At 42.0% G+C, this 288358-nt stretch overlaps 3 protein-coding genes across 26 annotated transcripts; 1 reads left to right on the top strand and 2 right to left on the bottom strand.

The window, feature by feature from the left end:
* Nucleotides 1-22691: 22691 nt before the first annotated feature.
* eed (embryonic ectoderm development) lies at nt 22692-40706 on the bottom strand. Its single transcript, XM_067986313.1, has 12 exons — nt 40590-40706; nt 39870-40022; nt 37590-37682; nt 36742-36807; nt 35965-36090; nt 33432-33513; nt 32378-32469; nt 30136-30269; nt 28224-28329; nt 27562-27720; nt 27002-27075; nt 22692-23039 (listed from the first exon to the last, which is right to left on the bottom strand). Exons 1-12 carry the CDS (start codon nt 40680-40682, stop codon nt 22913-22915), a joined length of 1305 nt encoding a protein of 434 aa, XP_067842414.1. The 5' UTR covers nt 40683-40706; the 3' UTR covers nt 22692-22912.
* A 30982-nt stretch (nt 40707-71688) lies between these two features.
* picalma (phosphatidylinositol binding clathrin assembly protein a) lies at nt 71689-205405 on the top strand. 23 transcript variants are annotated; one of them, XM_067986290.1, is made up of 24 exons: nt 71689-72283; nt 112737-112879; nt 114082-114157; nt 118758-118860; nt 121989-122082; nt 125563-125674; nt 135839-135945; nt 136046-136087; nt 139110-139198; nt 152140-152263; nt 153379-153518; nt 155302-155402; nt 163451-163597; nt 169266-169346; nt 172677-172793; nt 176057-176188; nt 176283-176313; nt 177516-177618; nt 180198-180221; nt 182097-182123; nt 185521-185580; nt 186433-186537; nt 197677-197779; nt 198528-205405. In XM_067986290.1, exons 1-23 carry the CDS (start codon nt 72154-72156, stop codon nt 197767-197769), a joined length of 2181 nt encoding a protein of 726 aa, XP_067842391.1. In that variant the 5' UTR covers nt 71689-72153; the 3' UTR covers nt 197770-197779; nt 198528-205405. The 23 variants fall into 23 exon arrangements, with proteins under 23 accessions (XP_067842391.1, XP_067842409.1, XP_067842395.1 ...); XM_067986308.1 differs by lacking the exon at nt 182097-182123 and adding an exon at nt 163724-163807 and having other exon boundaries at nt 177519-177618; XM_067986294.1 differs by having other exon boundaries at nt 152140-152266; nt 176096-176188.
* Nucleotides 205406-209496: 4091 nt separating this feature from the next.
* Nucleotides 209497-272012, bottom strand: ccdc83 (coiled-coil domain containing 83). 2 transcript variants are annotated; one of them, XM_067985452.1, is made up of 11 exons: nt 271932-272012; nt 257657-257749; nt 247622-247706; nt 245034-245202; nt 236358-236525; nt 234698-234789; nt 232631-232699; nt 222448-222569; nt 221718-221815; nt 216122-216321; nt 209497-212027 (listed from the first exon to the last, which is right to left on the bottom strand). In XM_067985452.1, exons 2-11 carry the CDS (start codon nt 257725-257727, stop codon nt 211851-211853), a joined length of 1251 nt encoding a protein of 416 aa, XP_067841553.1. In that variant the 5' UTR covers nt 257728-257749; nt 271932-272012; the 3' UTR covers nt 209497-211850. The 2 variants fall into 2 exon arrangements, with proteins under 2 accessions (XP_067841553.1, XP_067841554.1); XM_067985453.1 differs by lacking the exons at nt 257657-257749; nt 271932-272012 and adding an exon at nt 249163-249328.
* Nucleotides 272013-288358: the final 16346 nt, after the last annotated feature.

Below are 288358 nucleotides of genomic sequence, written 5' to 3'. Positions count from 1 at the left end.
ATAGGCCGAGAGCATCTCAGCAGTCAGGGCAGGGACCTGAGCAACCTGCTACTATCTCTGCTGAATCCACAGGGAATGCACCACATAAAAGCGGTAGGAAGACAAAGGCAAAGGTTTTGTAATCACCAAGGGTATGCACAAGGGTGTCTGAATCAATGTCATGTTTTTCATTTATATTTGTTTTTTCTTACAAGCACATTAAATGTTATAATTGTCACCACCACTGCCACATCTTGTCCATTCTTGGGTCCCTTTTGTGAAAGTGCCTTTTCATGTGCTTCACCATGAACGGCAAGACTTGATGCCACCTATTGGATGTGTTAAAAATGGGTGTATGCATGGTCGAAGGGCTGTTTTGTGCAAACAGAGGCGGGGGGGAGGGGGTGCTGGTGTTGGTTGTGGTGGTTGATCCAGGCAGTCTAAGTTGTGCACTATCTTCAGTTTGCAGATCTCCTTATGAGAACCTATCCGATATGAGTGATTCCCTGGCATCACGAGCAGCCTGTGTGCTGCTGCACTGGCGATGGGTTGTCCAACTTCCTCCTCCTCCTCCTTCTTCTTCTTCTTCAATGTTGCCGGCAGATGCGGATGCTTCATGAGCGCATTGGAGCTCCTCCACCTGTTACCCCCTCTGCTGAGCAATGTTGTGTAGGACACAACACACGACTATTATTCTGCACACTCTCGCTGTTGAGTACTGAAGAGCTCCCCCAGATCAATCCAGGCACTGGAAGCGCACCTTCAGCGTTCATACGGCTTGTTCACTGACAGACCTGGTGGTAATGTGATTATCGTTGTATTGCTGCTGCATCTCGTTGGTGGGGTTTCTCACAGGTGTCATGAGTCACACACGCAGGGGGTATCCCTTGTCTCCAAGGAGCCAGCCTTTAAGTCTGTCTTGTGCGTAGAAGAGGGCCGGGATGTTGGTCTTGCGTAAAATGAAGGAATCATGGCAGCTGCCAGGGAATTTGACACACACCTGCAGAATTCTCTACATGTGTGCAAACAATTGTGCCCTGCACCTGTGGGAAGCCATCCAGAGAGTTGAAACCGACTGTCCTCTCAGTCTTGCTGACGTCGTCGCAGGGGAAGTTTTTTTTTATTCGTTCATGGGATGTGGGCGTCGCTGGCGAGGCCGGCATTTATGCCCATCCCTAATTGCCCTTGAGAAGGTGGTGGTGAGCCGCCTTCTTGAATCGCTGCAGTCCGCGTGATGAGGGTTCTCCCACAGTGCTGTTAGGAAGGGAGTTCCAGGATTTTCACCCAGTGACGATGAAGGAACAGCGATATATTTCCAAGTCAGGATGGGTGTGACTTGGAGGGGAACGTGCAGGTGGTGTTGTTCCCATGTGCCTGCTGCTCTTGTCCTTCTAGGTGGTAGAGGTCGCAGGTTTGGGAGGTGCTGTCGAAGAAGCCTTGGCAAGTTGCTGCAATGCATCCTGTGGATGGTACACATTGCAGCCACAGTGTGTCGGTGGTGAAGGGAGTGAATGTTTAGGGTGGTGGATGGGGTGCCAATTAAACAGGCTGCTTTGTCCCGGATGGTGTCGAGCTTCTTGAGAGTTGTTGGAGCTGCACTCATCCAGGCAAGTGGAGAGTAATCCATCACACTCCTGACTTGTGCCTTGTAGATGGTGGAAAGGCTTTGGGGAGTCAGGAGGTGAGTCACTCGGCGCAGAATACCCAGCCTCTGGCCTGCTCTTGTAGCCACAGTATTTATATAGCTGGTCCAGTTAAGTTTCTGGTCAATGGTGACCCCCAGGATGTTGATGGTGGGGGATTCGGCGATGGTAATGCCATTGAATGTCAAGGGGAGGTGGTTAGATTCTCTCTTGTTGGAGATGGTCATTGCCTGGCACTTGTCTGGCGTGAATGTTACTTGCCACTTATAAGCCCAAGCCTGGATGTTGTCCAGGTCTTGCTGCATGCGGGCTCGGACTGCTTCATTATCTGAGGGGTTGCGAATGGAACTGAACACTGCAATCATCAGCAAACATCCCCATTTCTGACCTTATGATGGAGAGAAGGTCATTGATGAAGCAGCTGAAGATGGTTGGGCCTAGGACACTGCCCTGAGGAACTCCTGCAGCAATGCCCTGAGGCTGAGATGATTGGCCTCCAACAACCACTACCATCTTCCTTTGTGCTACGTTTGACTCCAGCCACTGGAGAGTTTCCCCCCTGATTCCCATTGACTTCAATTTTACTAGGGCTTCTTGGTACCACACTCGGTCAAATGCTGCCTTGATGTCAAGGGCAGTCACTCTCACCTCACCTCTGGAATTCAGCTCTTTTGTCCATGTTTGGACCAAGGCTGTAATGAGGTCTGGCGCCGAGTGGTCCTGGCGGAACCCAAACTGAGCATTGGTGAGCAGGTTATTGGTGAGTAAGTGCCGCTTGATAGCACTGTCGACGACACCTTCCATCACTTTGCTGATGGGGCGGTAATGGGCCGGATTGGATTTGTCCTTTTTGTGGACAGGACATACCTGGGCAATTTTCCACATTATCAGGTAGATGCCAGTGTTGTAGCTGTACTGGAACAGCTTGGCTAGAGGCACAGCTAGTTCTGGAGCACAAGTCTTCAGCACTACAGCTGGGATGTTGTCGGGGGCCATAGCCTTTGCTGTATCCAGTGCACTCAGCCGTTTCTTGATATCACGTGGAGTGAATCGAATTGGCTGAAGACTGGCTTCTGTGATGGTGGGGATATCGGGAGGAGGCCGAGATGGATCATCTACTCGGCACTTCTGGCTGAAGATGGTTGCAAACGCTTCATCCTTGTCTTTTGCACTCACGTGCTGGACTCCGCCATCATTGAGGCCCTGGCAAACAAGCCATCCGTGACCTGTTGTATACACTTATGTGCAGACGACTGAGAGATCCTGGAGATGTCACCAGTGGCGCCCTGGAAGGATCCGGAGGCAAAGAATTTAAGGGCAGTGGTTACTTTAAGTGCAATGTGCAATGCATGGCCACTAGGCCCAGCCAGGAGCAGCTCTGCATGAAGGAGCATGCAGATGTCTGCGACCACCTGGTGACTCTGGAAAACCATAAAGACCACATTAATGTAGAAATACGTGAACAGTTACTTGACCATAAAAAAAGAAAAGCATAATGGGTATTTGACCAATGTTAACTCCTTGACTCCCATACATAGGGTAGTTACAATTTCACACACACACACAGAAAGACACAATTGTCCTTGGTACGTTGATAATTAAGTTGGCTGTCCAGGTGCTTGGTACTGTCTGGCCTCCCCCCATGCAGATAAGGGTATTGCTAGCTTATAATATAATGAGAATACAGTTTCTTGAGAGGCCATGTGGTCTTGATTCTGACTTCAGCCCTACTGATTAGCCAGCTTCAGAATTTTAGGGAGGCAGTGTTCTCAGGCCTACGAGGCCTACGTGCCAAAACAGGAATGAGCTATGGATGTCCAGAGGAGGCAGGCTCACTACTTGATTGACTAACCACTTGAACTAATAAAGAATGTACATGTACGCCCATATTCTATGATAGACAGACATTACTAACTAAACTGTATAAATGTGAACTGTTTAGTTTGTTCAGAGAAGTGGTTGTTCTGACCATTGTCAGAGCAGATCTTCCCTTGAGCTCAAGTTTCTTTTAATTAAAATTCTTACTTGTCTGAAATTAAGTGTTTGGAGTTGATGCATTGTGTATGATAGGTAATTAAGTTTTCGACAACTCAACCTGAGTCTGCATCGACACTGCTCCTCAGAGAGGTCCAGGAAGCTCAGCCTCAGCCTGTACGCCCTCTCGCGTGGGTAGTGCCTCCTGCGACCTCGGCCCCTCCATTGGTTCACACTCTGCTCTTCTGCAGGTCCTTGTGGCGCACCTCTGTCTTGTGGACCTGCAACTCCCAGAACTGCAGGCTGTGCCTGCTGCAGATGGTGATGTGCTTCCTCCTCAGATGTACTGTAGAATAAATCCATTGCACCCCCATCCTGAATTGTTAGTTTGAGGGGGTCCAAAATGTAGGTAAATATGTCTGAACACAAGAATTCTGAGTGTGAACAAAGAAATCTCAGTCTAAACACAAAGAAATCCCAGCCAAAGGTTTGTCTGAGATTGCCCTCCTGCAAAAACTCACCTTTTCTTCATATGCATCACTCAATGGTTTAAAAGTCTAAATGAGAGCCAGCTGCAACTCACTTCCGTTTCCATGGCGTGTTTCAGAGGCCATAAGAGACACATTCAGGAGAAGCTAAAATGGTTTGTGTAACTCAATACACAAAAACTTAATAGGATTAAGTACTTTAAAAACCTAAATTGGCCCCTTAAATATCGGCCCGCCGCTTTTAGTGCCGGCAGGACCTCCAGGTGTCAGAAGCGCGCGCGCATCCAAACACATCTGGTTCAAACCCAGAAGTAGGCGCGTTGGAGCTGGTATGCGGTACCACTCTGAAAACAGAGTATTTTTATTGCCCACCCATCCCCAACCCACCCGCTCCTGAGGATTAAAATTTACCCCCATCTGTCAGCGTTAAGCACAGTTGGATGCAGAATAAAGTTCCCTCTGCTCTGTTCCAATAATCTGCCTTATTACAGAACTCATAAGAGTATTGTTACTGCACTAGTGGCCCACCACCAACTTCCCAGGGCATTTAGAAATGGGCAATAAATGCAGCTTTGCCAGCATCGCCCAAATCCTGAGGAAACTAAAAAATTTTTATATAAGTCATCCTATAGCTTCTCTAAATCAGATTATCTATTTAGTGCCAATTAGTGTCAATTTAGGAACAGTTTGTGCTGTAAGACCATGTCCTAGAAATCTGATTGAGATTGCCTGAACTCATTTCAGTAAGGACCTTTTAGCAGAGAGAAATGATCCTCTCACTCTAAGGAGAATTCAAAACCAAGTTCCAGAGGCAAATGGATAATATGCTAACCCCATTGTGCCACCCTAACATACAGTTTCAAACCAAAATGAATGTCATTCCTAATGAGTAAAGCTTAACAGGTCTTCGGATAAAAATATTTCTGATCACATTTCAATTTTGGAAACTAATGTGAAAGGAAATCTGACAATTATTTAATTGTACATTTTCCTCCAACATTTTGCTCAGTCAACTAATAAGATAGACAGTGATTGGAACACTTTTGTTTCCACATTGATTCATAGATATCCATAGTTTTGACTCAGTGCATATCATAATGTGATAATACAGAGCCACAAATTTTGGAGATTGTACAAAACAATGAATATGATGATGCAACTTGACTTACTCAGTTCCAAAAGGATAACTATTATAAATTGTAGACACCATCAAATCAGATTTAACATTTTACATTGAGAAACCTATACGTCCAACATATGCTATTGATGCCCTAGGTGTGATAAAAATGAAGCATTTTTGTCTACGATTTGGCTACCTTACAGGCTTAAGTTTTTCACAATGCATAAAGGTCAAAAAGCAGCTTCACCACAGAAGAATGTTCCAGCTCATTTTGATACAATTTGTTTTTGTTTCTGAGATGCGGGCAACACTGCCAAGGGTGCATTTATTGTCCTTCCCTGATTGCCCTGATGGGATAGTAGTGAGCCTTCTGCTTGAATTGCTGCAGTCCTTCTGTTTATGGTGCTCCCACAATGCTGTTAGGATCAGAATTCCAGGATACTGATTCAGCGACGATGAAGGAATAAACAATATTTGTCCAAATCAGGGTGATGTGTGACTTGTAGGTGATGGTATTCCCACACCAAGCTGTTTCTGCCTTCTAAGTGGTGGAAGTTACAAGAAAGGGAGATGCTGTTGAAGTAACCTTGGTGAGTTGCTGCTGTGCATTCTGTAGATCATCATGCTGCAGCTACTGTGCGCTGATGATGGACAGAGTGGATATTGAATCCAACTGCAAGGGCATGGTCAAGTGAACTGCTCTGTCCTGGCAATGTTGAATTTCTTGAGTGTTGCTGTAGCTTCAGCCATCCAGGCAAGTGGTGAGTATTGCATTACACTCCTAACGTCAACCCTGTAGATGGTGGAGAGGCTTTGAGAAGTCAGGCTCTTGTAACCGTGGTGTTGATATGGCTGATCCAATTAAGCTTCTGGTCAATGGTGGACCCCCAAGATGTTGACAAAAGGATAACCAGTAATGCTGGTGATGTTGGAAATGGCTACTTTTTTTGTTTGAGATGGTCATTACCAGGCATTTATGTAGCATGAATGTTACCTGCCACTTGTCAGCCCAAGCCTAAGTCCTGCTGTAGGTTGGCATAGACTGATTCATTATCAGAGGAGTTGTGAATGAAAATTGAGGAATCGTCGATGACCAGCTCCATTTCTGAACTTATGACAGAGGGAAGGACATTGATGAAACAGCTGAAGATGGTTAGGCCAAGAATGCTTCCCTGAGGAACTCCTGCAATGATGTCCTGTGGCTGCAATGATTGGCCTCTGACAATAGCCATTTTCCTTTGTGTCATGTATGACTGAAGCACTGGAGGGTTTTCCCTTTGACCATCCCCTTCATCAGTTTTGCTAATGTGCTTAGTGCCATACATGATGCTGCCTTGATATTGAGGTCAGCTTCTCTCACCTCTCCTCTGACATTAAGTTCTTGCATCCATGTCTGGGTAAAGGCTGTGATGAGGTCTGAAGCTGAGTGGTTCTGGTGGAACCCGAATTGAGCATTGGTGAGCAGGATATTGATGAATAAGTGTTGCTTGATGACAGTATTGATGATTCCTTCCATCACTTTCCTGATGAAATAGGGCAATAATTGGTTGGATTAATCGTATCCTGGTTTTCTGTGGCTAGGACATACTTGGGCAATCTTCTCGTGTCATAGCTGTAATGGAACAGCCTGGCTAGGGGAGCGGCTAGCTTTGGTGCACAGGTCTTCAGCACTGCAGCCAGGATGTTGTCAGATCCCAAAGCCTTTGTTGTGTCCAGTGCACTCAGCTCTTCTTAATGTCACATGGAGTGAATCGAATTGGGTGGACACTGGCATTTATGATAGTGGAGACTTTAGGTGGATCGACCACTTGACACTTTTGACTGAAAACGGTTCAGCCTTGCTCTTGCACTCGCATGCTGGCTCAACCATGGTTGAGGATGGGGATGTTCATGAAGTCTCCTCCCCTTGTTAGTTGCCAGCTTGTCCACCACCATTCTCGACTGGATGTGGTAGGGTTACAGAACTTTGCTTTGATCTGTTGGATGTCAGATCGCTTAGCTCTTCTGTAGCCTGCTGCTTTTGATGATGAGCATGCAGGTAGTCCTGTGTAGTGATGTTCAACGTGAAGTACTGATTAGTCAGTTGAGGGGGGCAGCAGACAGTGGGTGATCAGCATGTTTCCTTGACATTAACCTGAAAAGCTATGAGACTTTATGGGGTCTGGATTCAATGTCGAGGACTCGCAGAGCCACTTCCACCCTACCATATACCACTATGCCCCCACCTCTGATGGGATAGGACATAGCCAGGGGTGGTGATGGGCTTTGCAGGGTCGACTGGGCTCAGATTACCTAAGAGTTGTCCTGATACAATGCTTGTCAACAGGTCCATCTGATTCGTTTCCTTATTTTTGAACTTTGTAGCAATTGCTTACAACTGAGTGCTTTCTAGGCCACTTCAGAGGGCATTGAGAGTGAACCACATAGGATGGGAATGGAGTCAAGTGTAGGCCAGACCAGGTAGGGATGGGAGATTGCCTTCCCTGAAGAACAATCCAGAAGTTCTCATGGTTATTTTTCTGGTGCTAGCTCACAAATTACCAGTTATTGAATTAAATTTCACAACCACTAGTACCTGCATCAGTGATTGTTGTTGGGCAGGAATCTGAGAAAGGAGTCAAGCCTTTCAATTCGAATACAAACATCTTGTATGATTTATTCACATTTTTGATTGGTGGCTATTTTAAAATTTACATTATTTAAATTCACTGGGTCACTTTTTTGAAGGTATTTTATCAGTCTATCTTTTTCAAATTGGAGAGATAGTTAAGCTCAATAGCTTCTACAGCTGGTGAGAAAAGGAAAAGAATCGTTATGTAAGATGACACATATCATAGTTTGGCATGATCCGGCTACAGTATGCTATCACTGCTCTAAGCACCTCAAGCAGCACAAAGGTGCTTCACTATTCTGAGCACCCTAAACAGTATTACACTGCTACACATACGGGTATGGTAGCATAGTGGTTATGTTACTGGACTAGTAATCCAGAGGCCTGGACTAAAATCCAGAGTCATGAGGTCAAATCCCGCCTCGGCAGCTGGCGAATTTAAATTCAATTAATTAAATAAAAATCTGGAATTAAAAAATACTAGTGTTAAAGTAAAATTTAAGCTGTTGGGTTAAAGGCAAAGATGACCTTTGGCGACTAGTGTGTGCGTGGCTGCGGTCACTACCCCAGAACCACACTGAGCTGCGCCTGCACGAACCATAATTAAAAGCTTAAGTATAACATATGATGATTAACAAGTTAGTGTATTGCTAAACAAAATGGACTCTGTGAAAGGACATTAAATGTGCTGATTTAGACAAAGACATTTCACAACGAACTGATAAAAACTACAGAACAGACAAAGACCAGACTGTCTTAAGTTGATAACAGTTGTTTTAATGTGATTGGAGGTCAATTGTTGCTGTCGAGGCCTAATTGGCAAATGTGTAACTAACCAAGGCTAATAATGTATTAACTGCTAAATGTCTGTACTCGTAATGTATAAAAGAAGCTCAGCGACCATTTTAAAATTGAGAAGGTGACTACGTGCACTGCGGAGTGCCAAGCGCTTCTCCCGAAGCTTTGTTCAATAAACTGCATGTTGAATCTTTAAGTCTGACTCCGAGTGGTGATTTCCCACAACAAATTGGCGTAGTCGGCAGGATCTCACTACTGGTGAGTTGATCGGTTGGCCTCGATCGGCGAACTGGAGTAGAGATTATTGAACTGTGGGAGTCAGACTGAGCCAACAATGCAGTTAAAAACGGGGGGAAATTAGGGGAATTTATGGGACTATTGGGTAGAAACAGGAACTGATTGCTTGTGCTGATCGACTAAGGACAAGGAAGTGCCTGTCTCAAACGCGCAGCCTTAGACCGGTTGTTAAGAGGGGAAATCCGCCACGCGAAGGTCAGGACCATGAAGTGAGCATAGAGGCACAAGGGCACTTAGGATCGTGAAGCACAAGTAGTCAGGACCACCCGGCATCAAACTCTGTAGTGGCGAACAAACGCAGAGATAATTAGAGCATAAGAATTCACGATGTGTACTGTCTGAAGTTTTAATGTCTGAAGTTTTAAGCGGTGCGGTAAGGAGCTGATCACCCTGACCTAGAGCCGGACTCCGGTGGAGAAAACACGTTACCAAAACGGTAATCGTGGCCGCGAGTATAAGTAGAGTATAAGTTAAGTTGGCCGGGAGTGATGACCCGGTGAGTTGAAGTATAAGTTAAGTTGTCCGGGAGTGATGACCCGGTGAGTTGAAGTATAAGTTAAGTTGTCCGGGAGTGATGACCCAGTGAGTTGAAGTATAAGTGAGTATAAGTTAAGTTGGCCAGGAGTGATGACCCGGTGAGTTGAAGTATAAGTTAAGTTGGCCGGGAGTGATGACCCGGTGAGTTGGATGACAGATGAGGAAACTAAGTGGGGACCTGCGGGTTCCCTTATTAATAAGTATGTGACAGACAGACACTCGTTGATTAAGCAGATGCAAAAGGATGGCTGGGATGTTTCTCAGACCTTAGAACAACAGAGAAAGTGGGTAGATGGGGAAAAGAAAGACAAAACAAAAAAGGCAGGGGTATTATTAGTACACCAATTAGCTGGACTAATGGGACAAGTAGCCGCTTGCACTAAAAAGTGGAGCGAAGACTAGGACAAAATTAAGAAATTAGAATCTAGGGTAAGGGAATTAGAAAAAAGGAATCAATTAAAATGTTTAAAAGACAGAGACCCGGAAAAGAAAGGTTCTTTTGTTTTTTAGTGTACTGTCTCTTTAAAAAGCCTGTCCTTATTGTGAGTGTTTTCTGTCGGTGTTGTGGGCCACGCCCCCTTCTTACTGCGTCTTACGTGTTTTCTTCTTTTGTGTAATGTATCTGTTTTGTCTTGTGTTCAATTCTGATATTGCTGAATTAAAATTGGAGTTATTGAGGTTAAGTGACCTATTAAATTCTGGTTCTTATAAAATGTGAGCATGTTAAATTTCAGACATGGGATCTTCTAAAAAATTGGCATTTTGAATTTTTATCTTGTGATTGGCTGTGGTTAAAAAAAGAGGTTAAAAAAAATTAACGGGCCCGATAAAAAAAAAAGCTATCTGGTATCACCGTGATAGGAAAAGTCGGAAAGCTGGAACAGCTCAGAGAGTTGGTTATAATCATACCCACTAAAAGTATGTGAAAAAAAAATGAATTGGACAGCAAATTATAAAACTTACGAAGCAATGTGAAATGAGGGGAACCTAAAAACAAAAGTTGATCACAACAATCTGGAAATACCAGACTAACTATAAACTAAAATGTACGATGGGAGATGTTATTTCCCGGTATGAATTTTTTAAAGAAAAAAGAATTTATGTGAAAATTACGTTGACGTATGCTGAGAACGCTGCGTGAATCTGATATCTGGCTCCGTCGTTTTGTTACTGAAAAAAAAAAGTTAACCCCTTCCAAGGACACCGACATCTGTTTTCAATTCACCAAGACAAAATGAGGTTTAATTGTAAAAGAAAAGATAAAGTGCAGATTTAAAGAATTACAAGTTACAGTTGCAGGATGATCTCTGGTTATAAATTAACAAAAAAAAGAGACGGCGATAATGATCATATTGGATTTTAATTGTCGTCTGAAAAATAATATTAGGGAAAAAGGCTGTTTGCAAAGCTAAAGCAGAGTCTGAAAAGAAAGTAAAGAAGCTGCAAGCAAACAAATTGGTTAATAAGAAACATTGGAGAAAACACTGATTAAAATAAATCTCAAAAATAGTGTGCAAAATATATAGTGTAAAGCAATCCACAAATGTGAGAAGTGAAAAAAAACAGTCAAACATGTGTGAAGAGAAATTTTGAAGGTGGAATGTGGAAATTTAATCTGAGAGGGAGAAGAATCCAATTACTGCTACCACGAGAGCCAGTTAATGTTAACCCCTTCCATCCCAAGAAGCCAGACTGTCATGCCAAGAGCAGTTCAAACAGATAGAAATGACCCAGTCGGTTGAGAACTGTCTGAGGCTTGCCCAGAACACAGGTGAACATGAGGTAACAATTGGTGTAGGTTATATTATTAAAATTGACCCAATTACTCGGAAATGCCAAAGGCTACAATTGACTGAGATATAAGTTTCCACACAGACAATGCTACAGTGAAAAAAAATTGATAAGAAAGGAATGTAAAACAAATCGTATGAAGAAAAAGCATAGGTTGGACAATTGGAAGTCCATTACTTGAGCTATGTACTGACACAGGGTACTAAACGCCTATCAGTTTTACCCCGCCACAGTATGATAAGGAAGTTCGACAAGTTCTGGGGCTATTCAATTTTATTTGAAACTATTCACGAATAGTAGCTCCAATACAAGATCTGACCAAAGAGGGGAGACCTTCCCTGACAAATTATATAACTCGCATTGAGAATGCTAAGAAACCAGTCTGCAGTCCTATGTGGGAGAGACAGTGCGAGCTCCAGAGAGAGAGAGAGAGGGACTAGGCAATTTCTCTCTCCTGTTTTGTTTTCTGGATTTGTTTCGGGTAAAGGGATTATTCCTTTGGACAAAATAAATAATAAATGATGATTTGACAAATTAACCCCTTGGGCTCTCAAGAAGAGCCGCAATGGATTTTCTGTGTTTCTTTTAAAACAGGTGACCCTGGTTTTTGGGACCACGTGAGTGTTGATGGTGCAGGATTACCAAGAGTAGTTCTTTGACATAAAATGGCTTTACAAAGTTACGGTGCAACCTTTGCTGGAGAAATTTGGTGCAGGAAACGACCCAGTGGTGTTAAAAATTTAAGACTTTAGCTGCAGACATCAGCAGATACCAAATGTCACAGCATGGTGATATCAACCTGATTCTCTTCTTTTGAAAACATTTTGATTTGTTTTGTTTTAACCCATTTATTGTCTTCCGAGACAGAGTGCTTGAGGTGGGAAGATATGGGAGTTACATCCAAAAGTAATTACGAGCACTTCATCTCTTCGAGAAAACCACAAAGCCTGGACATAATTTGTTTCTGAAATTGGAATTGATAAGAAAAATTTATATGAGTTGCTATTCAAGCACTCAAGAAAGAAAAATTTACTTGTAATTTAAGGGGATAATCAAATTATATTTTAAAATAAAAGAAGTCCAGTCTAAATGGTCCCTATTGAATGCTGTGTATCAAGGAAGAATTATTTCGGGAGGGAAGAAAATTTTACATTGACAAGTCCTGTCAGTCCAACAATACTGCTCTCAAGTTGGGATAATTGTGAAATGATAGAAGGGACTCGGGCACAATGTAGTGGGATATTTTGGGAAATGAAAAGCGGTTCAAGAAGAAATTACGTAAAATAAACAAATTTTGGGATATTGGACCTGACTGTAAATATTGTATCGGACAGTAACGTTCCTCCAGGGCTCATGATAGGTAATATAATGGGTTATGTAAAATTGGATGAGAGGAAGTGATTGAGAATTAAAGTAAAGAAACAGAGAAATTACACAAAATGGGAATTTCTCTAAAGTCATTGAACTGGGCATGATTTTAAAAAATATATCAATCTGGCATAAATATACAATCTAGTGAAAGTCAGGAAAGTGTAGTTGAGAATAGTAAATTGATAGCTTTCTCGTGGAGATATGTGTGTCCTTGCCTATAATGAACAATGAGAAAGCTACATTCAATAGCCTGGCCTCTACCCTGACATCGGGACCATGCAGGGGGAGATAAGCACTCTAGACACCCCTGATCTTTTTGATAAGATAACCTGAAAACCTAAGAATGGCTACAGTGGACAGAAAAGATACAAATGTATGTTGCCATCATCTGAAACGGAGACCAGGATGAAGAACATGATTACAAAGGCCTATGGCCTTGTGAGCTAGTGGAACCACTCTTTAAACAAACCAGTTGCTTTTACAGGACTGAATCCTACTGGACATATGATGTGTGCCATGGAAAACACGTTCGGAAATACCATGAGGAAAAAGAGACTGGCCAGCAGAAAGTTAATATACAGGCTCGGTTACTTGACAACAGCACAACATGAAATGGTTAATGTGGTCCAGGCGAGTGAAACCCTTTTAAACAAGGCACTGACACATGGTCCATAGAGAAACCGACTAATTAATGAAACAGTCAGGAAACACTGGTACCAATCAGAAGGACTGAAATTAAAGTAAAGAGGGACATAGTAATTTGGATATCCAAAATTCAGGGTTAGGTTCCCATCAGTTAACAATGAAATTGAGAGAAACAATACTTAGAAGATATTCACACGATGGATACAAAATTACAAAATTATGAGGGGCCCAGATAAAGTAGACAGGAAGTACCTGTTTCCCCTAGCAGAGGGTTCAAGAACTAGAGGACATAGATTTAAGCTGATTGGCTGGAACAAAATTAAAGGGATGTGTTACTAGACATGCTGTCACTGTATGTCCACATAGTGTTGGACACAGCCCAGAAGCACAGGGTGGGATAATTTACAACAGAAATGCGTATGTGCAGCCCCATCAGCCGAATAGCATAAAGATAGGGCACTTTGCACCCAAAATTAGAAGGCCATGTGAGGTCACCCGGGGTTGTTGGAGGTTAAGATTGAAAGACTGAAATGAAACAATGCAATGCTAACATTGGAAAAGGGACATAACCTTATGTTAAAGTAAAATATACGTTAGTTAGCTGTGAATAAAGGGCTTGCTGTCTTTATCAAACAAGCTTTTTACGACCTTGTAAAAGAGCAGGCCTCTGTGGCTGATAAGCACCGAGAGGCCATTAATCATTAGGGAGGTGGCAGTATCACTGGAGGAATGTACAAGGGAGTTATTTGAAAGTTTATTACGCTTGGTTATCGGATGTTTAAGACATCTATCTGTAACATGTAACCTGTGAGTTACGGATTAGGCATACGCACAGAACATCACGGAAGGTAAATACCCGAAAAGGCTGTGTATTAAGTGCCGGACCAATGTTGCATGAACTCTATCGTTATTGGTCTAAATGATTATTAAGCCATAATCATGACCAAAAGGGGGGACTGTTAAAGTAAAATTTAAGCTGTTGGGTTAAAGGCAAAGATGACATTTGGTGACTAGTGTGTGCGTGGCTGCGGTCACTACCCCAAAACCACACTGAGCTGCGCCTGCACGAACCATAATTAAAAGCTTAAGCATAACATATGATGATTAACAAGTTAGTGTATTGCTAAACAAAATGGACTCTGTGAAAGGACATTAAAATGTGCTGATTGAGACAAAGACATTTCACAACGAACTGATAAAAACTACAGAACAGACAAAGACCAGACTGTCTTAAGTTGATAACAGTTGTTTTAATGTGATTGGAGGTCAATTGTTGCTGTCGGGGCCTAATTGGCAAATGTGTAACTAACCAAGGCTAATAATGTATTAACTGCTAAATGTCTGTACTCGTAATGTATAAAAGAAGCTCAGCGACCATTTTAAAATTGAGAAGGTGACTACGTGCACTGCGGAGTGCCAAGCGCTTCTCCCAAAGCTTTGTTCAATAAACTGCATGTTGAATCTTTAAGTCTGACTCCGAGTGGTGATTAACCCACAACACTAGTATCAGTAATAATGGCCATGAAACTACCGGATTGTCGTAAAAACCCATCTGGTTCACTAATGTCCTTTAGGGAAGGAAACCTGCCGTTCTTACCCGGTCTGGCCTATTTGTGACTGCAGATGTGGTTGATTCTTAATTGCCCTCTGAAATGGCCTAGCAAGCCACTGAGTTGTAAAATCTCACTACGAAAAGTCATAATAAGAATAAAACCGGTCGGACCACTAGGCACCGGACACGACAACGGCAAACCAAGCCCAGTCGACCCTGCAAGGTCCTCCTTACTAACATCTGGGTACTTGTGCCAAAATTGGGAGAGCTGTCCCACATACTAGTCAAGCAACAGCCTGACATAGACATACTCACAGAATCATACCTGTCAGCCAACGTCCCAGACTCTTCCATCACCATCCCTGGGTACGTCCTGTCCCACCGGCAGGACAGACCCACCAGAGGTGGTGGTAGTGATATACAGTCAGAAGGGAGTGGCCCTGGGAGTCCTCAACATTGACTCTGGACCCCATGAAATCTCATGGCATCAGGTCAAACATGGGCAAGGAAACCTCCTGCTGATTACCACCTACCGCTCTCCCTCAGCTGATGAATCAGTCCTCCTCCATGTTGAGAAGCACTGAGGGTAGCAAGGGCACAGAATGTACTCTGGGTGGGGGACTTCAATGTCCGTCACCAAGAGTGGCTCGGTGGCACCACTACTGGCCGAGTCCTGAAGGACAAAGCTGCCAGACTGGGCCTGCGGCAGGTGGTGAGCGAACCAACACGAGGGAAAAACTTACTTGACCTCGTCCTCACCAATCTACCTGTTGCAAATGCATCTGTCTATGACAGTAGTGGTAGGAGTGACCACTGCACAGTCCTCGTGGAGATGAAGTCCCGTCTTCGCAATGAGGACACCATCCAACGTGTTGTGTGGCACTACCACCGTGCTAAATGGGATAGATTCAGAACAGATCTAGCAGCTCAAAACTGGGCATCCATGAGACACTGTGGGCCAGCAGCAGAATTGTATTCCAGCACAATCTGTAACCTCATGACTCGGCATGTTCCTCACTCTACCATTACCAACAAGCCAGGGGATCAACCCTGGTTCAATGAGGAGTGTAAAAGAGCATGCCAGGAGCAGCACTAGGCGTACCTAAAAATGAGGTGCCAACCTGGTGAAGCCACAACCCAGGACTATATGCATGCTAAACAGCGGAAGCAACATGCTATAGCCAGAGCTAAGCGATTCCACAACCAACGGATCAGATCAAAGCTCTGCAGTCCTGCCACATCCAGTCATGAATGGTGGTGGACAATTAAACAACCAACAGGAGGACGAGGCTCTGCAAACATCCCCATCCTCAATGATGGTGGAGTCCAGCACGTGAGTGCAAAAGACAAGGCTGAAGCGTTTGCAACCATCTTCAGCCAGAAGTGCCGATTGGATGATCCATCTCGGCCTCCTCCCGATATCCCCACCATCACAGAAGCCAGTCTTCAGCCAATTCGATTCACTCCACGTAATATCAAGAAACGGCTGAGTGCACTGGATACAGCAAAGGCTATGGGCCCCGACAACATCCCAGCTGTAGTGCTGAAGACTTGTGCTCCAGAACTAGCTGCGCCTCTAGCCAAGCTGTTCCAGTACAGCTACAACACTGGCATCTACCCGACAATGTGGAAAATTGCCCAGATATGTCCTGTCCACAAAAAGCAGGACATCAGTCTACTCTCAATCATCAGCAAAGTGATGAAAGGTGTCGTCGACAGTGCTATCAAGCGGCACTTACTCACCAATAACCTGCTCACCGATGCTCAGTTTGGGTTCCACCAGGACCACTCGGCTCCAGACCTCATTACAGCCTTGGTCCAAACATGGACAAAAGAGCTGAATTCCAGAGGTGAGGTGAGAATGACTGCCCTTGACATCAAGGAAGCATTTGACCGAGTGTGGCACCAAGGAGCCCTAGTAAAATTGAAGTCAATGGGAATCAGGGGGAAAACTCTCCAGTGGCTGGAGTCATACCTAGCGCAAAGGAAGATGGTAGTGGTTGTTGGAGGCCAATCATCTCAGCCCCAGGACAGTGTCCGAGGCCCAACCATCTTCAGCTGCTTCATCAATGACCTTCCCTCCATCATAAGGTCAGAAATGGGGATGTTCGCTGATGATTGCACAGTGTTCAGTTCCATTCGTAACCCCTCAAATAATGAAGCAGTCCGAGCCCGCATGCAGCAAGACCTGGATAACATCCAGGTTTGGGCTCATAAGTGGCAAGTAACATTCGCGCCAGATAAGTGCCAGGCAATGACCATCTCCAACAAGAGAGAGTATAACCACCTCCCCTTGACATTCAACGGCATTATCATTGCCGAATCCCCCACCATCAACATCCTGGGGGTCACCATTGACCAGAAACTTAACTGGACCAGCCATATAAATACTGTGGCTACGAGAGCAGGTCAGAGGCTGGGTGTTCTGCGGCGAGTGACTCACCTCCTATCTCCCCAAAGCCTTTCCACCATCTACAAGGCACAAGTCAGGAGTGCGATGGAATACTCTCCACTTGCTTGGATGAGTGCAGCTCCAACAACACTCAAGAAGCTCGACACCATCCAAGATAAAGCAGCCCGCTTGATTGGCACCCCATCCACCACCCTAAACATTCACTCCCTTCACCACCGGCGCACTGTGGCTGCAGTGTGTACCATCCACAGGATGCACTGCAGCAACTCGCCAAGGCTTTTTCGACAGCACCTCCCAAACCCGCGACCTCTACCACCTAGAAAGACAAGAGCAGCAGGCACATGGGAACACCACCACCTGCACGTTCCCCTCCAAGTCACACACCATCCCGACTTGGAAATCTATCGCCGTTCCTTCATCGTCGCTGGGTCAAAATCCTGGAACTCCCTTCCTAACAGCACTGTGGGAGAACCTTCACCACACGGACTGCAGCGGTTCAAGAAGGCGGCTCACCACCACCTTCTCGAGGGCAATTAGGGATGGGCAATAAATGCCGGCCTCGCCAGCAACGCCCACATCCCATGAACGAATAAGAAAAAAAAAGCAAGCTCCCAGTTTCAACCCCTGATCTGTGCCGAGTTAGCTGCTCTCAGCCAGGGCAGCAGTGGGATGCAGTTTAATTGGCATCAGCATGCCTCAGCATCAGAAAGGGGGTGAAATAAAGTGGTCTCTAATAATTATCCAATGACCGCTGCTGAAAGTGCAGATGTAACGTCTCACCATTGCTCTGCTGCCAACGCTAACATAGACTTCGAGGGATGGCAGGCGAATAGTACTGGAGGATGACTAGTATATTATATCAATATATTCAGAACAGGTGGTAAGTAACTCAAGCAATGTTCCCTCTGATTTTTTTCGGCCATATGCGGAATGAATTGGGGTTTGTGCACCGATATAAAGGCAGTGTGTGCCACCGTAAAAAAAAATTCACAACTTTGAATAGAACATCTTTTTAGAAAACATTATGCAGGGTAAATAACAAACAGAACAAATGTACAAAATAATGGATAATTGAAACAATTTAATGTTATATTGGCTGATAAATTTATGAAATGGGTTTCTTAAGTTGCACTAGGATTGAGCAGACCAGTCTAGTTGTATTTTATTAAAAATTATCTGATGGGAACGATTCCAATCAGCTTTTTGTTGAAACAGCTTAATGACTGAATCAAACAGAAATAAATCGTGAGTAATCAGAATTTTTAAATTGAGTCAAATACAAAATAGCTGTCAAATCAGTCAGTGTGGATTTGGGGACAGGGAACAGTTTAATTAAAGTCCCCCCCCCCCCGCCCCGTCACGGCCCACTGAATCCTCAGCAGGGTTTAAAAAACTGTTGTATTACAATTGTACATCTTGCAGGCCTCATTAGTTTTGGCTGCCTTTATGTAAGGCAGGGAGCAGTTTGGTCATGAAGAACCTGAACTGAGGGAGGCAACAGATAAAGTTAAAAGGAGACAATCCTTGGGACAACTGAGGGCTTTTGGATAGCAGTTGTATATAACAATTTAAATCCATCATTGTTTTGATTACAATGTACCAATGTGATTGGAAAGTATACTTTAGCACAATTGTAGAAGGATCTTTAAAACAGTATTACACATGATGTGTCAGAATTACTTAATTTGTAAATATGAAATATGGAAATTGATGAACAATTACAATATATCACGTAATTTGGGTTAATTTGTAGTTTACTTCAGAAGCTAACGTCGACTAGGATGGTGACAAAAACTGTTAATTGCACTAATCGTAGACTCCCTCCAATGTTATTTGCTACCAATGCCTTAAATATGTTTGTCTTTAGACTAAAGTAACAGTTCTCCACAATTCGCACTAGAAGTGAAAAGCTTTCATTTAATTGAATGCATCTCCTCACTGAATCTTTACTGAATCGTGTGCTGAAGTTTTCTAATTGGAAACTCAAATCAGTTATATCATGGAATTGTATATATATATATATATATATATATAAAAAACTTTTACACTTCGTCCAATGAATGAATATATATAAATATTTAAACATTTACACTATTTATCCTATATATAAATATATAAACTTTTACACTGTCCAATTAGTATATATTTTTATTATATAAACTTTTATACTTTCTTCAACATTTATATAAACTTACACCATTTCTTTTATATATATATACACACACACATTTACACTTTTCCCAATGAATATATATATACTATTACACCATCTATTTGTGGACACCGGTCTCTGAGCAGCTGACCCGCAAAGTGATTGACAGCTGACCTCACCTCAGCAGCGACTCCACCAGAGAGCACTGGTTTGGTGCACGGACGGAATGATGACGTCAGCGGCACACAACAAACTGCTGTGCAGCCGTGCACGCACGCAGCTTAGAGGAAACAGTAAACTGAAGGTAAATTCATAATCTAATCTGAATGTACACATGGAGTCTGGCCATATTTACGACACTTCCCTATTCTTAGCTGTTCCACTGAAGTCATAAAAATTATTTATACTGTTAGATATCGCACAGCATACACTGTTTTATAACAGAAGCATTGTACCTTGTAAAAGAATGCGTTACAGTATTGGCTTTCCTGGCACCGCTCAGGATTTTCAAAAAGTGCTTTTTATCCCACTTTTATGTTGCTTTTTCTGTCCTTGTTTTTTTTCCCCCTCTCTTTTCTTTCTCCCTATCTGTAAGGCTGTTCGATAATTCCTTCATTCTGGTGTCTGTATCTACAACAGCTTGTATTTGTAGCGAACCTTTAACATAGCATACTACCCCAAAGTGCTTCACATAAAAGGGGGTGGGAAAGGAATATACAGATGCCTAGAATCAGAACAGCATAGGCTGAAGCAAGTTGCAAACATAAGTTGAGGACAGGCTATTGTGGGATTTGTAAACAAGGATTTTGAATTTGATAACATTGCAAGAGTGGAGGTCAATAATAGGGGTGATGAGTGAACAAGACCAAGCACAGGACAGGACAAACAGTGGCAAAGTTTTGTACAAGGTGAAGTTTGTATAGGGAGAAGGTTTGGATGCCAGCAAGGAACATGCATGAGAAGTCATGTCTTGAGGCAATGAAAGCATGGATAAGGGTTGCAATGGCAGAGGTGAAATGGGGTGAAAGTGGGCAATGTTGCGGAGGTGGAAGAAAGCACCTTGGTTAGGGATAGAGCACCTTGGTTAGGGATAGGACAAGGTGGTTTAAAACTCATCTTAGTCAATCAGACCAGGATTGTGTACCATCCAAGTCAGCCTGAACAAGATCAGGGGATGAGGTTGTTGACAGCTAAACAGTTGCTTCAGTTTTGATGTTCATTTGGAGAAAGTTCTAGCTCATCCATGATTTAATGTCAGATAAGCAATCTGATAGCACCGTGGTTCAGTCAATGGTGGGCAGAGACGTAGAGTTCAGTGTTTTCAGCATACATGTGGAAGCTGACTCCATGCCAATGAGTAATGTTGCAGGGGCAACATGTAAACTAAAAGGAGGAGCCCAAGGATGAAATCTTGGGAGTATTCCATAGGTGACTGTGCAGGGGCAGGAGGAGAAGTCAACATGCTGGCTAAGTTGGGATAGGTAGGAATTGAACAAACAAGGGCAGCCCCCCAACGTGCATCATAGAGATGGTGGAGAAGAAAGGAATGGTAAACTACAACAAAAGGCAACGATCAAGAACAAAGAGGGATAAACATGCCGTGGTCACATTCAAAAAGGATGCCATTGGTGACCATTTTAGTCAATATTGTAAATGGTTCCCTTTCCTCAGGCTTAGCTCCCCCTACCAGTCACTCCTCCTCAAAAAACCATCAACCTCTGTCCTCATCAACCATTGATCCATTTCCAACTTAACCTTTCCTCTCCAAGATCCTTGAAGATAATGTCCCAGATCTGCGTCCATGTCTTCCGCAATACCCTCCAATCAAGCTTTTGTCCCTCCCACAATGCTAAAAGAACCCTTGCCAGTCATAAATGAGAGTTTCTGTGATTGTGACAGGTGCATTATTCTTCATCTTCTCTGCTGGCTTTGACAGTTGATACCATTATTCCTCCATTGCTTCTCTCCTTCTTTGTTAGTTCCACCGTTACCTATTCAATCATAGCCAGATTCTGTTCTTCCCAGTCAGTCGAGTTGAGTCCCAAGAATCCATCCTTGGCCTCCTCTTCTTTTACATGCTGCCTCTGGCATCATCTGAAGCCACGGGGTCAGCTTCCACATGTAAGCAGAAGATGCCAGTTCTACCTCTTCATCTCGCTCAACCCCCCTGCTGTGTCTGCCATCAACCTGCTTGTCTGACACCTAGTCATAGAGAAGTAACTTCTTCCAGCTAACTATTGGGAAGGTCAAAGCGATATAGTCTTTGGCCCCTGCCACAAACTCCATGTCCCCACCTCGCCCACTGTCTCGAGCTGAACCAGATTGTTTGCAACCTTGGTGTCCCGTTCGATCCAGAGCTGAGCGTCCAACCTCGTACGTGCTCCATTACAAAGATTGCCCACCTCCATTCCCACCTCAGCCCATTCATGCCTTTGTCACCAACAAACTGGAGAACTTCAATGCTCCACTGACTGGCATCCTATCCTTCACCCTTAAACTTAAGCTCATCCAAAACTCTGCTGCTTGTATCCAATCCCACTCCAAATCCTGCTCACCCATCGCCCCTGTCTTCACTGACCAACATTGGCTCCCAGGCCCAAAAGCCTTATTTAAAATTTTCATCCTTATTTTTAAAGTCCTCCAGTGTCCCTTCTTTCTCTATAGTCAACCCTCCACCCCGCCCTTCTCATTCTGGCCTCATATCATTCTTTCCTAGGTCCCACTCTCTGGCATTTCTTCCCTAACCCCCTTTCCTCCTCCTCTAAAGACCTGCCGTAAAATTTCCCCCATTGACCAAACTTTAGGTCACTCCTAATCTCTCTCCCTTTAGCTCAGTGTCTATTGTCCTTACACCTCTGAAGTGCCTTGGATTGTTCTTGTACTTTAAAAAGGTATTATATAAATGTAAACTTGACAGATCTACCCATACTGTTTAAGATCAGAATAATTTATATGTTCCAATGGGCACAATATTATTTAAACTTACCATAATCCTTTACAATCTTGGAAGACTTCCATCAGGTCACGCCTTATCCTTCTCAGAATAACTAATCAACAGTAATATCCTAGTAAATCTACAATGCAACTTTTTCCAGGACTTAAACCCACATGGATATGGTTGGAGACTAAGTATTTATTACTTAGGCTACAATGGCACCTTAGAGAAAAAAAACTTTAGCTTTTGACTCCAACTATTGCGACATTAGCTGTTTCTTAGAGGGGCCTGGTACTTTAAACATATTTACACAGGTTTTATCTTAACTGTAAATGAAATTGTCAAAGCATTTATGAACAGCACATATTTTCAGGCAGACAACATATAAAAAAATATATTTTATTGACAGTAGAATAAAAGCAGCAAGTAGCACAAAAGGAAAAGTCAAACTTAACTACACAATATGCATTAGCAGATATGCACAATCAATAAGATTCCTTTGACAAAGTGTGTATAACTGGGCAAAGCTAGCTGAAAAAATATTCAATGTCACTGGCACACAGATAATATGCTAAATTCACTAAAACTGGAATGTGATTAAACAAATTATCGAAGTCTGTCCCAGCGCCAGATAGTGGCATCATCACATACAGCGATGAGGATACTGCTATCTCTGCTAAAACTGGTTTGTCGTATGGCTGCAGTACATTTTGGATAAGCCAGTGTTGTGCATCTAAAAGAAAAACATAATTAAATCACAACAGTTGAAAGCTGAATTGCAGCATCAAAAAAGTGCAGCAGCTCACCATGGTGGTATTTGCAAATGGTGTGCCACAGGGTTGGACTCAGACTTCTCTGTGTCACAAGTTCCAATCTCAGCTGTACAAAAGTCAGACATTTCCTCACAGGGAAGACGAAAAAATTTGAGCTTCAATCACTGTAAGCAGTTCCTTATTAAATAGCAGCTCATTAGAGCAGCACCAGAAAAGGCCTGGGAATCGTTTAACTAGCTGCTTCTCCATGCTAGTGCTGCCATTGATGAGGTTAAAATAGAAATTTAAAAATAAAAGTCCTTTGGGGGTCATTAAATGCACAGTATTTTAAACCACCAGACAATTAGTTTTTACATGGAAGCAGTTTCTAAACAAAAAAAAAGCTTTTTAAAAAGGTTAAAGTATATAGGGTGTGGGAGGTGGAATGCAATTTGTTCAAAGTAGTCACCATTTTCATAGAATCATAGAAAGGTTACAGCACGGAAGGAGGCCATTTGGCCCATCGAGACCATGCCAGCTCTATGCCAGAGCAATCCAGCTAATCCCACTCCCCCGCCCTATCCCCGTAGCCCTGCAAATTTCTTCCTTCCAAGTACTAATCCAGTTCCCTTTTGAAGGTAGTGATTGAATCTGCCTCCACCACCCCCTCAGACAGTACATTCCAGATCCTAACCACTCACTGTGTAAAAAAGTTTTTCCTCATGTCAGCTTTGGTTCTTTTGCAAATCACCTTAAATTTATGTCCTCTGGTCCTTGATCCTTCTGCCAATGGAACAGTTTCTCTATCTACTCTGTATAGAAGTATTCAAAATCATGAAGGGTCTATCAAATCTCCTCACAACCATCTCTATTCCAAGGAGAACAACCCCAGTTTCTCCAGTCTATCCACATAACCAAAATCCCTCATCCCTGAAATCACTCTAGTCAATCTCTTCTGCACCCTCTCCAAGGCCTTCACATCTTTCCTAAAGTGTGGTGCCCAGAATTGGACACAATACTCCAGTTGTGGCCGAACCAGTGTTTACAAAAGCTCATCTTGACTTCCATACTTTTGAACTCTATGCCCCCATCTATAAAGCCCAGGATCCCGTATGCTTTTTTAACCACTTTCTCAACCTGCCCTGCCACCTTCAACAATTTGTGCACATATACCCCCAGATCTCTGTTCCTGTACCCCTTTTAGAATTGTGCCCTTTAGTTTTATATTGCCTCTCCTCGTTCTTCCTACCAAAATGTATCACTTTACATTTTTCTGCGTTAAATTTCCTCTGCCACGTGTCCACCACCCACCAGCCTGTCTATATCCTCTTGAAGTCTATTACTATCCTCCTCACTGTTCACTACCCTTCCAAGTTTTGTGTCATCTGCAAATTTGGAAATTGTGCCCTGGACACACAAGTCCAAGTCATTAATATATATATCAAGAAAAGCAGTGGTCCCAGCACTGACCTCTGGGGAACACCACTGTACATCTCTCCCCAGTCTGAAAAACAACCGACCACTACTCTGTTTCCTGTCACTTAGCCAATTTTGTATCCATGTTGCTACTGCCCCCTTTATTCCATGGGCCGCAATCTTGATAAGCCTACCATGCGGCACTTTATCAAACGCCTTTTGAAAGTCCATATTCACCACATCAACTGCATTGCCCTCATCTACCCTCTCTGTTACCTCATCAAAGAACTCTATCAGGTTCGTTAAACACAATTTACCTTTAACAAATCCATGTTGGCTTTCCCTAATCAATCTACACTCGTCCAAGTGACTGTTAATTCTGTCACGGATTATTGTTTCTAAAAGTTTCCCCACCACGGAGGTTAAACTGACTGGCCAATAGTTGCTGGGTTTATCCTTACACCCTTTTTTGAACAAGGGTGTAACATTTGCAATTCTCCAGACCTCTGGCACCACTCCCGTATCTACGGATGTTTGGAAGATTATGGCTAGTACCGCCGCAATTTCCACCCTTACTTCCCTCAGCAACCTAGGATGCATCCCACCCGGGTGACTTATCTACTTTAAGTACAGCTAGTCTGTCAAGTACCTTTTCTTTATCAATTTTCAGCCCATCCAATATCTCAACTATATCTTCCTTTACTGAAACTGCGGCAGCATCTTCTTCCTTGGTAAAGACAGATGCAAAGTACTCATTTAGTACCTCAGCCATCCCCTCTGCCTCTGAGTAGATCTCCTTTATGGTCCCTAATCAGCCCCACCCCTCCTCTTACTACCCGTTTACATGCCTATAGAAGACTTTTGGATTCCCTTTTATGTTGGCCGCCAATCTATTCTCATACTCTCTCTTTGCCCCCTTATTTCTTTTTTCACTTCCCCTCTGAACGTTTTATATTCTGCCTGGTTCTCATTTGTGTTATCAACCTGACGTCTTGTCATACGCCCCTTTTTTCTGTTACATCTTACTCACTATCTCTTTTGTCATCCAGGGAGCTGTGGCTTTAGTTGCCTTACTTTTCTGCCTCGTGGGAATGTACCTAGACTGTACCCAAACCATCATCTCCATAAAGGCCGCCCACTGTTCAATCACAGTTTTGCCTGCCAATCTTTGATTCCAATTTACCCGGGCCAGATCTGTTCTCATCCCATTGAAATTGGCCCTCCTCCAATTGAGTATTTTTACTTTAGAGTGGTCTGTGTCCTTTTCCATTGCTATCCTAAACCTTATGATACTATGATCGCTGCTCCCTAAATGCTCTCCCACTGACACTTGCTCCACTTGGCCCACCTCATTCCTTAGAACCAAGTCCAGCAATGCCTCTTTCCTTGTTGGGCCAGAAAAGTACTGGTTAAGAAAGTTATCCCGAACACATTTCAAAAATTCCTCCCTCTCTGTGCCCCTTGTGTTATTATTGTTATCCCAGTCTATAACAGTTGAAGTCCCCAGTTATCACTACTCTATAGCTTTTGCACCTCTCTGTAATTTCCCTGCAAATTTACTCCTCTATATCCTTCCCACTAGTTGGTGGTCTATAGGCTACACCCAGTAGTGTAATGGTACCTCTTTTATTTCTTTACTCTAACCAAATAGATTCTGTCCTTGACGCCTCCAGGACATCCTCTCTCTCCAGTGCTGCAATATTCTCCCTAATCAATACTGTCACCCCCACCCCCCCCCCCCACCTCCTTTCTTTCCTGAACACCTTGTATCCAGGAATATTTAGTACCCAATCCTGCCATTTTTTGAGCCAGGTCTCGGTTAATGCCTCAACATCGTATACCCATGTGGCTATTTGCACCTGCAGCTCACCAACCTTGTTAACCACGCTTCGTGCGTTTACACACATGCACTGCAAGCCAGTCTGACTTTCTTGTACTCTCTCTTAGTCTGATCCTACCTAATACTGTACTATTACTTGTTCTAGTGCTATTTTTCTCCCCCGATTCTTTGTGCCCCTTGTTTCTCCTATTCATTGCTACATCATGGTGCCCATCCCCCTGCCAATTAGTTTACCCCCCCCCCCACCCCACCCCACACAGCACTAGCGAACTTCCCCACGAAGACATTGGTCCCAGCTCCGTTGAGGTGCAACCCGTCAGGCCTGTACAGGTCCCACCTTCCACAGAACTGGTCCCAATGCCCCAGGAATCTAAAGCCCTCCCTCCTGCACCATCTCTCCAGCTATGCTCACTAGTGCTAGGCAGCGGGAGTAATCCAGAGATTACTACCTTTGAGGTCCTGCTTCTTAATCTCTCTCCTAACTTCGTAAAATCTCCTTAATCTATTTTATTAAGCAAAATAAGTCTCACCAGAATCTCAACAATTTTGGAGAGTAGGCTCCATAAAAAGCAATAGGGCCATGATTTCAAAACAGCTGGAGAACTGCTCCACCCTGAAAAACCCCATTATCTACTGCCTTGATTTTGGCACATCATTTACAAAACAAGATAATGAGAAAATACTAACTTAGCCTTATGAGGGTCTTCCACTTCAAGGTCCCACACATAGAGTTTTCCAACTTGATTACCTAAAGCCAGCATCTTTTAAGAAAAAAAAATCTAGATTTTAATAGTTTCAAAGAAACCACTGACAAAAGAGTCTTAAAGGTTTTTAAGATAATCAAGAAATCAACATATTTAAAAATACAGAAGAGATATAACTTATACATTACTTGAGATCAAAACCTCAGTCTTCAGTAATTAGTGGTGACAATCCACTCAGAACAGTCCAGTCCACTACAGAGCCTTTTTTAAAAAAGCCACCAGATTGCCCACGATGCAAATTTGTTAAAGGGACAGCAGCACTTAAGTGATCATAATCCGTCCCCCCACCTCACCCACTATTGCCCTTGTATGTAGACAGTGAACTTCTTTTAACAAACAAGGAAGATCATATCCTATGGGAGGTTATTGGTAACCACTTGCCTCAGAATGATTGAGTAGTAAACTCTAATGCAGAATGGGAATGTACTTTTAAATTATACTAATTGAATACTTTGAGTGCACTTCTGCATTCTTCATTCTTACCGTCTGCCAGAAATCCATTGAGAACCTCATGTACCAGATATCGCACTGACTGTAATCAAATCTTCCCAGGATAGTCACATTTGATTCATTTGGTTTTATTCTATCAATGTCATCTTCCATTTTGCTAGGTTTCCAGCACACAATGGCATTTTCACAAGACTGAAACAGAGAACATAATTGTTAATCACTGCTCATGGTCCTTGAGCATGCAAGCTGAACTATAACAATTTATCTGACCCAAGTCAAAATAAATCAGTGAATTTTATTAGAAATTCATTGAAATCTTTTATAATAGTTCACATTCTTAAGGTTCTTTCTAAATGCAGTCCTTAATCGACAGAAGTCTTCACTGTATTATCTATGAACCTTTTCAACAACAACATTGCTAAAACCAAATAAATTTTCACAGAGGATTTTTAATTTCTGCATATCTTATCCTGAAAAAAGTCATTCATCACTATGCACCCATTTATGATCAGGAATAAGCAGCAACCTGCTCCCAACCCTCCATCATAATCATAATAAGAAAGGCTATTATTTATAATTTAACCACCAAAATTATCAATGTAGATCTCCATAAACATGAAGACTTGTTGCAGAGTAAAAGTTGTTCAGACAACCTATAGCCAAATTAATGCTGCAAACAAGAACAAAATGTTTACCTTTGATAATATCAGATCTCCAAGCCACCGCACACAGTCCACATAATTCCTGTGTATATCCCTCGTGGAGAAATCTGGGAAATGGATTTTCTGCGACACAAATGGCCTACAACCCAAAAGAACATTTTTTTTGAACAGTAAAAAAAAACTAAAGTTTCATCTCTCCTATGAAATAACTCAGACAAGATTATGAACATTGTTAATGATGCTCCAGAATTTAACCGGTCATTAAAAATACTTGTATTTATATAGCGGCTTATCACATCTCTCCAACATCTTCCTACACAATGAATTAATGTGAAGTGCAATAACAATTATGCAGGCAACGGGGGCAGGTAGTTTGCACACAGCAACAACCCACAAGCAGCAATGACATGATCAATCTGTTTTGATTGAGGATTGTTAGCCAGAACGTCAAGAGAACTTGGTGATCTTCTCCAAATAATATTGTGGGATCTTTAAAGTCCACCTGGTCAACAAGATCAATTTAATGTCTTATCCAAAGGATGGCAGCTCTGACAATGTAGCACTCCCAGGACACTGTATTGGAGTATCAATGTAGATTGTGAGCTAAGGTCACAGCTAAGCTAAGATTGTGAGCTTGAATCCATAACTGTCTGATTCAAGTGAGAGTGGTAATAACTAAGCAAAGCCGACACTCCAACTAGGCAATAAACTTTGTTATTAAAACCATACTTGTGATGAATTTTTTTTAAATTCTTTCTCCGCTGCTGAAAGTATTGATTCGGAGATATTACACCAGTCTCAAATCGGGCTCTGGTACTTTGTCCAAGTGGTCATTCTCCTGTGAAAGTCTAGACTGGGTGGAGGGGGAATGGGGAAATCACAGCTGAGCTCAGTCTATCGTCACCTGATGTTGACACGTGCACTTCTAGCAAGGCTCTCTGGATAGCAGTTAGGAACAGATTCATTGGTTTTCCCTTGCTTAACCAGGGGTAGTGAGGTCAATTGCAGTGTCCCTAGCATAATTCCAATTGAAATCAGCTAACCCACAACAGACCAGGGATCAGACCTGGAACCTTTAGTGTGTATATGGCTCTGTTATTCATTATCTCAAACAACTGGACCATCAGAGGAGCATTTGTGAAGTTTCCTTCCTGTAATGCTACAAGGGTCAATAGACAGTTACATTGTTTAGATTTTTTAAAAAAAACTAAGTCCATGGTGCTTTATAATAAAGTAATTTTAGATCTTTCTCTGCTACATTGTACAGCAGCTCCAAATGGGGAAAAAATGAAAAGTCCATGAGGCAGGTAAAAGGGGGGTAAACGAGCATCAAGGCTTACCTATAATTGATCGAGATATTTGTGCAAAAATGTACAAGAGTTTGGAAAGCAGAGAAGTAGAATTGGTTACAACACAGGAGTTTCTCTACAGTACAAGCTGAGGAGCTGGGAAATATAAAACCAAGCAGGCTGTTTCCATTATGAATGTGAACATATGAATTCATAATGGAAAAGTTAACACTGGAAATGGGTGCAGATCTTAACATTTTTATTACATTATTTAGATGGATGTAGAATTAGGGTTTCCATTTGAAGTCATACACGAGTTGGCAGGTGTGAAGTCCATTTATAATGCCAACTGTATGGGAAATTAATATTGATCACATTTTTATAAACCATGGAAATGTAAATCCAAACCAAAGATACCAGCATGAAAACTTTTGCTCTCTTACTAGTGAGTTTTTAAAAAAATCTAATATAGACCTTGCAACAGTTACTGCATAGTAAGGTAGTGTTTTTAGATCTTACAGTTTTCCCATCTGTGACGGCAGTGAAAAAGCAGCGAGTTCAGGTTAGAGTTCCACAACAATATAAACTAGCAACAGCAAAAAAGTCCAGGCAACATGGTATGAACAAGGCTGAGGGTTAAAGTATGTAACCGTTACCTGTTAGTTTTACTTGGGTTATATTCATTTGATGCCTTAATAGCTTTAAGCATCCTTTCTGAGTTGATTCGCCACAGTTTAAGGGAATGATCCATGCCACAAGACATTATTTTCTCTCCAAGGAGATCAAAATCCTATAAAGAAAAACATAAGTTTTAACATACAATCTATTTTATATACTGAAAATGTTGAGTGGGTCACAACATGCCTTTTATAAATACATTGAAAATTCTTGGATCATGCTCTCTATAAAAAACCCATTATAAGTGTCAATATCCCGACTTGGAAATATATCGCCGTTCCTTCATTGTCGCTGGGTCAAAATCCTGGAACTCCCTTCCTAACAGCACTGTGGGAGAACCGTCACCACACGGACTGCAGCGGTTCAAGAAGGCGGCTCACCACCACCTTCTCGAGGGCAATTAGGGATGGGCAATAAATGCCGGCCTTGCCAGCGACGCCCACATCCCGTGAACGAATAAAAAAAAATTTAAAAAAAATATGACCTGCAGTACCAATTATGCGCCAATGTAAATATCCGATTTCCATTTTAAATGCATCACAGTAACGTTAGCTAGAATAGCAGTATCCCACATACCTAACAACTGGTGAGTTGCTGGCTGCCTCTGGACTGTTATGTTGCATTTCAGCGTCACCCTTAGCTCAGTGGTAGCACTCTCATCCGAGTCTGAAGATTGTGGGTTCAAGTCCCACTCCACAGACTTGAGCACATAATCTAGGATGACACTTCAGTGCAGCACTCAGTATTGCAACGTTGGAGGTGCCGACTTTCAAATGAGACATTAAACCAAGGCCTCATCTCCCCTCTCAGGTGAATGTAAAAGATCCCATGGCACTATTGAAAGAGCAGGGGAGTTCTCCCAGCATCCTGGCCAATATTTATCCCTCAACCAACATCACTTAAACAGATTAATCATTATCTTACTGCTGTTGGTGGGACCTTGACGTGTGCAAAATGGCTGCCACGTTTACCGCATTTCAACAGTGACTATGCTTCAAAAGTACTTCAATGGGTTTGGGATGTCCTGAGGTCATGAAAGGTGCTATGTAAATGCAAGCACTTTCTTAATTCTCAGCACAACCTGTAGCCTCACCCGCCAATTCTACAAATAGGTAAACCTTTTCCCTCAATTTCCCTCTCCCCACTTTGGGTCTAAAGGGTTGACGTGCATCGGAGCACTGACGCTCCCCTATCCATCCAGGAAGTGTACTGAAAGATAATGATATTGAAAGATTGAGTTTGCACTGGGTTAAAGGCACTTCCTACATGGATAAGGGAGTGACAGTGCTCCAATGCACTTCAACCCTTTGGCCCCCACCTCATTTTAGACCCAAAGCCCCATTTCACTTTGGTCCACGCTCCTCTCCCTCAAAAACATTTTGTGCATTGTGGGGGGGTGGGGGGGGAGGGGAGAAACAATGAGCCTCATTTTGTACTGGGAAGCCCCCTTCACGAAGCAGGAATTTTTGGAGAAGCCCTCCCCTAACCCACTTAGAAATATTTTGCCATACCCCACTCAGCAACAATTTGTACATAGTTCACCCCCCACACCAAGCAACATTTTGGTGATTGTGCAACCCTTTCCCCTTGATCAGCATTTTCTGCATGACCACTCCAACCGACTGCTTCATCCTTCGCCCCCCCCCCAATTAAACAGCACTTTTGTGAATGGGAACCACTCCCAACTGAGCATCTTTTTGTGGATGTAACAACCCCCTCTGAGCAACATTTTCTACGTTGCAGTCAACCCTGCCCTCCAGAGGATATATCTCAGCCTTCCCAACACCCCATGGCTTAGCATGTTTCCTGGCTGCCCTCTCCAATCACTCCCTCCCTCCCCTCCCTTATCCCAGTTAACCCTGCTTGACCTGAATATTGCCCATATTCTTCACTCCCCGTATGCAATGCCATTAAAGAGAAAAAAATAAGTACTCAAGAAATGAAACATTTTGCAACATGTAGCACTTAAAAATCAGATAACGTAGAGTTCCCTCTAAATCATCTTGCCTTTAACCCATGCAAACTCAAGAGCATCCCCTAATTGTTCAGTACACTTCCTGCATTTTATCATTAAACCCATCGTAGTCTAAATAGTGCCGAAGACTCATCGGTCATTGCTATAGAATGTTGTGCAAACTCAACACATATTGTCTTGAATGGAATTTTTAGATTACCAACAGAAACCAAATAATGGAACACAGAATATCACTGAACACTTACTGCACTCAGAACTTCATCTCGATGTCCTTCCACTCCTCCAAATATCGCAACTAAAGTGTCTGTCTGGATGTTCCAAAACCTTAGAGCATGATCTAGTGTGAAGCACAGGTTCCATTTAGCCTTTCAGGTGGAATACTTCACAGAAGCTGTACAGTTATTTTGAAAAAGTGATTGTCACAATTCAATAAACTTATTTTAAAACTGATGACAGAAGATGTAACATTACTTCTACATTTATGTACCAAAAAAATAAAACCAATAGGAGACAATAAATCAATTTTGAACTTAAAAAATTGCTAAATCTTCAAATCAAAAGAGAGACTCAGCTGGCCCAGGTGTGAGAACAGATGAAGAACAGCAGCAGAGCAAAACTGGTGGGGAGAATTTTTTTTAAAAAAAATGTCATGTAGGTGGAAAATCAGATGAAACGGGAAAAAACGCCAAGTTTGCACAAAATTTAACATGACTGTCATGAATCTGTGAATTTGATTTGGGGGATCTGATTGGTCTATGATAACGTGACCACATATTGCATGGTTAACACGGATCATCGAGCACATATTTGGTTTTCTACAATGATCCACATTTACATTTCTACATTCTTTAGACACAAAAAACTTGCTATATATACACATCTTATTAATTTACACGATTATTTATCATGAAGAAGTCATAGGAATAGACAAGCATTCCCTGGCACAGGTTTCAAAAACTCTACAGAAGGATGTAGATTGTAATACAAGAACTTCATTTTCTACTTATTCCTTTCCAAGTCAATTTCTGCTTCCCCATGCCACAATTATTACAGCAACCTGGACCTTCTGCAATGATGTCCAGGCTGGTGGCTGAGAGATGACTACAAGAGCAACCCATGGCAACATTACCTCCAATTCCTCTACCCTCCCAAAGGCTTCAACTCAGCACTTCCATCCAGCAGCACAGCTGACCCTGCAGCTCAACATCAAGAAGATTCCAGCTACAACTCACATTCCACTATACTGGATCCTAAGAGCACAATTTAAAACTAAGCAGTTAGTCTCAATTGCCATCTTACCTTTGCTTACAGAAAGCAGGAGATTTGGCTCCCTGGGGTGGAACTTCAGTTCATTGATTGCATTTCCGTGTCCAACATAGTGCTACAATCAATAAAAAGGAAGAAAGTTGCATCAGTTTCATCTACAATGGTAAATACTTTTCAGGAATTAAAATAATGAAGTTATTCTGTTCCTTTAAAATGCAGTAAGGTACTGACTGAAAATAAACACGAGAGTATTAAAGTGCCAGTGTCCTTTGCAACCTTTTGATTTCTAACGGTTTTTCATAAATTCAATTATTTCCCAAATGAAATACCAGATATCATAAGCATCATCATCTTTGGCACCAGAAATAATACTAATAGACATACCTTATTCACCAACAGACCATATCTTGCACTCACTGTAGGGAAAGCTTCTGTTTAGCCTAAAACTGAATAAGTCTAATTAAGTGCTTAGTGACTCAGCCTTTTGTAGCTTCTTGCAGAAATTGTATTCAAGTTTTATATTTGCAAATTAAAGCAATTTTGTAACTTAGTGCAGGGATATTTTGTTTGTCAAGCAATATGTCTTGAACTACTCCAATAATTCCTGGTTTAAGCCAAAATTCAATACAAACAACAATTCTGTTTTTCAATTGTTAATGTAAAAGGAAGAAGATTTCTGCATCATGAGCAGACACGTTACTTCCCTCCTCCCAACTAAACCTCTGTTCCTCACAAATTTATTCAAACTCCAGCATTTCATGGAAAACATGCTCTGGCTTGAGCTTGAAAAACAAGCTAAGAAACTTCATGCTCATTATCTTAGATCATGCAAGTCTCTAATTGCTGCCTGAGCTATTGTCAGAAGTTTGAGACCCAAGAGATTATTGTATCCTTTTTCTATCCAACATTTAATACAGCTGTTCATTATCACAATAACCAGAGATCTAGCTTTCTAGGACAGATCAAAGAAGTCATATAATGCAGGAAGGTGACGATTATGCAGATCTGCCCCAATAGTCTCAAAAAAGTACACAAAATTACTTTGAAGAAGTAATGGAGGGGATTGACGAGGGTAGAGCAGCTGATGTTGTGTGTATGGACTTTCAAAAGGCATTTGATAAAGTACCACATAATAGGCTTCTTAGCAAAATTAAAGCCCATGGGATTAAAGGGACAGTAACTGCGTGGATACAAAATTGGCAAAGGAACAGAAAGCAGAGTGTGGTGGTGAATGGTTATTTTTCAGACTGGAGGGCAGTATACAGTGGTTTTCCCCTGGGGCCAGTATTAGGAACACAGCTCTTTTTGTTTTATATTAATGACCTGGACTTGGGTGTAGAGGGTATAATTTCAAAGTTTGCAGATGACACGAAACTCAGAAATGTAGTAAACAATGTGGAGGATAGCAGCAGACTAGGAGGACAGAGACAGACTGTTGAAATGGGCAGACACATGGCAGATGAGGTGATACATTTTGGTAGGAAGAATGAGGCGAGGCAATATAAATTAAATGGTATAATTTTAAATGGATGCACAAACAGAGACCTGGGGGTGCACATACACAAATCTTTGAAGGTGGCAGGACAAGTTGAGAAGGCTGTTATAAAGGCATATGGGATCCTGGGCTTTATTAATAGAGGCACAGAGTACAAAAACAAGGAAGTTATACTAAATCTTTATAAAACACTGGTTAGGCCTCAACTGGAAAAGTGCATTTAATTCTGGGCACCACTTTAGGAAAGATGTGAAGGCCTTGGAGAGGGTGCAGAAGAGGTTTACTACAATGGTTCCAGGGATGAGGGACTTCAGTTATGTGGAAAGACTGGTGAAGCTGGGGTTGTTCTCCTTATAACAGAAAAGATTAAGGGGAGATTTAATAGAGGTGTTCAAAACCATGAAGGGTTTTGAAATAGTAAATAAGGAGAAGCTGTTTCTAGTGGCCAAAGGACACAGATTTAAGGTGATCGGCAAAAGAGCCAGAGCGACATGAGGAAACATTTTTTTATGCAGCGAGTTGTAACGATCTGGAATGTACTGCCTGAAAGGGTGGTGGAAGCAGATTCAATAGTAACTTTCAAAAGGCAATTGGATAAATACTTGAAGGGAAATATTTACAGGGCTAAGAGGAAAGAGCAGGAGAATAGGACTAATTGGATAGCTCTTTCACAGATGGGCCAAATGGCCTCCACCTGTGCTGTACCTATGATATACTTGTTATTTTCCCCACTTAACTAGACCTGTCAATGCTATGCACAGTTCTGCTTGATTTATGCACTATGTTTAAAGACAAAAGGTTCTGAATTCAAACAATTTAAAAAATAAAATGTATAAATCTGACAATCACAGCAGCATACACATTTAATAGGGCAACATACCACTGAAGCACAAGTTGTGAACTAAAATGAGTCATTTTTGAATATTACATTTGACATTACGACGACAGTATTTGCTCCTGCTTGGTTTAGTAGGGAAAGAAGAGGAACCACTGGCAAAATCCAGTCGAGTTGTAATTTACAGAAACATTATTCTAGCCCAGTGTATAGCATTCACAACTGGATGTACTCACCTTAATGCACTGCATGGAGATAGGATTAATAATTCGGATAATGCCCCTCGATCCTGCCACAGCCAAGATGGGATGGCTTGTATTACTGTCATAGGTCCATGCACATGTGTAGAAATTTTCATCTGTCTGAATAGCTCCAGAGTTAAGAATCAATACTGAATGAAGCCGCATTGGTAATTTCTATTTGCACCTATATCTCTCTTATAACTGCAATTCCTCCTCCAGTCAGGACTAGAAAACAATCCTGCTTAGACTTATCCATGATAATTGCTGGTGCCATTTTGACTATGCAATCAATACGACATGAGAACCCTAGGTAAATTTTCTTCAATCACCTAAGAAGTTATTACCTCACCCACAGGAGCATGTCAAGCAGCTTTCTAATACTAACTGACATGTAGTGAAGTCAAGTTTACTGCCCATTTTAAAATTAGTTTTAGTTTTCACCAGATCTGGTTAGCTGCTAGTAAAAAAAAAAGACTTTAAAAAAATCTTTCGAATTATTTTTAAAACTACCATTATGCTGGCATTTCTACCTTAAAAAATACAAGGACATTCAATTATGTTGCAGTAATTTAAATAGGTACCATTGTGGGATAAAACCAACAGTCCCTGGACTTTACCCCACTCCCCCAGAAAACTGACCAACTATAATTCAGCTCATAGTGGCACTTTAAAATTACTGACACAAAAGTACATTTTAAGTGGAATTAACCATTTAACATGTCAAATTTACATATATCGTGTAATTATAAGTTGATATTCTAAGAAGGATACATCAGCATCCACATACGACTGCAGTAATCGTACTTCCCCTTGTGAATGACATTCATAAAGCGTGACCTAGCCCAAGCAACAAAAAAAGAGAATAATATACACGAATATGTGATGAAACATTGCATTCATTAGTAACTGAATTTAAATTGTCTTATTTATTTTTCTTTGACAAGAGGTAAAATAGCCATTTTGGAGAGGGGGGGGCAGGGGTGGGGAGAAGATAAAGAAGACAAGGCATATCTAATTTCCCTCATCAGTTTCTCCCTGAGCTACACATCTCGTACAGCCAAGAGCGTAACCACAGGAAGCAACGGTTGAGTCTGCTTCAATGGGGTCGTCAAGCATGTGATGTTTCTCCGTTTGGGTTCAAAAGTGTGACCTATTTGACACATGATTTTTAATGAAACTTTTTTTTAGCCTGTGCATTTGTTGGGAACGAACTGCCAATTAAATCAAACACTGTTGCCCTTTGAAGAACTTTAAAATACAGTCAGTTCCTAAGATATTCAGTTCTATAAAATCTATTTATATAGCCACACTAGCTTCTAGTAATACTTGTACTACAGCAAAATGTTTAAAAAGAATTTTTAGCCATGTGGTTTTTCTTGCAAACAAAAATCTTATCCATGGCCCAAACGCTGGTCCATACAAACACTAATTCAAGCAGTTTGACAAGCACCTTAAAGTTGCACCAATGGATCGCTAGGAAAATGCAAATTATCCTCAGCTATATACTTCAGGGAGATAGGTCCCTGGTTGAGATCCAAATATATAGCGCTTTTTCAAAAAGTGAAAAATGAAATTTGTGGCATGACATTTTCGTTAATCACACAACTTAAGACACTTACCCGATTGCTACCAACTGTGGCAAATACCAAAGGATCTCCCTCTTTACTGTGCCAGTTAAACTGCACTCCAAAAAGTGGTTGACCATGATCCTCCTACAAAAGAACATAAAGAATAATATTTTTTTTAGAATCATAGAATCATACAACATGGAAACAGGCCCTTCGGCCCAACATGTCCATGTCGCCCAGTTTATACCACTAAGCTAGTCCCAATTGCCTGCACTTGGCCCATATCCCTCTATACCCATCTTACCCATGTAACTGTCCAAATGCTTTTTAAAAGACAAAATTGTACCCGCCTCTACTACTGCCTCTGGCAGCTCATCCCAGACATTCACCACCCTTTGAGTGAAAAAATTGCCCCTCTGGACCCTTTTGTATCTCTCCCCTTAAATCTATGCCCCCTCGTTATAGACTCCCCTACCTTTGGGAAAAGATTTTGACTATCTACCTTATCTATGCCCCTCATTATTTTATAGACTTCTATAAGATCACCCCTAAACCTCCTACTCTCCAGGGAAAAAAGTCTCAGTCTATCCAACCTCTCCCTATAAGTCAAACCATCAAGTCCCGGTAGCATCCTAGTAAATCTTTTCTGCACTCTTTCTAGTTTAATAATATCCTTTCTAGAATAGGGTGACCAGAACTGTACACAGTATTCCAAGTGTGGCCTTACTAATGTCTTGTACAACTTCAACAAGATATCCCAACTCCTGTATTCAATGTTCTGACCAATGAAATCAAGCATGCTGAATGCCTTCTTCACCACCCTATCCACCTGTGACTCCACTTTCAAGGAACTATGAACCTGTACTCCTAGATCTCTTTGTTCTATAACTCTTCCCAACGCCCTACCATTAACGGAGTAGGTCCTGGTCCGATTCGATCTACCAAAATGCATCACCTCACATTTACCTGAATTAAACTCCATCTGCCATTCATCGGCCCACTGGCCCAATTTATCAAGATCCCGTTGCAATCCTAGATAACCTTCTTCACTGTCCACAATGCCACCAATCTTGGTGTCATCTGCAAACTTACTAACCATGCCTCCTAAATTCTCATCCAAATCATTAATATAAATAACAAATAACAGCGGACCCAGCACCGATCCCTGAGGCACACCGCTGGTCACAGGCCTCCAGTTTGAAAAACAACCCTCTACAACCACCCTCTGTCTTCTGTCGTCAATCCAATTTTGTATCCAATTGGCTATCTCACCTTGGATCCCATGAGATTTAACCTTATGTAACAACCTACCATGCGGTAGGTTATCTCGTACAAAAGTTAGTTTAGAGCATCACAAAACACCAGAATATCAAACACTGCTCCCAAGAGGCCAGGTAGATGGCATTATTAATGTCCCTGTAGCTAGTACAGGTGGTCCATATGGCCATCCAGGTGGAACTCTCTTCCAATTTCCCCCAATGCCTGCTAGAAAATGTTGCAGCTTCCACCCCTGAATACCTTATTGGATTTATTAGTGAGTATCTTGTATTTATGGCCCCTGCTTTTCGACTATCCCACAGGTGGAAATATCTCTACATCTACTGCAGGAACAGAGACACCTGGGGGTTGACATACACAAATCTTTGAAGGTGGCAGGACAAGTTGAGAAGGCTATTAAAAAGGCATATGGGGTCCCGGGCTTTATTATTATGGACATAAGAGTACAAAAGCAAGGAAGTTTTGCTAAACTTTTATAGAACACTGGTTAGGCCTCAGCTGGAACATTGTGTTTAATTCTGGGCATCACACTCTAGGAAATATGTCAAGGCCTTAGAGAGGGTGCAGAAGAGATTTACTAGAATGGTGCTAGGGATGAGGGACTTCAGTTATTTGGAGAGATTGGAGAAGCTGGGATTTTTCTCCTTAGAATAGAGAAGATTAAAGGAAGATTCAAGAGGGGTTCAAAATCATGAACGGTTTTGATAGAGTAAATAAGGAGAAACTGTTTCCACTGGCAGGAGGGTCACTAACCAGGGGACACGGATTTAAGCTAATTGGCAAAAGAACCAGAGGGGAGATGAGAATTTTTTTAAGCAGCGAGTTATGATCTGGAATGCACTGCCTGAAAAGGTGGTGGAAGCAGATTCAATAGTAACTTCCAAAAGGTAATTGGATCTATACTTGAAATGGAAAAATTTGCAGGGGTATAGGGAAAGAGCTGGGGATAGCTCTCTCCAAAAGCAGTCAAAGGTACGATGGACCGAATGGCCTCCTTCTGTGCTGTATGCTTCTAGTTACGTCAGCCACTGGTGTATTCTTCCAGACACAAACCTTAAGACTATTGACACATTTAAAGGAATATTTGCATTTCTTGGATTTCCACTTTCCCTTTCCCCAGCTCTTCCGTCCAGGCACGTTTGGTGTGTTTGTAGGGGTGTCTGGCCTCTCTGTATTTGTACCACTCTCTATACTGGCAGCATCATCCTGTAAAGAAAACACAATACAGCAATAAGCTGAAACAAAAGTAATCATTCAATTGGCGCAACATAACACTACTTTTGGAGCTACTTCGATCTTAGCAATGCATAACAGCTCGTCAACAAAAGAGCAATCACCATTATTTAAAAAATCTTGAACATTTAAAAAAGAGTTGAGCACAATGGAAGTGTCAACATTTGTGACTTTCATAGTACAACTTGGGAACATACGGGTAGTTTCATTCTGTGTCTCACTCACAGCCAAGCTAAATGACCAGCTGTGGCGACAAAAAAAATGGCATCAATTTTAAAAAGCATTTCTATTAGTTACTGTCAAACCCATAATGGGAGTGGGAGGGGGAAGCCGCGAGGAGGGGAGGGCTGTCTGTCTGTCTGTCGGTCGGTCGCTCATTGTTTTACCCCCTCGCACCAGAGGCCTCCCAGGTGCCAACCTCAGGAACGGCGGAAACTTTGAACAAAATCGTAATTCTAAATGGCCGGAGATAACGCCGCTGTGACCGCCCCCTGTGCCCCTGCCAGCCCCCTTCCGATAACTGCGCTGGTCGGGACTCACGTTTTCGTCTCCGGACATGTCTGGGTTGCTGTTCTCGTCGCTCAGTTTCTGTCTCTTGGCCGGCATGTCGCCTCGCGCCGCGCTCTCCGACATGATGCGCACAAAGAGAGCGCGTCACGCCGTACAGCCGCAAACTGATCGTGTCCCTCCTCGCACTGTCGCAAAAAGTGGAGATGCCGGTGATGGACTGGGGTTGACAATTGTAAACAATTTTACAACACCAAGTTATAGTCCAGCAATTTTATTTTAAATTCACAAGCTTTCGGAGATTTTCTCCTTCCTCAAGAAACATTTACCTGAGGAAGGAGAAAATCTCCGAAAGCTTGTGAATTTAAAATAAAATTGCTGGACTATAACTTGGTGTTGTAAAATTGTTTACAATTGTCGCAAAAAGAACGCCTCAAACCGTACTGTCGTGAAGCACGGCCCCGCACTGTGTGTTGTTGCTGTCTTCCGGAGGGAGTGATGGTGTCGCTCAGACTGTGTTTAGTATCGTTGTACTTCTCTGTGCTGCCAAACTGAGAACATACAGTGCCGCTCTGTACTCGTTTGGCGCTAATGTAACATAGTTTGTCAATCTAGAGATGCACATTCTGGTTTGTGTAATGCAGACATCGGTGTTAGTTAAGAGTTCTTAACTAATGATTCACCTACAAGTTATGTCTTTGGCTGTAAGTGAGAACGGAGACTTGAAATTTGAAGGCAAATGAGTTCTGTCTCCTTGTATTTTTCCGTAATAAACGCAACACCTGTTCATTTGCTTTTCCCTTTCCCAGTGGGTGGGGCACTGAACGTTTCTTATGTGAAACAGATGTTGACGTACTTGCAACAATCTAATATACTTCATTACAGCGGTGCGATTACGGTCCTTGGAGGAATATGCGAAGCTCATAAAATGAGCGTGTATATCACCCGGACACGTTTTGTCTTGTTCCGCTATCTGTATTTCTCTCCATTGCCTTGGCTAAATCGTTGATCAGGTGGCCTAAGAAGTCAAGTGTGCCTTTTCTAAATTACCCATTAGGAGACACTGAGTTGCCCCAATGTCATCAACCCAAATAAAAGAAATCTAACAAAAGTGCCCCCTTTTTGGAAGGGCACATCTAATAAACACCCAAATCATACAAAACATCAAATTAAATAATATTATTTTCGCTATCCACTACACACCCCAGTCCCTATGGTGTCCATCGATCGCGCAAGACCTCAAGCATACCGGCGGACATCATGTGCTTCTTCTCCAGGGCCATCCGGGCACAGACAAGACTGCGGAAGAGAGGCAGGCAGCCACAGCAACCATCCCCGCAAGAGGTCAAGTATGCATTTGCGGCCAGCAGGGCTTTAGGGAGAAGTAAAGCAGAGATCGAGAGACTGGGATGAGTGCTAAGAGCTTGACGCTTTAACTCCTGGGGTCCAATGCTAAGCAGATTAATGCACGTACAGAGTGCATGTGCATAAATAATGTTGGTGAGCTGCAGGCACAAGTTGCCACATAGCGTTATGATATAGTGGTAATAACGGAAACTTGATTCAAATAAGGACAGGAATGGGAACTTAACATTCCTGGCTACAATGAATTCAGGAGGAATAGGGAAGGAAAAAATGGAGGGGTGGTGGAAGTATAGATCAAAGATATTGTTACATCCCTGGAAAAGGGTGATGTACTTGAGGTTTCAAAGACAGAATCTATTCTGAGTTCGAGTTCAGGAGCAGAACAGGAGCTGTTATGCCGCTGGCTGTATACTATAGACCACCAAATAGTGGGAAGGAGGTGGAGGATCAAATCTGCAAGCAAATTTCGAAAAGATGTAAAAACAATAGTGATATTGGGGGACTTCAATTATCTTAATATAGACTGGGAATAAACAGTGTAAAGGAAAAGGATGGGGGGGTAATTCCTGGAAATGTGTACAGGAGAACTTTCTGGATCAGTATGTCTCCAGCTCGACAAGGAAGTGCTGGATCTAGTTCTGGGGAATGAAGTGGGGCAAGTGCAGCATGTTTCAGTGGGAGAGCATTTGGGAAACAGTGATCACAATATCATTAGGTTTAGAGTAGTTATAGAAAAGAACAAGGAACAATCAAAAGTGATACTCAACTGAAAGAGGGATAATTTCAGGGAGTTGAAAGGGGTTCTGGCCCAGATGGAATGGAAACAAAGATTATCAGGTAAAACAGTAAATGAGCAATGAGAGGCCTTCATGGAGGAGAAAGTTCGGGTACAGACTAGACATATTCCTACGAGGGGGGAAAGGAAGGGCATTCAAAACTAGAGCACCCTGGATGACCAAAGAAATTGGGATTAAAGTGAAACAGAAAAAGGAGGCTTTTGATAAATATCAGAGAATCAAGCAGAATACAGAAAATGCAGAGGAGAACTGAAAAAGGAAAGAAGAGGGGCAAAGAGAATGTATGAGAAAAGATTAGCAGGTAACATAAAAGGGAAAACTAAAGAACGTTATAAACATATAAAGAATGAAAGGATAGTCAAAGGAAGGGTGGGGCCGATCAGGGACCAAACAAGTAATCTTCTTGTGGAGACAGAGGGCATGGCTGAGGTACTAAATGAGTACTTTGCATCCGTCTTTACTATAGAAGAGGATGCTGCCAATGTCACAGTAAAAGAGTACAGAAATTGGACAGGAGAGAAATAGATAATGGGAAGGTACTTGAATGACTGGCAGTACTTAAAGTAGAAATGTCACCCGGTCCAGGTGGGATGCATCCTAGGTTGCTGAGGGAAGTAAGGGTGGAAATAGTGGAGGCATTGGCCACAATCTTACAATCCTCCTTAGATATGGGGACGTTGCCAGAGAACTGGAGGATTGCAAATGTTACACCCCTGTTCTAGAAGGGGAGAGAGATAAACCAGGTAACTACAGGCCAGTCAGCCTAACATCGGTGGTGGGGAAACTTCTAGGGACCATAATCCGGGACAAAATTAATTGTCACTTAGAAGAACAAGCATTAATAAATGACAGCCAACATGGATTTATTAAAGGGAAATCGTGTCTGACAAACTTGGTTGAGTTCTTCAATGAAATTTGATGAAGGTAGTGTAGTTGATGTGCATATGGGCTTTCAGAAGGCGTTTGATAAAGTACCACATAATAGACATGTTAGCAAAATTGAAGCCCATGGGATTATCGGGGCAGTGGCAATGTGGATACAAACTTAGCTAAGGGACAGAAAGCAGAGAGTAGTGATAAACGGTTGTTCATCAGACTAGAGGGAAGTATACATTGGGGTCCCCCAGGGGTCGGTATTAGGACCACTGCTCTTTTCGATATATATTAATGACCTAGACTTGGGTATAAGTGGCATAATTTCAAAGTTTGCGGATGACACAAAGCTTGGAAATGTAGTAAACAGTGAGGAGGATAGTAGCAGACTTCAGGAAGACATAGACTGACTAGTGAAATGGGCAGACACATGGCAGGTGAAATTTAATGTAAAGAAGTAGAAAGTGATGTATTTTGGAAGGAAAAATGAGGAGCGTCAATATAAACCAAATGGTATAATTTTAAAGGGGGTGCAGGAACAGAGAGACCTGGAGGTTCACATACATAAATCTTTGAAGGTGGCAGGACAAGTTAATAAGTCTGTTAAAAAAGCATATGGGATCCTTGGCTTTATATATAGAAGCATAGAGTACAAAAGCAAGGAAGTTATGGTAAATCTTTATAAAACACTGGTTAGGCCTCAGCTGCAGTATTGTGTTCAATTCTGGGCACCTCACTTTATGAAGTATGTCAATCCCTTGGAGAGGGTGCTGAGGAGATTTGCCAGAATGGTACCAGGGATGAGCGACTTCAGTTATGTGAAGAGACAAGAGAAGCTGGGATTGTTCTCCTCAGAGCAGAGAAGGAGATTTAATAGAGGTGTTCAAAATTATGAGGGGTTTTATAGAAAAGATAGGAGAAACTGTTGCCACTGACAGGAGGGTCGGTAACCAGAGGACAGATTTAACGTAATTGGCAAAAAATCCAAGCGAGTTGTTATGATCTGGAATGCATTACCTGAAAGGATGGTGGAAGCAGACTCAATAGTAATTTCTAAATGGGAAGTGGACGTACTTGAAAAGGAGAAATTTGCAGAGCTATGGGGAAAGAGCAGGGCAGTGGGACTGATTGGTTAGCTCCCTTGAATGGCCTCCTTCTGTGCTGTACGATTCTGTAATTCTAAAACAAGGCTGTGTTGGCTGAAAGATCTGCCAGCAATGCTGGAGTGGGGTGTGGGGGGGGGTGCAGACACCCACACAGTGGTCTAGACTCAGAAGAGTGGAAGGTTGAATCTGGGATATATGCCTTCAGCAGGTTATAGAGGTAGGGGGTAGAGTAGATCAAAGCTGTGGAGCGATTTGTAGATGAGGACGAGGATTTTGAAGTTAGTGCGTTGGGAGATCGGAAACCAATGTAGATTGGCATGAGCAGGAATAAGAACTTGAGAACAGGAGTACGCCATTCAGCCCCTCAAGCCTGTTTGGCCATTCTATTAGCTCATGATTGATCTATACCTCAACCTCATTTACCCGCCTTTGCTACATATCCCTTGATACCATTACCGAGCAAAAATCTAATGATCCCAGTATTGAAAATTTCAATTGACACAGCATCCACTGCCTTTTGGGGGAGAGAATTCTAGATTTCCACTACCTTTTGTGTGGAAAAGTGCATCTTGATAATGTTTCTGCGTTGAAGTATATCTCTACAACTTTTGTATGCCAAATATATTTGAACAAAATTTTGGCAAGTTTATGAGTTTTTCCTTTTACGATAAAGTTGGCAAAACTGGTTATTTTTACTGAGTTAAGTGCCATTGCATGATTTGAGCACATAACCTAGGCAATTTAGTGCAGTACTGCGGGAGTGCTGCATTGTCAGAGGTGCTGTTTTTCAAGTGAAACATTAAACCAAGGCCCCATCTCCACGTTCAGGTGGGCGTAAAAGATTGCATGGCACTACTCCAAGAACAGGAAGTCCTCCTGGTGTCCTAGCCAACATTTGCACCTCAACCACCACCACCAAAATAGAATAACGGTTCATTATCTCATTGCTGTTTGTGGGATCGTGCAGTGTGCAAATTGTCTGCCATGTTCGCCTACAAAACATCAGAGGTTGCGCTTCAAAAGTAATTTATTGGCTGGGAAGTGCTTGGAGACGCCCTCAGGACTGGCTATGTAAATGCAAGGTCTTTTTTTTGTTATTTTTCCTTTACTCCAAATGAAACTGAAGTTATCGGAGTTACAGAACTTCTTCCAGTTCTGACGAAAGGGCATCGACCTGAAACGTTAACTCCATTTCTCTCTGCACAGATGCTGCGTGACCTGCTGAGTGTTTCCAGCATCTTCTGTTTTTATTTTGGATTTCCAGCACCTGCATATTTTGCTTTTGTTATAGGATTTCTTACATTACAACAATCTTAAAAGTACTTAATTGGCTATGAAGCACTTTGCTACGTCCTGAGGTCATGAAAGGCTCTATAAAAAGGCAAATTCTTTCTCTCTTTACCTTTTTGGAATTTCCTACTATCATGCAGTGTAAACACAGCCATGGATGTGCCATGTAACAGTTTTCTTCTATTATAGCCCAATTTAATTTCCAGTTGCAGAACCATGCTGAGATCAACTGAAATCTGGTAAGCATCAGAGTATCATAGTAGGTACGGCGCAAGCAGAGGCCATTCGGCCCATCATGCCTGGGCCGGCTCTTTGAAAGAGCTATGGAATTAGTCCCATTCCCCTGCTCTTTCCCCATAGACCTGTAAATACTTTCCCTTCAAATATTTATCCAATTCCTTTTTGAAAGTTACTATTGAATCTGCTTCCACCATCCTTTCAGGCAGTGCATTCCAGATCATTACATCTTGCTGCGTAGAAAAATGTTTCCTAATGTCGCCTCTGGCTCTTTTGCTGATCACCTTAAATCAGTGTCCTCTGGTTACCGACCCTTCTGCCACTGGAAACAGTATCTCCTTATTTACTCTATCAAAACCATTCATGATTTTGAACACCTCTATTAAATCTCCTCTTAATGTTCTCTGTTCTAAGGAGAACAACCCCAGCTTCTCCAACCTCTTCACAAAACTGAAGCCCCTCATCCCTGGCACCATTCTAATAAATCTCTTCTGCACCTCTTTGGCATACTTCCTAAAGTGTGGTGCCCAGAATTAAACACAATGCTCCAGCTGAGGTCTAACCAGTGTTTTATAAAGGTTTAGCAAAACTTCCTTGCTTTTGTACTCTATGTCCATATTAATAAAGCCCAGGATCCCATATGCCTTTTTAACAGCATTCTCATGTTGCCCTGCCACCTTCAAAGATTTGTATATGTACATCCCCATTGTCTCTCTGCTCTTGCTCCTGTACCATTTAGTTTATATTGCCTCTCCTCATTCTTCCTACGAAAATGTATCACTTCACACTGTTAAATTTCACCTGCCATGTGTCTGCCCATTTCACCAGTCTGTTTATGTCCTCCACATTGTTTACTACATTTCTGAGATTAGTGTCATTTGCAAACTTTGAAATTATACCCTCTATACTCAAATTCAGGTAATTAATAAAAGAACAGTGGTCCTAATACCGACCTCTGGGGGCACCACTGTATACTTCCCTCCAGTCTGAAAAACAACCATTCACCACTACTCTCTGCTTTCTGTCCCTTAGCCAATTTTGTATCCACACTGCCAATGTCCCTTTAATCCCATGGGCTTTATTTTTGCTAACAAGTCTATTATGTGGTACTTTATCAAATGCCTTTTGAAAGTCCACATACACATCAACCGCACTACCCACATCAGCCTTCTCCGTTACTTCCTCAAAGAACTCAATCAAATTCGTCAAACACAATTTTCTTTCAACAAATATGTACTGACTTCATTTATTAGCCCATACTTTTCCAAATGCCAATTAATTTTGTCCCGGGTTATTGTCCCTAAAAGTTTCCCCACCGCTGACGTTAGGTTGACTGGCCTGTAATTGCCAGGTTTATCTCTCTCCCCTTTTTTGAACAGAGGTGTAACATTTGCAATCCTCCATTCCTCTGGCACCGTCCCCATATCTAAGGAGGATTGGAAGAATCTGGCCAGAGCCTCCGCAATTTGCACCCTTACTTCCCTCAGGAACCTAGGATGCATCCCTTCTGGACCGGCTGACTTTTCTACTTTGAGTACTACCATCTTTTAAGTACTTCCTCTTTATTTTTATCCTATCCAGTATCGCTACTACTTCCTCCTTTACTGCTACAATGGCAGCACCCTCTTCGCTAGTGAAGACAGATGTGAAGTATTCATTCAGTACCTCAGCCATTCTCCTCTGCTTCCACAAGAAGATCTCCTTTTTTTGTCCCTAATCAGTCCCACCCTTCTTTTAACTATGTACATATTTATATGTTTATAAAAGACGTTTGAGTTCCCTTTGATGTTAGGTGCTAATCTATTCTCATACTCTCTCGTTGGCCTTCTTATTCCCTTTTTTAAATCTCCTCTGTACTTTCTGTATTCAGCCTGGTTCTCCTCCATAAGCCTCCTTTTTCTGTTTCATTTTAATCTCTATATCTTTAGTCATCCAGGGAGCTCTAGCTTTGGATGCCCTTCCTTTCCCCCTCGTGGGAATGTGTCTACTTTGTACCCGAACCAACCTTTGAAGGTCTCCCATTGTTCAATTACTGTTTTGCTTGCTAATTTTTGATTCTAATCCACCTAGACAAGACCCCTTTTTAACTCACTGAAAGTAGCCCTTCTCCAGTTAAGTATTTTCACATATGATTGCTCCTTGTCCTTTTCCATAATTTTTCTAAACCTAATGATATTACGATCACTGTTCCCCAAATGCTCTCCCATTGAAACATGCTCCACCTGCCCCATTTCATTCCCCGGAACTAGATCCTTCCTGATTGGGCTGGAAACACACTGTTCCAGAAAATTCTCTTGTACACATTTCAGGAATCCCTCCCCCTCTTTGCCCTTTACACTGTTCTGTCCCAGTTTATATTGGGATAATTGAAGTCCCTCATTATCACTACCCTATAGTTCTTGCATCTTTCTATAAATTGCCTGCAAATTTGCTCCTCTATCTCCTTCCCACTGTATGGTGGCCAATAGTATACACCCAGTTGCGTAATAGCTCCTCTATTTTTCCTTTCATTCTAACCAAATAGATTCTGCCTTTGACTCCTCAACTACATCATCCCTTTCAACTGCTCTCCACTCCCCCCTCCCCCCGGCTTCTTTCTTTCCTTCCCTATCTTTCCTGAATACCATAGCCAGGAATATTAAGCGCCCAATCCTCCCCTTTTTTGAGCCAGGTCTCTGTTATTGCCACCATATCATAGTCCCATTTGGCGACTTCAGGCTGCAGCTCACCAACCTTATTTACCACGCTACGTGCATTTATGCACATGCACTCCAAATTCATCTTAGTCTGCCTCGCATTTGCCCCCTGTCTGATCCCTCCGATTTCTGAACTCTTCTTTAATCTTGCGCTATTTTTCCCTCCCAATGTTGATCAGAACTCTTTCATTGCACCGTAATATAACTGCTCATCAGTTTCATAATACCAGTACAGAAGCAAAATGCTGCGGAAGCTGGAAATCTGAAATAAAAACAGAAAATGCTGGAAAAACTCAGCAAGTCAGGCAGCGTTTGTGGAGAGAGAAACAGAGTTAATGTTTCAGGTCGATGACCTTTCGTCAGAACTGTAAGAAATTAGAGAGTTAACAGTTTTTAAGCAAGTACAGAGCCAGGGAAAAAGCTGGGGGCAGGGGAACGCGGGAGGAAGGAACAAAGGAGAAGCTCTGTGCTAGGTGCAGGGCAGGAGTGATTAAATGACAAAGGGGATGATGGTGCAAGGCAAAAGGGGGTGGTAATGGGACAAGTAAAGAAACAAATGATGGGTCTAGAGGAGGTGTAAATGGTAACAGCGTATGAGGCCGAGGACAGAAAAGTCAGAGTGGGAGTGGGATGGAGAATTAAAGTGGAAGCTCAGGGTCACGCTTGCAGACTGAACGGAGGTGTTCAGCAAAGTGATCAACCAATCTGCGTTTGGTCTCTCAATGTAGAGGAGACCACATCGTGAGTAGCGAATGCAGAATACTAGGTTGGAAGAAGTACAAGTAAATCGCTGTTTCACCTGAAAGGAGTGTTTGGGGCCCTATACAGTGGAAAGGGAGGAGGTGAAAGGGCAGGTGTTGCATCTCCTGCGCTTGCATGGGAAGATGCTTGAGAGAAGGGGAGCAGGTGTTGGGGGTGATGGACCAGGGTGTCATCGAGTTACATCGAGTTACAATGAGTCTACAGCATAGAAACAGGCCATTCGGCCCAACTGGTCTATGCCAGCATTTATGCTCCACATGAACCTCCTCCCACCCTACTTCATCTAACCCTATCACCTCACCTTTCTATTCCTTTCTCCTTCATGTGCTAATCGAGCTGCCCCTTAAATGCCATTTGCCTCAACTACTCTTTGTGGTAGTGCGTTCCACATTCTTACCGCTCTTTGGGTAAAGAGATTTCTTCTGAATTCCCTATTGGATTTATTAGTGACTATCTTATATTTATGACCTCTAGTTTTGGACTCCCCCGTAAGTGGAAACATTTTCTCTATGTCTATCCTATCAAAATCTTTCTTTATCTTAAAGACCTCTATCGGGTCACCCTTCAGCCTCTTTTCTAGAGAAAAGAGGCCCAGGCGGTTTAGCCGTTCCTGATAAGTATGTCCTCTCAGTTCTGGTATCATCCTTGTGAATCTTTTTTGTACCTTCTCCAATGCCTCTATATCCTTTTTATAATATGGATACCAGAACTGTGCACAGTACTCTGAGTGTGATCTAATCAAGGTTCTATACAAGTTTAACATAACTTCTCTGCTTTTCAATTCCATCCCTCTAGAAATGAACCCCAGTGCTTGGTTTGCCTTTATTATGGCCTTATTAATCTGTCGCTACATTTAGTGATTTGTGTATCTGTACCCCAAAATCCCTTTGCTCCTCTACCCCATTTATCGTCCAAGCAATATGTGGCCCCCTTATTCTTCTTACCAAAATGCACCACCTCACACTCATCTATATTGAAATTCATTTGCCAATTACACATCCATTCTGCAAGTTTATCAATGTCTTCTTGCATTTTGATGCATTCTTCCTTTGTATTAGCTACATCCCCCAATTTGATGTTGTCCGCAAATTTTGAAATTATACTTCTGATTCCCGAGTCCAAATAGTTAATGTTAATTGTGTCGCAGAGGGGACGGTCCCTTCTGAATGCTGAAAGGGGAGGGAACGATGTGTTTGGTGGTGGCATCTCACTGGAGGTGGTGGAAATGGTGGAGGACGATGCATTGAATTTGGAGGCTGGTGGGTGGAAGGTGAGGACAAGGGGAATGATTTACACCCCTCCTGGATCCATCTTTTGTTTCTTTGCTTGTCCCATTACCACCCTCTTTTGCCCTGCACCATTATCCTTTTTGTCATTTAATCACTCCTGCCCTCCATCCTATCACAGACCTTCCCACCAATGCCTCTCCTCTGTCATTCAGCTGGGTGGGACTGCGCTTGCCTGGTTCTATTCTTATCTATCCTGTCGTAGCCAGGGAATCACCTGCAATGGCTTCTCTTCCCACTCCCACACTGCTACCTCTGGAATCCCCCAAGGAACTATCCTTGGCCCCCTCCAATTTCTCATCTACATGCTGCCTCTCGGTGACATCTTCCGAAAAAACAATGTCAGGTTCCACATGTACGCTGACAACACCCAGCTGTACCTCACCACCATCTCTCTTGACTCCTCCACTGTCTCTCATTTGTCACACTGCTTGTGCGACTGGATGAACAAAAATTTCCTCCAACTAAATATTGGGAAGACCTAAGCCATTGTCTTTGGTCCCCACAGCAAACTCCGTTCCCTAGCCATCGACTCCATCCCTCTCCCTGGCCACTGTCTGAGGCTGAACCAGACTGTTCACAATCTTGGCATCCTATTTGACCCAGAGATGAGCTTCCAACCACATATCTGCTCCATCACCAAGACCGCCTACTTCCACCTCCATAACATCACCCGTCTCCACCCCTGCCTCAGCTCATCTGCTGCTGAAACCCTCATCCATGCCTTTGTTATTTCTAGACTTGACTATTCCAATGCTCTCCTGGCTGGCCTCCCATCTTCCACCCTCTATAAACTTGAGCTTATCCAAAACTCTGCTGCCTGTATCTTAACTCGCTCCAAGTCCCTTTCTCCCATCACCCCATTGCTCGCTGGCCTACATTGGCTCCTGGTCCAGGAGCGCCTCGATTTTAAAATTCTCATCCTTGTTTTCAAATCTCTCCGTGGCCTCACCCCACCTTATCTCTTTAACCTCCTCCAGCACTACAACCCTCCGAGATCTCTACGCTCCTCCAATTCTTGCCTCTTGCGTATCCCAGATTTTAATCACTCCACCATTGGCAACTGTGCCTTCAGCTGCCTAGGCCCTAAGCTCTGGAATTCTCTCCCTAAACCTCTTGCTTCTGTACCTCTCTCTCTTCCTTTAAGACGCTCCTTAAAACCTACCTCTTTGACCAAGCTTTTGGTCACCTGTCCATCTCCTTATATGGTTCGGTGTCAAATTTTGTTTGATAACGCTGCTGTGAAGCACCTTGGGACGTTTTACTATGTTAATGGTGGTATATAAATGCAGGCTGTTGTTGTTGTTGTTGTTGTTGTTGTTGTTGTTGTTGTTTTCGCCCCCTCCTTCCCCCCCACTCCCCCACCACCCCCCCGGCTTCTTTACCTGGTTCTGTACTTCATTAGAAACTGTTAAAACTCAAACTTCTTCCAGTTCTGACGAAAGGTCATCGACCTGTAACTAATGGGGTGCTGCAGGGATCAGTGCTGGGGCCTCAACTATTTAAAATATATATCAATGACTTGGATGAAGGAACAGAGTGTCTTGTGGCCAAATTTGCTGATGATACAAAGATAGGTGGAAAAGCAAGTTGCGAGGAGGACACAAAGTGTCTGCAGAGGGATATTGGCAGGTTAAGCGAATGGGCAGAAATTTGGCAGATGGAATATAATGTGGGAAAATGTGAAGTCATCCACTTTGGGAGGAAAAACAAAAAAGCAAAATATTATTTGAATGGAGAAATACTACAAAATGCAGAGAGATCTGGGTGTCCTCGTACATGAAACACAAAAAGTCAACATACGGGTGCAGCAGGTAATCCGGAAGGCAAACGGAATATTGGCCTTTATTTCTAGGGGGATGGAGTATAAAAGCAGGGAAGTCATGCTACAACTGTACAGGGTCATGGTGAGACCACACCTGGAGTACTGCGTACAGTTCTGGTGCCCTTATTTAAAGAAGGACATACTTGCATTGGAGGTAGTTCAGAGAAGGCTCACTAGGTTGATTCCGGGTATGGAAGGCATGTCTTATGAGGAAAGATTGAGCCGGTTGGGTCTATACTTATTGGAGTTTAGAAGAATGAGAGGAGATCTTATTGAAACATACAAGATTCTGAGGGGACTCGATCGGGTAGATGCTGAGAAGATGTTACCCCTTATGGGGGAATCTAAAACTAGGGGGCATAGTCTCAGAATAAGGGGTCGCCCGTTTAAGACGGAAATGAGGAGGAATTTCTTCTCCCAGAGGGTCGTGAATCTTTGGAATTCTTTACCCCAAAAAGCTGTGGAGGCTGAGTCATTGAATACATTCAAAGCTGAGTTAGACAAAATTTTTGATCAGCAAGGGAGTCAAAGGATATGGGGAAAAGGCAGGAAAGTGGAGTTGAGGCAAAAATCAGATCAGCCATGATCTCATTAAATGGAGAGCAGGCTCGAGGGGCCAAATGGCCTACTCCTGCTCCTATCTCTTATGGTTAACTCTGTTCCTCTCTCCACAGATGCTGCCTGACCTGCTGAGTATTTCCAGCATTTTCTGTTTTAATTTCATATTTCCAGCATCCACATCATTCTGCTTTTGTTGTAGCTAAGAATACTGTTTAGTGTAGCAAGAAATAATGGGCATAAAGGTATACTGATTTGTTAAAATGATGACAGGCTGAAATCACATTTTGTGTAAAAATCAATTTGTTAAACAGTGCGGGAGCGGGAAGAGAAGCGATTACAGGTGATTGTTTGGCTACAACTGGATAGATAAGAATGGAACCAGGCGAGTGCAGTCCCACCCAGCTGGACGACGGAGAGGCATTGGAGGAGGATGGTGTAGTCAACCGTGTCAAAGGCTGCAGACAGGTCGAGAAGGATGAGGAGGGATAGTTTACCACGGTCATTGTCACATAGGATGTCATTTGTGACTTTGATAAGGGCCGTTTCAGTACAGTGGCAGGGGCGGAAACCTGATTGGAGGGATTCAAGCATCGAGTTGTGGGAAAGATGGGCACGGATTTGGGAGGCGACGACACGATCCAGGACTTTGGAGAGGAATGGGAGGTTGGAGATGGGGCAATAGTTTGCAAGAACAGAGGGGTCAAGGATGGTTTTTTTGAGGAGGTAGGTGATGACAGCAGATTTGAAGGGGAGGGTGACAGCACCTGAGGAGAGGGAACCGTTAACAACATCAGCTAAAATGGGGGCCAGGAAGGGAAGTTGGATGCAATATCTGGTTATTCTCTCCATTAACTAGACACACTTTTGGACAAATTGTTTCTGAATAATTTGCATTTATCACAGAGATTTTATATGGTGAATTTCTCCAACTTCTACTTTAATTGTTTGTCTATAAGGCACACTTTTCCCCTCTGTAAAAGTTACCATACATTCATGTTCTAGACCAATTTCCCAAGGCAAAAAATGTTCACATATAATGCACATTTGTTTCTAACCTGCTTAATTTTGGACCCATTACCCAATGCAAAATGGTGCAGATCGTGTATTTTCATGGATGCCTTACCCTTTTAAACCTTTTCCTAACTAAACATTGACACTCTGGAGAATATATTCTAGAAAATCAGAGATCAGATGTGCAAAGAATCCTAAACTAATGATACCAAAATGAGCAGAAACCAAATGATTTGAAATCACATTTTATGTAAAAATTCATTTGTTAAATCAGCTCAGGTATTTCTCAACAGTACCACTCCCTTTTTAAATTTCTATGTTTGAATTCTGATTTGTTTTGATTCTCTTTACTGAGATTGCATGGTGTTTCAGACACAGAGTTCATGGCCTCAATATTAACCCCTCCCACCCAGACGGGCAAAAGAGGGTCGGGCGGGTGGTTAAAATGTAAAAATCGCATGACCTGCCCCCAACCCAACGCCGACATGGCCAACTCAGTTTTATTGGTGGCTGCCAGCGGGTCCAATGAGAGTCCCGCTATGGAGAGGTGGGAAGCTCATCAACATATATAAATTGTGGTCCCATGGTCCAATGAGGACCCCAAATTGAATTTAAGTACTGGAACACGGGTTTCCCATGGGTCGGCATGGTCTCAAGGGAAATAGAAGCGAGATTGGCAAGATGTTTGTAAGTGCTTAAATATGAGTTCCCATGTGAAAGCTTCTACACACACAGGTGCTTCCTCAGTTCATTGCGGGCTACAGTTTTCCTAAAGTACTTGGCTTCAGATAATGATTTTGAAACTCTAGAGTTGGCAAGGGAGAGGTCCATTATGGGTGCTGCCATTGCTGCAGTGTTCTGGACTGATAAAAAGGCACAGGAAGAGGAGCAACAGCAGCAAGAGCGAGCTGAGGAGGGAGCTGCAGGTGGGCAGTAAAGAAGGCAGCAACATAGGGACTGTACTCACAGAAGGCCATACCCACCCAACAGGGTGTACAGGTAGAGGCTCAGTTTCTTTGACCACTCGAAGGAGCAGTGCTTTAGGAGGCTCCAAATGACACGGTGGGTGGTCACCGACCTCTGCAGCCTCCTAGAGGAAGACCTGCCAGGTGGACCTGGCGGCCATGCCATGCCAGTTAAAGTAACCACCAGTCTGAATTTCTTTGCTTCCTGCTCCTTCCAGGTTGCGACAGGAGACATATCAAGGGTGTCGCAGTCGGCAGCACATAAATGCATCAGGCAGGCAGATAGATTATTTTCCTAGGCCAACAGATATATAGCGTTTCTGTGTGATGAAGACAGTCAGACAGAGCGAGCATTAGGATTCACATCTCTGGCAGGCTTCCCACAGATGCAGGACGCCCCATCAGAGCACCCCCTCAACCAGCCAGGAGCATTTGTGAACCACAAGGGCATCAACCCCATCAATGTTCAGCTCGTCTGCAACCATAAAAAGAGGCTCATGCAGGTTTGCGCACGATTCCCTGGTAGCTGCCATGATGCCTTCATACTGCAGCAGTCGAATATCCCCACAATGTTTCTACCTGGGACCCCCTGACAGGATGTCTTCTTGGGGACAAGGGATACTACCTTCAACAGTCGGCTCATGACACCTCTGAGGAACCCCTCCATTCAACCGCTGGAGAGGTACAACGCCAGCCACATCACCATGCAAAACGTTATCGAGCAAACCATAGGAATGCTGAAGTCATCGTTCAGGTGCCTTGGCAGGTCTGAAGGTTCTCTACAGTATTCGCCAACCAGGGTGTCGCAAATCATTGTTGCATGCTGTGTCCTACATACAAGACGTCTGGAGATGCAGGATGAAGAAGGCGCTCATGACTCCTCATCGGATGAGGAAAACTATGATAATGGAGAAGATGGGGACCCGGACGCACGGTCACCAGAACATAATGCTGCCCGTAACGCAGGGATGCTTTAATAGTACATAGGTTTAGTTAGACCATTGTCAAATACACCATTGATGCCCTCTCAACCATACCCCTTCGCACAAGCAGTCATGTAACCCTCAATGCACTGGTCCAACATCCACCAACTTGTGAGATTCAAAACATCTCTCCACCTTCCATTAAATGAAAACCTGACTATGAAGTCTGCATTCAATAATGGGACACACTGGAATGGTGTGAGTAACAGATTTTTAATAGTGAACAAATTAATTAGATTAAGACAAAAAAATGTGACACCCATATGTTAATTCTCTGTGATCTATATATCTTTTCTCTTTCTATGCCTGCCACTTCTATATAGAGCTGCCCCTGTGGCTTCAGCAGAGATGGTAGAAGGCCACTGCTTACCTTTCTCAGCGTCATGAGTTGTTCGTGGCTGACGACCTCTGGGTTTTCCAGCTCAGGAGGGCCCTGCCATTGACTGCTCCTCCTGCACTTCTGCATGGGCAGAGTGGGCCAGCTGGAGTGGAGGCACCATCTCAGGTATTGGTTGAGGGGATGGCTATGGATGAGACCTTGCAGGTGTTCTGAGAAATGTTTGCACTTGCCTCGCCCGTTCTGCCATCCTCCCTCCCCTGGGGCAGCGGCACATCAGTCCTACCTGTCTGGGAGAGCAGAGTGAAGCAGATCAGTGATGCTTTGGAAGATCTAGTCTGTCTAGATCTTGTCAAGACCAGTAGAGATGCTCATGCCCCGCGTCTGCAGAGTCGCTGTCTGAACCTGCATGCAGGACACGACGGCTGTCAGCACTGATTCATGTGAGTGGCCGGCTACAATTTCCATAGAGCTTGCAACACAATCCATGGTGGATTGCAGAGTTGAAAAGCCCTGCGACATCACCTCACATATGTTCAAGTTGGACTCCTCCATCCTCTCTGCCACTGTGGACAGTATGCCTGGCAGGCCTGCCCATACCTCACACAGTGGCTGCTATGCCTCCAGCATTCTCCTTTTCAGTGATGGCCCCTGGGGTCCTGCATCTCTGTCCTGATCAGCAGAGCTTGGAAAGGACAGGCCCCTCATCAGCTGTCCCTTCCACCCTTCTCTGCTCTTGCTCACTTGTGCTGTGAGAGTAACCAAGTGCCCTGTCTATGAGGCCCAACCGAGGTGCTAGTATCTGCGCTGGTGCTTGCAACACTTGTGTCATGTGACGGTGCACCCTCAGCAGGAATCAGCTCCTTTGAGGAGTCTTCATCCTCTCCCATCAGGGGCTCTTGATCTTTATACAATGGCCCTGGAGGAGAGAAGAATGGGATAATATTAACTTTAATATTAATATTAAGTTTAATATAATAATATTACACTTTGAAAATGTTGATCTGCACATGAAACACTTCATCAGAGTTGTCAATATTCTGTGGTCCACTAAAGGTGATGTTGCTTTGTGGGAGATGTAGGTATGAAAGATTAATGTTGTCACCCTTCTCCGCTGGACCCCCAGCCTCACCATCGCTAACGCTGAGGGAGCTTGAGATGCCGCTTATCTCCGGTGCCTCCTCCTCCTCCGGGAAAATTTCTACAATTTCTTGTGATCCTCCACCCATCCTTGCCCTCTCCCTGGTGCTTTGTACTCTCTTCTCCTGCAAGGGTGGCACAACATACCTATGAGTGGCTCTGAGAAACGTGTACACCTGATGGATGCAGTGCAAATGGTGAAGGTGAGAATCAGGTACATGCATAAGGAGTGTGAGTGGCATACCTTTGAGGATTGTACTAACGGTGAAATTTCAGGATGTGTGATGAGAGTGGTTGGAGGTCACTGAGGTTGTATAAGATGAGATGAGGATTGCGATCACTGGCAGTGGTGGAGGGAGAAAACAGGAGGTGAGCATGCCAAGGGAGTGAAGGTGAGAGGAAGTGCATTGATTCGGTCCAATTGGTTGTGATGAAAATGATGTGGGAATGAGGAGTGGTTTGAATGGAATAGGACTGACAAGACAAAATGAGAGGGGGTGCAGTGCAGGACCTAGGTGAAGATAGCCATATACTCACCTTTCTTGACCTAGTCAGGTCATTGAACCCCTTGCGACACTGAATCCTTGACCTCGGGGTCACACTCCTGTTGCTGACCTCCTCTGTCACCTCCAGCCAGGCCTTCTTGGTGGTGGCAGTAAGCTTCTTTTTCCTACTGGCTGGGAATAGCATCTCCCTCCTGCTCCTTACTGCCCCCAGCAGCATATTTAGAGATGTGTCTGGAAACCATGGCGCAGCCTTTCCTCTTCTCCCACTCATGCTTCAACTTCCTGGTTCTTCTTTCACAATGCAACCCTACAAACTTCCTCCTCAGTTTTATCTCTGAACTGGGCCTTTAAATAGTTGAGGGGAAATCGCGTCTTGCAGGCCCGCATCACACCCGCTCACGCACATTGGAGACGTGAAACCTAGAAGTAAAATAATAATTAGCATCCCGGTTGAAATCGGACATTCCTATATGTTCCATGGTGTTGCACGTTCATTGCCTGCTATCGCTCCCCCTCCCATTCCGTTCCCATCTCCGCGTTAATATCGGGGCCCATATTTCTGTATCTGAAACCCCATGTAAATTTCTGTATTGGTGCTACTTAGAAAACCTTCAGATGCCAATCTTCCTTGGGAAATCTATTCATCATCATGGATTGTCTCTATACGTTGACCTGTGATATATAACGGATAATAATCTCATTCTTGAGATCTCTGTGCTGATATTGTTCCAAGGTGAGTAATTCTTTTTCAGAGCTCTGGGAAGAATTTTCCCCTCGTGCCTTGCAAATTAAAGGGACATTTCACCCTTCTCTTAATTTAAAAGAGAGACCAATATAAATTCAAGTATGAATACAATAAAGGTTGGAATTTGCATGAGATAATCCCAGAAGATATGAATCCCTATGGATCCTAGTAGGTGTGTGAGAGTGGCTCAGGATGGATTCCTTTATAATTTAATTGCCTTCCCGTTGATTTTGACATTAGGACAATGGGGCATAGGTTAAAACTGGCAAAAGGCAAATTTAGGACTGATATCAGGAAGTTATTCTTCACACAAGGTGATCAACGTGTGGAATTAAATTTCTGGTTGGATAGTGGGGGTAAAAACCTTGGAATCATTTAAGAGACAGTTGGATGCTCTTGGGCATGTTGGTAGAATGTGTACATTAATGCTCTGTAAGACTGAAAGAGGTTATAAGATGTAGCATATCATTAATATACACATAAAGTTGGAGTTATTTGGCTTTTAATTCCTTACGTATTTCCCAGTCCTTTTGAAATAAAATGTTGTCCCTTCTGCCAGGACCTCTTACATGGTGCACTATTTTTCAGCTGTGAGGGAAGGTAAGAAGGAATTGCCTAGTCTCTTCCAACGCACAGCCAAGATCAATGACTCACTATTCCATGTTGGGGATCACAGGTTTAATCACCAGCTGACCTGATGCCTGAGGCCAAGAAAATAGTTGCACAGGCTTCTCTCAATGGCTTTTTAAAAAAGTATTTGAAGCATGTTTTGAGGTTTCTTTAAGTACTTTTAAAGTATATATACAGGGATTTTAAAAATTGTTTCAAATATTTTTAAAGATTTTTTGACAATTTTTAAGTTTTGAGTTTGCAGACTGGGCTTTGGGAACCAATGGGATTTTCCTTTGCCTCCCCATGTTCCTCTGCTTTGTGATGGAAGAAGAAGGGGATCAGGAGGACCACCACATGGTATGCCAGACTGAAAGGGTACCAAAGCGGCCTCTTGCCCTGCCTGCTGGTGCCCATGCCCTCTCATCTGCAGATCCAGGTGGAGTTCACTGACACACCGTGTGAGTCCTGCCACGGGGTTTCCTTTTGGCAAGAAACTCAACTCAGTCGCTTGCTGATATTGAGCTCTCCTCCACACCTACCAAGGCTGCTGTTCAGAGATCATTCTGCTAATCCTGAATGCAGGCATTCCCCACCTTGCCCCAAGTCAGTCTGCATATACCCCATCAGTAACAAAAACATCTCACTGACAACCAATCTGATAACCTTCTTACTGTTTAAGGCCACTGTGGCTCCTCTTGGTGCTTACTCTTGTGTGCCTTTTCAATCTTAGACTTCTACTTGTCCAACAGTGGGCTATTTCCCCTTTAAGAACAAAGTAGAAAGCGTTATGGATATATGCCTTCTATTACCAGCCCTGTGAGGGAGAGAGAAAACAGGGAACTGCAGGCCAGTTAACCTGATATCATTCGTTGGGAAAATGCTGGAATCCATTATTAAGGAAGTGGTAACAGGGCACTTAAAATATCATAATATGATTAGGCAGAGTCAACATGGTTTTATGAAAGGGAAATCATGTTTGACAAATTTATTAGAGTTTTTTGAGGATGTAACTAGCAGTGTAGATAAAGGGGAACCAGTGGTTGTAGTATATTTGGATTTTCAAAAGGCATTCGATAAGGTGCCACATATAAGGTTGTTACGCAAGATAAGGGCTCATGGGGTTGGGGGTAACATATTAGCATGGATAGAGGATTTGTTAACGGACAGAAAATAGAGAGTAGGGATAAACAGGTCACTTTCAGGTTGGCAGGCTTTAACAAGTGGGGTACCACAAGGATTGGTGTTTGGGCCTCAGCTATTTACAATCTATATTAATGACTTGGATGAAGGGACTGAGTGTAATGTAACCAAGTGTGCTGATGATACAAAGCTAGGTGGGAAAGTAAGCTGTGAGGAGGACACAGCATCTGCAAAGGGATATGGACAGATTAAGCGAGTGGGCAAGAAGGTGGCAGATGGAGTATAATGTGAGGAAGTGTGAGGTTATTCACCTTGGTAGGAAGAATAGAAAAACAGAATAATTATTAAATGGTGAGAAACTATTAAATGTTGGTGTCCAGAGATACTTGGATGCCCTGGTACAAGAAACACAAAAGGTTAGCGGGCAGGTACAGCAAGCAATTAGGAGGGCAAATGGCATATTGGCCTTTATTGCAAGAGGGTTGGAGTACAAGAGTAAGGAAGTCTTACTACAATTGATCAGGGCTTTGGTGAAACCTCACCTGGAGTACAGGGTACAGTTTTGGTCTTATTATCTAAGGAAGGATATACTTGCCTTACAGGCGGTGCAACGAAGGTTCACTAGATTAATTCCTGGGATAAGAGGGTTGTCCAATTAGGAGATGTTGAGTAGAATGGGCCTAAACTCGCTGGAGTTTAGAAGAATGAGGGGGGATTTCATTGAAACATGCAAGATTCTGAGGGGGCTTGACAGAGTAGAGGCTGAGAGGTTGTTTCCCCTGGCTGGAGAATCTAGAACTAGAGGGCATAATCGCAGAGTAAAGGGTCAGCCATTTAAGACTGAGATGAGGAGGCATTTCTTCACTCAGAGGGTTCTGAATCTTTGGAATTCTCTACCCCAGAGGGCTGTGGAAGCTGAGTCATTGAGTATATTCAAGGCTGAGATAGATACATTTTTGGACTCTAGGGGAATCAAGGGATATGGGAATCGAGCAAGAAAGTGGAGTTGAGTTTAAAGATCAGCCATCATCTGATTGAATGGCAGAGCAGGCTCGAGGGGCTGTATGGCCTACTCCTGCTCCTATTTCTTATGTTCTTAAGTCATGCCTGATCGACCTTATTGAATTCTTCGAAGAAGTATCAGAAAGAGTAGACAAAATTAATGCAGTAGATGTAATAAATTTTGTTTTCAAAAGGCCTTCAATAAGGTACCGCTTAGTGGACTCATGACTGAAGTTAGCGCATGTGGAGTCAGGACGGATAGCAAGTTGGCTACAAAACAGAAAACAGAGAGTTGGGGTTAAGGGTAGCTACTCAGACTGTGTTGTTCCACAGGGATCGGTGCTGGGACCACCGTGTTCACAATTTACATTAATGATTTGGATATGGGAATTGGAAGAACAATTTCAAAATTTGCGGAAGGCACCAGATTGGGGGGTGTAGTTAATATAAAGGTGGAAAGCGTCAAAATGCAAGGGAACATTAATAAAACTTGCAGAATGGGCCTGTAATTGGCAAATTAATTTCAATATAGATAAGTGTGAGGTGGTGCATTTTAGTAGGAAGAATAAGATACTGCTTGAACAATAAGAGTCTGAATGGGAAAGAGGAGCAAAGGGATCTAGGGGTAAAGATATGCAAATCACAGTTTAATAAGGCCATAAAAAAGGCAAACCAAACACTGAGGTTCATTTCTGGAGGGTTAGAATTGAAAAGCAGAGAAGTTATGTTAAACTTGTATAGAACCTTGGTTAGACCACACTTGGAGTACTGTACACAGTTCTGGTCTCCATACTATAGAAATGATATAGAGGCATTGGAGAGGGTGCAAAAAAGATTCATAAGGATGATACCAGAACTGAGAGAATATACTTATCAGGAAAGGCTGAACAGGCTGGGGCTCTTTTCTCTAGAAAAGAGAAGGCTGAGGAGTGACCTGATCGAGGCCTTTAAGATAATGAAAGGGTTTGATAGGGTAGACACAGAGAAAATGTTTCCACTTGTGGGGGAGTCCAAAACTAGAGATCATAAATATAAAATAGTCGCTAATAAATCCAATAGGGAATTCGAGAGAAATTTCTTTACCCAAAAGAGTGGTAAGAATGTGGACCGAGCTACCGAAAGGAGTAGTTGAGGCAAATAGCATAGATACATTTAAGGGGAAGCACATGAGGGAGCAAGGAATAGTATGCTAATAGGGTTAGATGAAGCAGGGAGGGAGGAGGCTCATGTGGAGCATAAACATCGGTATAGACCAGTTGGGCCGAATGGCCTGTTTCGATGCTGTTGTTTTGATGTAACTTGATGTAAATGACTAGAGGTAAACCAAAGTTAGCTCAAAATGAATGAGTCATGTTTTAACCGTGGAAATTTGGCAGGTTCATAACTGGGCATTGCAAACTCACTGCATTTTGAGACAGTGGAAATCCATTATAGGTGATATCCACTAATGGATTTACTGATGGCATCTGTATCTTCTATGTATTTCTACATATAAAAGAGAGCTGGAAAAGTCATATAGTCATGTCACTTTGGGAGAACGTACAATCTGCTTGTGGTATAGAAAAGATAAATCTAGATTACTCATTCAAAAGAAACAGTGACATTAAGACAAGATGGCACAGGTTAAAATTGGCAACAAACAAATTTAGGACTGAGATCAGGAAGTGTTTCTTTGCACCAAGAATGATCAACGTGTGGAGTTAACTTCTCAGTGGGATAGTGAAGGCAAAAACCCTGGAATCATTTTAGGGATCCATTAAAATATTTCTAGTACTGTGTGATAAATTTATATAGGCAGTTTCCGTTAGAAATAGGAAATTATAATGGAAATATATGAAAATAAGAGCAGAATGTATGACTTAAAAAGGGGGTCTGAATTACACCTGCACGTCCTGGCCCATTTATCCACCGGCCTCTATTCCCACTGAAAACTACCTTTGGTTTTACTCACAGTGTGCAAATCCACAAGAAATTGACCAGTTTTTAATTAAAAATGCAATTTTCCTTTTGCTATTAACTTTTTAAAACATAACATAATTGAGATATTTTATTAATTTATTTGTATTTTTATTTAAATTTTAAAAATGTTGTAGCTCAAGAACTCTTAGTCCTGGTGTTATGAGATGCAGATCCAGGATTGTGAAAGTGAATGGAAGAATGCACTGAATATGCATGTATATGGGTGATGTTCTCATTATGCAGAACCTTGAAATTGAACTATTGATAACACTGCATACAACTGAGAAGTTTTCACTTAGAATCAAAGAATCATACAGCAGAGAAGTATGCCAGTCAGCCCATTGTGCTGGCTCTTTGAAAGAGCTATCCAATTAGTCCTACTCCCCTACTCTTTCCCCGTAGCCCTGCAAATGTTTCCTTTTTAAGTATGTATCCAATTTCCTTTTGAAAGTTACTATTGAATCTGCTTCCATCACCCTTTCAGGCAGTGCATTCCAGATCACAATGCATAAATGCACAGGTGCATAAACAATTCTCTCCTTATCTCCACTCTGATTCTTACATCTGTGTCGTCTGGTTACCAACTCTCCTACCAGTGGAATCAGTTTTTATTTACTCTATCAAAACCCCTCAGAATTTCGTATACCCCTATTAGATCTCCCCTTAACCTTGCTGCTCTATAGAGAACAATCCCAGCTTCTCCTGTCTCTGCACATAATTGAAGTCCCTCATCCCTGGAATTATGGTAAATCTCCTCTCCAAGGCCTTGACATCCTTACCAACACACCAACAATACACCAACTCTATCAACTGGAGCAAATCATAAGGTCACTGCTCAATAGAGAAATGGAGGCTATGGGGTTTGTTTCCAATACAGACATAATGGGCTCGATATTAGGAGGGCGGCGGGTTCGCGGCGGGGGGGAGGGGGCGATTGGGTGCGTGGGTAACGCGCCCGGTGAAATTAGTCTGCCCCGCGCGCGATCGCAGCCTAATTGGATCCACTTACCTGTTGTTCCGGGTTCCCCGCTGCTGAGCTGCGCGTCGGGCTGACTGCGCACGCGCAGTAAGGTCTGTCAGCTGGAGGAGCTCTATTTAAAGGGGCAGTCCTCCACTGACTGATGCTGCAAGAAATAGGAAAAATTACAGCATGGAGTAGCCCAGGGGGAAGGCTGCTCCCAGGTTTAATGATGCCTCACTCCAGCTCTTATTGGATGGGGTGAGGAAGAGGGGGAGGACAGAGATTATCCCCCCGGCGGGCGGGAGGAAGCGGCCTGCCTCTGCCACCAAGAAGGCCTGGCTCAAGGTGGCAGAGGAGGTCATAGAGTCATAGAGAGTAGAGTCATAGAGTCATAGAGTTATACAGCATGGATAAAGGCCCTTCGGCCCATCGTGTCCGCGCCGGCCATCAGCCCTGTCTACTCTAATCCCATATTCCAGCATTTGGTCCGTAGCCTTGTATGCTATGGCATTTCAATTGCTCATCCAAATGCTTCTTGAATGTTGTGAGGGTTCCTGCCTCCACAACCCTTTCAGGCAGTGAGTTCCAGACTCCAACCACCCTCTGGGTGAAAAAGTTCTTTCTCAAATCCCCTCTAAACCTCCCGCCTTTTACCTTGAATCTATGTCCCCTTGTTATAGAACCCTCAACGAAGGGAAAAAGCTCCTTAGTATCCATCCTATCTGTGCCCCTCATAATTTTGTACACCTCAATCATGTCCCCCCTCAGCCTCCTCTGCTCCAAGGAAAACAAACCCAATCTTCCCAGTCTCTCTGCATAGCTGAAGCGCTCCAGCCCTGGTAACATCCTGGTGAATCTCCTCTGCACTCTCTCCAAAGCGATCACATCCTTCCTGTAGTGTGGCGACCAGAACTGCACACAGTACTCCAGCTGTGGCCTAACCAGTGTTTTATACAGCTCCATCATAACCTCCTTGCTCTTATATTCTATGCCTCGGCTAATAAAGGCAAGTATCCCATATGCCTTCTTTACCACCTTATCTACCTGTTCCGCCGCCTTCAGGGATCTGTGAACTTGCACACCAAGATCCCTCTGACCCTCTGTCTTGCCTGGGGTCCTCCCATTCATTGTGTATTCCCTTGCCTTGTTAGTCCCTCCAAAGTGCATCACCTCGCACTTTTCCGGGTTAAATTCCATTTGCCACTGTTCCGCCCATCTGACCAACCCATCTATATCGTCCTGCAGACTGAGGCTATCCTCCTCGCTATTTACCACCCTACCAATCTTTGTATCATCAGCGAACTTACTGATCATACCTTTTACATTCATATCCAAGTCATTAATGTAGACCACAAACAGCAAGGGACCCAGCACCGATCCCTGTGGTACCCCACTGGCCACAGGATTCCAGTCACAAAAACAACCTTCGACCATCACCCTCTGCCTTCTGCCACTAAGCCAGTTTTGTATCCAAAGTGCCAAGGCACCCTGGATTCCATGGGCTCGTACCTTCTTGACCAGTCTCCTGTGGGGGACTTTATCGAAGGCCTTACTGAAATCCATGTATACCACATCCACTGCGTTACCCTCATCCACACGCCTAGTCACCCCCTCAAAAAATTCAATCAAATTAGTCAGACATGATCTTCCCTTGACAAAGCCATGTTGACTATCCCTGATTAATCCTTGCTTCTCCAAGTGGAGACTAATTTTGTCCTTCAGAATTTTTTCCAATAATTTTCCTACCACTGATGTTAGGCTCACTGGCCTGTAGTTCCCCGGTTTTTCCCTACTCCCCTTCTTGAATAATGGTATTACATTAGCGGTTCTCCAGTCCTCTGGCACATCCCCTGTGGCCAGAGAGGTTCTGAATATATGTGTCAGAGCCCCCGCAATCTCCTCCTTTGCCTCACACAGTAGCCTGGGATACATTTTGTCCGGGCCTGGGGATTTATCCATTTTTAGGCCTGCTAAAACCGCCAATACCTCCTCCCGCTCGATGTTAATATGTTCGAGTATATCACAGTCCCCCTGCCGTATTTCTATGTCTACGTCGTCCTTCTCCATAGTGAAAACAGATGCAAAAAATTCATTTAGAACCCCTCCTACATCTGCCGGCTCCACACACACATTGCCATTTTTGTCCCTAATGGGCCCTATTTTTTCCCTAGTCATCCTCTTACCCTTAATATACTTATAAAACATCTTAGGATTTTCCTTTATTTTGCTCGCCAGTGTTATTTCATGGCCCCTCCTTGATCTCCTAATTTCTTTTTTAAGTATCCCCCTGCACTTTTTGTACTCCTCTAGGGCTTCCTCCGACTTTAGCCTTTTGTATCTGCCAAAAGCCCTCCTTTTTTTCCTAATCCATTCTCGTATATCCCCTGACATCCAAGGTTCCCTGGAGTTCTTGGAACCACCCTTGACCTTTACGGGAACATGTTGCCATTGTATGGTCTCAATCTCCCTTCTGAAAGACTCCCATTGCTCCGATGCGGATTTTCCTACAAGCAGCTGATCCCAGTCCATTTTGGCCAGATCCTGCCTTATCCTATTAAAATCGGCCTTCCCCCAATTTAGAACCTTTATTTCCGGCCCCTCCCTGTCCTTTTCCATGACCACCTTAAATCTCACCGAATTATGGTCACTGTCACCAAAGTGCTCACCTACTAGCACTTCTTCCACTTGGCCGGCCACATTCCCTAGAATTAGGTCCAGTACCGCCCCCTCTCTTGTAGGACTTTCTACATGCTGGCTCAAAAAGCTCTCCTGGATGCACATTAAGAATTTTGTACCCTCTAAGCCTTTTACACTCTGAGTATCCCAGTTAATATTGGGGAAGTTGAAATCCCCCACTATTATTACCCTATTATTTGCACAATTTTCTGAGATTTGCCTACATATCTGTTCCTCTATCTCCCCCTGACTGTTTGGGGGCCTATAGTACACTCCCATCAAAGTGCTTGCCCCCTTTTTGTTTTTAAGCTCCACCCATATGGCCTCATTAGAGGAACCTGCTAATATATCATCCCTCCTTATGGCAGTAATTGATTCTTTAATTAATATTGCGACCCCCCCCTCCTCTTATACCTCCCCCTCTGTCTCGCCTGAAGATTCTGTACCCCGGAATATTGAGCTGCCAGTCTTGCCCCTCCCTCAACCATGTCTCTGTGACAGCAACAATATCATACTCCCATGTGTTTATCAACACCTTCAGTTCATCCACCTTGTTGGTGGTCACCTGCACCACCAACATATGTTGGTGGTTACCTGCACCACCAACATATCTCGCACCTGCATACAGTGCAGGAGGTGCTGCAATGACCTAAGTAGGTCAGTACACTTACACAGTCCCCTACACTCCGTCTGCCACATCTCCGCCCCCACCCCACACCTCCTTCTGCACAGCCAACACTACTCTGTCACATCACCCCTCACACCCACTCAAAGCTCATCATCTTACCTGCACTTACTCACCTCGCCAGTACTCATTCCGCCACTACCACTCAACCCAATCCTCATACAATCTCATGGCTCGATCTCATACTCACCCTCTCATGCATCTCTTTCACGGTCAGCCTCACTCAACCTGCCACTACCTGTGCTGCAGCCACAGGGCATGCATCACATATGTGCAGTAGGCAGCGTAAAGCAAATGTGTCGTGAGCATGAAGGGGATGCACAAGGGTGTTTGAGGGTTTGTCATGGTTTTTACTTATATTTAATGTCTGATCAACTGACATCACATATTATATTGGCACCACTACTGCCACGTCTTTGCGAATCTTGTCTGGTTCGTGCAACAATGCCCTTTCCTGAGGATCACAATGAAGACCCACAACTGATGCCACCCATTGTGTCACTGCAGAGTGGGTGTAGGTGTATTTGCAGGGCTCTTTTGTGCAGACGACTGAGAGACGTCGGCGATGTCCCCGGTGGCACCCTGGAAGGTTGCGGAGGAGAAGTTGTTGAGAGCAGTGGTGACTTTGACAGCGACAGGTAAGAAGATGGTGCCCGGGCCAGCCGGGGGCAGCTCGGTATGAAGGAGGCTGCAGATGTCCACGACTACATGTCGAGTGACTCTGAGCCTCCATGTGCACTGCTGCTCAGAGAGGTCCAGGAGGCTGAGCCTCGGTCTGTGGACCCTGTGGCGAGGGTAGTGCCCTCTGCAACGCATCTCTCTCTGCCTTTGCCCTCCCTCCTGCTGTGCTAGAGAAAGCCATTTTGTCACATCACTTTGATGAACAGTGCAATCTACTTGTTGTTTTGAGACTTTATTTTGGGAGAAGTACAACTTTCCCCCAATTTTTAGCTGAGAATTTGCACTTATTAAGGTAATTGTGGATCTGGTTAATAATTAGAGCTCTCACCAGGGTTTTCTGTTCATTTTCAATGTTTTTATTTGATTAATAACGTTAATTGTCTTAAATATATTAGTGTTTCATTAAGAATTGTGTTTGATCTTAGAAATTCCTTCATGTAAAGGATGTAAAAATCCTTTTAGTTTTATATTGATTAATGAACGAAAAAATTGAACACTAAACAAAATTAATTTTCTTTTGTTCTCAGGATGTGGGCAAAACTGGCAAGGCATCATTTATTGCCCATTCCTGGTTGCTCTGAGAAGGTGGTGGGTCTTCTGCTTGAACCACTGCAGTCCTTGTAGTGATGGCACTCGCATATGCTGTTATGTGGGAATACCAATATTGATCTAATGACATTGATGGAATGCCAATATATGTTCTACATTAGGATGGTGTGTGACTTGGGAGGGAATTTGGAGGTGATGGTGTTGCTGCTCTTGTCCTTTTTGATGGTAGAGGCCGCAGAGGAGGGAGGGGCTTCCAAAGTAACCTTGGTGAGTTGCTGGTGTGCATCTTATAGATCGTACATTCTGTATGCCAGTGATGGAGGTGTGGTTATTAAATCTAAGGGGCACTATGCAAGTGAACCATTCTGTCCTGGACGGTGTCGCGCTTCTTGAGTGTTATTGTGGCTGCATCTATCCAAGTAAGTGGCGAGTATTCCATCACACTCCTGACTTGAGCCTCATAGATGGTGGAGATGCTTTGAGGGGTTAGGTGATGAGACACTAGTTCCAGAGTACCCAGTCTCTGCCCCACTCTTGTTGCCACAGTGTTAATATGATTGGTCCCTTTAAGCTTCAGGCCAGTGTTGAAACTTAGATGTTGATGATAGGGGGCTTGGTGATGTTGGTACCATTGAAGGAATAGGGGAGACAGCTGGGCTTTTTCTTATTTGAGCTGATCATTCCCTGGCACTTACATACATGTTGCACATGTTACCTGCCACTTATCAGTTGAAGCCTTGATATTATCCAGGGTCTGTTGTAGGCTGACAAGTACTGGTTCATTATTGGAGGAGTTATGAATGGAGCTGAACATTGTGAAATCATCAGCAAACAGCTTCACACCTGATCTGATGACAGAAGGAAGGCCATTGATGAAACAGCTGAAAATAGTTTGGCTGAGGACACTCACTGAGGAACTTTTGGAGTGATGTTCTGGGGCTGTGATGATTGGCCTCCGACAACTATAGCTTTCTTCCTATGCGTCAGGTATGACTCCAGAACTGGAGCGGTTTCCCTTTGTACCCCCTGACCTCAGTTTTGCAAAGGTTCCTTGGTACCACACTTGGTCGAATACTACCTTGATGGCAAGGGAAGCCACTCTCTTCTGGCATTCAGCTTGTGTCCATGTCTGGATCAAGGCTGTGATGAGGTCTGGAGCTGAGTGGTTCTGGTGTAACCTGAACTGAGCATTGTAGTGATGGCACTCTCATATCGAGCAATCTATCGATGAGTAGGTGTCACTTGATGGCACTATTGATGACTTCTTCCATCACTTTACTGATGACCGGGAGGAGGTTGATGGGCAGTAGTTGGCCTGGTTAGATTTATCCTTTTTTTATGGATAGGGCAAATCTGAGCAATCTTCCATATTCTCGGGTAGATGCCAGTGTCATAGTTGTACTGGACTAGCTTGACTAAGGGAGTGGCTAGATTTGATGCGCAGGTCTTCAGTACTACAGCTGGAATGTTATCAGGGCCCAAAGTATTTTCTGTGTCCAGTGCACTCATCCACTTTTTAATGTCACATGGTGTGAACTGAGTTGGCTGGTCATTGGCATCTACGATGATGGGTAGCTGAGGAGGAGGTTGAGAAGATCGTCCTCTTGGCACTATTGGCTGAAGGTACTTGCAAAAACTTTAGTCTTCTCTCTTACATTCACATGTTGGGCGATGAGATTGTTCATGGACCCTCCTCCTTGTTAGTTGCCTGGTTGTCCATGACCATTCTTGACTGGATGTAGTGGGGCTACTAAAATTTAAAATAGCATGTGCCAGTCACTTTGTTGAAAGTACCGTACTTGTGAAGAACAGATCTCTAGAGTGAGTGCTGTAAACATAACTGGTGTTTTAAGAACTGTTAAACTGGTCCTTTTTTAGGCTTTTTAAAAAATCTGAGTGGGTATATGGTGGCCTTTTTTCTTAACAGCAACTGGTGATTTCAATTGTGCATCTCTTTTTATTTCATTTTTGAAGGTAAAAATATTAGTATTTTTCCTTCCGAAGCGAAGTTCTGGTTCTTTGAGTCTCCAATAAGCTCTTATTAATCTATTGAGGTTGAAACTTGCTTTATTTCAGATAACTTTCAGGCAATGATCAATTAATTCGATGAATAAAAGACAATTATATTATTTGAAAATTTCTGTTAAAAAGTTTTTGCAATGACTACTTTTGATATAAAAAACGTTCAACTAGTTAATAATCTTGTATCATTCACATTACAGCAGTTACAAATTTTCGAAAAAGGATAAGGCTCTTTAAGACCTACAGGGTGCGATCTATATTCTGGATTCAGCTTGTAGTGTGTAAATACTGTACACGTGCACACAGATGTGCATAAATACGGATGCATCAGTAGAAAGACTCAGCAAACAAAAAGAATCTCTTTAGCATTTGGCAGAGTCAGTCAAGGGGGAGGGGTGTTCTTTTGTGGGAGCTTGAAGCAGCGGCACCAAACAGCAGTATCAGTCTCATTTGTAGAGGGAGAGTCTGGGGCTGGCTGATGGGCTCTAACTGGTACGAGGTTGGTGGATGATCACATGGTAGCGATCCAGTGGGCAGGAGCCTGGTCCAAACCCGCCATTTTCCTGCAACTGCTGCTCCTTTTCGGCAGAGGCAGAGAAAGAAAGAGGATTTGAACCCTGGGTGGCGACAGCTGCTCAAGAGAACGCCTTATATATATTTTAGAAGAGCACCGGCGCAGCCAGTTCTGCTCGCTTTCCTTCCTGTGTTTCAGTTTACTTTTTTTTTGGGTGTGTTTTTCTTCGTCTTCCTGGCCGGGGTGATCAGTGAGAGGGATTTAAACCCCTCTGTGTGAATCTGCTCCTGGGGTGCTGGTGAGGAGAGAAGATGTCGGGACAGAGTATCACGGACCGTATCGCCGCGGCTCAACACAGTGTCACCGGCTCTGCCGTCTCCAAAACCGTCTGCAAAGCCACCACACACGAGATCATGGGCCCCAAGAAGAAACACCTGGACTGTAAGCGCTTCCTTTCACTGTGAGAATGTGCAGAATGAAACCCCGTCCCGCCCAGCCGGCTGGGGCATCGCTGCTTTTATCCTCGTTATTCGGTTTAGTTTTAATGGGTTTGATGTTTGTGTCGGGGGCCGTGTGCGTTGTTACGGGAATGTTTCCCTATTTTCTTGCCGGAACAGGCCTCAGATAACGCCCTTGGCCTTGATTTTGTTCAGTAGACAGACCCTCGGTGCATTGATGTAGACAATTTTGTGTATGTATGTGTGTATATATATATATATATATATTATTTTGTTATATAGTTACCCCAGAATTTTTTTTAATGCAATGGATTCACAGTCGTCTTTGATCGGGAGTTTGGGGAGGCATGTCTCAGGGCTTCCATACATTTTTGTGGTTTGGTCTGGTGTGATGTGGTAGCTGTGGTTACACGTCTGAAAGCTACTATTGAAGATAGAAATTACAGCCCACCTCATAAACACGTTGTAGTGAATCAGCATTTTTCTATTTACTAGTCTGGAACGACTGCTTTAACTCAATAGGTGTATTTCTCAGTCTTCTGTTGACTGAGACAGTAGAGCAAATTCTTGTTAGTTAGACAAGGAGATGCGGGCAGCATAGACTCAACAGATACCGTATCCCAAGAGCCTTTTTTAATTATCTGGGAACTTGCTAGTTTTTCATAGGCTGAAGAACAGTACATAAGCGTCCCAGATTAGAAATTAACTCCTGTTTCTGAAAATCTGCCTCGCTGCAGTGTTGTCTTGAATCGGCTTCCAAAAAGGCACAGCAGTGGGTTGAGATTTACGTCGTGGCCTGAATTCACTACAGCAGCAATATTCTACTTCACCACAGTTGGACTCTTCACAGCAAATAGGATGTTTCAACATAATTTAGTGCTCGTTCTGATGACCAGCAAGAATACTTATTAAAGAAAAAAGATTTTGGGTTAATAAAATTTGTTGATCTGACCTAACGGTGCTTCTATTGCAGTTCATGGGACGTGTTAAGAAAACTATTATAAACTCAGTCTGGTTGAGAAACTCAACCAGAGCTGCTGCTGTAAAGCCCAGAGAACAAAACAGCACCAACATTAACATTTTTAAATCTGTCTCGGCTCGCTTCTAGTGATGGACCCTTTTGGATAAACGTGACTCATAACCATACTGCCACCAGCATTTTTCTGTCATCCGTTCCTTTTAGATATTTTGTGCTGTCTAGTGATTTTAAATGTACTAGTGTAATCAGATTGGTGCGTACTTGCTGTGTTGCAGTGGTCCAAGTTTTTTTTTTGAAAATTTGGATAAAAGCAAAATCTACTTACTGGGGGAAAATCACATCTAATTAGATAATTTCTACTGTCTACCTTTTTGGTAAAATGTTTTTGACAATGTTTAACTACTGTTACAGTATTAACAAACTCCTACACTGGGACGCTGAGTATCTGGCACAGCAAATTTTTGAATGTTGGCTTGTTTGGGGGAGGTGCACAACGGCGCCTCAGCAATTCTTTCTCTGTAAAATTTGGAAGAATAGCTTTCTCAGGTGGTATCTGTTAACCTCCTAGAAGCCGATTTGAATAGCATTGGTAGTCTTGAACAAGATGTGTTCTTTTACTGGGAGAGTGGTGTATAGTACAAACAAAAATACCTGTCACTTCACTGCGGTTTGTTAACATATATGAAAGCATTTCTTAATTTTATCGAAGATAACAAGCTCAGTTTTAAAACTGCTCATCTGCTGTATTTTCCCTTTAGTTGCCATTATACTACTACCTTTTTGCTAATGCAAAGTGGTTTGCAATGCATATTAATGTGAAGGAGCAGTATAAATTAAGAGTCAGGTCCTGAGCTGACTCCCAAAATCACTGAAGCTTGGATGAGACTGACTATCTGTAGTAGTTACTTCTGACCACTTGAGCTTCACCCTCTGTGTACTAGAATTCCAGCCTTGTGTGCATTTTAAAACACACATTCCCAGAATGCACTCCCAATGGCTGTCATACTTGAACAAGATAAAACTCGGAGGCCCCAGGTTCAATCTTTGCTGAGTTGGATGATCACTACTAGGACAGCAGTAGAGGTGTTTCAAATGGCTTCAGTGACCCTGTGTTATGAAGGGGAAAATCAGCAATCATTTCTCTTCCTGATTGCTATCCACCTACTTCTATTGAAAGGGCATTGGTTAAGGGTAGAATTGGTTGCGATGCCCCCCAAGGTCAAATAACTTGCTGACACTGTTGAAGCTTCTTCATGAATAATGGCCACTTGGATTAAATAAGCTCCAACTGTACCCTGAGTAAAGAGTCAAAACCTTCATGGTAAAGGGGGAAAATCACTAGAAGTGTACATAGATTGGGAACTTCATAAACTTAATGTGAAATCTTTTTCATGTTATGAGCAATGTAACACTGCCCTCCACTCGCTGCTTATAAAAGTTAGCCAGTTGGAAAAAGGGGCTCTGCACATGGATCCAAAGATGCATGCACCGAGCTTCATATTTGCTGAGTTCAAAACACCCAAAGTGAATTTCTGCCGGCACAATAACTTGAATTTGCTAGCTCGGCATCTAAGATGGTATCAATTATATAATAACATTCTTCAAGTTGAGTAGATGAGTGCAACTAAAGTGCATAATCTATAGGCAGTAATGGCAAAAAATTAGTTTCACATTTTCAATAAAACAAATGCTTAATCTCATTACCAATAAAACAACAACAACTTGTATTTATATAGCAGTTTCAACATATAAAAATGACACCAGTCGCTTCACAGAAGCATAATCTGACAAAAATCAACACCAGGCCAAAGGAGATATCAGGAAGGATGAGTAAAAATGTGATCAGAGATGGGTTTTAATGAATATCTTAAAAGAGGAGAGGGTGATGGAGGGGTGTAGGGATTCTAGAGCTTGGGGCCTAAACAGCTGGAGGCATAGCCACCAATGGTGGGGTGAAGGAATTTTGAGATGCTCAAGAAGCCAGAATTGGCGGAAGTCAGAGATCTTGGAGGGTTGTAGGGCTGGAGAAGTTTAGAGATGGGGAGGGGTGAAGCCATGAAGAGATTTGTATACAAGGATGACCATTTTAAATTTGAGGCATTGGGGGACTGGGAGCCAATGTAGGTTAGTGAAGTTTTGGATGGCCTGAAATTTATAACCTACATGGAGGATGGGAGGCTAGCCAGGAGAGTATTGGAATAGTCGAGTCTGGAGGTGACCAAAGCATGAATGAACATTTCAGTAGCAGATGGGCAATGTTACAGTAGGCAGTCTTTATGATGGAGAGGTATGGGGTTGGAATCTCAGTTCGGGGTGAAATAGGACCCTGAGGTTGTGAACAAACTAGTTCAACTTGACAGTGGTTGGGCAGTAGGGTGGGATCCGTGGCAAGGACACAGTTTGAGGCAGGGGCTGCAGATCATGGTTTCAGTTTTTCCAATGTTTAATGAGGAAATTGTGGCTCATTTGAATGTCTGACAACATGGAGGCAGTGGGGGGTTAGAGAGAGGTGGAACTGGATGTCATTAGTGTACACATGGGGTGTCTTTAAAATATATAAATCACTTATAGGTTTTTACAAAAGGCATTTTAAAAAAAAGTTCAGTTGACTGAAGCAGATGTGACAACATTGCAGTTTACATGGTGTATTCATTTGTCATGGAGTATGTTTATTAATAATGGATGGTTGTAGATTACAAAATCTGACATGTTACTGGTTCTTGATCAAAAACATTCTTTCATACAGTTGTGTTAAACTTTGAGGCAATTTTGAATCCTGAGCTTTGTGTCGCTCTCTTCAATTATCCTGTTCTTAAGCCTTAGTTTTGTGTACCTTGAGCTCCTTAGCCTGTATTGCAGAGAAACCCCTATGGTCCAACCAATTCTACTTCTCAGCTCCCCAAATTCTTCTATTTACCTGTAATATTAAGTCAAAAAATGAGTACTAAATGTATGACTTTAAAATGAGGACTGAATAACATCTGCATGCTGTGGTCCAATTATCTCCCATCCTCGAACCCTGCTTCACCTGAAGACAGCGTTCCATTCTGACTCCCTGTGTGTAAAGTAGTAATCTAAATTTCCATGTGGCATAAACTCAGATTTTACTGATTCTCTCAATCAACAAAATTTTCGCATTTAGTCATATGTAAGTTAGTTAAATTATTTCTGGGTTCAGGAAGTATCATATCTGATAGCCAAGATAGGTTAAAAAGGACATCAAAGGTTGAGGTGCCAGCTCCTGCCACATGGGACTTGGCAGCCAGCTTCCACCCAAAAGTAAGCTTGTAGTCTGCAGTTAAGACCTGGTACTAATGTCCTGTTCGTGAATCCTGGCAAGATTATTTTTGAGTTGTAGCTGGCTGTGAGTCCTGCATGTGAGGAGCTGGTGCCACGAATGCAGGTCTTATGATGTAAAAGCAGTTATTGTGGAGAATTGGGGCAAGTGATTTCCGATAACTCTGATCCACTCAGATGAACATTTTCACACCCTCTGAATTTTTGTGGAAAATCATGGCACTTGAGTGGTAAACTGTGATGCTTGTTAAAAAAAATAAGTTTTTGGAATTGATGCAGGATGTGCTACACTGGGGTAATTTTAGGTTGATGCCCTCATTGAAAGGTTGAAGTCATCATCTGCAAGAGCAAATTTCAAGCAGTTGATGATTATGGTTTGATCCTTGAGGTGAGATAACAACTTTGAAGCAATCTTGGATGCCCACTTTTTTAAAAAAAAATCTCGACTGGTATTTGTAGGCCAACTGGGATTAGAGTAGACAGGGCTGATGGCCGGCGCGGACACGATGGGCCGAAGGGCCTCTATCCGTGCTGTATGACTAACTCTGGCTGGTAGCAATTAGTATGCTCCTGTCATTCATATGTATTCATGTCCACAGTGAAATATTAATGATTATGATATCACTAACAGTTGATCTCATGATAAACTTGTAATTACCAGAAATTAATGTGGTCAGTATATATTATAACCCTGTCTGACATCAACTTCTCCACAAAAGGCCTTGATCTGTAATTCTAATAAAATTTAAGATATTTTGATGTCCAAAAGTTATTTAACACTCTATCCAAAACAAGTATTTAATGTTACTTGTGATGTCACACGCTGCTTAACTAGCAGTGCAGGCCTGTACTTGTGTTTCTGTAATGCAAATGGCTTTCGGGTCTGTCTCCGTCTGCTGCCCTTCCTTCTGTTCCTTTCTGTGTGCCTGTCTAGCTCTCTCCTTCCTTCCCTCCCTCCCTCCCACCCATTGAGAAAATTGAGATTTTGGCAATGTGCCATATAAGCACTATGCGTTTTTATCATTGGAAATTGCACTTATTTATAGTAGCGGTACACTTATTGATTGTCGTGGAAGGCACCTTTAAACTGCAACGGCTCTCGTCAATATTTGTAGCAAGATGGTTTAAAGGGAATCTGTTTGGAGTAATTTTACCCTATAATTTAAAAAGAAATGCTGAAATTTGATTTTTAAAATCAATTCAATAACTGGAAGCCTTTTCCAAAAGTAATACAATACTGTATTCCATTTACATAGGCTATTCATAAAGTCACTGAAAGATTGGTTTCAGTTACTGTAAGTGTTCAACCTTCCATTTCAAGTACCAGTTCATAGTCCTGGAATTCATGATGCTTCCATTACCAGTATGCAATAAGCATTTATCTCCACTTACAGTTAAGGAGGTAATGAATTTTAATATAGTTGTGTAATCTGTGTTTGAAAGATAAAGCAAATTGCAGGTGGCGATTAAGCAGCCTCAACTGTCCAGTGTTTAATGTGCTTTTGTCTGGTATATTTTCCCAATTCAAGTTGTCAATAAAATGACTTTGACCACGCTGATTTCCTTTTGCAAGTTGAGAAAGAAAAGTGCCACCAAATAAAGGTGATAGTGAGGTGCTTTTTGACCCTGACTGAGACTGAATATCTCAAAGCTCTCTGCAGCTACATTGAAAATGTCATTAAAAGTGTAAGTAGCTTTGACTTTTAAACTTGTTCCATGTCTGCTAAAAATGACCAGTTCTGTTGAAAATATATCTGAATCTCAAATTTTTGACTTTTCTAAAATAGTTCAATTAATCCAAAAATATTCAAATCCAGCAGTAATTCTTCAAATCTGATTAATCATCATGATTGTAGAGGCGATTTATGTTGACTAAACTGATGTGTAACATGCCATTTTGTTTTTAATTATATTTTTGAAATGGAAGTCGTATCACTTGGATTCATTTAGTAGTGCCCTCATCTGTGAGTCTAGAAGTTGAGAGTTCAGATTGCACTTCAGTACACAATCTAGGCTGATACCAGTCTTGCACTGAGGGAGTGCTGCATCGTCAGATGTTATTTTTCAGATGTGGCATTATACAGATGTCCCATTGCACTATTTGAAGATCGGTGAGTTCACCCAGTGGCTTGGCTGACATTTGTCCCTCAACCAACACCACCAAAACAGACTAACTGGTTGTTCATCTCATTTGCTGTTTGTGGGATCTTGCCTGCACAGTATTAACTGCACTTCATAAAGTAATTTGTGTGAAGCACTTTGAGACATTTCTCATGATAAGGTGGTAGTTATTTATTGTGGTTTTGAGGACTTGTAATCAGTTTGGTATGCCCCAGCAAAGTCATTCAATCAAGATTGTTTGTTTTTAAACCTGCTTTTCTCCTCTCCTCCTGCCACTAAATTAATATTTTTGAATTGATTAGCATTGGTGGAGAAGGTCATTGGGGACTAGTAGTAAATTTTTGTCATTATGTATAAAGCTGAAATATTGCATTTGAATGTTGTAAACTGCATCTCCCAACTTGAGCAACAAAAATGTTTTTTGATTGGTAGCCTTAATCTTGTCTCGTATCAAAAGCTCAGAATTGCTATCACTTTCTTGTCTCCTCCTTCCCCTGCACCCCCCCCCACCCCTCCGACCCAACCAATCATCCACAGCATGCGATTGATTCAAGCAAATACATTGTTATCTTTCCTCCTATTCTGCCCCCTCCATTTTCTAAGGTGGTTTGTTGTGCTTCACCCACTCCCTCACTGAATGTTTAGGCAACTTGTTGCCAATTCTGTCAGTACTGCTGTTTGAGCCAACTAGTAGGTAGTACACAAAGAGCAGCATAGGTTGCAGCAAAAGAGGCAAATCGAGTACTGTATTGTGTTACTAGAGCAATAGATTTAGAGAAATCAAGAATTGCATTAATATAAAGCCTTATCACATTACTTAGGACGTCCCAAAGCCCTTCATATAACTAATTTTTTTTGACATGCAGTTGTTTTTGCTCTGTAGGTGAGTAACCATCATAAGAGATTGTATAGTTGTTATCTAAGGCATTGGTTCGACCTCATCTGGGGTACTGCTTCAGTTTTGATCATAGGAAGGATGTTATTTCTTTGGAGAAGGGCCAATTTAAGAAGTTTGAGGGCCCTCTGCAAGAGCTCTATCCGAACTACATCATTATCTTGAGCAGTCTCCCAATTTGAAGTTTGGTCAGATTGCATGCTGCAAATGACATTTACACTCTTTTGTTCCTTGGGCCCTTAAATCACTGACCAGTTGCAATTAGCAATTTAGCAAGATTGAAGAGATAAAGCAAAGCTGTCTCTTAGAGGATGGTGCCTCCAAGGATTTGGCACTGCCCCTGAGGAATATAGAGGTGAGCAACCAGGATGATTCCAGATATCGAAATTCTTAAAAGGAAGTTCCACACAATGTCAACGACATTTAGCTTTGTTTCTCCTCCACTATCCTGTACTCCACGAGCACTATCTGCTATCAAGTTGTGAATGAGCAATAATTTTTTTCAACTTAACGTTGGCAAGACCAAAGCTATCTTGAGCTCTGTACCAATATGCATTTTTGCATTTACTAATTTAAAAAAAACTTTTACGTTTTGTACTGCTAGAAGCAGAATGTCATCAAGTCTCACATCTTGGAACCATAGATATTTACAGAATGGAAGCAGGCCATTCAGCCCATTTATGTTTCTGCTAGCCCAGCGGAACCCAGAAGGCCGATAATTACAATCTTAAACATTTGATGCTATTGTTAAAGATGGCCCATATTGTTCCTCAGGAGTACCTTGAGACATGTTGCTGTTCAAGGCGTTGTACTAGTCAAAGGACAGGCCTCCACCTGTAGTAGTAACTTTGACAGCCATTTTGAGAAGAGGACTGGACTCTTGATTTGCTGGAGCCTCTGTGATTGAGAGCTTTATTAAGATGCAGAAATTTCATGTTACTGAACAATATAGCCCACAAACTATCTTGGGTCAGAGAGTAATCAATTTGTGTGAATCTTGCAACCAGTAGTAGTTTGTACTTTGAAAGCCTTAGCCAGGGAGAGTTAAGCTAGAGGAAGTTCATAGTAAGTGGCCTTCTATTTTAAAGGCCATGTTTAGAAAGAAAGCAAGTAGTCTTTGTTTTATATATTGAGACAAGGGAAGTATATATTTTGCTGCATACTGTTTGATCATCTGTCTTATGTAACTGAAACCACTTACTGGTTAAAAGCCTGTGCCTCAATTCAGTTAAGGGTGTTTATCAAGTTTATCATTTGGTGAGAGGAGATTTCACTTGGCAGTGTGTGAGATGTGTTCCAGTAGCTGGTGTACAGAGTAAGGGTTCTTTGTTATGATCCCTTGGTCTCACTATTGTTTACATGGAAATTGGACAGAAAGATGCACTGAGTCACAGGGAACACGAGACCCACTTAAGGGAGTTGCTGATTCCCTTGCACCTTTACTGCTCCCTCAGGCTAAATCTGAGTGTACAACTTTGGTGTCCTGTCTGATCCTAAGAGCTTCAGACTCCATTCAGTGTCCTCCACACAGACTGCCCATTTCCACTTCTGCATTGTTGCCCACTTGTGCACCCTTCTCATCCCAACTGCTACTAAAGTTCTATTCCATACTTTTGTCACCTCCAGGCTTGACTACCATAGCATTTTCCTTGCCAGCTTCCCTAGTTCCACCCCACACAAACTACATCTTGTCCATAACTTTCACCCACATCTATCCTGTAGAAAATTCTGCTTCCCCATCTTCCCTGTCCTCATGACCTCTGATGCCCAGTCCTACGATGTATGAAATTATCCATGTCCTTGGCCTCTGTTTTCTGTAATCTCGTTCAACTTTCAGCTGTCTCGGTGCCACTCTCTGGAATGCTCTCACCAAACCCCTCTCCCTTGCTCCCTATATCCCTTTCTTCAAAAACCTCCTCAAAATCTACCTCTTTGATCATGTCTTCATTCACCTCAATCATTCGCCCATCACATGCCCCTTTTTAAAAACTCATAACTTTGACCAAGCTTTTAGTCACCATCCTAATATCACCTCCGGCCGGTGTCAATTTTTGTCTGATTATGGTCCTGTAAAGCACGTTGGGATGTTTTCCTACATTAAAGACTACATAAATGCAAGTTGTCTGTAAATATTTTGCAAGGAATCTTTTGCCTTTTTGCTTTTACTTCATTAACCATACATTTGAATGAATAGTATTCAAATTACTCCCTTCTACTGAACTATCCTTTGCCACAATTGCTTACTTTGTCACTAACTGCTTTGATTTATTCAGGGCAGTATTTTGGACTGTAACATGCACTAGGTGATGCCACATTGTTTTCAATTTGTCACTTCATGTTGCATTGGCAATGCCACCTACTGGTGCCATCTTTGGAATCCCGAGGCCACTCAGTGTTTTTGCAGCACATATATGCAGTAATAATTGGCACTAGTATTTAGGGAGGACAGTTAAAACATTGCTGTCATTGTGTATGATTTTAGGAGCCCAAGTGCCGGGGCCTGGAAATAAACAATTGTTGTTTTGTCTATACATTATAAATGCTCCAGAATGGTATTGTGGTAATCTTAGAATATGTCAAGTAATATTTCTCCTATGTTTGAACCGTGTCAGCTTCTCACTGTTCAGCAATGGTGGCTGCAAGGTGTAAAAACCATTGCTGGAACAACCTACATCTTTTTGTGCAACAGATTTACCATAATTTTGAAAGCAACTTGACTCTCTTCCAATTTAAATATCGTCAATCTGTGTAACAAAATCTCCTGTCCCAAATATCCATAACCAATAATTGATCTAATCATAGCTGGTTGAACACCTTTGATACATCAGATTAGCTGAATGGTGTTCTCTATAGTCATCTGCGCAATGCAGTGACCAAAAAATTAGAAGGCAAAGCTGTTCTAATCAGTGTTATTTCAAAGTCCATTACAAACAAAGTGAGAGCACCCAGACTATTCTAAGTGTGGAGTGTTTGAACTTGTAATAATCTGTTTGGTCCTAATTGGACTGAGCTCAGGCTAGCAATAACCGCCTACGGAGGGTTAATGATCGGAGGGACCTATGTACAAAAGTTGTCAGAAAACAAGGCTGTTTATGTCATTAAACAAAAATCTGTACTGCTACTGCATCCCAGTAGCAAGTGTTACTTGTCTTATCTTTTTAGATGCTAATTGACCTGCAGTGTACTTAGAGCATTTACACTTTTTTCCTTTTCTTTAGTTACCAGTATTCAAGTTATATTCCAGACATTCCATGTTGCAAATTGCTAGCTGCATAATTTGTTTTATGCAACTAGCAGTTATCTGATGGGCTAGGCACGTAGTGATGGCATATCCAACGTCCATGGAGGAAAATCTATTGAAAATAGATTTGTTGAGCACATATTGTGTTGACTGAACACAAAATTGTTGCTGCAGGAATCAAGATGCTAGTAACTGGTCTTTCTGGTTAGAGCATGTTATATGAAGGTGACTACAATTAAAGGTGTGTATGTGGGACAGGGAGAAGTGAAGATGCCATTTTCAAGATTTGAAGATTTTTTTATTTTAGCTAGTGCTGTTTCTGACCTTCTTCCTCCTGCCCTCTACAAATGGTCTAGTCTTAGTGGTGTCTACCAGATTAAACATTTACTTTCTTCTACAATCAGTGCTGGTATGGGCAAAATAGGGTAACTGAAGAGACACAATTACTGATCTGCACCTGATTTCCAACTACATAAAATCATCAGTACTGTTTTATTAACAGGAGATTCAGACTTTGCTGTTGGGACAGCTGTGCTAATTAATTGTTTTCAGTTACAATTTCTTCTACTTTTTTGAAAGAAGGTTAGTAAGAAATTCCCATATTGATCAATTGGCAGCAGTGCAAACTTTTTTTTCAATCTCAAAGCTGAACATGAGAATGTTCCATTAAAGTAGGAAGTGAGTGATGGTGTTGCTAGGTGACTTCTCCTCCCCCTGCGCCCCCATCTCACTGCCTGCTGACCTGCTATTGCCCAATTTGAGAACTTGAATGTAGGGAATCGTGATTGTGCATGATCCTACTCTCTCTCTATTTTCTCAGCTCTTTCCTTTCTATTTCTGAGGCATTCCCACACTGTAACTGAAAGATGTTTTTGTGGGAAAAGATGGTTTAAAATCAGTTTAATATATAAGCCATTGCTAAGTTTTAATGAATATTCATCTATATTGCCTTTCTGATCAATTTACTATAAGGCACATGAAACAAATCCAGCTGACAGTCAGTAATGAGTAATACTTGCAATCAAACCCAACTAATTTCGGATGATCATAGAAAAAATGAATAATAGTTGTAGAATTTAATTCCCAAAGTGTCAGCTTTGGCTCTGTGGTAGCACTCTTGGCTGTGAGTGAGAAGGTTGTGTTCAAGTACCACTGCAGAGACTTGAGCACATTATCTAGGATGACACTTCACTGCAGTGCTGAGGGAGTGCTGCACTGTCAGAGGTACTGTCTTTCAGATGAGACGTTAAAATAAGGCCCCGTCTGCCGCCTCAAATGGACGTAAAAGATCTAGTGGTACTATTTGAAGAAGAGCAGAGAAGTTCTCCCCGGTGCCCATACTAGATTTAGTAATACGTAATGAACTAGACTTGAATAAATGTTCCCTGACTGTTAGATTATTAAATAACAGTGATCATAATATGATTGAATTCACTGTTAGGTTTGAAAAGGAGAAATGTAACACAATTACTAAGATTCTAGATTTTGGTAAGGCTAACTCTAACTGGATGAGACAGATTGCAAACTGGTCAAAACTGTTACCGGGTAAAACTACAGCTGAACAGTGGGAGGTGTTCAAAAAAAGAATTTAGCTTAATACAGGACCAGTATATACCCCTAAGGGGCAAGAGATCTAATTACCAAATGAAACAGCCATGATCGACGAAAGAAATGAGAGAAAACATGAAACTAAAGAAAAGAGCATGCATAAGTGCAAAGAATAGTGCAGATCCAGGGGACTGGGAGAGATATAAAGAACAACAAAGGAAGACAAAAAAAAGTAAAAGCTGCAAAAGGAATATGAAAAGAAACTTGCGAGGGATATCAAGGTTAACACACGATTTTTACAATTATATTAGAAGGAAAAGGGTAATGTGGGCCCATTAAAAATAGAAGCGGGTAATATTGCAAATAAAAATAAGGAAATGGCAGACTTGTTGAATAATTGCTTTGTCAGTTTTCACAGTAGTGGAAGAGGATAATATACCTGACATTCCAGGGAAACTAATAATGAATCAAGGACTGGAACTCACTAAAGTTAATTTAAGCAAGAAAACAGTATTAGAAAAAATATTGGCACTCAAGAGTGACAAATCCCCAGGACCTGATGGTTTCCACCCCAGGGTTTTAAAGGAAGTAGGTGAGAAAATTGCAGATGCTTTCGCCATAATCTTCCAAAGCTCTCCCATTTCAGGAATTGTCCCTTTTTTTTTAGATTGGACAATTGCAAATGTAACTTAAAAGGTGAGCGAGAGAAACCAGCAAATTATAGACCTGGTAGTCTAACATCTACTGTGGGGAAGTTATTAGAATCTATAATTATAATTAAGGACCATGTGACTGAGCACTTAAGAGAATTTTGAGCTGATTAGAGAGGGCCAACATGGATTTGTAAAGGGTAGGTCATGTTTTACGAACCTAATTGAATTTTTTGAGGAAGTAACTGAAGTAGTAGACGGGAATGTCCATGGATGTAGTTTATATGGACTTCAAGAAGGTATTCAGTAAGGTTCCACAAGAGACTGTTAGCTTAAAATTAAAGCTCATGGAATTGAGGGCAAATTATTGACCTGATTAGGAGATTGGTTAATGTACTCTCATTGGAAGGAAGTGACTAGTGCTGTCCCACAAGGATCTGTGTTGTGGCCTCAACTATTCACTATATCTATTAGTGACTTGGATAACACAATAGAGAGCCATATATCCAAGTTTGCCGATGACCCAAAGATTGGTGGTAAGTAGTTTAGATGGGAGCATAAAATTACAAAGTGACATTGATAGATTAAGTGACTGGGCAAAACTGTGGCAGGTGGATTCCAATGCAGGTAAGTGTTAGATCATCCATTTTGGACCTAAAAAAAGAGATAGATCTGAATATTTTCTAAATGGTGAAAAGCTAGGAACAGTGGAGGACCAAAGAGATTTAGGGGTCCATGTACACAGATCACTAAAATGTAGTGGTCAGGTACCAAAAATATTATCAAAAAGGCTAATTGAATGTTAGCCTTTATATCTAGAGGGCTAGAATCTAAAAGGGAGAAAGTTTTGCTCCGGCTATACGAAGCCCTGGTTAGACCACATCTAGAGTACTGTGTTCTGGGCACCGCACCTTAGAAAGGATATATTGGTCTTGGAAGGAGTGCAGCGCAGATTCACCAGAATGTTACCAGGGCTCCAAGGGTTAAATTTGAGATTACATAAACTAGGCCTGTATCCCCTGGAATATAGAAGAATGAGGGGTGATTTGAATGAGGTTTTTAGGATTTTGAAAGGAATTAATAGGGTAGATGGAGAGAAACTTTTTTCTGCTAGTGGGGGAGTTTAGGGTAAGGGGACATAATAAAATCAGAGCCAGGCTATTCAGATGAGAAGTTAGGAAGCACTACTTCATGCAGAGGGTGGTAAAAGTGTGGAGCTCTCTCTCTCTACGCAGTAGATGCTAGCTCAATTAATAATTTAAAATCTGAGGTTGATTATTTTTGCTTGCCAAGGTGGGTGGCTGGAGCTAGGATACAGATCAGCCATGATCTCATTGAATGGTGGAACAAGTTTGAGGGGCTGAATGGCCTACTTGTGTTCCTGGCCAAAATTTATCCCTCAACCAATATCACTAAAACAGATTATCTGGTCGTTTATTTCATTGCTGTTTGTGGGACCTTGCTATATGCAAAATGCCTGCCACTTTTCCCTACGTTACAAGAATATCTACACTTAAGTATTTCATTGGCTATAAAGGGCTTTTGGAACGTCTGAGGTTGTGAAAGTCACTATAAATGCAAGCTGTTTCTCTGCCTGACCCCCCTCCCTGCTCTCTGCCCGGCAGCCCCCCCACCCCTTCCCCTCTCTAGTTAAAAATAACATTTGATTTTACAGTTGCCATAAATTAATGGATATGATTATAAATGGATTTAATTGCAGAATGTGGTGCCCAAAATGATATTAAGAATCCTGGAATTTTATGTAATAAACATGGAATTTGACTTGTTAGAACATAGTGCCCTACATATGGGTGAGGATATATTGATGACTAATATAGGGGGAAAAAAACTAGCTTTTAAGGTTATTTTAAATGTACAAAAGCTGTGTGACTAAATAGAGGTTTTCAATCTGAATTTCCTGTCACTGATACTTTGGTTTGTTGAGGGGATGAGAAGCTAAAGGTTGTTAATCAATTGTATTTAAGTGCTCTTGGGTAGCAGAATAAAAATCAACTGCATGTGTAAGCTGTAACAGTGATCAATCTATAATCATAACATTTTCAGGGTAGAAAGATTTGTCAGTGCAAGCTCTACATTGGAGTTATCCACTCTAATTCCCATTTCCTTGCCCCTGTATAATGTTGAGCCTTTCTAATTGGAAAGTATAACTGGAAAATGCTGTGAATGCATAATTAACCTGACCAAAGTAATATTTTATGGTGTGTTTCAATATTGGATTGCTTTAATAATTGTTTTTCAGAAAATCTGTTAACATGAAGCTGTGTAAATGGAATATTTTAACGCAATGAGGTCACGCTAGGAAATTCTGTTTCTGTTAGGCTTGACTGCAACATAAATTAATCCCATACTAATGTGCATGAACTTTATAGACTAATCGTGCGCGTGTGTGTGCGCGTGCGTGTGCACCAGCACAGCTGGATGGGTACTTTCTAGCCAGAAGAGAAAGGTGTGATTTTGGAGCTTAAATTGTACTAGACTTTTTTTATTGCATATTTTAAATGCTTCAACTTAGAGTAGTTTTTTGAGCCAGTTTGACCTGTGTAATACTTAATTTAAACTTTTGATAAACATTTTCATGTTTTATGAACAAATACAGCAAGATTATTTTAGGTTACTAGTAATAATGTTAGCTGATCCACTATTAAATGAAACTGACCACTTGTATTTCAATTTGATTTCAAGGCAAAGTTTGTTGGCTCAGTGCGTGTTGCGATATAATGCCAAATCAACAATCAACCAATTGATATGAAAGCCCCAGCTGCCGATGCAAGTGCCAGTAACAGTACAGATTGACATTGTTTGACTTATCTAAAAATGGCCTTGTGAACCCAAACAACAGTATCTCTACTGGAAAGTGTGCCAGTGAAGAAAATGACATTGTAACATTTTGATGGGAGGAAATGTGCCAATTATTCATCTGGTTAATACTGACAGCTATTTTTCTTTTACACTTTGGAGCTCATTCATTTCATGTTAACAGTGCTGGGCTTTTTTGGTTGATGGGAATAGAGCTGATCCAAATCTAAGCTTGGATTAAGTGCACAGTCTGAATGCACCATTTCATATTTTCTCTTCCAATGTATAGCACAGGTGCAGAGAGTAGAATTGATAGCTGTTTGTCTGCCAACAGTGCCTTTTCAGCTTGAAGTTACACTGGACACTGAATGCAAATACCACCCTTTAAAGGAATAATCCAGGATAAGATTGTAGAGTACATTGATGACTGTATCGGTGCCGTTTCCAGCTCTCCCCCCAAACTGGAAAATTTCATCAACTTTGCTTCCAATTTTCACCCTTCCCTCGCCCTCACGCGGTCCATCTCCGACTCTTCCCTTCCTTGACTTCTCTATCTCCATTTCTTGGGCTAGGCGGTCAACCAATATCTACTATAAGCCCACCAACTCCCACAACTACCTTGATTATGCTTCCTCACTTCCTGTAAGGACTCTATTCCCTTCTCTCAATTTTTCTGTCTCCATCGCATCTGTTCTAATGATGCCACCTTCCACACCAGTGCTTCCGATGTGTCTTCCTTTTTCCTCAACTGAGTATTCCCCTCCACTGTAGTTGACAGGGCCCTCGACTGTGTCCGTTCCATTTCCCGCACTTCTGCCCTCACCCCTTCCCCTCCCTTCCAGAACTACGAAAGGGTCCTCCTTGTCCTCACCTTCCATCCCACCAACCTCCACATTCAACGTATCATCCTTCAGCATGATGCCACCGCCAAACATATCTTACCCTCCCCATTCAGCATTCTGAAGGGACCGTTCCCTCTGCAACATTGTGGTCCATTACCCCCAACAGCCGTTCTTCTGTCCACGGCACCTTCCTGTGCAAGCACAAGAGATGCAACACCTGCCCTTTCACCACCTCCCTTCCTGTCCAGGGCCCCAAACATTCCTTCCAGGTGAAACAGCAATTTACTTGTTGTACTTTCAATTTAGTATACTGTTTTTGCTGCTCATGGTGCGGTGTCCTCTACATTGGGGAGACCAAATGCAGATTGAGTGATCGCTTTGCTGAACAGCTCTGCTCAGTCCACAAGCGTGACCCTGATCTTCTGGTCTCTTGCCGTTTTAATTCTCCATCCCACTCCCTCTCTGTCCTTGGCCTCCTACACTGTTCCAACGAAGCTCAAGGCACAGCATCTCATCTTTCGGTTAGGCACTTTACAATCTTCTGGACTCAACATTGAGTTCAATAACTTCAGACCATAACCACTGTTACTGTTTTTTTCGGACATCAGGGGCTTGTAATGGCTCTGCTTTTACCATTTTTCTTTACTTGTCCTATTATCACCCTCTTCGCTTTGCACCATCGTCCCTTTTGTCATTTTAGCACTCCAGCCCTTTCCTTTTGTTCTTTCCTTCCCCGCCCCCCCCCCCCCCCCCCCCCCCCCCCCCCAACCTCTGTCCCTGGCTCTGTACTTGCTTAAAAACTGTTTGATCTTTAACTTCTTCCAGTTCTGACGAAAGGTCATTGCCATGAAACATTAACTGTTTCTTTTTCCACAGGTGCTGCCTGACTTGCTGAGTATTTCCAGCATTTTCTGTTTTTATTTCAGATTTCCAGCATCCGCAGTATTTTGCTTTTGATTTTTAAGGTTGTAGAGTGGCTACTACCTCAAATGTTCCTTTCTCCCTGCCTCTCTTCCCTCCCACCCTCACCCAAAAATGTGTCTTATTTTTTTAAAAAGAGAAATTTAAGCTTCTAGTGGCCAACTTCTTGATCAGAATTGTGATCTTTAGTTTTCTGAAGTGGACACTGAAGTAAATATTTCAGCTTAGCCTCTTTATCCCAACATACTCTCTTTTCTCCCCTCCCCCCCCCCCCCCCCCCCAACTTCCACTGTTTCACTAAAAGCCTCTGCATTGATTGCTAATGGAGCCTTTTGGCTGGGAGCCTAAGGATTGACATATCTCATTGCAACCTCAAATGATTTTAAAATTTTCTTTGTGAACACTTCAGGATAAGACCATTATGGGCCTTACTCTGTGGTATTTCTTAATGTATTTTATTAACTTTTCACCAACTATTGAGGTTTTTTAAAATCCAGAATGTATTACACAATGCTACATCCAATCCAAATAATTTTGCCTCTGATCTTGTATATGCTAATGATTATGTACTTGTTGCTGTCTTCTACTGGTGGACTCTGGAAAAATGTGTATTTATTCTATGACCTGCGAAGAACAAAGACTGCTAGTTTTTAAAAGAACAGTGGCTCTCCTCGCTCACCATTGGTGGCCTTTCCTTCAGCCACCGAGGCTCCATGCTCTGGAGTTCCTTTCCAAAACCCCTCCACCGTCACCATACAAAAGGCATTCCCTCCCTAAACCTGCCTGCCTCTCCACTTCCCTTCCCTTCAAGACCCTCCTTAACACCCACCTCTTTGACTAAGCTTTTGGTCATCCCTCTGAATATCTCCATTGGCTGGAAATATTTCTTTGTTGTGCCTCTGAAACGCAATGGATCATTTTCTAAGCTTAAAACTGCTATATAAATGCAAATTGTGAACAGTTCTGAGATATGTAATAGTGGCAATAATGTTGAGTGACTTTAACTATCTCTATAATTAAGATAGACTGGAATAAAGGTAATGCATATGATTGAAGTGGGGAAAAGTTTTTAGGATGCGTTTGGATTGGTTTCTAGATCAGTATGTATCTAGTTCATCAAGAAAATAAGTATTGCTTGATTTATTTTTTGGAAATGAAGTTGGCAACTAGTTGAGCATAGAAGGACCTTAAAACCATAGAGAATTACTGAGTAGATTCACTAGGATGATGCCAGGGATGGGAAACTTTTTTGAGGAGGGACTTAAAAATATTGGGACAGTGGGATTAGTTTTGAATTGCTCTGGCAAAGAGCTGATACAGATACGATGAGCTGCGTAGCTTCCCAAGCTATATATTTCTGTGGCTGTTGCCTCAAGTACTCATTCTTTGTTTTGGCTGTTTCCACGTTTTAGTGCAAAGTACTTTTTTAAGCCTTAAAAATGGTTTTGTTTTTATTAGAAGAGAAATATAGTGATTTCGTGGGTCTCAGCTTTTTGTCATATATTAATGACTTTAAAGAAGGAATAGAGAGTTGTGTATCGAAGGTTGCAGATGACACTAATTTAAGAGGCACAGCAAGTTGTGTAGATGGTAGGCGGAAGTTACAAAGTGACATAGACTGATTAAGTGAGTCGGCAAAACTGTGGTAGATTGAGTTCCATGTGGGAAAGCCAGGCCATTCACTTTGGATCCAAGGAAGACAAATCGGAATATTTTCTTAATGGTGACTAGGAACTGTGGAGGAGCAAAGAGATTTAGGTGTCTATGCACACACAATTATCAAAAGTAATCAAAATGGCTAATGGAATATTAGCCTTTATCTCCAGGGGCTTGGAATACAAAAGTGAGGAAGTTATGCTTCAGTGTTCATTTGATCAGACCCCATCTGGATACTGCATTCAGTTTTGGGCACCACACCTCATGAAAGATATATTGTCCTTTTTTGAGGGCGTATGGTGCAGATTCACCAGAACAAACAGCCTAAAAGTATTAAATTATGAGGACAGGTTGCATAAACTTTATCTCGGGGGTTGGAGCTTCAGGATTTTGCTCTCACTAAACTAGGTGTACCCACCCTGCTGCAGATTGGAAATACTGATTGAATTTCGGTCTATAGCAAGGCCTATTCCTTCTGGACATATCTTGTAAGAAAAATGGGGAGAATGGCAAAAAGGTTCACGTCAGATTTTTTTAAAAAAAGAACATGGTCATTTCCACAATGTATTGTTACTAGCAATAATTGAAGTTCTTAACTTTTGTGTTTTAAAAAAAAATACATAGAAATTACAACATGCAAACAGGTCATTCAGCCCAACCAGTCCACGTTGGCATTTACCCTCCATGTAAGTGAATAGTCCTAATCATGTTTACCCACCCTATTCCCATATCATTTCATTCACTGTCCAATCTAATCTTGAATGTTGACACAGTTTATGCCTCAACCACTAATCCTGAAGGTGAATTCTACAGCATCACAACTCTGTGTAGAACTTTCTCTTGCTGTCTGATCTAAATCTCTTGCATTTGAGTGTATGTGGCCCTTGTCCTAGATCCACAACTACTGTTAACAGTCTGCTACTAACTACCCTGACCCATCCTTTCATAATTTTAAACAGTTCTATCACTATTACCTTGCAATCTGCCTAGTTGTAACCAAAAACACCCCAATTTTTCAAGTTTTTTTCTTATTTGTATTCCCTCATACAAGGCAGCATTGTAGTCTCAAGATCCTTCCTGTGGTGTGGAACCCAATACTTCATGCAGTACTCTAACAGGTCTTAATAAAGATTTTTATGAACTCATCATTACCTCTTGGATTTTATACTTTATACCTTATTATAAAATTTGGAATTCCATTAGTTTTATTTTACAGCCGTATCAACCTGAAGTGATGTCTGTAATGGGTTTCACTGAGTTTTTGTGGTTAAGGGTGCATCTAGCACCTGTGGTATTTTGATTTTTCTGTTACTTTTTAATGTCCTTTGAACCTGTACCCCCAAATCCCTCTGCTCTCCGACAGCACTGAGCCATCTTCCATTTAGAATATAATTACTTTTTTTAGCAAAATGCATCACCTAACACTTAATGACATTGAATTCCAACATCCACATTTTTAGTCCTTTCGCCCATCTTATCAATATCCCTTTGCAGCTTCCTTTTGGTCTTCTAAAGAATTAACCATACTTCCTATTTTCATGTCATCTGCAAAATTTGACACCATTCCTTCACAGCCCATATACAAAAATGAGTTTTGTTGGGTTGTTATAATGGCCTTTGGTGACTGGCTCACACCTACAGTTAAGCGACTGATACAGGAAACTATTGAATCATGTAATCTCATATCCTCCTGTGGTTCATGGGAAGTATGTTTGTTTTCTGCCAGTGAGTAGCTGAGCCATACAGACCAGTAGAGTCCTAAATTAGATTTCTGGACTAGGCTAAGTTAGCATATTGCAGTTGGGGTGGTAGTAGGGGCACTCCAATTGGCCTCAGTGCTCCTAGGTTAGGGAAGAGAAAATCAGCCAACATTTCTGCTCCTGATTGCTCTTGGAAATCTGTGTGGTTGTTGGAATGTGGACAGAATTGAGCTCTGCTATGATGCCTCATAGTGAAATATGCTGCTTGCACTTACCATCAAGGTTCACATGTGAATGATGGCCATTTGGGAAAGGTACCAGAGTGTGATCTGTGGAGGATGAAGTGAAATGGATGAGAAAATGTTGCAATTGGTGTTGTAAATAGTTTGTGGGTTTTCAGCTGCAATTCCCCTTTTGGTGAGTTTCATGTCATTTGCCATTTCATCACGAATGAGTCTCTGAGACTAGGTACTTCACCACAGGAAGGGATTGCCTATTAAATGGTGAATTACCAAAGTTGTGCTCTAATTTTCCTGGAGTTTGAGTGGTATGTGTACAGTCCTCTCTGAGCAGGTTAACTGCCTATCTTGGCCATGATGTGATAGAGACCTAAAGTAAGGGAGAAAATTTAAGGTGGAAAGGGAAAAAGTCTTTTTTGCTGGTGCATATGGATTCATGATGCAGTTGAGAACTAATTAAGTTAAGCATAGCCAATTGAGGAAAGCTATTTTAGGCATTTGGCAGGCATTAGGCTACTAGCCTATGAGTCTCTGACTGTGTTGTAATGTGACTTGGTCTTTGAAGTGAGTCTATGTTTAGAAAGCAAAAAGCTTGCAAATATTTAGTGTGTTATCATAGCTCTCAGGACACCCCAAAACACTTAACATACAATGAATTACTTTAAAGTAGTCACATGTGAGATGAGAATTTTCCTCATGTTTGTTGGTTATCCAAGGTTTCTTAAATTGCTGTAGTATTACAATTGCCTGACTTAATCGGAGGAATTCATCACTTCAAATTGAGATTTAGGATGGGATTTGGCTTCTGCCTCTAGTGAACCTAATTTAAACTCTTATGAATGTAATTTGTTTTTGGTGAAATATGTAAATCAGTACGCCTGGATCATTGTCAGTGATGTTCTAGATTCACTTTTTTTGGGATTGTTTTTACTTTTTGAAAGGAAGGGTTTCTCTTGTATGTTAAGAATTTGGGTATGCCTGTTCAAGTTCAATGGTGTTAAATTGCTCCCTTAAGCGGTCTGAGCACTTTTTTTTGGGAGTTGCCTCTTTCGGCCCTACGTCCACTGGTATGAAAGTGTAAGCTAAGGATGTAACAATAGCATCCCTTTGTTATCTGGACTGGATATTCTGTGTTTCTTGCACATACATTAATTCAGTCTCTCCAAGGTTGACTACTCCCTTCCCCAAAGAATGGAATCATACGAACATAGGATAAATGATGGACAGAAAAAAGACCTACAGGTCCATCCAGCCTGTCCCGCCCAATTGTGATGTTTAGCGCATCACACTACATACACTCCCCACCCGGCAGCCATGTAACCTCCAGGGAGAGGCAAAAAAACAGATGAAAAGCCAGGCCAAAAATAAATCTGGAAAATTCCTCTCTGGCGATCTACTGGGTTTCCCTCATCCATTATCTTGGTACATTCTTCAAAAAATACAATCAGATTAGTAAGGCAGGACCTCCTTTTTCAGAAGCCATGTTGGGTGTCCCTGATATGCCCCTCTCTGTCCAAGTAGTCATATAGTGCATCCCTAATGATTCCCTCCAGCATCTTCCCCTAATACTGATATCAAGCTAATGGGCCTATAGTTACCAGTATCCATCTTTTTTAAAGATCGGAACTACATTCGTCTCCTTGTCTAAGGGAACTGTCTTTGACTCCAGTGAGCTTTTAAAGATACGGGCAAGGGTCTCGCACAGCACCTGCCCATTTCCTTGAGAACCCTCGGATGGATATCATCTGGACTGGCTATTTAAAGGTACCTGATTCTATTTAAAACAACATGTTCATCTATTAACAATTTTATTGTTAATAACATCATTTAATAGAATGATGCAAAATACTCCGCCATATCCTGACAGTCCTTCGTAATGTGTCCTTGAGCATCTTTCTTTGGCCCATCACTGTTGTAATGTAGGAAACGTGGCAGAAAATTTATGCACAGTAAGGTCCCACAGACAGCAATGAGTTAAATGACCAGATAATTTGTTTTCTTATTAATATTGGTTGAGGGATAAATATTGACCAGGACACCAGGGAGCACTCCATTGCTGTTTGAATAGTGCCATGGGATCTTTTATGTCCACCTGAGAAGGCAGATGGGGCCTCTGTTTAATTAGGACAGCAACTCCAACAGTGCAGCACGCTCCGTGTCGGCCTGGATTATGTGTCCAAGTCGCTGGCGTGGGATGAACCCACAGGCAAGATTGCTACCACTGAGCCAGGGCTGACCGATTGTAGAAACTAGTTTGTAGCAGATGCTAATCCCAGCATTTAAGGAAATTTAATTTACATCAGTAGATGAGATGTTAACTTGGGTGCTTGAGATGGTTATTTTACTTAAGTACTGTATAACTTCTCCAGTCCTCAATTTTCAATGTTTCAACAGTAATACTTAAATCAATAGAGGTGAGCAAAAGGATGCCAGTCATGAGTCTTCGTTTCCTACTGGTTCTTATGAATTGTGATAGTAATTTTTTAAGTTCTGGTGTCGCAACTCAAGTTTTAGCTTCACTGTGCCAAATATTGGCTACTGTCTGTGTGAGAACTAGAGACTAAAACCACTTTAAAGACACACTCTCTATAACATCTCCTGCACTCAAGTGTTTCCAGTGTTTAGCACTTGTTCCACTCTTTCTTCCCCCGCCCCCCCGAACTAAGTCTTTGGATTGTTTCCATCCTTGAATATGTGCTCCGCTCACAAACCCCAGCCTGAGTCCCAGGTTGCTCACTCCATCCCATCTCTTCTACCTTTTTCCTTCCAATCATTATGCCACACCTGGGTCCCAACCCCACTCCCTCCACAGTGTCCCAGTTTCTTACTGACCGAGTATTGCACCAGCTCCTGGATAGCCTGTTCTCTTCCTATTTCAGTATCTGCACCCAATCTGGTACATGTTGGCTCCCTTTTTCTGTACACCCTAGGATTTGGAAATTCAGTTCAGGAAAGCAAAATGTACAATAGCCATACATGGACATTGGGAGACATACAGAACAGAGGGGTAACTGAAGAAGAGACAGAGTGAGGGGTAAAAAAGTTGACAAACTCAAGAATAGACAACATAATGAGGTGTGCAAGAGCTGTATGGAGAGAAATCTTTGGAAGAAGAATAGGCAGAAGGACACCAAGAATTGGAGAACAAGTTACTGTTGCTTTAAAATATGTTTACTTGTGCAAATTTACATTTTTCTTTTGTACTTGTGCTCTTGAGTATTTAAAAAAAATATCTCTACTTACCCCATAAAATACAAACTGATTGCTTTGATTAAAAATTGAAGGTGATTCATTCTATTTGTCAACTAGGGAGCTGAGTGAGCAATAAATTCTGGGGCTTGCAAGGAGGCAAGGGAGGAAGCCAAAGATTAGAGCTTGAGTGAGGCTGGTAAGGAGTAAACGGCAAAATCTAGGGCCTGCCATGGTGAGTGGGGAAGGGAGAGAATGAGCATTGAAGTTCCGGGCCTGCCTGAGTTGAGGCAAAGAAGTAAACAGTGAAGTCTGGGTCTGGAAGGAAGGGATTGAGTACTAAAATTGGGGGTTCTGGTGGGGCATGGGAAGGACGAGAAGGAGTGAGTGATGAGTGGAGGCAGGGGAAATGTTAGGTTGCACTTTACTCCACATGCCTGTGTCTTGCATGCATTCCTTATCCTGGGCCTCAGCTGGGCAAGTGAGGCTAGCCTAGGGTTTGAAAGATCTTAGGAGGGAATACGGAACATTGGGAGTGTTCATCAGGCCCGGTGGTTTGTTGATGTGGGCAGTGGATGGAGAGGGGGAATTGTTCGTGATTGGAAAGTGGGATGAATGTTTGAGATTTTTTTTTTCTGAAGTTCTATTTAGGGATGTATCGTGGGGGTTGGTGAAGAATGACAGGGCTTCAGTGGAGAAATTTTGTTTGGAGCAATTTCATTTGACAGAAAATTATTTTTGGTATAATTTGGGGAAAATGTTTTGAGGGTAGAAAATTGAGGAGGAAGGTCTCGTGCATTATGATTATTGAGAACAGTAGAAGAAAACAATCAAAGTAGAAAAACAAAATCATTTGAGAAGCAGAAACTGCTTGCACTTAACCAATGAGGAAGGAAAAAAATGGCACTTGGTCAGGAAAGATATTACATTTATATTGATAACTGCAGGTTCCTTCATTGTCGCTGGCTGAAATTCCTGGAACACTCTACCTAACAGCATTGAGGGAGCACCTTCACTACACTGACTGCTGTGGTTCAAGAAGGTGGCTCACCATCACCTACTCAAGGCAACTAGGGATGGGCAATAAATGCTGGCCTCGCCAGAATGAATATAGTTTACTAAAGTAGTAGTCTGTCTTTTTTTAAAGTATGAATTCAAATTAGACCTTTCAAGTATTGTCACAAGAAAACTTGAACATCTAGGTGTTTATAATCATGGTTTCAATTTTACAATTGATGCAGATACAACGAAACTTAAACATCTCTAGTTAATAGGCCAAGGCAGCAGTAAGATTTGCCTCTGTTGTCAAAGCATTCTGGGAGGTTACGAAAGATTCTCTATGCAACAAACTACCGACATTGCTGAGTTTTTTTATTTCCCCAGTTTCTTCAACTTTGAATCACCTTACACAAGCAGCATCAAAGAGAAAGGCAATTTAGTTTAGCTGCAAGTTCCCTTCCTGTAGAATACCTATAATCTCGACTGTTGAGACTCAACAACAGGAATAAATGAGCTATTGCATTATTTGGTTTAAACAGTATGATGGAAGCTAGCAGTGAAATTGAATTATTTAAAAAGCTGACAATGTTAACAGAATTTAGAATAACTCTTGAATTTTTAAGCTCAATATTTTGTGCAAGGAGGGTTTGAATATTTGCTCATGCTGTCTAATAGGCTTCTTGTTTTTTTAATATAAATTAGGTTATGTACAAAATTTCTTCCTTCAGGAACGATTCAGGAGTATTGGGGTTAAATTGGATACCCCCTGAAAATGGTCGCAGGGTGCGATTAACCTGTGTCCATTCATAGTGATGCAGGCAGCACGTGACATTGGTGTTGCGTGCTGTTTTAAATTATTGCTGCACGCTGCCAGCGCTACCTGCGCTGTTAATTGCTGCATGCATCAGCAAGGGGCTCCGATATCGCAAGTGGCGTGCGCTTCCTAAAAGCAGCCTGCACCTCTTAAAGGGTAGGTGCATTGTGGCTGCAAGAAGTGGGAGTTGTTTCAAAACTGAATCTGTGCTGTGATACTTTACAGAATGGCTGCACCTGGGAGATTGTGCACCAAGGTTCTCTGATGCACTGGAGGCCTTGCTGCAAGAGGTGGTGAGAAGGAGGGGCATCCTGTATCTGCAGGGGGTCAGTGGGAGGAGGTAAATGGCAGGAGCATGGCTCCTAGAACTTAAATGCAGTGCAGAAAGAAGTTCAATGATTTAAAACTAGTTGTAAAGGGGAGTGAGTTCAAGTGGCACATTCTACCAACTGTGCCACTAGCCTCATCCGCTGCTCAATTCACTACACCCCCATCACCCACCTATCAACAATCTTTCAGTCAGTACTCAACCGTTCAAATCATAGGCTTCATCTCACCCTCACACACTGGTAGCTATTCAACCATGACAGCCACATCACCCAAACATCTTGCAGGACACTCGCTGACACACTTCCCTCTTTCTTACAGGAGAAGGTGGAGCATAATAGGAGATAGTAAGTGGCAGTGGCTCCATGGAACATGCACCTGCTGGCCTCTTAGGATGGCAGCATTCCTGCTCCCACTCCTGCCACTCCACCAGTGCTCTTGCTGTTGCCTGAAAGCCAGCCAGTCCACTCCCTATAGAGTATTGAAACTTTATCCAAATATAGGAAACCTTCAAAAACAGGTACAAATGCACCACCAGCCAGAAGCAATAATCCAGCAACTAACCTGTAATATGTAACTCTTGTATGATCCCTGATTTGGGGGGGGGGGGGGCCTTCATGCCCTTTAAGTCATGTTCAGCTGTGCGAGGTTAAGACTGTGCGTTGGATGGAGTGGAGCTCCAAAATAGCAGCGATAGCTTCAAATCAGCATTGCGCACTGATTCACATCATCTCCCTATTCTGCATGCTGCTGGCGGTTGTTAGGTGCGCGCAAACTCTTTACCGAGATGGCGGCCTGTGCACTTACCAACGGAAGTTTACATCTCTGACCTTATTTGGCCATGTAGTGCCTTTTATATAAAAAAAGGCACTAATAGGCTCAATTTCACCCCCGTTGTCTTTTAATTATATTTATTTGTCATTTCACAAATGTTTTGCATTTTAAGTGGATGCTACTGCCCTGGCAACCATGGTGAAAAAGCTTTAACTTTAAACTAATGTTTAGCTTGTTATTTCTCTTGCAGTATTATTGGATCAGTATCTTGCAGCATAAAACAGCATGCTATGCATGGATGCTTCCCACAGGATAAGTAATCAGTAATCATATTTGGCAACAAGCATAGTGTTAGCAACAATTGAGATGAGTACTTGATCCAACCCTGCATTGGAATTGAACCATTGCTGATGCCACCCTTATCGAGAGTGCAATTATTATTTCCCACCAAGCAATCTTAATAGTGCACCTCTGCTTCGTGGAGATCTAGTAAAAGGATTGTTCTCAGCATTTAGAGATAGCATACAGTGTCCACTGTACTGGAAATAATGTTACTATTCCCTCCTGGAAGAACCAGCTGTTTTCAATAAGTGGGATGGAGCATACACAGTCAACAATTAATTTGCCCTAACAATTTTCCCAATAGGTTGAAATGGCTGACTCCGTTACAGAAGCATTAGCTGTTGTCTAAACTGTGTTCAATTTTCGATCAGTTTATAGAACATAGCAACTGGAAATGGAGACTTTCTGTAAAGGTTTTGAGTAACACTTTCATTCATGAGTGAATTGTGACTGTCACTCTGGACTGAAGCCCATTACTTTATCTTTTTTCCCTCTCCTTAGGCATTTCTCTCTCTCTCCTCCCTGTCACTCAATCATGATACCTTTCATTACTCCCCCTCAGGTTTTTATCCTCCCCCAATCCATGACAACTCAGCCTTCCTACTCTCCTGCTGCTGTCACAGGCTTGCATCCTCCTTGAATAAGCCATGGGCTACCTTCTGTGCCTTGGTTGGCATTCTCCGAAGGGCCCATTGAGGCACCGGTTGCTGCCTGCTTATGAGCAGCAACTCCAAATGCAATATTCTCCTTTTTCACTGATCTTATTTCCCAGTGTGCTTGCTGAACAACTACTCATTTTATATAGTGCTTTTAACATAGTAAAACGTCCCAAAACGCTTCACAGGAGCATTATTCGAGCCACATGAGGTATTAGAACAGGTGACCAAAAGCTTAGCGAAAGAAGTAGGTTTTAAGGAGGAGAGAAAGGCGGAGAGGTTTAAGGAGGGAATTCCAGAGCTTAATCCAATCTCTTTTTGTCCTGCTTATCCCACCTGGCACTGCCCCCTTGGACTCTGCCAACAGATCAGCAATCACTGTCACTCTTTTTGTATTTCTCTCTAGAATGTCCATTCACTCGTGAACAAGGTTCTTGCCATCCGTAATCTTATTGTGGTTGATGGCATTGATATTCTGGCTTTGAATGAAATTTGGCTTACAGATGGCGGTGGTACCTTGTGCTGTACCAATACCTTCTAGTCTGGCTATACTTTCCACCACTAGCCCCACCCAAACCACACTGGAGGCACACCTTGGTCATCTCCTAGTTCTCTGGCACCATCTACTGTTTTTAGGCATCCTGTTCCATCCCTCTCACCTTTTTATAATCCTTATTGTCTACTGCCCCTCCTTTCCTATCTCAGTCTCTGCATGGAGTGAGTCCTAATCCTTAGTGATTTCAATCTCCATCTCAGCTCCCCATATCCCCTCTCCTCTGAATTTACTGCCCTACAGTTGTACCTAAACCAATCTCTACATTTTAAAAACTCTCCTACCTTTTATTCACAGCCATCCTTTGACATTATCATCTCCTGTGGCCTCTTTACTCCTCTGGTCTTAATCATTAAAAAGGCCATCTCTAACCATTTCTTTGTATTCCTCATCCCCCCACATCCCTCTACCCCCATCCAACCCCGCTTCCCAATGCATTTGCCATGGGGGAAAAAACCTTTCCCGCAAATGATCTACAGGCAGAGTCAACTTGATTTTTTTGAAAGGGAAATAGTGTTTGACAAATTTGTTAGTTTTTTGAGGATGTAACTAGCAGGGTAGATAAAGGAGAACCAGTGTATATTTGGATTTTCAAAAGGCATTCGATAAGGTGCCACATAAAAGGTTGTTACCCCCAACCCTATGAGCCCTTATCTTGTGTAACATATTGGCTTGGATAGAGGATTGGTTAATGGACAAAAAAACAGTAAGGATAAACTGGTTATTTTCAGGTTGGCAGGCTGTAACTAGTGGCGTACCGCAAGGATCGGTGCTTAGGCATCGGCTATATACAATCTATATTAATACTTAGATGAAGGGACCGAGTGTAATGTATCCAAGTTCGCTGTGGGAAAGTAAGCTGTGAGGCGGACACAGGCTGCAAGAGGATATAGACAGTTTAATTGAGTGGACAAGAATGTGGGGAAATGTGAGGTTATTCATATTAGGAAGAATCGAAAAACAGAATATTTTTTAAATGGTGAGAAACTATTAAATGGTGGTGTTCAGAGAGACTTGAGTGTCCTCATACAAGAAACACATAAAGTTAGTATGCAGGTACAGCAAGCATTTAGGAAAGCAAATGGCATGTTGGCCTTTATTGCAAGGGGGTTGGAGTACAAGAGTAAGGAAGTCTTACTACAGTTGTACAGGGCTTTGGTTAGACCTCACCTGGAGTACTGTATACAGTTTTGGTCTCCTTATATAAGGAAGAATATACTTGCCTTAGAGGTGGTGCAACGAAGGTTCGCTAGGTTAGGACAACCCTCTTATCTCAGGAATTAATGAGAGTTTGAGTAGAGTGGACCTTTACTGGAGTTTAGAAGAATGAGGTGGCTTGACAGGGTAGATGCTGAGGTTGTTTCCCATGGCTGGAGAGTCCAGAACTAGGGGGCATTGTCGCAGGATAAGGGCCATTTAAGACTAAGATGAGGAGGAATTTCTTCACTTAGGGTTGTGAATCTTTGGAATTCTCTACCCCAGAAGGCTGTGGATGCTGAGTCATTGAGTATATTCATGGCTAGGATAGATTTTTGGGGTCTCGGGGGAATCAAGGGATATGGGAGTGGGCAGGAAAGTGGAGTTGAGGTCGAAGATCAGCCACGATCTGATTGAATGTCAGAGCAGGCTCGAGGGGCCATATGTATGGCCTACTCATGTACTGCCATCCCAGGAACCAGACTGATTCCTGGGATGGCAGGACTGTCATGAGGCGAGATTGGGTCGACTCAGCCTGTATTCACTCGAGTTTTGAAGAATGAGAGGGGATCTTATTGAAACATATAAAATTCTGACCGGGCTAGACAAACTAGATGCAGGGAAGATGTTTCCCCTGGCTGGGGGGGGTCCAGAACAAGGGGTCACAGTCTCAGGATACGGGGTAGGACATTTAGGACTGAGATGAGGAGAAATTTCTTCACTGAGGGTGGTGAACCTGTGGAATTCTCTACCATAGAAGGCTGTGGAGGCCAAATCACTGAATATATTTAAGATTGAGCTAGATAGATTTCTAGATACAAAAGGCACCAAGGGGTATGGGGAGAGAGCGGGAATATGGTATTGAGAGGATCAGCCATGATCATATTGAATGGTGGAGCAGGCTCAAAGGGCTGAATGGCCCACTCCTCCTATTTTCTTTGTTTACTCCTGCTCCTATTTCTTATGTTCTTAACTGCACTTTCAAACTCCCATCAACTTAGTCCTTGACCTGTCATCATGTCCTTCAGGGAAGGGAACCTGCTACCTCTACTTGATCTGGCCTCCACCTGGCTCCTGTTCCACACTGTGATGATTTTCTCCTCAGGCCACCTAGGATGGACAATAAATACTGCCTTGCCAGTATTGCACGTATCCCAAGAACAAATTTTTAAAAAATCAACACTATTTCTGCAGCCATCAGCTTGCTCAACTACTCTCACATCTTCACCTGTCCCTAGCAAAATTTTCACTGTCTCCTATCCCAATTGTTCCCATGTTATAGCTCCTACCTATACCTGTTCAAGTATAAAGGGGTGCAGACTTGAGTGTACCTGGCACACAACTGCGATAGTCATCCATCACTAGATCTGGCTGGAGCATATCAAGCTCGACCAGGCCTTGCGCTCCTCTGCCCAAAACTGCCTACAACTCTAGGATCATTTGGAAAAGTAATGATAACCCCAGCTTTTTTTCTTCTGACAACCACCTCCTTAAACCCTGACCCCATCCCTTTCTTTCCCCTCAGCTCCTAACAAAAAGTGCGAGGAGCTCATGGACTTCTTTGTTACCAAGATAGCATCAGTTTGGCTGCCTTAACTGCTCCCCCCCGCCAAACCCCTTCCTCTTGCCCACTAAGTCAAACCTCTTTCTGTCCTAGCCCTGCATCAACATCACTCTCTAGTTTCTCTCCCATCTTCCTCTCCATGCCTCTCTGTGCTTATCTCATCCATGAGACTCACCACCTGCTTCTTGGCCCCTATTCTAGCTGACACTGTAAATCATTCTCTTTCCTGAGGCTCTGTTCCCCTTTCTTTCAAAATCACCATGATCACCTCCCCCACCCCCCTCAAAAAAAAAATCCTTGACCCCTTTATCCTTGCAAATTATCTCAGCATCTCCAAACACCCTTTCCTCTCCATTCTTTCAACGTGTTATAGCCCCCCAAATCCGTGCCCATTTCTCTTGCAATTTCTTGTTTGATTCTCTCATCAAATTTCCACCTCTGCCACACTATTGAAACGGCATTAACCAAAGTTACAAATGCCTGATTCTGTGACTAACTGTGGTACATTATTCCTTGTTATCCTTGATCTCTGCAGCCTTTGACAGTCAATCACACTATCCTCTTCCAATGCTTCACCTCCATTGTCCAACTCAGTGGGACTGCCCTCACTTGGTCCCATTCTTACCTTTCCATTTGTAGCTAGCATATCTCCAGCAATGGTTAGTTCTAGACCTCACACCCTTAACTCCAAGGATCTATCCATGGCCCTCCTCTATCACCATCACCACCAACTGTCGCAGGTTGAACCGGACTGTTTGCGAACTTAAGACTGTCTACTTCTACTTCCACTTCCATAACATCATTTGCCTCTGCCCCTGCCTCAGCCCATCTGCTGCTGAACCTCTCATCCATCTCCAGACTTGACTATTCCAATGTTTCCTGGCCAGCCCCCCAAACTCCACTCTCTGTAAACTACATCTCAACCAAAGTTCTGCTGCCCTTGTCCTATCCTGTACCAAGTCCCACTCACCCATCACCCTTGTCCTTATTGACCTACATTGGCTCCTGGTCCCTCAAGGCTTCAAATTTAATGTTTTATGGCTTATAGGGCTTTGGTGAGACCTCACTTGTAGTAGTAGTAGTACTACATACAGTTTTGGTCTCCTTATCGAAGGAAGGATATACTTGCCTTAGAGGCAGTGCAACCAAGGTTCACTAGATTAATTTCTGAGATGGGGGTTGCCCTATGAGGAGAGGTTGAGTAGAATGGGCCTATACTCTCTGGAGTTTTGAAGAATGAGGGGATCTCATTGAAATATAAGATTCTGAGGGGGGCTTGACATGGTAGATGCTGAGAGGTTGTTTCCCATAGCTGGATAGTCTAGAACTAGGGGGAATTGTCGCAGGATAAGGGGTCGGCCATTTCAGACTGACTCGAGGAGGAATTTCTTCACTCAGAGGGTTGTGAATCTTTGGAATTCTCTACCGCAGAGGGCTGTGGATGCTGAGTCGTTGAGTATATTCAAGGCTGAGACTCTAGGGGAATCGAGGGATATGGGACCGGGCAGGAAAGTGGAGTTGAGGTTGAAGATCGGCTATGATCTGATTGAATGGCGGAGCAGGTTCAAGGGGCTATATGGCCTACTCCTATTTCTTACGTTCTTAAGTTTGTCCTTGTGTTAAAATCTCTGTCCTTGCCCCTTCCTATCTCTAATCTTCTCCAGTCCTACAACCACCCTGAACTCTTCGTCCCTCTGACTCGGGCCTCTGGTGCATCTCCCCCCACTTCTCTCCTCCATTGGCAGCTATGCCTTTACCCACCTAGGCCCCACGCTCTGGAATTTTCTCCAACAATTTAGTTGTAGTAATAGTATTTGATTGTACACAGGAATGGCCTTAATTCTAGATGTTGTCGGTATGTATTTAAATTGTCCATATGGTATAAATGGAAGTGATCCATTTTTGATATTTGTTACCACCCATCAACTTTGACTAGTTTTTAAAAAAAATGCTAGTTTTCTATTTGCATTATAATTCATTTTGTAATGTGCGACTCTAAAGTACCCTCCAGTTTTTAAAGCTCTTGTGCTGTTGCCAAAACAAGCTCTTAAACATTCTCATGTAACTCATCAAATCTATACCACATCAAAGTTGAGCCAAAACAGGGCTGAAGTTCCAACCCACCCCCCCTGCCCTGCCCCTGTCTGACTATTGCCTTTAAGCAGATGCCATGGATTCCTTTTGAAGAACTATGCAATTTCTTCAAAATAATCTGTTTCCTGTTGTTCAACAGTGCAAACCAGCTAAATGTTGGTGGGACTTTTTGCAGGGAGGGAAAAAGTAGGAGTACCAAATGTGCCATTTCAGGAATATATTTTTGTTTGTTAAAAAATAAAATCTCTAACTTAGGGAATAAGATCGTCACAACTGTTCTACGAAATCACCTAAAAGGCTAATGGAATGTTGGCCTTCATCTTGAGGGCTGGAATACAAAGGGGTGGAAATTATGATCCAGCTGTACAGAGCTCTGGTTATACCCCATCTGGAGTATTGTGTTCAGTTTTGGGCACTGCACCTCCAGGAAGGATATAGTGAAGTGCAGTGTCGATGCATCAAAATGATACCAGGGCTAAAAGGGTTAAGTTATGAAGATGGGTTGCATAGACTATGCTTGTATTCCCTTGAATATAGAAAATTAAGGGGTGATTTTAATTGAGGTGTTTAAGATCATTAAAGGATTTGAGAGAAACTATTTCCTTTTGGTGAGGTAGTCCATTCGTTGTCTCGGGTTGACCCTGATTGTTTGCAATTTTTGGGTCCTATTTGACCCTTGGCTGAGCTTCTGACCCCATATCCTCTCCATCACTGCCGACTTCTTCCTCTGTAACCCCATCTGCCACTGAAGCCATCGTCCGTGCATTTGTTACCTCCAGACTTGACTATTCCGATACCGTCCTAGCTGCTCTTCACAACCTCCACCCTCGATGAACTTCAGTTCATTCATGTCTCTGGTGAATATCCTATGCTGCACCAAGTCCCACTCACCCATTGCCCTGGTCTTGCTGACCTACATGGTCTCCTGGGCCCTCAGTGCCTCAAATTTAAAATTCTCATCCTTGTATATAATCCCTTTGTGACATTCCTTCCTTTCCCTGTAATGTCCTCCATCATCCCACCATTGGCAGACCTGCCTTCAGCTGTGTAGACTCCACACTCTGAAAACTCTCCTTAAACTCTTCTGCCTCTCCTCCTTAAAACCCACCTCTGACCAAGGCCTTAGTCACCGTTCCTAATAGCTCCTTTGGCTTGGTGCAAATTGTTTTTTATTCCCATGAAGTGCTTCGGGAATTTTTTCGACATTAAAGACACTTTATAACCAACAACAACTTGTGTTAATGTAGCACCTTCAATGTTTTTAAAAAAAAAAGTCTGAAGGTGCTTCATGAGCCATAATCAGAAATAAAGGATGCAGATCCAAAGAAGGAGCTATTAGGAGGGGCGACCAAAAGCTTGGCCAGAGATGTCTATTAAGGAAGGGCAAGAAGGAGGTGGAAGGGTTTAGGGAGGAAATTTCAGGGAGTGGGGCCAGGCAATTGAAGGCACAGCTGCCAGTGGTGGGTGCACAGGAGACCAGAGTCAGAGTACAATTGCTCAGGGCACCTTCTCTCTTTTTTTTCCCCTCCGCCCCCAACACCACACCAATAGGGCAGTTCTGGACCCAAATAAATTAGAAATTGTAAGTGTGTTTTGGCATTCTTCCCATGCGTACCATATTGGGGAAATACCAAAGCTAGATGCATGCCATGTTCTGAAAACTATGCTTCAGTTTTTCTTCCAGAAGTGTAGTCTTATTGGGTGCCTTGTTTATCTTGTATTTTTTTCAGCTTCACAGCTAGAAGGAGCTAATTTATTGAGACCTAGGGCTCAATTTTCCCAGGAAATTGCGGATACGTTGGGGGTGGGGGGGTTCAGAAAATCAGAAATCCTGATTGGGTTCCAACCCGCAGACTTCCAGGTTCCCCACTGACTCGTCTGGGTGCGCGCGTGCCTCCCCAATGCGGAAGCCCCACCGGCAATTAAAGCCAGCGGGATGATACTTGACGCAATTGTTGAGATAGCTTAAGTAGTTGAACTACTTAATTTTCTCCACAATGAGACAGGGGTGTGATTTTGAAGCATCCTCAGTGTGTTTCCCGTGCTGTGGGAAACACTCCATGTTGCAACAAATGTGTTTCAGCCAGTTGCACAGTCAAATTCTTATTTGACATGGGGAGAAAAGGTCACTTATTGCAGCAGGGCACTCAGTTTTTTCAGACAAAGTTTTGGCTGCGAGATCTTTGTTTTCACTGAAAATTCTTACTTTCCACACTCAATTCTTCTGTTCAAACATATTTAACTACTTTGCGGATCCCTTCAAACTCTCACCATCAGGATGGGTGGGTGGGCGCCGTGGCTGCATTCACCACTGCATCAAAGGACAAGCAACATCACCAGCCTCGCCAGGCATGTTGTCCACCTTTGTTGGACTTGGAGTTCCACAACACAGTGCTGTGCCACAGGCACCTACGCAAGAGCACAGAGGGCAACAACAGAGAGAGTGATGTCGCAGGAGGCACTATCCTTGCCACAGGGTATACAGACCAAGGCTCAGCATCCCGGACCTCTCTGAGGAATAGTGGATACGGAGGCTCAATGTCAGCCGCCAGGTGGTCACAGACATCTGCAGCCTCCTTCATGCTGAGCTGCTCCAGGTTGGACCGACCAGCATCTCCTTACCTGTCGCTGTCAGTCACCACTGCCCTCAACTTCTTCGCCTCTGGATTGTTCCAGGGTGCCACCGGGGACATCGCCAGGATCTCTGTTGTCTGCACACAAGTGCGTACGGCAGATCACCGACTGCTTGTTTTGCAGGGTCTCGCAGTATGTCAACTTTCCCTTGGACCACCTCAGCCAGACGGAGAGGGCAGTGGGATTCCAGTGTGGCTGGCTTCCTACGGGTGCAAGGTGCAATCGATTGCACCCATATAGCAATCAGAGCACCTCCACACGAGCCAGGACTGTTCAACAGGAAGGGGTATCACTCCAACACTCAGCTCGTTTGTGACCCCTGCAAGAGATTCCTTCACGTGTGCGCCAGATTCCCTGGCAGCTGCCTTCCTTCATCCTCCGAGAATTAAACATCCAGCCCCTCTTCCACGCACTGAACACCCTTAAGGGCTGGCTCCTCTGAGACGAGGGATACTCCCTGCACACGTGGCTCATGCGACCTCTGAGGAACCCCAACAGTGCCGCAATAACAGCCACATCGCCACCAGGTCTACAATTGCACATGCTATAGGGCCACTCTAGATGCAATTTAGGTGCGCTGATCGTTCTTGGGGAGCGCTTCAATACGCACCAGACAGACTGGGATGCATTATAGTTGTGAGCTGTGCCCTGCATAACACAGCACAACAGAGAGGTGGTGCTTGAGGAGGCCTCATCCACATCTGCCACCCACATTGAGGAGGCAGAGGAGGAGCAGGAGCAACCCATGGGCAGAGCAGCGGCTCACCTGGCTGCTTTTGAGGCCAGGGAGTCACTGATGTGTGAATGGTTCTCCTAACATCAGACAGTGTGAAGAATCCAGTCCTCTCCACCTGGAAAGACCAGCACCAACACCAGCCCCCTCCCTCTCCCTCCCTGCACAAAACAGTCCTGCAACTACACATACACCCACTGTGAAGTGACCCAATGGGTGGCATCAAGTGTCACTGTTCATGGTGAACCTCATGAAAGGACCTTATCACAAAAGCCAGTCAAGAATGGCCAAGACAATAATATTTAGTGAGTTTAACAAAAAGCTAATATAATTTTTTTTTAAAATGACCAACCGTCAAACACCCTTGTGCATACCCTTCGTGCTTACAAAACCTTTAGCTTTCTCTTCCGACTACTTCTACGTGGCGTATTCCCTGTGGCTGCAGCAGAGGTAGTGGCAGGTTGCTCTTATTCATGCATTGGCTGCTTAGATGCTTTGGGCCTATGCCCTCTGGGTTTTGGAGCCCGTGAAGGCCCCTTCAAAGACTGCTCCACCTGCCCCTATGCAGGGGCAGACTCGGCCACCTGGAAAGGAGGCAGCATTGCGTGTATTGGTTGAGAGGGGGGCAATGGGTGAAACGTGGGAGTGGTTTGAGTGGCGTCCCCATTCGCCATCATCCCTCCCCTGTGCCAGGCCCACATCACTTCTACCACTCTGTTTGGAGGATGTGTGAAGCCTTGCAAGGCCAGTGGTGCTGTATCTGCCTGCCTGTTTAAGGTGGCAGAATGTTGTTCACTGTGAGTCCGAAAGGCCATTGTCAGGGCCTGAATGGACTCATTTGTGAGCTGTGCTTGAAGCTCAATGGAGGCTTGCCTTCTCGCCTTCCAGACATTCCCTCCCGTACCTGTGCCACTATTCCACTCATGCAGGAGTTGGACTCCTCTCTCCTCTGTGCTATTGTGGAGAGTGCGCGTGGCACCTGTTCCAGCATCTCACAAATGTCCCTCGATCATTCTCCTTTTTAAATGATGGCCCACAGGGTTCAGCATCTGCGTCCAGCTGAGCAGAGGCTGGAGAGGCGTGCTACCACCGACGTGGACTCTCCGCAGCTGCCCCTGCCACCAGTGTCTGCTCATGCTCACGTGCGCTAACTCACCAGGTGCCAACCTAATTAACTGAGGACTAGGACCCACTGAGGTGAGTGTCTGCGCTGGTGGATGGCTCGCTAAGATGTGACTGTGCACCCTCCGAGGCCGGCAGGTCCTCCTGAAGAATCGCCCTCTGCCGTCACTGCAGTTGCCGAAGGCCCTGTAAGAGAACAGAAGGCAATATTTAGCATCATCACAGATGTGTTATGTTGTGATAAGCATACTGAGGTGTTAAAGATGACCAGGCATGTTAACATCAATTCATATCGTGTGTGCTGAATGTTAAAGCTATGTCACTAGACGTTTGTCGGGTGCCAGTCTTGGCGTCCCCCACAGACAGGCACTCTGGTTCGGCTGAGCTCCAGTGCTTCCTGCTCCGCGTCTGTGAGGACGACTATTTGTTGTGGCTCGCCCTCCGGTCCTCGCCCTCTCCCGTGCATTCTGAGCTCTCTTATAAGGGGAGAAAGTACAGACGCGTGAGTGATGGTGACGTGGCCAACCGATGAATGCATTGGTTTGGGTGCGGCTGACAGCGAAAGAGATGCATCAGAGGGTGAGTATGCGACAGCTATGGCATTGTATGAGGATTGGGTTGAGTGCTGGTGGTGGGGTGACTAATGGGGAGGTGAGGAAGTGCAGGTAAGTTGAGGATGAGCCTTAAGTGGGTGTGAAGAGTGATATGATAGGGTAGCGTTGGCAGTGCAGAATAAGTTGGGGGGGGGGGGGGGGGCGGTGTGGGCAGTGATGTGGAAGACTGAATGTAGGAGAATCAGTAAGTGTACTCACTTTGGCTGACCTAGTTCAGTCATCGAAGCACTTCCTGCACAAGATCCAGGTGCAGGATATGTTGCTGCTGGTGACCTCCTCTGCCACCTCAAGCCAGGCCGCTTCCTCTCGTCAGCTGGGTAAAACAGATCCCTCCTCCTCCTCACCCCATCCAGTAGCACCTGGAATGAGGCATCGTTGAATCTTGGAGCACCCTTGCCCCCGTGCTGCTCCATTGTGGTGTGTGGGCGTTTGCTCTAGGAAAAGCCATTGGAGGACTGCCCTTTTTTTAAAATAGAGCTCCTCCAGCTGGCAGTCTGTGATGCGGGTGTGCAGTCCGCCTGCTGCGCAGCTTTCGGATGGCAAACCTGGAAGCCACGTTAAGTGGCACCAATTGAATCGCGATTGCGTGGAAAACTGACATCTTGGGCGCATGGGTAACCCGCCCAATCACCGCCCCTGCCCCCCCAACCCAGCTACCATCCCGCCTCTGCTCTAATATCGGGGCCCTAGTTTCTAATCTGAAAAAGATAGTGAACGGTGCCACAATGCTTCCCAGTACAATCCCAGTTTGCTTAAGAGTCCCTTGCTGGATTTGCAGTATTCATTACATTTTTTAATTCAGTATAATTGTAAATTTGTAATTCTACTTTAAAGTACTACTTCGATTTTACAAATTATTCTTTCCTTACTGGTCCAGCAACTGCATTGGTTCTATTGTATAGTTCTTTTGCTTTTAGGATAAAGCTCATTTGGTTTAAAATTTGGCACCTTGCAGTTCCAGATATACTGTTCTGTTACTCTTCCAAACAGACATGAACAGTCAGTGGGTTTAGATGATTGTCCTAAATGCTAAGAAAATCCACACAGGCGAGCATACCTAATTGGATCATTGGAAATTTTTCTGCTAAGTTAGAATCTGCTCCGTGTTGGATAGGTGATTTCTGCAATGACTACTTCATCATGATGTGGAGATGCCGGTGATGGACTGGGGTTGACAATTGTAAACAATTTTACAACACCAAGTTATAGTCCAGCAATTTTATTTTAAATTCACAAGCTTTCGGAGGCTTCCTCCTTCCTCAGGTGAACGAAATGAAATCCTCGAAATGAAATCGCATTTATAATTCACAGAACAATGCTTGGTGATTACAGACAGTTTTTTCAACGGCCCGTTGCCAAGGCAATCAGTGTGCACACTGATTGCCTTGGCAACAGGCAGTTGAAAAAACTGTCTGTAATCACCAAGCATTGTTCTGTGAATTATAAATGCGATTTCATTTCGAGGATTTCATTTCGTTCACCTGAGGAAGGAGGAAGCCTCCGAAAGCTTGTGAATTTAAAATAAAATTGCTGGACTATAACTTGGTGTTGTAAAATTACTTCATCATGGACAATATTTGAGTCTTATTCTTTACCCTTAAAGATTGCACCAACTTAGTTTCTGTTTGCTACTTCATTTTTAAAATTTATTTTTGGGAGCATAACTGAAAACTAGAATGAAATTTAAAAAAATTGAAGTTTGCAATTAACTTGTGTAAACGACTGTATATTTCAGGAATTATGATGTAGGTTAATGCATAATATGACCTCATGCTACAGGTATTAACCTTGAGCCTGTTGAAAATCCATTTGAATACGCAGTAGAAATGTACACTGGAAGGCGAAGCGTTAATGTTACAAGGCTCGTTTTGCTATGAGATGCGAGACTATTTACTAACGGCTGTATGCTCTTTTCCAGATCTGATTCAGTGTACAAATGAGATGAATGTAAACATACCTCAGCTGGCAGACAGCCTTTTTGAAAGAACTGCAAACAGCAGCTGGGTGGTGGTATTCAAGTCTCTCATCACAACCCATCAATTGATGGTTTATGGAAATGAGGCAAGTTTTAGAAAATACTTAAATCTTCGTTTGTGAAAGGCAAATTAAATATATGGTGAATGCTTCTATTTTAATGCCCATTGTCTAAGAAGCTCTAAAGTTGTGCTTTTGAAATAATTAATCAGAGTAAGTGTGAAAAGCCAGGTTATTTTTTTGACTTTCCCAAATAAACTACTTCATAAAACAAAAGTAGTATCATGTTCTGGAAATGCTTAGTTTCCAAGAGTGTCTCTTCCCCCCCCCCCCCCCCCCCCCCCCCCCCCCCACCTTCATTCCTTCTCCAATATCTTGCCAGACTGTGCTATTCTTTGGGAGCATATAAGCAAGAAAGAACTTGCATTTATATAGGACCTTTCATGCCCTCAAGACATCCTGAAGCACTTCACAACCAATGAATTATTTTTGAAGGGCAGTCGCTGTTTTGTAGCAAACAGTCAGTTTGTGTATGGCAAGAGAGATTCATGTCCAGTTAATGATTTGTTGGTAGTGTTTTGGGGAGAAATATTGGCCAGGATACTGGAGAACTCCCCACTCCTCTTCAAATGGTGCGATGGGATCTTTTACTTCCACCTGAACAAGCAGACAGCACCTCAATTCGATGTTCCCTCAGTACTGCACTGAAGTGTCAGGCTAGATTACACACTCAAGTCCTGGAATGGGGCTTGAACCTGCACAGGCTCTTTGGGCCGAATGGCTTCCTTCTGTGCTGTAACCATTCTATGATTCTAACCTTCTGAGTCAGATGAGCGTGTTATCACTAAGCCAAGCTGTCAGATAGGTGACTGCTTGGACTTCTGCTAATCCTGCTTTTGAGCTGACCACTGTTCGATGCAAGAAAGTGGCTCTGGATGATGTCCCCTCTTTGTCTCTGTGGGAAAGTGCCAGATCTGTACATGGCACTTCACCCAAATGATGCAGAAGAAATTTTGAGGTTACAATTGCAGGGAAACATGTTTATTAGCTTATGCCTATTAGGCATAACTCATTGGAGAACCAAAGTACGTCCACAGTGTTGCCAGTTCCAAAACTATATTGTCGGCTTGGGTGTTTAAGTACATTGTGCAAGTTCAGGGCCTTGTGTATCCATTTCATATCTCTCAAACTTGTGATAATGTGCAAAACTGTTCGTGTGAGAGCTTGGCTCTTTTGGGATGGGGGAAGAAATGTTGCTAAAGCAGAAATTTTTTTTTTACTTTGTATAGCGTTTTATCCAGTACCTAGCTTCAAGAAACACCTTATTCAACCTGAACAATTTTCTAGATAAAAGTGGGCTGCAAGGTGAGTGTGAATTCAATTTTATGGTTCTCTTCAGTTATCTTTCAACTTTTTGACTGTAGTAACATTATTTGTATTTGAAAGCAACAATGTATCAATAGGTAATATTACATTCTTTGTTGCTGAGAGTGTCTGATTTCAAAGGAATAAAGAAATAATGGTCCTAGGCTGGTTCCAAATTTTGAGTGTGTGATAGTCATTAATTGCTCTTCGTTCTAAAACAACAGCTGCTGTAACTCGAGAGAAATGTTGGCCCCTGTTCAAATTGTGATTCTTAAAAATACAGCAGCTTGTACTGTACTCTCTGCAAATATTCCTAATGTTGCCCTTGTTCTCAACTCTTGCATTATTTCCCAGCTGGGAAATATTAGCCAAGCTTAGATCATACCAAAAACTTATTGAGACCTGGTAGTAAGACCGCTTCATTCAATTTAATCTAATTTTTAGACAAAATGGTTGGGCATCAGATTTAATTTTGACTGGTGGTAATTTATTTTAATTGTCTGGTCATGTATGTAATTTCTGATGCTGTTAAATTTAAATTTTAAGAAATTTGAGGGAGAAAGATTCCTGGGGGAGGGGCATACAGTCAAACAATCATAGTAAAATGAGTCAAATGATGGTGTTCTCTGGTTTGATCAAAATTTGAATACAATTGTGGTAGTGAAGAATACATTATCAGCATGATGGTCTCTATTTGATCTTTCATTTCTCATTTTAAGCAGGCAAGATATTATTGCCAGAATCTATATTGTACAAGAATATTTTGTCTTCATTAGCCATCTATATGATTTAGGCAAATTATTTAATCCCACAGAGAATTTTTTTCTGTTCTTTTGAGATTCAAGGTCTTCAAACGAAATGATTTACCCACACACATGCATGTTGCGTGTATAATGCTTCCATATAATCCACTTTGGACTATTTTTTTCTCTTTTCCCCCACCCCCCTTCCTTTTCATATCAACCACAATCGCACTTGATGTATTTTGCAGTCATTTTCAGTGGACGGAGAGATGGAATCGGTGGCAAGGGTACATCGGCGGCTTATCCAAGAATGGATGTTAGGCAACCAGTCTGACAATGCCGAGGCAGTGGTGGAGAGGTGTACAAGTGGAAGCTGACTCCCTTGCTGCAGAGGATGCCATCAAAGAGCAGCATGTAGATGAGGAAGAGGAGGGGCCAAGGATAGTCTTTGGGATTCTATAGGTAATGGTGTCAGGGCGGGAAGAGAAGCCATTGCTAGAAATGCTTTGGTTACAGTCGGATAGGTAAGAGTAGAACCAAACATGGGGAGTCTCAACTAGCGGGACAACAAGGAGAGGTGTTGGAGGATGGTGTGATCGACTGTGTCAAAAGCTGCAAAGAGGATGATGATGGATAATGCACCATGGTCATAGTCACAGAGGATATTGTTTGTGACTTCGATTTAAGGCAGTTTAAGTGCTGAAAGACACTAGGTGCAGAAATGATCTAAACATTCAATAGAAGTACTAGCAATTCTTCTAAGTGGAGGACTGACAAACAGCCTGGCCACATCTATTGATGGAGAGTTTTTTTTTATTCTTTGATGGGACGTGGGTGTTGCTGGCAAGGCCAGCATTTATTGCCCTTGAGAAGGTGGTGGTGAGCTGCCTTGAACCACTGCAGTCCATGTGAAGGTTCTCCCACAGTGCTGTTAGGTAGGAAGTTCCAGGATTTTGACACGGCTATGTATTTCCATGTCGGGATGGTGTGTGACTTGGAGGGGAACGTGCAGGTGGTGGTGTTCCCATGTGCCTGCTGCCCTTGTCCTTCTAGGTGGTAGAGATAGTGGGTTTGGGAGATGCTGTTGAAGCCTTGGCGAGTTGCTGCAGTGTATCCTGTAGATGGTACACACTGCAGCCACGGTGCACTGGTGGTGAAGGGAGTGAATATTTAGAATGGTGAATGGGGTGCCAATCAAGCGGGCTTCTTGAGTGATGTTGGAGCTGCACTCATCCAGGCAAGTGGAGAGTATTCCATCACACTCCTGACTTGTGCCTTGTAGATGGTGGAAAGGCTTTGGGGAGTCAGAATACCCAGGATACTTGCCACAGAATACCCAGCCTCTGACCTGCTTTTGTAGCCACAGTAGTTATGTGGCTGGTCCAGTTAAGTTTCTGGTCAATGGTGACCCCCAGGATGTTGATGGTGGGGGATTCAGCAATGGTAATGCTGTTGAATGTTGAGGGGAGGTGGTTAGACTCTCGTTGGAGATGGTCATTGTCTGGCATGAATGTTGCTTGCCACTTATCAGCCCAAGCCTGGATGTTGTCCAGGTCTTGCTGCATGTGGGCGTGGACTGCTTCATTATCTGAGGGGTTGCGAATGGAACTGAACACTGTGCAATCATCAGCAAACATCCCCATTTCTGACCACTTGATGGATGGAAGATCATTGATGAAGCAGCTGAAGATGGTTGGGCCTAGGACACTGCCCTGAGGAACTCCTGCAGCAAAGTCCTGGGGTTGAGATGATTGGCCTCCAATAACCACTACCATCTTCCTTTGTGCTAGGTATGACTCCAGCCACTGGAGAGTTTTCCCCCTGATTCCCATTGACTTCAGTTTTACCAGGGCTCCTTGGTGCCACACTCAAATGCTGCCTTGATGTCAAGGGCAGTCACTCTCTCCTCACCTCTGGAATTCAGCTCTTGTCCATGTTTGGACCAAGGCTGTTATGAGGTCTGGAGCCGAGTGGTCCTTGCAGAACCCAAAGTGAGCATCGGTGAGTAAGTGTTGCTTGATGGCACTGTCGACAACACCTTCCATCACTTTGCTGATGATTGAGTAGACTGATGGGGCGGTAATTGGCCGGATTGGATTTGTCCTGCTTGTTGTGGCCAGGACATACCTGGGCAATTTTCCACATTGTCGGGTAGATACCAGTGTTGTAGCTGTACTGGAACAGCTTGGCTAGAGGCACAGCTAGTTCTGGAGCACAAGTCTTCAGCATTACAGCCGGGATGTTGTCGGGGCCCTTAGACTTTGTTATATCCAGTGCACTCAGCCGTTACTTGATATCACGTGGAGTGAATCAAATTGACTGAAGACTAGCTTCTGTGATGGTTGGGATATTGGGAGGAGGCCAAGATGGATCATCCACTCAGCACTTCTGGCTGAAGATGGTTGAAAATGCTTCAGCCTTGTCTTTTGCACTCACATGCTGGACTTTGCCATAATTGAAGATGGGGATGTTCATAGAGCCTCCTCCTCCCATTAGTTGTTTAATTGTCCACCACCATTCACGACTGGATGTGGCAGGGACTGCAGAGCTTTGATCTGATCCGTTGGTTGTGGAATCGCTTAGCTCTGTCCATAGCATGTTGCTTCCGCTGTTTAGCACGCCTGTATTCCTGTGTTGTAGCTTCACCAGGTTGGCACCTCATTTTTCAGTACGCCTGGTGCTGCTCCTGACGTGCTCTTCTGCACTCCTCACTGAACCATGGTTGATCCCCCTGGCTTGTTGATAATGGTAGTGAGGAATGTGCCAGTCCAAGAGGTTACAGATTGTGCTGGAGTTACATTTTTATTATCTCTATTGAACTTCATGGCATTAGATTGCATCAAATCCAGGAGAAGGAGGGAAGTTTTCTCTATAGCCTACCAGGAAGGGCTACAGTATCAGTGGGTGGTTACAAGCTTTGTAGTAATGTGGAAAGGTAGGTTTTCCTTAGGATTCCAGTCTTCTGCCAACCTTTCCAGCCATCTTTCCCAGGAGTTTGCCCAATCGGATGTCATTGGCAAGCCAAGCACCTTGAATGTTTATACATTGGTGAGAATTTTTAACCCTTGGAGTGTAGCAGTGAGTGGTTAGCACCACAGTCCATTTATCTTAAATGAGTTATTGGCTTGTAATCTCAGTACTAAAGATAACTGCTTACTATTAAATTTTGGGTGCAGTAATTCACCACTTGCCTTTCAGATGAAAGGTTGACCACTGTTGAGGTTAATGGCATCAATAATGAAAGTGCCACTTTTCATTTCTGCCAGGCCATTGATAAACAGGCGACTCAACCACATTTCCTTTTAGGGATCTCTCCAAATATGTTTTGATGAGACAAGCATTTGTTGTCATGACCCATTTGTATGCTCTGATGCAGTTGCCTGTTCATCAGATATTGCATAAAAGAACAGCTTTTCAATGAGGCATTTCTATTTGGGTTGCAAATTCAAAAAAAAAATCCCAGGCTATATTTAAGTTCTTTTGTTGCTCTGCTCCTTGGGCTAAAGATCTGAGCATGAATCATATGGGGAAGCTATATGTAGACTGGGAAAGGAAAGTCATGGATTGAGGATGCTGGATCTCTTAAATGGAGACTTGTGGCTCTATGCTGATTTTGCCTGTAGTATGTGAAAGGTAACCTGATTTGGGTAATTGGAACTATAATGCCTAAATGATGTAGTCCACTATTGTTACTTGTTTCTAATCCATTATGTACAGAAGACAACTCGCATATGAATGTTTACCAATTTTTAAATAAATTATGACTATATAGCTTTTTAATATGGTTAAAATCAGTAAATGTTTGTCTTTCACAAGGAGCAATTTATTTCTTAACATTGAAATTTTGTGTGTTTAAGGATATGACATGTCTACTTTCATCCGGCGCTACAGTAGATACTTGAATGAAAAGGCAGTCTCCTACAGACAGGTTGCTTTTGACTTCACAAAAGTGAAAAGAGGGTAAGGACTAAATAGTAGGTAATTATGTAATACTACCAAAGAATGTGTTTTTTGGTTTTAAAAAAAAATTATAGGTAGATGTAGTTGAGGTCTAATAAATGAGGAGTTATATTTCACCTGCTGATCATTGACTTGTGAGCTATATCAACTGCAAGTCTACCACATGCATCATATGTTGCCTGATTCATTATAATCCCAATTGACTATTATATTTATATCATGATGGACAACAAACTAAATGGTTTCCTCCCCAGTAGTCTGCTGTCCTTTCCTGAAGGCAGTGACGAATGCTTGGGTACAGTTCCTACCTATGGCACCTCACCCAAGTGGCCATTTTCCATGTTGAACCTAGATGGTGAATATCAGCAAGCAGTTTGACATGGTGGGAAGTGCAGAGGCAAGGCACCTGATGACTGTTCTATTTTTCCTCACATAAAATGTGCAGTATTATAGTTTTGAATGTTTCGAGAGGTTCTTGAATGTATTGATTGGAAGGTTCAAGGGACACTTGTCCCATTTGTTTCAAATCAGTGTTTGGGGATCCTGGTGAATGCCACCTTTTGCCTCAACAGAGTTCTCTGAGCCTGTGCAAAAGAAGGGTGAAGGGTGCTTTGATCTTCAATGCAGGATAAGCTGTGGTCAGAAGAATGGTGGCAACAATTGGTAGAAGTCTAGAATCTGGAATGCGACTCTGTCAGAGGGAGGAGTTCATGGAGTGGCTGGCAAGCAGGTGGTTTTGTGCACTTTCTAGCAGGGGTCACTGAATCAGGATTGGCACCTAGGAACAGGAGTAGGCTATTTAGCCCCTCGAGCCTGTTGCGCAATTCAGTGAGATCATGGCTGATCTGTGACCTAACTCCATGTACCTGCCTTAACCCCATATCCCTTAATACCTTTTTGGTTAACAAAAATCCATCAATCTCAGATTTAAATAACAATTGAGCTAGCATCAACTGCCGATGGCAGAAGAGTTCCAACCTTCTACCACCCTTAGCGGGGGGCAGGGGGAGGCGTCTGAGACGGCGGGGGGAGAGATCGCTGCATGTAGGCTCCTCTCGCTTGGCGTCAAGTAGAAGGCCTGGAAATCCCGGCCCCAGGAGTTAAACAAAAAAGCTGTAATAATGGAGGCCTCCTACCTCCTTGAAAGCTTTTAGTGACTGACTGGCCTCCTAAAGAAGCGGGTTGGTTGCCGCCCCCCCCCCCCCCCCCCCCACCTCATCCTGCCTCCATTAAAACTGGAAACTGGTGGATTGGGGGCGATTTTTAGAGATTAAAAAAAAATTTTTACTGCCCGCCCACCCGTTTTTCCGAGTTAAAATTTAGGCCCAGGTATCATTCTAGTAAATCTACGCTGCACTCCCTACAAGGCAAATATATCCTTCTGAAGGTTTCTTTTGCCTCTGCCTTTTTTTCCAATTTTCTCCTACCTACACCACCACCACCAAATCCCACCCTGGGGATGCTGAGGCCATCTGTAGCCACCTCACAGGCTTCCAGGTGAGATCAGCTAACTTAAATGAATACCAAGGAACAAACCAGTTTGTGACTCAGTTGGCTACCATTAACATGCCATTGAGCCATTAGGAAAATCTGCTTTAAAAATTATAAATCAAATTCAGTTCAATTTCTCATAGTTACTGACTGTCTTGGTTTGCAAATATTGGTCTTTGTTCAAATTGACAATTGTGGATTTGGAAATGAAGGGCAAGAGATCACCATTGGAAGTATACACTTCTCAACTTGTTACTTTTTAAAAAAAAAATCTTCAATAATCACATCAGCTATGTAGTTTTCCTGGCCAAGAAGAAAATATAGATCAGCTACTTTACATTTTTGCTCTTTCTGCAGTGGCTGCATTGCAATTTATGGCATGTAAAGCTCATTGGAATGTTTTGAGATGTAATAAGGCACAAAGAAGGTTAGAAATTTTTTTTCATGCAAAGGGTTATTACAATATGGAAAGCATCACCACAAATGGTTGTTGAAACCAATTCAATCATAACATTTATGAAGGAATTAGTTCAACAGCTGAGGAAGAAAAATATTAAGGTACGACGAATGAGCAGGAAAATAGGATTAACATAGGCATGCTGAGCTGAATGGCCTCTTCTTGTACTTAAATCTCAATGATTTCATAAGTCTGAGATGGAAAGTGGCTACCTTGTATGAATTATAAAATATATGTCCAAGGTGATTAATTTTGATGTAGGACAACCAGCAATGCCTACTTTGTGTACAATACTGATCTCTGCATTTATATCGTGCATTATAATTTCTCTCAAATGTTTCAACGTGCTTTACTTAAAATAAATTGCTTTGAAATGCAGCCACTGTTATGTTCAGTGTAAGAATTCAAATACTAATCTTTTTGTTATCGATTCACCAATCAGTGCAAATAATCTTTCACTACTTAACCTTTTCAACAACATTTGAACACTTCTATTAGATTCCCCCGTAACCGCCTTTGTTGTACTAAGAGTCCTAGGTTTTCAAATCTCCCATCATAACTGTATCTCTTCATCCCTGTTCTAGTAATTCCATATTGCACCTGTTTCCATGACTTCAACATCCATTCAATAATGGTCTGTCTAAAACTACACAATGGTCCAACTGTGGGCTAACCAATATCCTGCATAGATTCATCATCCCCTCCTAGCTTTTATACTATATATAAAACCCAGAATCCCATGAAATGAGTTCAGTTCCTTGTTGGCATAGCCTACAGTAGTAAACTGTCCCTAATTTTCCACTAATTGGCAATTGTCACCAAGATTAAAAATAAGAAAATGTAATTGATTCCATTTTAACATTCTTCTGCTAGACTGAGAAGAGCACACCTACCTGTTCACAGTTCAGGAATGATGGAAGTGTAATTGGCCCATTGCGTACATCCCAAATATGTTCACCGTACACTTTTACCACCTGCAGAGGTGCTTTGTGGAAGGGTTTTACAATATATCTCCAACCTGTAGGTAATATAAGCATATTTTAGTTGTTGTTACGTTGGTAGTTTAGCTAAAACTGCAGAGTAGTGTGTTTAGTCATACTGGTCTTCCTGCCCATAGATAAACTATTTCAAACTCGTTTTCCATAACCACTGTACATTTAATACATACTTATTTTGCCAGGTCTGATGGAGTGATGAGAACAATGAGTACAGAGAAATTGCTAAAGACTATGCCTATTATACAGATTCAGATGGACGCACTGCTGGACTTCAATGTGAGTTTTGTGTCTAGCATATAAATTTGCTTTTGGATATAATATCTGTAATGGTTTCTAAAGCCACCTCCAAATTTATGTAAATTTTATGATTGATAAAACAAAGCACATGTGTGAAGAGATGACTGTGCATAGTCTTATTGGACCTCAGATTTAACGCTTCAAAAATTTAGCTGATTTGCTCAGTTTGGCTTTTTCTTTCAACTAACAAGCAAGGCTCACAAAAATACATCTTGGGGCATTTTGCTAAACATTACTCAAGGATTTTACTTTCTGGCTGTTATTGGGCTGTGTCTGCCAGATGAGTCCTTTGCTAAAATGTTTTCCCTGGTAGGCCAGTCCTGAGACTGACTTGCCAATCTTAATTGAGACATGCCCAATATGGAACAAGAAGACATCTTTTCTATAAGTGGCTGGAGACTGCTCTGATTCTCAGCATGCCAGTAAAATTGCATAATTGACTTGTTCAAGCTTGAATAAATGGTGTCACCGATATTTCTTCTTTTGCTCCTCTATAAATGATCAGGCCAATATTTTATATTAATATTTAAGGTCTTGATAGCAAGACACTGAAACAGATCAACAAAGAAAATGACAAGTAAATAAAAAGAAATTGGGGAATTCACGGTATATTGGAAACTCAATGTGTTTTAACTTTATATAAAAAAAAAATGTCAGTTACAAAGCAATAATGTCTGAGTTTGAAATACATTATAAAGAAAATTGGGAATTGAAACATCATTTTGATTTTCAAAATAATCCTGACTTGCTTGACACACAAAGTAAGTAGGCAGCTTTATTGAGAAACATATAGTTTCACAAGGTGAGGGAAGCTTTCCTACAATCATTCTTCGGCTGATCAATTAATAGTTGGATACTGCATGCCAGCTTTAATCCTCTGCCATGATCTTCAAGGCGGTCAAGTCCTAACAGATATTACCCTCCAGCCCAATCAGCTTCATTGGCTTTAGGAGCTCCCAGTTGAAGTTCCCCATGGCCCCACGATGGACTGTCTCATTTACCTTTTCTGGATCCATTGCTATTTCCCAGCTCTCTTGTGACAGGTAATTTTGCTATATCAGCCTACTGGGGCTGAGGATGTGCTATTTTGAATGTTGTGTTTCTTGGGTTATCTCAAGGTAAATTTTTAAAAGTTTGGTTTTCCCCCCCTTATTGAATTATTGTGTTTGTGCTGTAGCATTTTGCAATTGCATTTTACATCAGTGATCTAGATATAGGGCTAGAGGGACTGGTGTCCAGATTTTCAGATGATACTAAAATGGGAGACGTAGCAAATAATTCTGAGGACCAAAAGAAGCTGCAAAATTATATTGATAAAAATGGCACAATGGGCAATGAAGTGGCAGATAGAATTTAATTTAAGTAAATGTGAGATGGTACACTTGGGTAAAAAGTAAAACTAATTGTACTTTGGGGGTAAGGTTGGGTTATATGGATGAGCAGAGGGAATTGGGTGTTCAGGTTCAGCAGAGCAGCAGTTGAAGTGGATACGGTTATATTAAAAAAAAAACGAATGAAATACTGGGCTTTGTAGCAATAGGTCTAGAATATAAAAATCGAGCTGTGATGGTGAATCTGTATGAAACCTTACTACTTTTGTGTGCAGTTTTGGATTTAACATAGGAAGGATGTTGAGGCAATAGAGAGGGTACAGCACAGGTGAGCTAGGATGCATTGTGATATAAGGAAATACAAAGAAAACCTTAAAATTGGGGCTGTTGTCATTAGAGTAAAGGAGATTAAGGGATAATTTGATAGATATTTAAATTTATGAAGGAATATGATCAAGTGGATCGAAACATACTGCTTCCAGTGGTCTAGAACAAAGGGACATGGAAATAAAACTAAACCTGAGATTTAGGATAGAGAGCAGGAGAAACTTTTTTTTTCTACAGAATGGTCCACAGTCTCATACCCTTAAGAGTCAGTTATGGAAACAGACCGTATCAACATCATATAAGAATCGTTTAGATAAGTTGTTGAAGGAAAGGGGAATAAAGGGATAAGATAACAGGGCAGGTACATGGGATTAAGATTATTGTTCATGTGGAAGTTGAATGCCAATACAGACTAGTTGGGCCTGTTTCAGTATTAGAATATGTTGAAATTACATGTAAAGACAGTAGGAGTTCTATATGACTCCCCTTTTTATAGAGGAAGCGAAGGGAACCTGAAGTCCCAGAAGAGCTGTTTAGCTCCTTTTTCCTTCTCTGTTTCTGTTATGGTTGCTGGTTCTGGTCTCAGCTCTAGTCCTTGGTGTTCAAATTTTTCTTCATACCCAAGGTCCCAGTGGGACATATACTAGTATGTTGTCTTGCAGTAGCCCATTGCAGTAGTACAGAGAATTTACTGAAGCAATACATCACATGACTAATGAGCTAGGAATATTGCACCCTTTAGTAGTACTGAAAGATACAGATCACACATATTAATACTTGTTTATGTATGACTTTACAAAACATTTATTTAGAATGTAATTAATTTTGATAACCCAAAACCTCATATTCTTTGTTCTTAATATATATGTTTTGGCCATGGTGGATTTGCATTTATTTGTTTGTTGTCCCCATCTCCCTCATCAAACCCTTTTGTTCTTTATTGACATGATTATAAATGTGTGTGTGTGTGTGTCACGATTTCTTCCTTTCTGACACCTGTTCTTTATGTCTCGTGTTCTCTCTGCGTGTGTGTGCAGCTGTCTGTCTTTCTCGTGCACTCTTGTGGTCCAATAGTTTATTATAAAACTAATAATGAAGGCATTAGAAGACCAATCAATGATTACATTTTATTATAAAATGTTTTTTTATATCAGGTCTTATTTTGGATATTAGAAATTTCATTTACTTAGGGGGGAAAAAAGGCAGATGAAGACGACATTTTTCAGAAAGCCTTTTGAGGAATTTGTGGGAACCCAGTGTCCAGATTGCATAATCTAATTCTTAACTGTGTCACACAGTGGGATACCATTTAACATTGAGTATTTTAATCACTCACCCTCCCCCAAAGGAATAACTGGTACTGTCGGTATTTATAATGAACTTTCAATGAAAACATGAGCCCCACGTACTGAATGTACTATACAATAGATTTTAGCTGTTCAATTGACATAAAACTAGTTTCATGATTGCTGCAAGAATAAAATAGGGAGAATTGGTTTGCAGTTTTGAAATCTAACTATGCTACTGAATTCTTAAATTCCAAACAACGTAAAATATAATATTTTGTGATATGAAGTGCAGTAATTTTATAGTTTTTGTGTTCTGAAAATAAAAATATTTTTTTAAACTTAAGAACTATTAAGTTTGTAGCCTCAGACCACTGCCTACATCTAAAATGGATTCTTGTCCTAAAAAATTTTGTATCTTGCAGATGGTATCCATATTCATTTTAGAATTGTGGCAGTAGCTAGAGAAATGTCTTAAGTGGAAATGAACCAAATTTCTGTTCTCTTTATCACAGGTCAGTGCCAATGAGCTCACAAATGGGGTGATCAATGCAGCTTTCATGCTTCTCTTCAAAGATGCCATTAGACTTTTTGCGGCTTACAATGAAGGGATTATTAATCTGTTAGGTAAGTTAATTTTGATTGAGATGTGCAAAACTATTCTGTTTAAGGATACTTGCTGACATGTCTTTTATGTTAGATTTTGTTGAAGTATGTAATCTGCAATGATTTGTACTTGGATTGCTTATTCATTCTTGATTTTTAAACTCCCATATTCTTGATTGGCCATCCTGTGCATTTTTAAATATTTTTTTGAGTTTCTGTAAAGACAAAACCTGTGTTCAGGGAAATGGCCAGAAATCTGTTTAAACTGCTACTTTCCAACTGACTCTGGCACATATTAATAAAATTGTACAATGTGGAAATTATTTCAATTTTTAATCTATTGAATATGGTTTCCTTAATTTACTGACTTATTACAGTACTTCCCTCAGGCCAGTGTGAAATTATGTGTTTTCACTTTCCCTTGTCTGCCTAACCTTGTACCATCTTATGAAATTCACTACTTTGATGTGCACAGTAGTTTTCACATCTGGTTGCATTACACAGTGGTTTGCACGTGTGTACTTCCTATCTGTCACATTTGAGATTCAAAGTTAGTGTCACACTTGCATCTGATTAGCTCAAATTTCATATTTATAAAAAATTTGCAAAATAATAGTTGAACTGGTAGGCACTGAACAAGTTGAATACAAGAACAGCAGCTTGCTAAACTTCCAATAAAAGCTACTTCTGGAAAAAAAAAATCTCAATTGTCACTCTTCTCAGCCTGCTGACTGCACACAGCTTAAAAAGAAATAACGTAACAAATGGAAAATGTAAAACATTTTCAAAAAATATTTCAACTCATTCATAAAATTTCCCTGATCTTCTGCCCTCAAAGCTCAACCTCAGCCAGAAGTTTTGGGGCTTGAATCTGCCTCTGAGGCTGTTGTCTCTGTTCCTCTTGTGGCACCCTGGTATAGCCCTCAGCAGTGTCATAGGAACTGTGCTTTTTTTTCTCGAAAGTCAATCTCTGTTTGTTCGGAGCCCCTCCCCATGCTGCCATATACTGGATCTCTGCTCCCCAGGGCTGCCAGAATCCCTGAATATTCCAGTTCTACCAAACCCCAGGATGGCTCACATTGCCATTAAACTATATGACTCTCCCCTCCCCAATGCTGCAAAATGTCTTGTATCTTTCTCCAATCTGGTACATTTTGTCAAACATCTTTTCTATGTATCTGGGCTTTAAAAAAGATGAGGAAAAATTGAGCACGCAAGTAAAGGAATACATAATAAAACTACTGATTTACAGGTTTTGAGTGTTGCTGGTAAAAATCCTAGAATGCCATATGATGTAATTTGACTTATTCAGTTACTGAATCAATGGCCCTAAAAACATTATATGTTACAATAATTGTTATGCAATGTGACATAGTACCTTCTGACTCACCATGATCAATGCCTTGGAGGAGCAGTTGGTAAAGACTTGGCAAAATAGGCTGAATGCTGTCATAGCAGCATTAAAATGTTTATTTTTGAAGTTTAATAAAAACCTGTAAACAGACTTGATACCTTGGTACCACATCACTTGCCTTTATCCTCTCTGCAATTTTCTCTCTCTCATCCTGAAGAGCTTGTCTTTTGCTACAGTACATTTCCATAGGCAGTGGTGACCGTCTGGTACACAACCCAAGTAGCAGTTATTAATGTGAGCCTTGACCATGGATGTCAACAAGTTACTGAACTATGATGGTGTTTAAGAGTGAAGTGGATAAATATTTGAAAGAGGAAAGTGCTTGTGTGAGAACAATGAATGAGGACAGGATCAGGCTCCGCTATGAAACCACCCCTCCACATAGAATTTTGTTGTATAGAGAGAAAAATTTAAAAGGATATGGGGGATGGGACTAGGTGCCTGGCTCTTTGAGAGCAGGCACAGTTGGAATGGGCCCAATTACCTCTTTGTGCTATAAAATTCTATAGTGGGGGTATCATAGCTGAGTCTGATCCTGTCTTCATTCATTGTTCACTTGAACTTTCAGGATAGGGAATAACATTTAGGACCAGGAAGCCTGCCTGATTCTTTCCTCCTTAAATCAGGAGCTCTGATGCTAATTATACTACCTGTAGCATTCCCTTGGCTGAGATCAGCTAGCAAGACAGAACAATGATTGAAACTAGGACCTTCCTGGAGTGCATGTCTCAGCTACTCTTGGATAACTTCAGTGAGCCAGCAGATGACTGGCACTACATCACTGAGTAGAAAGATTTTGTTATATTTTCTTAGTTTGAAATTTTGTCTAGGAAGAGTTCTGTGATATGTGATCTGCTTCTTTGGTTGATTGATTAATATGCTATTAATTCAGGTAGAAACTGATGGAATATGAAATGATGAATTCATCTGACCAAGTTTTTTGTCTGCAAATTTTGCACATGTTGAGTTTGTAGTGGTTTCCCTCCACTGAGCTACCACTGAAACATCAAAAAAATGTAATAACTCCTACACCTATTATATCACAGTAAAGGTAGCCAGTTCTTCACCCCTGAAAGCTTTAATGTAATTTATTTTAATTAATCTTAACAGAAATCTATCATGTAACCTCCTGCAAAAACCAAGATGATAAAATTATTGGTAGACCTGTATGAAAGTTTCTAAATAACCTCACTCTAAGTTCCGGTCTCAAATAGACAGTGTCTAGAAATGCATGGTGCCACATGACTTCAAAATGTGTATCCCACTACAGCTGCAGGCTCAAGTCCTGCTGCATATTGGGGGGAGAAAACCCTTTCATTTAAAACAAATTGAAGTTGTGTATGATGTATATAATAGAAACATTAAATTCTACTTTGCATATTCTATAAATTCTGTACATTAGTGACCTCGTAAACTCAAAGTAAACAACTTCTGTTTTGGCACTCGATGTTTGAGCACTGCCTTGTAATAAGAAAAGTGAGGGGGCACTTCACAAAGCATATCCTCAATTAATGGGTGGAATTTATACCGCTCTTTAGAATTAATAATTATAGTGGCATTGGCCATTGGTCCAAAGAGGTCAGAGTGTGGCACTGTTTAGTGTTAAGGGTAGAGGCTGGGTTAGACAGAGGCTGAGTGGACTGGGACTTCTGAATTTCCCAAGAGTATGGGCGTGAGGAAGAACAGACACAAAGCAAATTGTGACCTGGCCCCACAGGAGGAAAACCATGAAAAATGAAGCCCAACCCCCAATTTTTTAAAAATAAAACTAAAAATATGAAAAGTTTAAGGAATAGCTACCTAATGTCCTTGATCTGATTGGTCAGCTTGCATCGTTGTTGGGATTTGAACCATGCTAATCACAGCACAGCAATGTTAAAGGCTCATTACTGTGTTACAGACACAGCATTTTTATTAAGTTTCATATAACTGAATTCTAAACAAGGAATAACATAAGACTTCCTCCACTCAGTACCACCCCTGCACAGTAAGGTAGAGACTTTGAGCTCCCCATGTGGAGTAAGGCAGAAAAAGCCCATGTCTTACCAAGCCATTACACAATACCTTTCAGCACCAACAAACTCATATCAGATCTTAGTTTCTTAGTTGCTTTTCTGTTGATATTCCCAAGAGAACGTGAAGTGATTTATAAGTCTTGTCAATGAAGAGGAAAAATATGAATTACTAATTATTCAGCCCAGATATACTAATGGAGATATTGGTGTCATCTTTATATCCACATAATAATGAGATCATCAAAATCATAGAAAATTTACAGCATGGAAGGAGGCCATTCGGCCCATTGTGTCCGTGCCGGCTGGAAATGAGCTACCCAGCCTAATCCCACTTTCCAGCACTTGGTCCGTAGCCTGGTAGATTATGGCACTTCAGGTGCACATCCAGATATTTTTTAAATGGGATGAGGGTTTGTGCCTCTACCACCTATTCAGGCAGTGAGTTCCAGACCTCTACCACCCTCTAGGTGAGAAGATTTTTTTCCTCAGCTCACCTCTAATCCTTCTACCAATTACTTCAAATCCAAGCCCCATGGTTAATGACCTCTCTGCTAAGGTAAATAGGTCTTTCCTATCCACTCTATCTAGCCCCTCATAATTTCGTACACCTCAATTAAATCCCCCCTCAGCCTCCTCTGTTCCCAAGAGAACAATCCCAGCCTATCCAATCTGTCCTCATAGCTAAAATTCTCTAGTCCTGGCAACATCCTTGTAAATCTCCCCTGTACCCTCCCTAGTGCAATTACATCCTTCCTGTAATGTGACCAGAACTATGCGCAGTACTCGAGCTGTGGCCTAACTATACAGTTCGAGCTTAACCTCCCTGCTCTTATATTCTGTGCCTCGACTAATAAAGGAAAGTATTCCATGTGCCTTCGTAACCACCTTATCTACTTGTCCTGCTACCGTCGGGAATCTGGACATGCACTCCAAGGTCCCTCACTTCCTCTGCACCTCTCGGTATCCTCCCATTTATTGTGTATTCCCTTGCCTTGTTTGCCCTCCCCAAATGTATTACCTCACACTTCTCTGGATTGAATTCCATTTGCCACTTTTCAGCCCACCTGACCAGTCTGTTGATATCTTCCTGCAGTCTACAACTTTCCTCCTCAATATCAACCACATGGCCAATTTTTGTATCATCTGCAAACTTCTTAATCATGCCTCCTACATTAAGTCCAAATCATTAATATATACCACAAAAAGCAAGGGACCTAGTACTGAGCCCTGCGGAGCCCCACTGGAAACAGCCTTCCAGTCACAAACACCTTTCAACCATTACCCTTTGCTTCCTGCCACAGAGCCAATTTTGGATCCAACTTGCCACTTTCCCTTGGATCCCATGGGCTTGTACTTTTCTGATTAGTCTGCCATGTGGGACCTTGTCAAAAGCCTTGCTAAAATCCATGCAGACTACATCAATCGCACTACCCTCATCGACCCTCCTTGTTACCTCCTCAAAAAATTCAATTAAGTTAGTCAGACACTATCTTCCTTTAACCAATCCATGCTGACTGTCCTTGATTACTCCGTGCCTTTCTAAGTGACTGTTTATCCTGTCCCTCAGAATTGATTCCAATAATTTGCACATCACTGAGGTTAGACTGACTGGCCTCTAATTACTCAGTCTATCCCTCACACCCATTTTAAACAATGGTACATCATTAGCAGTTCTCCAATCTTCCGGCACCACGGCTGCATCTAGTGAGGATTGGAAATGATGGTCAGAGCCTCTGCTATTTCCTCCCTTGCTTCTTTTAATAGCCTGGGATACATTTCATCCGAGCCTTGTGATTTACCTACTTTCAAAGATGCTAATCCCCTTAATACTTCCTCTCTCACTAAGTTTATCCTATCCAATATTTCACACTCCTCCTCCTTAACTAGAATGTCTGCATCGTCACTCTCTTTTGTGAAGATAGGTGCAAAGTATTCATTAAGAACCATACCAACATCTTCTGCCTCCACACATAGGTTACCTTTTTGGTCTCTAATAGGCCCTACTCTTTCCTTAGTCTCTTGTTCTTAATGTATTTATAAAACATTTTTGGGTTTTCCTTGATTTTACTTGCCAATATTTTTTTCATGTCCCCTCTTTGTTTTCCTAATTTCCTTTTTTAATTTTACCCCTGCACTTTCTATACTCCTTTCGGCTTTCTGTAGTATTGAGTTCTCGGTGTCTGATATAAACTTTCCTTTTTTGCCTGATCCTACCCTGTATGCTCCTTGACATTCAGGGGGCTCTAGATATGGTGGTCCCACCCTTTTTTGTGGGAACATGTTTACTCCCAACCCCTTGAATCTTCCCCTTGAATGCCTCCCACTGCTCTGACATTGACTTACCTTCATTTAGCTGCTTCCAGTCCATTTTTGCTAAATCACTTAGCTTAGTAAAATTGACCTTTCCCCAATTGAGACCTTTAATTCCTATTCTATTTTTGTCCTTTTCCTTAACTATGCTAAATCTAACTGAATTATGATCACTACCACCAAAATGCTCTCCCACTGCTATTCCTTGCACCTCTACAGCTTAATTTCCTAAAACCAAATCCAGAACTACCCCCTCTGTTGGCTAAAAAAGTTCTCCTGAATGCAATATAAGAATTTTGTGCCCTCTATACCAGTCACTGTTTGTATCCCAGTTAATATTAGGGTAGTTGAAATCCCCTACTATTACTACTCCATTGTTTTTGCACGTTTCAGAAGTTTGCCTACTTATTTGCTCTTCTAGCTCCCTCTGACTGTTTTGGGGGTCTAAAGTACACTCCCAGTAGTGTGACTGCCCCTTTTTTTTGTTTCTTAGCTCAACTCATATGGCTTCATTTGATGATCCTCGTAACATCATCCCTCCTCACAGCTGTAATTGTTTCTTTAACCAAAATTGCCACCCCCCTCTTTTATCCCTCTCTATCTCGTCTGAAAAGCCTGTAACTAGGAACTTTGAGCTGCCATTCCTGCCCCTCTTTAAGCCATGTTTCTGTAATAGCTAAGATATCATACATGTTTATCTGTGCCCTCAGCTCATCTGCCTTATTCACTATGCTCCATGCATTGAGGTATATAGCTTTTAAGCACTGCCAATCTCCTTTTTTATTTTCTAACCTTTGTTTCCTATGCTTTTCAAACTCACTTAGTAATTTTCTGCCTTCCATTTCCAGTTCTGATTCTGTCCTATCTGAATCAACACTCAGGTTCCCATCCCCCTGCCAAGCTAGTTTAAACCCTCCCCAATAGCACTAGCAGACCACCCTGCAAGAATATTTTTCCTGGCCCTGTTAAGGTGCAACCCATCTGGCTTGTATAGGTCCCACCTCCCCCAGAACCAGTCCCAATGCTCCAGGAATCTAAAGCCCTCCCTCCTGCACCATCTGTCCAGCCGCGCATTCATCTTCCTATTTCTATACTCACTAGTGCGTGGCACTGGGAGTAATCCAGAGATTACTACCTTTTTTGAGGTCCTGCTTATTAATTCTTTTCCTAGCTCCTTAAAATCTGCCCGCAGGACCTCATCCCTCTTTCTACCTATGTCATTGGTACCGATATGGACCATGACCTCTGGCTGTTCTCCCTCCACCCTCAATGTTCTGTAGCCTCTGTGACATCCTTGACCCTGGCACCAGGGAGACAACATACCATCCTGGAATCACATCTGTGGCTGCAGAAACGCCTGTCTGTTCCTCTAACTATAGAATCCCCTATCAGTATTGCTCTTGTGACCTTTCTCGCGCCCCCCCCCCCCCCCCCCCCCGCCGTACAGCTGAGCCACCTACGTGCTATGGACTTGGCTCTGGCTGCACTCCCCAGAGGAACCCTCTTCCCCCACTAGTAATTAGAACTGAATACTGGTTAGAGAGGGCAAGATCCCCTCAGAGGACTCCTGCATTATCTGCCTGATTCTCCTTGTCTGTCTGGCAGTCCCTCTGACTGCAGACTCTTAAGCTGTGGGGTGACCACCTCCTGAAACGTGCTATCCGCATAGCTCTCAGCCTCGCGGATGCACTGCAGTGACGCCAACTGCTACTCGAGCTCCTCCAGCTGACGACACTTCCTGCACGTGTGGTTGTCCAGGACGTGGGAAGTGTCCTGGAGTTCCTACATGGCACAGGATGTGCATTCCACGGGTCTGAGCTGCCCTGCCATGCCTTGATTTATTAGGTTATTAACTAAACGTAACAAAAATAAACTTTAAAGTCTTAACAAAAAACTCACCAGATACTCAGCAATTTAAAAAAAAACAGTAATACTCACCAACCAGTCACCTACTTGCTCTCCTGTGTTGTCACTCTTTGAAATCTGTGCCTGTGGTGAGTGATCTCTGGCCTCCTCTTTAAGCCTCTCTCAGACTCTCGATCTCTGGCCTCCTCTAAGCCTCTCTCCTCCTGCTTGATACTCTAGGGATATTGCTAACCATCACCTAGGTTCACTATTCCCTTAAAGAATTTGTGCCATGCAGTTGGGGAACTGTTCCCCAATCTGTTGTGTATATAGATCAGCTAAGGTTTCCACTCCTGATTGTCTAATAACCATTTCAAGTGTGTGTGTCAGGTAAGGACAGGGTTAGACTTGACTATAATCCCATCACTGCCCTCCAAGATTAAATAGCCCTCTGGCAATCACTGTCTAGGCTTGCACGTGAAGAATGGCCATTTAGGTGAGGTAGCAGGGCTGTTATGTCTGAGGAGCTGTTTCCTGGCAAAACGCAATGCCTTCAGGAGAGGAATGGAAAAAATTCGGAAGGATAAAGAAATAGCCAGCAATTTTGTTGGCTTTGCTTTATAATGTCCACAACATTTGTGTTTGCTTATTGAAAGTACTTTATTGTAGCTGTGCATTTATGATTCAGCACATTCTTTGCCTCTCAAAAGGACTACGTCAGCATTGAGTTTGATGTGTTGAATTTCCAGCCTTTTGCTTAGGTTGGTACAAACTGTGGGCCTAATTTCCTCCTCCTTTCAAATTTTAGGCGAGATTCTTTGTAAGTGTGTTTGGAAGTCAGAGAGACAAAGGGTATTTTAGGATTTTGTTTCCATAATAATGGGAGCCATAAGCAACATACTAATGTAGTTACAAAAGCATCATACTGTTTTGCACATATAGTGCCATATGCAAGAACATTCTACAAGGGATGTGGTTTTCAAAAGTTTGCTTCAAACCTTGATTTATTCTCCTCTGTTTCTAAGTTAGTGTAATGTTTCCTGATCAGCAATGCATGTGGCACACATGCAGGCTTAGCTTACAGCTGGTCCCACTGCCGATGCAGTGCACGTTCCAAAATCACTTTTTTGCCCTTATGTTTTGCAAATGTCTGATGGAATCTGTTCAGAGTACTTTGTAAATCTGTTAAACCACAGTTTAATTGCACAAAACTTTTACAAAATATATATATATATACATATACACACTAGGCGGTGAACTTTTTTGTAAGCTGGGGTTTTGTTTTGGGATGAAATGGGAGAGACTGCAGGTTCTGTCAGGTAACCCAATATAACTGCAGGAACTAAGTGTTGGCAATTCAATGTGACAGAGCTAGGCCATTTTTAAATCTGTCATTCTTTATACCCAGTGACTCACCCAATTCCTGATGTTGTCCAGGAGAATGTTCAGTGGAGGTTACTGATGTTTCCAGCAGGGATCACTTGACGTGAATTTCATCTCCTTTCCGAAAAAGCACCCGTGCAATGTTAGGAAAACCCACTTTCAATAAAAATTCACTAATTTATACTGTAAAGGAACTGTGTGAAATTAAAGCACTAATCCAATTAAGGGATTCAGATGTCAAACTATTTGAGCGTTTTTAAGGCTTACAATTTCACCTGATTCCGATTTGTTGGATCACTTTGTAATTTAGCCACCTATTTTTAAAAAAAAATATGTAACATATATGGAACACTGTTATTTCATTGCAGCTTAAATTTCAGAAATCTTTGTGGTTACATGACACACTTTTTTTCAATGACTCTCATAATCCTTGCTGTGGAGAATCCTGGCAATTGATGCCAGCAATGACGCTTGGCAAAAAGGAAAGCCCTCCTAGCCTTTCGTAGTCACTGACTTATCAAGTTGAATTTAAATTATTATTGGACCAAATTTTCTGCCTGTTTGAAGTCAATGGGTAGAAAGTCAAACCCAGTTTAATTTGTTTCTAAGTAGTGTTAATTTGGGTAGAACTCATTAGTGAAAAATCTTATTTCTGAATTCAGTTGACAATTTGCTGCATGTTTGCTCTTGTGATTTATGACTGTATGATTCTCGATTTTCTTGTGTTCGCCATTACCTATTTATACAATTGCAGTTTGGGCAAAATGTTTTATCACTAGCTGGTACAAGATAACATGTATGCTATTGTTTTTATATTTTTAGCCCTGTGTTTTTTCCATTTTATTCCTCATGGTAGCTGGGTCCCACTATGCAGCCTCTTGCAGTGAAAACAGGCGTGACAGTGTGGGCTGTAGTCTTTTCTACATCCATAATCAGTAGTGCTGAGAGTTCAGCTGGCAGTAGGCTTGTTCTATAATGGTCATCAGTTCTTCCCTTTATTGAGATTGAACATTTCTCAACAGCAGGTTGGTCCATCTGGTGACCTGACAGAATGTTGACTAAATGGTAGTAGGTGGGCTCAAGTGATCACACCTGAGACTTGAGTCTTAAACTGTGACTGGTAGGCACCTATATACGGAACCTTTAGTTGGCTGCCATAAGAAGGTACAGTTTGTGTTGAACAGTTAACTGTTAATACATTTAACCTTTGCCTTCTAGAGAAATACTTTGATATGAAGAAAAACCAGTGCAAGGAGGCTCTTGATATTTATAAGAAGTTCCTTACTAGAATGACAAGGATCTCAGAATTCCTTAAAGTTGCAGAAGTAAGCTTTCCTTTTGAACTGCACACTTTTGTTAAAATTTCAAGATTTTTTAAATATGCAGATTATTTGTTACAACTATGGTATTCTTTGTTCAACACAGCAAGTTGGAATTGACAGGGGAGACATACCAGACCTTTCTCAGGTAGGCACCTCTTTATTGGTTGGACCTGTTTGCCATGCATTGAGTGCTTTATTTTGTTCAAGTTTTGGGCTGGTTAGTCTGATTGTGATACTTAACAGTTCAGCTGATGACAAAGTGTACACAATTCATCCTGCCCCTCAGATTCTGATGATAAACACTTGTGGACTAGTTAAGAACCTGGATATTGGTGTTTGGATTGGCTATTCATTAAAAGTCTTTAAAAGAATGCTCAAGAATTTGCACAAATTGGCATATATTTAATTTTTCAATGTTTAAAAACCGGAGCTTTAGCTGTTGGTACCACTGTTCCACTCCTCAGTATTTGTGAGGAGTGGGAATGCTGAGGCTTGGTGAAGATGCATGCTTCCATGTCTAGCCACAGAAATGTAGCGAAGATTATACTTGGAATCCTTTAAACTTTTGGAGATGGAATATATTCTTTGTGTACTTTCGCATTTCACTTGCAATGACGACAATCTTCTGAACACTTCGGCTGAAATGTATACTAATTTTTCTCCAATTTGACGGGAGGGAATGTTTAGAATTTTAAACCGAACTTGCACCTGGATAAAACATCTTGCTTCTATGTGACTAGCAGATACTAAGTATCTACATTTGCTCCTTGCTTTCATGCATAACTTGAAACATTCTGCCCAAAAATAAATTTCAATAAGCATTTTTTAAAAAATACTACACGTGTGCAAGCAGTCTCAAAATGAGGATCGCAGTAGTTTGTACTTTTGCAATGTTAACATGAGATTTTGGTTAATATTTTCACTGTTGGTTCGCAATGGAATCCTGGTCTCTGGAAACCTGCTCAACATGAACAGTCAATTTGGAGGTTTCAGCTTGAGTTTTGCCATTATCTAGAATATAAATAGATAAAATAAAACTATTAAAGGTTTATTGCTGAGATGAAAAGAGTGCACCCAATTGCCGTGGGTTGTCTTGGCAGCAGTGGATAACATTTAAATTGCAACACGGAAACAGGCTGTTCAGCCCAGCTAGTCTGTGTTGGTGTTTGTTCTCCATATGAGCAGTGGTCCTAATCCCATGTGCCTGTCCTACTCTCTCAGATCGCTTCATTACCCTTTTCTTCAACCACTTATCTAAGCTATTCTTAAATATTGACAGTCTCTGCTTCAATCAGTAACTCTAGTAGTGCATTTGACAGCATCACAACCCTCCCTGTTTTACAAAAAAAAATTCTCCTGTGCTGTTAAAGATTTGACCTTTATGTCCCCTTGTTCTAGACACTGTGTAATCACTGGAAACATTCTGTTTCTATATTCTCTGTTCCATTCCTTCATAATTTTAAATATCTCTCAAATCACATCTCAATCTCCTCCCTGCTCTAAAGAAACCAGCCCCAATTTTTCAAGTCTGTCTTCATATTTGTATTTCCTCATATCAGCCAGCATCCTAGTGAATGTTCACTGTACCCTCTCTGTTGTCTCAACTTCCTTCCTTTAGCAAAAATGGAGCAAAAAATGCACACTGTAGTCCAACTGTGGTCTTACTAAGATTTTATATAGATTCACCATTACAGCTTGACTTTTATATTCCATACCTCTTGCCACATAGCCCAGTATCCATTAGCATTTTTATGGCCTCATCCACTTCAACTACTGCTCTCCACATGACCCAGCCTTCCTCCATTTTTACAAAAAATGTACCACATCACATTTACTAACATTGAATTTCATCTGCCACTTTTTTGCGCATTCCATCATTTTATCAATATCCCCTTGCAGCTTTGGTCCTCAGAATTATTTACTATGCCTCCTGTTTTAGTATTTTCTGCAAACTTGGATACCATTCCATCTAGCCCTATGTTCAAACCATTGATGTGCACTGCAATTGCAAAGCATTAAAAGAGCCACAAGGACAATAATTCACTAAGGGGAACCAAAACTTTGCAAATTTACCTTGAGGTAACCCAGGAGATACAAAATTCCAAATAGCTTATTGTCCACAACTTCAGTCCAGGGAGATTGGTAAAGCAAGTTTACCTGACACAAGCAAGCTGTGAGATAGTAATGGGTCCTGAAAAGATAAATGAGATTTTCAGGTTGATGGAATTAAAAAGTCAAATTAATATTACATAACTGTAATTCCCATAGTTTATTGCAAGCAGTCTGCTGCAATAGCACACTTGCACAGTTATTATTTTCCGTTCAGTCTGAAATCAATACAATGGAGATATTATAAAGACTGATTTCAGATCATGTGAATCCATTCCTCAAAATATAATCTATTGAAGCTGATATTTTTTGACTTTTTCCATCTGAGGAAACATTTCCTCATGACAGTCCTTTCCTTTGCATATTCTCTTTTTTTTGTTTACTTGAATTTGTCATTTATAAAGGGAAAATTGAGCTGAACATTCCTGTAGTAGTATATAGAAAACCTAATGTATTTAATTTTGAAACTTGCTTTTTTAGCAATCCCTGTGTCAGCCATGTTTGAAATCTCCAATTGGCAATGGAGCCGAGTGTGTTTCCAAACAGCAAGTTTAAAGTGGTTATTTTGTTTTTATAATGACAAAATTGACTGATTTAACGAGCAAAAAGTTCCTTAACTTTAATGGTAAATACAGTTAGGTGAGATAATGTTCATTTGGGTGCTTTTCTAAAAAAAAAAAAATTCATGTGTACAGTCAGCAGCAAACTAGTAGTTTTGACCAGCAGCTCATAAATCCCTGTTTGATAGAATCTTCAGTGCCAATAAAATGCTCTTGGGAAAATTTTCCCAGCTGAACAAATTGGAGTGTGCTGATATAACAATGTAGATGTTATAACGTTTGGTTTTAGAACAACAATGGTTCATTTTAATATCACAGAACGTCAAAATTTAATCATTAAAGAAGCAATTTTTTTAGATGCAGTTTTTCTCCTCATTTTAGAGGCAACAGACTATGCTAAGTAAATTCATAATTGAGGGATTGAAGATATGGTACTTTTTTTTTAAACTTAACTGTTTGCATGATTTTGTAGCTGACAGATTTGTTTTTGCATCATAGGCACCAAGTAGCCTTCTTGATGCATTAGAACAGCATCTGGCTTCATTGGAAGGGAAGAAGGTTAAAGACTCTTCGACAGCTGCTAGCAGGTAATTTGCATTGATCTAAACTAATATGGTTGCTTTATATCGCATACATTGTCATTGCAATGGATAGGAACGGAAAAGTAAACTCCTTGTCAGGATAGCAGGATCCATCATTTCTTTAGGATGCCGATCTAGGAACCATGTTTGAGTGATGCAGACAGGGAACCTTCTCTTTAAATGATGTAGATGAGACTGGTGAAGTTGCTTCTGGGGGCAATCCCAATTGTGTAAGTTAAGTTAATTGTGTAAGGTTGAACTTGGTCTCCAAGTCAAGAGCCCCATTAACACTGCAAATTTAGCTGATCCTCCACAATAAGAATGAGAAAAGGCCATTCAACTGATACATTTTGTCTTGTTTGGTTCATATTGTGTATCAGTTTCCCAATGGGTCCTTTTTGGGGTAGCAGGCAGTGACTAGTGGGGTACTACAGGGATCAGTGCTTGGGCCCCAGCTATTCACAATATAGATCAATGATTTGGAGGAGGGAACCAAAAGTAATATTTCCAAGTTTGCTGATGACAAAAACTAGGTGGGATTGTGAGTTGTGTGGAGGATGCAAAGAGGTTTCAAGGCGATTTAGACAAGTTGAGTGAGTGGGCAAATAATGGCAGATGCAGTATAATGTAGATAAATGTGAAGTTATCCACTTTGGAAGGAAAAGCAAAGGCAAAGTATTATTTAAATGGTGATAGTTTGGGGAATGTTGATGTACAAAGGGACCTGGATGTCCTTGTACACCAGTCACTGACAGTAAATATGCAGGTGCAGCAAGCAGTTAGGAAGGCAAATGGTATGTTGGCCTTCATTGCAAGAGGATTTGAGTACAGGAGCAAGGATGTCTTACTGCAGTTATACAGAGCCTTGTTGAGACCACACCTGGAGTATTGTGTGCAGTTTTGGTCTCCTTACCTAAGAAAGGATATACTTGCCATAGAGGGAGTGCAGCGAAGGTTCACCAGACTGATTCCTGGGATGGCAGGACTGTCTTATGACGAGAGATTGGCTCACCTCAGCCTGTATTCACTTGAGTTTAGAAGAATGAGAGGGGACTTCATTTGAAACATTTAAATTCTGATTGGGCTAGACAGACTGGATGCAAGAGGATGTTTCCCCTGGCTGGGGGGGTCCAGAACGAGGGGTCACAGTCTCAGGATATGGGGTAGGACATTTAGGATTGAGATGAGGAGAAATTTCTTCACTCAGAGGGTAGTGAACCTGTGGAATTCTCTAGCACGGAAGGCTGTGGAGGCCGAGTCACTGAATATATTTAAGAAGGAGCTAGATAGGCTTCTCGGCACAGAAGGCATCAAGTGGTATGGGGAGAGTGGGAACATGGTATTGAAATAGAGAATCAGCCACGATCATATTAAATGGCGGAGCAGGCACGAAGGGCCGAATGGCCTACTCCTATTTTTCTATGTTTGTTAAACACTATTTGCCTTTAACAAATCCATGCTGGCTTTCCCTAATTAATCCACACTTGTCCAAGTGACTGCGAATTCTGTCCTGGATTATTGTTTCTAAAATTTTCCCCACCACCAAGGTTAAACTGACTGACCTGTAGTTGCTGGGTTTCTTTTTTGAACAAGGGTATAACATTTGCAATTCTCCAGTCCTCTAGCACCACCCCCTGTATCGAGGGATGTTTGGAAGATTATGGCCAGAACTGCCTCAATTTCCACCCGTCTCTCAGCAACCTAGGATGCATCCCATCCAGACCGGGACTTATCTACTTTAAGTACAGCTAGCCTTTCTAGTACCTCCTCTTCTCCACTTTATCAATTATTAGCCCATCCAGTATCTCGACAACATCTTCCTTTACTGAGACTCTGGCAGCATCATCTTCCTTGATAAAGATAGATGCAAAGTACTCATTTAGTACCTCAGCCGTCCCCTCTGCCTCCATGAATAGATCTCCTTTTTGGTCCCTGATCAGCCCCACCCCTCCTCTTACTACCCGTTTACTGCTTATGTGCCTATAGAAGACTTTTGGATTCCCTTTTATGTTGGCTGCCAGTCTATTCTCATACTTTTTTGCCCCTTTTATTTCCTTTTTCACTTCCCCTCTGAACTTTCTATATTCAGCCTGGTTCTCACTTGTGTAATCAACCTGACATCTGTCATATGTCCCTTTTTTTCTGCTTCATCTCCATCTCTTTTTTGTCTCCCTCATTGGAATGTACCTAGACTGTAGCTGAACCATCTTCTCCTTAAAGGTCGCCCATTGTTCAATTACAGTTTTGCCTGCCAGTCTTTGATTCCAATTCACCCGGGCCAGATCTGTTCTCATCCCACTGAAATTGGCCCTCCTCCAATTGAGTATTTTTACTTTAGGTTGGTCCACATCCTTTTCCATAGGTATTCTAAACCTTATGATACTATGATCACTGTTCCCTCAATGTTCCCCCACTGACACTTGCTCCACTTGGCCCGCCTCATTCCCCAGAACCCCAGTTTCAGCAATGCATCCTTCCTCGTTGGGCCGGAAAAGCAATGGTCAAGGAAGTTCTTCAGAACACACTTCGAAAATTCCGCCTCCTCTTTGCTCTTTATGATTACTATCCCAGTCTATATTAGGATAGTTGAAGTCCCCCGTTATCACTACTTTATGGCTTTTGCACCTCTCTGTAATTTCCCTGCAAATTTACTCCTCCATATCCTTCCCACTAGTTAGTGGCCTATAGAATATACCCAGTAGTGAAATGGCACCTCTATTGTTTAACTCTAACCAAATAGTCCCATTAATTTCACCAGTATTTTTTCTTTACTGATAATTACTTTAAGTTCCTCACTCTCATTAGACCCTTGGTTCCCCACTATTTTTGGTATGTTTTTTGTCTTCTACTGTGATGACAGATATAATATAATATATTAACGTCTCTGCTGTTTCCTTATTACCCATTCTCTTCTGTCTCTGCCTCTAAGGGACCCATGTTTGCTTTTGCTAATCTCTTCCTTTTTACATACTTGTAATCTGTGTTTATATTTATTACTAGTTTACTCTCATTCAATTTTCTCCCTCTATCAATTTCTTGGTCATTCTTTGCTGATTTCTACAACCGTCCCAATCCTCAGGCTTACTACTCTTTTTGGCAACATTGTACACCTCTTCTTTTAATCTAATACTTCTCGAGTTAGCCATGGTTGGATCATTTTTTTCCCATGGGAGTTTTTGTTCCTCAAGGGAATGTATATTTGTTGAGAACTATGAAATATTTCTTTTAATATAATTTCCCAATCTACCGTAGCCAACTCGCACCTCATACCTACATAATTGGCTTTGTTTAAATTTAAGACCCTGGTTTTGGACTTAACTGCATGATTCTCAGAATTTCATAGAGTTGATCATATTATGATCACTCCTCCCAGAGGATCCTTTACTACAAGATTACTAATTAACCCTGTCTCATTACACAATACTAGATCTAAAATAGACTTTTCCCTAATTGGTTCCTCGATGTTCTAGAAAACTGTCTCGAATGCATTCCATGAACTTGTCCTCCAAACTACTTTTGCTAATTTGGTTTGCCCAGTCTATGAAGATTAAAGTCACCCAAGATTGTTGCATTACCCTTGTTACATGCTCCTTAATTTCTTGATTAATACTCTATCCAATACTATAACTACTGTTAGGGGACCTATAAACAACCCCACCAGTGTTTTCTGCCCCTAGTTATCTTAGCCTCACCCATACTGATTCTACATCCTGATTTTCTGAGCTAAGATTCTTTCTCATCCTTTATTACCCCCCACCCCCTGCCCTTTTCCATTTTGCCTATCTTTTCTGGAATATTTAGTTCTTAACCTTGGTCACCCTGCAACTACATCTCAATGATGGCCACTAGATTAAACCCATTTATCTCTCTGCCATTAATTTCAGCTATCTTGTTATGAATGTTTAAAGGCGCTATATCTGAATGCACTAATTTTAACTTTTTACTATTTTTCCCTGATGTGACCTTAGTCACTAATGCCCTATTACCGTGCTTAAACTCTCTGTCCCTTCTTGACAAACTCAGCTTGTTTTTACCCAAATCGCTACTCTGCTCTACAGCCTTGACTTTTCCCCTTAGTCTTATAAATTTACCCTTAACTCAACCCTCTTTCCCACCCCTCACCTTATTAGTTTAAAGCCCTATCTTCCACCCTAGTTATTCGATTGGCCAGGACACTGGTCCCAGCCTGGTTTAGGTGGAGCCTGTCCCAATGGAACAGCTCCCTCTTTCCCCAGTACTGATGCTAGTGCCCCGTGAATTGAAACCCCTGCTTCCCACACCACTCTTTCAGCCACGCATTTAACCCTCTAATTTGTTTGCCCCTATGGCAATTTGCGTGTGGCTCAGGTACTAATCCAGAGATTATTACCTTTTTTGAGGTAATAAGGAGAAAAACCCCAGCTTCTCCAGTCTACCCACATAACTGAAGTTCCTCATTCCTGGCACTAATCTAGTAAATCTCTTCTGCACCCTCTAAGGCCTTCACATCCTTTCTGAAATGTGATGCCCAGAATTGAACACAATACTCCAGCTGATGCCTAACCAGTGTTTTATAAAGGTTTATGATGTGGAGATGCCTGTGATGGACTGGGGTTGACAATTGTAAACAATTTTACAACACCAAGTTATAGTCCAACAATTTTATTTGAAATTCACAAGCTTTCGGAGGCTTCCTCCTTCCTCAGGTGAATGTGGAAGATAAAGGTTTAGCATAACTTCCTTGCTTTTGTACTCTCTGCCTCTATTAATAAAGCCCAGGATCTCCTGCTTTTTTTTAAAAACAGCCTTCTGAACTTGTCCTGACAAATCAAAGATTTGTGTCCATACACCCCCAGGTGTCTGTTGTACCCCCTTCAAAATTGCACCACTTAGTTTATATTATGTCTCCTCATTCTTCTTACCTTGATATATACAACTCCGCTACACTGTGCGATGTGATTGAAAGATGGATATGCTCACTGAGGCGTAACAAGGAGAAATTCATCAAGAGCAAACGTACATATCCACATATTTATGAATATTAAAGCAAGTAAAAGCACATAGCAACTCATTCGACCGAGAGAAGAGATAGTATTAAATGACCCAGATAATATGGGGAAAAAATTCATTGAAGGCCCCTCTTTCTTTCCTCTGCTTATACAGTTTCTTTTGTGAAATGTGTCTGAACAATAACCCAATCAGCAAATAACTATTTCTTTTGGAAAAATTGACATTGTCTGGAACGAGCTGCCAGAGGCAGTAGTAGAGGCCGGTACAATTGTGTCTTTTAAAAAGCATTTGGACAGTTACATGGGTAAGATGGGTATAGAGGGATATGGGCCAAGTGCAGGCAATTGGGACTAGTTTAGTGGTATAAACTGGGCGACATGGACATGTTGGGCCGAAGGGCCTGTTTCCATGTTGTAACTTCTATGATTCTATGACTGTTTGCCTTTCTTGGGTTGTGGATAGTAATGTATCATCCCAATAACTTGAAGCATGCTGTATGGATAGATCATTGAAATTGGATTTGAGAATTTGAGCTTGTAAATTGTCGATGCCGTAAATGAAACCATACGCTTACACTTGACCCTGTTTTGTTCAATATCCCAGTTTCTGAACGGCTTATGAAAATCTGTGCTGCCATTGAAGGTTATCTGTATACATTTTCAGAGTTCAAATTATGTGGAATGGTGGTGTCGAGATGCTGGGCAGTTCCTCTCCCTTACCAAGTTGAATACTGAGCATTTCACTCAAATCAGATGCTTACAAGCAGTGTCATATTTTCAGCATAGTCCAATTACTTTTAACGAAATAAGTTTTTTAGTTTAATATCAAGCTCAGCTTTGAGGACTGACCAGCTCCAAAAAAGAGCATGGAAAGATTGCGCTGGTCTCTCAGATCCCGATTATTGGGATAGCTGTTGGGGAAATTTAAGATAACTTGCATTGATATAGCATCTTTAACATAGTAAAACATCCCAAGGTGCTTCACAGGAGCATTATCAAAAAATTTGACAGAGTAACATAAGGAGGTATTAGGACAGGTGACCAAAAGCTTGGTCAAAGAGGTAGGTTTTAAGGAGCATCTTAAAGGAGGAGCGTGAGGCGGAGAGGTTTAGGGAGGGAATTCCAGAGCTTAGGGCCGAGGCAGCTGAAGACACAGCTGCCAACGGTAGAGCGATTAAATTTGGGGATGCACAAGAGGCAAGAATTGGAGGAGCACAGAGATCTAAAAGGGTTGTGGGGCTGGAGGAGGTTACATAGATAAGATGGGGTGAGGCCATGGAGGGATTTGAAAGCAAGGAAGAGAATTTTAAAATCGCGGCGTTCACTGATGAAGGGCCAGTGTAGGTCAGCGAGCACAGGGGTGATGGGAGAACTGGACTTAGTGAGTTAGGATATGGGCAGCAGAGTTTTGGATGAGCTCAAGTTTATGGAGGGTGGAAGATTGGAGCGCATTGGAATAGTTGAGTCTAGAGGTAACAAAGGCATGGATGAGGGTTTCAGCAGCAGATGAGCTGAGGCAGGCGTGGAGACGGGCGATGTTACGGAGTTGGAAGTAGGCGATCTTGGTGGTGGAACGGTTATGTGGTCAGAAGCACATATCGGTCAAATAGGATGCCAAGGTTGCGAACGGCCTGGTTCAGCCTCACAGTGGCCAGGAAGAGGGATGGAGTCAGTGGCTAGAGAACGGAGTTTGTGGCAGGGACTGAAGACAGTGGCTTCAGTTTTCCCAATATTTAGTTCGTCCGGTACTAGATGTCGGACAAGCAGTGTGATAAATGAGACAGTGGAGGGACCGAGAGGTAGTGGTGAGGTAGAGCTGGGGGTCATCAGCGTACGTATGGAATCTGACTTGTTCGGATGATGTCGTCAAGGAGCAGCACTTAAATGTTTTTAAAACTTTTTCTGTTTGATCCCTTTCAAGACCGGATAATTTTGGAACTACCAGTGAAAGGAACAATGTGCCCAGATATTCTGAGTTACTATAATCAATTGTCAAACTTGATTTTAAGGTTTTTCATTCTAATTCTTTGTTCCCTTTAACCATTAAAGTAGGCAGAATGGGAACTCGACCACATTAAACATCCTGTTGTTGCCATGTGACCACAATTCATTAAACTTTGAGACTTTGAGGAAAACTGCATTTAAATTTGGATTTGTAGCTTTTCTTTGCATTTTGCTCCGTTTCTAGCCAAAGTGCAAAATGTCAGATGTTGAAGTAGTCTAACAGAACTAAAGGACAATACTCACTACTTTTATAAATGCTTTTTATTTTCAAAGTGTACCTTTTCGTTTTCTCTTCCCTCATGCCAAGATTGCATAACATTTTTAAATACCTGTCTGTGAATTAATAATTAGATGTAATTTGTTTTTGTCAATTTTGCCTGTTGTTCAGACACAGCCCCTCCTTCTCCTCCCCCGCCCCCCCCCCCCCCCCCCCAATGTTTTACCTAGGTAGCACTGTAATTGGTGGCCACTTGAACCGTGGGATTTAATTAATTGGGAAAAATATCAGACAAATGTATTCATTTGTTTCCCCTCACCCACTGCAGGGGCTCGATTTTCAAGCTGAAGTGCAATGGGGACGAGGGGGGCTTCGAAAATCAGGGAAATCCTGAGCGGGTGAGGAAGCCGGCTCCAACCCACCGACTTCCGGTTTCCTCACAGATGCGTCTGTGCGTGTGCACCTCACGAATGCGGAAGTCTCACCGGCAATTAAAGCTGGGGCATGACAGTTATTTAGATAGTTTAAGTATTTGAAGTAGTTAATTTCATGGCGATTGAAAAATCGGTCCCCTGCCTCAATCAGCCTCAGTGTGTTTCCCTTGCTGTCGGAAACACTCCCATGTTTTAGGAGACATGTTTCAGCCAGCAGCCAGTTGGACATTGAAATGCTTGTTTGACAGGTGGGTTATTGCAGCAGAGCACTCTTCTTTCAGACCAACTTTTAGCTGGGAGATCTTTGTGTTTACACTGAAAATTCTTAGTTTCCACTCAGAATTCTTCTCCCCACATATACCAACTTTTCAGACCCCTTCAAACTGACGACACCTGGATGGGGGGTTGCCATGGCTACATTCACCACTACATTCGAGGACGAGCAACATTACCAGGCACGACGTGCACGTCCGGCACTTGGAGCTTCACAATACAGTGCTGCGCCACAGGCACCTGCACAAGAGCAGAGGGCAACAACGGAGAGCGACGTCGCAGGAGGCACTACCCTCGCCACAGGGTCTACAGACCGAGGCTTAGCTTCCTGGACCTCTCTGAGGAGCAGTGCATACGGAGGCTGAGAGTGACTCGCCAGATGGTTGCAGCCTCCTTCATGCTGAGCTGTGCCGAGCGGCATCTCATTACCTGTCACGGTCAAAGTCACCACTGCCCTCAACTTCTTCGCCCCCGGATCATTCCAGGGTGCCACCGGGACATCGTTGGGGTTTCTCAGTCGTCTGCACACCAGTGCATAAGGCAGGTCACCGATGGCTTGTTCCGCAGGGCCTTGCAATATGTCAACTTCCCAATGGAAGACCTCAGCCAGACGGAGAGGGCAGTGGGATTTCACTCTGTGGCTGGCTTCCCATGGGTGCAGGGTGCAATCGATTGCACCTATAATAGCAATAAGAGCACCTCCACACGAGCCAGGACTGTTCATCAACAGACAGGGGTATCACTCCAACACTCAGCTCGTTTGTGACCATTGCAAAAGATTCCTTCACGTGTGCGCCAGATTCCCTGGCAGCTACCAAGATTCCTTCATCCTGAGGGAATCTAACATCCTGTGGCTCTTCCGCACACTGAACGCCCTAAAGGGCTGGCTCATCGGGGACAAGGGTTACCCCCTGCCCACGTGACTCATGACTCCCCTGAGGAACCCCATCACTGAGCAACAGTGTCGATATAACCATAGCCACATTGCCACCAGGTCTACAATTGAGCATGCTATCTGGCTGCTCAAGATGCGATTTAGGTACCTTGTTTGTTCTGGGGGAGCGCTTCAATATACACCGGACACAGTGAGACGCACAACATGGTGCAACAGAGGGGGGTGCTGCTTGAAGAGGCCCCATCCACATGGAGGAGGACCAGGACCCACAACCAGAGAAGCAGCTCACCTGGTTGCTCGTGAGATCAGGGAGTCCCTGATGTGTGAACGGTTCTCCTCGCAGTTTCTGATGTTGAGTCCAGTCCTCAAACCACCTGGAAAGAGCAGCGCCAACACCAGTCCCCCACCTCCCTGCACAAAACAATCCTGCAACTACACATACACCCACTATAAAGTGACCCAATGGGTGGCATCAAATATCACCATTCATGGTAGAGCTCATGAAAAGGCCCTATCTCAAAAGCCAGTGAAGAATGGGCAAGACATGGCAGTAGTGAGAATGATAACAATTAATGTGAATATAACCAGAACCAAATATAAATGGAAAACATAAGTCTGTCAGATACCCTTGTGCATACCCTTCGTGCTCACAAATCCTTAGCTTTTCCCTTCTTACCGCTTCTACGTGGTGCATCCCTGTGGCTGCAGCAGAGGTAGTGGCAGGTTGCTCATGTTCATGCCCTGGCTGCTTAGATGCTTTCAGCCTATGCCCTCTGGGTTTTGGAGCCCATGAGGGCCCCTCCAATGACTGCTCCTCCTGCACCTGTGCAGGGGCAAATTCAGCACCTGGAGAGGAGGCAGCATTGCAGGTACTGGTTGAGAGGGGGGCAACGGGTGAGACGTGAGAATGCTTTGAATGGCGTCTCCACTTCCATATCCCTTTTCACTATCATCCCTCCTCCCCTGGGCCAGGCCCACATCACTCCTACCACTCTGCTGGAGAACAGTTTGGAGGATATGTGTGATGCTTTGTAAAGGCCAGTGCTAGTGTATCTGTCTGCCTGTTTAAGGCGGCAGAATGTTGCTCACTCTGAATCCGAACGACCGTTGTCGGGGCCTGAATGGACTCATTTGTGATCCGTGCTTGAAGCTCAACGGAGGCTGCCATTCTCTTCGTCGCAGACATTCCCGCACTTACCTGTGCTGCCATTCCACTAATTCAGGAGTTGAACTCCTCTATCCTCTGCACTATTGTGGAGAGTGTGCATGGCACTTGTTCCAGCACCCCTCAAATATGCTGCTGTACCTCCATCATTCTCCTTTTAAAGGATGGCCCCTGGGGTTCAGCATCTTTGTCCAGCTGAGCAGAGCCTGGAGAGGAGTGCACCCACCGACACGGACTCTCCGCAGCTGTCCCTGCCACCTGTGTCTGCTCGTGCTCACTTGTGTGTGGTGACTCACCAGGTGCCAACCCAACTGACTGACGACTACTAGACCCACTGAGGTGTGAGCTGGTGGATGGCTTGCTAGGATGTGACTGTGCACCCTCATGCCAGGCGCTCCTCTGAGGAATCGCCCTCTGCTGTCACTGCGGTTGTTGAAGGGCCTGTAAGAGAACAGAAGGCAGTATTAAGTATCATCACAGAAGTGTCATGTTGCGATGAGTGTTCAACACGGCAAGCATTGTTAACATCAATTCATGTGTGTGATGAATGTTAAAGTTGTCACCAGACATTTGTGGGGTGCCAGTCTCTGCGTCCCCGATGGACAGGCACTCGGGTGCGGCTGATCTCCAGCGCCTCCTGCTCCACGTCAGAGGACCACTATTTGCTGTGGCTCCCCCTCCAGTCCTCGTCCTCTCGCGTGCATTCTGGGCTCTCTTCTCCTACAAGTGGAGAAAGAACAGACGAGTGAGTGATGAAGTAGCCAGCCAATGAATGCATTGCTTTGGGTGAGGCTGACCGTGAAAGGATGCATCAGAGGGTGAGTATTAGACAGACATCACATTGGATGGGGATTGGGGTGAGTGGTGGTGGGGTGACTAATGGGGAGGTGAGGAAGTGCAGGTAAGTTGAGGATGAGCCTTAGGTGGGTGTGAGGAGTGATGTGGTTGAGTAGTCTTGGCAGTGCAGAATGAGTTGTGGTGGGGCGGGAGGGGGTGGAATGATAATGTAGATCACGGAATGCAGGAGAATCAGTAAGTGTACTCACTTTTGCTGACCTAGTTAGGTCATTGAAGCGCTTCCTGCACTGGACCCAGGTGTGGGAGATGTTGCTAATGCTGGTGACCACCTCTGCCACCTCGAGCCAGGCCTTCTAGGTGGCGGAGGCAGGGTGCTTCCTCCTGTCCGCAGGGTAAAACACATCTCTTCTCCCACCCCCACCCCCCTTCCTCCCGGCCAGTAGCTGCTGCAGTAAGGTGTCATTAAATCTTGGCGCAGCTTGCCCCTGTGCTGCTCCATTGTGCCTTTTTGGGCTTTGCTGCAGCAAAAGCCTTTGGAGCGCTGGTCTTTTAAATAGAGCTGCTCTAGCTGACAGCTTGTCACGCAGGTGCGCAGTCGGTCCACTGCGCAGCTTTCAGGCAGCAAACCCGGAAGCCATGTTGAGGGCCACCAATTAACTTGCGATTGCGAAGGCTTTTGCTGCAGCAAAGCCCAAAAAGGCACAATGGAGCAGCACAGGGGCAAGCTGCGCCAAGATTTTATTAGTTGGGTTACCTGCCCATTGACCCTGCTGCCATCCCGTCGCCATTTGAAAATCGAGCCCCATATCTCTGATCCTTCCGTCATCAGTGTTCCCACTTTCTTCACTCAGTGCCTGCTTGCTTCTTAATGCTGTTTTTGAAAAAACGTTACAGTAGGCAAGCTGGAAGTTGTGCCCGTATAAGTTAAACTTTAATATGCTTCTGAGTACTTCGCTCAATCTCCCATACCCAATGACAGAGAATACTTCTGGAAGCAGGATTATTTCATAACCCACTATACTCAAACTGATCTATTCTCTTTCACTTTTCTTTAATCCATTCTTTGGAGATGAGCGTTGCTAGCAAGGCCAGCATTTATTGCCCATCCCTAGTTGCCCTTGAGAAGGTGGTGGTGATCTGCCTTCTTGAACCATTGCAGTCCATGTGGTGAAGATACTTCCACAGTGCTGTTAGGTAAGGAGTTCCATGATTTTGACCGAGACCATGGAGGAACAGCTATTATATTTCCAAGTCAGGATGGTGTGTGACTTGGAGAGGAACTTGGAGGTGATGGCGTTCCCATGCACCTGTTGGCCTACACCTTGTAGGTGGTGGAGGTCGTGGGTTTGGGAGATGCTGTTAAAGAAGCCTTGGCGAGTTGTTGCAGTGCATCCTGTAGATATTACACACTGCAGCCATGGTGTGTCGGTGGTGGAAGTGGATATTTAAGATGGTGGATGGGCTGCTGATCAAGTTTTGTCCTGGATGGTGTCGAGCTTCTTGAGTGTTGTTGCAGCTGCACCCATCCAGGCAAGTGGAGAGTATTCCATCACACTCCTGACTTGTGCCTTGTAGATGGTGGAAAGGCTTTGGGGAGTCAGGAGGTGAGTCACTCGCCGCAGAATACCCAGCCTCTGACCTCCTCTAGTAGCAACAGCCGCAGCTCTTAAGGGGAGACTCTCAAGAATGTTGGAGGATGAGGAGGAAACCGCAATTGTGCATTATAAGGAGAATGGAAAAAATAACCTGCCAGCTGTATGTCCTACCCAGCACATAGGCACCTGCTAATATCAAACTTTCCTTATGGGTTTTGGAAAAAAATTCTACAACTTTCATAATCACCTTTTTGTTGGAGTCTGGGAGACTTTTGTAAGATTATAGTTTATAAAAGCGTGTACAAGATCATTCTGTTGCATTGATTCATTAGCTCTGACTGACTGTTTCCTCACTGTGTTGAGAAGCTTAATCTGATCTCTATGGATAAGTATTTTTAAAAACTTGCCTAGAAATAGAATTTCTTCAATCCCAAAAGGCATACAGTTTGCTGTACAAGTTATGAAAGTACTTATAGGAGTTTTGTTGAACCGTAAAGGCCTGTCACTGCTGTGCTTTTTTAAAAAAAATTGTTTATTTGCATCTCCGGTTTAATGTTTACTTTTTTCTGTTTTTCCAGGGCTAGCACCCTTTCAAATGCAGTCTCATCACTTTCTAACACTGGCATGTCACTTAGCAGAGTGGATGAGAGGGAAAAACAAGCTGCTTTGGAGGAAGAGCAGGCCCGGTTGAAAGCGCTCAAGGTGGTGTGTTGTGTTTTTGTTTTTCTTCCTCCATCTTCCCCCACTCTGCTCCTAAGACAAAAATAGAAGTTCAAGGCCATGTTACCTATGGCTTGTTCACTTGTTAGCAAAGTTGAGATGTTCAGCTAAACTATTTTGCACCTTCACTGACTTATTGAGACAATCCGTTCAATTGCTTCTGGCTTTCTCTCTCTTCCCCCACCCTTGCCTACCAAGTCAAACCTCTCCCTGCCCCCCCCCCCCCCCAGGCTTCCCCAGAACCTGCATCTTTCTCTTGTTTCAGTCATATATCTCATGCCCTCTCCAAGCTTATCTTCTCCATGAGACCTTGACCCCATTCCCACTAAACTACTGACCACTGATCTTCTCTTTCCTTTCCTTGCCTGCATGCTCATGCCATTGTAAATGGTTCCCTTTCCTTGGTTAGTTATCCTTCCTTTCAAATCCGCTGCCATCATCACCAACCTCTTCAAAAATCCCATCCTTGACCCCTTTTGTTCTTGCAAGCTACCACTCCATCTCCAAACTCCCTCTTCCTTTTCTCTCAAGCCCTTGACTGTTGTCGCCTCCCAAATCCGTGCCTATCTTTCCCATACATCCATGTTTGAATGTCTTCAAATCTGTTTCTGTCCCTGCCATGGCCCTAATCAAAGTTGCAAATGGCATCCTCTGTGATTGTGACCGCAGTGCATTATCTCCTCATCCTCCCTGCAGCCCTTGATGTGGTCAACCACACCATCCTCCTCCAGCGCCTCTTCTTTCCCACCTCAGTGGGATTGCCCTCGCTTGGTTCCATTCTTGCATATCCAGGTCACACTCTACTTGGATACTACTTAGTGTTTACTTTCTCCTGAGTCCTGCATTATTTCTTCCACAATCTGAAGTATCATTTTGACAAGAAATCAATATGAAGTGTAATATTTAATGTTATTGTGAAAATTCAAAAGGGGAACATACCAACCCTATATGTTCATTACATCTTAGTGTGCTGAATTAAATGGATTCCAGTTAATTTTAAACCCTAAATTGAACACTTGATATATTGAGTTTATTTGTGGCCAGTTTAAAAACTGTTTTCTCATGTCTGTTAAATAGTTAGAATTGTTTTCTAACAGGAACAGCGCTTGAGGGAACTTGCAAAGAAATCCCATCCATCTGCTGCGACAACTGCAGCATCGCCCATTTCTAACTCTGGTGGAAACATCAGCACGACAGCAGCCATAGACCTCTTCTCAACACCTGGTTCTTCCAACAGGTATAAACTTTGCAGCTGTTTTTTTTGACATCATAATCATATTTGCACTTTTCAGCTGCCTACTGTTACAGAAAAAGAATTTGCCTTTTATTCAACTTCATTAAGAAACCCAAATGACAGAGTTTCTGAAAGGTTCAAATATTATAATTCTGAATCCATTGGTTGATCTTGGAATAGAGCATGGGACAATGGTAAATAATATCAAAGAGTGATTTGAATAGCCACACCTATTTGTCAGTCTTTAACATTTGTGTGCACAATCTGATAATATTGATGCTAACATGGGAATAAAATTTGTTTTTTCAAATTATTAAATTTTGCATGGTTAGACAGTTGTATTTCTAGCATTTCAGGAAAGAACAGCAGAGAGCTTGTGAAATTTCACATGCTTTCCACTTTTTGTAGAAACCAATTTGAGGTGGTTTAAGTAATCACACCAGAAATGTGTTGACAATATTAAAGAAAAATAGCTTGTGAAATTTTCCCAAAACATTTGATATGCTAAATTAGCCTAGTGACAACAGTTAGATTTACAGAGGTGTAGGAACATTTATCATGGCAAAGAGGAAAAGTACTTTCAATCTGAAGTACTTCCTCCTCCCACCTCAAAACAATTAATTTAAAAGAAAATGTTGTAGCAATTTTTCTAATGAATAGCTGAGTCATACAGACCAAGAAAGTTTGTCATTCAATCCCCTTGTCTACTAAGTTGGATGATTTCAGATAGAATGGTGTATGGGCACTGTAGTTGGGCTCAGTGCCTCTTGATTAGGGAGAGGAAAACTGGCCAAGGCTCCTGATACACATCCCTATCCAGTGACCCCTGCTGGAACTTCAATCTGTGTTATCGGGTAAGGACAGTATCAGGTTCAGTTGTGAAACCCACTCCCTCATGGTCAAATAGCCTGCATGTCACTCTGTCATAGCTCATAGGAGCAAAATGACCTCTTCACCGAGGTACCAGGGGGAAACTGGTGACAATGAAACTGGACCCCAGCAAGGTGCCGAGGCCTTCAGGAGAGGAGGAGAAAACAGTTGGAGAAAATGTTTTTTAAAAAGACGATTACACGATGGAATTTTTGTCTAAGTAGAAATGTATTTTCATCAGGCCTCCTGAATGGAAAGCATTTGCTCCAATGATGCATCCTGGTTCATACACAGTCCACTGACATTGGCATCTTTCCTTTCCTTAATCCCAGCTGCTACTAAATTTTAAATTTGTTTTCACTGTTGGGATTGGCATCTGGGAGTGGAATGGTTGCCAGTCCTCATGTCTAAATGACAACTGGTTGGAGTCAGGCCAGTTCGCCGCCTCATTCAAATAGGTCTGATATGATGCAAATTGTACAAGGCTGCTTTTCCACTCTCTCTCAAATACAGGTAACGTTTCTCCAGCAGGAAATTCTAACATTTTTTTAAGTGTTTCATGGGGGAGTAGGGTTAAAGTACTTAATATTGAAAGTATATCTCATCCTAACCACTTCTATGATTGCCTTCCCTTATATACCTCAAATTTGAATGGGAAGACTTGTCTTGTAAGCCCTTTCCACTCTATAAAGTTTGTATTAATTGCCCTGTTACCTGTTATGAAGCCAGTTTTCGAGCCATACTTGAACTTAAAATGAGAACCTGTTGCATACATTTAAAAAAAAAAAAAATTATTTACCATGTCGGAACATTTTCGTGGAACCCAATATAATCCTAAACCGATTTTAAATACTTCACATTGCGTTCACTTGTTTTGTAGTACAAGGTGTAAGCAACTGTGAATTTTTCCCTACAGCACTTCCAAACTGCCAAATGATTTGCTTGATCTTCAGCCAACATTTCAACCATCCATGCATTCTATCTCAACAGTACCCCCGGCAGCTAATACATGGGGAGGTAAGGTGCCTAGAAAAATCTTTCAAGTAGCAAAAAAAACCTTTTTGAGATTTGCAAAACTTTTACTGATGTTCAATGTATTTTCAGATAGTTGGATTATTTAATCAAAATGCAAGAAAGATCTAAAAATTGATAGCCTTGAAATTAAAACTAGGTTTAAATTATCAATAATGAGTTTAAATAATTTTTATGAAGAAAATCTATAAAACTTTATTAGAATTATTTTTGTGGACCACTGAATCGCTAAACCTCTGCAAATGGTAAGGAATGTAGATTTTTGTATTGGATTACGATGTAAAAACATTTTTACAGGACAAAATCTGAATAGGGAGTGAATAGAGCGATTTCTGGGACAATAGCAATCTGATACTTTTTAAATGCCATTTTAAGCTAGAGGTGTAGTGCTTTATCTATTTGTTGACTTATTTTCGTCTAGAAGCAATGTTTCAGTTGGATTTAAAAAAAAATTATTTCAGAAGCTATCAGTGTGAATCTTGAATGTTACTCTAATACTTATGTTTGGTTCTTACTCCTGCATTTGTAATCTAAATGCTGCTGCTTGACGACATCGTCTGAACTTATGGGGTCTGTCGATATGAGGTCAGCTTCCACATGTATGCTGATACCCAGCTGTACGTCCCCTCCACTTCCTTTGTGTTGCCAGACTGCTTAACTGACATTCAGTCTTGGATGAGCTGTCTTCAGCTGTGGCCACAAACTCCCTACTTTTCCACCAATTCTGTTCATGTCCCTGGTAGCTTTCTCAGGCTCAACCAGATTGTTTGCAACCTCAGTGAGATGTTCAACCCCAAGCTGAGCTTCGACCCAATATTTCTCTTCATCGCAAAGACCTTCAGTCCTGTGTTCTTGCATGTCCCATAATCTTTCTACCACTGCTCAATTTCCAGTTATTTTTGCCTCTGTTGTGTTATGGAATGTGATTTTGTTTTGTGCTTTGCTGCATGTTGATTTGGTAGCTTTTCCTATCCCTTAAGTTAACCAAGCTGATTGGCTCATCAATCAACAGGTAGCGGCTATTCGAGTCAATCATTTTTTGAGATATGCGAGGCCTTTGAGGGGTGTGACACTATGCTAGACCCATGACTTATTATTGTATAAAAATTGTTGGTTCAAGTCCAAGTCTGGAGAGGCATGAACTAGCCTGACTCTTCAGTGCAGTATTGAGGGAGTGCTGCATTGTTGGAGGTGCTATTCTTTGGATGCTCAGGTGGATGAACAAGATCCCATGGCACTATTGGGGGAAGAAGCGCATGGAATTCTCCTGGGGGCATGGTCAACATTTCTCCCTCAACCAGCACCACAAAAACCAGATTAATTGGTCATTCATCTCATTTGATATTTGTGGGATCTTGGTGTGTACAAATTGGCTGCAGTGTTTGCCTATGTACCAACAGTGCCTACACTTAAAAGTAATTGGCTAAGAGATGCTTTGGAACATTCTGAGGACGTGAAGGGTATGATGTAAATGTAAGTTATTTTTTCTATATAGATAGGTCGGTTATTTTAGTGCTGTACCAGTTGCACGCTGGTGTTAGCTGTTTGACATCCAGATATCTCCGGTGATCCTAGCAGAGTTTTAATCAAATATATTTTTAAAATGACAGTTGTAAGAACAACATTTTAAAATAACAGTTCATTCAGTGTGAGCACATCCAAATGCTTCTGATTTCAGTATTGACATATAGCTTTCCAAAAAAAATTATTCCAGGGTCAATATAACTGACTAGTTGATTACCCCTGTAAGGAATGAGGCTACCTATTTTTAATACATATTTTAAAAACATGTCTATAATCTATTTAAATATCTTAAGTGATAAGTATTTTGCTTTGTGTGTTCTTTCTGCCTACTCCTTGTTGGAGGAGCTTTAGGGAAAACTAGTCCTCTGTTATTGAGTGTACTTAAAATAGTTTAAACTTTGATCTCTTGTACAGATAATTCCCATGGGAATCTGCAATGACCTTCAGACAAAAGGAAGTAAAATGCTAATAAAATGTGTCTATATAGTAAGCAGTAAAGTGCACTATTTAATCTTTGAGGATCATGGCACTCTAGTATAGGAAGTCAAAGTCTAGTACAGTATTTTAATGCCAAAGTAAATGTAAAGGCCCAAAGTGTCTCAGTTCAATGGAAACTACCTTTTTTTAATGAAAAGGTTGATTAGTTGTTCAGCATTGTAACCAAATTTTAATAAGCAGTGCTATAAAAGACTAATGTAAGGAATCTTACAACACCAGGTTATAGTCCAACAATTTTATTTTAAAATCACAAGCTTTCGGAGATTATCTCCTTCGTCAGGTGAGTGAGTGAATGAGAGGTTCTCAAATCGCATATCTTATATTAGGCTGGTATACCATCACACCAATCAAAGGTGTCGTTGGCGTTCAGACAGGTTAGCCACGGAAAACAGTACATCCCAGTATACTGAATACACGAGAGAGAGATCCATCCTGATCGGGGAACACTTCAGCCGTCAAGGACAGTCAGCCACCGATCTTTGGGTAAGCGTTCTCCAAGGCGGCCTTCGAGACACACGACAGCGCAACATTGCTGAGCAGCAATTGATAGCCAAGTTCTGCACCCATGAGGACGGCCTCAACCGGGATCTTGGGTTCATGTCACGCTACACGTAACCCCACCAGCAAGGGGGAAAAAACGTTATCTGTGTTTAACGCTCTCGCTCGACACTGTGTATTCAGCATACTGGGACCTACTGTTTTCCGTGGCTAACCTGTCTGAACACCAATGACACCTTTGATTGGTGTGATGGTGTACCAGCCTAATATAAGATATGCGATTTGAGAACCTCTCATTCATTCACTCACCTGACGAAGGAGATAATCTCAAAGCTTGTGATTTTCAAAATAAAACAGTTGGACTATAACCTGGTGTTGTAAGATTCCTTACATTTGTCCACCCCAGTCCATCACCAGCATCTCCACATCATAAAAGACGAAAGCATAGATAATGAGCCCACTTTCTAAAAAGTTAGCTTATAACAAATGTACTTGGTGGTTGAATGGAAATGCTTGGTATTCTACAGATGTTGGAGTACTATTTGCAAAACCCCACACAGGAACTGAATAGGAAACTTTTTTTATGGTAGTGCTTGGATTTAGGGTCTTACCTTAGATATTCTCTCAGGCACAGCAGTGCTAGTTACTCTTGTAAGTGGTTTTACATTTAGCAGTGTGCCCTTACTGCCTAATATCTAACTATACGCTAGTGTAATAATAGTACCAACTTGTGATCTGACCTGGATATTAGTGTCTTTCGCACGTGCCCCAAGAAGGAGGACTGAGAAAACATTTGGTCGAGGACAAGGGCAGATACAGATTATTAAGCTGATTCAAACCACAGCAAGTAAACATACAGAGCAACAGTCCTGATCGGACTCATTGAATTCAATCAGTACAACTTGCCTTTGCGTAATAATAGAAAATAATGAATGCGCCATACTTCCCTTCATCAGGAGACATCTGGCTTAAATAGAATAACTTCTAACTACCCTTCTACATTCTAACCTTCTGAGCCTAGCAAAAACTTGCTTTGCAGTTTTCTGTTTAAAAACTTGACTAACTGCATTTTGTCTGAGGCTCTTTTTTGTAATCTCGCATTCACAACCCATGGGAAGGTTCTGTGCCAGACAAGCCTTGCATAATGCTGTGAGCAGGGACCTCCCAACACTGGGTGTGAGGTGTATTGATTACTGAGACAGGCTAACAAATTGTTTGTTGTTTACAGTCTTTGGGGAAACAGCCTCGTTCATTGAGTAAATACATTTTTGCTTTTAAATTTTTTTTTCTAATTCCTTTCTTTGGAAAAATAGTCAAAAATTCACATCATGATGGGTAGTAATGGGAATATCCTGTTTCTTAGTACAAATTAGGTGTACAGTGGTGTTTGCTTCTCCTAAATGGCATGTTTGTTTGTAAATAATTTCTCAGCAGGTGACTTCTGAGGCACTTAAATACTGAGAAGTAGTTAGCTATTTTTCCACTTTCTTTATGCTCAATAATGAACATAGTTAAAATAATGGGGTAAATTTTAACCCCCAAGAACTGGTGGGTTGGGGACAGGTGGGGAGTAAAAATACTCCGTTTTCAGAGTGGGACTGCATTCCGGGTATTTCTGGGTTTAACCCAGGCAGGTTTGTCTGTGTGGAGAGCAGACACCAGGAAGTACTGCCCCCACTTAAAGCCTATACTTAAAAGAGCAATGTACCTCATCGAGCTACTTGAGGTACTTAATATGTTGTGTGTTGGAATAATATAAATGTAACTGTACCTGTTTGGGTTTCCCATCGCTTCAGATTCACATCAGGTGAAAGCAGGTGGGGAGGGCCAGATCCATGAGGTGAGTGCCTTTATTGCACTACTCATGGGCCCAGAGGAGCAGGAGTGCTTCATCTAGGCGGGCGTCCTGTCGGCCAGGTAAGCTTGTTGGGCCTTTTTTAAAATTCATTCATGGGATGTGGGGGTCACTGGTAAATGCTGGCCGTGCCCGCGACACCCACATCCCATGAACGAATTTGGAAAAAAAGACTCAACAAGCTCACCTGGCCGACAAGACCCCTGCAATCGGCTAACCGCCCACCTCCCTGATGTTCCCCCCTCCAAATCTCCCCTGCCTATGATCCCTCCTTCCTTCCCGCCCTCTCTCCTCCGATCCCTGGCTGCAGCCTGCTGCAACAGGCCCTCTTGCCTGACAGCCAGCCTGTCAAACAGGCTGGCTGCCGAGAGCGAAACCTGAGAGTGCAATTGATGGCCCTCATTAAGCGATCATGACCCACCCACTTACCCCCCCCCCCCCAAAGATTTTGCACCTGCAAATCCCCCCCAATCCCCCTCCCTTCTGGGCTGCAAGTTAAAATTTACCTCATTGTGTTTAAATGTTAGCCAAGGAAACTAATTCATTTTCACCTTGGGTACTGGATAGATTGGAGTGGAGGGAAGGAATGATTTATATGACAAAAGCGATGGTGCAAGGCAAAAAGGGGGTGGTAATGGGACAAGTAAAGAAAAAAAAGGACACCAGAGGAGGTGTAAATGGTTACAGCAGAATTATTACTATCATCTGCTGTCTTAAAAAAAAATGGGAGCATTGGTTATGATCTAACACTATATGTAAATGCTAGTTATTGTTTCTTATGTTTATAGTTGCCCTATTCATTTTGAAACTTTTTGATTTTAGATGTTGAAATTAGCAGCTGAGTCAAACTTATGTCCCATTTTTCAAGAGGCCAATATTGGATTTGAGGAGCCAAAATGGAAAAAATATTGTTGCAGTAATAATCTGGCCATACCATGCCCTGTAACCTTGAGAGCCTTGCTTAAGTGCTGGTGATGGATATTAGTACTGCACAAATCTATGCTTTTACTATGTTATCCAAACTTGATAGCCAGTCATTTGTGTTCCTTTTTATATACTATTCAATCAGAACGCTAACTGTCCATTAGACACTTGGAGGTGTAGCTATCTATATCTGCGACTTGTTCAAGGTCTTTTTGTAAGTTGATCTTTTATAGAAATAGCAGCTACATCAAAAACTGAGCAATGTTCAAATACCAACACAAGTGGAATGTCAAGTCAAGTTGGAGGCTTAGAGAATAAATGTTAATTGAGCTGTTGCATATATATGTGCAATTACTCAGCACAATAGCTGGTCTCCTCATTTCACTATTCATGATCCATTTATAAAGCTTGCTTCTGTTTCTGGTGAATGATCACCCAGATGCTGTGGCTGTAGCCTTGACTGCCGAATATGCAGCTGGACATTTGCAGAAGAATTAATTCAGTATATTTTACATTTCACAGTTGATCTTTTGGCTTGATATGCATCAAACTATCAAACTATTAAACATTTTAAACATATTACAGTTAAAATGAGTAAATGTTTACCAAAAAAACCGAGCTAACTGTACTATGTTCGAAGGATGGCGTTTGTCAGACCTCAGATTTAGAATATTCTGAGAGATTTAAAGTTGGGGAGAACCTAAATGTTTAAAATTCATGTTAGTTTAATTATAAACTGGGCTTTTTGCTGGAGAAAGTGTTAGTTTATCCTGCAGTGAAGACACTTCACTACACCTTTCTGTGGTTTGGCGGAAAAGTTTCCTATGACATCGGCTTATTGGAGATGTCGATTGAGTGTTGAAGGATGTTTGCTTTGTTACTGGCAAATTGCAGATTAATAATTGAATTGTTCTTTTACACCACAAAAATATAATGTTTGCAAATAGTTTGTCATAAGCACAGGATACTTAAATTATTACTAAGATTTGCACCAGTGACCCTGTTGATTCAATGTGAAATCCTGTTATCGAGCAGTCAAACAGCTTGTGCTGCTTGATCACCCATGAGACTCTCCAAATATATAGATTGAGGTTAGAGTAGTGCTCGGCTTGTTTTAGTTTAATAGCTAGTGCTGGGACAATTCCACTGAAATCTATGCACATTATGATATATGTTGTCAACCCCTATCCAAGGTTGATGGACTTGTCTGATAAGTTGAATTATGTGTGTGGTCAGATGAAGCAGCTGCACATGTTAGATGCTCTGGTTTCAGAGTCAAAGTCATTCAAATACTTGTTTGCAGTCACTTTTTTACACATGATGTCTGTTTCTCCCTCCATTCTTCTTCCCCCCCCCCCCCCCCCCCCCCTTCCCCCCCCTTCTCTCTTTGGGGGGGGGGGGGGAGGGAGACGCAAGAGAAGGGAGAATCATTGTCGCTTCTATAACCTTTCCCCAAGTGTAAATTGATTTTTTTTTTGGGCTGGGGAATTTAAAAAAAAAATATTACAGTACAATTCTTTAACAAGGGAGGACTACAATTGATAGAAACAGGTTTATTCCAATGGTGATTGTGTGAAGTATGGGAATTCCGATTGCTGGTTGTGCATGGTGGTGTATTTCATTCATATGAAGGAAACAAATGCAAGGAACTGTAAACATTGCAACATGTACTTCCAGTGCTAAACTCGAGTTTTTATGTGTTTGAGCATTGTATAAAACTATATTTTAAAGGATACATACGATTTTGTTTGCACAAATAATCTTAAATCCCTTCCTCGAAGAGGGATATGTATATACATAAGCTTTACAGACCAGGCTGTATAAAGCAAGACCCATTCATTGGACTGATGACAATGGGAAAGAAATTTGACTCAAATATTCAAGTAATGGCAAATAATTTAGCAGGAAGAACAAGGTTTCACATCAATAATTAACTGGTTGAACTCATCACTTGCATTGAAGGTCCATGTACATTGGTCATTAAAATGTCATGGACAGGTACAGAAAATAATCAAAAAGGCTAATGGAATGCTGGCCTTTATATCTAGAGGACTAGAATACAAGGGGGTAGAAGTTATGCTACAGCTATACAAAGCCCTGGTTAGAACACACCTGGAGTACTGAGTTCGGTTCTGGGCACTGCCCCTTAGGAAGGATATGTTGGCCTTGGAGGGAGTGCAGCATAGATTTACTAGAAATGATACCTGGACTCTGAGGGTTAAATTAAGAGGAGCGATTACACAAACTAGGATTGTATTCCCTGGCATTTAGGAGATTAAGGGGTGATTTGATTGAAGCTTTCAAGATATTAAGGGGAACTGATAAGGTAGATAGAGAGAAACAATTTCCACTGGTTAGGGAGTCTAGGACTAGGGAACATAGCCTAAAAATTAGAGCCAGGACTTTCAGGAGTGAAGTTAGGAAACGCTTCTACATACAAGGGGTAGTGGAAGTTTGGAACTCTCTTCCACAAATGGCAATTGATGCTAGCTCAATTGTTAGTTTTAAATTTGAGATTGATAGATTTTTGTTAATGAGGTATTAAGGGATATAGAGTTAGGTCCATATCAGCCATGATCTCATTGAATGGTGGAACAAGTATGAGGGGCTAAATAGCCTACTCCTGTTCTTATGAATGAATGTCCCTTGACCAAGCTGTTTTTCTGTCTTATGACCTGATTGATGTTTCTTTGCTTTTTCTTGTTTCTGCTTTCTTTACTGTTGCTGTTTATAGATCCTTTCTCCTCTTCTGATGCTGGTGACGAAGCCATTCCAAGCTTAAATCCTTTTCTTACGAAAGCTGATGAAGTTCTAAATACCACTGTCGCCTTCTCAGATGGTGTGACCTTTACTTCTAGGACGCATAGCCATGAAATGTTTGGTAAAAACCCAACTATTTAGTTACAATTTCTACTAGGACAAGTTGAAATTTGCTTAATTATTGAAACTTATTTCAGTACTTCAGGAATTTGAATCTATGAACACATGCAATTTCTTGATTCTCCAGATCATTTCAATCCTTTTACTGAGCCAAGTTCTTCTGTTGCCACAAAATATGAATACACTCCTCGGATAGACCGTTTTGTCTCAGGTACTCCGATGGAAAGTTTTTCCACTACCTTATCTATGTTTTCTCAAATCAGAAAACATAGCACACTACTTTGAAAAGTAATCATCGAATGAAAATTAAATATTTGAAGTAATTGAACTAGGCCTGTTTCTTTCTAATGAGTGAATAATCCAACCTGTACAGCCATGATTTAGCACTGTTCTATGCATATAAGTTAATTTTACACAAGGTAGGAAGAAGGTAAGGAGTATAATTTTATTCAGCAGGTAGGTCAGTTCTTAAAAACTTGTTTAGTTTATTCACATTGGTTGGATTATTGATTCATAAATTAGTGAAAAATCTATAATTAATCGACCAATATAGAATGTGTATCTTAAGGGAGGTAATAGTCTACTACAGTTTACTTTGGATCAGTTTTTATTTGTTTGAATTGTCAAAAGTGCATGATTTTTTTTAGATTTACTTTATTTCTTCTGGAAAAGACTTGAAATCTATATGCTTCCCCTGTGTTGTTTTGATGTGTGTGTCTCTAAGGAACAAACTGTGCAGTAATAGCATCTCAGCATCACCTTCAGCAAAATGTATGAGGGTCAACTTCAGATCATATGCCATAAATACCACTCCTATACAAATTTCACCTACATACTGGATGATTATTGGAGAGGTTGCAGCCAGGAAAGCACCCTTGTGCATATATTCTGTTTAGGCCCCTGCCTTCAACCATTCTAATTGGCAGTCTGGGAGATCACAGGAACATGATTGATCTCTCAATTTTGGAAGACTCAGTCTTGTAATTGCTGGGCCTAGTTACTGGAGAGCTAGGGACCCCTCCAGCATGCAGCTTGATACAGTTCTTGCTTCTAGTTGAAAGAAGACATATCTTCCTGCTGTGGTGGAATGTAGCCCTTCTTGCAACAGATATATGTGGACATAAGCCAATTGGAACAAATTGTTTTTAGGCCTCTCTGAAACTGGAGAAATACTAAGCTGGGGGCTCACTCAGTAGAACTTCCTGCCTAGAGCACTTCCCAGGTGGCAAAAGCAGGCCAGCAACATTAACTGTCCCAAAAGTGGGTAAGGAGAGTGACTCCAACCAAGAGGGCCACTTTTTTTTAATAATAAGCAGGACTCTCGTTTCCCACCCATTTGAATCCAGGGAGCAAGAACAAATCAATTCCTTTGACTCTTGAAGCTATATTGTTCCCAGTGCAAGTATTACTCTCTCCTGAGTCTGAAGGTTGTGAATTGAAACCCCACTCAAAGAATTGAGTGCACAGTCTAGTGCATTGTCAGAGGTACCATCTTCTCCTTGATATGCTAAACTGTCCCTCAGCAACATCCCTCTCTCCTTCAAAACCACTGTCATCACCTACTCTTGGGGGGGGGGGGGGGGGGGGTGTCCCTTGTCCCTTGTCCCATCTTCAACCTTACTTTCCCCTCCAGGGTCCTCTAACATGTTTCCTCCATGCCCATCTCTCCCAAATGTTTAAGCCCTTCTGGTCAAGTTTCTGCCCTCCTTATGGCACCAAAATGAACTTAGCTAAAGTCACGAATGACAATCTCTGCTTTTTATTCTCATGCTCTATCCCTCCTCCTCATCCGCAGCCTTTTTGCAGTGTTCGTTATAGTTGACCATGCCCCCTCCTCTGCCTTTTCTCCATTGTCCTGCTTCATAGACTAAATATAGAAGTTTACAGCAGAGAAGGAAGACATGAGCTTCTACAAATACATAAAGGGCAAAAGAGTAACTAGGGAGAGAGTAGGGCCTCTTGAGGATCAACAAGGTCATCTATGTGCGGAACCACAAGAGATGGGTGAGATCCTGAATGAATATTTCACATCGGTATTTACGGTTGAGAAAGGCATGGATGTTAGGGAACTTGGGGAAATAAATCGTGATGTCTTGAGTGTACATATTAGAGAGGGAGGTGCTGGAAGTCTTAACGCGCATCAAGGTAGATAAATCTCCGGGACCTGATGAAATGTATCCCAGGACGTTATGGGAGGTTCAGGAGGAAATTGCGGGTCCCCTAGCAGAGATATTTGAATCATCCACCGCTACAGGTGAGGTGCCTGAAGATTGGAGGGTAGCAAATGTTGTGCCTTTGTTTAAGAAGGGTGGCAGGGAAAAGCCTGGGAACTACAGACCGGTGAGCCTGACATCTGTAGTGGGTAAGTTGTTAGAGGGTATTCTGAGGGACAGGATCTACAGGCATTTGGAGAGGCAGGGACTAATTAGGAACAGTCAGCATGGTTTTGAGAGGAAAATCATGTCTCACGAATGAAAGTGGAGTCACAGGTGGATAGGGTGGTGAAGAAGGCATTCGGCATGCTTGGTTTCATTGGTCAGCACATTGAATACAGGAGTTGGGATGTCTTGTTGAAGTTGTACAAGACATTAGTAAGGCCACACTTGGAATACTGTGTACAGTTCTGGTCACCCTATTCTAGAAAGGATATTATTAAACTAGAAAGAGTGCAGAAAAGATTTACTAGGATGCTACCGGGATTTGATGGTTTGACTTATAGGGAGAGGTTGGATAGACTGGGACTTTTTTCCCTGGAGAGTAGGAGGTTAAGGGGTGATCTTATAGAAGTCTATAAAATAATGAGGGGCATAGATAAGGTAGATAGTCAAAATCTTTTCCCAAAGGTAGGGGAGTCTATAAACGAGGGGGCATAGATTTAAGGTGAGAGGGGAGAGATACAAAAGGGTCCAGAGGGTCAATTTTTTCACTCAAAGGGTGGTGAGTGTCTGGGACGAGCTGCCAGAGGCAGTAGTAGAGGCGGGTACAATTTTGTCTTTTAAAAAGCATTTGGACAGTTACATGGGTAAGATGGGTATAGAGGGATATGGGCCAAGTGCAGGCAATTGGGACTAGCTTAGTGGTATAAACTGGGCGACATGGACATGTTGGGCCGAAGGGCTTGTTTCCATGTTGTAACTTCTATGATTCTATGATTTGGTCTGTTGGTGTGCTGGCTCTTTGCAAGAGCAACTTAAAGCTAATCTCACTGCCTAGCTTGCTCCCCATAGCTTGTATCTTCCTCAGCTTCAAATGTTTATCTGCTCTTCCTTTTAAAGATGCATCGGTCTCTGCCTCAACTATTCCAATACCAAAGTATTGCTGCATAAAGAAATTTCACCTAATCACTCTCCTCAAACTCACTAAATCCAGAACCAAAGGAAATCATCTTTCCCTGTTTACTGGATTGAAACTGATCATTTTCAAGGAATTGTGTATTTGCACCCCTTTTTCTCTCCTAACATGCATCACGTCACACTTCTCTACATAAAATTGCAAGTGCCACTTGTCTGTCCATTCTGACTGTGTTCTGAAGTCTTTTACAGTCCTTGGTATTTGCCATACCCTCTTATTTTTGAGCCATCTATTTCATGAGACTGCCCTTGCTATCTATTTGGCTGCAGCTAGTTCATCTCTAGCAATGGCTTCTCCTCTGTTCCCTGCACTGTTACCTCCAGGATCTCCCCAGCATCTATCCTTAGTATCCACCCTTATCTACAAGCTGCTCTTCAGTGACCTCATCCGCAGACATGGGGTTGACTTTCACATGTACACCGATGATGCCCAGCTCCACTTCTCTTGACCGTCTGACTGTCTTTTGTGCTGTCAGACTGCTTGTGCAACATCCAGTACTGGGTGAGTCAGAACTTCTGGAAGCTCCACATCAAGAAGTGTTAAATCTAAATCCATGTACTTGTTTAGAAATCATAGGAACAGGAGTAGGCCATTTAGCCTTCGAGCCTGTTCCTAACTCCATAAACCCCCCCCCCCCCTTAGCCCCATATCCCTTAATACCTTTGGTTAACAAAAATCTATCCATCTCAGATTTAAAATTAACAATTGAGCTAGCATCAACTGCCGATGGTGGAAGAGAATTCCAAACTTCTACCACCCTTTGCGTATAGAAGTGTTTCCTAACTTCACTCCTGAAAGTCCTGGCTCTAATTTTTAGGCTATGTCCCCTAGTCCTAGACTCCCCAACTAGTGGAAATAGTTTCTGTATCCGTTCCCCTTAATATCTTGAACTTCATTCAAATCACCCCTTAATCTTCTAAATTCCAGGGAATACAACCCTAGTTTATGTAATCTCTCCTAGTAATTTAACCTTTGGAGTCCAGGTATCATTCTAGTAAATCTACACTGCACTCCCTCCAAGGCTAATATCCATGACTTTGCTCTACCTTATCATTACAATTTTTTCCAGCCATATTTCACCTCTTGAATGCTCCATTCCTCTCATTCTAATCTATTGCGTATTCCTCCCCTCTCTTTGATGCATCATTTGTGGCAGAACCTTCAGCCACCTTGGTACTACTGGAGCTCCCTACCCAAACCTGTTCGCATTTTAAAAACTTCCTCAAACGTCTCTTTGACCTACATTTGATCACCTCACTTAATTTCCCTCCTGGCTTGGTTTCCTTTTTTATTACACATATTTGGTAAGCACCTTGATGTTTTTTGTGTTAAAGACAAATGTATAAATACAAATTGTTATTAAAGATTCCATATTCCAAGAAGCATACGGAATACTTGTGTAATTCTGGTCAACATTCTTCAGTCAACCAACACCAATAAAAGAAAAAAACATGAACTGACCATTCATCTCATTTGCTGTTTGTGGGACTTGCTACCTGCAAATTGGCTGCTGTTTTGCTTACATAGCAAGTGTTTGAACTTCAAAAGTAATTACTTGGTTGTGAAGTGATAGATGTAATGACATACTAGATTCCCTTTTTTTTTTCTCTCTCCTCTTTTCCTATTTTTCTTTCTCTCTTTCTATTTTTCCACTTAGTGCACAAAGGAAGATTTCATTCGTCTTTTCCATTACTATAGAAATCTCAATCAAATATTTTCGCACAACACTTGGCAGCCACCTTGTTTTGGTAATTTCTTTCAACAAGCCTTCAAGGACTGCACCTTAAAATTAGATAATAGGGCATCCTTTCCCTTTATAATTTAGTCTGGTACAAGTATGTTCCATGTATGTTCTGTTCTTTATTGCCAAGTCTTTAGTATGTAGTGTTGGGTTTTGGTAGTTTTAAGCTGGTAAAAGGAAGGATCATCAGCATTTTTTTTCAATTTAAAAGGCATTTATGAGCCAAAATGCTAGAATATGGTCAGCTGAAATAAGCTTCTGAACTGTTTGTCATAAGTAGTCTGACATATCCATTGCAAATTCTAGTATTACTGTTTTGGGAATTAATTATCAATGTACATATGCCTGAAGCACAGGTGGAATTGTAGTTATAGATTAATTAGTCATTGTTAAAAATTGAGAATTAACGTTCGCTGTGTATTTTAGTTTGTTTAATACTATCATAACGTGCAATTAACAAATAAAGAATTAGCCTTTTTTTTGTACTATTTCTACTTGTGTCCTGTCTTCCACCCTCTACTCAGTAATGGCTGCTTATCTTTCTGTCCTTTTTTTCTTTGCACAATTTATCTGTCAGATTCCTTCTGTGGTCCTCCAGCCTATTCTAATGCTTCCCAGTTTAGAACTGAGCCCCCTGCTGTAGCTGGTCTATTTGCAGGTATGTTTTATACCTTGTTTCTTGTTCTGAAAGTGCTGTTAGGTCAAGTCTTTTAAGTTTTGTTTGTTGTGTACTGAAATACTGAATGTGCTCATTTGCATGTGAAATAGGCCAAGTTGTCCAAAGATTTCAATAAGGTGAGTGTTTTGAATAATTTGCTACTTAATGTACAAAAGTAAGATGTTTTAATCAAGTACTGTCTCGGTACTTCATGGAATATAGCCCACTCCCTAAAAAGCTTACCAGTACCCCCACACATTCTGACTACTGCATTACTGTAACATTTAGAAGGAATACCAAACTTGAGACATTATATATTGTATGTTGCATTCAGCTACTCAAAATGCCAGTCCTGTATGCTTTTCTGTTTGTAAATCATCGACAAATGCTCCCACATTTTTAATCTAAACTTAGTCTGATCATGAATGTAATATGCTTTTTCAGGAAGGTTAAACTGTGTGCTGTTGGACAGGTCACCGTATAAATGTGAGTGTGGTAATACAAAAGCCCTGTTCTTGTGTTATGAGAATGTGTAAGTTCATACTCCTACATCCATTTAATGTGCCAAATTACATTAGTGATGACAATGGGGAGGTTTGTCCCTGCACCTAATTCTGCTTGGCACTTGCATAGCTTGGGTATACTGCACGCAGCATGATTTCTAGGGAAACTCAGGTGATCTCCTTGTGCAGAATGGCAAAGATAACAGTATCTTGTGATCAGTAGGGTTTGCACTACAAATTTATCAGGTTTAGTGTTGATACCACAATGATACTTGTCATGTAACTGAAGCTCAAAATGATGTTCTTGAAAAATTGCAAAGTGAACTTCCTGCATTTTCTCTATTATGCAATTAATTCTAGACTGTTCCCTTTTTATTTAATTATAAGTAAATCTAGAAAAGTGCTTTGTAATATGCAAAGTTTTTGTAGACATTTTTTTCTTTGGTAACAACATCCAGGCTTGGGCTGATAAGTAGCAAGTAATATTCGTGCCAGACAAGTGCCAGGCAATGACCATCTCCAACAAGAGGGTCTAACCACCTCCCCTTGACATTCAACGGCATTACCATCGCCGAATCCCCCACCATCAATATCTTGGGGGTCACCATTGACCAGAAACTTAACTGGACCAGCCATATAAATACTGTGGCTACAAGAGCAGGTCAGAGGCTGGGTATTCTGCAGCGAGTGACTCACCTCCTGACTCCCCAAAGCTTTTCCACCATCTTCAAGGCACAAGTCAGGAGTGTGATGGAATATTCTCCACTTGCCTGGATGAGTGTTGCTCCAACAGCACTCAAGAAGCTCAACACCATCCAAAACAAAGCAGCCCGCTTGATTGGCACCCCATCCACCACCCTAAACATACACTTCCTTCACCACCAGCGCACTGTGGCTGCAGTGTGCACCATCCACAGGATGCACTGCAGCAACTCACCAAGGCTGCTTCGACAGCACCTCCCAAACCCACGACCTCTACCACCTAGAAGGACAAGAGCAGTAGGCACATGGGAACAACACCACCTGCACGATCCCCTCCAAGTCACACACCATCCCGACTTGGAAATATATTGCCGTTCCTTCATCGTCGCTGGGTCAAAATCCTGGAACTCCCTTCCTAACAGCACTGGGAGAACCTTCACCACACGGACTGCAGCGGTTCAAGAAGGCGGCTGACCACCACCTTCTCAAGGGCAACTCGGGATGGGCAATAAATGCCGGCCTCTCCAGCGACGCCCACATCCCATGAACGAATAAAAAAAAACAATAATAGTTTTACTTGGATATTAGGCGGAAAGTGAAATGTATCGCTTAGATGGAAATGGAACAATGGCTCCAAAATAGGGTTGCAATTAGCTGTCCATTCTATACCTTCACAGTAGCAAGACTGTTTGTGAAGTTATTGAATGCCCTGTTTCTGCTGTAAATCTAGTAGAAGCAATGGCTTGATTTATTCTGACCAATTATTGGATGATGGTGATGACAGTGCTGCTTTTTCGAGAAGTTCCTATTTCTAAAATTGGTTGGTAAGAAATAGGAATTTTCTTTCTTATAGAATCATTGAAAGATACAGCACAGAAGACAGCCATTCTAAACTTGTAAACCTACAAAATGATTAACCTTCCTGGCTACCTGATGTAAAATCACTTCTTAAGATACTGAATGTTGCAGTGAGAGATGCCTCCATTAACAGAATATTACATTACACAGAATTTACAGCACAGAAACAGGTCATTTGGCCCAACTGGCCTGTGCCAGTGTTCATGCTCCACACGAGTTCCTCCCACCCTGCTTCATCTAACCTTATCTGCATATCCTTCTATTCCTTTCTCCCTCATGTACTTCTCTAGCTTCCCCTTAAAGGCATCCATACTATTTGCTTCAACTACTCCATGTGCTTGCGAGCTCCACATTCTAACCAGGTCAACTGTCTTATTTAGACAGTGTGCAAATATAAAAACCCACAGGTTACTGACTGGAGATATGAATCTGTGTCATGATAAAAATTCAGCAAAGGCATTGTAAGGGTTTCTGATATGAACATTTCTTGCTTTTAAACACGGGGGTACTGGTATGCAATCTTACTTGCTGCACCTAGAGATTTCATACCAGTATCATTATATCAGCTTTATACTGGTGACTTTTTTTCTGGTATAGACTCTTGCTGATAATTGTTATGCTGTATTATGTTGAATACACACCAACCAACCACATTTTGAGGGCGAGGTCTGTGCTCGTGGCTGAAAATCAATTTTCTTGCTGCTATTTGAAGTAATTGTAGGTGGGAATTCTGGCAAGAACAGAAGTTCCCTGCCCACAGTGTTGAGTGGCCTGAATAACTTCAAATAACAGCACAGCTTGGGGAGGAAAAGGAAGAGGGGAGAAGCTGGAAGCAGTGACTTGGGGAGGGGCCAAGTGGGGAGAAGTCAGGAACACTGCTTTTGTGGGAGAAAAGTGGGACAAAAGCAGGAGCGGCAGGGTGGTGAAATGAGATGAGTGATACCCAGAATGGTTGACTGGGACTTTTACTTCAAAAGATAGCGTTAAAAGTATATTTTTTATGTTTCTACAGTAAATGTCTGAGTGAGCTGTTTATAATTAAATAAATATCACACTTTAAACATTTTACAGAAAGTATTGTTTAATGGAAAGAGAGAATATAGCCAAGTGAAAATGGTCACTTAAAAATGCTAAGTTTCAATTACTGCATCAAGACAAAACTGTGTATTGATTGGTACGAGAACAAGAGTATTCAACTGAGTTGTGAAGTTCTCTTTCTGTTGTTGAATTATCAAATCTAATACAGCCATGCTTCTTATATTTTTAGGGTTCAATCCCTCACCAGCTACTCAGGCACCATCATCAGCAAGCCTTAATGTTGACTTCGAGTCTGTATTTGGAACTAAATCAACCGCCACAGCCAATAGCATAATTGATTCTGGTGGTAAGAATAACCTCTTCATTATGTGGACTGCCACAAACTTGTCAGAGATCTTGTGTTTGTACACTGATGAGATTCATATAATTCACATCAAATATTTGAATGGAAAACACTATTTATATATTTCCCTCATTTGTTCGGTTTCTGCAAACAATAGCATTTGCTGTCATCCATGGAGAGGGGAAGGAAAGTATCACCTAGGGACCCTCTTCTTTTAAGAAACTTGTACTTTTGCACTGCTGTTTTGATCTTTCCCTGTTCCTTTCTGTATACAAGACCTCATTCTGAATTGCACGGTGTTCTTTTGATCACATGAGATGTTAAGGTTGAATTATCCAATGAAACTCTATAAACAAACTACCTAAATTAGTGAAGTTTCAGCAAAAACCTCTATAGCATTTAGCCTGGTGCAGTCAGTTTTACTGTATATACTGACTATTAGACCAGAATTCATGTCCATATTTGATGTTGAAAGGGGTTTCACTGTGAAAGTAGTCTGGTGTGAAATGTTTAACCGACTGAGGTGCATGCATATATGTTAACCAGATAACTGGCTGATCTCACGATTTGACATGGGTATCTGTCCAAGAGGTACTGAGCTTTTTAGAGACCCTGACTTGTTAAGCTGAAGAAGATCTTGGCTAAAGTTGAAGTGGTTTGGAACATGCCTATTTGGTGGTCTTGTTTTTAAAAGGATTGTGACTGAGTTACCTTTGTTAATATAAGACTTGCATATTGGCTCTTGTTTACTCATGGGCTCTTTGCATTCACTTGATATTTGATTAAAAATTCAAACATTCAGTCTGAGGTTCTCCCCGTCTTCTATTTGTGTTACTATTATTTAGCTTCAGCATTATACCACTTTGGCCTATTCCCGATTTCCCCCTGCTACTACTGCTACTGGCCTATGGTTGAATCTTGCTTTCTAGTGCTACTATCAACAGTACAGAAGACTGATAGTTTTCTGATGGCATTTGTTCATCGGGAAAACAAAATTTTGGTTAAAAAGGAATAGATTTTTTTTTAAGTGACAAGATAGTAGTTAGATAATAAGAAATGCCCCTCTGGTAAATTTGTGTTCTCCTACAGTTGTAACTACTGCAAAATATTACAGGTAAACTTGTACTGCAGTTAAAATATGTAGTGGTTTTTGTTACATTGCTGCTTCCCAATCTCCTTTTATAATCCACTGTGGCTCCCATCTATCCCACAGGACTCCCCGTTGTACATTTTATTTGATGGATTCTTCTATCTTCAAACTATATTTGCTCTGCTGTTGGTTCTAGCTTCCTGAACTCTGCAGTTGTGGAAAAGGTTGCTCTCTAATTGGTAGAAAACATATGCTTTACTCATTGGCTTTATGTCTGTCAGGCCCATGAGTTTCAAGAAACCAAAACTAACTATAGTTTAAGCACGTGATTAGAAAATACAACGTCAGGGCTGGGACTTGATCAACTGCCTATGGCCCATATGCTGTTGTTTGGATATCCCAGCCCCTAGTCAATATTTTGACCTGGTACTGTTTGGATTTGTTCGGTTTAAATATTTGGGTGTTGCATTGTCAGCGTTAACTGCTTCCGGTCAAAGATTGCAGTTTGCAACAGGACTCTGTATGCACTAGATTAGGGAAAAATGACCTGACCACATATGGCAATGTGTTTCTTGGAATTGGCATTCCTAGGTGATTTCCCGTCTCTGCTACCATGGATGGTGCATGTGTGCCCGTGCAATGTTCTTCATAAAGGCACGCGATTAATATACTTAAATTATTGACCATTTTGCTATCGACTCTGTTCCCTCCGCGCGCGCGTGCACATGAAAATGAATCCGTTTTTTTGCAGGAACAAGAATTCTGAAGAACACCACAGTTCATTGCATCCACCGAAACTGCATTACTTTAGCAAGTCAAAATTAAGGCACTGTAGAAATTACTTCATATTGTGGCAAAATGGAAGTTGTATAATATCATAAAATGAACTTTGGTTCAGAACTGATTACCTTTACAGCAAGCGAAGTCAAAAACTTTTTTGTAAGACTTTTAAAGTAACTGTTCAAGTGAAACCATGCTCCATTTAAGTTGTATTTAATACACTGACCATTCCCCCAATATCTAGCTCCCAGCATGAATTTGCTTTCGTCAATTCATTTAGCAAAAAAAAATAGTTTGAGTGAGCATTTTCCACTTTGAGCAATCATTTGATGCTTTGGAAATTTTTTTTGACAGCCTGTCATTAAATGCCACATTGCTTGTTTAATACAAGCTAAACTACATGGGACAAATGTACAACTTAAATTACAGTACACATTTAAAAAAAAATAGTGGTTAATCCAGGAGGAACTTGCAGGTTCATTATCCTGTACTCTGCAAGCAGAAAAATTAGAACGCACAAGGCTTCTAGATTTCATGTAACGAACAATCTACAATTAGTATGGCAGTCTGAACTGGCGAAGGAAGACTTCTGTCCATGTAGCCTCTGGTGGCTGCTGTCTTTTTTTTAAAAAAAGTTTGAAAATTGTGAAATTATTTTTTTTGAAATTATTGGTGGGAACAAGATATTGAATGTGTTCTTTGTATCAACTAGAAGCTAATTAGTGCCCAGAGTTTCCATTTAATTGATTCAGTGGCATTGGAGTTAAATATTTATTGCCCAAATGAATTAACAATGATACCATTGAGTTGCTGTATTCAAAAGCACAAAGATTTGGGGAATGTGGAAGAGGGAGAGTACGTCTCATACAGTCAAGGCTATTTATGCCTCAGTTTTATTTTTAACATTGTACAGCATTAAACTTGTGACAGTTCTAGTGGCATATGTTGCAATTGTATCTAAACATCTCTGTATTTGAAATACTGCTAGCAAAATGCTTTAGTGATCCTTTTTGGCTAGTCCAGTTCTTTTCCTGCATGCAGCACTATTGGTCTTTCTGCATGCTGCTGCACTGGGTTTTTATTAAGTATGGCTGAAAGAAAAAACATACTATTGGTTAATACTTTTTGGATCCTCTTTCAGTAGCTATATATTCAGTAAATGTGTAATGCTTTAATTGCATTTTCTGGCTTGTTTTATAAACCTATTACGTTATTCTATTTTTTTTTTCCTCCACCATCCATACCTGTGGGTCCTTGGCTTTGCTTGGCATGCTTGAATGGGTGAGTTGGGACTTAACATTTTAATCTTTATTGGTAAAATGCAAGTGTTAAGTGATGTCCCAGCAAAACTTTTTTTTGTGTTGTTCTAACTGTAATGCATTACTGACCTCCAAAGACTTTGACGGATTAGGTGGACTCCTGAAACCAACTGTAGCTTTGCAGAATCAGACTCAACCAACTTCAAAGCAGCAGCCGGGCAAGCTAGTAGGAGAGGATTTGGATTCATCATTGGCTAACCTTGTAGGCAGTAAGTATTTTGAAGATGTACACAGTTATGTTTTTATCAATGTTTATTTCCTAAGTGCAGATTAAGTAACACAAGTCAATTTCATGTATTGCAGACTTGGGAATCGGAAATGGATCTGCTAAGAAGTAAGGACCAATCCTTTTATGCATGTTTTTCAGAGCAGCTAGGATCTTTTCAGAGGCTCTCTTTTGAAGTAGCACTGAATATGTGGAATATTTTGCAGTGCACAGTACTATCTTGTATGTGTACAAATGAGAAGATTAGCGATAGAATCACAAAACTTTTAAGTAGCCCTAGCCCCTTTGGTACTTTGGTGATAGGTGTATAATATCTCTTGATAAGCGATTCCTCACATATTTGTAACTGTCAAGGCATTTGATACCTCTTTTTGAATTAAAAAAATAACTTTAGAAAGCCAAAGTAGCAATATAATTGAATGGAGGGACTATGTCAGAAAATAGCAAAGTCTGGTCTAATTGAATTAACATGCTGTAGTGACCTAAGTTTCAGTAGATTCTACAGTTTACCACTTTTTACTATTGCAAATCTACATGAATTCATCTTTTGCTTATCTTGCATGCTTTTTTTCCCCTTCCCTTTGTTTCTAAATTTTGACTTGCTAATGCATCTTAAAAATTAATAAATAAAATGCAGACATCTAGTCACTCTTTCAGTATATTTAAAATATACTATACCATTGTTCAGTGATTACGATACAGAAGAACTTTATCTAGTGGTTTTTAAAATTGCTTTATCCTGGTATGTATAATGTCCAACAATCTGAATCATTTGACTCATCTAAACTCTTCATACTTGTTGGGATGAATTTAAATGACTGTCCTATTGCATTATGGGATTTGCTAAACATAAAAGGACTGGTTATAAAAGTATATCACTTGAAGGAAGGCCTTTATGCTACCTTGCAGCATTGCCCTTGGCAGTAGTTCATAAAATCTACCTAAAACTGAACACTAACAATGAAGCTTGACATCTATTTTGCATGCCAATCTGCATCAATGGCCTTTATCGTTGTGGCAGAACAATCTGTAATTTAATATGATTATGAATGAGTTTGAAGACACACTGTTCACTAAGATGCAACTAATCATAGCTACATAGTCTGGCTTAATTTCAGTTCTGTAACCACAATTTCTTTGACTGAAAAGGTCTGACTATTTCCATTTTTATTGTCTGTGTTGTCTAGTTTGGTCTGTTAACGATTGGCTCAATCAGGTAACCGTGTGAGAAATATGCATATAGGCATTGTGATGCCTGATAAATTAATTACAGTGTAGAAACATTGATTAAATAATGTCCTTTGCCTAAGAAGTGATCTTCATTGGAACCAGCCTGGGGAAAGGAAATTGACTGGAGGAACAAACTGGCAACCAAAGCTTGCTCCTACTACGACCTGGAATCCTGCTACAATGGTAAGTTATGAACTATTACAGCAAGCCTCTGGGGGATTTTTCTGTGAGTAAGAAAAGGGAAGTTGGATGATTTTATTACTTGAATGAGTTTTTTGTTAACGAATATACAAATTTTATTGCTGAAGAGAGTAATTACAGTGGTATTTGTGAAATGTCACAAAATTTGAGAATAATTCACTACTGGTTGCACCAAAATGCAAATCAACTTACTGAAGGTTAATATTCATAAATCTAGAAATGTGACCAGTTTAGTGCTTTGAAATGTATGTTAGCAAGTTTTTGTTTGAATTTAAGAATACTCAGTAAATTTGTTGTACATACTTTTGTTTCTAAAATTGAAAATTATAAAATGTGTATTTGCTAAATTTTTGTGTTTGGTGATCTCATCAGCTTTATTCTTTTGGGCCCTTGGGGACTTCTGATGAAAGCTCCTAAGAGATGTAAAGTTCTTTCTCCTCCACTATACCAATCAAGTGGAAGCATCTTGCTTGCAGAAGACATTGACCCTGTTAGCAGGGACTTTGACTCCATTGCCTTGAAAAATATATAGATATTTTTTTAAAATTCTGTAATATACCTCTAAGACATAAATACAGTACCTCTGTCCACCATATTTCAGGTGTTTACACTGTATGTACAGATTTCTCATTGATTTATACAAAATTTAAGCTAATAAAAAGGTAAAAGCATAACAAATCACAGCTCAACATGTAGGCACCACAGAACGCAACAAACTGGTGATTTTTGATTCCTATCGTTAAGTTTTTAAAAATAAAATAAACCAAATATGGGCTGTCAGCAACAACTGCCACTAAAAGAAAGGGGAAGTCAAATTAATCCAATCTCTCAAAATATTTTTGTAAATGTTGGGCACCTTTTTGTTTCCGTTAGCTGACTACCAAAATCAAGGAGAATACAATTTCTAACATAACACATCTAAAATTATAAATTTCCAAAAACTTTCAACTTATCCATAAAATTTACATGGCCCTGGCTGGGAAGGTGCTACATAAATACAAATTCTTTGTTCTTAATTTTTTTTTTTGAGATAGACAGATAAACATCACAACTGTGCCCCAAACACCAGACTACTTGTGGCAAACACCATGGGAAATCTACTAGTCTTATTGTAAAATTATAAAGGTAAAATGAGGTGGAAAGCCCATTTTATCTGAAAGCAAAATGCATCCTTTATCACCATGGTAAAATAGCCTCTCCTTAAGAGGTGAGGTTGATTGGAGACTGACAAAATGTGAGTACACTAATTTTTGTGGAAAAATTCTGTTGCTCACCACTTTTGTCTGCAAATTTGACTTAATCCAAATTATACATAAGTTTTGTAGAAATTCCTGAAGTTTGTAGATGTGGCAGTGAGCAAAGTTAACCTGTGTTTTCTCAAATATGGGAATAGTAACAATCAGTAACTAGTCATTAAACGGTTCTCTGTGTAATATATTTAAAAACTTGCTAAGTGAGTTCTGTTTTTTGTGAAGCATGGAAATGCATAAAGATACTTTGCACAGTATTTTTGTGCTGGATGTGCAGAATTGTAGCTCAGAAGGCAAAATCATACATGAACTCCACCGGAATATTTAACAATTTGTTCACTTTGCTGTTCAAAAACATGTTCACCAGGGGCGAAGTTTAGCACCTTTTCCAAAATTTACATTGAGATCCTGCTAGCTTTTATGTTGTGATCTCCAAAGACACTCAGTATTCATTGTGGTAATGAGTGATCCAGCACACCAGGTCATAAGTAAGAGTGGGGATGTGTCACAGCTTGAGTCAAATGCATGTTGTCTTTAACACTGGGTCAGGTATCTAACCCACTAAGGACCATCTTCCCTGGGGGGAGGCAGGGGAAATAGATGAGCTGGGTTTCTTTGAGTCCAGGTGATTCCAAGATGGCAGTTCCTGATTGTGGTGGACTTGGTAATCGGATACCTGAACCAGGCAGTTTCACGGTACTCTAGGACACTGGTGATAATTAACCAGCGACCCGACTAATTAATGGAACTTGGTAGACATGTCATTGAGGGCTCGATTCTTCCCACTTGGCTACAGGTAACCCTTCAAGCTAATGCCTTAATAGGTGGAGTGGTCCTGGCTGGACAGGAAGCAGCTCTGATCAGCTCTAGATGGGTGTAGATTTCTCAGGAGCTTGATTTGCAGCCTCTTAACCATGGTGATGGGTTTCTTTATCTGTCAATTGACTGACCAAACAAAAATTCAGTACTGCTTATAAAGATTAAGAAAGGCTTGGAGATGGAGAGATACAAAGATGACGAGTGGATGAGGGGCTCAGAGAAGGACGGAGACAAAGTGTGCAAGACAAATTTGTATTTTTGACTGTCAGCACTGCTATAGTGGATCATCAAGTAGTCTTAAAATTATAAAGGTAGTTTAAGTCCAAATTCTTTTTAACTTGTGGATTTTTTTTAAAGGTAAGTTATATTCTTGTAAAACCAGTGTATTGATTGCCATCTTCTAATATCATAAGAAATGTATTGACTAATTGTCCAAAGTCCAGTCTAACTAAATATTTGTTGCATTATGCAATTGTTTCCTTTGAAAAGCAGAATGGCATGCATTTTCTTCAATATGTAAGTGAAATAAACCATTTTATCCTAAAGCTGGCATGCTGTTATTAATCACTACTGAGTTGGAAACCACTTGCAGCTGTTATGTTCTTTATCTACTGTAATCTTGGTGTTCTGAATTGCTGCCACCATTGCCTAAATTTTACTTAAATTCTACAAATTCAGCCTTTGATGATGGCATGAAAACAAATTTAAGTATGCTCATTGAAGACTTCCATACGTATAGGGGAAACTTTTTTTTCTTCCCTTCTACACTCTTCTTTCCCCTTCCCCCAGTTAGTGTGTTTGTGTGTTCATATGTGAAGAAACTGCCAAAGTAGCTATGATGCATGGATTGCACTTTCTATATATATATCCACTTCCCTAGTGCACAAAAGTGACTCCATTGCTAAAATAAGGACTTTAGGATTTCTTGAAATAATATTTTAATAGTTTTCATGGTAAATTGAAGCAGGTAACAGTTACTAATGGAATCATGTAATTTGTACAATGTGATGAGCTGAAGGAGAACCAAACTGTAAGTATAGATACTGGGAAAATGCATTTACATTGCATCCAAGATATATGGTAAAATATATCGCCATGACTGTGTATATATTTTTGCAACTTAAAAGCATTTATATATTTAATAAATACTGCACTGGCAATAGCCTTGCCCTCTTAAAAGATGATGTATATTGGCAGGCTATTCAACATGAGGGGCATCATAATCAAAACCAATCTTGCCCTGGCTAAACATCCATACAGTGCACTTTCCCGTCATGGAGTAAAATTCAGGATGGGAAAGCCTAGCTGAATTCCATACTCTCTAAACCACAGGTGCTGAAGCCAACTGTAGTTCTCCCTTGCCTCCCCACTCTGAGATCAGGTAATTCAACACAGAACTGAACCTGGGACCTTCTTGATCTGTACAGCTCAGTACCATTTATGGATGGTGTATTTACCTATTGAGCTTTTGGGGCAACTTTGTTTTTAATTTTTTTTTAAAATGACGACTGATCACTTCATAAACCCTCTTGGGCTGTCATTTTGGAATCCAGACTCAAAGCAGTTAGGCTATGCCATCATTTAGGTAGTATATTACCACAGTAATCCCTATACCAAAACCATGTGCATCCAAAGCCCTCACCAAAAAAAATTGAAATTACTGAATGGGAGATATATTCTCTACCACCTCTCCAAATACAGTACTGGTATCTCAGTCACTAAACCTCATTTAAGTCATGCTTTCTTTCCTTAATCTTTGCTGACCTATTTAGGACTAATCAGCCACTGTAAATGGCTTGCAATGTGTAATTAAGAGCTTGCAGTTACAAAGATGAGACTCTGATCTGATGTATGATCTTTTTATTGATGAGGTGCTTTGCCATTTATGTTCATTTTGTGTTTCAAAATATAGACTGAGCTAATGTATTATCCGCAAACTATTCTTGTCAGTGTCACAGGTGGCAGTTCAGTTTCAGCAGGCGAGATTCCTGGCAGTGAGATTAACCGGCCCTGCAATAGCTGGTCCATCAGCTAATTTGCTGCCTTACACTCACCCACACATCCACTCTCAAAATTGACAAGGATGTAGTATGTTTAATGGAATAATACGTTTTGTTACTGGAACTTTATAGGTGGAATATGTGGGGAAGGAAGAATGGATGTGAAGTTGACCAGAATGGTTCTTGGATTTTTAGCTTGATCTCTTGTAAAGCACAACACCAGCACAAACTCCAAAGCATCTTATCTTTAAAAGCTGGCAAATGAAAACTCTTGCTTTATTTTTAAGCTGAAGAATTACTGCAACTATAATGATTTACCCTGTTTAACTGTATTTTTGGGTCCCCCAAATATTTTGGTTAAATGAAGTTTTACTTTTTATTCGTGAAAAAGTGGATCCAGCAGCAAAACATGCTATGTGTAAGTGTTCTGATGAATCCTTTTAAGTTATAAGAACCATATTTGTGTCATATAACTCATTTTGACAGCACTTAAAATGAAAATATTATAAGCAGTTTGTCCATCAGATGGTAGAGCTTTCATTGTTTTCCTAAAAATAACCGTGGGTAACTAATCTTAGTCACTGACATTGACATTGAGCAGGATCTATATCTGATTATGACAAGATTTTGAAAATGACCATTCAAGAATGGTTGTTCTTTTCCTGAAAGTATAAAGGCTGTTGTCCAAACAGGGAAAAATATACTGGACTGCTGATTGTTGAGGTGTTGGTGCTGCATGATATACTGTGGATGTTGGGTGAGGACAGAATTGGGCTCAGCTGTGATGCCCCTGTGGTAGAATAACCTAACATTTGCTTTTGAGGCCACTTGGATGAGGTGCCAGAGGATGACTGACATCTGTAGAATTGTACCTCAGCAGGAAGTCAATGCCTTCAGAAGAAGGGAGAAAATAAGTAGTGGGAACTTGCTTTGAAGATCATAAAATTTAGTTGTCACTTCTTTTCAGGTGCCACTTAACATTAATTTATAGGTTATGTTGAATGAATGGGACTGAATATTAGATACCTAAATTTTTGATATAGCTTTTCTTTTGAATATAATTAAGTTTCTATATTCCAAGCTCTTTTTCTCCTTTTTTGTTTTTTGCCTTGGTGCATCTACTGAGCCTTTCTTGCAGTGCACCTGTCTGCAAAAGAGCTTTGGTGCAATACCACAGCTATACCACTTCTTTCTAATTATAATTGGTTTTAGAAGTAGGGTTGTCTTATCTCCAGTTCATTCTGTTGGACTTTTCCAAAGTTGACTTTCCATGAAGTTGCTGCTTGAACAAACATTCTTCCTTGAGCAATCTGAGGATTACCATTCACTGTTAACCAGCTGGGGGAATATTTGACTGATATTCTCCATATACTGTTTCCTGTTTCCATGCTTAGCCCAGAATTTGATTGAGCTGGCCCCATTGTGCAGTATTCTGGCCCTTTGAGTTTGGCATTGCATGGTACTGTGTGTGTATGGATCTTGGGTGAGGACAAAATTAGGGTTAGCTGTGATGCCCCTGTGGTCAAATAACCTGCTCAGACTCACTCGTGTAGGAAAACTTTCTGTAGAAAATGAAAGTGAGTGATACAGCAGTGAACTGTAAGTACACTATTGCATCTTTTACTCTTACCTGATCCAGCAGCTGGGAAGGGGGATGAGGAAGAGGCAGAGATAGAATCTGCTGGGTTGCTTAATGCCTTAACCATGTTTTTAAAGAGCATCTCAGGACAGATGAGGGTATATTAATTACTAAAGCAGTCAATGTGTGGTCCATGGTAATGAAAAGGACAAGGGAGAAAATAAAGGAATTAATATATTTTTTTAAAAAATTACCTAACCAGTGTAGTTGGAAGTATTTGCTACATCTTTGGACATCTGTGTCCCAGTTTAATTTGAGGTGGAGTGTCCAGAAAAGGGGACATGATGACTTGGAAAAAGTGACTTATGTCCTCACACACAAGAAAGTGCTAGAGCATTTCCAGATGTTAACTGTATAGTTCTCCATTTTACAAGGAAAGAATTGAGATATGATTAGATCTAAAAACCAAAATGGTGGAATTAAAGGTTTAACTTCCTGGGATGCCACGAGTATAGGAGAGGCGAGGGACAGAACCAAATAGGTTACTGGTTGTTTTGCTGTAACTGATGAGTACTTAGTTCAGATGATTTTCTTAACCTTAGAAAATAACTTGTTCCATCTATAAAAATAAAAATTATAAATCATAATGGGTAAGAAGTGGTGTAGTGGCATAGAGTGCTGGTGTAGCATAGTGGAACATAGGTTTACAAATGTAATTTGCCATGGCACTGTATGTCTAATCTGAGGTGCCAGGTGCAGGCCAGTTGATTCATTTGAGTCTTAAAAACTCAGGACACAGGTTTTAGTCTCTTTACTCTTAAGTTAGTCTGTGGACTAGCACTGAACAATATGAGCTTATACACACAGCAGATACAATGTTGAGTAGGTGCAACTAGTTATTTAATAATTAATTTTGTAATGGCTGCTCAATTAGGTCACTCCATTATCATTGTATATCACCAACACTCGCCACAGGAAGGCGGCATAAAATATAATGTTCTTTGAGCTGCTTTTATTTACAGCAACTTAAAAATGACATAGGCATGTCTTAGCCATGGTTTGTACCATGGCGAGACCAGCAAAGGGATCGGAAAAAGTTAGCTGTGTTCTCATCAAAATAAGACAACTGCAAATTTGACCCTTGTAGGAATTTTTTCACCATTGATATCTGACTTTCTATGAAGAGCAAACAATTCAAAAGCTGAAAATGGTGACCTAAAAAAGGTGTTTTCTCATCTATCCTATTATTGAATTCTGGTAAAATAGCAGACATCTTATGATTAATAAATTATTCAATGTAAAATGTCTTTTTATGTTAATAATAGAGCCATGGATAATTTTTTTGATTGTTACTTGGCCATCTATTAAAATTGCTTTTTGTTTTTTTAATTGCTACAGCAAACATGCAATAGCTAATACTGAAGAACTTGCACATATTGTTTGGATCAACTTGGTGTTGGTGAATTATTGATAAGAATCTAGATTCTTGCAACCCACATCTCCTGGAAAACTCTGGCGGTTTTTATGGGGATGTCATTGCTATGAAAACAGATTTTCTGCAGTCCTTTATAGATCTCTAATTCTACCTCTTTTTAAAAAAAAATAAATAAAAATTTCAAACAATTTGAGAAATTTGCAGAGAATCAATGTAGTAGTAATATTATAATGCTTTGGATTTGTTCATCCTTTATTTTGTCTACAAGATAAGTGACTACACATCCCAGTAATTCATTGACTACACTCCCTAGTAATTCATTGTATGTGAACTGCTTTGATATGTTTCTTGGAGGTGTGAGGAAGTGCTGCATCAATACAAATTCTTTACACTCTGGTATTTAGGAAATGTGACATTACTTGACCATGATGTGGAGATGCCGGTGATGGACTGGGGTTGACAATTGTAAACAATTTTACAACACCAAGTTATAGTCCAACAATTTTATTTTAAATTCACAAGCTTTCGGAGGCTTCCTCCTTCCTCAGGTGAATGTGGAACATTCACCTGAGGAAGGAGGAAGCCTCCGAAAGCTTGTGGATTTTAAAATAAAATTTTGGACTATAACTTGGTGTTGTAAAATTGTTTACAATTACTTGACCAGGTAGTTATGACACTTTACATTATCAAGCTGTTTGAAGACTTTTGTTTGAATTTTTTAGTTTGAATTTTTTATTATAGTAATGATTATATGCTAATAATATGCTAGTTTGCTATAATATGTTCAAATGATTCTCTCAGGCTCCTCCCATAATGGCTTTCCCAGCAACAACACCAACAGCAGTGATGGGATATGGCATGGTAAGTGTTTCAAAAAACACTAAATCTAAACTGAAGAATTTTCCCTCCTACTGGAGAATTAGTGAGAATCCCATTGTGCAGCACTGGCACTATTAATGTTTGCATAATGTAAAACTGTATCCAGCATTCTTCAGTTGATCTCCACACAGCTCAGTTCACCAAAGGGCATGCTATTAATGTTGGGTTATAACTCATGTATCTCACCTCCCACTCCATAAATATACAGTACTTTAGGTGATCTTAGCTCTTTCTCATCTTTGGTTCCTCTAATTGCCCATGTTGGTCAAAAAAATTATCAATGATCATTGCATAGCAAAAATGTTCCCATCTGGTTTTAACTACAGTTCCAAGTAGTACGGTATTTCAAGTGAAAGATGTTTGTCTTCTGCTGTCATGGCCAAATCATTAACCTTATGTCAAAGAACTCAGAAAACTTGCTTGTAGATGTCCCATTTTCTCCAAGTCTACCCTCCTCTTGAGAAAATTTGTGGTACATCAAGAGCCATTTCATGCATCTTTTTTTCTCCTGTCAGATGTAGTCACAGTAGGTTCATATTAGCATATTAACTCAGTAAGTTTTATAATAATTGTAGAGTATTGTGAACCATGGAGTGCTGGATTCAAGAGGTTGGAAACCATATGATGGATCACTAAATGGGGAAATACAAAAAGTGAAGCTTTCCCAATTTTGAAAGCAATATATTAAAAAAAATCACTGCTTTGTGCATGTTGTTGTAATATTTAAGCTGTAAACAATGTATTTCAAATACTGCTGTAATTTTCATATCTAGTTATAGGGAAAAAATCTGCTTGCTTGAAATGATTTTTCACAGGTTTTTTTCTCTTCACTAGCCACCTCCAATGGGAACTATGCCTATGATGACGCAACCAACAATGATGTACACTCAGCCAATCATGAGATCATCAAACCCTTTTAGTTCTGTACCTGGTGCACAGGTATTATTTTTTCTAAGCTGTCTCATGGGGACTGATGCGTTTGACTACTTCATCTATCTTAAATTATGGTGATATGATTAGAATATTGAAGTTTTACATGATTCAAAGAGTGAACAGATGTAAAGAACTGTTTTGTGGTATAGTCTAATGGAATGTTGTGATGCTTACATTTTAGTTTTTATAAAGTCAGTGTCAATTTAAAATGCCAATGAAAATATTTGTGTGATTGAGCCACGTTACTGCTATTAATAATGAGAAAGAATGAGTCGACTCAAATTAAAACCAGCTGCAAAAATGTGTTTTTTGCTTTGCAATTTGCCTTCTAAATTTGGCTATTAATTAGCAAGATCTCGGTTCATACTTTGCCAATGGTAAAGTGACTGAATAAGTCAACTTCATTTTTAGTACATGGGGTTCTGGGATTTTTACCTCCTGAGGATCACATTCCACAATTCTATGCGTTTTTCCATGAAAGCAGAAAACCAGTGACTGTTATTGTATGCTTCAGATGTAGTTGTGTAATATGAGAAATCTTTATACTTGAGGTACTTTTACGCAGCAAATTGTAAAAATCACATTTTCAATTATATTTAAACTGAGAATGTGTGTTTCGGGGTGTGGGGCTAAAGGGAGAAAGACTATCTGCAATTTTCCAATTGGCAATTTCTCACTCACTTAGTCTTGGCCTGGTGTACTCCAAATCTTGTGTAACTGACCCTGGATAGTTTGGCTGCTTTACAACTTGATAGGACCTGGGGACTCTGCTACCATTTAAGTGTAGCTAAAGACCGTTTAAAGTCAGTTTTTATTGTCAGTTTAAAAACATGGTGTTTTTCAGTTTTTATTTTTAACATCTATAACCAAAAGAGAATCAGGGAAAAAAAATATTGGAGCTCAAAAGCAGATAAATGTGGAGAAAATCAGTTTTTATTTAGCAAATCACTAAAACTCAAGAAAACAAATAACAAGCTAACAAAAAGGCACAGCTAAACTATAAATGCAAAGGCAGTCCTGTTCCAGATCTCTTTAGCCACAAGAAAGTATGTGATTGCAGGTGATTTCCTATCCCCTACCCTCACCGCTCCAGTCAGTGATTGCAATCTCCCATCAGCAGCCACAGCAGAGGCAAAAAAACAGAAAAACTGTAGGCCAATTCACGGGGTGGGGGGTTGGAAAATTCCTCCTCTACCCATTAAGTAAATCAAAAATGAATTCTAGTAGACCAGTACCATGAGATACATCCCACCCACCTTTTATATACTGCAATATCAGCCATAGCCAGGACTTTGTCCAACTCCCTTTGGCCGTGTGCAGTGAATCTGCACTCACTACATGAGCTGGGAACTGGAGGCTGAAGGTTTCACCACCAGTGGTGATGCAGAGGGGGCAGGAATACATGAGGGGCTGGATTCATTGGAAAAGAGTATTCAGGAGAAGTAATGATGAATAAGTTTGCAGAAATTGGGTGGAGTGAGGTCAGGAAGGGATTTGTAGACAAGGAGAAAGATTTTAAATCTGAAGTATTGCACGATAGGGAGCTAGTGTAGATCAGTGAGGACGCGTAAACAGAATTTAGTACGGAACAGGGTACAAGCAACAGAGATTTGGATGAGTTGGAGGATGGGAGGCCAGAAATGAGCGTGTTGAATAGTCAAGTCTGGAGGTAACAAAGATACGTATAATGGTTTGAGGTAAGGGTGGAGGCAGGTTCTGTTGCAGAGGTGGAAGGTGATGGATGGGATTGATTATATTAACTGTTCTGTGCTCATCTTCCGTTTCATTCCCATTAACATTCTTTTAAGGTAGTAAGCTCTTCCGTGGCTGTGCTCTTGCTGTTGTTGTCATAGTATGTTGCAGCACAGAAGGAGGCCATTCGGCCCATCGCGCCTGTGCCGGCTCTTTGAAAGAACTATCCAATTAGTCCCACTCCCCTGCTCTTTCCCCATAGCCCTGTAAATATTTTCCCTTCAAGTATTTATCCAATTACCTTTTGAAAGTTACCATTGAATCTGCTTCCACTACTCTTTCAGGCAGTGCATTCCAGATTGTAACAATTCGCTGCATTTAAAAAAAAATGATTCCTCATGTTGCTGCTGGCTCCTTTGCCGATCACTTTAAATCTGTTCCCTCTGGTTACTGACCCTTCTGCCACTGGAAACAGTTTCACTTTATTTACTCTACTCTATCAAAACCCTTCATGATTTTGAACACCTCCATCACGTCTCCTCTTAACCTTCTCTGCTTAAAGAGAACAACCCCAGTCTCTCCATGTAACTGAAGCCCCTCATCCCTGGTACCATTTTAGTAAATCTCTTCTGCACCCTCTTTTAAAGCCTTGACATCTTTCCTAAAGTGTGGTGCCCAGAATTGAACACAATGCCAGCTGAGGCTTAATCAGTGTTTTATAAAAGCTTTAGCATAACTTCCTTGCTTTTGTACTCTGTCTGTATTAAGAGTCCAGGATCCCATATGCTATTTAACAGCCTTCTCAACTTGTCCTGCCACCTTCAAAGATTTGTGCACATACACCCCCAGGTCTCTGTTCCTGCACCCCCTTTAAAATTGTACCATTTAGTTTCTATTGCCTCTCGTCATTCTTCCTATCAAAATGCATTACTTCACACTTCTCTGCATTAAATTTCATGTGCCATGTGTCTGCCCATTTCACCAGTCTGTCTATGCCTTCCTGAAGTCCTGTTACAATCCTCCACATTGTTTACTACATTCCCGAGTTTCATGTGATCTGCAAACTTTGAAAATATACTATCAAAAAGAGCAATTGTCCAAATACCGACCCCTGGAGAACACCACTGTATACTTCCCTCCAGTCTGAAAAACAACCGTTCACCACTACTCTCTGCTTTCTGCCCCTTAGCCAATTTTGTATCCATGCTGCCACTGTCCTTTTTAATCCCATGGGCTTTAATTTTGATAACAAGTATGTTATATGGTACATGACCAAATACCTTTTGACAGTCCATATACTCAACATCAACCGCACCAACCTCGTCAATCCTCTCCGTTACTTCATCAAAGAACTCAATTAAGTTAGTCAAACACTATTTTCCTTTAACAAATCCGTGCTGACTTTCACTTATGAGCACATACTTTTCAAAGTCCCAATTAATTTTGTTCTGGATTATTGTCTCTAAGTTTCCTCACTACCCTCGTTAGGCTGACTGGTCTGTAATTGCTGGGTTTATCACTCCCCTTTTTTGAACAGGGGTTTAACATTTGCAATCCTCCAGTCCTCTGGCACTGCCCCCCCAAATCTAAGGAGGATTGGAAAATTGTGGCCAGAGCCTCTGCAATTTCTACCTTTGTATTTCCCTAGTAACCGAGGATGCATCCCATCTGGACGGGGTGACTTTTCTACTTTGAATGCTGCCAACCTTTTAATTACCTCCACTATCTATTTTTAATCCTATCCAATATCACCACTACCTCCTCCTTTACTGCTACTGACTGATGCGAAGTACTCATTTAGTACCTGAGCCATATCTTTTGCCTCTCAAGAAGATCTCCTTATTTGTCGCTAATTGGCCCCTTCCATCCTTTGACTACCCTTTTACTACTTTATATGTTTATAAAAGACTTTTGGGTTCTCTGTTAGCTGCTAATCTATTCTCATACTGTCTTTGCCCTACTTATTCACTTTTTTAGATCTTCTCTATACTTTCTGTATTTAGCTTGGTTCTCTACTGTATTATGAACCTTATGTTCATTGTATCCATGTGATTTATATTAATTGGTGTTAATTGTATTCAGGTGGTTTGTATCAATTGGGAACTCTCGTATCCATTTATAAGAGAGCTGATCTTTGGGGTGGGTATAATGTAGAGCTGTGTGAATAAAGGTTTGGAAACAACTGAAGACCAGGCTCTAGTATTCTATCCTTCACCACCTGGCTATCCAATTTATAACACCTTACATTTGTCATAAGCCTCCTTTTTCTGTTTCATTTTAATCTCTATCATTAGTCATCCAGGGAGCTCTAGCTTTGGATATCCTTCCTTTTCCCCCTTGTGGGAATGTGCCTACTCTGTACCGGAACCATCTCTTCCTTGAAGGCCTCCCATCGTTCAGTTACTGTTTTGCCTACCAATTTTTGATTCGAATCCACCAGGGCACGATCCCCTTTTAACTCACTGAAATTAGCCCTCTAAGTATTTTTACACTAGATTGTTCCTTGTCCTTTTTCCACAACTATTCTAAACCTAATATTATGATCCTTAAATGCTCCCCCACTGAAACATGCTGCACTTGCCCCACTTCATTCTCTAGAACTAGATTCAGCACTGCTTCCTTTCTCGTTGGGCTGGAAACACACTGATCAAGAAAGTTCTCTTGTATATATTTCAGGAATTCCTCCCCCTCTTTGCCCTTTACACTGTTACTGTCACAGTCTATATTGGGATATTTGAAGTCTCCCATTATCATTACTCTATAGTTCTTGCATCTTTCTGTAATTTGTAGGCAAATTTGCTTGTTCATTTCCTTCCCACTATTTGGTGGCCTATAGTATGTACTCAGTAGCGTAATAGCTCCTTTATGCCTTAATTCTAACCAAATAAATTCTGTCTTTGACCCCTTAACGACATTATCCCTTTCCAGTGCTATAATAGTTTCTTTGATCAATGCTGCCACCCCCTGCTTTCTTTCCTTTCCTATCTTTCCTGAATACCTTGTAGCCAGGAATATTAAGTGCCCAATCCTCCTGTTCTTTGACCCAGGTCTGTTATTGCCACTGTCATAGTCCCATGTGGCGACTTGTGCCTGCAGCTCATCAACCTTATTTACCACACTAAGTGCATTTACGCACATGCAATCCAAACTCATCTTAGACTGCCTCGCCTTTGCCCCCAGTTTGATCCCTCCTATTTCTGAACTATCCTTTACCCTACTATTACTTGTCTCCCTCAGTCCTCTGTGCACCTTGTTCTCCTTCCTAATGTTTCATTCTGGTGCCTACCCCCTGCCAAATTAGTTTAAACCCTCCCCCACAGCACTAGTTAACCTCCCCATGGGGACATTGTTCACAAGCTCTGTTGAGGTGCAACCAGTCTGGCAGTACAGGTACCTGCTGCCCCAGAACTGGTTCTACTGCCCCAGGAATCTGAAGCCCTCCCTTCTGCACCATTTCTCCAGACACACATTAACCTGCTGTACCCTATTACTCCTATACTCATTAAGTGTGTGGCACAGGGAGTAATCCAGAGATTACTACCTTTTTTTGAAGTCCTGCTTTTTATATTCCTCCCTAGCTCCTGTAACTCTGACTGCAGGACCTCAACCCTTTTCCGTCCTATATCATTGGTTCCCAAGTGGACCATGACTTCTGGCTATTCCCCTTTTCCCCCTCAAAATGTTCTGCACCCTCTGTGATATCCTTTACCCTGGCACCAGGAAGGCAACACACCAAGCGGGGCTCACGTCAGCAGTTGCAGAAAAGCCTGCCTATCCCCCTGACTATCTAATCCCCTATAACCACTGCATTGCTACACTTTGTTGTGCCCCCTTTCTTAGCTTTAAGTCTATTTAACTGTTTAGCAAACACTAAAACACACAGCCTAACCACTTAAAAGCACTAACCAATAAACTAAATACTTATCTGCAACTTACTCCTGCTTGAGTTGTGACGTCACTCTCTGCTTTAGGCGCTGGCGCTCGGGCTGCTTTTGTTATGGTACGAATAGAATTTCTGTTTGATCCATTTTTGAGTCTATGCTTGCTACTCTTGGGTATGTAATTGACTTCTGCAATTGCCCATTAAATGTGCAAGAACAACATTGATTAACCAATGTACTGATTGTTGTTCCTTTCCCTGTGGCCTGTCTGAGACTGGAAACTTGTGTCCTGCTATTTATGTTGTAGTGGAACAGGATGTAACTGAGTCACTGATGTTTTTAAAAAGTTTGTTCCGGAAATATTTTGTATGAATGTGGATTTTTTTTTTTGCCAATTTCCTTCCCTTTTATCCACCCTCTAATCGCTTAAATACATTGACTCCTGATGTGTGCCGTTCCGTTGGTGCCCATCACCCTCCAATAGCTTGTCTAAGCGGTCGTGTTCATGTGCGAGGCTGCATAGTGAGCATCAGCAAGCTATTTAATATTGGACAGAATCACAGTCAATCCCAGTCATGGTCATAGGATTGCAATCATGCAAAGAAATCCTGATTTTTTTTAAAACATTTTTTTTTTCCTTCGTGACGAGTGACCCGACTGCCATCCTGGCTGGTATCAGCTCAGACTAGGGATTGCAACTGGGACTTTTCTGCTCTGAATGGCTCAGTTACATATGGCCTTTACCAACTGAGCCATTAGGGGAGTCTGGTAATTGCACTTAAGATCCCAGTGCTATCTTAATTCAAAGTCTGTATTTTGTTTTGTGCTATTACAGATGTATGCTGGTAATGATCTTGCATTTCTCACATCATTGTATTGTGCATTGTTGAGTTTTTGTTTCTTAGTTAGTTTATATTAAATAGCAAACTCCAGTCAACCAAAGGTATTAAGGGATTTGGGCCAAAGGCAGGTATATGGAGTTAGATCGCAGATCAGCCATGATCTTATCTGTTCCTATGTTCCTAACCCAATTTGCCTCATCACACAGTTGAAATAGTTGACCAGAACAGATTGGGCTAAATTGGCTTTTTTTGTTGTTTCTAGGGAAGCTTCTAAGCTGAGCTGTGTACCTCCCTTTATGCAGTATGGCTGAGATTACTATGTCAGAGTACCATTCTCTAGTGCAGCCTATTAAAACACCACTGACATACTACCAGTACTGGCATGCAATCATTAAATAATATAATTATGTTTCAGGGATAAAATTGTTTTCTTGTGCCCAAGTGAGCCAAAGGTGCTGCTTCTCCTACGGATTAGTAGTCTCCTTTCTCCAGTTTGGGCTATAATACCCTGTATAAGTGGTGTTTTATTACGTATGGTCTTGGAAAAAGTTTTGACGTTGTTCCCTATTTTGGGGTAAAATCCCACACAGAATCCTGTGTAAGAATGTTACAACAGTGTGGTCACAGTTCAGCTGCTGCAGAAAGCTATAAAGCATACTAGTGTAGGGGTAAATTTATTCAGGATCTTAGTTTGACCATGAATAGAAATGCTATTCCCAATAAAGCAGTGTTGTATTACACAAAGCAATGCTTATCTTTGAAGTCCATTCAATAGTCACACAACGATTAATAACAAGACACAGCAATAGATTGTTAGCTATTCTAGGTTTAAGATTTGAATTGTACATTGACTTGGATAAAATTTAGGAAACTTAGTTTTGGGATTTAATTTGCATAAAAATTTTGCTTAAATCAGGTGGCCTTTTACATCAATGCATTTACATGTTTGTTGCTGAAGTAGAGATTCTAGTTACAGTTTTACTTGAATTTTAAAGCGTTTTAGTTGCGTTTTAAAGTAATTTACTAAATGTGATACCATGGGGTAAATTTTAACCCTCAAGAATGGGCGGGTGGAGAGTAAAAATCCTCCATTTTCAGTGCAGGACTGCATCCCGGCTCCGACACGCCTACTTCTGGTTTTAACCCAGGCAGGTCTGTGTGCGTGTGGAGAGCAGACACCAGGAAGTCCTGCCGATACTTGAAAGGGCAATGTACCTCATTGAGTTACTTAATACTTTGTGTATTGGACACTTAAAACAAATTTAACCTTATCTGTTTGGGTTTCCCATCACTTCCCATTGATGTCAGGTGAAAGCAGGTGGGAAGGGCCAGATCCATGAGGTGAATGCCTTTTATTGCACTGCTTGTGGGCCCGGAGGAGCAGAAGTGCTTCATCCAGGCAAAACAAACTCACCTGGCCAACGGGACCCCTGCAATTGGCTGATGACTTTCCCCCTTCTCCTCCTCCCTCCCCCCCCCCCCCCCCAAAACCTATCTCTCAGCCTCCAGCGACCCCCGATCTTCCCCCCCCCCCCCCCCCCAAAATCATAATCTTGCCCCGATCTCTTTCTGGCTCCTCCCCAGCTGCCCCAATCTTCTCCACGGCTCATGATCCCTCCCTCCCTCCGATGTCCGGCTGTGTTCCTGCCCGACAGCCAGCCAACAAGGCCCTATTTACCCCTATAACTCTGAGCAATGCTGATGGGCATTTTATATTCCACACTGTTGTAGATGCAGGTTTAATCCTGCGTTTCTCCAGACAGAGTGCCCAAGCTTTGCAGGATTTTCTGTGTGGCAAAACAAAGTTTGCTTAGTTAGTGGGGTTAAATGTATAATGTAATTTGTAAATAGTGAATCCAGCAATTGATAGTGAGCCAGTGAAGCGCGGTGCTAGTGTACTGAACGTGTTGATGGTGAGCCAGTGATGCATGGTGCTAGTGTACTGAACGTGTTGATAGTGAGCCAGTGATGCATGGTGCTAATGTACTGAACATGTTGATAGTGAGCCAGTGAAGCACGGTGCTAGTGTACTGAACATGTTGCACCAGGAATTGTAGGTGTGGGTTTATCCTGAAGCTCTCCACAAAAAAAAATGATTGCAAACATTTCTTTAGTGAAGTTTTTTTTCCTCAAACTAAGATTAAAATATAAAATGAGGAATGAAAAATGATCAATTGGCATGTAAAATTAATTCCCTTCATAGACCATATACAATTTGCACTGCCATAGATCTTGTCCAAAATGCTGAGAACAAAGTGCAGATTAAAAGCTACAAGAAAAGCTCTTTTTAAAAAAAAATCTTACTCAACCCTGGAAAGTAATCAACTGAAGATTTTATTACAATTTTACAATGCACACCTCTCGTGATCAGTTACATTCCACAGATGGCAAATCTATAGTCCCATCAGCATAGGAACCATTGTGTTCTGTGAAGTATTTGATTGCCATGACCCACCTCCTGTTCCTTGCTCCCATTCTCACTAAACTGCTGATCACTCAACTTCCCTTTCTGGCCCCTATGTTAGCTGATACTGTAAATGCTTCCCTCTCCTCACGTACTATCTCCTTCCCTTTCAGAACAGCGATTATCAACCCCCCCGACCCCCCCAAAATAAAAATCACCCTCTACCCCTCTGTCTTTGTAAACTCTCCATCTGCAACCTCCCTTTTCCTCCATTCCTTGGATATGTTGTCTCCCAAATCCGTGCTCATCTTTCCCACAGTCCACATTTGAATCTCTCCATTTAGGTTTCGGACACTGTCATAGCACTGAAGCGGCCCTAATCAAAGTCACAAATGACGTCCTCTGTGACTGTAATCATGGTGCGTTTTCCCTTCCCTTCCTCATCAACCCCCTCTGCAGCCTTTGAAGTGGTCAACCACACACTATACTCCTTCAACGCCTCTCCTCACTTGTCCAGCTCAGTGGGACTGCACTCTTGTCTATCAAGTCATAGCCAGAGCATCTCCAAAAATGGCTTTTCTTCCCACCCCTGCACTGTTGCCTCCAGAGTCACCGAAGGATATATTCTTGGCTCCTGTTTCTTTTTCAACAACATGCTGATGCTTGCCAACATCATCTGAAATTACTGGTTCAGCTTCCACATGTACGCTGATGACACCCAGCTGTACCTCTCTGGGCCCCTCCACTGCTTCTGTGCCAGTCTTGGAGGGGCTGCAGTTTCCTCCAGTTAAACATTGCAAAGACTTAAATCATCATCTTTGGCCCCTACTACAAATTTTGTACCCTTGCCACTGATTCCACCTCCCTGCCACTGTCTCTGGTTGAACCAGACTGTTCACAGTTTTAGCAACCCTGTTCAACCCCGAGGAGATAATCCCATATTCTCTCCATCACAAAGACAGCCTACTTCCACCTTCGTAATGCCGCCACCTCCATCCCTGTCTCGGCCCATCTGCTGCTGAATCTCTCTCCGTGGCTTAGTCACCTTCAACTCAACTATTCCAATGCTCTCCTGGCCGACCTTCCATGCTCTGTAAAGTTCTGCCGTCCATATCCCGCTCACCCATCACTCCTGTTCTTGCTGACCTTCATTGTCCTCTAATGCCTCCATTTTTAAAATTTTCATCCTCGTGTTTGAATTTCTATATGGCCTCGCCCCCCCACTTCCTCCTGGCCCTCCAATCTCTAACCACCTCCAGCCCTACAATCCACCTCCCTGAACTCTTCATTCTCCCAACTCTGGCCTCTTGTGCATCCCTTTCTCTCTTCACTCCACGATCGGCAGCCTTACCTTCAGCCGCACCATCCCTACGCTCTGAAATCCCTCCCCCCCCCCCCCCCCCCCCCCAAAATCCCTCAGGCTCTTCTCCTTTATGACCCTCTTTTTAAAACCCACCTCTGACCAAGCTTTTGGTTACACCTCCTAATATCTCTTTCTTTGGCTCAGCATCCATTTTTGTCTGATTTACACCTCTGTGAATCTCTGTGACTTTTTCTACGTTAAAGGTGCTAAATAACTGCAAGTTGTCATTTTGGTCTATTGGTATTCCCTTCAAAACCAATTCTTAAACAGATATTGATCTGATGATTTTTACAAAGAGTTAATCAATGTGGCATTAATTGCTTTTGCTGGCGAACTTCCACATAACTTTCCTACTTGGTTTTCTTCCTCCTGCACCACATACAGCATTGTCCAGTCAGGAAGGTGGGCAGCAGCTCATTGTTTTCTCTGGTGTATCTCTTCAATTTTATTTCCCAATCAGCTCTCCTTATAGGGAGGTGCACAGTATCCACTTAATGACTTTCCTGACATGGTACATTAATATGCTGTGTAAATGCCCTTCCACCTCTTGGAGAATCTGATTTAGAAAAGTAAATTTTGGACATCAAATCTATCAAAAAAAAATATAGTTCATGCATTTCAAACAGCCAAATGCTAAATTGTAAATGTCTACTGGCACTTGTTTGATGACCAGGAAATGAAACTTAGCATTGTATATATTTTGCAGCGATGTTTTGATGGTTAAAAACTAGCTACTGCTGCGCAACACCTTTTTACTTAACTTACAAATAATTTTACATAAAAATTAGTTCACAGCAGCTGAACCTTTTTTCTTATTTCTTAAACTGCAATATAAATTTTAAAAATTAATCTGTATAGCTATACTTACACAAAAATTGAATCCTTGTATTGCTGTCACTGATTTCCTGTGTTCTTTTCTTTGCATTTTCTACTTTCACTTTCTTTCTTCGCTTTCTGAAATAGTTGTCTACAGCCTCAAGTCCTTCTAGTCAAAGTCCTCCTAGAGCTCCTGGAAAGGATCCGTTTGCAGAGCTCTCTCTCAAGGACTTCTTGTAGAACAGACAAGGTATCCATAGTGTGATACGTGTGAGTATGTTTGCGTGTATGTATGCTGTGTTGAGCAGAGTTCAGAATGGTCCCTAACACCATCGAACAAGGCCAGCTACGTTAGCATTGCTGTTAAAGTTTGTGAAGTGTTTGGTTATCCTGCAAAAGTGTGCCGAAACAGTACTGTTATCGCATGGATATCGTGGTGTAGTTGTGCTTTGTAAAAATTTGTAATGTCGTTAGTTTATTTTTGTGTATGCACTAGTTAGCATGCAACTTTTTCTTTTGTGGAGTTAATAACTCAACAAACCAATTCTGACCAGTGGTGTCACTATTAATCTATAGAATGATTAACAGAGAAACTTTGTAACTGGGATGCTGGACAGTCATTCGTTCAGAAATAGGTCCGAAATGCAGTTCACCCTTTTTCTATTTCTGGCTTAAAAAGACTGAAGACTAAGGTTCTTATATAATCTTATGTTGGGCCGATATGTAACTTCTTTCATTCTCTTCTTTCTCAAATTGTCTGAATGTGTTCTACACTGGTCAACATAGATATGAATGCCTGATTCAGAGTATTGTATGTTAAAAACTGATTTGTAATTGAAAAATTGATTTTTGAATAAGGAAATTATACTTTTAGGGTGGACTGCAATTTGATTTTTAAGGAAACATAAGGATCAATTTTTACTGTGCAGAAGATTGCCCAATAGCTGTTATTACCTGAAACTCTTAAACTATTTTCTGTTTTGTCTTTTTTTTTCCAGATGCAGTTTATGTAATGGCATCGAATGGATCCATTCTGAGAAGATAAAGTGCTAAGCAGCAAATTTTATTCTTCATGCAAAATACTCGCTGTTTGTGAAACTATCTTCCATAAGGATGACCTCAGTATGGATAATAAACAAAATGGCAGAATGACCAAGATGGAAGGTTTACTGGAAAGCAAATGTTGATATATAAACTTCAGCAGATGGAAAGGCTTATTTTGATCGGGTGATGACAGATTCCACAATGATTTTAAACTGTTCCAACCAATAATGCTCTACGGTACAGCAATGAATTATGTTCTCATGCTGAGTGAAACTTTTATTGATTTAGAAATGACGGCTTGAAGAACAAGTGAGATTTGCAACTAAATATAAGAGCTGCTGGATTGTAAATTATCAGGATTTGGTGAGGTATTCTTTTGAAAAGCAGCAGTAAATTATGTAAACTTTTGTATGTTCACCAAGCAACACTTTTTTTCTTTCATCTTCACAAAATAGACATGCTAAAATTATTAATTCAGAATTTTACTTTTTATTCAAGTTTGCAGTAGACATTCCTTGTGTACTATATTTATTTATGACCGTCGGATTAAGTAATAATATTGCATCAGATGCTTCCTGTGAGGATTAATATGGATGTACATGGTTCATCAGTTGGATAAAAACATGAGTTTGAATCAAAAATACAATTAATGGAAAGATGGAGCACTAAATATTCTACGAATCAGTTTACTTATCCTAGTACAATTATTTGTAGGCAGAATCACAATCTTACGTTTATATGGGATTTAGAATGAATAATGTATTAATCAATGTAGTTAATTCTGTGCCTAGGATTTTGCAAGGGAACAGTTATTGACTAGTAAAGCACTACATTTGTATTTTGGCATTAGCATTATTGGGAAGGCCCTTTTATTGTCCTATGCTCAGCATGTCATTATTTTACATCCAAGTTTTATGCTGCCTTTCCTGACTAGAATGTAAAGAATTGCCTTCAGTTCACAAAGATCCTCTACCTCCATAGGATTCCAAATCATATGCAGATCTCAGAACACTAGAAATATTTGTTTAAATGTCCACACATGGTGTCTTCACTGGTTGGTTCTGAGAAGACTTGTTTACACAAAGTTGGATATGAGGGAATAGTTTCTGTGTAGAATTTTTTTTAAAGTAAAGCAAGATAAAGAATAACACGATAAAGCGCTGTTGATCGGTGCTTCATTGTATATAACATAAACTTTGTCCACATCAGTGGTGTGAAGGATAGTTTGAGCTTAAGGCAATTCAGTACACAAACTTCGCAAAATTTTGCTGCATTGTCTTTGCAGAATATATTTTGTTTAAAAGAAAAATGTATGTTAGGAGAAAATTGGTGGATTTTCAAATAAAGAGCAGCTTTCACTGAAATTTTGTTACCAGCTAGGTCCAAGTTACATCTCTTGATTCCAAAAGATCCTGTGCATGGATATAACGACTCTGCATTATTTAATAAAAATAATTAAGCTGTTGTAGGTAAGCTGTTCTGTCAACTCAATCTTTTTCAATATTGGAAAGGCTTTGCTACCAGAAATGATATTTTTGTTTATCTGTACAAGTCATCAAAAGTTTTGTGCTTCATTCAAAGAAATAATCAAAGCTGCCCAGGATTTATCATGAGAAAATATGGATATCAATAATATCAAAAGTTTCTATTTGTTTGTAGTGGAATCCCTTTTATAGTCCAGTCTTTGCCACATAAAGCATATTGTGTCAGAGGTCAGTTGATATTAATTGACTGTTTGAAATTTAAACGCAAGTTCAGTTACAGTAAACCTTTCAACTTAAAATTGCTGCTGTCTTAAAATTGGTTCAGACAGTTGTACAAAGATGTTGCATTCTTCATCTTGCAGTTTCTGCGTAGCTTTCACCAAGTAGGTCATGTCTGACCAATCTAGCTGAATTGATGAGGTCACTAGCAGGGTGGATAGGGGAGTGTCTATGGATGTTGACCATATGGACACCCAGGAGGCATTTGATAAGGTTCCACACGAGATTATTAGCAAAAATGAAAGCACACTGAATTGGAGGCAACCTTGTGACATGGGTCGATAATTGGGTGGGTGGTAGGAGTCAGAGTAGCCCTGGATATTTTTTCCCTTCAAGTATTCAATTCCTTTTTGAAAGCCACAATTGAATCTGCTCCCACCACGCCTTCAGGCAGCACATTCCAGATCATAACTACTCGCTGCGAAAAAGGTTTTTCCTCATGTCACCCTTGGTTCTACTGCAATCACCTCAAATCTGTGTCCTCTGGTTCTCAACCCCCGCTGCCAATGGGAACAGTTTCTCTTTATTTACTTTATCTAAACCCTTCATGATTTTGAACACTTCTATCAAATCTCCTCTTAACCTTCTCTGCTCTAAGGAGAGCAACCCCAGCTTCTCCAGTCTATCCATGTAACTGAAGTCCCTCATCCCTGGAACCATTCTAGTAAATCTTTTCTGCACCCTCTCTAAGGCCTTCACATCCTTCCTATAGTGTGGTACCCAGAACTAGACACACTACTCCAGCTGTGGCCGAACCAGTGTTTTATAAAGGTTCAACATAACTTCCTTGCTTTTGTACTCTGCCTCTATATTTATAAAGCCCAGGATCCTGTGTGCTTTTTTAACCGCTTTCTCAACCCGTCCTGTCACCTTCAAAGATTTGTGCACATACACCCCCAGGTCTCTGTTCCTGCTCCCCCTTTAGAATTGTACCATTTAGTTTTTAATGCCTCTCCTCGTTCTTCCTGCCAAAATGTATCACTTTGCACTTCTCTGCGTTAAATTTCATCTGCCATGTGTCTGCCCATTCCACCAGCTTGTCTATATCCTCTTGAAGTCTAGTACTATACCCCTTACTGTTTACTACAGTTCCAAGTTTTGTGACATCTGCAAATTTTAAAATTGTGCCCTGTACACCCAAGACCAAGTCATTAATGTATATCAAGAAAAGCAGTGGTCCCAGCACCGACCCCTGGGGAACACCACTGTTCACCTCCTGCCAATCCGAAAAACAACCGTTCACTACTGTTTCCTGTCACTTGGCCACTTCAGTATCCATGCTGCCACTGCTCCTTTGATTCCATGGGCTTCAATTTTGCTGACGAGCCTATTACATGGCACTTTATCAAACACCTTTTTGGGAGTCCACGTACACATCAACTGCATTGCCCTTATCAACCCTCTCTGTTACCTCATCAAAAAACTCAAATCAACTTAGACACAATTTGCCTTTAACAAATCTGTGCTGGCTTTCCTTTATTAATCCACATTTGTCCAAGTGACTCTTAATTTTGTGCCAGATTATCGTTTCTAAAAGCTTCCCCACCACCGAATGTTGGTCTTTAGCTCAAGGGGGTTGGAATTCAAACGGGAGGAACTTGTGCTTCAGTTGTAGAGCGCCTTAGTCAGACTCTAGTGTGCTGCATTCAGTTTTGAACACTGAAACTCAGGAAAGATATACTGGCCTTGGAGGGAATACAGCACAGATGCTTCAAAATGAAACCAAGGGTTAAATTATGAGGACAAGTTGCATAAAGTTGGTTTGTATTCCCTGGAGTTAAGAAGGTTGAGGGGTTATCTAATCGATGCGTTTAAAATGATAACTGGATTTGATGGGGTACATAGAGAAACTATTTCCTCTTGGGCACTCCAGAACAAGATGGCATGAACTCAGAATTATAGCTAGGCCATTTTGGAGTGAAATCAGGAAGCACTTTATCACACAAGGAATAGTGGAAATCTGGAATTCTCCTCCAAAAGGCTGTGGATGCTGGGTCAGTTTAAATTTTCACAACTGAAATCGATAGATATTTATTAGGTAAAGTTATCAAGGGATATGAAGCAAAGGTGGATAAAGAGTTGAGTTACAGATCAGACATGATCTAACAGAATGGCAGAACAAACTTGAGAGGTTGAATGTCCTACTCCTGATTTATGTTCCTATATTCCGTGCTTCTCCCTCCCAGAGTACAAAATCCTTTATCTCCCTCCCTTCATCTCACACCACTAACTGCAGGCTAATGGCCTGCTCGCAAACAATTATCAATGTTGCTTTGACCAGAGGTTGGAAGTGCACAAGAGTGGCTCAGTGACACTACTTTTTTATTTAAAAAAATTCCTCCATGATTCAAGCTGAGGTTAGAAACTGTCAGTGAGTGAACATTTCCTAAAAGTATAATGAATTGAATCATTTTGGTACACAGATAAAATTTGATGCATTGTTTGTGACAATACTGGTGTCTACTGTTCTTTCAACTAAACATAATATCAGTGATCAGATCTTTACCATGAGATTTTTTTTTCTTTGAATATACCTTTACTCCACCACCCACTATTCCCTGGTCAAGAGCACGAATAGATGATATGCCATTTTGCAACCAGTGTGAGACTTCTCGGCAGGACAAGGGGAAAGTGATGTGTGTGTTCTTGCTTTGCTTCTTTCTGGGGAAGTGTCTTGCCTCCATTTGGTACTTTCACCAGTAGTCCAACAATGGTAAATGGGTATATTCTTGTTAGTACAATCTCATTTTAGCCTGCCTAAGTGCTTACTTGTAATACTGATCTCCAAAATCTCCATATGAACAAACTTCTCTAGTTGCTGAAGTAACATCCTTTGCCGTCAAAACTTCAGTGCTACTTATTGCTAGTCAGCTAATTGCATAATGTGGGCATGACTGTGTATGGTAAACCAATTATGACATTAATCGAGTGAAATATAAAATTGAAAAATTCCAGAATTTTCTATATTGGGTTCATTGAATGTTGACTAAAACTGTGCATAAAATTCTACTTGAGAAATCTTGCCTTGACACAAGAAATATTAAAAATGTGATATAACTGATCAAGTTGAGATTGTCAGAAAAGTGAATTTCGTAGTGTTTTGGGCTGAGTACCAGTCAGGTGAAATATTTGAGTAAGTGCAGTCTTTCTCCTTTTCCCTGTTCTCTCATCCTTCCCCACCCCCCCACACACACACACACCTTCCGTAATCAGTTTGTCATTAGGTTTCTTGTATCACACAATGTTTTCAATTTAGACAGCAGCATCTTCCCACCTTCCCAACATCCCAGCTGAGAATTGGTGTGGAGGATTGAAGCTGCAAACATGCCATTAGGTGTCTTGCAAAAACATAGGTTAACTGGAAGATGAAAGTGCTTTGTGTCTGAAAATAATTGGCTCTGCTGTCTCCAAAGTTGTCTGCAAAGCCACCGTACAAGAGCCCAAAGAAGAAGCACCTTTCTACCTGATTCAACTCATTTCTACACTGAATGTAAACATTACAGTCAAATAATTTGTTAGGATTTTCAAGTGTCTTAAATTTGGAATGTTTGCTCAAAATTTAAACCATACAGTCTGATGACTTGATTTTCATACAGTGCTAGGTTAAATTGTATACAGAATAAGCAGCAACGTGTGTGTGTGTGTGTGTGTGTGTGTGTGTGTGTGTGTGTAAAGATCATTTGGTGATGTAGTCAAATTTGACTGCCTGTTGAGAATTGTCACCTTCATAATGTCTGAGACAATTTGGACATATTTATCAATCTCCAAAGAAGGAAAATGGAGGTGCCTTCACCATTAGAATGTATTGCATACAACTTGCTGGTTTTGGTGTAAATGATTCTATAACGTAAGCATTTGTAGCATGTTTTTACATTTGTTTAATCCACAATACAGCAGAAATGATACATTAAAGCAAATTTTTCAGTATGGTGGTAATAATTAAATGCACGACTTTGACCACAATATGTTGGCAGCTAATTGAACAAAATTGAGTTTGGTACCACATTTTAGAATTTTGAAAGAAGCAGCATTCGATTATATGGTTATTGAAAACTGCTTGCTGCATTGAAGGTACTGAGGCTGGCATTTTAATATAAATTTCTTTTGAGTATGATGTATGTGTTCGAACAGGATCAGCATCTTCCTTTTCTCCCATGCTTCAGAGAAAGTGACTCATGCTGGGTGTATGATTCCATGGGTGTTGGCAGTTTTTTTTGTATCTTGTCCAAGTGGTTATTCTTTATGTGCAAGGGCAAAGCATAAGTTTTGACAGACTACTCAAACATGTGGCATCGGATCCAAACCTAATCCTGCACTCCTGACGTCCATACAAATGTATTTCCAGCAGAGGTCACTAAATTACAATCAAATAGAATTATTCCCAGACTTCTGAGGCTAAAATTGGGGGAGTACTTTGAACAAATAGTACTTTCCCTCTCCTCCTACAGATGTTCATTCCCTTAAATTATATGATTATGGACAATAACAGCTGAGTATTAAATTCTCCTAGTTCTACCTAAAGAGCCTTTCTGTTTTATAGATTGTTTATGGAAAAGTATATTAGTATCAAAGTGGAGAGATAGTAAGAGCAGAAGCTCGAGCACTTCACCTAGATACACCAGAAATAAAACATTGCTGAACATATCCTTCTGGCTTCTAGTAAAATTATTTCTATATTCACTGTTTCCTTGCTTCTGTGTGCATACAGAACAAATCTCATCCAAGTTGGTAGTGCAACATTGTGTGTACTCTTTGTTCCCTTCCCTCAGCATATTGCAAATGGAAAAAATTCCAAGTATCTTGCCTTTAAATGAGAGCACAATTTTATTAATTCTATGTGAACCGCTTTGGGATGCATCTGAGAGATTATAATATGCTACATCAATGCATGTTCCTTTCTTTGCTGCCTATTTAAAAAAAAAATGGTATGCACTTGAAGTATTGCTGTGTTCTTACTCTGTTCTATGCTGCCATAAAGAGGAATCCCCATAGATATGGGAGCAGTGCACTATAGACTTCATGGCAATGTCTACTACAAAGTGTTTCTCACATATCCTTCGAAGTGGAAATAGTTTAGCATGCACTGGGTTTGGATTATTGCCTTAATATTTCTCACTGTATCCATTAGCCATTTTGAATTGTACATCTTAAAATTCTTATCTTTGAATATAAATAATGCATTGTAATTGATATTTGGGTGCAGATTTCTCATAATTTTGCATCATCTTATGGATTTTTAAAAAATAAAGCCAGATATGTTTTATAAGGCTTGTGGTGTAAATGGAATGTTTGAAAATCCTGAAATCTAGGTTCTGTGCAAGAAGTTGAGATATACAGGGATAGATGAGTGTGCTGCTGTTATCATCCAATATTTTACTGCGAACACTGCTTGTAATTTAAAGAAAACTAATCCAGAATGAGGAAAAATCATTCAACTTATCAGGATTGGTGCTATCCATAAGCTCTGATATGTTGTTGATTTATAATTTATTACATATAATTCAATAGAAGTCTTAGTGTTCTTTTAGGAATTGTCCTTATTTCTCTGACATCTGAACTACAAAACCTAATTCCACTTTTGTTTGCTGTTAAATTTAAACTCCCTTGGACTTGATTCTGGTCTTCAATAAGTGCCATCAATTTTATTTAATAATGAGATGCTATAACACCCGATACCGAATAATAAATCTTGTGTTTCAATCCAAATCCCCTAACTGTTTTGGGCTAAGTATGTCAATACTGGAGCAGCAACTCTGATTCACAGAAAATGCAAATAAGAGTTCTCAAGACTTTATAAAGATTTAATAAAGCTCTAAAAAAACTTTTTTTTGGTGGGGGGGGGAGAGGAGAAATTGCTTTAATAATTTTTGAAGTGGTACTTTTTTCACCAGTTCCATTTTGAGGCTGGATGAAATTTGGGCTATGTTTCAGTTTGTTCAAAATGGATATTAAATACAACTTTCTGTAACAATTTTTGAAAAATTGATTAATTGTAGAAATAGTGAACGCTCTCATGCCTGCTGACAGGTGAGAGCCTCGACAGTGAGGTACCAGTGCCCCAGAACAGCACCTCAGCACTAGTCACTGGCTTCAGGAGAGGAGAAAGAAAATAATAGCTAGCGACTTGGTATTTTAAATCATGAGTTTCCTCATTGTGATATATAAATGTCTATTAAATATACAAGATTGCTTGTATAAAAACCGCTTAATTCTAAAGCCTCCACTAATGAAACCTTGTCTTTTAAAGTTTAAGTATTGGAACTGAATTTCATTGACTATCAAACATGCAATATTTAATCTTGGTGCAGAAAATCAGTAACTTTTAACCCTACATATTATACTGTTACCTATTGCAGAGAATTCATTATTCTAAAATCAAAATTCTTTAATCTATATTGATTTTAACAGCTAGTGGAAAATTGCCAGTAGTATTGCAGCGTCACGGATGTCTTGTTGAAATGAGATGTTTTAATTACTGCCTTAAAACTATTTTGTACTTGTGATGCAGCTGAGGTGAAAGGTGCTGACCCAGCGACGATCTTCACAGATTCAAAGCACTTAACAAGAGAAGGATGATTATTTGTAAAATCTAAGCAATTATGTTTTGTGATTGTTGAATGCTGGGTATATTTCATTTAGTTTACAAAACAGACTGATTCATTTGTAAATTCAAAACTTCCAGCAACAACAACTTGCATTTATATAGCACCTTTAACATAGTAAAAACATTTGATACCCAGCCACATAAGGAGATATTAGGACAGGTGACCAAAAAGAGAGGTTTTAAGGAGGAGAGAGAGGCCGAGGTTTAGGGAAGAACTTCCACAGCTTTGGGCCTAGGCAGCTGAAGGCACGGCCACCAATGGTGGAGGCAACAATTAAAATCGGGGATGCGCAAGAGGCCAGAATTGGAGCACAGATCTGAGGGTTGTAGGGCTGGAGGAGGTTAGAGATAGGGAGGGGCGAGCCAATGTAGGGATTTGAAAATGAGGATGAGCTGAGGCAGTGGCGGAGACAGGTGATGTTACGGAGGTGGAAGTATCACCTCCTGCAGCCAATCATTCCCAAGGCCAGTTCACCCTCTCTGGTAAGGTTCTCCTGACTATTTAACTTACCTTGGTCACAGCAAAAAAAAATTGCTGTAAAAACACAATTGATTCCTTTGCTTTCAGGTATCCTGTATATACTTGGTGCTGCCAGAGGTTTTTGAGTTTGCAGCAATGTTTAAAGTTCTCAGTTCTTTCTGTACTTCTAGCAGCCTCCAAGATCACACATTGAGTGCCTGTTTCAGTAGCTAATAGTTAACCCTTGTTGAGTTCCAGGTAATGACACTGGAAAAGTTCCACAAGCAAGAGAAGTCACATGTGGAGTTTTGTCACTAGTATCCTAACAGATTGATTTGCATTGATAGAGAATTTTGAGGTACAGCTACAGTAGTTCTTGTATTTCTGGTTTGGATATGGAGATCTGGCTTAGATCCTAGTATTAAGAATTGGGATCTGCTGCAAATACTTACTTGGTCTTAAGCGGTCTGGTCTTTTTCTCTTAACATGGCTCCTGGGCTGGCAGATCCATACTAACCTCTTCTCCAACTCTATCCTTGGCCATTCATTGCCATCCATTCTCCCCAATCGTTTCTATTTTCCATGGGAAAACCTCTAGCAACGCGCCCTCTGATGCTCTGCTCCTCCTGGACTCACTTGCCCTCCATATCTGTCTCCAAACCTAGCCATTGGTTTGTTGGCGCTCCAAGCTGACTGCACCCTGTCTACAAGTCAACGTCATCCTACCATAGGACCTCTGACTTCAACTTTGGACTCTTATTGTTTCCTCACTGTTCTTTGTTTAAAACCAGGACCTATTCTAATCTTTGCCATACCTATGCAACCTTAATTATTTCTGTCCATTCGTGTGTGCTTTTTGACTGTGGCTCCAAACCTGAGCCCATTAATTCTATCTTTCTTTCCCTTTCTCCTCTCTTTACCACTCTTGAACCTTTCTCTCCTGTCTCCTCCCCTTCCCGTTATCCAGCCATGTCACCTTTTCATTTTTCCCTTCTCGGGTACTTTCCCCACCCCCAAATTGCTACCCCAACTTTTCACTATTCCTCTATCTTCTTACTGTCCTGCTGCTGTCCCAGGGTGGAGCACCCATCAAGGCACTGTACTCTGCCTCCTTACAAGAAGTAACCCTAACTGCTCCATCTCTCTCTCCCTCCCCCCGACCTTTCCCACCCGGAGTGCCCCCGGGGGCTAATCTTGCCAACCTCCTTCCCGTTCCGTTCACCCCTCCTACCACTGAGCCCGTGGACTCTACAAGTGGATTAACAATCACTGCCTCATTTAAATATTATAATTACGGACCCGCCTCTCCAGAGCAGATTACTTGGATGCACCCAATCCCGCTACGCTTAAACCAGAAGTAGGCTGGTTCGGGTCGGGTTTCTCATTTTTAACAATTTAACTCCCTCTCCCGCCCATCGGGGGGCGGAGTTAAAATTCCCCCATGATGTCAGGTTCCACACGTACGCTGACGACACCCAGCTTTATTGACCCCTCCGCTGCCTCCTTGTTGTCAGACATCCACTCCTGGATAAGCCACAATTTACTCCAATTAAACATTGGGAAGACCAAAGCCATTGTCTTCGGTCCTCGCCACCAATTCCATCCCCCTCTCCCCGACCATTGTTTCAGGTTGAACCAGACTGTTCGTGACCTCGGCATCCTGTTTGACCCCGAGCTGAGTTTTCGACCCCAAAGCTCTGGAATTTCGTCCCTAAACCCCTCTGCCACTCCATTTCTCCTCCTTTTCAGGCATTTCTTAAAACCTATCTCTTTGACTAAGCTTTTAGTCACCCCTCCTAATGTCTCCTCCTTTAGCTCAGTGACAATTTTTGTCTAATTACGTTCCTGTGAAGTGCCTTATGCTAAAGGTGCTATATAAATGCAAGTTGTTATTGTTTATGTTGGTTGCCTGCTTATGGAAGTTGACTCCCACTACCCACTGCTACTAGCGTGGTAGTGGGACCGGGAGTGTAACAATGAAACACCCCTGTGTTTTAGAGAGGATCTCTCTTATGCGCATGTACTCCTTCTAGCTGTGCAATAGCAGACCGAGTTAACAATATGAGACAACATTCACTTCAATTCATCAGCTACTTTATTCCACAGCACTAAAAATATACAGAACACTGAGTATCACGAGACATTTGGTACTATCACTGTAACTTTTGTTTGTGTACTATTGCAAAAGTAGAGAACACTCATACACTAGCCCACATTTTGGGCCCCTTATTTAATGTAAATGCACAAACTCTCTCTGACCAGGGCAGAAGTTCCCTACTTGCAGTTTGCTGCTGCCTGACTTTTCTCTTCGGTTTCTCTGTCCTGATTTTAGAAAGCTTCTCACCATCACCTACCAAGATTAAAACAGTTTGTGTACACCAAGCTGCCAGAATGATCAGACATTGCTAATTAATTGCTTCGCATCTCTATTAACTACTATTTAATCTACACACAGAATCACAACTCAGCATGGGACAGTCTTGGGAGCAAACTTGTGCTCAATAGACATTTTAAAAATCACTTGTGTCCAAGTCTTTTGTGTAAAACTGCCTAAAGAGTCCTGAACTGTGACACCTAGCAATTATTGTAGCGTTACTTCCATCTTCAGAGGTAATTAGCTATTCTCCAGTCTTGGCTTTGGACTACTGAGTGAAGGAGACGAGCTGTTTTTGTTTGCCAAACAGTGCTGTAATCTGTTATTGGATGGATATCTGCTTTATGTAACATGGATGCTCATTTCCTTAAGGATTCCAATCTTCTACCAAGTTTTGCAGATATTTTTTGAACTTCATTTTCTCCAGTGTCAGGCAGCTGTTGTTAATCCCTTGGTTAGGCTGTGAGAACCCAAGCTCCTATGCCATTAGGATGAGTAGCATTTCTGGGATCAAGCTATCAAAGTACATGTTTAATATTCAGGTTTTTTAATTTTGATTTGCAAGAATAGATTGCGTCATTTCTCTGTTTATGTTCCTGCGACTTCACTATTATGCTTCCTGGCTGACCTCCCATACCCCACCTTCTGTAAACTTCAACTCATCTAAAACTCTGCTGCCGATGCTATATTCTGCACCGAGTCTTGCTCTCCCATCACTCCTGCCCTCACTGATCAGTGACTTTCACTCCCCAATGCCCCTTCCTTTCTACAATAGCTACCATCACCAGCCCTAGAATCCCCCTGAACTCTCAACACTTCTCTGCCTCTGGCCTCCTGCTCCTGTGTAGGCCACCCCCAATCCCCACACTTCTTTCGCACTACTGTCGATTGCCATATCTTCAGCTATGTTCTGAAGTTCCCTCCCCAAATAAGCTCCACCTTCCTGTCCTTTTAAAATTCACATCTTTGACCAAGCTTTTGGTGCTCCTCCTTTAGCTCTATTTTTAAAATCATGTCTCTGAAATGCTTTGGGATGTTTGCCTACATTAAAGGCACTATATGAATGCAAGTTGTTGATATCATGTAAACAGTTATCTAAACTAGTACAGGTGAATGCAAATTCTGTATGCTGGTTTTTTATCCATTGTTTATGCTCTACACATTTATTCATAAAGGTTTTTTTATATTCAAACAAATAGACCATCTTTAGAAAGCACTTTACTTGAAATGCGTGACTATTTGTTTTCATTGAATTGTAAATTATGGCTAAAAGTTTGCTGTATTTTTTGTAACTTGAGGTTTTGGCCTGGAGCATGATTTCCCACGGTTGAGTGACTCCCGAGCAGCAACAGACCAGAAAAAAGTTATGGCACTCCTGTTTCCTATAGTCGCTCCAGGATGCATGCATCAATTCCCATCAGTGATGTCACCAGAGTGGTCTAGCATTGAAGGAGACCAGACTCAGGATTTGCAAGCTAGCACTAAAATTGACTTTTTTAAAAAAAACTGTCTCGTTAGGCTAATATCTATTGAACCCCCCCCCACCCCAGAGTTTTCTCATCCTTTAATAGATATATATTAAATTAAGTTTTCAACTAAGGAGCTTGCATATAGTATCTTTAAATTTAGAGCAAAGGCTTAAATATATGTATCTTTACATTTGGAGTTGAGAATGATGACCTATGAAAGTAAATGATTTTCATTTGCTCAGTGTACCTTAATGGAAAAATGTGCATTGTATTCAGAAAGGTCCCAGGTTCAATTTCTGCTCTGTATTGAGTTATCTGAAAATCCAATTGGGTGGCTACAATTGTCCCAGGGCACAAAGAAAATCCACTTGGGTGAGATACCTGAGGACTGCTGGTGCCTATGGAACTATTCCTGAACATGAGTCACTGGCTTCAGGAGAGCTGGGTTGGGGAAGATAGGGAAATACACTAAATAAATTGTTTAAGACTTGTAACTATAGCTTGTAGTCACAATGGCACTGTTGAATTTAGAATTTTAAATAACTCACTCTACATCAACTAATGCTTCTAAATTACAAGAATTTTAATACCTAGTTTGTGTATTTAGTTATAAAACGGCAGATCTAAGCATTGCACCGGTGACCGGCCAACCCATCTCAGCTTGATTTGATTGTGCCTTTGCAGTTCTCGTTCCTTGATTGGAAGGTTGCTCAATGACTTGAAGGGGCATAGCTCGGCCCTCTATGTGTAACAGCCTCTGTTCCAGGGCACCACACTCTAAGTGCTGTTGAAAATGATCAAGCAAAGTAAGGGATAACAAATTAGAAATGTTTTACACTAATTGTATAACTACTACTGAGTGCTCTATACATTTTTTTACCAAAAATGCTAATTTGAGAGTATGGCACTACACTGCAAAAAGAATACAATAGCTATCTGCTCAAATGTACTGTTTCACTTCTGTAGCACTGTGAAATTACTGTGGTACAAAACTAGAACAGGTCTGAAGTATTGCAGCCTAGGCAAGCTTGACTGTCCCTTTCTGCTTAGGTATGACTGAAAATTAATACTTTCAACACTTTCTACAACCTAATGGTGAAGTACAAAAGAGATTAAAATGCCACCCATAAAAGTGATCTACTTGATTTGAAGATTTGAGCATACTGAATAAAAGAACAAATTGTACGGTTTGCTTTCCATTTTACGTGAATTTTGCACTTTACGCTAGCTGTATCTACAATGGATATTGGGTTTTAAAATATCCTTTTCCTCTGTTAAGGTCCTTGGAAAAGTCATCATCTCCCAACTCTGTTTATCTTTCCCAAAACTCCCTGTTTGAATCCTTCAAGTCTGGCTTCCACATAGCATCAAGACTGCCCTGGCCAAAGCCATGAATAACATCCTTTGTAACAATGCATTATCCCTCTTCAACCTTCGCACGCTATTTGATGTGGTTAACTGTACCATCCTCTTTTATCGGTTGTCTGTGGAACTGCACATGCACAGTTCCACTCCTACCTATTCCAAAGCAATCAGCGTGCCTCCAGTAATGGCTTCTCTTTGCTCTCCCACAGTCACCTCAGATCCATCTTTTGTCCCCCGCCTCTCTCCCTTGTCTACATGCTACCCCTCAGTGACAGCATCTGTAGCTGATCACACCAGCTCTACCTCTTCACCACTTCCCTGTGCCCATGACCATTTAAGTTGGACTGCCTGACTGATGTCAAATCACATAAGTCAAACGTTCCTCCATCTGAACATCAGACAGGCTGAAGCCATTGTCTTCATTCCCACCATAAATTCTGCTCCCTTGCCACTGACTCTATCCCCTTCCCTGGTCTCACACATGCTGTACCAGATGCAAAACCTTGGCACAGTCCTGCATGACCCACAGCTGAACTTCAAATCCTATCCATCACCCAAACTCTTTATTTCTAGTGCTAATACCACCTACCACTGCCAACATCCTTATCTACACTTTTGCCATCACGACACGTTATTTCTCAAGTCCTCTTTTCTGGCCTCTCATCCTCTACTCTTCATAAACCCCACCTTGTTCAAAGTTCAGCACCTGCATTCTACCCACACTGCGTCTCATTCACTCATGACCCGTGTCTCTGCTGGTCTGCACTGGCTCCTTGTCCCCCAATACATTGAATTTAAAATCTTACTCTTCAAATCCTTCCATGGCTCTTCCCCACACTATCTCTGCAACCTCATTCAAGCCTTAAGTCCACTCTCATGTCCTCCCGTCCTCTAATTCTGGCCTTCTGTATATTTCCTGGTTTTTTTTTTTTTGCTCCACTACTGCTGGCAGTCTTTAGCTGGTTCAGCCCATGCTCTGAAATTCCCCTTCTTAAACCGCTCTACTACTACACTTTTTTTAAAAAAAAACCCCACCAAGACCCATCTTTTCAACCAAGCCTTTGGTTGTCCCTTCCAACATTCCCACCTTGACCAAACATCCATTCTTTTATCTGTTTTCTCAGCCCCCAGTCCCGCACCTGTTAACTGCCGTGGAACATTTTCTATCCAACATGTCAATTGCTGTAGATGTAAAAGTATGAATTATTATTGGTTTGGAATTTGTTACTTTTTCTCTTTTTTAATAGATAGATAACTAGTTCTATAGAAAGGAATGTATATGGCATCTACACATTCCATTTGATAGAACATTTCCTTAGTTGCATCACACTTGATCTAAATTAAAAATCTTAAGAATAGTCACAACAGTACAGCCTTCTCAGCCCTACTGCTGTTGCATTTAAAATAGTGAGACTTATCTACAGCTATCACGAGGGAAACAGGATTGGATTTTCCTGATGGGGAAACAAAATAATTTAACCTACAAGAAAAATTAGGCCTATTAGATTTAAAAATGAAACAAAAATGTATGGACAGATACACCATTCAGAAATCTGATCAACTTTAAATTTGTTCTGTTGTAGGTTTGAAAATTATCATGAAAAGCATAGCAAGAGAGGGACTACATTTTTTTTTAAAGTAATTTTTTGGATCATGTTTTGGAGCACTGACTCAGTTAATATTTAATGGTAATGAAGTGGTTACAACTTCATGGGATTAAAGGGACAGTGGCAGTGTGGATACAAAATTGGCTAGGGGACAGAAAGCAGAGTGTAGTGGTGAACAGTTGTTTCAGATAGGAGGGAAGTACATAGTGGTTTCCCGCAAGGGTCAGTATTGGGACCACTGCTCTTTTTGATATATTGATAACCGACTTGGGATTTCAACGTTTGCAAATGACATAAAACTCTGAAATGTAGTAAACAATGTGGAGGATAGTAACAGATTTCAGGAAGACATAGACTGATTGGTGAAATGGGCAGACACATGGTAGATGAAATTTAATGCAGAGAAGTGTGACGTGATGCATTTTGGTGGGAAGAATGAGGAGAGACAATGTAAATGAAATGGTAGTTTTAAAGGCGATGCAGAGACACCAGGGGTGCACATACACAAGTTGAGAAGGCTGTTTCTTAAAAAAAAAAAAAGCATATGGAATCCTGGGCTTTATTAATAGAGGCACAGAGTACAAAAGCAAGGAAGTTATGTTAAACCTTTTATAAGACACTAGTTAGGCCTCAACTGGAGAATTGTTCAATTCTGGGCACCACACTTTAGGAAGGATGTCAAGGCCTTAGACAGGGTGCAGAAGAGATTTACTAGAATGATGTCAGGGATGAGGGACTTCAGTTATGTGGAGAAACTGGGGCTGTTCTCCTGAGAACAGAAAGTTATGGGGAGATATGATAGAGGTGTTCAGAATAATCAGTTTTGACAGAGTAAATAAGGAGAAACTGTTTCCAGTGGCAGAAGGGTCAGTAACCAGAAGACACAGATTTAAGGTGATCAGCAAAAGAGCCAGAGATGATAACCAGGGAAATTTTTTTACGCAGCGAGTTGTAATGATCTGGAATGCATTACCTGAAAGGGTGGTGGAAGCAGATTCAATGGTAATTTTCAAAAGGGAATTAGATAAATACTTGAAGGAAAAAAATTACAGGGCTATGGGGAAAGAGCAGGGGAATGGGACTAATTGGATAGCTCTTTCAAAGAGCTGGCACAGGCACGATGGGCTGAATGGCCTCCTCCTGTGCTGAACCTATTATGAACTGTTTCCCAAAATGTTTATTTCCTAGAAATGTGAGCAAATCAGAGAAGGTGAACTAACAAAAAATTCAACACATTTTCACACAACTTTAATTGTAGATTCACGTAGTTTGTTCAAACCCCAAAACTTTATGGCTAGGATTTACAGCATATTTAAAAGTGATTAAATTATTGATTACATGTTATATGAATGTCTGTATTTGTGATGTTTGAGCATTTCATATAGGAGATGGTACTAATTCCATTATAAGGAATAATAATTCATTAAGGTAAATAACTTTGTGGAAAGCTGGTGAATGCTAGAATAGAACTGGTGGTTTATTAAGGCCAGCTCACAGTGCTTCTATAAGGAAGGCGCTTGTTGGAATTCAAAGTTACTGTGAAATTTCACAACTGAATTTTTTTGTTTCCCCATTACGTGATTTTGGAATTCAGCTCTGATGGTCGGCAAGGTGTGCACTTGCTTCCTGCCTTAATTTAAATGATAACTTGCTGATGTGTGTCTGAACAACATTAAATCAAAAAGGAATACACATCTTTGCACTTTTAACATTAACTGTTGTATTTATATAAAAATATATTCAAGACTAAGCTTTCCAAGTGCTCTTATGTATATAAAAATATGGTGTTTGCAAATACCAACTTTGAACTACATACTGGACCATTTGTATCTGAACTATTGTGGGGCAGTGTTGCAGGTAATAGCTATAGTTTTTAACATTTTTCATTTTTAAAAAAAAAACTAACCTCAAAGTACTTTTCATCTTCCTGCAGCAAATAGGTGAGATTCTGTGACACTGACTTGCCCAACTGGAACTGTGGTTCATCTTCATGGTCTGTCTTTTCCTCTTTAAAATATGGTTGCATCGACAAAACTTTCTTCTCTACTGCAAGAAGTGTTGCACTCTTGGGTCTTGATAGGTTGGAAACAACATCATCGTGCTTTGCTACAGCATCAATAAAAATATTTTATTACTTTTTTAAAAAGAAAATGTCCCCCACAGCCATGGTCAATGTTCAAAAACTGATTGCTGAAGCATTGGACAAGTGGGTTAAAGCAGTGGTAGCTGAGCCAGGAAGATCACAAGTTCAATGCCAGGTCTTGCTGATTAAGTTGGTTTCAACCTGGCTTCATGGGGCCAGTACAATTGGCTTCAATGAACTTGGGTTAGAGGCTATTTATGGCCCCTAATTTTGGACTCTCCCATAAGTGGAAACATCATCTCCATAATTTTAAAGACGTCTATCGGTCACCTGTCTTTTTTGGGGGAAAAAGAGAAGAGCCCCAGCTTGTTCAGTCTTTCCTGATAGTTGTACCCTCTTAGTAATGGTATCATCCTTGTAAATCTTTTTTGCACTTTCTCTGATGCTTCTATATCCTTTTTGTAATAATGGAGACCAGAACTATGCACAGTCCTCCAAGTGTGGTCTAACCAAGGTTCTATATAAGCTTAACATAACTTTTCTCTGCTTTTGCATTCTATTCCTCTAGAAATGAACCCTAGTGCTTGGTTTGCACTTCTGATTTTATTAACCTGCGTTGCTACTTTTAATAATTTGTGTATCTGTACCCCGAGTTCTCCTTGCACCTCTATCTCATTTAGACTCTTATTTCCAAGAAGTAGCTGGCCTCTTATTCTTCCTACCAAAAAGCATCACCTCACACTTCATATTGAAATTAATTTGCCAATTACACACCTATTTTGCAAGTTTGTTAACATCTTATATATTTTATTGCAGTCCTTAGTACTAAGTATTCTCCCTACTTTGGTGTCATTTGCAAATTTTGATATTGTACTTCTGCTTCCTGGAATCATTGTAAATAGTGAACAACAATGATCCTAGCACTGATCCCTGTGGAACACCATTTCCCACCTTCTGCCAGTCTGAGTAACTTCCTTTCACCTCCCAGCTTGACTTTTCCAGTGCTCTGCTTGCTGGTTCTAACCTCAATGTGCTGTAACTTATTCAGAATGCTGCAGCTCACTTGTTCAGCCACAAAAAGTCTTGGACTCCCATCACCTCCATTCTTTTTAAGATCCCTTTTCAGATCTGTCCCTACCACCCTTCCTGACCTCAGTGATCTCTTCCAGCTATAGATCCCCCTCACAACCATTTGGTCCTCTGACGTGGGTTTATTTCCCGTTCCCAGCTCCTTCTACTCCACCAACACTGCTTGTTCAGTCATTACACCTTTTTTCTTTTAATTTATTCCTGGGATATGGGTGACACTGACTAGTAACAGGGTGGATATTGAGTCTTGTAATTGAGCAAATTGGTCTGTCCTGGATGAGGGTGGAATGTTGATGTGGCTGCAGCCATCCATGTGAGTGATGCTTTTATGATGGTAGATAGGATTTAGGAGGTGAACCACTTGTCGCAGAGTACCCAGCCTTGGCGCTGCTCTTACAGCTACAGTACTGATGTGGCTGAAGCATTTAAGCTTCCGCTCAATGGTGATGCCATTAAGATCAGGAAAGATGGCTGGCCTTCCTCCTATTTGTGGTGATGATGACTACCTGGTACTTATCTGCAAATGTTACTTGCCATTTATCAGCCCAAGCGTCTATTTTATCCTGGTGCCACTGTAAGCTAGCCATCATCCACAGACAGGGTCAGCTTCCACGTGCACCCTGATGATACCTAGCTCTACCTCTCTACCACTTCTCTTGACCCATCCATTGCCTCTGTGCTGTGAGATTGTCCCACATCCAGTCTTGAATAAGCCACACTTTCCTCCAGCTAAATATTGGGAAGACCAAAGCTACCATCTTCAGCCCTTGCCACAAGCTCCATACCTTTGCACATGACTCCATCCCCTTCCCCAGTCACTGAACCAGACAGTTTGCAATCTCAATTGAGCTTCCAACCCTATATCTACTCAACTGTAAAGAATATCTACTTCACCCTCCTCTAACCTGCTCACTGATGCTCAGTTTGGGTTCCGCCAGGACCACTTGGCTCTAGACCTCGTTACAGCCTTGGTCCAAACAAAAGAGCTGAATTCCAGAAGACACAGCTACCTGTGGCATCAAGACAGCATTTGACCAAGTGTGGCACTAAGGAGCCCTAGTAAAATTGAAGTCAATGGGAATCGGGGGGCAAAACTCTCCAGTGGCTGGAGTCATACCTAGCACAAAGGAAGATGGTAGTGGTTGTTGGAGGCCAATCATCTCAGCCCCAGGACTTTGCTGCAGGAGTTCCTCGGGACAGTGTCCTTGGCCCAACCATCTTCAGCTGCTTCATCAATGACCTTCCCTCCATCATAAGGTCAGAAATGGGGTTGTTCGTTTATTGCAGTGTTCAGTTCCAATCACAACCCCTCAGATAATGAAGCAGTCCGTGCCCTCATACAGCAAGGCCTGAACAACATGCAGGCTTGGGCTGATAAGTGGCAAGTAACATTCGCACCAGACAAGTGTCAGGCAATGACCAACTAACCATCTCCCCTTGACGTTCAACAGTATTACCATCACCGAATCCCCCACCATCAACATCTTGGGGGTCACCACTGACCAGAAACTTAATTGGACCAGCCACATAAATACTGTGGCTACAAGAGCAGGTCAGAGGCTGGGTATTCTGTGGTGAGTGACTCACCTCCTGACTCCCCAAAGCCTTTCCACCATCTACAAGATACGAGTCAGGAGTGTGATGGAATACTCACTTGACTGGATGAGTGCAGCTCCAACAACATTCAAGAAGTTCGACACCATCCAGAACAAAGCAGCCTGCTTGATTGTTACTTCATCCACCACCCTAAACTTTCACTCCCTTCACCACCGCCGCACCGTGGCTGCAGTGTGTACCATCTACAGGATGCACTGCAGCAACTCGCCATGGCTTCTTCGATAGCACCTCCCACATCCGTGACCTCTACCACGTAGAAGGACAAGGGCAGCAGGCACATGGCAACAGCACCACCTGCACGTTCCCCTCCAAGTCACATACCAGCCCGACTTGGAATGGCAATATATTTCTTTCATCGCCCCTGGGTCAAAATCCTGGAACTCCCTATCTAACAGCACTGTGGGAGAACCTTCAACACCTGGACTGCAGTGGTTCAAGGCAGCGGCTCACCACCACCTTCTCGAGGACAATTAGGGATGGGCAATAAATGCTTGCCTCGCCAGTGACACCCACATCCCATGAACGAAATTAAAAAAAACATTGCCCGCATCAGCCCAACTGTTATGAAACCCATATCCATGCCTTTGTCACCTCCAGATTTAACTATTCCAATGCCCGCCTGGCTGGCCTCCCATCCTCCACCCTCTGTCAAGTTCAGTGCATACAATACTCGTCTGCCTGCATCTGTACCACTCGCCCATCACTCCTTTCCTCACTGACCTACGTTGTCTCTTGGGCCCTCAGCATTTCAAATTCTCATCCTCATTTAAATCCCATCATGGCCTTACTTCTCCCTGACACTGGAAGCTCCTCCAGCCCTACAACTCCCAAACCCCGAATTCCCCATTCCTCTGACTCTGGCTTCCTGTGCAGCCCCCTTTCTTTTGTCATGCCACAGGGAGCTGTGTCTTCAGTCATGTAGGCCCCATACTCTGGAATTCCCTCCCTAAACCCCTCTACTTCTCCACCAGCCTGTCCTCCTTTAAGACCATCCTTAAAACCCACCTCTTTGACTAAACTTTTGGTCACTCCTCTTATTAGTTCCTCAGTTGACTCTGTGACCATTTTTTTTTGATTATGCTTTTGTAGCTTACTTCTTTATGTTGTTTCCCTCAAAACCTCTAACAGGCCCAATCTGGCAGATGTATCCTCAGTCTGCTATATTTAAATATAGTGGCAGTGCCACAATGTTGACTTAACTTTGTCTTCACAAGACTATGTGATGGTCACTTCTACCAATGCCAATGTTAATAAACATATCTAGAATATGTAAGTTGATGAATATGAGGTGAAGCAAGTTATTCCCTTCTATTGGTTCCCTCATCACCTGAAAAGGGCCAAATTTGGTAGCTATGTTCTTCAGGCCTCTGCCAGCTTGATCCCTTGTGGTTAATAATCTGCTTACCCCTACATTATCTATACTGTTCACTATTCTAAAAAGGTCTTTATCTTATCTCCTTTGTCTTCTCCAGTCAATCTTTGTTCATAAGTTAATTCCTTAAAGTCTGGAGCCATCCATGGCATTCTTCTCTGAACTATTTCCAAACATTTATATTATTTTGAGGTAAACTGACCCAATTTTGATACCATGCTCCAGAATTCTTTACATTTAAAGAACTTTCATCAAGAAGATTGCGTTAAGTTCATGTGGTAACTCAGAAAATGAGTTCCATTCCATTTTTTTAGTCTGATAAATTACACTATTGTCTACACACATTTGCGTGTGTGTGTTTATTCTAATCAAAGGTGAGGATATTTATCCAAAGCAAAAAGAGGGAATCTCAAGGTGTAAGAAAATATTCATCAACCCACAACAGATTTTTAAGGAGCTAAATAAGGTTGATGGTTAATAAAGTATACTCAGTCACTCATTCTTCTGTATGACAAACTATCATATACATTTTTTTTAAATCTCAATATGGCTCCAACAAATAATAAATTAAAATTTAATAAAGCTTTATGAAAATTGACAATAGGAGTTTGCTAAATGTTTTGATAGAACCCAACCTAAGATCTGTCAAGAACTGCCTCTCCTACTCCCCTCCCAAGTCCAGAAATTTGCTGAAATCTGGATTGTTTGGAAGATGACAGTTGTCTTATTACTGCCAAGTTCAGGGAGCAGAGAGACATGTTCACAACCCAAAAGTAACACTACTTAACATGTCTAAGCATTTGATGAGGTAAATAAGGGAAAAACTAGTTCCACTAGTTGGTAAGTTGCTAACTTGAGGACATAAATTAAAGATCATCAAATGAACAAATGGAGAGTTTAGGAGATTTTTTTTATGCGGAGAGTTGTCAGGACATGAAACACCCTAGCAGATTTTTAAAAGGGAAGTGGATAATTGAAAAAGAAAATTTCAAGAGAGCATAGGGAAAGTGCAATGGAATGGAACTACGTGGATGGCTCTTTCAGAGACCCAGCATAGGCATTATGGTACAAAATTCTGTGATTTTAAATAACTGTATTTAGCTACTTGAGTACAGTAAATCAAATGTATGAATTGAATATCAAATGTTCTGTACATTATTGTTAAGCATTAATCAATACCATTCTTTCCACCTTATTACCATATATAATGAATTTTTAAAACTAGTATTGTGGAAAAAGTAACATTGTTTAACATAACAAATTCAGGAACAAAATTTGATGGATTTCTGCATTAAGAGAACTCTTGTATGGTTTAGAGGCAATTTTATATGTGGTTATTACCTGAAGGTTGACTTCTGACTTCTAATTCAGCTAAATTATCTTCCAGTACCCTGCTGTCTTGGCCCTCAGGTCCAACTACACAAGTCTCAAATGAATTCCTATGACCATCAGAAATAAAGCATCATTAGATAATCATAGAGTTAGAAGAAAAATTACTTTGCATTTGTCAGTTGAAAACCAAAACAGTTGCTTTTATCAGATCTGACCTTAATACATCCTCCATGAATATGATGTAGTTAATATAACAAAGAATGGAGCTATATGCTACCTAAAAGTGGAATTTCTCCCCAAACGTTTTTCTAAAGGGTAAATTATACAACATTTTAAGCAACACTATTCATATTTTGAATTTACAGCAAATATTTAAAGCTTGGTCAAGCCATATATTCTTGAAGTTTTAATTACAATCAATACAAAAGCATTAAAAAGAAAAAAAGATTTGAAGCTGGTACAATAGTAGATATACTGAACATAAGGTTCAATATTTAAATGTTAACACAACCAGTAATAGATCTGTGCAGTCTTAATTTTGAGGAGGTAAGAGACATCAAAATACTCATGTAAGGACTTGCACAACACCAGGTTATAGTCCAACAGTTTTATTTTAAATCACAAGCTTTCGGAGCTTACCTCCTTCGTCACCTGGTGTTGTGCAAGTCCTTACATTTGTTCACCCCAGTCCATCACCAGCATCTCCACATCATCAAAATACTCGTGTGTTAAGCATTACCTGCATATATTAAGGTCGCTAATCTGACAATCAAACAGTTGACTCAAAACTTCTAAATTTTCCTCTTCAATCTTTTGAACTGCTTGCTCTAAATTAGCAACTTCCAGACTATATTGCTTTAGCTGCAGAAACAAAAACAGAAATGAAGTTAATAACTACTAAGAATTCTGCTGAAATGTAACTTTATAACCAAATTAATATATTAAATGGCATACATTCTGCTTTAGATAATTCAGCATTCAATTTAACTCTGAGGAAGACTTTACATAAACCACTGCTGAACTTATCTCCTTGGGAGCTCCTACATCTACATAGTTTTAAAAAATATTGCATATGGTACACACTTCCTGTCCACAAACTTTACTTCCTACATCACACTTTCAAATATCAATGTTTAACTTTGAAACAGCCCATGTTGACAATTTTCTTGGAAAACCCATAGGACCATGTCAACATTTAGCCATCACAGTTTGTTGTTGAACCAACTGAATCACTCAAAATGCTTTAAGATTTAAAAAAATTCCTGCCCTTTTTTCCCCCGCAGTAACTGAAATTTCTAATGTCTAAGATCAAGTTTAAACAATATAATTTAAATATTTCACAAAATATGAGATTACATTTACTCATTGAATTGTTTTTGGGTCTTTTAATATCCCCATTAACATTTTTACTTGAAGGCTTTAACCTCTCCCAAAGGCCTGAGCTTGGATGATATTTTTGCCCAGAACTGTGACTCTGTCAGATCCTCCAACCTGAGCTTATGCACAGTGCACAATTTCCCATGATGCATCGGTGGTATTTAAGCTGGCCAAATAATAGAATGCTTCTCTCTCTTGCAAAATCTGTTTGGTTGTTTTTCAAAATTATTTTAAGAAAAGCTACAAACAGAGACAGTATTTCCTCAACCTAATTTTTTTAGATGCATTTTGAAAGCAAATAAAACCTCTAATTATCATCTGATTATCATCTTTGTTTCATTGAATGTTAGAAAATGTAAACATTGTAATTTCTGACACTTGTGAAAGCGGGAGGGAGGTGAGACAGCCAGAGGGAGAGACTGGCAGACATATAAATAGACAGATATACACTTCCAGCACTCAATCACACAAAACAATTGTTTCCGGAGATCTTAAAGTTACTAGCCAGTGCGAGCAGACCTGGGACACCCTCACCACATCCAGTGCCATCAGACCCATGCCCTTCCCCTCCTCTCAATTCTGACATTCACCAGGAATTCATTAGTGACCCAAATCCCACATTCCATCCCCCAATTCTGCCAAACTCCAGGTTCCCCCTACACAGTGACGCTAGCATCCCCTCTGCTATTCAACCTCAGCAGCCCCACTGCAGTGCTGCCAAGCTCCAGGACGTCACCTCAGTTCTACCAAATCCCAGGATCGTTCGCTCGCACCACAAAAGCCCAGAACCATATCCAGTGCTACCAGGGACTGTTTCCCCCCCCCCCCACAGTACAGCTGGACCCCATTACCCCTGCCCAGTACTATTAAGATATCTAAATCCAACTGGTACCTTTTGCATACTATCCTGTTGTTTATTCTCATCTTTAAAACTGGTAAGTCTTACAAAAATAAAAGGTAAGTCAATTTTAGTTTTCACAGAATAATTGAGAGTTTTATAATTCGATCCGTAAAGCACCAGCAAAAATCCCAGAATACCATTTAATTCAAATGGAATTTGACATTCATTCACTGTATCCTTGCCACGGCATAAACACCCTTATGTAAGAAAACAGCATATCCTCTAACTCAGTGAGCAATACCATGGGAGATCTACTAGTAGTGAATATAAATACTGAAGAAAATCTATTTAATAACTAACCATCAAATTAGCCAAATGTTTCTTAGTTGTCTTTTGTGATGATTGAAAATGACTTATGCAATTTAACATTACCCTCCTCAGTGTGATATCTAATATGTGAATTTGTAAAATTTGTTTGTAGATCTTTGATTGCCTTGTATACTTTATTAATCTATAAATATGATCCAATAGATAATAGTTTTCATAAGAGTTCCAAATAGAGGTTTACGTAGAAGGGCGTGCATTTTATTTAGAATTAACCTGAGGAGCATATTTTCCTCTAGTCACTAAGGTAAACCAAAAAGTCAGTGTAAAAGGAATTTCCAGTTTCATACTCTCCAACACTTTCACTGACAACTAAAAAAATATACTCCTATGTGTTTAAAGGGCACATAAAAAAACCCAAGAAAGCCCTGACCAAAATAGTAATGCATGTCCTGCTCTGTTTTCTATCTCTGTCTTTATCATCAGATTTGAGCCCAGCTCTGTTGGTATGGTATAAAAGCAGAAAATTAAAAGGGTAGGCTATCAAAGCACAGAAAGATTAGAATACTGTAATTCTATAAGAAAGCCTGTGTATCGGCCCATGCTATGTGAACAGCAACACCTGAAAGATTGAGTCCTTACTAATGTGTATCCAGATATCACCGGACATTCAAATGACTTAAACATTTAACTATCAATGGTTAAGTCATTAATCACCACAATATTGTCCTTCAGCCAGGACACCTACCTACCTTCATAATTGCAAATTCTGCTCTCCAAGTGAGGGAAACGTGCTTCATGTGGATATGGACAGCACTACTCATAACTAAGGAGTGATCTACTGCAGAAGCCTGATTTTTTTTCTCCTGTGTCACAACTGCACATTCATGGATATGAGGATTTGAACAGGCCTTAATGCATCGTTTTGTGTGGAGATAATATTTTTACATTGGAGTGCTCGATGCTGAACCTGCTAAAAGGATATTGGAGCCCTGGAAAAAGTGCAACTTAGATTAATTTGGTTGATAGAAGGGATGAGAGGATATAATTATGATGAGACTTGAAAAACTAGTGCTGTATTCACTGGAGCAGACAAAGTTATGCGGAGAATTAATAGAGGTGTTCAGAATTATGAAAAGATTTGATAGAATAAATAGTGAAAGATTATTTCCAGTTGTCTGAAGAAATAACAAGAAGTAATAAATTTAGGATTAGTACTAGAAGCGTAAAGGGGGAGGACAAGGTAAACTTTTTCATGCAATAGTTTATTTGAATATGGCGATTGAACTATATGGGGAAACAGCACAGGAGTGGAATTAGAGTAGATAGATCTGATATGCAGCTAGCACTGAATAAGGACTTGAATGGCCTCTGTCTAATTCTATGAAAATGTAGAAAAATGTTGCATCCCGACACTGACATCCTCAACTTGATAAGCACAAAAATAGCACAAACTGAGCAGTTATTATTTGATGTTTTATTGTAATAAAATAGGATTCTCATAGCATCTTTTTGATATCCGATTAACACTTAATTGCTGTGATAAACAAATTCTCAGTAGATATGTATATCTGACCAGTTCCAACATGAATTCCAAGTAGATTGTCTAGTCTTTGAACAAATTAATATAACTAAGAAAAATAGTGCTGTATTCATTGGAGCAGACATTTAACACTGAAAGCCAATTTATAAAGAATTTTGTTTTATAGAGTTGTATTTATAACTCTTAGTACAAAAATTTAAGATTGTGATTGCAAATAGCTAATGCTGCCAAAAGTCTAACCATTAATTTATTCAATTCTATTCCAGCTAGACTGCCTGATGGCATATTAAAAATATCCTGCTAATTTAAGGGAGCAGGAAAACCGATGTATTTTTGTGTTCACGTTCTAGCTAAAATCTGTTGCAAAATAATGAGAAAAATAGTGATTGTATTTTCAGTGCTTAAAAAATTAAGATTTCACAATTAATAAAAACAAACTTTGATTGTTTTCCTTATAGTAGAAATTATTTTATAAACTGTATTGGATGCAGCTCAAATTATAACTAGTATTATATAAATGCTACAATCTGAACGCTCACAATAATTCTCCTGTAAAACGAACATTCAAGCCCCTCAAGCCTGTTCCGCCATTCAATTAGATCATGACTAATCTGTATCTTAACTCCATCTGCCCGCCTTGTTTCCGTAACTCTTAATACCCTTGCCTAACAAAAATCTATTAAGCTCAGTTTTGAAATTTTCAATTGACTTAGCCTCAACAGCTTTTTGGGGGCAAGAATTCCAGATTTCCACTACCCTTTGTATGAAGAAATGCTTTAAGACATCACCCCTGAATGGCCTAGCTCTAATTTTAAGGTTCTGCCCCTTTGTTCCGAATTCCCCCACCAGAGGAAATAGTTTCTATCTATCCTATCAAATCCTTTAATCACCTTATACACCTCAAATAGATCACTCCTTAATCTTCTATACTCAAGGGAATACAAGCCTAGTTTATGCAACCTGTCTTCATAATTTAACCCTTTTAGCCCAGGTATCATTCTGGTGAATCTGCACTACACCCCCTCCATAGCCAATACTTCCTTCTTGAACTGAACGTAGTACTCTAAATGGGGTCTAACCAGAGCTTTATATAACTGTAACATAATTTCCACTCCTTTGTATTACAGCCCCTTGAGATAAAGGCCAACATTCCATTAGCCTTTTAAATTATTTTTTGTACCTGTCCACTAGCCTTTAGTGATTTCTATACTTGGACCCCTAAATCTCTCTGCTCCTCCACAGTTCCTAGCTTCTCACCATCTTTCTTAGATCCAAAGTGGATGACTTCACACTTCCCCCACCCTACCCCAAAAACAAGTTTGTGGAAATCTCTCAGGTCAAATTGTCATGAGAACAGAGCATGCATAGGAATTCGAATGCCATTATAAAAAGGGCCCAATTTTCAAAATTTATAATTAGCAAAGCTGTGCTTTTGAGATGAGATATTTGTGCTACAAGGAGATCTCATAGCATTCTCCATGGATAATTTATGGGAGGGAGCATAGTTGTCATGTTTGCTTTGCTGCTAATCTGGCCTGTCCTTTTATAAGGCCCTGCTCAAGTACCTCCTGTAGGGAAAGCCAAGTAACTGCAGCTCTATATCTAGTTCTAGTTCCATGTCAAAAGAACATGCATCAAATCACTCGCTTTATTTTTTTTTAAGATTGGTTTGCATCTGTAACAAAGTGACACTTTGCAGTGTGATATTTCGAATGTGTTGGATATGCACAAGGTGATAGGTTTTATATAGTAGACATTTTTGAGCTCCTTTGCATTATGCAAATTTGCTATGTTGTGATACTTGGGGGTTAAATGTGGGTACAGGAAAAAAAGTTCTAACCAAGGTAACTTTTTTTGTAAATAATGCAGTGTCCGATGGAAGAAATTCACATATAAGCTTCACTAACACTGAATAAGATCTTAAAACTTATTGGTCGCTTTATTTTCCCTGGCTAAATTTTCCTCCTTTTCCTGAAGGTGTTAACTCCAGGTATTCAGTACCATGGATAAAGGCAGGTTCCAGTACCTCATTCTTGTGTCAGCAAGTGATTCGACTGTAGGGGCACCACAGCTAAATCCAATCCTGACGTACACACATTATGCATTTCTAGCAGATGTCACTGAATAGCAATCTCAGGATGTGAACTCCCGATGGTTTCTCCCTTCTTAGGCCAGGAGCACTGCGTTCTATTGCAGCATATCTACCGCCACCCAGGTTAAGATCAGCTAACTCAGCACAGGCCAGGTCATGAAAAGGGCAACTGCAATTGAGGCAATATAATTCAAACAATATTTTAAAGTAAACAGAGAGCCCTTACAGTGTAGTTAAATGCCTGATAAGCTCATTGCTAATTTATGCTGTTTCTTCATGTTGCACATAGCTTGGATGCTGTAAGCACAAACATGATTGACTTTAACCAGTAAGCCTGTTGTTATGTAAACTACATATTGAACGAAAGTTGTTTGTGAAAATTCTCTCATGGTTGTTAACTCTTGGACCAAAGCTAAAGAGGAAATTCATTACTGTGCTTAGCAAAAATCCAATAAACATTTTTAAATTGCTAAGGTGACAAGTTTGCATTTAAGTACAAAATATTAACAGATGCAGTCTAATGTCCTAACTAGAATGCCTATTTTGAAAGGAAACTAAAAGGATGATGACAAGAAAAAAATCCATAGTCAAGTTTGGTGAAAGATGTAGATGGGTATATGCATTTCTAAGTAAACAAAACTATTGAGGACATAGTCGTTATGTTACTGGACTAGTAATCCAGAGGCCTGGACTAATAATCCGGAGTCATGAGTTCAAATCCTGCCACGGCAGCTGGGGAATTTAAATTCAATTAATTAAATAAAACCTGGAATTAAAAAAAACTAGTATCAGTAATGGTGGCCATGAAACGACCGGATTGTTGTAAAAACCCATCTGGTTCACTAATGCCCTTTAGGGAAGGGAACCTGCTGGCCTATATGTGACTCCAGACCCACAGCAATGTGGTTGATTCTTAATCGTCCTCTGAAACGGCCTAGCAAGCCACTCAGTTGTACAATCTCGCTAAAAAAAGTCATAAGAATAAAACCGGACGGACCACTAGGCATCGAACACGACAAAGGCAAACCAAGCCCAGTCGACCCTGCAAAGTCCTCCTCACTAACATCTGGGGACTTGTGCCAAAACTGTCACACAAACTTACGTAGCCATACTCACAGAATCATACCTTTCAGCCAACGTCCCAGACTCTTCCATCACCATTCCTGGGTATGTCCTGTCCCACTAGCAGGGCAGACCGGCCATAGGTGGCAGTAACAGTGATATACAGTCAGGAGGGAGTGGCCCTGGGCGTCCTCAACATTGATTCCGGACCCCATGAAATCTCATGGCATCAGTTCAAACATGGGCAAGGAAACCTCCTGCTGATTACCACCTACCGTCCTCCCTCAGCTGATGAATCAGTCCTCCTCCATGTTGAGCACCACTTGGAGGAAGCACTGAGGGTAGGAAGGGCACAGAATGTACTCACAAGGACACAGAGGCTGGGTATTCTGCAGCGAGTGACTCACCTCCTGACTCCCCAAAGCCTTTCCATCATCTACAAGGCACAAGTTGGGAGTGTGATGCAATACTCTCCACGTGCCTGGATGAGTGCAGCTCCAACAACACTCAAGGAGCTCGACACCATCCAGGACAAAGCAGCCCGCTTGATTGGCACTGCATCCACCACCCTAAACATTCACTCCCTTCACCACCGGCGCACTATGGCTGCAGTGTGTACCATCCACAGGATGCACTGCAGCAACTCGCCAAGGCTTCTTCGACAGCACCTTCCAAACCCGCGACCTCTACCACCTAGAAGGACAAGAGCAGCAGGCACATGGCAACACCACCTGCACGTTCCCCTCCAAGTCACACACCATCCCGACTTGGAAATATATCGCCGTTCCTTCATCATCGCTGGGTCAAAATCCTGGAACTCACTTCCTAACAGCACTGTGGGAGAACCTTCACCACATGGACTGCAGCGGTTCAAGAAGGCGGCTCACCACCACCTTCTCAAGGGCAATTAGGGATGGGAAATAAATACTGGCCGCGCCAGCGACGCCCACATCCCATGAACGGAAAAAAAAAGACATTTGGTTAGAATGTGAATTTTAAAAATTATGAGTTGACCAGCTAGAATTGGCAGACAGATGGAAGGACAATCAAAACAACTTTTTTCTGATAGGAGGAGGAAACTAAAATATTAGGTTTTTTGAAGGCACACAGAGCTATAAAGTCATGTAATGCATGGATTAATTTAAATATATATGCCTCTAGACTAAATTAACATGGTTGTAATTAAGGCTACATCCATTCATTTTAACATTATTTCTATTCTCCTGTGCCCCATTTTACATTCCACTTGACCTGATCTGGTGTCTTTTAGAAACAATCTCAGCTTTCATACTGGCTATCATTGTAATCATCTAGTATACAATTATTATTTTGTGAATTGTATGCATGAGATTTTCAACATTGGGATTATGAGTAAAGAAATCATTTTTTGTTCTCCTCCGTGGAGAATAAAATGCCATATCTGCTGAAATCTTAGATTGTAATCAATCCTCCATATGTTAAAGTTTCCATGCAAAAAATACCCATAAGATTTTCCTGAATTAAATCACCAGTTGTTGGCCAGCGCGAGAAGTACGAGTCTAAGATGCTCAGCAATTAGACAGGGCTATTCTTATACGTGTTATTCCCATTGGGAAATCTAAGAATTGTCTATCTGATCTCCATATATTAAGAGCAAACCAAAACTGAGGATAGAACTTAACAACAACTTGCAATTACATAGTGCCTTTAATGTAGGAAAACATCACAAGGCGTTTCACAGGAGTGTAATCAGACAAAAATTGACACCGAGCCAAAGAAAGAGATATTAGGAGGGATGATTAAAAGCTTGGTTAAAGAGGTAAGTTTTAAGGAGGGTCTTAAAGTAGGAGGTTGAAAGGCGAAGGTTTAGTGCGGAAATTCCAGAGTTTAGGGCCTAGATGGCTAAAGGCGCAACCACCAATGGTGGTGCAAAGGGTTGCGGAAGGGGTCAGAGTAGGAGAAACGTAGACTTAACTTATGGAAAGCAGCATTGAGCATTTAGGAAAGGGAACGAAGTGATCTACACTGCATAGACTCTAATGGCAGTTATTGTATTTTAACAGGATGCCAGAACCGGACCAATAGAAGTCTTATTTAGGCTGCTGAAAAGTGTTTGGGAACATCCACTGCTATCTTTCCTGGCCTGTTAAATTTGATACCTTATGCTTATATTTGTCCCATGCCAGATAAACACTTTTAGATTCCTATTTACAGTTTTAATAATCAATGTCAGTGTATCTACTGGTAGCATCTGACAGAAATGTAACAGTCACACTGATGTAAATCACATTTATCAGATCTAACCACAGTATAGTCAGTGGGAACCATCAAGTCAGATCATAGTGAACAGGCTGGAAAATCCAACTGCAGGTGATTTGTCCTATGTGGTTACTGCAAAGGAGTAGCACAGTAACCCAAGTATGTGACATCTTTATGCTCCAGTGAAAAGGTAAATCAAGCAAATACTTAATTATAGAATCTTACAGTACAGAAGGAAGCCATTCAGCCCATTGTGCCTGTGCCAGTCAATTTTTATTTAAATACAAGGTTTTCATTCTTTATCTCCTTACTCAGTCACTCTTCCACTCACTCACACTCAGACACATACTGCAGCATGACACACTAGAATGTCTTGCCACATAAGCATCTTCAAGGGGCCCCTTACTGCCAACATTTCAAAGTATGTTCGATTCCTTTAGGTGCAGCAGGAGGCTACTGCCAGCCTCCTCCTGATTGCCTCCCCTTCCCAGACTCTCCGGAGAACCTCGGTCGGCTGATCTTGCTGCCCCTCACTCCCCCCAACCTGAAAGCCTCTGGCGCCATGAATGGTGCCTGCAGCTCACTGGTAATATCCTATTGAAGCTGGCAGACCAACTTGCAGTGGTCCTGTCGCCGGCTTCATTAGACATTTACATCATACGGTGGAATTGCTCTCCAATTCAGGCTCAATCCAATTTCTCGGCTATCATCTTCTATGATATCACAATGACACAACATGGCACATCATTTCAAACAGCAGTTAGTGCTTAATTATTTATATTAACATTTTTCACTCATGCAATATTTGGTCAGATCTGTAGATTAGATATTTATCCAAAGAATCTCCAGTGCCTATTGTTTATGCAGCTATAAATACCTTGCTAATTGGAAAATAATTTAAAGAGAGCTTCTTTAAATATTCATAAATGAATAATGAATTAATTTGTTATCTGAGGGATAGCGAATGGAGCTGATCACTGTACAGTCATCAGCAAACAGCCCCACTTATAATAGAGGGAAGGTCATTAATGAAGCAGCTGAAGGTAGTTGGGTCTAGGATGCTGCCCTGAGGAACTCCTGCAGCGATGTCCTGGGGCTGAGATGATTGGCCTCCAACAACCACAACCATCTTGCTTTGTGCTAGTTATGATGCCAGCCACTGAAGAGTTTTCTCCCTGATCCCCATCCACTTGAATGGATGGGTGCAACTGTAACAACATTCAAGAAGCTCGACACTATCCAGGACACAGAAGTTTAGATGATTGATGCTCTTGCCATTGAACTTAAAAGCAAACTTTTGTACATGGTCTGTAGAGGAAATAGGCTTGATGGGCAGCAGGTCTGTTTGTGTTCTGTGCTTTCTTATTTGCCATTGGAATGTTCTAATTAAAGCATATCTACTGTAATACGCAATTTAAAAAAAATCTACCGTCACATTTTCTTACCTCTTTTTTTAGCCATTCATTTTCCCTTACTTCTTGGCGACTGTATCTACCCATATAACTTATGGCTTTCTGAACAAAAGAGTAAGTCATTTTTAAAGAAGCACATTAATAAGATTGTTATATATCATAAATATACTGTGACACAGAGTGGGCTGCTTTGAACAGCAATAAGACATATAGCTACAGGATCAACAGAAACAGCATCAATCAAAACAAAATAATAATAGTGGCCAGCTCTAGTTATTCGGATACACAGAGTGTGGAAATCACTGAACTTCATAAATAATGGGCCGGAATTTCCTGCAAACAGCGTATGCCATTATTTTAGTGCAGAAGTTCCAGGAAATGATGGCGAGAGTTATGCTTCTTGAATTTTTTATGCTAATTTTTACACCACACCAAAATTTCCTAGGCCGCTCTGCTGGAACCATTGCTGAAACCCTAAAAAATGGATTACGCAAGCTCTGCCTCCATTAAAAAGAGTGGCAACCACAAATTTACTGGATTTGCTCTTCTTTAATCGTCGCTTGGAGAACACTGTTGCAGAAAGGCGCAGATGGACTCAAATTACTGCAAAGGTAAGGTTAGTTCTGGGCACAGGATTTAAAGGTTGGAAGAATATTAAAAGACGATTGACTTTGTGAAATAACCTGTTGTTCATTTTATGATTATGTAAGGACAGACTTTATTGTTATGGCCTAGAAATTAGTCTGTGCCCGTTTTCGGGACCATACTCAGTGCTGCCTGACCAGTGTCTGTCTGAACAGAGAGTCCCATGGATCGATGGAAATTGAGTTGCTGGCACTAGTTGTGCCTCCACCGGCAACTCGCCCAAGTGAAGATATCAATGTCAGGCTGTCTGCCTCACCAGCAGCGGCCCTCAGGTGAGTCCCGGGAAGGGGCGGATTGTAGTGAGTTATGAGGAGGTTGCTCGCGACTTCCGTGGAGATGGAGGAGCACTCTTGCTCCTCCTGTCTCCACAGGATTGCTTTTTAACAAAATTGTTTTTTTTAAAAAACTGACCTGGAGTTGGAAGCTGCAGAAACTGCTGAAGAATCCTGAGTGGGGTACCCACTCATCGCCGACTAATTTCTAGGCATCTGTCTGGGATGCCTAAAAAACCCCTACAAATTTAGCAGTGGGACCAACATCTTGGATGCTAAATTGGTATGCTTTGTGCCCATTTTATGCCCAAAAAATGGGCACAACTCATTCCAATTTCTACCCCTATAATTCCTGGTCCTCATTATAAATAAATGTGTAAAAATTACAGTCACTACATCGTGATGGGAAGCGAATTCTCGGCAGAAAGGACATTACTAATAGCACATAGGATGGATACATTTTTCAAGCAGAGATGCAGTTAACATTCATTTGTAATTGTTATTTTCATTGTGTTAGGTTATAGGTATAAATCCAAGACATGTTTGATCTGGTATTAAGAAAATATCTGCAGCAGGTGCTTTCAAAAACCTTCAGGCATGTAAATAAAAACTTTGGGTTAGGTTTATATTACAAATAGGATGATTGCTCCTTAGTGAGTTTATAAAATGCAAGGAGACATTAATTGAAATTAGTTTTAATTAATGAAATCTATTCTAACGTAATTGCAATTAATCATTTTTATATTTGTAATAGTTAAATGAATGGCATAAAACAAAAGTAATAATGTTATTGACTGTAAATTGCCAGAATAGCTGAGGTGATTATTACAAAGATATAGAGTGATTAAAAATGGAGTATGGGACACTTCTGAGCGATAGTGCTGCTTCAGAACTCCTTGGGTCACCTCTATCATTGCTGTGGTGTATGGTGATGAGTTTCCCAGCAAAATGTTGCCTTTCGATCACTGCTGAAGAATCGGGGCAAACAATGGTTAGACTTATGGCAAGCGTTGCTAATAATGCCGATGCCGCAAATTCCTGGACATTGTGTGTTCTGGCTGCTTTCACCATTTTTAATATCTGGGAGACTACTATTAAATTTTAGCAACCAAAATTCTGCAGCACAAGAGTTGTAATGCTTAGTTGCACAATAAGAAAATGATAAATTGAACATTTGAGTTACCTGTGTAGCAAATGCCTTCTTTTTATCCATTTGTTCCTTCGTTAATTTGTCAGTATTTTCTTTTGACCTATCTAAGGCTCTACGAAAGTGATCTTTGAAAACAAAGATAAATTTAAAAATGTAAAATCACAGCTGCCCCAATAACTTTGCATAAGTCACCACATGATGTAGTGTTAAGTCATTTGGCTCAGCAAGATCCCATATTCAGTCCCTTGCATGTATTGAGTTTGCCAAACTCATCTGGGGAAATAGCAGGAGTGCTGCAATTGGCCTTCTTGTCACTGAGCTTCATAAGTGAAAACGGACCAAAGCTCATTATCCAGTGACCCCTGCTGTGTGGTTGTCGGATAAGGTCATGAACATGTTCAGTTGTGATGGCCCCAATGATAGAATATTATGGCAACAGCCATTTGCCATGCTCACACATGAAAAATGGTCTGTTAGGCTGGATCCCATGGGATCACTCCTACTCATGAAACCATACATTAGCAAAAGTAAGAGCTTTCAGGATAAGAGAAGAAAAATACAAGATGGAAACTTATTCTGATATTCACTTGGCAAAAATAAATCCACAATTTGTTATAATATGGAAAGATATGACTTAAGACAACTTATGATGAATCTACATCTTTTTATTCTCTGCAGCTTGATCACAATATCTACTGTACTCTGACTGCCATAAATGGCCACCTTATTTATTTGGAAATGCCACTATGCTGCTGACTATGATTGACTTCATTTGGCATCAGTTTGAGTAAATTCGACCGGTTAAAATGTAGTGTCAGCTTGGTTCAGTTGGTACCACTCTCTCCTCAGAGTCAGAAGGTTATGAGTGCAAGCCCCATTCTAGTTTAATACTTCAGTGCAGTATTGTGGGAGTGCTGCGTTGTCGGAGGTCTTTCGGCTAAGATATTAAACTTAGGCCACATCTGCCAGGTAGATGTAAAAGATCTCATGGCACTACCGGAAGAAGAGAATTACAGAATCATTATCCGGTTATACCTTCATTTGCTGTTTGTGCAGCCTTGCTATATGTAAATTAGCTGCTGCATTTGCCTACACAGTGACTACACTTCAAAAGCAATCCAAAAGCCGGAGCCTAGAGGGAGGGTGATCGAAGGTCGGGGAGATGGAGATCAGGAGCCAGAGCTTGGGGGTAGGAAGATCCGAGGTTGGGGTCGGAGGTCAGGGATCTCGGGGGGGGGGGGGCAGGAGTCAAGGATCTCGGGACCAGGGAGGAGGGGGGGAGGGTCGGGGATCTTGGTGGGAGGAGGAAGATCGAAGGTCAGGGATGTCGGGGCCGGGACGGGACGGCAGGGAGCGGCTGCGATCGAAATGGTGCGTTATAGGCAAGTACCTTAACTTTTTCTTTGCAGGCAATCTTTAGGGTTGGTTTCTCCAAGTGCAGCCAGCACAGGCAGGGAGACCAATGTTGGCGCAGGGACCTGAAGCAGGCGTTAGGCCCCTTATTTGCATATGCAAAGGATCCAATGCCTGCTTCAGTCGTGGTTAAAGGATGCCTCTTGTTTGTCCTTACCCAAAATGGCGAGCGGCGCACTTGCACTTCCTGCCCATAATTTTGGGCACTTAGGAGGCTGCGAAGCGCCTGAAAAACGGGCGCTACGCGACTCAATTTCTAGGCCATAAATGTTAAACATACCTTTCATCTCATTAAAACTTTTCGCCAGCTGTACGAGTTCATTTTCCTGAAGCTTAATATATTTGGCGTGCTCAACGCTTCCATCATTCTTGTACTCCAGCCAATACTCCTTCACTCCATTCTCCGTCAGAATTTTCTGCTCCACATCATTTATATTAGACAGTATCTCTGGTCCAAACAGAAAAATACATTCAACCTTGATAAGAATTTTAAACATGTCCAGTATACAGATTTTCCAGTTTGTCAGGCAATCACAAGCAACAACAACAAAAAAAATCAAAGATAAAATAAGGCGGTCTGGCAACACAGCAGAGTGGTGTACAACAACTTGCATAGAGGTAGATAGTCCACCTACACCTCTAACAAGTGGGAGGAGCTCATGGATTTATTCATCTCCAAGATAGAGACCATCCATTTAGCTGTCTCTGCTACATCCCCCTGCCCATTAAGCCAAACCTGTATCCACCCTAACCCTGAATCTTGGTCTGTCTTTAGTTTCTCCTCCAAGCTCTTCTCAACCATGAGCCCTACCTCTGTTCCCTAACCCTATTCTCACTAAACTCTTTACTACCCAACTTCCCATCCTGTCCCCATTTTAGCCAATAGTCTAAATGGTTCCCTCTCCTCGGACACTCTCCCTTACATGTCAAAACCACCATCATTACCCCTCTTGTCAAAAAGCACTCCCTAAAAATCTCTGTCCTCGCCAACTATCATCCCATCTTCAACCTCCCTTCTCAAGTTTAAGCATGTTGTTGCTGCCCAGATCCATGCCCACCTGTTCTATTACTTCCCGTTTGAATTCTTCCAATCGGGTTTCCTCCCAAACCACACTGAAGCAGCCTTAACCTAAGTCACAAATGACATTCTCTGTGACTGTGATCCAGATGCATTCTCTCTCCTCGTCCACCTTGATCACTCTATAAGCTTCCACAGTCAATCGCATGATCGTCCTCCAATACATCTTCTGTTGTCCAGCTCCATGGGATTGCCCTTGCTTAGTTTCACTCTTAACCTATCCAATTGTAGCCACACCACCTCTAGCAATGGCTTCTCTTCCCACTCCTGCATTTTCGGAATACCCACCAAGGATCCATACTTGGTCCCCTCCTCTTCTTCATCTACATGATGTCCCTTGGCAACATCATTTGAAGCCACAGCATCCATAGGTAAGCAAATCACAACCAGCTCTACCTTTCCACCAAGTCTCTCAACCCCTCAACATCTCTATGCTATCCAACATGTGCCTTAGATGAGCTGTAACTTCCTTCAACTAAACATTGGGAAGACTGATTGTCGCTTTTAGCCTCCACCACAAATGTATACCCTCAGTACCAACTCTACACCCATCTCTGACCACTGTTTCATGCTGAACCAGATCGGTATACATTTGTGACCTCCAGACTCTATGCGGGCAATTTTAACTTTCGGCGATAGTGTAAATCGGACGATATTTGATCAGCTGCCCGATATACACCACTTCCGATTTTCTTTTGCATTGATTTAAATTGGCAGCCGATCTGATACTGCCCGTTTTACACCATCTTACCTACTTGACCTCGTCCTCACCAATCTCCCTGTCGCAGATGCATCTGTCCATGACCGTATTGGTAGGAGTGACCACCGCACAGTTCTTGTGGAGACGAAGTCCAGTCTTCGCACTGAGGACACCATCCAATGTGTTGTGTGGCACTACCACCATGCTAAATGAGATAGATTCAGAACAGATCTAGCAGCTCAAAACCGGGCATCCATGAGGCGCTGCGGGCCATCAGCAGCAGCAGATTTGTATTCCAGCACAATCTATAACCTCATGGCTTGGCATATTCCTTACTCTACCATTACCAAGCCAGGGGATCAATCCTGGTTCAATGAGGAATGTAGAAGGGCATGCCAGGAGCAGCACCAGGTGTACTGAAAAATGAGGGGCCAACCTGGTGAAGCTACAACTCAGGACTACATGCATGCTAAACAGTGGAAGCAACATGCTATAGACAGAGCTAAGCGATTCCACAACCAACGGATCAGATCAAAGCTCTGCAGAGCTGCCACATCCAGTCATGAATGTTGGTGGACAGTTAAACAACTAACGGGAGGAGGAGGCTCTGTGAACATCCCCATCCTCAATGATGGGCAGAGTCCAGCACATGAGTGCAAAAGACAAGGCTGAAGCATTTGCAACCATCTTCAGCCAGAAGTGCCGAGTGGATGATCCATCTCGGCCTCCTCCCGATATCCACACCATCACAGAAGCCAGTCCTGAGCCAATTCAATTCACTCCACGTGATATCAAGAAATGGCTGAGTGCACTGGATACAACAAAGGCTATGGACCCCGACAACCTCCCAGCTGTAGTGCTGAAGACTTGTGCTCCAGAACTAGCTGCGCCACTAGCCAAACTGTTCCAGTACAGCTAAAACACTGGCATCTACCCGACAATGTGGAAAATTGCCCAGGTATGTCCTGTTCACAAAAAGCAGGACAAATCCAATCCGGCCAATTACCGCCCCATCAGTCTACTCTCAATCATCAGCAAAGCGATGGAAGGTGTCGTTGACAGTGCTATCAAGCAGCACTAACTCACCAATAACCTGCTCACCGATGCTCAGTTTGGGTTCCGCCAGGACCACTCGGCTCCAGACCTCATTACAGCCTTGGTCCAAACATGGACAAAAGAGCTGAATTCCAGAGGTGAGGTGAGAGTGACTGCCCTTGACATCAAGGCAGCATTTGACCGAGTGTGGCACCAAGGAGCCCTAGTAAAATTGAAATCAATGGGAATCAGGGGGAAAACTCTCCAGTGGCTGGAGTCATATAAGGCACAAAGGAAGATGGTAGTGGTTGTTGGAGGCCAATCATCTCAGCCCCAGGACATTGTTGCAGGAGTTCCTCAGGGCAGTGTCCTAGGCCCAACCGTCTTCAGCTGCTTCATCAATGACCTTCCCTCCATTATAAAGGTCAGAAATGGGGATGTTCGCTGATGATTGCACAGTGTTCAGTTCCATTCGGAACCCCTCAGATAATGAAGCAGTCCATGCCCGCATGCAGCAAGACCTGGACAACATCGAGGCTTGAGCTCATAAGTGGCAAGTAACATTCGCACCAGACAAGTGCCAGGCAATGACCATCTCCAACATGAGAGAGTCTAACCACCTCCCCTTGACATTCAACGGCATTACCATCGCCAAATGCCCCACCAACATCATCCTGGGGGTCACCATTGACGAGAAATTTAACTGGACTAGCCACATAAATACTGTGGCTACAAGAGCAGGTCAGAGGCTGGGTATTCTGCGGCGAGTGACTCACCTCCTGACTCCCCAAAGCCTTTCCATCATCTAAAAGGCACAAGTCGGGATTGTGATGGAATACTATCCACTTGCCTGGATGAGTGCAGCTCCAACAACACTCAAGAAGCTTGACACCATCCAGGACAAAGCAGCCCGCTTGACTGGCACCCCATCCACCACCCTAAACATTCACTCCCTCCACCACCGGCGCACAGTGTCTGCAGAGTGTACCATCCACAGGATTCACTGCAACTTGCCAAGGCTTCATCGACAGCACCTCCCAAGCCCGGGACCTCTCCCACCTAGAAGGACCAGGGCAGCAGGCACTTGGGAACAACACCACCTGCACGTTTCCCTCCAAGTCACACACCGTCCCGACTTGGAAATATATCGCCGTTCCTTCATCGTCGTTGGGTCAAAATCCTGGTACTCCCTACCTAACAGCACTGAGGGAGAACCTTCACCACACAGACTGCAGCGGTTCAAGAAGGTGGCTCACCACCACCTTCTCAAGGACAATTAGGGATGGGCAATAAATGCTGGCTTTGCCAGCGATGCCCACATCCCATGAACGAATAAAAAAAAACCTATCACTGAAAATTAAAATTACTCTCTATTACTATAAAGTTCTTCTGGTTGGACTCCCATCCTTTATGAACTTCAAAGCATTCCTATCCCACATCACATCAATCCTCCAATCACACTTGTCCTTACTGACCTATATTGGTTCCTGATCACCCAATGTCTCAGATCCTTGTGATTAAATCCATGGCCTCGCTCCTCGAGCCCTACAACTCCCACCCACTATTATTCTCTACAGCTCTAACTCTGGCCTTTTATGCATCATCCCTCTCTTTGCTTCACCATTAGTGTCCTTCAGTCCCTTAGGTCCCATTCTATGGAATTCCTAAACGCTTCTGCCTCTCCACTTCCTTCTCCTCTTTAAAACTCATCTCTTTGATTAAATTTTTGGTAAACCTCATAAGCACTCTCTCTTTTTCTCAGCGTCCGTTTCCCTTATGTCTCTGTGAACCACCTTGAGATTATTTTCTAGTTCAAGGTGTTACATAAACAAACAACTTGCATTTATATAGCGCCTTTAACATAGTAAAACATCCCAAGGCGCTTCACAGGTGTGATTTTCAAACAAAATTTGAAACTGAGCCACATAAGGAGATATCATCGAACCATAGAATCATAGAATGGTTACAAAGCCATTTGGCCCAGCAAGCCTGTGCCAGAGGTTTTAGGGCAGGTGACTAAAAGTTTGGTCAAAGAAGTAGGTTTTAAGGAGCATTGTAAAGGAGGATAGAGAGGCGGAAAGGTTTAGGGAGGGTAGTCCAGAGCTAAGGGCCTAGGCAGCTGAAGGCACGGCCGCCAATGGTGGGGCAATTAAAATTGGGGATGCGCAAGAGGCAAGAATTGGAGGAGCACCGAGATCTCAGAGAGTTGTAGGGCTGAAGGAGGTACAGAGATATGGAAGAGCGAGGCCATGGAGGGATTTGAAAACAAGGATGAGAATTTTAAAATCAAGGCGTTCCCGGACCAGGAGCCAATGATGGTCAGCGAGCACAGGGGTGATGGTTGAAAGGGACTTGGTGCGTGTTAGGATACGGGCAGCAGAATTTTTGATGAGCTCAAGTTTATGGAGGGTGGAAGATGGGAGGCCAGCCAGGAGAGCATTGGAATAGTCAAGACTAGAGGTAACAAAGGCATGGATGAGGGTTTCAGCAGCAGATGAGCTGAGGCAGGGGCAGAGGCAGCGATGTTACGTTGGTGGAAGTAGGCAGTCTTGGTGATGGAGCGGATGTGTGGTTGGAAGCTCATCTCAGGATCAAATAGGATGCCAAGATGGTCTGGTTCAGCCTCAAACAGCGGCCAGGAAAGGGATGGAGTCAGTGGCTAGGGAACGGAATTTGTGGCGGGGACTGAAGACAAAGGCTTCGGTCTTCCCAATATTTAGTTGGGAGACAATTTTTGCTCATCCAGTCAGACAAGCAGTGTGACAAATCAGACAGTGGAAGGATCGAGGGAGGTTGTGGTGCTGAGGTAGAGCTGGGTGTCGTCAGCGTACATGTAGAACCTGACGTTATGTTTTCAGATGATCTTGCCAAGAGGCAGCATGTAGTAACTGCACGCCTCATTTAAGGGAACATCTCAGAATGCTTTACAAAGGGAGAGGAGGAGTCTGAGCAAGGAATAAAAAAAATTTAGGGAGGGCAGAAAAGACTGAAGGTACAGTTAATGAGGTAATTTTTTTTAGGTTTTCGGTGGCAGAGAGATAGCACGGCAAATTGGTTTTGGGAAACTGGTGTATTCCCCATCTACTAGGTTGCTGTGTCACAAAGATTGGAAGTAGATTTGCACCTATAGTTCTTCACATCAAGTTCCTGGTCTCTGACACGTGATTCGTAGCAGGCGCCGAATAGAAATTCCACATGATTCTCCTTAGTGAGGTAGAGAAAAGCTTAAGTTATCCGAAGTTGCTCTTGCTGACCTTGGATTTGATTAAAGAGCATGTTATGGCGGATAATTGGGATTGAATTTCCGTGGGGGTTGTGCCAAAGTAAAGCTTTTTGTATGCTCTCCCAACAGTTTACTTATCCAAAATCCATGAAGATTCCCATTTTCCAGCCATTTATGTCATCTTTCTGAGATTGAGATTACATACCAGTAAAATAAAAAGTTTATCTTACACACTTGAAAATATCAGCAACTATGCATAGTGATCCACTGATATCAATGGAAATCCAGACCATCTCTCACTACTGTCATATGGACTGATGAACAACTGATCCTTTACCAGGGGAAAAAGTAAAGATTTATGTTTTAAAATATGAAGTTTTGTGTTCAAGGATGAAAGACTATGCAAAAGATGATGGGCCACGATATTATAATTGAACTGCAACATTAAATTTTGTTTATAACCAGAAAGGATACGCGGGGTACACTTACATAACAAAAATTTTGTGTTGCTGCAAATTAGTTTTGGCTTCATGCCAATGCTAACCTTTGTCAGTCAGCTGGCCATTCCAAAACACACTACAGATACTCTGTAAAACAAGGGGTTAATCCTGGAGTTCTGTAAAACTGCTACTTAAGACAACGACCTAAATATTCTGATGTTACCAGAAGATCAATGTTCAGCTGGGTCTGAATAAGACCTCTTAAGGTTATTAATAGTGAATTAAGCAAAGATGTGCTCTGTCTTACAATAAAAAGATTAGCGAGCAACAGGCCTTTGTCAAACTAATTTACATTTGTCAATCATTATTCTGATACATGCCTGTCTAGTCGAACCAGACTGTTCACAACCATGGCATCCTATTTGACCGAGATGAGTTTCTGACCACATATCCGCACCAAGACTGTCTACTTCCACCTCCGTAACATCGTCCGTCTCCGCCCCTGCCTCAGCTCATTTGCTGCTAAAACCCTCATCCATGCCTTTGTTACCTCTAGACTTGACTATTTCAATGCTCTCCTGGCCAGCCTCCCATCTTCTACCCTCCATAAACTTGAGCTCATCCAAAACTCTGCTGCTCCTATCCTAACTCGCACCAAATCCCGTTCAACCATCACCCCTGTGCTCGCTGACCTACATTGGCTTCCAGTCCAGGAACGCCTCGATTTTAAAATTCTCATCCTTGTTTTCAAATCCCTCTATGGTCTCGCCTCTCCCTATCTCTGTAACCTTTTCCAGCCCTACAACCTTCCTAGATCTCTGCGCTCCTCCAATTCTTGCCTCTTGCGCATCCCCGATTTTAATCGCTCCACCATTGGCGGCTGTGTCTTCAGTTGCCTAGGCCCTAAGCTCTGGAATTCCCTTCCTTCCTCTCTATCCTGCTTTTAAGGCACTCCATAGAACCTAACTCTTTGACCAAGCTTTTGGTCACTTGTCCTACTATCTCCTTTTGTGGCTCAGTGTCAAATTTTGTTTGATAATGCTCCTGTGCAGCACCTTGGAACGTTTTACTACGTTAAAGGTACTATATAAATGCAAGTTGTAGTTGATGTCTTGAAAAGGATTTATGCAACCGAGTTGATCCTCTTGATTTGCTAATAAGGTTTAGATTTTGCGTGTAGTCTTGTCTTAGTAAAATTTAAGGTATAAAGTCATGCTTTTCCCCATCCCTAATTCAGAGTAGAGCAGAGAGAAAGGAAGGGAGTGATATTCCAAGAAGCTCCCAAGAAAGTGTTAGGATGTTATCTTAGAAAGAACAGAAAGTTAAAAATAAATGGTAAAGAGCTTTTGAGTTTAGAGGTTAACCAAACAGAAATAAAACTTGTAAAATGTGTCACAGCAATAAGTTAATCATTTAAGTCTCTGAACACAGGGAAAGTTATAACATACATTGCAAAGAGATAATATATGCGCAAGGTTAATTAAGCTATGCTGAGAAGATGATGACTGACAAAAGACGACAACAGCAATGGACAGTGACAATGATCACAGCTAGCGACTTGTTAAGGACATCCCCAGCACTGAAGCTAAGCTGAGAGATAAAGCTTTCATCAGTCAACCTACTAAATGGAAGAATTTGTATGTTTTATATTTCAGAGGAATAACTAAATGCTGAATGTCAGTGACCCAAAGAAAACTTTAACTTTATTTAGAAATATAGTTCTGTAATATTGTCAGTAAGCAGTCTGAGATACCATAAAACATTTAAGAACCAAGTACTTGGTAATTCCCAATTTTTAACCTAATGATAGATGTAACTGATGCATTCTAATACTATCCTGTGTCCGACTTCACCTGTGATATCTGACAAGTAGGAGTATTGTACTGTGTTCTGATTGTGACTGGTTTAGCTTGTGCAACTGTTAATACAATTTGGACTGGCTAATATAAGACTGTTCAAAGGTGAGCTAATTTGGTATCTTAAAACCTTAGATATGAATGGTAAATCTCCACCCCAATACTCTGATGTAAAAATGTAGGAAAATGGAAACTGACTCTGAAATGAAACATAATGAGACTCCCTCTTCCAGGGAGTTTCACTTTGCTTCACTTTTGTGTCAGAACAGGTCCTGCCTCTGGATTCAGAACCTGTACTGACACTATAACTACAGTATCGGAATTCAATATATCGATATGCACAAGTGCCAAGACTATTATTTCTGTAATGAAGAAACAATACAACAGGACATTTCTTCCTAAGACTTGCCAAAATAAATCAGGTGTCACTTGCCAGATTGCAAAAATTTAAATTGAACATGCCATCATAATGCAAGAATTAAGAATTGACAGGGTACTGCCACAGTGTAAGTGTCCAGGTGTGCATATGAATATGGCTTATACACAACCTATTGCGGTTGATGAAAATGTAGATGATTATCAAAAGCCTTGAAAAAGGAATTCAGCTAATATAATTGCTAATACCTTGTACTTGCTGTTTGTTTTGTTTAATTAGCTCCACGTATTCTTTCATGGCCTGTTCTATTTGCTCTTCGTTGATTATCTCTTTGCCTTCCACTTCTTTGTCCTGCTCCTTGGCCTTTTTGAATAGTTGTCTGATGTGTTCCTTCTGCTCCTTCTTCAACTGTTCATTCTTATAAAAATTAAGATAAATTAGATATTAAAATAGCATTGGTACGGTCTGTGCAAAAAAGGTATTTGCCAAACTTCTTCTGTTTGTGTACAAACACAAGGTAATGATGTAAATTGCATCAAACATATCTGTATCACTATATGTGATGTCATCATGGTAAAAAAGGATACAAAACTCTGCTTGCTCTTCACCCCCCCCCCCAAAAAAAAATATTTTAAAATCAAGTTTCATTTTTTTTTAAATGTGACAAGCAAGACAAAGAAAACTACTGGAAAAAACATGTTCAGTGACAGGAGTAAGTCCTCCCTCACGGAAAGAATAAAACTAAGTTTAAGAAGAAAATTTATCATGGTGACATAGTAGTGCCACAAAGTTAGTTATGATGCAAGTTTGTTACATTGATTATAAGTTTCTATTTGTGACACAAAGGCAAGATCGGATGCTTTAAAAAAACATATAGATCTCACAGGCTACTTTTACACAAGCAACCAATTTAAGAGCAGTAATTGTGCATTGTGCAGCAAAGCCCATAAACAGGGAAGGAAACAAGAGTGCTTCTAAAAATAGGACTGATGATTGAAGTAAAAATCGCAAAGTGCATCACAATTATTAATTAATCATTTAAGTCTCAATGCAGAGAAAGTAACAGTGTCCAGCATAAAGATATAATGTACATGCAAGATTTGTTAAACTAGGATGAGATGAGTAGAATAGATGAATCATACAGAGCAAGAAAGTCTCAAATTCAATCCCCCATGTGTACTGAATTAGCTGATCTCAACTGGAGTGCAGACAAGGGTGCTAAAATTGGCCTCAACACCCGAGTTATACGGCCAAAACAACTGAGTTTCTGACCCTGATTGTTACCCAGCAACATCTGCTAGAAGTGTAGATGTGTTCACATTGAGTGCGGATAGGATTGGGCTCAACTGTAATGACCCACAAGGTTGAATGGCCTGTTAACAGGCACTGTCAATGCTCAGATGTGAATAATAGGCCACTGAGTGAGGTACCAGAGGGCAACTAGCACCAATGGAACTGTAACCTAGTGAGGAGTTCATGCCTTCAGGAAATAAGGGATAGGATTTTAAAAAAATCAGCGAGGGAGATAAGAAAATTAGCAAAAAACTCAAATAGTCTCGTTGATCATCTATTTGATAAATTTCCACTTAACGTCAGTAATTTGAACAATAAGCTGATACATTCAACTAATTAGTACTTTGCCTGTGTAATAGGCATTTTGAATTTTAGAGAGAAACCTATCATATAACTTAGTTTGTATACTGAAATTAAGGATTTTACCAATTTGTTCTCCATTTTAAGTTAATAAATTTACTGTATTTCATAATGATTGCACGAGGTTTGAGTTATTATAGAAAGTTTATTAATTAGAATATGCACATGTGTCTCATATATTTAATACATTATATCACATTTAGCATAAGAAATGCACACCTCAAATTTCAGAAAGACTGGCATCATAGTTGTGCAGTTATCAGTGAAAGTCTAGAAAGCCTCATGAAATTGTTGAGGATGACGATTGCATCATTTTTATTCTCTGCTTTACTGCTGCTGTAATCCCACTTAGTCAGTGGAAAGGACATGTTGCTTTATACAGACAAAACCAGCAACGGACAGTCGACTTTACTTTTTATTCTTCCCTCATGCCCCAGTGTGTATATTATGTGGTACTGCATTGAAGTCAAAAGGTTAGATTCCTGTGCTGAGTTAGGTGATCTCAGTGGGAGATCTAAGAGTGGCAGGGGTGTAAAATTTCCTAGGTTTCTAGTTTTGTTTGCTTTGCAGTGACTCTAGATGGAAGTGTGCATGCCAGGTTTGTAAAGGGGGAAAGTAAAAGTGGGATGTCACCTGCACAATTAGGTGAGAGATAAGGAGGAAAACTGCATTTTGCCTTTTTTAAAACTTTCATCCCCAGATTAAGAAAGCCATCTGTTTTAGTGTTAAAGGATTAAATGGTGGGTTTTGATTCATACCATGACTCCACATACCACATTCATACTATACAAGAACTTGGATACCTGGCAGTGTCACAAGTTACAACCTAATCAATCCAAATATTCATGTCAACATAAACAACTGGCCCATGGAACAAGTATGTTAAGGAAGGCAGACTGCAAGTGACCTCTAGATCAAGTTATCCAGAGGTCATTGTGTTAGAATATTACCAGAGCAAATTAGGTTAGCAATCTGAGCCCAAAGGTTAGACTAAATTTTAATTTGCTCGATATTACTTGTTTTCTTGTGGGCTTTTTATTGTGTTTTTCAGTCATTTTTTTCCTGGTGATAATTGATTTGGTGAATTCTGTCTTTAATATGTAACAATGTTCACAAAAGGTTCTTAATCTATTCCAACAGCAATAGGAGAGTATTGTTTTTTGTTCACGTGACAGTGCCTTACTCGTTCTTTGTATCGTGTGTTCATTTCTTCAAGCTCCTTTAATTCATCCATGAGTTTTTCAATAGTCTTCTCTTTCAGTTGAAATCTAAGAATAATATTAATTGTTGACAAACTGAACACAATTCATGAACATTTAAACAATGTTTTACTAAAATAGCACTGAGGCTAAGTAATACAGATAGCTACAGCAATAACCTCAGCACCCATCTATCTAGTCTCATTTACAGACATGAATTAGAGAGGAAAAATAATCCCATGTAAATACCACCTGTGTTACCAATTCCTTACTCATATTTTACATAATGGTGAACAATGTTATACCCAAGTTATTCAGAAAATGAGAAAGATCTGATAATTCAGAAGTAATAAACTCAGAAGTGCAATGCAGAACAGCAACAACTTACATTTAGTGCCTTTAACGTAGAAAAATGTTCCAAAGCGTTTCACTGAAGCTAATCAAGCCAAAGAAGAAACTATTAGGAGGGGTGACTAAGAGCTTGGTCAAAGAGGTAGGTTTTAAGGAAGGTCTCTAAAGAGAGGAAGGTGGAAAGGAGGAGAGGTTTAAGGAGGGAATTTCACAGTTTAGGACCTAGGCGGCTGAAGGCACGGCTACCAATGGTGGGGCGAAGGGAGAGAGGGATGTACAAAAGGCCAGAGTTGGAGGAAAGCAGCGTTCTTGGTACACTATAGGACTGGAAGAGGCTACAGAGATAAGGAGGGGTGAGGCCATGAGGGGATTTGAACACGAGGGTCAGAATTTTAAATTGAAGGCATTGGGGGATCAATGTAGGTCAGTGAGCACAGTGAGCAGAACTTGGTTAGGATATGGGCAGCATGAGCTGAAGTTTGTGGAGGTTGGATGATGGGAGGCTGGTCAGGAGAGCATTGCAATAGTCATGTCTGGAGGTAACAATTCAGGGTTTGGCAGTAGATGGGCTGAAGCAGGAGCGGAGATGGGTGATGTTACAGAGGTAGAAGTAGGCAATCTTTGTGATGGAGAGGATATGGGGTCAGATATTCAGCTCAGTGAAATAGGACGCCAAGGTTGCGAACGGTTGACTTCAACCTGAGACAATGGCCAGGGTGGGGGATTGAATTGGTGGCGAGGGCATGGAATTTGTGGTAGGGGCCGAAGATGATGGCTTTGATTTTCCTAATGTTTAACAGAAGTGACATAAGTGTGAATATTTTTGTGAAGAAATAGATATAACTTTATTTATTGCTTTATATTTACAGAGCATTACAAGCCTAGAGGGTACTATCAAATGTTCAATTATATAACTCGAGCTGTTCCTCATCTTACTCATGAATACTGCCATTTGAAAAGTGAGGATTCAGTATCAAATTCATGGGGCCCACTCCATCCCAAATGCTACTAATTTCACCAGTGATTACGGAGGCTAGTATAGCTATTTATGCACTATACAGCAGACAAATGAGGTATTACTTCCACAAAGTGAATCAATGGGCCGGAACTTGGTCAGACGGACATGGCAAGGCTGTCCGCACATCCTGCCGTCCAAGACTACGAAAATACTTACCTAGTGGTCCACTTGCTCCCTTTTCAATTTTTTTTTCAGTTCAGCACTGTGATTTCAGAGCAGCTTCCTTCGTATCGATAAGAGACTGTGGGAATGGAAGCCACGCCCACAGAATCTGTCAAGAAGAGAAATCACGCCCACAAGCAGGCAAGGACAAATCATTCATTTAAAGTAAATTTCTGTATGTTAGTTTAAATAAAAATTTAACATATCTTATAAAAAGCCAAGCAAATGATTTTATTTAATGAAACTTACAGAAGTTTAAAAACATTTTTTTAATTTTTAATTTTTTTTTAATGATCAAAGAATATTAAAATGAGTAATTTGACATTCCACATTTTTAAAATTTAATTTTTTGTTGTTGTGCAGTCATTAACAGTCACCGCGCTTTTAAAAAAGTGCAGGGCTGGTATTTTCCAGCGTACCTTTTAGTGGCGTAAATATCTTCGTTCCAGCTGGGCAGATGTTTACAAATGTTTAATGATTTCTATGATTTTAGCGTACCATGTCCCTTTAATTTGTAACTGTCAAAACGCTGGCAAACCAATGGGAGCAAGTTTGTGATTTTGGGGTTTTGCTGCACATATGCACATTCGCGAACTTGCACAATCGATTTGCTGACGGTTGGAGAGGACGCCATTGCAATACAGCATCCCAAGGTGAGTAATTTCTGGGCCAATATATTAGATTTACAGTGGCATAGGGGAGGGAGAAGCAGTTCTAGCTGGGATGTTGGCACACATGAAAAAGGTAATATTCATGATACTTTGTAAGATAGCCAAGTGTTACATTTGGTTTGACCTTTCTCATGTAATTAATGACTATTACCACAACCAAGTGCAAAAGTGCTAATGGGAATACGGGCTAGACTTTCCACTCATAGACTATGATTGGGTGGAAATCTAGCCTTTATTTCCACATCTTTTTAGCTGATATTCCTATTGCAAACCCAACAAAACTTCACTCCTCATTGGGCCCTATCTTCTTTTCCACAGCTGTCAATAAATAACCATTTGCTTCAACTGAAAATACAGGTTCAATCAAATATCGCTTTATACCACTATTCGTTCATTTTAGAAATCTCAAAATATAAATATTTTAGGACTGGGTGGTATTTGAAATAGCTAACTTTGACACTTTGCAATTTTACACTGATTAAACAAGGAAGTAACTTCTGAATAATTTTATTGTGTGAAGTATAGATATTGAATTTACTGTTCATACTAACACCCTCCATCCAATACACATGTAACATATGTATTATTCAAGGGAAATACTTGACAAAAGTAATGCAGCAAATATCAGGCACTTTATGTAAGTGGATTTGACTGTGTCGTTTCTAATTTTGATGTTCGACTGTGTTTTTGATTTTTCTATTCCATATAGAAAAACTTTGTTTATATGGAATAAAAGAAACCCATATTTGTGTCAGCTTGGCACAAGTGGTGGTAGTACACTTGCTTCTGGGTCAGAAGATTATAAGTTCAAATCCTTTCACCAGGATTTCAGGTCATAATCTAGGCTGACACTCTAGTGGAATATTGAGAAACTGCTGCATTGTTGGAGGGTCATTCTTCGAATAAGATATTAAACTATCCACTGCTTGTTGAAATTAATACTAAAGAACCCATGTCTCATTCTTCTGAAAGCATCCTTCTCACTCAATACTACCCAAAAATCAAATTAACTTGCCATTCATTTTGTTATTGTCTGTGGAATGTTGCTGGTGCAGAATGACACTCTAATGCCACATTTGCTGACATAAGGGGCTCAATTTTAGCACCCGCGATCGGGTGCGTTCGTGGTGGGGGGGGGCTACGAAAATCGGGGATTCCTGGGGCGGGTCGGGAGCCCGGCTCCAACCCGCCCCATTTCCGGGTTCCCCACTGACGCGCTGACATGCGCGCGCAGCCCCCGCATGTGGGACTCCCGCCGGCAATTAAAGCCGGCGGGATGCCACTTAAAGTAATTGAACAGGTACTTCAGGTTGTTCACAGACCTGATTGACCTGTTACTTTAGCAGGGATGGGATTTTGCAACTGACTGGGACTGTTTCCCGTACTGGGGAAAACACTCCCAGTTGAAATGGACGTGTTGCAGCCATCAGCCTGTGGCAGCTGCAAAGGTCCATTTGACAGGTTGGGGGTGGGGGGGTGTGGGGAGACCCTCACTCATTGCAGGAGGCCACTCTGTCACTTTGGACAAAGTTTGGCCTCCACCACCCTCCTCCTAACAACAAAATTTACCAACTTGCACACTTACCCCGGTGTCCAGACACATGTACCTACCTTGCGGACCCCCTCAGATGTACATCTTCCAGATGGGGGCCACCGTAGCTGCAGTCATGACCTCCTCGGAGGGCGAACAGCATCACCAGCCTCGCCGGCCACGCCGTCTATCTCTGACACGTGGAGTTCCACAACACAGTGCTGTGACACATCCACCTGCACAGCAGGAGGGAGGGCAACCGCAGAGAGAGATGCGTCGCAGAAGGCACTACCCTCGCCACAGGGTCCACAGACCGAGGCTCAGCTTCCTGGACCTCTCTGAGCAGCAGTGCACACGGAGGCTCAGAGTCACTCGACATGTAGTCGTGGACATCTGCAGCCTCCTTCATGCCGAGCTGCTCCCGGCTGGCCCGAGCACCATCTTCTTACCTGTCGCTGTCAAAGTCACCACTGCCCTCAACAACTTCTCCTCCGCATCCTTCCAGGGTGCCACCGGGGACATCGCCGACGTCTCTCAGTCGTCTGCACAAAAGAGCTCTGCAAATACACCTACACCCACCCTGCAGTGACACAATGGGTGGCATCAGTTGTGGGTCTTCATTGTGATCCTCAGGAAAGGGCATTATTACACAAACCAGGCAAGATTCGCAAAGACGTGGCAGTAGTGGTGACAATATGTTATGTGAGTTGATCAGAAATTAAATATAGGTAAACACCATGACAAACCCTCAAACACCCTTGTGCATCCCCTTCATGCTCACGACACATTTGCCTTACGCTGCCTACTGCACATATGTGATGCATGCCCTGTGGCTGCAGCACAGGTAGTGGCAGGTTGCGTGAGGCTGACTGTGAAAGAGATGCACGAGAGGGTGAGTATGAGATAGAGCCATGAGATTGTATGAGGTCTGGGTTGAGTGGTAGTGGCAGGATGAGTACTGGCGAGGTGAGTAAGTGCAGTTAAGATGAGGATGAGGTTTGAGTAGGTGTGAGGGGTGATGTGACAGAGTAGTGTTGGCAGTGGAGAAGGAGATGTGGGGTGGGGGCGGTGATGTGGCAGATGGAGTGTAGGGGAATGAGTGAGTGTACTCTCTTTGGCTGACCTACTTAGGTCATTGCAGCGCCTCCTGCACTGTATGCAGGTGCGCGATATGTTGGTGGTGCAGGTGACCTCCTCTGCCACCTCGAGCCAGGCCTTCTTGGTGGCAGAGGCAGGCCACTTCCTCCCGCCTGCTGGGGGGGGGGGTGGGAACATCTCTGTCCTCCCCTCCTCCTCACCCCATCCAATAAGAGCTGGACTGAGGCATCATTAAACCTGGGAGCAGCCTTCCCTCTGGGCTGCTCCATCCTGTAATTTTTCCTATTTCTTGCAGCATCAGTCAGTGGAGGACTGCCCCTTTAAATAGAGCTCCTCCAGCTGACAGACCTTACTGCGCATGCGCAGTCCGCCCGCCACGCTGCTTAGCAGCGGGGAACCCGGAACAACAGGTGAGTGGATCCAATCAGCCTGCGATTGCACGCGGGGCAGACTGATTTCACCGGCGACCCCCGCCGCGAACCCGCCGCCATGGTAATATCGGGCCCAAGAAGTCACTGCATTCTAAAAAGAATTAATTGTATGAAGTTGTTTGAGGCATTTCAGTAATGATAAATTATCAATTATATCAATGCAAGTATTTTATTATTGTATTACTGCCATCAATTTTAGTGCTAAAACTGGATAAAAGAATAGAACGGTTAAGTGAGTAAAATTACCTGATAAAGTCATTATTCATTTAACAGTTTTCCTCTGTACTATGAATCCCGTACTATGAATCCCAGCCCTTGCAAATATTGAGCACCTGCTGTACAGGCAGACTTTAAGCATGAGACTCTGAGTTCATCATCTAAGTATGGATGTACATAGAGATGCATCCTGGAATCTCCTGCAACTGTGGAAAGGTGCTTTGAGTAAACTCTGGATATTAAAGAAAAGGCTGAAGGGGAATACCTTGTACTGGTAAATTTGTATCCTGGAATTGAAACTTCCATTTGCTTTCCTGTATGGAAATATGGAACTATGCATCCTTTAGGTCTATGCCAACTAATTAGTCCACTGAGCACATTATCTGGATAATCTGTGGTGGTGTGACCATCTTGAATTTCTCTTGTTTTAGAAAATTAAGGTCAAGTATCGGGTGGATTTGCCACCCTCCCATCCTGATCAGGACGATCTCTTTTTCTGCTGCCTGACATGCTGATTGCGCTACCATGTTGGGGTATTGCAGGTGGTCCAATCTGATCATCCCACAGAATCTCATGGATGTTTGTGTAATGCTCCTTCCCCATAAAATTGCAAATTACTGAAGTCAGCCCCTTACATAACATGTTGAGCAAGAGGGCATCTTAAAAGGGACTATCTTTTTCATAGCTATCCCTGTAATAACATGCATACCCTGCTGTTAATCTTTGAAAAAAAAATCCAGCAGCTCCTCCACCTAGCTACCAAATTACCTTTCCTATAAAAGAGTAGTTGTAATAGATGCTGTTGTAGCTCCCTTGGGAGTAACACTAAATACAGCCTATGCAAATCTACAGTAATATACTGAAATCCCTGGATCCTGCTGACAAGTCCAGGACAGTCTGTATGTTTGTCCTTAATTATAGCACCAACTGAAATTATCACAATCAATTGTGTTAATTTAGTGATTAACTGCAGTTCTGTGGGTCCTTGGTGAACGAATCCTGTGCAATGGGCCTAACCAGATTACCAACTTGTTGGTAAATTCCTCGGCCAAGTGTGTTCAGCTATTTGAACTTTGCCAGAAGGCTCAGGATCCATTTCTGCATGGTGGATTCCCGTGTGTCAAGAGAACACCTCAACTACAGTAATCAAATTTGCAACTGGCTTCCTATGCAACAGTTCTACAGAATTTTGCTGAGCCCTGTGCACTCTATCTTTTAGGGTTAGCTAGTGAGCTACTGCTCAGACCATGTGATCACAGTACAATGTCAAGATTCCTCGGGAGACTGTAACTGCTGCTCCAAGATTGTTTCAGAGCCCCAGTAAGCTTAGATCTATAATGAATCAAGTTATTGGTTCTTTGCAGGAGAGCTGAAATTTCTAGCTGTAAAGAATATGTGGAAGAAACTATAGTCTTGTGGCCATTACCACTTTGGTTTTCAAGATGTAAAAATTGTCACCTGTTTGACTGCCTAATTGCTACGGAAAAATTGTTTTCTATTCAAAAGGAAAGGACAGCCTTATCGTCCACGAACCCTAGTCTTGGAATTCAATAAACAATTATCTCACTAAAAGCAACATCAGAAGCTGTGTTACTAAAACTTTTCTGCACAAACTGTAAGCATTTTGGATTTTTGTTTGTGTTTTAATCTGTTCGTGTCATGCAAGTTTGCTTATTGTACTGTATTGGTATCTTGCTACATTTTTTGCCTCTATGTTGGCTCATCTGTAAATAAATATGACCAAGTAGATCTGTATGTGACCATCTGGCATTGTTATATGACTGCTTTCTAAGGTGATGGAAGAACCTGGGAGGCATTCCACAACAACTTGCATTTATATATCTCCTTTTACATAGTAAAACATCCCAAGGCACTTCACAGGAACTTTATGAAACAAAATTTGACACTGAGCCACATAACAAGATATTAGGACAGGTGACCAAATGCTTGGTCAAAGAGGTAGGTTTTAAGGAGCATTTTAAAAGGAGGAGGTAGAGAAGTGGAGAGATTTAGAGAGGGAATTCCAGAGCTTAGGGCCTAGGCAGCTAAAGACACGGCTGCCAACGGTGGAGTGATTTGTTCTCCAGTAAACAATTTACTGTAATTTTGGAGTTAATTGTTAAACCTGGCATACTAACCCATACATGATGAAAAAAAATGCAAGTTTTTGTTCCATAAGGGGCTCTTTGTGGAAACTACATTCCAGCTGTGAACACAAGAAAAATGTAAAGAAAAAGCCCAAACTATAGCAGCAGTTAAGAAATCCCATGAAAACTGCTTGCCATGGTCCAGAGGAAGAGTTGCATTCTGGGGTAGGAGCTGATACATTTGAGTTTGTTTGACTTCTCTGTGTATGGGACTTTGATTTAACAATGCACCAACGAGCCATCCATCACTGTCTTTCTTCCCCTTGAAGACAGTCCAATTGCCAATCACCTGAAGGTAGATAGGGATGTTCTGAAGTGGGCTCATCAGTCTGCTGGTTGAAAGGATCTATTCTGCTCCACTATGAATTGTCTTATTCAAAGGTCTAAATTTGTTATGCAATATACTTTGTAGTTTCCCAGCAAAAGGTGCTAAATTACATCTATTTCCTCAAATCCTCCTCCATAGAGGACCTAAAGGGTGCTTCTGAGCAAAGAGGTCCCTATCTAGGAGGAATCCTTCTGTTACTAGATTGAAAGTTACCTTCTTAGATAAATTTTATATAATCTGCTCTTGATTTACATAGAATTCAGCATGGAATGGATGAAGAAGAGAACGCTTACCATTTTGGGCACATAGTGTTGACACCAAACACACTCATGACAGATATGGCACGGTTAGCTGCAGACTAAAACTTCCTGCAATCTCCCCCAGTGATATGCATCAGCCCAACTTTAGATGAGCATGCCTACTCCAGCATTTTGGCAGATTTCCTCCACCAGCCATCATACTGCCTCTCTTAGTGAGATTGCCAATTGCTGTCCAATTAGACACAGGTTTGTTCTATAGCTAAGTCCATTAAGAACTAATAGAAACTAACCAAACACATTTCATTTACAGCCAATAAAGACCTTCGCAACAATTGCATGATCCTTAGGAAAATGGCCTGGGATTGCAAACAAACTTAAGAAATAAAAAAAAGCCAGCAAATTTTTCCAAAAATTTCAGAAGTATACAAAAAAAATGACTAACAAAAAACATTACGCTATAAAGGTACTGCAAATATTACAAAAACCCCTTCCAATAGCTATTTAAGAGCTCCTGCCTCCATGCAACTTCCCTACTCTCATTCCAAATGAGCAAAGAAAAAGAGCTAACCTAACACAAATACCACTGAATTGAGTGAGGTGTCCATTTAAATGTTTTTGAATTAAGCCTAGGGTTGCAATATGGCTCATGCAGGAAAAGGGCACAAGCACTTTAGCTTGCTAAAATTTGGGAAGTGTTGAATTGCAGGCTAGCAAGAAATTGAGATAGGGCCTATTCTCCTAATTCAATGCTCCCTCTGCAGTAGCTGTGCACCTGCTCTTCTGGCACACAAACTACCCTTTTTTATCTCATCAATCTGGGTTAGATTTGAACCAAGATGTAAAATATGAAAGTCAGTGTGCAACTCATTACACCACCCTGTCCCTCTAAAGCAGAACTTTTATTTTAAAAGGATAATAACCTTGTTGAATAAGTTACCATTGTAGCAAGCAATATAAATTGGTTTAAGAGGCAGTTAGATAGGCAGAGTTGAGACTTATCCAAAAGGAACGAGCTAGTTGGGTCTAACGGCCTTTTACTGGTCCGAACAATTCTTATGTTAACTTTGAGTACTGCAAGGCCCTTGAAACTTTTAAAATGTTGCGCCTGCCTACATTACAACAGTGAATACAATTCAAAAGTACTTCATTGGCTGTGAAGTGCTTTGGGGCATCTCGAGGATATGAAAGGTGCTATATAAATATATTCTTTAATTCTTTTTTCAGCACTAATTTTCTCTCCTCTCCCCCTCCCCCCCCCCCCCTGTCTTAAGGAAGTTAATTTTCTTGCTGAGGTACAGTTCCACGCACTAGTTACCCTCTAGCACCTTATCAAAGTAGCTGTTATGTGCATGAAACAATAAGTGCAGGCAGGCAATCCAGCTAGGGGGGCATCACAGCTGAACCTGATCCTGCCCTTAGCTGTTGTGCATATTTCCAGCAAGGGTCATAGAAGGGTAATCAGGAGCAATCAGTAAAGGGGCAATCAAGAGTAATCAGGGTTTTCCGCTTCCCAACCCAGGAATGCTGAGGCCAATCATACCCTCCCGCTACTCTAGCTGTGATCGGTGAACTACCAAACCCGGATCAAATCTTCGACCTTCCTGGTCCAAATGCCTCACCTACACACCAGATAAAGTTGATAAGTGACTGAGGGAGCCAGAACAGGTCAGCTAAAGACAGTGCATGGCAAGAACACACACACAAAAAAAATGGGGAACAAAATATCATAAACAGAGTCTCTCAAAAAATAAAGACGACTGCTGCAAATTAAAATAAAACTATTAACTTAAAGATATATGTACTTACCGAAATCCCAGAAAAGCTTCTGCCAAAGTCATTTTATCTTCACCTTTGCCATCTTTCTTTTTCTTTGCCATTTTCACTTCAAAATGGTAGTTACTGTAATGAATGTATTTTCAAAGTAAATATACCAATTTGTAAGTTTTTATCCCCCCACAATGTAAGCTTGCGTTACTCTTAAAAAGTAATGCCACAGCAGTAAAACAGTACAAATCTAAAAATGCAGAAATAAATATGTTAATAACCATCCTTTCCTTCACCTGAACTCCTTCTGTTAAGTGTGTTTGCTTTTTTCCACCCAGGACCTGGCTGCGTTGCAGAAAGAGGTTTAATGATCTGACCAGGGCTGCTAAGATAAGACTCCTAACTTATATTTCTCATTACTTTCTGCTTAGCCCTGCACTACCTTTTGCCCCGCACTATATAAATGCAAGTCTTTCTTTCACTCACAACCCTTCGCTTCCCCACTTCCCGTCACTCTCCTCTAATCATTGCAGCACACTTCACTCCACCTCCTTCTGCTGCTACTGCAACACTTTGCACCAGCTACTGCCCTCACTTTTATTTCCCTCCCTCCTCAAACTATTCAAACTTGACATGCACATCTTCACGACATCACATTAGGCTACCACCAACACACTTCTTTCTTTCTTGCAGGTCAAACTGGTAGCAATATGAGGGAGCAGGTGAAGACAGGAGGAGGGAGGCAGTTAATCCACATGTTGCCCCATTGGACATAGTGGGCAGGGGCAAATCAGAAATGTTGGAACTGGCAAGACTGAAGGACACATCTCACAGGGTTTTTGAGCACTTTACCCTCATTCTCTTCCCACTAAAATATCACCCTCATACTACGCATGGCAAAGTGCTGCTGTTTTGTGCAGCCACACATCTGTTTCTGCTTACTCTTGCCACTAAATGCTAACCCTTATTCCTCTCTTCCATTTTAGGTTGGGAAGCTCAACAGGGCCTGAGGGAGTAGATGAAGAAGACAGCGCACAGTGAAACATGAAGCGCCAATGGATCTTACCCTTGAAGGCACCAGCTCAGTGTCAGGCAGCCTGCCTAGTTCAGAGGGTAAGCTAGAGGGATCTGTTCTGGGAGATGCACCAGCACTAGTGCACAGGAGAAAAGACGGGGGGTAGGGCAGCATGGGAAACAGTACATCGAAGAGATAGTTTGCATCCTAGCTCTGCTGAAAGGGCACAGACGAGGACTTTGAGAACCCAGCCTACATAAGACTGATGGCAATACACAAGGACCATCTAAATGTACTGACCTGCCTGCCAGCAAGCTTGTGCACAATGTCAGAGAGCATGGAGCAGTCCAGGTCCAACTTGTCTGAGGTCTTTGCACATAGCATTGAGACAATCCATCCAACCATGGAGCAAGTGGTTAATTCTATGAACATTTCAGGGGCCCCCATAGCGATGGAGTCTCTGATGATAGCTTCGATGGGAGCTCAGACTGCTCCCATCTTGGCTCTGGGGTCCAGCATCTTTCAAAGCCCGAAGGAGAACCTGGATAGGGGCTTGAAGTACCTCCCATCCTGACTCCACTCTCCTCTCATGCAGAACAATGGGAGTACTGAGGCACAGCCCCATGAGAGTGACATTGGCTTCATGGGAGAGGCATATGCTGTTCTGTCTCAGGATAGAAGCATGCCTGCTCCCCCACCTGCCTCTCAATCAGTGCCCTTGTTGGTGCTAGCCTGCCCCAGCCAACGCTGAGTTCCAGTAGTCTGCAGCTGGGCCCTCAATGGCCAGAGGTCCTTGAAGTTGCCCAACATGGCTATCTCGTGCCTTTAGTGGAAGTTCATCAGCCTATCACCTCCCCAAGCTGTAGCCACTGGGGAACCACATCATAGGAGCACTAGGATAGGTAAATGGCATAAGGGCTTTGCACAAGGTTCATTTTTAGTTCATGGAATGCTCATTTTCATTCAGTTTCAGGGAATACCTTTTATTTACATATTTCCCATCATCCAAATGTATTATCTCTCAATTTACACTATATGTGCCACTCGCAGATTGTGCATAAGAAAATAAAATTAGAGCATAATTACGAGAAAACAGGATTTTCTATATCATCAGTGCTGTGAATTTGCAGCCTGTCGTGTTGGCACAGGTGTTGCCTTTAAACAGCTTTTTTGGGTCTTCTGAGTTCTATAAATATCAGATTTGTTTTGCTGTTGAATTTATAAATTGGAACCAACCAAGGCCTTCCTCAAGTATTAATAACTTAACCATGGTAGCCAGGGTCCATATAGTATACAGGCATAACCAAAGTTCTCTGATTAATCTAAAGATATCAAGGTCATGGATGGAGAAGCTGCGGAAGAGCTTCACTAAGAGGATACCAGGGAATGAGAGGCTTCAGTTCTGAGAAACTGAGGCTCTTTTCATTAGAACAAAGAAGGTTAAGAGACAGTCTGATAGAGATGTTCAAAAAGAGAGGATTTGATAAGATAAATCAGGAAAAACTATTTCCACTGGTCAGTGTGTTGGTAATTAGAGAACATAACTTAAGATAATCACTAAATGAAGAGAGAGAGAGAGAGGTTAGGATAATTTTTTAATACAGTGTTGTTAGGATACCAGGGGGGGGTTAAAACATTTTTTTCCAAAAATATAATTTATTCATAAAATTTGCAGCAGTACATACAATACAGTTGTCATATTACATTCCAAACGTACACGATATAGATTACGCAATTTGCAGGTTACATCAAGTACAGTTCAATGAAACACATTGGACATAATTACAGTTCATGACACTCTAGGGTGCCTCATTGCATCACAATCAATACAGGTGATTCATTACAGATACATTACAGATTTATTACGGGTACATTACATCAATTTGAATTTTACATTCTGCCCGAGGGGGTTTTTCCCTGATTGCAGCCCCTCGGTATAGAATGGCGGGAAGGCTCTAAACGGTTGCCTTTCCCCACAGAGCCTTTGCGGCGGCTGCACCCATCCTCAGTGCGTCCCTCAGCACGTAGTCCTGGACCTTGGAATGTGCCAATCTGCAACACTCAGTCGAGGACAGCTCCTTGCACTGGAAGACCAGCAAGTTTCGGGCAGACCAAAGGGCGTCTTTCACCGAGTTGATGGTCTTCCAGCAGCAGTTGATGTCCGTCTCAGTGTGTGTCCCCAGGAACAGCCCATAGAGCACAGAATCCTGTGTTACGGAACTGCTCGGGACGAACCTGGACAGATACCACTGCATCTCTCTCCAGACCTTCTTTGCAAAGGCACATTCCAGAAGGAGCTGGCTGACGGTCTCATCTCCACCGCAGCCTCCTCGGGGACAGCGTGCGGTGGCGCTCAGAGTCCAGGAGTGCATGAAGGATCTGACGGGAAGGGCCCTTCTCACCACCAGCCAAGCTAGGTCTTGGTGCTTGTTTGAAAGCTCTGGCGATGAGGCGTTCTGCCAAATGACATTGACAGTCTGCTCGGGGAACCAACCGACAGGATCCACCATCTCCTTTTCCCTCAGGGTCTCGAGGACGTTACGTTCGGACCACTTGCTGATCGCTTTGTGGTCAAAGGTGTTTATCTGCACAAACTTTTCCACGAAGGACAGGTGGGGCGGAACGGTCCAACTGGACGGAGTGTTCCGTGGCAGCGTGGCCAGGCCCATCCTTCTCAACACCGGGGACAGGTAGAACCTCAGCACGTAGTGACACTTTGTGTTTGCGTACTGAGGGTCCATGCACAGCTTGATGCAGCCGCACACAAAGGTGACCATCAGGATGAGGGCCACATTGGGCACGCCTTTCCCCCCTTTCTCTGGAGATTTGTACATCGTGACCCTGCGGACACGGTCCATTTTTGATCTCCAGACAAAGCGGAAGATGGCTCGGGTGACTGTCGCGGCGCACGAGCGAGGTATGGGCCAGACCTGCGCCACGTACAGCAACACCGAGAGCACCTCGCACCTGATGACCAGGCTCTTGCCCACGATCGTTGATCCCACAGTCCCAGTTTCTGCTTAACCTTGGAAATACGCTCCTCCCAGTTTTTGGTGCACACCCCGGCCCCCCGAACCAGATCCCCAGCACCTTCAGGTAATCCGACCTGATGGTGAAGGGGACAAAGGATCGGTCGGTCCAGTTCCCAAAGAACATGGCCTCGCTCTTGCTACGATTTACCCTGGTCCCCGAGGCCAGTTCGAACTGGTCGCAGATGCTCATCAATCTGAGGACCGACAGCTGATCCGAGCAAAAGACGGCGACGTCGTCCATGTACAGGGAGGCCTTGACCTGAGTGCCTCCTCTGCCAGTGATCGTCACCCCTCTTATGCCCGCATCCCTCCTGCTGGACTCGGCAAAGGGCTCGATGCAACACACGAACAAGACAGAGGAGAGAGGACAGCCCTGCCTGACTCCAGATTTGATCGGAAAGCTTTCTGATTCCCACCTGTTGATTGAAACTGCGCTACTGATGTCTGTGTAGAGCAGTTGGATCCAATTGCGGATTCCCTCCCCAAACCCCATTTTGGAGAGCACGTCCATCATGCACGTGTGGGGTAGTCTGTCAAAGGCCTTCTCCTGGTCCAGGCTGATCAGGCAGGTGTTCACCCCCCTGTCCTGTACGTAGGCGATCGTATCCTTGAGTAGCGCCAAGCTATCAGAGATCTTCCTGCCGGGTACGGCGCAGGTCTGATCGGGGTGGATCACCACCTCCAGGGCTGACTTGACCCAATTGGCGATGACCTTGGACAGAATTTTGTAGTCCACGTTAAGTAGTGAGATGGGTCGCCAATTTTTGATTTCTTCCCTCTCCCCCTTCCGCTTATAGATGAGGGTGATGATGCCTTTCCTCATGGACCACTTCCAGCAGGTCTGGGTCTATCCAGTCCCACAGAGCCGAGTACAAATCCACCGGTAAGCCGTCGCTTCCGGGAGTCTTACTCTTCTTGAAGGAACGGACGGCCTTTGTCAGTTCGTCCAGAGTTAGCGGGTGATCCAGACTCTCCCGCTTGCTGTCGTCTAGAACCTCCGTGATAGACAACAAGAAGGACTGGGAGGCCGCGCTGTCTGTGGGCTTCGCGTCGTACAGTCCGGCATAAAAGGATTTGCAGATCCTCAGTATGTCGGGCTGCGAGGACGTGACCGAGCTGTCCTCTTCCTTCAGGCTGCTGAGTTCTCTCTGTGCACCTTTTGGAAGAAGAAGCGCGAGCAAGTCTCGTCCTGCTCCACGGAGTGGACTCTGGACCAGAAGATGATCTTGGAGGCCTCGGAGGTGAAGAGCGAGGCTTGCTGGTCCTTCACCTCTCTGAGTTCCTCCCCGACATCGATCCCCATCGACTGCAGCAGGAGAAGATTCTGCATGCTTTTCTGGAGTCGGGACGTTTCCCTCTGCCTCTCTCTCGCCTTCTGAACACCTTTGAGGCTGAAGAACCTCTTGATGTTCGCCTTGATGGCTTCCCATCAAAGAGGGGCTTTACGGTTCTCCAACCTTTGTAATCCCTCGTCAGTTAAATTAGATAGCCCCTGAAAACAGGCGTGGGGATCGCGGTGTGTGATTAACCCATGTCCGTTCATAGCGATGCAGGTAGCACGTTAAATTTGTAGTGCCTGCTGATTTAAATGATTTCCGCGTGCAGCCAGCGCTACCTGTGTTGATCTTTGGTTGTAGCCATCGTTGGGGCCCCGACATCACGAGTGGCTAGTGCTACTTAAAGGCAGCCTGCACCTCTTAAAGGGGAGGTGCATTGTGGTTGGAATAAGTGGTCAATTGTGAAGTGAATCTGTGCTGTTATATATTGAAGAATGGCTGAACATGCGAGAGAGCGTGCACCAAGGTTCTATGATGTGCACTGAAGGCCTTGTTGCAAGAGGTGGAGAGAAGGAGAGGCATCCTGTATCCATAGAGGGGCAGGAGGCCCTCCTGACATATGCTCAGGAAGCAGTGGGAGGAAGTAGCAGAGGAGGTCAATGCCAGGAGCACAGCTCCAAGAACATGGATGCAGTACAGGAAGAAGTTCAATGATCTGACACGAGTTATCAAGGTGAGTGAGTTCAATCTTCAAATGGCATATTTTATCAACTGCACCACCAGCCTCATTCACTGCTCAATTCACTATACCCCCATCATCCACCTACCAACAATCAGTACTCAACCCTGCAATTCATATGATTTACCTTACCCTCACACAATTAGCACTGTTGCAAACCTCACATCCACAATTTATAGCTCACACACACACTGGCAGCTATTCAACCATGACAGCCACATCACTCAAACAACTTGCAGGACACTCACTGACACACTTACCTCTTTCTTGCAGGAGAAGGTGGCACACAACAGGAGGCAGCAACAAACAACTGGAGGAGGACTAGCGCGCTTACACATTTTAAACACCATGTAGGAGACAGTGCTGGCCATCATGGAAAGGAGCATCGCTGAGGCCGTGGCCACTGGCAGCACTGGAGGGATCGATGATGAGGGACTCCGCATATCTAATACTCCTTCTCTCTTCCCACTATCTTTTCTGACTCACAAGCTGCAGATGGTGTAAGGAAGCACTTCTTACTTTCTCCTCTCCCCTCACCACAACCCAACCTTTGTCCCCTTTTCGTTTCAAATACTCAAGAGCTGATACCTTCCCAGTCAGAGGAAGATGACAGTGATGGTGAAGAGACACCGTCACTCAGTCTTACACTCGCAGCCACCAGCTCAGAGACTAACACTGTTCGTACATTAGAGGATAGGATAGAGGAGGGATCTGCACGTGTTGAGACACCATGCACGAGTGCACAGGAGCCAGGGCGGACGGAAAGGATACCGCATGTGCCAGCTCATTGGAGGTCACACACTAGTTTTGCTGCAGAGGATTCAGATGAGGACTTCGATGGGCCAGGCTACAGATGGTGACTGATGGGTGTACACAACCAAATGCTTGGTTCACTGGAAAGCTTGCCAGAAAGTCTGCATGCAATGTTGAGGAGCATGGAGGAGTCCAGCTCCAACTTGGCACAGGGCTTTGCGCAGAACATGGAATGGGTGGTCACCTCCTTCAGCACACCTGTGGAACCCACCATGATGCAGCGTCTGATGACCAATGTCACAGCTTCCATCAAAGGTCTGCCTACTGCCTTGGAAGTTCAGACTGCTGCCATCATGGCTCTGGGTACCATTGTTGAAAGGGGCTTCCAAGGCATTACAGCAGTCCAGCAATCTGTTCTCCAACAGATCACCAGGATTGCTGAGGCATCACCCTTGGAGAGTGGCAGTGGCACCATGGAAAAGGAAACTGCTATCCTATCTCAGGATGACAGCATTCCTGCTCCCACCCCTGCCATTCCGCCAGTGCCTTTGCTGTTGCCTGTCAGCCAGCCAGCCCACTGCAGCTCAGGCCGAGATGGTGCAGTCTGAAGCCGGGCCCTGTAGGCCCAGAGCGGCTCGAAGTCGTCCTCCAAGGCCATCTGCAGTCTCCTCAATTGAAGGTGAGCAGCCTTCCACCTCCCGTGCTCCAGCTACAGGGAAGCACCTAGTAGGAACATTAGGAAAGGTAAAGGCACATGAAAGACAGATATTAAGGGAATGCACAAGGGTGAACAGTTTCATTTGGTATGCATTATTTAATGAGTGAATTTATAAATGTGGATTTGAATTTGCATTTGGTGGTGGTTTTTATTTCTGTGGTGAGCTGAGGGAGGAACCAATGTGTAATCATAAAGAGAACGATGTGATGGTCAGTGAGAAATGAAAGGTGAGGAGTGTAGGACTGTTGGTGAATGGGAAGGTGTAGTTGAGGTTACTGGAATTGCTCATTAATAATCTGATCACGTAGAACCCTGCCAGAAAGGGCCTGTCTACGTTGTAGCCTCCCTTCCTCTACGTTGTCCTGCTTCACTTCCTCCTCCTCCTCCCCCCACCCCCTTCACTTCCTCCTTATCCTCCTCCTGCTTCACTTCCACCTCAGGTTATCGCCTGATAGTTGGTGGCAAGGGCTGTTCCCTCATAATGGCCAGGTTGTGCAGCATACTACCACAATTCTCGATATCTGCTCAGCTGAGTACTGCAGGGCTCCTCCAGAGCAGTCCAGGGAGTGGAAGCGTTGCTTGAGGGTGCCTATGGTGTGCTCTATGATGTTCCTTGTGGCAGAATGGCTCTCATTGTAGGCCTGCTGTGCACACGAGCGTGGATTCCTGACCGGAGTCATGAGCTATATCCAGAGGGAATAACCCTTATCGCCCAGGAGCCAGCCTTTGACTTGTCGTGCTGGTTCAAATACAGGTGGAACAGAGAACTAACGCAGAATGAACGAATCATGACGGCTGCCAATAGTGGGCATTGACCTCCATGATGCAGGTCTGTGGTCACACACCAGCTGCACATTGAGGGAATGGAATCCTTTTCTGTTCATGAATACGTCCAAGTGCAGATGAGGAGCATGCAGTCAATGGCACCCTGCACCACGGGGAAACCTGCAATCCGAGCAAAACCTCATGCCAGAGACAAGCAGGAGAAGCGAGCAAGAGGGAATGAGATGAATGTGTTTCCCATTGTATAGAGAGTCTCAGTGACCTCCCTTATACTGCAGTGCACTGCCAAACTGCGAGATGTTGCTTACATCTCCAGTAGCAGCTTGAAAGGAGCCAGAAGCATAAAAATTAAGAGCCACGGTCACCTTGACAGCCACAGGCAATGCTGTCCTTGCCTTGCTTTGAGGCTGCAGTTGTGGCTGCAGCAGTTGACAAATTTCAATCTTCTGTGAACCAAAGTTGTCTGGTGCACTGGTCGTCGCTGAAGTTGAGGTAAGGGAATTGCACCCTGAACGCCCTCTGCGGATATGGCCTCCTGCTGAGTGCCCTGTCCCTCCTCCTCTTCCCTCTTCTAGCAGCTTGTCTTGCTCTGCATGGCCTCTCTTCATTCTCCCAATCATGTTCAATTCCCAGAGGAAGCCATACCAGGCCATCCATGTATGGAAGCAACTTTTTCAGCACAATATTTTAAAGGACACAAAAAGTACTGCAAGACCAGCCAGACCACTCACTTAAACTTTAGCCAAATATAGGAATCCTCCAAAAATGCATACAATTGCACCAGCAGCCAGAAGAAATAATTCAGCAACTAACCTATAAGTACTTTATGATCCCTTTAAATAGTGCTGGTTGGGGGTCCTTCGTGCCATTTAACATGGTGTTCAGTTGTGCGAGATTAAGACAGGACATTGGCTGGAGCGTGGAGTTGTGGTGGCTTCAAATCAGCGTTGCACACTGATTCGCATCATAATCCCCCTACCCTGCATGCTGCCGGCGGTTGTTATGCATGCACGCACACAAACGCCTTTACTAAAACGGCATCCTGCACACTTCCCGTCAGATGTGTGCACGCACATCTCGGACCCCATTTTCGAATCTTAGGTGTCCACGTAGCGCCTAAAAAACGGGTGCTACATGGCCCAATTTAACCCCTGGAATGTCCTACCAAAAACAGTAATAGAAGCAGAATCGATTATAGCTTTTAAAAGGGAAGTAGATAAATATTTGAAAAATAAAAGGGTAAGGGGAAAGACCATGGGAGTCATTATTTCCGATACACAGAAAGTTAAGTACCATCGTAGCAGTTACTCATAAAGAGGAAGAAAAAAACATATTAAGCAGCCACAGCAACTTCAGTTGTATAAATGATTATTTCTGTGCTACTGGAAACTTCAAGGCTTCTAGAATAAATGCTGAATCACAATGCACTGCAAAATGCACTAAATCAAAATTGCCTGTGGAAATATGTCTCCAGACTCCCATGGGAAATAAATTTTACATTAACAGAACTTACTTCTCACTTTAAAAAAATTCTGAATCCACTTGCAAATTTTTTACCCCTGTAATACAACTGCTTGGTAATTCGGTAAAGCTGCAGCTTAAAGGAAAGGACTTATTTATATGCAGCCTTTCACGATATCACGTCCCAAAGCGCTTTATACTTTTGAAGGAAAAAGTGGGAGCCAATTTTCACACAAGATTCCACAAGCAGCAATGAGATCCATGACCAGATAATCTGTTTTTAGTGATGTTGGTTGAGGGATACATATTGGCCAGGACACTGGGAGAATTCACCTGCTCTTTTTCGAATAATGCCATGAGGTCTTTGTGTCCATCTGAGAGGGCAGACGAGGCTTCAGTTTAACGTCTCTGACAGAAGACAGCACTCCCTCAGTACTGCATTGATGTGTTAGCCTAGATTATGTGCTCAAGTTTCTGGAGTGAGGCTTGAACCCACACCAAGCCACAGCTGACATCTGAAGTCATAAGTTCATGTACAACTGGATTCTCATTATAACAATTTTTCATGTGTCAATGAGACCATTGGGTATTTTTCACAGAAAAACAAATCGAATTACAGAATTTAATCCCAAAACACTAATAAAAAACAAAATTTTACTTAGTCACCATGAAGCAGTGAGTTTGGTCATAGGTCTTTGTTCAGAGCTGTTTTTCAGATGTAGGTATTTTTGAGTTGTCAGCTTTTTTGAAAGTGTGGGTCAGTTTTTCCAAGCTGTTGGCAAGTGTGTAACCATCACAACTTCCTTGTAATAGCTTTTGTCATGCATTCAACAATAGAAAAAAATCTCCTATAGGTGCTACAGGTCTGGTAGCATAGAGGTTATGTTACTGGACTAATAATCCAGAGTTCTTGGACTAATAATCCAGAGACATGAGTTCAAATCCTGCCACAGCAGCTGGGGAATTTAAACTCAGTTAAGAATAAAAAGCTAATATAAGTAATGGTGACCATGAATCTACCGGATTGTCGTAAAAACCCATCTGGTTCACTAATGTCCTTTAGAGAAGGAAACCTGCCATCCTTACCTAGATCTGGCCTATATGTGACTCCAGACCCACAGCAAAATGGTTGATTCTTAACTGCCCTCTGAAATGACCTAGCAAGCCACTCAGTTATACAATCTCGCTACAGAAAGACATAAAAAGGATAAAACTGGATGGATGACTAGGCACCGGACACGACAAAGGCAAACCAAGCCCCGTTGACCCTGCAAAGTCTGGGAACTTGTGCTAAAATTGGGAGAGCTGTCCCACAGACTAGTCAAGCAATAACCTGACATAGCCATACCCACAGAATCGTACCTTCCAGCCAACGTCCCAGAGTCCTCCATCACCATCCCTGGGTACGTCCTGTCCCAGTGGCAGGTCAGACCCACCAGAGGTGGCGGCACAGTGGTATACAGTCAGGAGGGAGTGGCCCTGGGAGTCCTCAACATTGACTCTGGACCCCATGAGGTCTCATGGCATCAGGTCAAACATGGGCAAGGAAACCTCCTGCTGATTACCACCTACCACCCTCCCTCAGTTGATGGATCAGTACTCCTCCATGTTGAGCACCACTTGGAGGAAGCAAGGTGGGGGACTTCAATGTCAATCACTAAGAGTGGCTCGGTAGCACTACTGCTGGCCGAGTCCTGAAGGACATAGCTGCCAGACTGGGCCTGCAGCAGGTGGTGAGAGAACCAACACGAGGGGAAAAACCTACTTGACCTCGTCCTCACCAATCTACCTATTGCAGATGCATCTGACTATGACAGTATTGGTAGGAGTGACCACCGCACAGTCCTTGTGGGGATGAAGTTCCACCTTCACACTGAGGACATTGTGTCATGTGACACTACCAATGCTAAATGGGATAGATTCATAACAGATCTAGCAGCTCAAAACTGGGCGTCCATGAGGCGATGTGGGCCATAAGCAGCAGAATTGTATTCCACCACAATCTGTAACCTCATGGCCCGGCATACCTCTCACTCCACCATTACCATCAAGCCAGGGGATCAATGCTGGTTCAATGAGGAGTGTAGAAGAGCATGCCAGGAGCAGCACCAGGCATACCTAAAAATGAGGTGCCAACCTGGTGAGACTACAACACAGGACTACATGCATGCTAAACAGTGGAAGCAGCACACTTTGGACAACCCAACGGATCAGATCAAAGCTCTGCAGCTCTGCCACAATTAAACAACTAAAGGGAGGTGGAGGCTCCATGAACATCCCATCCTCAATGATGGCAGAGCCCAGCATGTGAGTGCAAAAGACAAGGTTGAAGCATTTGCAACCATCCTCAGCCAGAAGTGCCAAATGGATGATCCATCTCAGCCTCCTATGGTTCCAATACAGAAGCCAGTTTTCAGCCAATTTGATTCACTCCAGGTGATATCAAGAAACGGCTGAGTGCACTGGATACAGCAAAGGCTATGGGCCCCAACAACATCCTGGCTGTAGTGCTGAAGACTTGTGCTCCAGAACTAGCCATGCCTCTAGCCAAGCTGTTCCAGTACAGCTACAATACTGGCATCTAATCGACAAAGTGAAAAATTGCCCAGCTATGTCCTGTCCACAAAAAGCAGGACAAATCCAATCAGACCAATTATCACCCCATCAGTCTACTCTCAATCACCAGCAAAGTGATGGAAGGTCTCGCCGACAGTGCTATCAAGTGGCACTTATTTACCAATAACCTGCTCACCGATGCTCAGTTTGGGTTCCATCAGGACCACTTGGCTCCAGACCTCATAACAGCCTTGGTCCAAACATGGACAAAACAGCTGAATTCCGGAGGAGAGGTGAAAGTGACAGCCCTTGACATCAAGGCAGCATTTGACCGAGTGTGGCACCAAGGAGCCCTAGTAAAATTAAAGTCAATGGGAATCAGGGGGAAAACTCTGCAGTGGCTGGAGTCATATCGAGCACAAAGGAAGATGGTAGTGGTTGTTGAAGGCCAATCATCTCAGCCCCAGGACATCGCTGCAGGAGTTTCTCGGGACAGTGTCCTAGGCCCAACCATCTTCAGCTGCTTCATCAATGATCTTCCCTCCATCATAAGGTCAGAAGTGGGGATGTTTGCTGATGATTGCACAGTGTTCAGCTCCATTCGCAACCCCTCAGATAATGAAGCAGTCCATACCCGCATGGAGCAAGACCTGGACAACATCCAGGCTTGGGCTGATAAGTGGCAAGGAATGTTCGTGCCAGACAATGACCATCTCCATCAAGAGAGCCTAACCACCTCCCCTTGACATTCAACAGCATTACAATTGCCGAATCCCCTACCATCAACATCCAGGGGGTCACCATTGACCGGAAACTTAATTGGACCAGCCACATAAATACTGTGGCTACAAGAGCAGGTCAGAGGCTGGGTATTCTGTGGCGAGTGACTCACCTCCTGACTCCCCAAAGCCTTTCCACCATCTACAAGGCACAAGTCAGGAGTATGATGGAATACTCTCCACTTGACTGGATGAGTGCAGCTCCAACAACATTCAAGAAGTTCGACCCCATCCAGAACAAAGCAGCCCGCTTGTTTAGCACCCCATCCACCACCTTAAACATTCACTCTCTCCACCACCGGTGCACCATGGCTGCAGTGTGTACCACTTACAAGATGCATTGCAACAACTTGCCAAGGCTTCTTCGACAGCACCTCCCAAGCCCACAACCTCTACCACCTAGAAGGACAAGGGCAACAGGCACATGGGAACACCACCGCCTGCACGTTTCCCTCCAAGTCACACACCATCCTGACTTGGAAATATATTGCCGTTCCTTCATCATTGCTGGGTCAAAATCCTAGAACTCCCTATCTAACCACACTGTGGGAGAACCTTCACCACACGGACTGCAGTGGTTCAAGAAGGCGGCTAACCACCACCTTCTCAAGGGCAATTAGGGATGGGCAATAAATGCTGGCCTTGCCAGTGACGCCCACATCCCATGAATGAGTAAAAAAAACCATAGATGACCCACATAGAAACCCTTCTGAAAACCACAACCACTACAGAGATTGGAACACCTTGTTGCTCTTCCAGCTTCAGTTTTTGAACCAATTGACAACATTATTATAATGGTTCTGTGGCAGAGGGTGTCATCACTATAATGCATTCTTCCAAAGTGGATTTGGAATGTAGCTGAGGCAGGTAATGAGTCAACACACAAAACATCATTGCTCTGTATCAACTGGGCAAGAGTTGGGGGTAAAAAGTAGTGACTGCGAGAAGGGAACAAAAAACAAAAGTAGCAAGCACAGGAAAGCTTGCCAGTACTATCCCAGTTAGGGCATTAGAAGAATGTACCGGGCCAGGAAAAAAAATGGAAGTGTTCTCAATTAAGTGAAGACCAGGAATGTTCTGAACTCGTCCGTGGGTCGTCACTGCCGGGAAGGTCACGGTCAATCTTCACCCCCTTTCACTGTTGACCGAAACAACGCCTTTCACTGGCTGTGAGGATCTCAGTGCCGAGCAACACCGCACCTACCTGTTGGCAGGGATCGGGCCGGTTGCGCCGGGCCGCCTTCACCGTGAGTCAAGTCTCTTGTTTCTATCTGGAGCCGCAAGCCGAAGCCGTAACCATAGGCAACGCAAGATCGCATCCGGATTGGTCCAACAAGCTCAACCAATCAAGTTTGAATCGCAAAGAGTCCCATCGCCTGCGCCTGGCAGCGACCCCTGCCGGCAGAGCTCAGTCACTGCAAGGGGAGCAGTCTTGGGCTGTCGAGGGCAGGGCTTTCTCCAATATATATTTCAACCGGTCTATACTGCTGGAAGAACTGTGCAGTGTTTAATGTAACAAGTAAGAAAACTGTACATTGTTAGTGACGTGAATCTGTCAGCAACTACAGGCCAGTCATTTTAACCTCAGTGGTGGGGAAATTTTTAGAAACGATAATCCAGGACAGAATTAGCAGTCACTTGGACGAATATGGATTGGTTAGGGAAAGCCAGCACGGATTTGTTAAAGGCACATCGTGTTTAACTAACCTGATAGAGTTTTTTGATGTGGTAACAGAGAGGGTAAATGATATGGTGTAGTTGACTTTCAAAAGCGTTTGATAAAGTGCTGCATGATAGGCTTGTCTTCAAGATTGAAGCCCATGGGATGAAAGGGACAGTAGCAGCATAGCTAAGTAACAGGAAACGGAGGGTAGTGGTGAATGGCTGTTTTTTGGACTGGAGGGAAGTGTACAGTGGTGTTCCCCAGGGGTTGGTACTAGGACCCTGCTTTTCTCGATATATATTAATGACTTGGACTTGGGTGTACAGGTCACAATTTCCAAATTTGCTGATGACACAAAACTTGGAAGTGTAGTGAACAATAAGGATGATAGTGATAGACTTCAAGAGGATATAGACAGGCTGGTGGCATGGGCGGACATATGGCGGATGAAATTTAACGCAGAAAAATGCGAAGTGATACATTTTGGTAGGAAGAACGAGGAGAGGCAATATAAACTAGAGGGCACAATTCTAAAAGGGGTGCAGGAACAGAGATATCTGGGGTATATGTGCACAAATCATTGAAGGTGGCAGGGCAGGTTGAGAAAGTAGTTAAAAAAGCATAGGGGATCCTGGGCTTTATAAATAGAGGCATAGAGTACCAAAGCAAGGAAGTGATTATGAACCTTTATAAAACACTGGTTCGGCCACAACTGGAGTATTGTGTCCAGTTCTGGGTACCACACTTTAGGAAAGATGTGAAGTCCTTAGAGAGGGTACAGAAGTGATTTACTAGAATGATTCAAGGGATGAGGGACTTCAGTTACATGGGTAGACTGGAGAAGCTGGGGTTGTTCTTGTTGGAACAGAGAAGTTTGAGAGGAGATTTGATAGAGGTGTTCAAAATCATGAAGGATCTAGACAGAGTGGATAGCGAGAAACTGTTCCCATTGACGGAAGGGTCAAGAACCAGAGGATGTAGAGTTAAGGTGATTGCCAAAAGAACCAAAGGTGGTTAGGATCTGGAATGCACTGCCGGGGGGAGGGGAGGCAGATTCAATTATGGCTTCCAAAAGAGAAATGGTTAAGTACTTGAAAGGAAGAAAATTGCAGGGCTACAGGGATAGGGCGGGGGACTGGGACTAGCTGAATTGCTCTTGCATAGAGCCAGCATGGACTTGTGGGCCTAATGGTGTGTGGGTTGGTAAATGCTCCCCTAAAGTTTTTTTTCTACTTTTTTGGTATATTCTTCAGCATTTGCAGTGCAATCTATGTCTATATGCATTATATATTAAATTCAGTAAATGGGATGAGCATTTCATTTGAAAACACTTAAATGCCTAGGGTTGCCAACCCTCCAGGATTGCCCTGGAGTCTCCAGGAATTAAAAATTAATCTCCAGGACAATGTTGCGGGGATGGGAGGGTGCAGAGGGAGGCGTGGGGGGGGGGAACTTGGGTCAGAGGGAAACAAAGAGAGGTAAGAGAGTGAGAGTGTGTGCTTTCTACATTTCATGTTACTTTATTTTTTAATGAGAGAGAGAGAGAAGCTAAAAGACGAGTTAATGGGAAAGAAGCAGCAGATAAGAGAATGGGATGGACAGAAACAGGACAGTCTGAAAATCAGCAACAGGAAGACATTAGAGACAGGTAAGAGAGTGACCTTGTAAAGAGGTAATTTCTATCATGCCAGTGCTAGCTTTTAAACTAGAACTATCTACTGTAACCCCATTTCTCAGCCCCTGCCCCATATCTTGTACATTCTTCCTTTATCCAGTGACCTTTTAAATTACGGTGTAGTCTCTGCTGCAATAACCACTTGTGGTAAGGTATTCCATGTTCAAATTTCCTTCTACGGGAAAATATTTCTTCTAACCTACCCTTTTTCCTCTGGTGATAACTTTGCATTTATACTCCTTGGTCCCAATTCACCAACCATTGGAAACAATCTTTCATTATTTACCCTCTCAAAACCATTCATAACTTGTGAAACCTCTGTTATATCCTCCTTTAAACTTCTCTGTTCCATGAACAAGTCTGCAATATTTGCAGTCTTCAAAACTATAACCTCTCATTCCTAGTATCATTCAAGTCAATCTTCACAAAATCTTTTCCATAGCTCTAATGTCTTTCCTGCAATTGGGTGCCCAGAGTTGCTGGATGCTGAGTAAGTGTGGAGTTTGGATGAGTATCCCAGGGAGTCAGGTACTGCAGAGAAAGAGCCCGAGCACAGCGCAGCATGCTCTGAAAGTGGCATGAGCAGCTGCATCATTTAAAAAGCAGGGAGGGAATAGGTGTGTGGAAAATACTGGGGGAGAGAATGGATGCATATGGAAGAGAGAGAGGCACTGGCAGTAAAATAAGAAGCAGGAAGACTGAGAGAAAGACACAAAACACAACAGCATTAAATGTTCCTTGCACAGCTATGAAAAGCAACAGCAGGAGTGACTGTGGGGGTAATGAGGAAACTAGAAAACCATTAAACCAGGATGCGAAGAAGGAGGTATAGAGGACAAAGCTGTGGGTCAAAGACCAGGCTGAACATGTGTATCAATGCACAACCTGATGTGGAAGTCCCATTAAGAGCCGCTATGAGGGAGGCAGGGTGAGGCAGCAGAAGCAAATCAGAGTAAGACAGATGATGGAAGAGTGTGGCACTGATCCCCAAAGCTGGAACACCATAGCCATAAACAGGCATCTGGAACCCAATGCTGTATGAGATCAGCCAAGAAGAGTTAGAGAGCCCTGAGAGTAACTGGAGAAGGAGACCAGCCAAGAGATGGTCGACAGAGCCCTGAAAGTGCTAGAGTGGGAATCCAGCTGAGATGAGAGAGACCTGTGAAATTGAGGAAGCTGGCTGAGCAATCCTGCCAGATTCGTGCACGCTCGAGGAAGACCGACACCTAAACTGGTCACCACGTTATCAGTCAGTAGCTTGACTCCCAGTATTTGAGATCTTCAGCATTAAAGGGAGAAATGCTGTGCCATGGTACACACTTAATACACTTTCTACTACCATCACAACCTCCCCTTTTACAGAGAGCAACAGTCTGTTAAAAGCTGTTGCCTTGCTGGATTTTATGCTCCCAGCCAATTGTACTGTAGGATCAAACTCTCCTGGCAAGCTTTTCATGTGCCAGTAAGAACATAAGAAATAGGAATAGGAATAGGCCATATGGCCCCTTGAGCCTGCTCCGCCATTCAATCAGATCATGGCTGATCTTCGACCTCAACTCTACTTTCCTGCCCGATCCCCATATCCCTTGATTCCCCTAGAGTCCAAAAATCTATCTGTATCAGCCTTGAATATATTCAACATCTCAACATCCACAGCCCTCTGGGGTAGAGAATTCCAAAGATTCACAACCCCCTGAGTCAAGAAATTCCTCCTCATCTCAGTCTTAAATTGCCGACCCCTTATCCTGCGACTATGTCCCCTAGTTCTAGACTCTCCAGCCATGGGAAACAACCTCTCAGCATCTACTCTGTCAAGCCCCCTCAGAATCTTATATGAGAGAGCGAAGAGATTTCCATTGCAAAATTCAATATGGTTTGCCATCTGATCTGCCAATGCAAGCAAGTCTGTGGCATAGGCCAGCCAGATCCCATTTTCAGTATTTTCGCATAATCAGGGCTTTGGTGCCTGGATTGCAATTCAGAAATTTTGCAGACTATCTTAAAATCATAGAATGTTACAGACAAAAACAGGCAATTTTGCCTATCAAGTCTGTGCCAGTGTTTTTATTTTCCATGAGTCACTTAATCTAATCCTATTTTTCTACTCATTCCCTCAATCCTTTAAAATTCCTCTTTTGTGAGCATCTAATTTATTTTTGAAATAATTTTTCGACTCTGCTTCAACAATGATTTGTGGCAGAGAACTTCACATTCTAACCATTTTGTGTTTTTAATTAAAAAAAATCTAACTTCCCCTTTAATTATTTTTGTGATAATCTCTCATTATTGTCTCATTGACCAGTGGAAACAATTTATCACAATATATTTTATCATAACCCATCATAATCCGGATGATCTCTATCACATCACCTCTTAACCTTCAGAAATACAGTGCAAAAAACACTAACTTCTCAAGTTTCTCTTCATAACTGTAACCCCCTCATCCCTTATAATATCCGAGTGAATCTTTGCTACATATTTTCCATTGCTTTTATATCCTTCCTATAATGGGGTGCCCAAAACTACATGTAATACTCCCATCTGTGGTCTGTGCACAAGTTAAACATCCTTGCTTTGGGATCCTATACCTCCAAATACAAAACCAAGAATTCTGTTTGCTGGTTTTATGGCCTTACTTGGACTGCCACCTTTAATGACCTGTGTGTGTGTACAGAAAAATTCCTCTGCTCTACTTAAAATCTTACCATTTCCTTTCCCTATTCTTACTTCCACAATATACTATTTCACATTTCTCTACATTGAAATGTAGCAGCCACTGTTTGCCCATCCTGCTAGTCCATCTCATCTTCCTGCAGTCTTTCACAATCCTTGTCGCAATTTGCCATTTTGGTATCAGCAGCAAATTTTGTTATTGTTGCCTAGATTCCTATTTATCTATACTACCAGGTCTCCCCTGGGTATTGCTTATGATGAATAAGAGGGTAGATTCTAAAATATGATGGGAACTAAATATTATGTTTACAGAAAGAGTGCACTATATGCAAGACTTATAGATAGTAAGCAAGAGCAGTCCCAAACCCAGCTCCTGCGAAACACCATTCATCATACCTTTTCAGTTAAGAAAGTTCCCTTTACTCTGGACTTTTGCTTTCAGTCATTCAACCATCTCTATGTCAATGTGGTCACATTCCCCTTAATTCTATGTGCCATTATCTTTGCCATAAATCTCTTGTATGGTACTATATCAATGTAGGATGGATAGCATCCATTTTAATTACAGAGGCAATGGGGGTGATTTTAATCCTACCTACCTGGTGGAAACTGGCAGGTGAGCAGTTACAATTGCCCAAGTTGCTTACCTGCTCTGGAGCTGCCAGGTTTGTATTTTAACCTGCTCTCCTGAGCAGGCGGTAAGGACACCCACCCAATGCCGGCGGGATTCATTTTAACATAAGCATGTTGGGTCCCAATGTCACATTGGGATCTGACTGCAATTTTTACTAGGAGGCCTGGGGAGGTGGGGTGTAAACGGCAGTGAGTTGCTCGCCCAGCCAACCCAGCGCAGATGTGGATCGGGGCCAGAAGATGCTGGAAAAGGTAAGTTTAAAATTTTAAAAATATATTTCTTTCTCCTGCTCCTCCCGGCCCCACGAGGAAATCTCAGGCTTTCCCGCCGTGATCTCATCCCCTCCTCCTGATTGCAGGGATGCTCGCAGGATGACCTGACAGCACACTTCGCTGCTCTGCAAGTGGCCTCCGGGTCCCCAGAATTTGCGCTACTACCCGCCAACTTCCTGCCCAGAATGGGTGGGAGCTCGGCAACATCTATATGATGCCCGGGCATTAAAATATGCCAGACCCCTTTTTTGCTGCAGAAGATGACACCAAAACTCATTCGCTGAAAACTGGCTTCCAGTTAAGATCAGGACCAATGGTTTTGGTATTCAGGACAGGTTAAAGCCAGTAAATGACAAACAACAGAGGCATATATATCGCAGAATGAATGCTCAATGGTCCTAGTTATATAACCTAAAATGCAACTTGCTTTCCCTATTGTCACCTCATACGATATGTGCACCTTTAATATGTGATCAACAGTTATTACATAGAATTACGTAGAATGTGTTGCACAGAAACACGCCATTCAGCCCAACAGGTCCATGCCAGTGTTTATGCTCCACACGAGCCTCCTCCCTCCCTACTTCATCTAATCCTATTAGCATATCCTTCTATTCCTTTCTCCATCATGTGTTTATCTAGCTTCCCTTTAAATTTATCTATGCTAGTCACCTCAACTACTCCTTGTGGTAGAGTTCCACATTCTAACCACTCTCTGGGTAAAGAAGTTTCTCCTGCATTCCCTATTGGATTTATTAATGACAATCTTATATTTATGGCCCCTAGTTCTGGTCTACCCCCACAAGTGGAAACAACTTCGCCACATCCACCCTATCAAACCCTTTCATAATCTTAAAGACCTCTATCAGGTCACCCCTCAGTCTTCTCTTTTCCAGCCTTGCTCAATCTTTCCTGATAGGTATAACCTCTAAGTTCTGGTATCACCCTAGTAAATCTTTTTTGCACCTTCTCCAGTGTCTCTAAATCCTTTTTATAATATGGAGACACTGAAATGTTCAATGTACTCCAAGTGTGGTCTAACCAAGGTTCTGTACAAGTTTAACATAACTTCTCTGTTTTTCAATTCTATCCCTCTGGAAATGAGCCCCAATGCTTGGTTTGCTTTGTTTATGGCCTTATTAACCTGCGTGGCTACTTTTAGTGATTTGTGTATCTGTACCCCCAGATCCCTCTGCTCCTCTATCCCATTTAACTCTTATTATCCAAGCAGTATGTGGCCTCCTTATTCTTCCTACCAAAATGTGATACCTCACACTTGTCTATATTGAAATTCATTTGCCAATTACATGCTCATTCTGCAAGTTTGTTAATTTCTTCCTGTATTTTGTCGCAGTCCTCAGTATCAACTATTCCTCCCAATTTGTTGTCGTCCACAAATTTTGAAATTGTGCTTCTGATTCCCAAGTCCAAATTGTTTATGTAAATGGTGAACAACACCGATCCTTCTTATCCCCAGATCTCTTTCTGGATCCATTACCTTTAATGGTTATGGCTACCTTGGTCAGACTCCATGCCCCGGGTTAGGGAGGGTTTGTTCAACCATGGTTTGTGCTATTGCTCACTGTCCAGGACCTGCGATGAGAGTGGGCTCAGCCTGCCCTTCATGACAGTCATTCTCAAGGCATGCAGAAGAGCCAGTATGGTGATGTACTAGAATGTAACCACCACCTGTGGGACAGGAGATGAGAAAATTACCAAAAGGAACTCCTTGAAACTGAGAGTCCTTAAACAGTAAAATACAAATCAAAGGACGTTTTGATCAAACAGTATGGTGCTCTGGTCAGTGGAGACCTCGGTCCTGTGCCCAGTTCTGGTTGTCGAAACACAAAGGAGATGTTTAAGTGCTGGAGGCGGTGCAAAGAAGAGCCACAAGGCTGATCCCTACTGCCAAATGTCTGAGTTATAAAGAAAGACTTGGGAAATTTGGGCTTTACAGCCTGAAAGAAGGCATGTGTGATGTGATTTTGTACAGGAATATAAGATAGTGAATGGAAAAAGTAAATGTGAAAAATTAAACTAAACTGTGAGAGTAGGACAAGAAGACATGGGTTCAAACTAATTAAAGATAAATTTAGGACTGATTATAGGGAAGTTCTTCTTCACACAAAGAATGATCACTACGGTGAGAAGACTGCTAGACAGAGTAGTGGAGGCGAAAACCTTAGAATCATTTAAGAACCAATTGAAAGCTACAATGGGGGTACTTAAAGGTCTATCTGAATGGATGATTTAAAACGACCAAATCACCTTCCTCATCTGTGATTATCTTGTCTTGAGAGAATGCAGATTGTCAGACATCTCCATCTGGTGGCCAAGCATACAATTGGCAGAGAAGAACCAGTTGCTGTTGGAACTTAAAAGCTTTCACCACAATGATGTGTAACAAATTTTTTTTTGGAACTATATATTGTAGAACCCTTTTTACTTAAATCTTATTTGCAATAGCAAACTTCACAGTGTTAAATGCAACTGAGTTGTTTGTGGAATAAGAAGCAGGTAACAATGCAGAGTTAAACCAACTTAGAGAGCAAAGGTGACCTGCCACTCAACACCGATGAGCAGCAAGGTTATGGAGGATTATGTTACAGGAAATAAATCCTTTGTCTCAAAAAATATGATGCAACAACTAAAGCGAAGCTACAGCAAGAAAAATAAATTTGAGTTTTAGAGAAAAAAATTTGTGAACTGCTTAACAGAATAATGAAACCTGACTAAAGAAATGCAGAGATAAGAATTGCAAACCTTCTCTTCCTGAGACTCTAGTAGCTTGAAATTCTTCAATTCCTCATTGATTCAGAAGTGTAATCTAATACATTAATTATAGAGATGTTTGACAAATAGCAATGGCTTCTATTGATTCGTGAAGTTAATGCCACTGCAGTCTAGGAGATGAATAATGGATGACTAGTGCTAAGGTTTTCATTGAGGCAGTGTATTATTACATTCAGTTATGGACTACAGAAATCTATACAATGAAAATAAGAGAATAATTTAAAGGAGAGATTAAAAATCAAATATGTGAATACTAAAATGCACACCAGGTTGATCAGCATCTGAATGAGAAAGTTAGTTTTCATGCTTTGGATGTGAATTTTCATCATAACGGTCTATATGTTGATTCTAAGAAAGAAAATGATTACATGAATGCCTGCAGTTTTCCACACAAGCTGCCAACCCCAGCTGTACTGTGTGAGTATGTTTATATACGTGGAAGTGAGAGATGTCACGAGGAGGCACAAAGCTGAGGCAACACACTTCCCCATTGGGCACTTTTATATTCTCAATTGGAGACCTACAACTTCAGTGCACTGTTTTCCCCTGTTTACTTTAGTCAGAGTCGCCACTCTTGTTCAATTTCCATTTATGGTTGGAGACCTATGAGACAGATGCCTGCAGGTTTACTTATGAGTGGAGACCCAATGGCTTTCCATGGCGTGCACAAAAATGTGGGTTTCTGACAGTTTACATTATAGAGTACCATTGATGGCAGGAATTTGCTGTCAAATGCACTTCTTTATTACTGATGTGGAGATGCCGGTGATGGACTGGGGTTGACAATTGTAAACAATTTTACAACACCAAGTTATAGTCCAGCAATTTTATTTTAAATTCACAAGCTTTCGGAGGCTTCCTCCTTCGTCAGGTGAACGATGTGAAAATGAAATCCTCGAAATGAAATCGCATTTATAATTCACAGAACAATGCTTGGTGATTACAGACAGTTTTTTCAACTGCCCGTTGCCAAGGCAATCAGTGTGCAGACAGACAGGTGTTACCTGCCAGGTCTCAGAATATATATCTTTATTACTGAGAGAGAGTGAAAGTCATTGAGCGAGACACTTCTTGGCCACTTTCTAGAACCTATCTCTATGGCTCAAATAGATCTTAAAAAAGGAGAGAAAGAAAATTAAATAATAGAGAAATAAGAAATATGCATTTTAATCTATATTCTTCATGAAGGTATTACTTAATTTGACAATAACTTATTTGAGTCCAAATAGTTAAGGAGTTAACTTCTTAATTCATGTGGCCCCACATGGCTTCAGGTCAGCTGATAGTCATTTGACATTAGCAGGTGCCAGATATTGTTGGCAGGCTGCTGAAATGCCGAACACACTTGTCCAACATATGTTGGTAACCTGTTGTTTTTTTATGAGGGTGACTCGTATACGAACAATGGGCATAATTTTAGCCTGAAAAAAACGGGTGGGTTGGGGGTGGGGGGCAGTAAAAATAGCAAAAATCTAAAACCCGCCCCCAACCTGCCCATTTCCGGTTCTCAAGTGGGTAAGACGACCCGCTCTCAGGAGGCGGGTCGGGCATTAAAGCTTTAAAGGAGGCTGTGGGCCTCCATTTTCAAAGTTTTTTTGATTTTAGCCTCTGAGACCATAAGACCATAAGAGAAAGGAGCAGGAGTAGGCCATTTGGCCCCTCGAGCCTGCTCCACCATTCAATGAGATCATGGCTGATCTGATTTTTACCTCAACTCCACTATCCTGCCTTTTCCCCATATCCTTTGACTCCCTTGCTGATCAAAAATTTGTCTAACTCAGCCCTGAATGTATTCAATGACTCAGCCTCCACAGCTTTTTGGGGTAAAGAATTCCAAAGTTTCACGACCCTCTGGGAGAAGAAATTCCTCCTCATTTCCGTCTTAAATGGGCGACCCCTTATTCTGAGACTATGCCCCCTAGTTTTAGATTCCCCCATGAGGTGTAACATCCTCTCAGCATCTACCCTATCGAGTCCCCTCAGAATCTTGTATGTTTCAATAAGATCTCCTCTAATTCTTCTAAACTCCAATGAGTATAGACCCAACCTATTCAATCTTTCCTCATAAGACAACCCTTCCACACCCAGAATCAACCTAATGAACCTTCTCTGAACTGCCTCCATTGCAAGAATGTCTTTCCTTAAATAAAGGCACCAGAACTGTTCGCAGTATTCCAGGTGTGGTCTCACCAGCACCCTGTACAGTTGTAGCATGACTTCCCTGCTTTTATGCTCCATCTCCCTAGAAATAAAGGCCAATATTCCGTTTGCCTTCCAGATTACCTGCTGCACCTATATGTTGACTTTTTGTGTTTCATGTACGAGGACACCCAGATCCCTCTGCATTTTGTAGTATTTCTCCATTCAAATAATATTTTGCTTTTTTATTTTTCCTCCCAAAGTGGATGACTTCACATTTTCCCACATTATATTCCATCTGCCAAATTTTTGCCCATTCGCTTAACCTGTCAATATCCCTCTGCAGACACTTTGTGTCCTCCTCGCAACTTGCTTTTCCACCTATCTTTGTATCATCAGCAAATTTGGCCACAAGACACTCTGTTCCTTCATCCAAGTCATTGATATATATTGTAAATAGTTGAGGCCCCAGCACTGATCCCTGCGGCACCCCACTAGTTACAGATTGCCATTTTGAAAATGACCCTTTTATCCCGACTCTTTGTTTTCTGTTGGTTAGCCAATCCTCTATCCATGCCAGTATATTACCCCCAACACCATGAGCTCTAATCTTGTGCAGTCATCTTTTATGTGGCACCTTATCAAATGCCTTTTGGAAATCCAAATATACTGCATCCATTGGTTCCCCTTTATCCACCCTGCCCGTTACTTCTTCAAAGAACTCTAATAAATTTGTCAGACACGATTTCCCCTTCATAAAACCATGTTGACTCTCCTTGATGAGTCTCCAAATGTCCTGCTACTACTTTCTTAATAATGGATTCTAGCATTTTCCCAATGACAGATGTTATGGCTAACTGGTCTATAGTTACCTGCTTTCTGTCTCACTCCCTTCTTGAATAGGGGTGTTACGTTTGCGGTTTTCCAATCCGCTGGGACCTTTCCAGAATCTAGTGAATTCTGGAAGATTACAACCAATGCACCCACTATCTCTGTGGCCACTTCCTTTAAGACCCTCGGATGCAAGCCATCGGGTCCAGGGGACTTGTCAGCCTTTAGACCCGTTAGTTTACCTAGTACTTTTTCTCTAGTGATAGTGATTGCTTTTAGTCCCTCCCTCCCCTTTGCCCCTTGATTTTCTACTATTATTGCTATATTATTAGTGTCTTCTACTGTGAAGACAGATACAAAATATCAGTTCAATTCTTCTGCCATTTCCTTGTTTTCCATTATTATTTCCCCAGTCTCATCCTCTAAGGGACCAATATTTACTTTAGCTACCCTCTTCCTTTTTATATACTTGTAGAAGCTTTTACTGTCAGTTTTTATATTACTTGCTAGTTTACTCTCATAATTTATTTTCTCCCTCTTAATTATTCTTTTAGTCATCCTTTGCTGGTTTTTAAAGTTTTCCCAATCTTCGGGCTTACTAGTAATCTTTGCCACGTTGTATGCTTTTTCTTTTAACCTGATACCATCCTTTACTTCCTTAGTTAGCCATGGTTGGTTCACCCTTTTTGTGGAGTCTTTCCTCTTCACAGGGATATATTTTTGTTGCGAGTCATAAAATATCTTTTTTAACGTTTGCCACTGCTTATCCACCATCATACTATCTAATCTGTTTACCCAGTCCACTTTAGCCAATTCCACCCTCATTCCTTTATAATTGCCCTTATTTAAGTTTAATACAGTAGTTTCAGACCCAAGATGCTCACTCTCAAACTGGATGTGAAATTCTATCATGTTATGATCACTGCTTCCCAAGGGATCCTTTACTTTGAGATAATTAATTAATCCTGTTTCGTTACCCGTTACCAGATCCAAAATGACCTGTTCCCCGTATTGGCCTAAGAAACAATCCCTAATACCCTCTCTGAACTCCTCAGGGCTATTTTTGCCAATTTGATTTGTCCAATCTATTTGAAAGTTAAAATCACCCATGATTATTGCATTACCTTTTTTACAACCCCCCCCCCCACTTATTTCCTGATTAATATTTTGCCCTACAGTGTAGCTACTGTTAGGGGGCCTATATACTACTCCCACCAGTGATTTCTTTCCCTTGGTATTTCTTACCAGGTGAAGCCCGTCCCAACGGAACAGCTCCCTCTTTCCCCAGTACTGGTGCCAGTGCCCCATGAATCGAAACCCACTTCTCCCACACCAATCTTTGAGCCACGCATTCATCTCTCTGATCTGATTTACCCTGTGCCAATTTGCTTGTGGCTCAGGTAATAATCCGGAGATTATCACCTTTGTGGTTCTGCTTTTTAATTTAGTCCCTAGCTGCTCAAACTCCCTCAGTAGAACCTCTTCCTTAGTCCTACCTATGTCATTGGTACCTACGTAGACCACGACAATTGGATCCTCCTCACCCACTCCAAGTTTGTTTCCAGCCCTGAGGAGATGTCCTTAACCCTGGCACCGGGAGGCAACACAGCCTTCGGGACTCTCGCTCTTGGCTGCAGAGAACAGTATCTATCCCTCTAACTATACTGTCGACTACTACAACCACATTCCTTTTTGCTCCCCCCACTTGAATGGCCCCCTGAACCATGGTGCCGTGGCCAGTTTACTCATCCTCCCTGCACTCGTCCACAAGGGCTGCCAGAACCACGATCGCCCCCCCCCCACCACGATCGCCGCCCCCCCCCCACCACGATCGCCGCCCCCCCCCACCACGATCGCCGCCCCCCCCCACCACGATCGCCGCCCCCCCACCACGATCGCCGCCCCCCCCACCACGATCGCCGCCCCCCCCCCCACCACCACGATCGCCGCCCCCCCCCCACGAACGCCGCCCCCCCCCACCACGAACGCCGCCCCCCCCACCACGAACGCCGCCCCCCCCCCACCACGATCGCCGCCCCCCCCCACCACGATCGCCGCCCCCCCCCACCACGATCGCCGCCCCCCCCCACCACGATCGCCGCCCCCCCCACCACGATCGCCGCCCCCCCCCACCACGATCGCCCCCCCCCACCACGATCGCCGCCCCCCCCACCACGATCGCCGCCCCCCCCACCACGATCGCCGCCCCCCCCCACCACGATCGACACCCCCCAACGATCACCGCCCCCCGCTCAATACTGTCCCTCCGACAGTGCAACGCTCTGTCAGTACTGTCCTTCCAACAATGCAGCATTCCCTCAGTACTGAACCCTCCGTCAGTGCAGCGTTCCCTCAGTACTGAACCCTCCGACAGTGCAGCGTTCCGTCAGTCCAGCGTTCGCTCAGTACTGAACCCTCCGACAGTGCAGCGTTCCCTCAGTACTGAACCTCCGACAGTGCAGCGCTCCCTCAGTACTGAACCTCCGACAGTGCAACGCTCTGTCAGTACTGTCCTTCCAACAGTGCAGCACTCCCTCAGTACTGACCCTTCGACAATGCAGCATTCCCTCAGTACTGAACCCTCCGTCAATGCAGCGTTCCGACAGTGCAGCGTTCCCTCAGTACTGAACCCTCCGACAGTGCAGCGTTCCCTCAGTACTGAACCTCCGACAGTGCAGCACTCCCTCAGTACTGAACCTCCGACAGTGCAGCGCTCCCTCAGTACTGACCCTCCGACAGAGCAGCGCTCCCTCAGTACTGAACCTCCGACAGTGCAGCACTCCCTCAGTACTGACCCTCAGTACTGCACTGCAAGTGTCAGCCTAGATTATGGGCTCAAAACTCTGGAATGGGAATTCGAACCCACTTGTAACTTTTGATCAGTGTCACATTCAGGGTGGGAAAGTGGAATTGAGGTCGAAGATCAGCCATGATCTGATTGAATGGCGGAGCAGGCTCGAGGGGCTGTATGGCCTACTCCTGCTCCTGTTTTTAAATCCTCATGTCCAATGATTGACACCCCTTCCCAATGATCGCTCCCCACCCCCTGCAATGAACCCCCCCCCCCCCCCCGATGACTTACTCCCTCCCGGATGATTGACCTCCGTTCCTTCCCAGATGACTCACCACCGTTCTCCCCCCCCCCCCCCAAACCGGATGTCTGACCCCAGATCCCCCCAATGATTGACCACCCCACCGCCCCACTGACTGACCCCCCGATCCCCCACGATGATTGGATCCCTCCCGATGACTGATCCCCGATTCCCCCCCGATGACTGACCCTGACTCCCCCCAGTATCTTACCTGAACATGTCCTCTTCCTGGCCCTTCTCACGTCCGACTGAGAGCCAGCCTGTCAGTTGGGCTGGCCTTTCGGGCGGGAAACCGGCAAAAAAGAAGAAAACAACGACTTTATGTCAAAATCGTTAGGACGTCTGGGAAACCCGTACTTCCAGCTTTCCTGACCGGACTCCAACCCCCCTTCCCCCCCCCCCCCCCACTCCTGGAGGGGTACCTGAAAGCACCTTTTTTTTCAGTGTTTTAAAATAATCTGCTATTGCTTCTTACTGTGCGCTTTCAGTAGAAGGTGTGGCAATTATCTGTTAGGGTAAATTAAAATGGCCTGTTAGGAATTATCTCACCCTTAGCTGGAGTTAACTCAATGATGAACCAGCTAAACTCTAAGCAACGTGAATTTTACTGTGATTGTCATATTAACTAGGTTGGCATTGGCATTGAAGGCTGCACAGGAGATACTCCACCAACAACCATCAAGCCTTTTAAACAGTCTACTACACCACGCTCACAAGCACTTTAAAGAGCTGAGCAGCACTACCCTTGCAAGTACTTCAAACAGATGAGGAGTGAAATATTTAAGAAATCAGTATGCTGCTCAGCTATATATTTCACTCTCCCTCTTGGGAAATCAAAAATCTTAGTGTTAAATGAAATCATTACAAATACAAAGAACATCAGAACTAACCAAGAAACACATTTAGCTATGATTTTCAAAACAAACTAGGAACATAGGAACATAGGAACAGGAGTAGGCCATTCAGCCCCTCGTGCCTGCTCCGCCATTTGATAAGATCATGGCTGATCTGTGATCTAGCTCCATATACCTGCCTTTGGCCCATATCCCTTAATACCTTTGGTTGCCAAAAAGCTATCTATCTCACATTTAAATTTAGCAATTGAGCTAGTATGCGGAAGAGAGTTCCAAACTTCTATCACCCTTTGTGTGTAGAAATGTTTTCTAATCTCGCTCCTGAAAGGTCTGGCTCTAATTTTTAGACTGTGCCCCCTACTCCTAGAATGCCCAACCAGCGGAAATAGTTTCTCTCTATCCACCCTATCCGTTCCCCTTAATATCTTATCAACTACATAAGCACAATGGTTAAAATTTATACTTTGTTTCTGGTTTCAAAACATAGGGTTGATTACACACAAAAGAGAAAATTCTCTTTGCTCTCGATCTACAAACCAGTCTTGCAAAAAGTGATTTCAGTGAACCAGACTGTAAAAATTATCCACTCTGCTTAATTTACTACAGTTTTCCTCTCCCTAGAATTGTATTAAAATCCATGGTCTTTGCCTCAATATGTAAAAACAGGCCAGTAAGCCATTTGAGAAGCAGAAAATGAACATTATTGTATGTAAGTCCTAATTGACCAGGTTTCTATCAGTAAGGCTAGTGAAGTTCTATTGAAAGAACTCACTCAGTGGAAAACTGGAATAATTAATATTTCTATTAATACCCCATTTCTAAATGTGAAAAATATAGTTCCTGATGTGCAGTGGCTGAATGTCACTGCTCTCTCCTACTCTTGCTATCTTGTTGAGAGGGATTCAGAGACAGGTATTGAGAGGTGAGACTATTCTAGCCTTTAAAATCCATCTATTACTGGGGATTAGAGATCGAACAGAGTAGTCAACGTTTGGAAAATACTAG

This window comes from Heptranchias perlo, chromosome 6, assembly GCF_035084215.1.
Source record: "Heptranchias perlo isolate sHepPer1 chromosome 6, sHepPer1.hap1, whole genome shotgun sequence".
Taxonomy (NCBI): Eukaryota; Metazoa; Chordata; class Chondrichthyes; order Hexanchiformes; family Hexanchidae; genus Heptranchias; species Heptranchias perlo.
The sequence above is the reverse complement of the archived record's forward strand: the minus strand, read 5'-3'. Positions and strand labels throughout refer to the sequence as shown.

Coding starts and splice junctions, on each gene's coding strand:
- ccdc83 (XM_067985452.1), bottom strand. CDS start 257,727: ATGGCAAAGAAAAAGAAAGATGGCAAAGGTGAAGATAAAATGACTTTG. Junction 245,203..247,621: donor ACACACGATACAAAGAACGA/GTAAGGCACTGT, acceptor AATTTTTATAAG/AATGAACAGTTGAAGAAGGA. Junction 222,570..232,630: donor ATGAATGGCTAAAAAAAGAG/GTAAGAAAATGT, acceptor TTGTTTCTGCAG/CTAAAGCAATATAGTCTGGA.
- eed (XM_067986313.1), bottom strand. CDS start 40,682: ATGTCGGAGAGCGCGGCGCGAGGCGACATGCCGGCCAAGAGACAGAAA. Junction 40,023..40,589: donor ACATGTCCGGAGACGAAAAC/GTGAGTCCCGAC, acceptor TTTTCTTTACAG/GATGATGCTGCCAGTATAGA. Junction 30,270..32,377: donor GAGATGAAGTTCTGAGTGCA/GTAAGTGTTCAG, acceptor TTTTCTTTATAG/GATTTTGATCTCCTTGGAGA.
- picalma (XM_067986308.1), top strand. CDS start 72,154: ATGTCGGGACAGAGTATCACGGACCGTATCGCCGCGGCTCAACACAGT. Junction 139,199..152,139: donor TCTTCGACAGCTGCTAGCAG/GTAATTTGCATT, acceptor CTGTTTTTCCAG/GGCTAGCACCCTTTCAAATG. Junction 152,264..153,378: donor CCCGGTTGAAAGCGCTCAAG/GTGGTGTGTTGT, acceptor GTTTTCTAACAG/GAACAGCGCTTGAGGGAACT.